Here is a 202,480-nt window from a genome sequence, read left to right on the forward strand (position 1 = left end):
TGGCAGCAGTAGCGCTTCGCAGCAGATTTGCCTGCAGTCTGTTTCATGCATATTCAACAGCACAACTTCAAAGGCCCTACCTTATGAGTCACTCTCGCAAAGCAGTCAAGCCTATTACTGCTCAAGGTCACTTACTTATTAAACCTGTGCTTTCCTTTTGAGTTTTCAGTTCTCACTGAAGCATGTTACTTTCAGAGGAACTCCACCCACTTTCTGAAAAAACAAACAAACAGTAGAGACATCAAAGTTACAAATAAACATTTATTTAATTTATTTTTGACTTCAGCATCACCAATGAGCAAATATTGTTTGAGCTTGTATACCTAGGGAACACGAAACATATCTCTCCACTGCCTCGGTAATAATTCCATAAGTTCTCAGGCTTGAGTAATGCTGGACAATAATGTTTAGTGTTTTCCTTTAGGAAGACATGACCTAGGATAGCTGCTTTCTGTAGAGCTGCCACGGTATCGTAAACAAAGAGAGGAAGCTGTCAGAAGCCTGACACCTACCGTGCGGTCCTTTCCTGTTGTACCGCTACTCTGCCGTGGAGGATGTCTTCTTCTTCTGCTGTAGACTCAAACTACGTTCCCAGTAGATCACGCAGGGCCTGTGGATTATATTAGAATATTAATATGAGGAACTGGATGCATATGCTTTGAAAAAATAACAAATACAGTGGGGTGCTGTAGTATTTACTTTATTTAATCAGTTATAAAAAACTTTTAATATTTAATTGGCTAAAGAAATTTTTTTTTCATATATATACTTTTCATATATTTCCTCACTAAAAGATTAACCACAGCTTGACCTCTGTCAGGCGAGTCCACAAAGCTTCTGCAGAAATCTACAAGATCTCAGGCCTCTTTATGTGTTTGAATGAAGTGGTAGCAAAAAGACAGATACAGGCTTCATGTAGGATAACGGAATACAAATAAGAATCAAATAAAGACTTGATAAAAAAAAACTTGATTAAGACATGAGTAACAAATGGAAACAAATGGAAAATTGTTTGGTTCAGCTTTAAATAATGCATTCTTGAATCATAAGTATTTATAAACTCTTGGGCTTGTGGGCCATACTGTGGTTTTCCAGGAAGTGTTTTATTAGTAGTATTATCTGGCCTTATATCTTATTCTTTTATTTGGCTTTATGTGGTGGGCGTAACCTGAAATTCCAGTTTAGCAAATTAGAGCGAAAGATTATAATGAGGTGAAATCAGCCCCGCATTCCCATGCGCCTGAGCAGACCTCATGGGCCTCATCCTGCCTGGGTACTTCTCCGTATAGATCGCACATGCTTTTTCCCAGAGCAGTGATGGAGAGGCTTAGCCAGTTGCGTTTTAAAGACATTGATCTTTGACCTCCATAAAAGCCAGTGTCGGACTCTCGGGTTCACGCCTTTTTCTGGAGCTCCTCTCATATGCCTTCTCTGCACCACGGGAAGATGACTCGCCTTCTACTGCCTCACACGCTGCCCCCATCACTCCCCTGCAGGCTGTGCTCCCCTGAGACGCCCCTCCCTCCCTACCCCATATGACCCTTTAGGCTAGTTTAAGGGTTACAGCCCTTTGCTGGTCTGTTGAAAGGGTCATTGCTCCTCTATTGCAGTCCAAAAGCAAAATGGTAGACAATGGGAGTCTGGCACACACCCTCACGCTCTTCCCCACAAACTGACGAATGCAGCCACACCGAAATCACCAGCGTGTGTTAGTCAGCTGACCACTGCAGAGACACAGGCAGGGCAAAGTTCCAGATGTGACGGATCTGTTACAGCATTTACTGGGGGTAGGAAGAAAATCTGCTAACCAGGCACAGGAAGTGGGGAATCGGTTGCTCCATGACCCCAAAAGCCATTGATATAGGGCGTGGGCGAAGTTGAGGGGGGGGCTGGACCCCATCGCTCTGTGGATGAGAGGAGTGTGTGGGACTGAGAGCTGGCTAGCATACAACACTGACTCTGATTTCCACTCTGTTCCAGGTTCTCGCGCTAAAACCAGAGACGGGTGAGGCACTCTGCAGCAGAACTGCTGCCTGATGAATTCAGGTGTGATTTCTGTCAGGATCTCCCACAAAACCTGGCTCTTATGAAGGTACCTCACATTACAGCGGGCTGGAGATTACTCTGCCACCTGAAAGAGAAACACAATACACGAGCTATCGAGCCAGCACAAGTGAGTGAGATGTAAAATGTATGAGTGTAGGAGTAAAAGCTTTTTGGAGACATAATAATGACACCCTCTGCATTTATTCTGCTGCACGTTTTTCTGGCAAACACTCGAGTTGTGTTGTCCACTGTGTTCCACGTGCAGCCAGGCTGTCCAATAGCAGGAGATCACCTGAGCCCTGCACACACACACACACACACACACACACACACACACACACACACACACACACGCACGGACACACACGCATGCACACACACACACACACGTACGCACACACACAGAGCAACTCTTCATACTGCGTTCCACCAGCAGTTCAGCCACTTTGCGTGACCTTTTAATTATTGATCCTCTGTTCAGCAGCAGCACACATCTTTTCCTGCAGCCTTATATTCAGTTCCTGGCTGCGGTACACCTGCAGTGTCAGCACTGTAAGATGGCTGGGTAATTCATACGGGGCTGTCAGCACAGCACAAGGTGAACGAATACTTCCCAGGTCCTTAGTATACCGAGAACCATTAGATTACACTGAAGTGGAACAGAGGCGTGCTCATACATCATCATCATCATCCATCTTCATCCTCATATACAGCCAGGAGCACCCAGCGGGCTTCCTGTCTCGTCATGTCTAACACTTAGATGGTGTATCATTTCAACTATGGTGGCTGGTCTTCAGGTTAACACACACAAATGGAATTAATATCAGGGTTTTTAAAAAATCTATTTTCAAAATTGTGATTGTGTTGCTATTGCGTTCGCGAAAGCTCTCGATGTCGTCACTGTTCTTGTGCCGCTTGCACTTCCACAGGAAACGGTGAGTGTCCCTCACCCAAGCTGGCATAACACATGGAAGTCTTTAAATAGTCTGCTCACACAAGCACGTCACTCCCCTCGGCCCACTCGCGCATTACGATGGCAGTAGGATCCCACTCGAGATGGGTTGTCGGTGTCATTCCTCTGCCCACCATTGCTGAATTTTTGGAATTTATCTCAGTATAAGAGAATGTGAGGACAGCTCATCTCTTATTTTACTGTGTAAGGAGAAGGATAAAGGTATGGATAAAGTATACCCTAGTCCCAGTAGAGTTACAGAGTATATCCTAATACGGATGGATTCAAACTACCTCCAGAGGTGACCTGGCTGTAGTGCCAGAGAGGTTTCCCTGTTTTATTTTTTATATGATTCAAATGATTATTTTTTTAGCCCTTATTGTTTAGCTCCATTTCTTATATGAGCAGAACTTTATATTTCTGACGAACATAACTTTTACAGTAATATGACTATATGTACTCAGTAGAATCCCCCAGATCTTTCTTAAATATAAAAAATAAGACTCAAATAAGACTTACATTTTAAAAAATCTGACTCAAAATGTCGTTCTACACTACATTTAGTCAGTACTGTATTCATTGATGCTGAGCGTTTCTTACAGCAGAGAGGAGATCGAGGTACAAATCTCATGACCTTTGTCCTTGTGCTGCTATAGTCTCTGTTCTACCTCAGTAAGTCGTAAAAGCACAGTTTTCCTGTGTAAGGAGTAGGTAGGTTCTTCTTCTAAATGTTGATTTAATTATGAAGCTTTGCACCTCGGAGACAAGCAAAATATTTGGACCTCTGACCCATAATAGAAGGCTAGGAAATCACACACACAGACACACCACTGATGTGTGATAAGCATGGAGATATCATTGTTTACACACCAAAGGACATGATGTGTTCACCCATGTCATCCATCCTCATCCAATAACTCTCCAAGCCATAAGCAAGCACATCAATACATGAATCATCATACATCAGTTAGTACAGGAGGGAGAGACCAAAAAAGCAAACAGGAATCCAAGGACGTTGTGTTCTCTTGGCTCCTCCCAGCTTTCAAAGGACACGGCTGACACTGGAGCGGTACAAGGGGGCTATTGACGGATTTCATTCAGCCAACCTCTGGCTCTGCGCTACGAGAGATCATCAGCTGGGAGTCATAAGAGCAGCAGGTTCCTGAGCACCAGCTGCCAGGGGTGTGATGGATGCCCTGCCAAGACGAGCCTAGACTGCTGAGTCACGAAACGCCTGCCCTATTTTCACAGGCACGGCATTTCTTCATGGCTGCCCTACGCACTGGTGTGAGTGCAGTTTTGCCCATTCCCCTCCGTGCACATGCGCATGTGAGATGGCAAATCATGAGACAGGGATCATAAGCTTTGTTCAGCACCATGCAGGTGAGATCCTCTCGCGTTCTTCCCAATAACAGGGACAAGCACATTTGGCATAAATGTTTAGAGAAAGAGAGAGAGAATATCCCACACTCTCACCCAACCCTTCTGTGTCCTTTCACTGTATCTGGGTGCATGTATTTCCTGTTGTAACCTTCACCGGCCCATGTGGGAGGGATAATGAATATGTTTTTGAACCTCCAAGTTTACAGTCATTTTTATTATTCACTTCTATGGCAACTGCCTACTGTGCATCCCTTTTCCACCCCCTTTCCCAGGGGAGGACTTTTATCACACTGGAGTTTCTCCTGAGGTAAACTGAGCTTCCTGGATGTTCTTTCCTGAAGACAAACTAGAGCGAGATAAAAACCCTACAGCACTGAGAGAGAAATTTCCTTCATGTGGAGCTAATGCAGCATTTAGAAGTTCATGTGAGCTTTGCAAAAATAAAATTAGCAAAACAGTATAAAGAAAAATGCTAAACAAAAGGGATCACTATGTGTTCCTAACTTTAGTGTGTGTTTATATTGTTTATATTTATATCTGGGTGTGTAAGTATACTCCTATTCAAATAGCAAATGCCTGAGGTTTTGATAGACGATAGATGGTACAGAAATCCACAGTTATGTACTGCAACACACGAGTCCCAGGATCAGCAGTGGTTGGCAGATACAAATCCTGCTCCAAATGTTAAAGGCTGTAAGTGATAGTCTACCCGTCAACATTCTTAACTTCAGAATAGAAGCAAATGCATTTATATTTGGTGCCATGTTCCTGCATTTCTACAGTGCTAAATCATCCTGTGCTATTTTTTTCTCAGACAAAGCTTGGATTAATAACCCAGCAGGCTGCATCTGCAGGATTCCTGGGTCTGAGTGGCAAGCTAGGTAATGATGCAGGCAGCAGCGATCTATTGCACATAATTCTGACACTATGTGCCGTGTCTATTGTAACGAGCTAGGTCACAGAAACTAAATGAGATTATATTGTCTTAGACTAATGTCAAGTCAGATTTTTCTAAATGAATGTTCCCATGACAATAAGGCAAGGAGTCTAATAGCACATTATTTAAATCAGACATCTAAATAAGCCAGCTGACCTGCCAAGAAACGTGCAAGCTTTGTTCATGCTGTGGGAGACATGGTAGCAAAGCTTTCGCACAATCCGCATTGTGTCGGATTTTCGCTCACACATGTGAAATCCCTACAGTCTCCCACATCGGATCACCAGAGGAAGCCACAACACAGCCTGATAGCCAAAGCAGCAGACGGGGGGGAGGCGTGCGCTGGGACCATAGACGGGGCGCTCGCCTCATAAACCCCGACTGCGACGGATGTGTGCAAACTACGGTTTTGCTCCCAGTCTTTGCGTGGAGTCATGAGACGGCACCAGGAGCTTCCGCCTCCACTCCATATCACCGGAAGCGTGTTCATCATCAAAGGCAAACTGGGGCACTCCTCATGCTCGTCTTGTCCTTCCATTATGCTCCTGCTGAAAGAGCGCTCATTTGCCGAGCTTGGCTATAGAAAGCAGAGACAATTAGTGGCCTTCACAAAGACCTTCTCCATCATTACTAAACCAAACCCACTGACTGTTTTTCAACAGTGGTGCTTTTAATGTGTCATAAATGTGAGAAACCGGTGGGAAAAAAAGTGCCCTGGCAGATAATGAAGATTTCACAAATTAAATGTTGTGGAATTCTTCTACATGTTAATGGGGATTTTTGAGTCAGTGGCTGAGACCTTATTACAGTGGGCATGGCAGATATTAAATATGTTGGACTGTACTAATATGTTAAATGGTACCTGTTCACGTGTGCTCGCCTCCTATCCTAGAGTCCAGTATAGTTTGGTGATTTTTTTGCACAATACACCTTATTCAACTAGTTACTTAATTATCAGCTTTAGTAAGTAGGATAAGGCAGGGAAACCACCATGCTGATTTCCACCTTTATGCTTGCGGCATAACATCACTGCAAAAGGAGGGAAAATTGATCCTCTGTGTGTTAAACACTTTTATTTATAACTCCACACCTTGATAAATCATGTCCTCACTTGTAGCTCATCCTTTTCCCCCCATCAACTAGCAAGTCTAAATTCTCAGTTAAGCTTATCACCGCACGTTATTTCCTGCTTTACTCCTAATCCTGTAAGAAAAGACAGGTGTCAAAACACAGACACAAACAGACGAATGCCAGAATCGAACTTTGCTGAACCAAATGATCGTGCAACTGAATGAATGTGAGCAGCAGCGAGCCAGCCTAATGGCGTTCCAGTGCACAGATAAGCAGTGCCTGCCCACCCACATATCCATCACCAGGATCAGTCATAAGGTATATAGCTCAGGGCTATAGTGAGGAGGCGTGCAAGAGCCACGACAGGTCTGCTTAACTCATTGGAGGAAAAATATCCTACCTGCAAGTACAAAAATACAAACGTCTGCAGCGTTTGGTCAATGTCAGTATTGCTATTTGCTTACATTCACATATGTGTTTGCAAGCTTCCTCTAAACGTTACAGTACTTTACAGTGGAACTCTTTTACCAGTATTCTGGAGATTGTCATCTAGGTCAGAAAACACCAGATAATCGACTGGAACTACATCAGAGCTCTTTAAATTCCCAATAGAGAGCATCGATTTAAGCATCAGTGCATCATTCAGATTCTAGCACGGGAATAAAGGGCAGGAGTGCGGTTTGAACAGGGTATTTCAAACACATGAATCATTTAAAGAGGGTCTTTGAACTAAGTGGACTGCCTGTGGATGAAAGAGCCCATGACGATGCAAGGCCTACTGTTCACGCAAAGATTATCCTGTGTTGTGCTGAACAGATGGCTATATGCACCCATTTCCACATCACTATAATAAAGGAGACAATCGACTTATATACAGCAAACACTAACTGACTATAGAAACAGAGGTCAATGCTACATCTTAAAAAGTCAACAAAGCCTAGGCTAATGACTTTGAACTGGTCTAAGCTGTGCCAATACATCACAGAGTTTAGAGTATTGTATGTAAAGTGTGATCTCGTCTACACTATACTCATGTCTCAGATAGAATTAGTAATGTAAGTAGTAATAGGAGTGTTAACCTGATGGGATGCATTATATACTATATTAGTTTTCAAGGCACTTGTGAAACATTTGGGAGAGTGTGAAAGTTCCACATATGCGCTGCATTTACAGAAAATGTGCATGCGTCTCCTGCTAAAGTGAAAGACCCTTTTGGTTTTAATTTTTTCATGCTTTTACAGCCAAATATTATCTTGGACTGAAACAACAGACACCATGGTGACTTCTAATTTCAAAGTAAATGATAACAGCCATGGCATCAGGGGAAAGAGGGATGGAGGTTTTTATCAGTTATTTTGATGGGTCCCTCTGATTGTATCAGATCGATTAGCCATGATGTCCTTCAGTATAACTGTGCTGGAAAGCTTCGGCTGTGCTCGTTCTGTGTCACAACACGCCTGGACTGGTTGGGCGGCATCTGGCCATCCGGCCTGTCATCTTGCTGTAACGCAGAGTGCCGAGGGCGGTTATCGGCTGGCACGGAGAATCCTAACCAACTCCTACTGCTATTCTCCAATGAGGAGCTCTTGTCTCTCTCAGGCAGCAGCCAACGACGCTGTGCCGCTCCAGTGTGTCTACGCCGTCTGTGGATTGCTCTTCAAGCTAGAGAGAAACCTGGCACATGTCTGGGCATGTGTGTTCTTAGCACACAATTATCCATCTTTTAATAAGCAGATAAGATCAAATATTTATCTAAATCTTTAGGCAGTAAGCTTTGGGTGGTCTGCCAAAAGTGTTAATGCCTGAAAGTGCCTAGTCCATTTTGAGGATGATGAATGTTCTTTCAAATTTATCACCAGCTGTCTCTTTTTTCCCCCTCTCAGCCACTGTTTTCAGAATCTCTGCTGCGTCTGTGAAAGATGACTGTCAGGATGGTGAACAGATGTTGGTTATTATAAGAAAAAATATGATACCCCCTTATGGCGAATTAGACCACAGTGTGCAATTAGAATCAGCATCTATGCATGATGAATGGAGGTTGCCATATTCCTAGTCCTAAGGTAGCATTTATAAAAAGAGCATAATAGTGGAGTAGTTTAAGAAAATAGTACAATAAGCAATGTGTCATTCCTCTATTCATGAGGCCCGAGACGGATAGTATTGCTGTATTAAAAGCTTTATATATTTATTTCATATGGCATTATTTGTAGGAAAAACACACTAGCAAAAATGCAAAAATGCAAAAAAAAAATAATAAAATAAATAAATATATATATATATATAATCTGCCTCAGCTTTATTATCATATCAAATCATTCCTTTATTTCACTTGCCCACATTATTTATAGCACTCACATCATCAGTGTTAATGCAACCAGCCTCTTTGGGTGGACAAGATTTGAGTAGCACCATTCTTGCTCTATTATAGCATATTATGAGGAGCCAAAAGGAATGAGCAGGCTAGAATATGAGCTCAGTAGCTGGAATAAGATGTGACCTCATCCAGACCATGCCTGTGATAGCAGCAATCACATATCATGTAGTCCTAAACTTTCTACACACTCTGTGTGCAAATAAACCATATCTGCTGGGTGGAGTTTTCAGATTAAACTCTTCCTGGAACAACACTCCATACCACTGGTAGCCTTAAACTCATTTTTTATTGGTTCACGTTTTGGAAGCATTAAGTTAAAGAACATGGAAGTAGCAATTTTGAGAAAGACAAGGAAAAAAAACTTAAATGAGAACAAAAGACTAGAAATGCAATTTAATCTGATATGACTGCAGTAATAGATGGTTTTGGGCTACAGATTAAAGGATATCTTTAGCATTTTTGAACAAAACGTCTATCACATTCAGTCTCTGTATGACTCCTCTCTGAGCGGATTCTCCAATTTAACTTGTTGAAATGATCCAACCATCAAAGGAAGTGACTACATAGAGACTTGTGCTCTAGCTATGCTCCAAAAATCTACATTTTATCCTTCAACAACAACAAAAAAATGCATAGACAAATGACAATAAAACACAGCTGTACAGACACCCTTATCACTGGTGGTGCAGATTTTCAGACAGACGAGAAGGCTGTGTACACAAGTAGCTGTGACAACTCAGGACATTCAGTGTAACACTTATTGCCAACAGGATACCAATAAGTTACCATGACAACTTCCATTCTGAGAATATTTAAAAAGAGCTTCCACAGATATCAAAAAATATTCAGTGATGTTCATTGTGGCAAAGGCTTTACACGTCCTTCAAAAGATCTATTTGAAAGTACACCATCAGACCACAAGGCAGGCATGCATCATTTTTTCAAAAACACTGAAGTTACTGTTAAGTTAAGCAAGTTAACAAAATATATGAATGCACATTAAAAATTAAGCATGTTACCAAAAATGTTTGAGGCCAAATATAATGAAAACAGCAAAATTCAATCCATTTCAAACGTTCCAGTTTAAAGGGGGGAACAAATGTTTGGCCACGTCTGTTCTAGCACAGACATCTAATACAGGGGCTAGAATCAATGTTGAACTCTCCAGGACAGCGGGTTATGAAGCTTAAGGCTGAGATAGTATTGATCTAACTTTGCTTACTTATTTTCCCCATATATGGCAACCTGGGTAAAAATGTTCTTTTGCAGAAAGTGTTCATAAAGTGTTCTTGTTCACCTTCAGTTTTGATTTGTAGTGGAAAAATAAATAATGACCCAAGACATTTAGTAAATAGCTTTAAAAATTATTTTACAATAAAACAGGTGGCACAATTTGCTCATTAGTATTTTCCCCCGTATTGTCTTTACAATAAAAAAAGCTTTGAATTTTCACATTAATCCAAACATCCAAAAAAAGACATTACTGAATGAGTCAGGCAATTCTTGTGCACCTGTGTGAGAATGTGTGCATTGTGCACACATGTGCACACAAAACACACAAACCCTTGCACTCCCACATGCATGCACACACAATCATTCCATGTTTTTATATGTAGTGCAGTGGCTTTCTCAACACCTTGCACATTAATATGGTGACATGATGATGTGAGGATTACAATCTGGTTGAGAGTTAAACACACATAAAAAAAAAGGGGGGGGGGGGGTGAGAAACAACACAGTCACCTAATTAACATTCTCTACCTGCAGGACTCCATACACAACAGCAACAGGAAAATGCACACAAACAAAATCAAATAATTCCCAAAACAATAATGCAAAAGTCCATTATCTCAACTCATCCAGACTTTGTTCTTGGTTTGACCAGACAAATGAAGCTCTTGGTCCGTTTCGCCTCTCATCAGGACAGAAGCATACAACCGCTGCCTCAAGCGTCACGCCGAGGACGACAACAACAACAACAACAACAATAACAACAACGACGACAACGATTTTAAAAATAAAATAAAATAAAAGTCACTCTTTGCGACTCATTTTTATGACCTCATCCAAGAGCCAGGGCAGCCCTGGAGCTCAGCCGCTAATGTGTCACAGTTAGTGTAAGGAAGAGGAGGGCAATGAAGAAGAGGCGTGGGGGGTGTGGGGTGTGGGGGTGTTGAGGGCAGGCAGCGATCAATGAAGACCCGCTCCTTCCTCAGCCCAGCCGCACTCCTCCTCACTCCGACCGCCTCTGCAGTGATGGGAAGGGCTGCACCGAGGGGGCGGCGGTCCAGGGCGAGAGCTCACTGCCTCCTGTCCTCTGTCTCTGATCTGGAGAAGGCCATCACCACATCCTCCGCACCTGACAGAGAACACAGTTGGGAGGATTTAGTAAGTCCAGCAAAGACCACACAAGAAAGAAGTAAACAGAAACAGTGCACATTCGCATGCGTGCCACTCCACGTTGGATCCGGTTGGGTTGCCATACGTTATTCCCCCCCTTATTTTGCGTGCCGTTCCTTTACCACTGTTGTGCAGCTGTGGTTATAAATCCTTGCCATGTTGTTTTATTATTGTAAATCACACAACAAATGTCTTTAACTGGAAACAAATTCCTCGCATGTCTTCACATACTTGACTCCAGATGGTCTCTACTTGTTATTATCATGTTACCCAACTGGAAGATCCAAGCGTGAAAGGACCAAAGCTGCAGGGAGACGGCAGCTGTGATAAATCATGACGTGGGAGGTGCAAACCCAAATCCAGCCATATAGTCACCCCCATTTCAAGGGTATTACTGTCATAAGAGTACGTACCAGTACAGGTGGGGCAAGCTCAAGGCTAGAGAATGATTGCCTTACAGAGAATGAGGCCTTACAAATGATAGCAAAGTACATTATTAAAAGTGCACTTCATGTTGTAACTAAACTCCAGCTCTACATTTTGGCCCAATACCTCAATGGAATATGAAATCAGGTCAATAGGAGCAAATTAGGAATTAGAAGATATGTCTAAGCAGGATAAATGAACAAGACAACCGTAGCAGTTTTTTAAAAATGCAGGGAAAAAAAAAATCCCCTCTATGTATATTGTCTTTAATTCACCCAGACCATTTTTACAAGATATCTGAAGACCAAGGAAACTGTACATCCAGGTCTAAAGCAGGACAAAAGATCAAAAAGATAATTCAATAACACGTGGCTAGCAATCACATTTAAAGACGACCCCTGCTATCTGTGTGGAGGGGTGTGTCCGTCGGCAAGAATGTATGAAGGATTCACCTGCAGAACAATCGGCCACATGGTCTCTGCTGTAACAAAGATGTGAAATGTCATTTTCACCGCCTTGTTGGGAAGTCTGACAGCTACAAGATGAAAGGCATCACTTGTGATTCTGTTCAGGTATCAGGTGAAACTTGGGGTGGGGGGGGGGTGATTATCAATTTAAATCCTTCATTACCAATTCTGTCTCAGCTCAGGAAACGAACTTGGTGTGGAAGGTAAACAGGATTTGGAGATCCAGCTGTTTAACAACAATTTCATCAAAACAGTAAATAAAAATCAGCCCAAAACACTCAGAAGCCCTTGAGCCGCAATATAGCATTCAAGGCCTGGGGGATAAGGAGGGTGTCTGTTATGGAGGAAGAACTCATGTCTCCAGTGGAAGTCACCAAGAACCCAACCTTGTCCTTGACTGTGGCTTGATAAGGCTGCTGCAGCCTCAGCCGAGGCAGGTGGAGCTAATCCCGTGACCCAAAGCTTGGCACGATCCCATAGGGCAGGCGCCACTGCAGACGGAGTTACAACCACCAGGCTTTTGACCAACCTGTGATAAATGTCCAAGACAAAACCGAAGCACAGCTCCTCCTTGCCCAGGGCAAACCACTGCTGTGGACTCGCTTTCTGCAGGTGTCTGAGTGAGGTGATTGAACTGAACGGTATGAAGCTTCTAAAATGCCAAAGTCTGTGTCCTGAGCGATATTTGTTGCAACTAGGCAAACCCAGACAGAGCGAAGCAGAGGTCATTGATGGTAAACGCTTTGATCCGAGGATGCCTCTAGTCTGCCGGCAGACGCATTTTAAGTAGTCCGAAAACAAAGCCCGTTTTTATTTATTTTACCTTTACCATAAAAAGTTTTCATAATTTCCTACAACACCTCCTGTACTTGACGGATTTAATTATGTGCAAAGATAAAAGTAGGCCACAGACCATATTAAACCCACAAGCACCCACCAGACGGCATCAGCATGTGTGTGCATACGTGTGTGTTTTTTTTAAAGAGGTGTGGCCTTTTCTTCAAAGGCTACACCACTAACAGTGAGCCTCTGGCATTGCAAGTTTAGCTTGGTTGTCTCAGTGGCCCATAGCCAGGGCTATCATTAAGATGTCTCTGTGCTGGGTTCTGGCTGACCCAAGCTTTATAAGCATGGAGTCGGGGGGAGGGGAGGCCCTTTCATGTTTCCTTATTCCCCTTTCATGTCCATGATGCTTCCAGATCACACAGAGCTCCTGCATGAGGGAAGTGAGGACTCAGCTCATTGGCTAGAAGAGCTCATCGAGGTTTCAGCTTATTGGCAGGAAGAGCTCACTGAGGACTCAGCTCATTGGCTAGAAGAGCTCATCGAGGTTTCAGCTTATTGGCAGGAAGAGCTCACTGAGGACTCAGCTCATTGGCTAGAAGCCTTTGCTTAAGTCTCTTTATCAGTTGCACGTCAACACGAAAAAGGGAAGAGGTCTAACTTCAAAGCCGCCCTGTGTAGTGTAAAGGTGGGCAGTGCATTCTGGTTATGTACTAAAATTAGGTCTGGCCCAAATACAGTTTAACAACAAGCACTGAATGCTTGCTGGCGTTTCTAAATACCAACTCCCAAAAATATGGTTTCAAAAAGTAGCATTAAAATTCTCCTATAACCTGCTCTCTATTGGAATTAAAAGTATATCCATTAATCTGTGCCAGACATGTGCCTTTTGCTGGGCTCTCAGAGCATAACTTTAATTAAGCTTGCTTGGGGTATTGCGTTATTTATATCCCCCTTTTAAAATCTTCAGTATATTAACAATTAAAGCTTTAGGCTACTGATTTCAACAACAACAACAACAAACACATTAGGCAAACAGCTCAATGATGCAGTGAGCTGCTTTAGAGTGCTACGTGCAAAACCCCATGTGATGGCGTGCCCTGAACGCACGCTCTCCCACTTGGGTAGAAACTACACACCATGCTGTCATGCAAATGCTCTAATGCTGACTGCAGAGGGGGAGGAAACGCACCCTGTTAGAGCTAGCAGGGAGCTACATGCTCAGGAAGAGGACAGATGCTAAGGATTTCAAGGACACTGTGTCCTCTGTGCCTAGGAGGAACAGGACCACAGGATCAACACACACACACACACACACACACACACCTTTTAATACAACGATTCCCACAAATCAAAGATGGTGTTTACTCCAAAACATTCTCTCATCTGACATCTGTATGCTGGAGAACTTCATTTGCAAAATCAACAACGTAATGACATTACTATAAGATGTGTATTAAAACAATGATTTGAGCCAAGAACAGGAATAGGCACATTATTGGGAAAGACGTATCTATGGAGCTGCGCATGAGAAGGGGCATATTCTCAGAGAAGCATGCTGCTTTTGTCATTTTGCATTATGGTGATAAAATAGGTCATGATGACTGAGACTGAAAGCACCCAGCACCTACACAAACACACTCAGGGACAAACCCAAGATGAGATTTAGCTGTGCTCTGCTGTGGTCTAAATAAATTCAGACATTAGTCATTAGAAACATAAACAAGCATTCTAGTAAAAGGCAAAAATTAAAATGAAAAAAAATAATATTGATGATAATGTTGATATTGTAAATGTGAATATGTTTTACAGGCTTAGGAAATTAAAAACAAGCCTGCCTGTCATGAGAGGCTGGAACTGTACGAGAGCAGAGGAGCTCCGAGGAATGGAGCGCGGTCCCCCTGCCCAGGTGAGCGGCCCAGCCTGCTGCTCCCACATCCGTCCTGGGAGAGGCGGCGTCCCGCGGGCACCAGCCAACACGCCAGACGTCAGGGCCCTCCCGGTGCTGTCGCCTAGCAACAGCGCGGAATCCGATTGCATCACCACCCTGCAGGCCACTAACGCCTATGAACAAACAGCTGCTACCTGCTCCATTTATCTGTACTTCTTCTGTGTCTGGCCATTCTCCCTCAGTCGTACATATCTTCACATGGTAAATTAGATTAGATTAACAGAATAATTAGATTCCGAAGTACAGCATATCCAAAATAAATTATTTATATTATATTAAAAAAAAAAAAAAAACACGATGAAATAGTTCGGTGTAATCCTCAGTATTTCCATTAGCCTTTACCTCACATTCACTTCAGCCTACAAACCTAAATTCAAATTTCCCCATGATGGTTCTGGGCACTCGAGTGTAAAAGGTGCAGTACAGCGATCATGACTCAACAGAAGCAGCACGCCAGAAGGGCTGCAGAGCTTAGCAAACGAAGCACAGGCAGAATTAAGACGCCATTTCAGAAGGCAAGGAAGACTGGGGAGGAGTAATAAATCAAGGTCAAGGTGATGAGCACGCTCTCTCTCTCACACTTAAACATGCTCAAAGCTGAATGAACAGGGGCTCAAAACCAAAAGGCCAAGGGCTTCCTCTGTAAACTAGCAGAACACCCACCCCCAAACATCCACGCATGCGGCTACTAAACAAGCAAGTTAACAGAGTGGGTTACCTGTCAGATCAAAGAAAGGACAACATTACAGTCAGAGCGACTGAGTATTCTAGCCATCACGTGTGCACCATTATCAACCCTGGTGGCTAAACTTCATGTGCAGCTATGACTCAGGCTAATCTCTCCAATCTCAACAACTGACTAAAATAACATTTAAATGAAACTGTATAAAGCAGAAATTCTCCAGAATACAATGAAATAACTGAATAAGTGACACCTGAATCACAGGTAAGGTATAGTTATTTTAATTGCAGTAAATTAACCATCTACTATTGAGTATTCCTATTTTTCTAAGGATGTTTTTTGAGGCGCATGACCCACTGGCTTAGCTGAACAGTCCCAAAGACCTTCCTTTGTGTCCCAGCAGTACTGTAAAGGGAGGGCAATTCAGAAATATGCTGCCTGCAAAGATTAAAGGCCAACACAGACGACAGAGGAGTGCCAACTCTGCTGTGTTAGGCATCTGGCGCAGGGTTTGGAGCGTACACGATTATAGACTACTGTACGTGTCTGGCTTCTGAGAAACGCATTCAGATGGCACTGCTGTGGGATGATATATTGATTGCCACAATCGTAGCACAAAAGGGGCCAACTATAAAAAGAGCGTCAGCATTGATTTTGCATTGATTTTTCATATGCATGATGCAAATGGACGCTGCAGGTGTTGGTGTGCAGTGTTTTGGGTAGGGGGAGGCAGCACTCAAAGCCACAAAATTCTTGCATTTTAGGCCTTTCACATCGTCCGTTCATAAATTAACACCCCAGCTCACCCCCCGCACCACCTAACAGTTCCGCTCCTGCCTTCCAGTCAAAAGGAAGCCACGCCTTCCCATCGCCATGGAAACCCAACTTTCTGCTCTTCTTACCCTAAACCCCCAGAAAAAAAAAAGACCTGAAGTTTCTTACACTGGCTTGCAGACATGCTTCCAAATTGATTTTGTGCTCTTAGCCCATGTGCAATGGCACCGCCCAACCGCAGTGACCCCACCCAATCATAGTGCCCTACCCAGTATCTGTTGACGTGATGTCTCTAGAGGTCATGCGTTAACAGAGGGGAAAACCATGTCTCTAATGGGGGAAAATACTCCAGTTTAAAGTTAAGTTTAAAAGGGTGAATGGGAAATTGTGGGACACAAAGTCCTGAAACAACTTTAACATAAAATATTATCAGCAGGCCATTTCAATACCCTTCTCCCCAAAGAACAGGATTCCACATGGTCCCTGTTGTGTTTCAAAATCAGTGCAGAAAAAATTATCCCATAGAATGGCCAGCCAGCACTTATTTTTGACTTTACCTGAACGAATCACCAGATAGGCTAAGATGGTCAGTGTTTTCATCTAGATAGCTAACATTAGCTACAATTTTGATCAAAATGCCCAGGTCTATAGCCTCCTATGAGGCTGCATATTATTAGCATGACTATTATAGATATCCTCCTTGTTCTGTATCGATCTGAGTCAAATACATATCAGGTCAATCAGTGTTAGCCACAGTTGATGATAGCTAACTAAACATTAAATCTTTATTAAAAGTGACTATTGGGTGAGAATAAGCCATTTTAGTCTGAAAACATTAAGATCAAGTACTGACAAAATGTCTGCTGCACACATAGGTGTAGATACAATCAGGAACTCATCAGGTCCCTGTGGCTAAGGAACCCTTCTGTCTGTTTATAGCTTTAAGCCAACTGTTGTGTCCTGGAATCATGTAATACCTTAAACCAAAGGTTTTAATCTTTAACCCACTGACTGTAAGCAGTCAATCTGAGCAGGTTTCAGAATGCCTGTTTCAATAAAACCTGTTTTAAAAGGAGTCTGTCAGTTTAACCAGAAAACCTTTGAATAATTTCACACTAGTCAGTTTCATACAATGAAATCTCTTTAGCAACTGTTTAACTGTTTGTGCAGATGAAAGAACAACAGCTCTAAACAGCTCTAAACAGAGCATCTGTAGCAACTCCAGTGGCCTGAACTGCAAACCCTGCATGTGTACACGCACGCACGCACACACACACACGCACGCACGCACACATCACTGAAAAGGAAAAATCTGTTCTGCAATACATGTTTATACCCATCTTTCCCTCAGTGATGATTTGTTTATGCAGCTCTTTCAAAAAATAAATAAATAAATTTTAAAAAACAAAAAAAAACAAAAAACAAAAAAACACAACGTTGACATCCTTGCTCCTTACTAGGCGAGTATGCATATTTCAAGCCTAATGTGTTGTGCTAGCTGTTATACCATAGGTCCCGCATTCCAGATGCCTTCATTTATAGCCAAAATAGAATTAAAGCTTTTCACTTAACAGTACCCCCCGCCCCCCAAGGTTTGAAAACTGATGGGGGAGTGTATAGAGCGCAGGTTCCACACACAGGCGGAGTGTCATGGAGACAAATTGCCCAGCCTAGGGCTTCACTATGGATAGCAAAGACCAACCGGCCTGCAATGGTCAGCAAATGGAAACAGCAGGAACTAGACAAATTCATGCTGAACTCAACTGACTCGTGAGCCTGGAGCCCAGCTGATAAGCTTGGTAGAAGTCATGAGCACCACGCCTTGCAGTGGGCTTCTGCATCAGACTGTTTACTTGGCTGAGGGTCAACCAACTCTGCGAAGCACAATCCTATTGCTTTGGCGCCCTCTGGTGGTGAACAGGAATACTGACCATGGAGCAGAAAAAAGGTAAGCAATGTTGTTTTCAATCTAATTCTGTTCAGTCTGCCATAACCATTTTCATTACATTTATTAAACTGGTAGCTAATGACTGCACAACATGGTGTTTTCTGTTCAGCTGCTATTCCTTACAAGAAAAATCAACAGAAATATGATTTGGGGAGGTAAAAAGAAAGCTATTGGTTGCGCCTCACAGTTGCAGACCTGGTAGCAAGCTAATGGGATAAAGTCAGACCAAACCCCTTTGGCTCTGCACCGAGCACCCAGTCTTTTAGGAAAGAGCCCCCAGCACCCGTGCAGAGTCAGCAGGCATGTGGCCCGGCCTGCTCTGCAGGAAGGACGGCGTGACTGCAGCCTTACCCTGGTCGATGTTGTGCTGCGGGAGCTGGCTCATCTGACTGTGCACCACACCTGCATAGTTCCGTAGGAACGCTTCCTCACTTGGTGTCAGCTGCGAGGGCACGGGGGGGGGAGAGAAAAAATATTACAAGGCCAAATACACAACAGGGCATGTAAAGCGCAGAGGATTTTTTTTTGGTAAATGAGCAAAAACAAGACAATACGACACCGACAGTGCCTAGGAATGTGCCTGAATTTGCAGGAACTATGGCACCATCTATCTATGAACTGATGGTAATATCAGATTAGATAAAGGCTGCTAGCTCCTGGAGGGCTTGACTCATTTTTGCTGCTCTGACATACAAACTACAGCTGGCGATTCATCTGTGAGCGAGGCTGGGGGGGTGGGGGAGAGACGTATGTGGTGTTGGGAGCGCCCCCCTGTGGCGGAGTGTGTAAGGATGGCTGGGATGATATTTGCAATACTTACATTTGATCCCATCTTCTTTAACATGAGCAGCACTCGCACCTTCTGCTGAACATACATCTCCTCAGGAGACTTCCCAGGGGCCTCCTCGCGATTCATCCCCCCTGCTCCTGACGCACTGCAGCACACACACACACACACACACACACACACACACACACACACACACACACACACACACACACACACACACACACACACACACACACACACACACACACACACACACACACACCAGATGAATGTTTGCATAAACACACAGATGTACACGCTTGCGCACACAAATTGAATACGATATATTTAAACACACAAAAAACCCAAACATTATTCCTACCTAAACATTCTTCCGATCGTGATGTGAACATAATTCCAATCCATAAACCACATGTACTAAACATATAAAATAAATTTACTAAGAAACGTAAAAGTTAATCTTATATCATCATCATCATCTGCTATTATCAATCATCTGCCTGGTGAAACAAACCCACAACTGCTTTGCCTTCCAAGCAACTAACTGGGACCCTTCTGGCTGTCCATGCCTACACCAAACTAAACAAACCCCCATCCTCCACCTAAAATAAATGCAGAACACACTAGAGCCTTTGACAAAGACGGATGCTGCAGTAGAAAGTTTCTAATCATCAGGAACCTTTGATCAGTGCATCTCCCCAGAACACACACACCACGATGGAAGCTACGTTGCACTTGAAGTCACAGAGCAGGCTGGCAGAGCAATACAAATGGATCTCATCCATATTTAATGCTAGGTTCCTTTGAGCACCGCACCCCACCCCACTAATGACCCATTTCTACAGCCGTGCTCCCTGCACAGCCCTTTAAAAAGACAGACGCCGAGAGAGAAGCAGAAGAGGACGGGAATGAGCGGAAAAAGGGAGGGGCCAAGGCAGCGCGAGCGGCAGCCGACACCCGCGCCGACGCTCGCTTACAATACGCAGCAGGCGCACAAAAACGTGCTCGCAGGCTGGAGCGGAGGAGCGCGGTTTCTAGTCCCTAAAACGATGGCACGGCGATGACAATCGGCCTCCCGAGACCACGGACTCCGTCTGTGCTACGGCACAGCCGTACGAAGACGGCAGAGTTAGAAAGGACGCAAAAGAGACGGGAAGAAACTGCGCAGCGCTCAGTCTGCTTCCTTCTGGTTTTTGGAGCGAATCCCTCTGCAGATATCCAACGCTGAATGCCCCTCACCCACTTATCTGCTCAAGGCCCCTCTAAGGCAGGCTGACAGCTCTTCTGATGTGGGGTCATGTTTAATTAAAAAGCTGGCACACCCCCACCCAGCTCCATGACACATGGCACAAAGGTGCAGAGATTCATTCTGTCTGGCACGGAAAGACAGTGCTGCACAGCTACTAATCACACAGTTTAAGGTCGAAATTTCAGGTCTTTTTTGATCACTCGGACTTGATGACTAGCCGCCCATCAAAACGACATGTACTAGAGACACAAATATGGGATTAAATTTTTTTTTAAATGTCTTCAATATGTCCAAGTTGTGGGCTCCTCCTGTAGCTTCACTAGGGGAAGTCACCAAAATGCACAATGACAAAGAGTTTGCCGCATAAATGTATATATGCACGCACACACACACACAAACACACACCCACACCCATCTTTGGCATTTTATAGGCAGGAGAAGGGGATGATGATAAATGCTGGAGGAAAGGAGGAGACAGAGAAAGGAAGATGAAAGGCAGAGAGGGAGCAGTGCATCAGCTCTGCAGCGCTGTGACACAGGGCACACCTTCAGGGGGGAAGGCAGCTCTTCAGAGACCCAACCACCACCAACCCCTGTCCCCTCCTCATTTGATCATGTCTGGGCTGAGCACAGGAGCAGCGGGACACGGCTCAGACGGCACACGCAGTCTCAGAGGCTGAGACACTCTGTGCTGAAAAACACGGCGAGAGGCACATTGTCGCTTCGCACCCAGAAACGTCTACGTGCTGTTCCCTAGTCCTGCGGTGCAGTATTCTTCTGGGAAAAAAAGGTTAAAAAAAAGAAAAAAAGAAAAAAAGTTCTCCCTGCCAACCCGAAAAATTGACAGGAAAGTAAATTAAGGTTGTAAAGCGTCTCAGGGCATGCAGCAGCAGGTGCATGATTCAACATAAAAGGCTAATTACTACTTCACTTTTGAGCAGGAGAAAACAAGCAAATACTTCAGTTCCAGAAACCCTAATACAGGTTTTCCCCGATACCATGACATGGCCTTTGCCCGCCTGTACATTCTGACACTACAAAAATGGTAGGTCTGCACCCCATGGAAGGTCTTGCAAAACATCTTGGCAAAACCACACCCATGCTGTCTCTTGCCAAATGTAGAGATCTAGTTCGGCCCTGGCACTCCCTCGAGCACCTGTAAGAAACGAGTGCTTTTTCTCATTCGTTAAGTCTCGGTTTACCCCACTTAATCGGAGGCTCGATTGTCTAAAGGTACTGCAGCTGCAGAGCAGACGCAGGGAAGCCCTCCCTCACTGCGCCGTGGCAACGATTCAGGGGATCGAGCCAGTGCAATGAGATAGGGCCATGCATGTGTCGGGGTCGTGGAGGTCACCCTCCATCGGTCGAATCCTTTTACAGTCCAGTGGTGCCCGCATGCCGCCCAGCACACGGCAGCTGACCAAACCGGTCCTAAAGGCACAAGGACACAAGACATCTTCAGTGTAATCTAATCAAGGGCAGGGAACATTTTACTAAAGCAAAACCACGGAAGAGCGCAGTCCAAAGAATTCATTCTGAGGGCTTGAAATGACTAAAACAGGAAGGGACTCATGTTTACTTTCAGTGGAAAACAGCTTAACCACAAGCATTTAGCAATTTATTTGCATCTGTGTGATTAGAACATAAAGCACTAAAACATTATAATGGTCATCATCAGACGTTCTGCTCCGGTCATCGAGGTTCTTTCCTTGGCTCCTGATTCATTTATTTCTGGAAGACTTTTCGCCAAATACTTAAGCACCAGTTTCCGACGAGGGACTGCAGGTAACCTCGATATTCCCGCTGCTGGTGCCACAGGCCGAGCTCAGACGCTCAGTGCGTTCACATTCACTACATGCATGGCAGGGAATGAGAAGAAATACAGCATAACCTGAAAAGCCAATAATTTCCTCAGCATAAATCTGCCAGCAGTTATACCACCCTCGCCAACGTTCCCGGCCCTCCTGGAACAGCTGGGGACAAGGAGGATGGGCAGAAGGGCACTGCCACACAGGAGGAACAGTGCCTTCTCCAGATTTTAGCTAGCTCAGCGGTTTGGACGGGGAATTGAAATTGCATACTAAAACAAACAGTCATTTGCATGTTCTTGTCAATTATCTATAAATGACGTGTTCTGGAAAAGGTGCTTTCAACTTTGCATTCCTTTTCAAATAGGGAACATTCGTGTGCCTTCACTGGCTTGCCGAGTTTGTCTAAATGAATGACGGTGTCAGAAAGCAGATCTTACTGACCAAGTCATTTCAAAAGCACTTAAACCAAGCAAGCGCTTAATCTGGAAAGAATGCACCCTGTCTTTCCTCTGTCAGTGTGTGTTAGATAACACATACAGAGATGGCACATACCGAGAACAACAGATTCTTGGTGGCACACACCATGAACTAGCGTAAGCTACCCAATATACTAATGCATTTTCTGTATCATTTGCAGTTGTGCAGTTAAGAAATAGAAAATTACATAAAAATGCTTCCTTCTTTTTTTTTTTATGTGAAAATTTCAGCCATAAGAAATAAGTGAATACAGGCCAATTTGTTCAAATCATTAGAAAATCTGCCCTGGTTTGACAGACCTTTTTACTTTTCCCACAGTCAGGCACAGAAGTGGTGCTGGTGTCAGTTTGTGAAGTTTGTGTTTGGAAAGCGCATTAGGAATAAGGTACCACTGGACATTGCCACTTCATTTTTTTTAGGAACTGTCGCTATATTTGGCAAGACTGGCAATGATGTGGGCGGCACCAGTGTGATTAATAAGTAGGTCATGACTTGTTGTTTGTTGGCAGTACGTGAGGCGTGAGCCTCCAGTGGGGTTTACTAAATGCCAGTAATCTCAAACTTGCCTCCAGCTGTCCAGCAATTCCTTTCGCGATTCCCACTTACTGGGCTAGTGTTCATTTTATAAAGAAAACTTTGTTTTAATTAAACGGTCACCTGTGACACTGGCTCACTCACAAAATTAATATTAATCTATAAAATTCTTTAGATAAGGCTGTGGAGAGGTGTTTCCTAAAGTTAAACAGGATTTACTGTATTCAAGCACAAAGATATTAGTTGCTCTCAGGACGTCTTGACAGATCACACAAGCTAGACAAACTTCCATGAGCCCTGAGCGATGGCAAAACACCTAGGTTACACTGAAGCTGGAATTAAAAATCACGAGGGTAATTGCTATACACGACTGTTCGGCTCACACTGGAGCGCTTGTCATGAATTACAATACAAAAACGACTGCAGTGGGTTTGTCCCTTTGGATTACACTGTTGAGGCTGCCAGCTACTACACTGCATAATAAGACCATGTATGCTGACCAGGACTCTGAGGATAGGAATTTCCACATAATTTTTTTTTTTAATGTGCTTTTCCACTTATCCCAGCAGCTGAAGCTACCTGCCCTGACTAAACATAGACACAAAGATTTTGGTGCTGTAACGCAAAACAGTGAAAAGATCAAATGATAAAACAATTGGATAACACCAATAAAATTAAGCAATACAGGGCCAACTATACCATGCAAAAGTATAAATCAAACTGGATGATTAAATGAATAATCGATTAAATAAATAAGTAGTAGTCCTCATTTCTAACCATCACCTTTCTTGTGAGCATTTTGTAGTAAACAAGATTATAGCATCACCTCCTTTCCATAACCATGAAGCGCTCTCCTCAAGATACCTGCAGCAAGCTGCTATCCACTTGGCTACTGTGAACTGTGCAGTCTAGTCTTAGACTAGAAGGAAACTGTGTCATTGCCTGTTTCACATTAGACATTTGTTAGTACCCATCATATACACATACACACAAAATTCACTGTTTAGTTTCCAGAACTATAGTCACAAGATCAGAATGAACTTCTTCATGCAGCAGTACCCCTAGAGCCAGTAGAAGTGGCCGAGCCATGCCTGACTGATACAAACTGAGGTTGGAATAGGCTGAGTTCTGCAGGGGAGGCCTCAACCCCTCCCGCACACAAACCATGCTGGAGCTTGGAGGGGAGGGGAGGGGAGGGGTGGGGAGGGGAGGGGAGGGGATGTCTGAACCGTGCATAAGCTGGCTGCTCACAGACAGCGCGGTATTAACGTCCCTCTTGGGGCATGGAGGTTGAGCCCTGCGTGAGCAACACCTGCCCCCAGTCTCAGAGCGGGGAGTTGACACGGATTCAAGAGCCAGACGCCCGCCTCTGGGGACTGTCCTGACTGAAGGTGTTACAGCTTAATTTCCAAGCACACAGGTGGCTTGTACTGCAGAGTCAGCTCCAAAATGATCATCACACCTCCTACGTACCCTAAACGGGCACGCTGCCTGCCACTATCAAATTCATAACCGAATGTGGACTAGCTGCACTGCAGGCTGACAGTTCGAGAGAAGTGAAGCGTGGCGTATTCACAATGAGTTAAGGGTGTGGAAAGACAAAAATAGACCATCATCACCACTCAGGGACACAGTGAGGAGGGAGTGAAAGTCTCACTGTGCTGTCAGATTCCTGATTTATATGGACAAATCTCATGACCAATGATCACTCCTGTGATATTGTACTTATACACTTTTTAAAAACAGTTTCATTGTGTGGCAGCCTACCAGAGTATTTTTCCTCCTCCAACATTTTTTTTTTCTACAATGTTCAGCAACGTTCTGTTAATGCTTTGTAAGGAGGGATAAAATTGACTAATCAGTGAAAAACCGAGTAAAACTTGTTTAAAACGTAGACTGACAGCTGGATATTCACAGTTCGTTATCAGAAAACAGCTGAGCACTAACAATACAACTCCGGCCGCTGAAGAGCCCCTCGCTTCAGGCAGCCTCCGAGCAGCCGGCCGCCACTATTCAACCGCCAAACCCGTCGTTTTGAAATAAAATGGACGGACTGTGACAACCATTACACCTTCATTCGGGAGAAGTCGGAGCTCAAACGACATTTTTAAATGCACGAAGGAAAGAAAGTGGACAATTTATCGAACAGCCCAGCATACCGGATCGCTAACAAAGCCCTGAATGAAGTTCCCACAATGCCGTCCAGGTACTAGCTAGCTTATCTTAGCTAGCACGGGCTAATGTAACCTACCGCTGAAATATAGTCCTGCGCTGGCCACTAATAAGTTCAACAAACACCGTATTGCCACTCACCTCTCCTGGTCCAGGATTTTTTTAAATTTTTCGTTCGTGTTTATTTTTTATTTTTTAATTTATTGTTTCTAAGGAAGCGTCCTGTTCCGGGGTCACATCCCGACAGTCTGCGTGTAGCCGGAGAGGGAGCGGAGTGGGCGGCTCAAGCCGAAGCACCCACTGCTGAAGCGGCTTCCTGCCGAGGCGTACATGCCACTCGCCGCAAGGGGGCGACATCTCACCGGGCAATGAGCCCTCCGTTACATCACAGATCAGAGCAGGGAAAACGATACCACCTGATGTATCTTTATGATAAAAGTCAAAGTTCAGTTATAGGCTATAGACAAATTAAAGAGAATTATGAAATAATATTATCTTAAAAATATTAAAACAAATTCAATTAGATGTATTAATATATTTAAAACTGTGGTGTTAAAAGCACATGCAGTTACACTTCTATTATATTCCCAAATTAAAATGGTTGGTGTTTCTAGCATGCATTTCCCGCAGACGTTCTAAATAGGCTACAGATTATGACCTCACCGAAGTAACAAGCCATTATGTAAGTGTAGTGGAACCAGGAATAGGGTGTCTGTTTATAGGAGGTGCACAGGTAAACGTCCTGTCTCCAAAACTGTGACTATCAGTGGAAACAGACTCAAAAATGGTACTTACATGCTTTGGCAGAGTACGCACAAACCGTTTATGGCTGTGATCTGGCCACCTGGAATGTCCTAACCGCTATGAAATGGTGAACAGTGACTTTCATTCCACGTGCTGCAATAAGGCACTGGTTTTGAAAAAAAGATTTTGGCCGGTTCTTTATAAGTCCAAACTGGGAGTGAAGAAGGAATGAAGACGTTAAAACGTGAGGGAAAATTAGTATTTCAAGCATCACTGATGCAAACAGGAACTTGAAGTATAAAGACCCATATTTTACTCCAGAATGTACCCAAATAAATTGATATAAAGTGTGCACAGTGGTGTGAAAAATATCACATAGTGAAAATGTTTTTACATTTTTATTTATTTATTTTTACTAAAAAATAGTTTACTTTCTCTATGACAAGTTTCTGAATTGAATCAAAGCTTAAGCTCTGCCTGGTTTGCATGGACTTATGTCAACACCTTTATCCATTGTTAAAACCAATCATCTGCAAGAATGAACAACACCGCTCCTAGAACTTTACAAATATTGCATGATGGAATAACAAAAGAAATGTACCTTTGGCTTATTTGATTGTATGGAAATATGTATACTGTGAGTAATGTAACCCCAGTCTCCTATGCTACTCTTATTACATTTTTGTTTGTTTGTTGATTTTTATTTATTTATTTTTGAAACCCATGTGGTGGGTGGGGTGGGGTGGGATTGAAGTGCCTGAGAGTTTTCATTTTGTCTAAATATTAAATAAAAGAATAAAACAATTGAAAAAAAAAATGTACATTTACTGAAACCAATTAACCTATGCTTGGCATGGGAAAAAAATAGAATTAACCTAATAAATTAAACATTTCTCAATTTAGCACAGTGAGTCTTATCACTTAAATTACACTTTCACACCAGTGTAATTGCAGTGGTGAATCACCATTAGGGAAGGGAACATATAAGAATCTAGGAAAGAAATCCTGGAAAGCCAAGCTAAAACAGACGGCGAGTGGAATTCTGAACATACCCTGCTGTACAATATGGCAGATCTTATCACTGCCTCATTGCTCTGCACATTCGGGCCCCATTGCCCTGTACAGTTTCAGGCTTTCCCTGCTTTAGCGCACTTGATCTGCCTATTGAATGGCTGGATAATTAACTGTCAAGCTTGATCAGGTATGTTAGAGAAGGCACAGCTTACGACTGTGCAGGTTAGTGGGGTCCCAGGAGCAGAGCAGAAATCCTCTGGCTTATGATGGAATGGGTGAGTGCAAATTCCGATACTGGGAAAGATTGGCTGCTGTTGGAAATGCTATATTCACTGTTTATTTATTTATTCACTGTGCAATGTTTATTTTGAAGCTGTTCTCTATTCATATATAAACCATAGGCAAATCACAGCACTTTTATACATGCATACATTTCTAGGAGAAATTACATGTTTAATTACTCCTAGAAATTTGATTGAAATTTGGGTTCAAAATTAATGACTGCCTAACATGTTCAGTCTTCCATATGTAAAATGGCCAATGGGATTCAAATTAGTGACTGAGTTGGCTCTTAAGGAGCCCCCTAAAGTTGTAAGCTTAGTGTCGTTATCCTGCTATAAGGCTATCTGCCATGCATTGTGTTTTGAAGTATTTTATTAGATCTGAGCATTGAAAACCCCTCTATATGCTCCAGGATTAATTCTGCAGTCATATTATCATTGAAAAGAAGTGGGCCAGTGGCAGGCATGAACGCCCACCTTCCCATGATTCGTAAGGAAATAAATGAGATGGTACGCTTTGGATCACGTGCGTTTTTTTTTTCTTTTCTTTTTATTATCGCACCCTCCTCTTTCCATTTCTCTCGCACTCGTTAACTGTTGGTTCATCATTCCCTAAGAATGCCACAGGCCATAGCAATGGGCACTGCAGAGGGGATTATTGTATGTAACCTGCCAGCACTTAAAGACATAAAGCATGCACGCCTGCAAAATCATAGCTGAACTCTCTCACTCTGGACGTAATCTCTTCCAACCCCTGGGAGGCCAAAGACGCAAACCAGCACAACCAAACACAAGAACTGCCTCTGACTCCAGTGCTGAGGGCCCCATTCACCGTAGTGTGCAGCTTGCACTTTAGCCTTCAACCAAGCTCACCTTTCACTGTAGTATCTATCTTCATTGCTTTTTACATAAGTGTATCCTCTTTACCATCCTAGCCAAGACTATCTATGCATAAATGCCCATTTCACATTCATAAACTGTGTGTATACACTATATATATAGCAGAAAAATGCTTCTCCATACCTTGCTCATGTGTACATATTTCGTAGTCCATTTTATTTGTTTTATTGTATCTTAATTTTTAAAAAGTTCTGTTGTACTTCAGCTTATTCCCTATTCTGTGTACTCTGTGTATCTGTAAAAAGTCATGTGTCTGTCGGTTTGATGTTACATGTGCACTCACCCAGACAAATTCTTGTGTAACATACCTAGCAAAATGATTCTGAAAATGCCACCTGGGTTTTTTGTTGTCGCAGGCTGTTTTTATAGCCTGATCTACTGGGTATCTATGTTCCTTTGTGCTTTACGCACAGGGAGAACAAAAACAGGAGCCAGGTGCAAATGCCACATCAAGAATCAATTCTATACCCTTTGTTAGCTAACTTTTGCATGAACTTATTGTGCAGCAACACAGCTCGCTAAGAAACAACTGAATTCAAATCAGGGAATGTTCAGGAAAAGGGCTATGAATCCTACATGGTTTACCAAGGACAAAAGTTCAACTTAAAAACCACTTAAGTAAACCCAACATTCTGCTTTTAAATCTTATTGTCACTGTATCATTTTAAATCGAATATGATGAGTACAGAGCCAGAACAAATGCTGCCTCTCTGTCAAATCATTTAAGGGCTGTATTGTGAGAAGGTTTTATGACCATTTCTTTGCACCATGTACTCATTCAATTAAGGGATCTTTTAGAAAACAACAACTGTATTTGAAACATTTCCCAAATAAAGACTTTATGCAAATTGCTTTAGAACAATACAACCAAGCAAGAGGGAAAATTTGCGAACAAAAACCATTGAATCATTGACATTTGTGTGAATTCCTGTATGGCATTCAAAGCATTTATTTAACAAACTGCATTGATTATTTAGCAACACCTTGCACACAAGGATTGCACAGAGAATGGCTCGTTCATTTTTGAAAACAAACAAATATTAGGCACATACAAATTCCAGTTGCACACTTCTTCTGCCCCTTGTTTTCTAAGAAAAATAAATAAATAAAAAACTAAGGGTACTGTAATTGCTACTCAGGCTTCACTTACGTAACAAGTACGACTTTATGAAAATGTTACATTCTCTCAATGTTTATTACTATACTTTTTAATACAAAGAAACTGATGCTGTTTATAGGAGTCATGATGATTAGATAATTAGACAGTGGTATGTGCCTCATCCCAAATCCCAGCTTTAGATCATTTGCTCTCCTTGCCTAACCAAACTAAAATGTTCTAACATAAGCATATAAGAGAAACACTGACAAACATTGGTATTCCTTTCAATCACCAATTCCCTCCCGACATATAGTACATGGTATTTTCTGAACCATCAGAAAAGCCAGATTTACAATAAACATATCAAATATACACATTTGCACTTAAATATTGAAAGAGGGACCAGGACATCTATTTTACACCAATTCTAAAACACCAGTAACTAAAATGTGTGTATGTAGTTACTTTTGAACATAGGCACATATTGATTATAAGTGCAAGTGTTCAATTAATCTCTAAGTGGTTAGCATACTATCTCGCACCTTGTCCTGAAGTTTATCATAGAGGTAGATCAATTCAACTGATCTGTCTTCATGGAGTGCACATATACCCAGTACAGCATGGCAAAGCACATGCCAGCAAAAGTGTTTAGCTCCTAATAAATGCCATACATTTCATTCCATTGGTCAGGATTTTCCAACAAATAAAAAGCATAAAAAACACAATTAAGAAAAATCTTCAGTTGTACATGTTATTAGACATAATCTGCTCAAAATTTTAAATACCAAATACAACACAAAAGTAATATTTACAGCTGAAATATTCAAGTACAAATAAAGTTAAAAGAGTTTAAAAAATTAATGTAAACTCTATGAAACACTGAACAAGTGTTTCCTTCTCCTGACTGGTAGTCAATCCATACTGTACACCTTAAAAATATAAATACATATTCCCTTTCAGATCACACTATTTCAGAGTATTCATCAGTGCCTGGCATAGTTATTAAGCATTGGGTCAGAGACAGTTAAATTAAGTTAAATTAGAGGGAAGCCAATGATTACATTTGTTGAGTTTATGGCTTGGTTTAGTTTTAGATCATTGTTTAATATATTTTTTAAATATTTAATACATTTCATAGTAAATTATTAGATTCAGAACAATTTCCACTCCTCAAGAAACACCAGCAGTTCAAGTCGTGGTTTAGAAATGACTCCTAGGGGGAACCTGGTTCACAGAAGCTTCTCCTGAATATGCCAGTGCTCATCTGTTGTCCTTGGCAACAGTGTGCATCATCCAGTTTACTTTGGTCTTCCAGCTCTCCCTCAGAGCTTCATTGAACTTCACTTTAAAGTTCTTCAGAGCCTCCTCCTCAGATCTGCCTAGAGCTAAAGAGTCCTTAAGAGGCATGAAATGTTCTGTCAATCCTAGCAGTGTTGTGCTGTTATTGTTAAATCAGCATATTTTACAAGACAGATCATATACGTCACCGTCTGTTACTCACGATGCCAAAGCAAACCCTTAAATAAATCATCTCTTTTTGAGTTCTGCTCAAAAAGCAATTTTAAAGCATTGTCCCTTGATAATCGCGGCTCAGATCCTGAATGGCTTTGCGAAACGTGAGGTCTATAAGTTATACTGTATTTGCTTTTTTGCGTGAAGGTCTTGCGCGGTTCTTACCTTTAGGTACTGAATGTCTTTGGAGCAACTGAGCTCAGGAAGTCCTGCAGCTCTCATCAAGGCAAACAGGTTCACAAACAGAGTTCCATTCCTACACAGGATCTTATATGCTTGTTCACAGCATTCACGGAATCTGTGGAGCACACAGACAGCTTCCTTTGCTTAAAAGCATGAATAACCCTTTGGTCAAGGTCATTATTTGCATTATTCAGAAACTAAGGTATAAGTGTGCATCTCAAAATAACATTAAATATTTACATTCATGTAGAAACAGAATAATATTTAAAAAGTGAAAATGATTTTTTTGGGGGGGGGGTGGTGAACGAGATGGGAAGTCTAGTATTAGTACAGGACATCGTAGATAATTTCCATTAATCCCAGATACTAAAAGCACTCAGTATGCTTTTGTTGTGCTTTTAAACTCATTAGAATATAATCATCCTAGTGACAGAAAACAATAGCAATAGCCAGTGTGATTTATCAGAGAAAAAAAAGGAATACCAAAAGGAATGTTGTTCTCTCTCACTAACCTACCAAACAAGGTGTGTTATTGATCTTTCCAGTCCCACCTTACTCTTCCTTTCATCCGCACTGTGATCAATCAATCAACCTATTATCAATAAACCTAATCTTGAGCCCTGTCAAACTTTCAAATTATAGACCTATTTTAAATCTGCTATTTATAACCAGGATTTTGGAGAAAGCTATGGTACAGCGGCTGAGCTTGCATAACAATCACATTCATGAAAAATGTCAATTGGGTCTTAGACTGAGACAGCATTATTGAACATTACAAGCAATGCTTCACTGTCACACTATTCTACTAGACATGTCCTAAACCTTATTGGGTTCACAGGAAAAGTCCTTTCCTGGTTTAGATCCTAACTAACTGACCTCTAGCAATTTGAAAGTGTAAATGGTGAAGCATCCATTACAGTATGATGTTCCTCAAGGTTCCGTGCTTGGTCCTCTACTTTTTACAATATACATGTTGCTTTTTGGAATTGTTATTCTTAAACATGGCAGTAGTTTTCACTGTCATGCTGATGACACACAACTGAATATATCAGCTAATCCAAACAATAATGTTTAGTTTAATGGGATTGAAGACATAAAAGCATCAGAAAACGTTCTCCTACCAAACCCAGACAAAGCAGAGTTCCATAGCTGCTAGAAATAATATGTTAAAATTAATGCTAAATTTTGGTAGCCTTCTTGTTGTACCAGGAACAACTGTGGAAAACCTTGGCATCACAATTGATCCTGACCTGTCTTTTGATGCGTTTATAGGTAATATGACTAAAGTGCGCTTCCTTCACCTTCAAAATATTGCAAAACTAAAAAATGCAATATCCATGCATGACACCAAAAAAAGTGCTTATGTTTTTAGTACCTGCAGTCCCTTGCTAACTACATGTTCCAGTAAGGGGTTAAACAAGCTTCAATTAGTCCAGAATCTGGAAGCTAAGGACCATACAATAACTAGAATGTATGACCATATTACTCCAATATTATCGTCACTGCCTTACCTGTCAAACTCCAAACTGGTTACAAAATTCTCTTACTGACATACAAACCCCTACATGGCCTTGGTCCGTAGTATCTAGTGAACTTATTTCACGTCAAGACCACAAAGTGCTGGCTATCTATTAGTACCTACAATTATGAAAGTTATGGCAGAGGAATGTTCACTTTCATACAAATTCCCCAAACTTTAGAAAAAGATTTTGAGTGTTAGTGTTCAGAAACTTAGACACAGTCTCAGTTTTGAAGTTTAGGTTGAAAACTTATTTGTTTAGTCAATCTTGTGGAAATTAATGTTCAGGTTAGATAAATGACGCAGACCTCGGGGTTCATCGACAAAAAGAGAATAAAGCTAAATTGAGATGTTGTTGCTGTCATTCTGAAGCTCTCATGCATCCACACAGGTATGTAGGCGGTGGAGCAGTGGTGGTGGTATCTCTGGGAAACCTAGTACCTGTGCTACCTTCTGACTTTCCCAGTTTAGCTAAGCTGTTATAGCTGGTTCTGTTAGAGTCCAGAGTACAGAGTCGGCTGCCTTCCAAACAGAACTAACTAACTAGTCTTTCTTTCCTTTGCAGAGCTGTACTGACTCTCCTGTCTCTTCTGATGCTGATACAAGCTGAACCCTAAAGGAGAGTTCCAGCCCTTCTGCCCTTTGGCCCTGCCTGCCTGACCACCAAAGCAAATTCAACTTTATTCATTATTTTATTAGTTTCATACACAGGAGCATGCGGTCCCCTTCTGAGTCTCAGATCCTCTCAAGGTTTCTGTCTCTTTCTCTCAGAGTTTTTCCTTGCCACCGTCACCTTGGATTCTCTGTATATGTGATTTCTGTAAAACTGACTTGTAACAACACACAAATATTGAATTTGACTTTGTATTGACCTCCGTCGTCTGCATTCATGCACTGACCGTTCAAACTTCTCACTGTTGTTGGTCCGTCCCTGCTGAATCACGTGGACAAAGTCGTATGTCAGGATGAATGGCACACGTTCTCTGTTGATTCCAAACTTTGCCTTGAAATTCCCCAGAAAATGCCCAAAGTCTATATGGAATAACTGCAAACATAAGAAAGAAACATTTAAAGGCAAGAATAAAATCCAGGCCCTGAACATTGCTTATATTTGGATAAATATATAAGCATCTACATAAGCAGCCAGGTTGGCACATCAGCAGGAATGTGATTATACACTTAATTTAGGACCAGTAGAAATGGTCTTATGTGTCCACTGGGATCTACTCAGAATTGATATATAACACAGTAGATAGAATCATGCCCTCTAGTGCCTCCCTGTGGTGCTTAGTATTACTGGAGAAAATTTAGGACTTCTCAAACTTGTAGCAAGGGATTATAGAATTATTCATGTGCTTTCTTCCTACCTGGCCATTCTCCCTGATCATGATGTTGTCACTATGGCGATCTCCAATTCCCAGGACATATGTAGCTACACAGTAGCCCGCACAGGACAGTGTAAACTCCTCAATAGCCTGATCCAGTTTATCCCTGTTTACAAAAATAGCATAGGTTTTATCATTTCACCTTATACTAGTCTCCAGCTCTTCCTTCTTCTGGTCTGTCTATAGCCTGTGTATCTCTGTGTTAAACACTCACCCACACGCACGCACACGCACGCAACCACCATCCCCCACAATAACACGCTGACAGTCCCCCACATCAGTTCTACATTTTCACACAGTGCCGTGGCTGAAGGTGTTTACTGGTAGTGATGCGACTCGGCGCTCACACCACAGGAGGTCTCCTAACAGCACACTGTATTAATATTACAGGTTAATATTTAATGAGTCCCCTGCTTGTGTTCTGGTCCTCATGGTGCAACCTGTCTCAAATCAGATTCATTACCTCAGTAGTCTCTCCTCAGACAGAAACTGCACACTTCAGAAAACACTAGAACCAGGATGTATAGGCATCTTGGACAGTTAAAAATGCACTTTCAATCTGACCTCATCTACTGGTACACATCAGCGCCGTGCCACTAGTACACATCAGTGCCATGCAATGTTGCTTTTTAAATATTTAGCATGCCACATATTTTCTCTCAGTCCACAGTAAAACACACAATAAATAATAGATCATGCTTAACGCCAACACATTGTAAAGTTAAAAAGACAGCTATTTAGAGGCCCTCAGTCTCTAACACAACATGCCTCGCACTGCTGCATAAGGCAAGCAAGCATCCGTCTCAGGAACCACGTCTCAGAGGAGTGAGATAGATACTTCTATAATGGGTACTGGTCTCTTGTTTCATAGGTACCAATCAATGGCCTTCCAATTCGAAACTGATAGCTACCAGGAAAAAAAACAATGCTCATCTGTATACAACTGGGAAAAAAAGGAATCAAATACACTGTTGCGTAGACATTTGGACTCATGGTTTAAAATTTTGAAATCAATGTAGTCAGTAATGTCTCTGAAGTACCGTAAATACTGAACTGAACATCTAAAAATACCTTTGGGGTCTGATTTAATTTGCTTAAACTAAACTGCACATACTATATATAACATACGTTATCAGTGAATAAAAGATAACACCATTCATCAAAGTTCCATCAATTACCTTTACTTATGGCACTAATATATTGTTAATTGGGATTAACAAACCATGAACTTCAGTATTAATAAACCATAAGTGTTTACAATTATAATGATCATATACAAACATTTTACAAAATAATGGAAAACCAAATGTATTTCCTTCCTGTCCCAATGTGACCATTTATAATTTAATAACATCAACATTTTTTGTTCTTCCCATCTCTAAAAATCCATTACAGCCAATAAACTCATGGGTTGCATTAATGTAAGTCTTAGTTACTTTGTTAATAATACATTTGGTTTAATAATGATAATGCTTGTGGTGTGTTACTGTTGCCTAATGCTGCAAAGTTAAGAGAAATTTGATTTAAAATGCTATTGAATAAAATAACTATTAATATGACAAGCAATTCAAACATACTTCACATTGGTTTGTACTATACATGCAGAGTAGAGTATTATCTACACATAATCACGTCCATGTAAATGGAGGTAGTGGCAGATAGATGTTCACAAATGCATATAAATGTGGCACTGGACTCTCCCTCAGGACGGAGACCCAGCCCTTTATCTGCTGAACCCTGGAGCAGTTTGGCTATGACCTCTGGCCTGCTCAGGTCCTACCAGGGCATCAGACTGTACTGTCCTCCCAACAGGGGGCCTCGAAAACAACATCTCATGGTGCAAACTTGCTGTGCTGCGCTGAAACATTATAGTGAATGCAGGTTGCCCAGTGTGAAACCAACCACAGCCTAACAACCAAACTGTTGTGCAGGCGAGTCTAAATATGTAGGCACACACGTGGAGTGCTCAAGTCAGTTGTGGTTGATGGATGAGTCAGGCACAAAGCTGCTCTTTGCAGCTTCTCGGACAGAAAGCACACAACAGAGAGATAAGAGAATGCACTGGGCCTAAATTATTCTCTGTAATGCAGTGGCCCACGGGGTGTCAGTGGCCTGAGGGATCTACAAAGCGAGGCACGTGGCCGTCAAACACAAAACGCGAGGCGAGCGCCACACTCACTCGGGGTTCTTGGACTTGAGCCAGTTGAGAAGCGCATCTTTGTTGAAGGCGGCAGTGGCAGCATTGTTGCTGCTGTTTCTCTGGATGTTGGCGATTGTGTCCGCGTTCTTCACCACCTCGATCAGGCCCGTCTTGTTCCCCGTGGACAGGCAGCCGTATGGGACCATTCTGTCTCCCCCGGACAACGAGCAGAGGAAGACATGAGGAGAGAGAGTCTGGGAGAACTGAGCCAGAGTACGACTCCCGCTCGGCAGCTGTGACACACATCTCTATCCTCAGACCTTTCGTTAGTTTTAAATATGAGCTCTCCTAAAAAAAACTTAACACTGAATAGAAATCTTAATTTATATGAGGCCTGCCATGAGTTCACACTCCAAGAGAAGCTAGATATTTAATTCAGTAAATACAAACCTGAGGTCCAAGCCTTCTGTCTTCCATAAGACATCCATTAGTTGTATCATTTGAAGGGTTAACATATCCTGCCTCAGATCTGAAAACCATCATGAAAATGGGTCAGTATTAATACTTACTGGGTATGTGGATCCGGGTGTGTGTGTCTATGTTTTCGTGCGTGCGTGTGTGTATACATGAGAGAGTGTGTGTGACTGTGTTTAAAAGTAGGGCTTTGCTCTGCGTACCATCTCCGTTCTTGAAGATGATACCCACAGTGTCTAAGTGGTCCCATTTGTTCTTGTACATTAGCCAGAGGGGCTTCATCTTAGAGTCCATGAACTTGCATCTGTCTGGGCTGAGGCCAAAATAAAACACATTAATTGTAACTAACTCACAAATAAACATTTTATATAGTAATAGATTTGTAGCATATTAATATTTTTAAGGAATCACATGATGAATATATATATATATATCTTTCTTTCTATCTCTCTCTCTCTCTCTCTCTCTCTCTCTCTATATATATATATATATATATATATATATATATATATATATATATATATATATACAGATATATAGATATAGATTTATAAATTATATATATTTTTTAAATATACTTTTAATTATACTTAATTATACTTTAATTTATACTTAAAAATATTTCATATGGGACACATACAAAATGAAACCTAATAGTCCTATTATGTACTTGAACTGCCAAAAACACTTTCTGAAATGTACAAAAAAAAAAAAAAGCAAAAATGTTTTGTGCAAGATTATTGCAAAACATCTATTATCACAAACATCTACACACTGATGTGTCCTTCATGACACATCCAGTCCTTCATGCTATCATGCTACCATCGTCTGAGTAAGACCAGGAAAATAATATTACTCAGCAGCTGAAGACTACAAAAAAGTGGCATTCAATGAAGTAACCTCTAAAACTGAAAAATAATCAGCACAACAAACTGTGAAAAATACGTAAATCACTCATTTAATATTCTCGGATTCTGCGTGTGATAGTAATAATAACATATAATAATCATGTCACTACAGTTCACGTTCATCTTCATCCATGAAAAGCAGCATGGCAATATTTGCGTCAAACACCCAAGCATTCAGGGGCCTTCGATGTGCTGTGCTGGAGCGGGGCTGGGCGAAGTGTGAGCCGTACCAGATTTCAGAGAGGACGATACTGGGACTGAGTGGGGAGATGACATCAGACAGTGCCTCCATGTACGTGTCCTGCTTTATACACAACTTCATGTCCTCTGTGATCTGCAGTCTGGAGGCAGACTTCTGGCTGCCTGACTTTACAAAGTCATTCAGAGCCTTCATTTTATTCAGTGCCTCAATCTGCACAGGAGGCAGAAGAACACACACACACACACACACATTCTCAGTCACACACACTCAGATTCAGGGCCAAACATTTATCTTGCTTAAGTGCTCAAAATATAGCATCAAACATAGTGAAACACAGCATCCAACACAAGCAAATACTGCAAATACAGGTTTACAATGTGCATGGTTAGATGTTAGCTAAAGGCACTGAAGACTGCTGTCCAAGTCGTCTAAAGAAGGCCGCTGTCCCTCAGCCATAATTATATTATCGTGACATTCCAAAGGGGAACAGACACACCATTTGTGTTACTGTGATCACTTCTAAATAATTTATGTTGTGGTGACATACTTCAGTCATACGATATGACACTTATATGACCCTCATTTTCGATCTGCTACTGACCCGAGTAACCAGTTTTTGAAAGTGTACAGCTGTGAACAGCTAAAGTCCATCTGCAGTATGCTGTGGGAGATAAGGAGAATGACTTCTCTCGCTGTGCTGACCTGTTTCATTAGGCTTTTTATGTGGTAGATGCTTCCCCTGCAGTAGGCTTCCAGGATGAGTCCAAACCTCAGACTGACAGAGGCCACGTGCATTTCAGACCTGCAGGGAGAGACACGTCACTCAGTCGCACGGAGCCCCCTGTGTGGAACAAGAAGTGCTTTGAGGCTTCTGAAGCTTACCTGAGATGCCAAAACAAGAAGTGGCCTATCTTCTTGTTGGACAGAGCTCTCTCCAAGAGGAAAGTGGTCAAGTCACAGTCAAGGTATGATTCATATTTTAGAACCTGCACCAACTGCAGAAGGTACTGAAAAAGCTCTTCATCGCTGTTGAGGGAGACAGAGAATATGATGACAAAGGTTTCTTTAATTACATGTCTGGACTCAAGAAGAGAACCATCTCCGTAGCCTTGTTGTTGAAGGGATAGTCCTTACAGAGACAGAAGGGCCAGCTATGGCAGTGGTAGCTCAGTGGTTAATGTGCTTGACTAGTAATCAGAACGCTGCCCCACCAGTAATAAGTTGCCACTGTTGGGACCCTGAGCAAGGCCCTTAACTCTCAAACGCTCAAATTGTGTTCAGTCATAATTGTAAGTCGTTTTGGATAAGTGTCAGCTAAATGCTGTAAATGTAAAATCTAAAAATGCTAGGTGAATGGAAGCCAGCTTGGAACAAGTGCATAATGTTAATTCATCTTACCCCTGCCCCGTTAATCCTATACAGTTAAACCACTTAGAAGAAGAGCGACGACAAATGTCACTGCAATGCAAAGAACAACACAGCACAACATATGTGCTTGCTCACATAACTGTCCAAGTTGTGGCCAAGACACTGGCAGACACCCACCCCAGCTTCTTGAGGCAGCGGATGGTGAAGGAGCGGACGTGGGGGTCAGGGAAGGTGTAGTCCAGCAGCTCGAGGGCATGTAGTGGCGGCAGGTCCCGCCACGTACGCAGCAGACATACCATCTGAAACACAAAGCCGAGCACGTCGGTGACAAAAGGGCAATTCTCTAAACTCTAAACTTTCTCTAAACCAGGTGGCACTGCTGGTCGCTGATTTGTATTGATGCACAAAGTAGATCAGTTGTGTCTAAATTTTTCCATCCGTTTGTGGGAGCGTATTTAGGGTGTCAATTTTAAACAGCTGTGTTTTAATTTTACGCATGATATAGCATGACATAAGATGACAGATAGATGCACACTACAGAGTGGCCTGCTGGCTTGCGTACGTACCTGGGCTACGTCCTCGTGTTTATTCCACTTGGTGATGAGAAGGAGTTTTGAGAGGCTCTCTGGGTAGTGAGCTCTCACGTCCAAGCGTAGCTTCCACAGCAGTTCTTTCTCATGCTCAAAGAACTCAGTGTGGTTTTTATTGTCCACTATCTCTTTCAGTTTCAGGTGCTGCGAACAGCAACGAGACGGATCACAGCGTGTAAGTGCAGTGTAGACCTGTCCTATGCCTTCAGTTTTATGAATTCTCACACTCTGCTCGCACAAACGAATGAGCAGTATCTTACCTCCTCTTTCGTAGCAACAACCTTCTTGCCATTTATTTCAGGGTCGTTCAACTAAAAATAGAGGAAAATGTCAAAATATCGTCACTATGAGTGAATCATCACAACACTGTTAAGGTTGGTGGGACGGGGTGTGTTTATGGCTGAAGCTGTCCGGTTTACTTTTTCAAGGGGGGGGTAGTAGAGGGGATGCGGTCTGAAACTGGGGAAGCGGATGAGGAGTCCGGCTGTGCTGTCAATGTTGGGGTTCCTCTCCACTGTGCCCATAGGATTCAGCAGGTCCCCTTTATCATCTACAAATAACGAGGTTATTATTAATATTATTATTATTATTATCATTATCGTTGTTATACAAACAAATGTATTAATCAATTATGACACAGAACAGAGTTAACAGGTTTTATCCAGTAACTACATTATATTAACATTTGGTTCGTTTTATTGAGGCTGGTGTTATTTGAATGCAGCAGTCTGAAAAAGTACAACAGAACCGCTAAGCACCTGGAGCCGAAGGCCAGGTGGACAACAAGAACTCCCCTGTCTTCAGCTGGTCCTTGTAGTCAAACACCATCGTGTTCACCCAGGCCAGAGGGCAGTCCTGACAGGAGACAGAGACCATTCACATATAGCCATGATCAAGATCCCACTCTACTCAAAAACAGAGAATTCATTATTTCATACAGAGGTTCCCAATCAAGGCTCCGCGGGAGAGAGCCATGGTTTTATATGCAGTCGGACGCCTTATGAATATCTAAAATATGCAGCTTATTTCCATCGTTGTGAAGGATATGAAATAACTGTTAGCTTAAAAAAACAATAATAATAATACATAATTAAGGTAATTTGTATTTACTGGCTTCAAATATTATAAATTCCTCCATTTCCAGGAAGTTTGAAAATTAAAACTGACTGGTATATATTTGGTCAGCCTTCGGCACTAACTATGCAGTCTAAATTGTCTAAAGTGATGACTTAAACATATTCAGATACCCACAGATTAAGATCAGACTGTGGTAAGCAGCGCTCCTGTAACATAGTCTGGCATTATTCTACAAATATTTAAAATAAAGTTACGGGGACGGAGCGCCTGAGACAGAGATCGCTCTCATTTCCTCGCTTAGACCAGCTTCTCTACTCACTATATGAAAGGGAAGCAGCGAGGAAAGCAGAAGTGGACATGGAGGGTGTGAACCATGAACAAATGCGCGCATAAACATGCACCTGGAGGCTGAGCACATGGCCCCCGTTGGCCATGCCGAGTGGCGCGAAGTCACTGGGCCTCTGTAACAGCACGGGTTGAGCGCTTTTGATTTGACTATCGAGCACCCGTCAAGCTGCACATTTTATTCCCAAACCCTGCAAACGCTGCAAAATATAGCGCCCGTTATGTTTGAGGAAGATTCCGAGCTTCTGTTGCCAAGGGAACCGACCCTCCTCGGAGACTCACAGCCTTTTTGTTCTTCTTCTTGGTGGAACGCTGTTTCTTGGTCTTCTCGAGAACACCGTAGAGGGTGAAGCAGAGGCGGCTCATGCGCGGGAGGTCGCACAGGTTGATGTCAAACACGAGCTTCTGGTCCCACACGGGGTCAGAGCACACGCTGACCTCGCTGCTGGTCACTACCTTGCAGAGGAGCTCACCGCCATGGAAGAGTCCTGCCTGCACCACCAGCTAAGGGGTGGGGGGTTGGGTGGAAGAGATGACATGTCCTTCAAAATCAGACTAGAATAGAGCGCAGGGCATTTAGCAGTTTGCAGACTTTTCGAAGTTCCAGAAGTGAAACCTAGTACACAGAATGACCCCTTTAAATCAACAGATCCATATATTCATGAATAAATCAACATATAAATGAATGAATAAATGAAATGAAAATAAATCATTAAACAAATGAGCTAAATGAACTTGAATAACTAGAGAACTAAGAAAGGAATGAATGACCCAGTGCATCTAACAAAAACAGCATTACATCAGGTAACCAAAACAGAGATGAACATTTGAGCTGGACTAAACCACTATCCATGATAAGAAATAAGAAATAAAGTGTCCTTCCCCTAAGGCTATCAATGACAACCTCTGCCTTCCAGCAGCAGACAATACTGGTAATTGTATGACAAGACAAAATGCATCTGGAGGCATGAAATAAGTGGCTGAAAATGGGTGGTCAAAGTTTAAACATTAACATGCATGAACACATTTTCTCGGTTTACTCATCTCATTTCATGCTGTACATTTAACTTGATAACTAAAATGTGCCCGTATAATCTGAGTTCTTTTAACGCTGACTACTTTTTCGTTCGGTCGTTTACGTTTTAATGAAAGAATCTAGAGTTATTTCTACAAGTTTAACTTTTACTCCTTTTACTCTTGAGACGTTTCATGAAAATGAAAGGCGTGACTAAATCTAACATCTTTTTTTCCCTACAAGTGAAGCGAACCGCCCTCATGACTTTTCACTTCTGTAACAAGGAAAAAAAAAGATGCAAGCGAGTGTAAGCAACACTGCTGCCCTTTTCTAAGAATCTAGGCCCAAGAGAGCGGTGAAAGCCAGATAGTCACTCCCCACTTCCTGTTTTGATGTTTTGCTCAACCGCTTCTGATGAATTATGGGAAATATGTGGTGAGGGTCACATGACCGCACTTCATGATTTCACTCCTTGCTGTCTGCTGTAGTTGTAAGCGATAAGCAGCCATGCCATAAAGGATACCAAGAGTCATATGAAGAAGCATTTCTACCTTCATGCCCTCGTCTGTGTTGACCCGAGTGCCGTGCACCAGCTGGATGAAGAACGGCTCCTTGATGGACCACAACGATGATGTGTTTTGCTGTTGAAACAATGGAGCACACCTTACAGAGGAAGCCCCGTCCAGGACTAAAATGGAGACTGTAAATCTCCAGTACATTTTTTTTAATCAATAAACAGAAAACATCTTCATGATTCGCACTGTAAATGTTTGACATGTCATAAACCTCTTGGCCAGAAGTAAAAGTAATAGTAGACGTGCAACTACGATGAAAACATGAAGCGAGAGGAACTCTAACAGTATGAAACCAAAGGCTTGTGACCCATGTCAGTGTTACGAATGTATCTTTTTCCCACTAGAGACCACCTGTTCACAGTGAAACATCAGCACGTATTAAATTATGTCCACACAAGTGACATAGTCAGATAATTATGACATTGAACAGCAATCCATTCAGTGACTATTACTAATGGCCAACGATACATTACCAACATTATGCTTCTCCACAAGTTCTCCAAATAATAAGCCCTAAATAATAAGGCAACATATTTTAATCACCTCACTTTCTTAAAAGCCTTTTCTTTTTAACCTAAGATTGAATTTATGAAATTTACATTTTAGTAAATCTCTAAGATATGAACAAAAGTGAATGAAGCAAAGGTTTCTATGCAAAGGCAGTTCCCAGAAGGCTGAACAAGAAGTGTAGTTTGTTGTTCCACTGTTAATAACAGATGGTGTTCTGGTGCGATAACTCTCTCTCACCTTTTTCAGAGGCAGCGGCGGCGGTTTCGATAGACTGCGGCTCTTTGAGACTTGGTTACTCAGGCCACCCTGCTCCTCCTGGTACTTGATAATAGTGGAGTGATGCACCATGGTCAAATGCGGCTTAATGCCTCCATACAAACATGAGAAAATGTACTGCAAAAATATGGAAACACAGAAGAAAAAAAACGGTGAAGAGGACTGCAGCTGACCTAAATGTTCAGGCATATAAAGTTCATTTTCTGGATGAAGGCCAGTTTTGTTGGAGAAGCTCCTCTGTGGCAGCCTACTGCATGGTCTGAGGTGCAGTGAGGGCATCCATCACAACAGTCATGGAGGGACTGCCTCGCTCCCATTTCACAAACACACACACACACACACACACACGCACACATACGCACACATACACACACACAAAGAGCAACTGAGGGCAGCGCCGGCATCACAGTCATCAGTATCAAACCCTGCAACCCTCATTTAGTTAGCGTAATGCAGCTCAAATCACATTACGCTCTGGGTAGTTGACTGTTAAAAGCCTAGCAGAGGTGCATGACTCATCTCTGCAGGTACTGGCAGTTTCTATATCAACAACTGCCTTGACACCGTCAGACACTTGTTATTGCGTGCAGAATTAGAGTCAAGGCAGTGGGGAGCTAGAAGGACTGTCACTGCAACATTTTAATTAGGATTAAGGACTAATGACAATGCAGAAAACCAAGTGATGTGAGGAGGAGCAAAAAAGAACAAACTCTTCAAAGCCGGAACTATTAATAGTCTGTACACTCAGACAGACCTATTGTTTAGCTCTCTACACTTGCTACAGTTGCAGCTGACACTGTGCAACACTTAGCTTCCCTTTTCTATGACCATTAGAGGACTCTTTTCCCAATAATCTCACACAGCCCTCCCCACACAACCCACACCCACCTCCCACCCTCTACCTCCCACCTGGCCTTCGGTAAACCTCAGACAGAATTTAAAGGCACCCAACGTGCAACGAGGCAAACAGGAAGCTAACCCCTCACTTTAAACTGGCACAGTGGGGAGTTCCCGTAGATGAACTGCCATCGCCCGTTGACCTGCAGGGTGTAGTTCTCGGGTTTCTCCTGCTTCAGTGGTCGGAAGACTGTGGCTTTCTTCCGGAGTGCATTCTGCATCAGGACCACGGGAAAATCCTGAGGGTCCAGCTGCAGCATGAAGCTCTCCTGTGCAGCATAAGAGAGAGGACCTCAGCACACTGCTTCAAAGCCCTCGACAGGGTCACTCTGAGACAAACAACGCAGAAATTTGCCTTGTGGCATGGGAACCCAGTTGCAAAAAGACTGAAATGATTGTACCCCAAATGTTTTCACACACAAAGGGAGGGAAAGCTTTTGCTATACTTGCTAGTGGTATTAGCTGGCATTTAAAACAGTGAAAACAAACACTGTTTGGACTTTTCCCTTTGACTGTCAGTCTCTATCCTGAGTCGCTCTCAGGCTTATTTTACAGAAGGAACACAAAGCTACAGGTACATGAAGAGTAGGTGGGGGCTTCCCAGATAGCTTGGTGCTGTGGAACTATACTACTTTACATAATCCCTCACTTGGGGAATTTGGGTCACACAGGCCCCTGTTTGTCTGCAAATGCAGTTCTCTGACATTATCTCTAACGCCAACGTCTTTTGAGCATTTTGGTTTGTGATGTCAAAATCACTCTAAATATGTCAGTTTAAAATTAGGCTTTTGACTGTTTGGCAGCCAATATTTGAAGTGACGGTGGTTATACAAACACGCTTTTAAAAACAGAGTTGGAGACAAAGTTGTTACACTGACTTACGATATCTAGGTTATGAATCTCTTCATTAATTAAAGGGGTGTTATGTGAAACAAGATGAGTACACAACATCCGGTGGCTCACCTCACTGGCCTCGAACTTGACATTGACAAGGAGTTTTTTAACACTGCAAGATTTCCCACTTTGCACAACCATGGAGAAGGGCTCCAAGTCACAGGGAAAGTTGCACTTCATCCACTGGTGCCATGGCAACCGCTGCCGGTCTTGAGCGTTTTCCTCACAGAAGGAGCGCATTTTAGCTCTGAACTCATTAACCTCGTGATTCTTCTGAGTGTCAAATTCGTGCAGACCTGGCCAGCAAGACCAAAACAACAGCATCAAGACCTAAACATCGGCATCAAGCACCTTCTGCAAACAGTCAGCATTCTGCTCAGCAAATCTGACAGCATCTGTTGAGAAGCTTCTAAGAACAGCCTTTGGCCTTAGTCCATGATTTTAAGTTCACAGCTATGACTGACTGCCATTTTGCTACCCTGACGTAGACCTGGGCAGTAGCAAAACTGGAATTATGAACCTTTCCCAATCAGCAGGCTGATCTGGGTGTTGATGAGTTTCTCGACACGGTCCCCCTCGCGGGCCACCAGCCTCAGCACGGGCATAAAGGGCCGGACATCACACAGACGCCGCGACTCATCCTCCAGCTCCTCGCGCTCTGCCGTCAGGTTGATACAGGTGAACACGTAGGCATCGGGGTCACTCAGGACGCTGAACAGAGGCTCACTCCGTGCGTTCTTCCACACCATCTACAGACATACTCAGCCAATTGAGGGTCACGTTCGGCAAATGTCTTGTGGCATTTGTGGTTTCCAGTGACAAAGTGTTACGCTTGCTTAATCCCTTGCCCTACAATTTCTGCATAACAGTCCTGTTCTGTTGGAGGCTGTGGGTCCACTGAGGAGCACACAGCTTCCAGCTGTATGAAGACCCAGTTAGGTCAACATGTTCTTGCTCAGAAATCAACAAGAGTATTATTTTACTGTTTATAGTTAACGAGTAAAACACTGAACATACTGATAGACACATAACACATAATAACAGTTTAAAAACATAATAACATAAGTCTAGCTAATGATGACATAAGTCTTAGACGAGGAGACTACAGTATATCTTTGTGTTTTGAAGCACCACTTTAAAAAGGCAGGGCATTAACGACTTTTTGTTATTATTATTATTATTATTATTATTTTACCTTTTTAATCGTGCCGATGGTGTCATTGCGAGCGACGGGAAAACTGAGGTAGATACCCGTGGGGAGGAGGAACTCCAGTGTGACCTGCTCACGACCTCCTTTCTCCCACACATCCTGCATGCCGTAGCAGACCCCCGGCGGCATGGCTCAGGTCATGCGTCTACTACCAGCCACACTGCGGAAGACAACGGCCGGTTTTAGTGCAGGCGAACTTGCCCAGTATACAAGGAAAACACTGCTAGAAGCCAGCAGGCAAAGAACTATGTTCACAGGTGTTTCAAAAGTTTGGTTAATGTTCAGTAAAAAAAATTTAAATAAAAATTTTAAAAAGCGGAAATTAGAAACAGGCAGAAACAAAATTCATGGCACACACAAATTGCATCATTTGTGAACAATTTTATAAATGCTCGTCAACTATTTCTACATCCTGGACAGCATGGCAAAAATATTTTACCTTGGGGAAGCTTTGCAAAAATACATCCATTTAGTTAGGGGGTTGATATATTACATTTAGTTAGGGGATTGATATTAACGCAAAAATGGAATCTTAAGCTACGTCTGTGCAGTCTCGCTGATGTTTGTGTTAAAGTCATTTGCTTTTATAGCAAACATAAACACAACCCACGGTCGATGCGTTAGTGCCCCACCATCCACAGCCGAGTTCTCGGACTGTATAGAAGGTTACGACCATAACAGCCCGGGCAGGAGAACCAAGATAAGACATATGCGCTGTGTTTCGTACAGCTAACAACATAGAAACGAACGATTTATACAAATTTATTAGACAGATTTATTAGATAGTAACGCACCAACGAATAAGTCTTTTTTCAAATGTCATTCATGATTTTTCTTAATGCGTCAGGGCGACAATGTCTGGGCGATAATGTCTGGGCGATATGCGCCCAATAGGTTTCAATAACCAGAACTATGACGATTTTATTAAAACATGTAAAAATGTCAACTTGCCTAACAGCCTCGCCGGTTTCCCATTAGTCCATGGTATGTAGAATCAACGATGCTCCCCACCATCAATTTGAAAATGGATACGTTATTCCACGCGTAATTGTCCAGCTGATTTAGAAACGGCACAGGTTCAACGATTCCCAAAGTTTTAGTCAGATATGTCGCCGATATGTGTCAACCAGGACTGTGATTATCCTTATCGATTTAGGAGTGTGGAAGTGACAAGCTGCGAGGATGTCATAGACATGCGTACCTTACAAATGTTAGGGATCATCTGCGAAATGGCAACAAAATGCTAACGCACCGCTCACTCTCTTCTCGTTACTGGGTCACAAGGGTCGTTTTATTCTCTCGATAAAAAGCTGAAACGTTTGGCTTCCTACGATTCAGATTCAGTACAATCGCTTTCGACCACGGCATTTTAACAGTCAGCGCATTTACATATTTCAACAAGGCATTGGACAACGCGAAGGATCCCCAAACTCTTAGCGAACGCCAACGTCTGGTTTGACGAAGTGACAGTGGGTCAGTTGTCCCTGCGAATGACACAATGTCTTATATTATAGACTCTGGTTTTCATTAGGTCGCATTTAATCATATACAATTTCTCTATAGACTTGTCTTTTAAGTTACTGATTTTTAAAAAAAAATTCTTGACCACCCTTTACTTTGACCACTATATGTTATGCACTCTATCCATGTTTACTCTCCAGTGAAATGGAATATATCATAAGCCGCCGCATTTCGTGAATAAGGTCATTACTATTTCAACTGAATCATGTTTCATAATTGTACTGGCAGCAATTACAACGCGTTTTTACGTGCGCATTTCCAGCTCACCTTCCAAGTCCCCATGCACACAGTCTTGTGGAAAGATTATTCATTAACTTATCAGTTTGATGTATCTCACATATTTCCTCTGTTTATGTGACAAATTGGACAAAAGTGTGTTCCTGTGGGACAATAAGGGAAGCTCTATTTCTGGATACCGCTGCTCGCAGTTTTACGATTATGGGCCCATGGGGAAGTCAGTCTAGTTCAGTTGTCATTCAGAAAAACCAAAAGTAACCATTTTTAGTCTAGTGGTATGAATTCCAGTAAAATAACCGCTGATGCAAGTGATGAGTTTCCGATTTTGCATAGGAAGTACATGATAACGGAGGTAGTACTGACCCTCCATCCCACCCTAGAACGTTTTAACAAACATCCAGTGACAGCTGTTCCAAATGTAATTTGAATCATTTTAAACAAAAGAACAAGATTAGAAAGACACAACATTGACAGAGAAAGATACAAACCTGGGACGCAACCTCACAGACTAACAACAATAGCAAACATTTGTGGGAAAAACAAAAAAACCTTTTAAACATTACCTTTATTTTTACACATTTATTTATGTGTAAAGGCTGTAACCCATTCAAACATTACCAATTGCTTCCTCTCGGCCTTTTCCAATATGATTTTTTTTAAACTTGAAACAGGATAATCAGGATGTAATACATACATAAGAGAATACTTATGCAGTTTCTAACTCCATATGTTCCTACCATATACATTTCAAATAACTTCCTTAAACCAAATCAATGGTTTGCTTAGGTGTTAAAAGAATTAGGATTATGCAATAACAGGTGAGTGTATGCAGAGACAATATATTGTTTAAATGACACAGTTATGTCTTCACCAGTCACATATGTACACACAAATGCACTGACAATACCGAAATAGTGCAGACTAAAGACCCTGTCTTCAAAGTTTGCACCACTGTTGAGCGAGCAGCTGCATGCAGCTGGTGAAAACAGGAAGTGTGTGTGTGTGTGTGTGTGTGTGTGTGTGTGTGTGTGTGTGTGTGTGTGTGTGTGTGTGTGCAGAACAGAAACTCCATGTCAAATAAGGCTCCAGACCCCCTCACTCTCATTCTCCCTCCCCCACCACCCATCACTACAGGGCACTGACAACCACAACAGCCAGATCAGCACAACATGCACACACACACACACACACACACACGCACACACACACACACACACACACACACACACACACACACACACACACAAAACATAGCCCACTCAAGACAGAGAGCGGAATAAGGACATATATGCACAGTCTACACTCTGCTCATGCTGACCTAGTGAACTAAATGGAAAACAAATCATTATAAGAACAAGTGTGGGGATTCTGGTATGATACACAGTACACCCATATACATATAGTAACCCCAAGCACAATACTAGAATCTGTGTAGTGCCATGAAAAGTCAGGTTACAGGGCACAACTGAGTAGTCTGTCTAAATGATACATGTAGGAAAAGTTTTAAATTGAAAATTAAATAAAAACATACAAAAGGAGATCACAATCAAACAAATTAATATGAAATTAGTCTTTTCACATTTCTTTCATTCAAAAACAGATTTCCCTTTTCTACTTGTGATCTACCTCTAGACTTATTATGAATTTAAGCCAATAAAAACATGGCCTTCTTTCACCATGGAAGCAACTTGCCTGTCCTTGAGACTGAGTCACAGTATGTCTTTTTACAAACAATCTATTTTATACACCAAGCAATCTATTATAGACTTGATCAATTTCAAAGTCTTAAAAAGACATTTCAGTTTTGCTTTCCAAAGCACAAATGTCTCTCTTACATCAGTATTAATAATTTAGCTCTTTAAAGAAAAGCTTAGAGCAAAATTTAGAACAAAATATTTTTAGATTCTGAGATCTTTAACCCATGACACTCAGAAGTGGCTTCTGTATATATATTCTGTCTATAGCTGCACCTAATAGGTTTGGGGTGGGGGGGGGTGGGGGGGGCATATCACCTCCATAATTCCTCCCCACACTACTCATATAATGTATCATATAATGTATGGGTGGTGTGAGCAGTATTTTTTCAAACTTTTTTTTAAAAAGTTTAAAAACTTTTTAGTTTTTTTCTAAAACTTTTTTAGAACTACCAGGTTTTTTTTTAGTCAGTTAACTTTACTTTTTCTGTGCAGTTGTGCCATATTTCCATTAGCCTCTTTAAAGAATGATCAGGCTCTGTTTCTCAAAAGCATCACAGTGTGACGATCACCACAAATGACAGATTGTTCAGTGTGATACTGTCACACAGCTGACCTCGTCTAACCCTATACCGGACTACAACTCCAATGCATCGCTTCATAAGATCCTCATCCACCCGAATCCACCTGTTGCTCATTTCCTAGTCATGTTTATACCCTGCCTTTGCCAATCACTCTTTGCGAAGTATTGCCATTATTTCAGTGTGTGCATGCTGAGCGTTTACTACATTTTGCTGGAAACCTGTTTATTTTTGCCTTTGTCTGTCTGTCTGTTGTGCCTCTGTTTTTTCTCTGGACTGTCTTCGTATTGGTACTACAGATGTCCTTTGGATTTGTCATGTTGTATTCTCTGCTTCTGACCCTCTTTCTGTTATTTACTATGACTATGGATTTCCTTGCTAGGAATAAAGAAGCTTCAAGCTTCTGTGAGCGTCCGACTGGTTCTGTCATGTCACAGATATTCTCTCTGCTATTTACTGATGAGCTTTGTGTTGCAATCAGGGTTCCCACTCCAAGTCAAATGTCAAATTCCAGTACATTTCTCTAACTTTCACTGACCGAAAATCTGAATTTCTGCAACTTATAAGGAACAGAAAACAGGCTGCCTTGTTAAATGGGTACAGGAAACATTAAAATATAACATTTTGAAAAAATGGAAAATCTGGATATTTTGTGTATACATTCATACAAATGTACTCAGAAATATATGCAAATGTTTTAATGCATACACAATGACAGCAGGTAGGTATGGGATCAGGACATTAAAATTTTGTCCTTAGCAAAAAATAAACAAACCTGTGTTCCCCCCTTGAAGTGCTCCTATGTTTCACCTTTAGACACAAACCTTATCTTTGTGGAGTCTCACTAAGCAGTCTTCATAAAAAGGGCAATGTTAACCCCCCCTCCCCCCACGTTTATGTTTCAGCTAGCTTTATTAATGTTTGCTGTTTTATGAGTATTTAAGAGTATTTACAAATGCCACTAACATAAATTACACAGGATTCATGACACCAGTACGGATATAAACCGTGGTACCAAAAATGTGTATTGCAAATTGGCTGTAAAATATATGGTAACATTTTGAATACATTTATACCAACAGTTTCCTTGATCCAGATTAGCCCTAAGCCTACACTTTCCAATGAGATTTCTAAAGAATTTCCTGTGCAGTTTAGGATCAGCACTGCAAGTTGGTCCATTTAAAGATAATTCATGTCGCCCATCTAATAAAATCGATGTGCTTCATTTCTATGACCAGCTGAAGGCGCCATTTACCTCCTTGTCAATGGCTATGTACAGAAGCATCTGTAAAGTAGCGTGCGTTACACAACCATGCTGCCACAAAAAAATAAGTATGAGCACAAGATGGCATAATTTGGTGAATAAGAGGGCATATAAAATTTTTATTTATAAATTGAAAGAGGTACATACTACACTTTATACCAGTCTAATGAAAAACAAACAAGTCTGATATCGTTAGGAGTAGCCTACGTTTTTTATCAATATGCTAACCATGCAAACACTGGTAAAACTCTTCGGCAAACTGTTTTATTATAAAACTTAGATTAACGTTTTAGGGTTTCTGTTATATGCCCGAACAACCAGATTACTTCTAATCGATGTATTGATCAAAACCTCTCAACTGGACAACATACACAATCAACAATATAGCTAACTACTAATGTACTTATGTTACTCACAAATATCAATTCAATCAATCAATCAGTCGAACATATAAAATACAAATTCAAATGCATAGTAAAAACATGGAAAAATAAATAGCAATAGAAAAATAACTGAATTCTTAACCTTTATAGCAGATTCCAAAAAACAAAAACCCACTACCATCTACGTCGACGAACGTATTTACCAGAACATTTGAACAATTTCACAATGCCATTCAACAAACCGCCTAACAATAAAAGAACTTAACAGTTTATGACATTTACTTTGCATTTCCCCATTAATTTAAGTTGGATCCAATCAATTGATTCAATTTATAGACCAAGTTCAGTCAAAAGGGTAAATGCTTTTAAGGCACATTCATTTCAGCCGTCACGTGTCTTTAGTGCTCCTCGATCAAAGCTACTTTGCAAGATGTAATTTCGTTATTTTACTTTAATCTAAACCCAATTATTGAGAGGACATATGAGTCCATGTTTAACGACCTGGCAAGTTTATACACGTCGCATTATCTGAATCGCTCTAACCCAAACCTAATTTTTCAGTCAAATGGATGTTCCAGGTCAGGCTGAGTATACTGGTGCTGGGTGTAGTTACTGGTGGAAATCGCGCTCCCGCCGGGACTCTCTGGAGGGCTGATACCGCAGAAAGTGCGTCCGCTGTGGGGCACAAGTGCATGCCGCTGGTACGCTCCGCAGGACGGGTGCAGATGGTGACTGTGGTAGTAACTCACGGGAGAATTGGCGTAGCTGTTCGGAGACGAAGGACGCGCGTTCCCACTGCTGGGCTGCAGGTGCTGAAAGCTGTACACCGAAGACGCGCTGGGCGCACCGGGCGGGGGGACACTCCATGCGCTGAACGGCGTTTGCCAGTACACATGCTCCTGGTTGAAGTAAAACTGGTCGGAATAATTCACACCCGGCGAAACGTACGGCAAAGCGGGCTGTCGATACGGTCGCTTCACCCGCCGCCTGCGCCGGTAGTTTCCTTTATCGAACATGTTTTCGAAAGCTGGATCCAGCATCCAGAAGTTCCCCTTCTTCTCACCTCCTCCGTCTCTGGGTACTTTGACAAAGCATTCGTTCAGGCTGAGATTGTGCCGAATACTGTTCTGCCATCCCTTTTTGTTCTTCTCGTAGTAAGGGAATTTGGAGATGATGAACTGGTAAATCCCGTTAAGGGTCAGTTTTTTTTCTTTGCTTTCTTTTATGGCCATGGCGATGAGCGCGACGTACGAGTAAGGAGGCTTCTCGGCTTGGACGTCGTCCACCTCTGTCCTGGGATCACGGGCCGGACTGTCAACCCTCGTGGTTGACACCGTGTCGAGCGAAATTTCCAAACCGGGAGAATGTTGGTGAACGCTTCCAGTTCTGTCGCAGTCCTCCATGGTCACGGCTAAATTTGACCTGGACGTACAAACGAGAAAAAGGACAGAAAGTCTCCGTGACTCTTGACGGAAGAAGGCCAACCGTCCAGGTGTGCAGGTGTGCAGGCGTAAGCTCTTTAAGCCCCGCCCACTAACACTGCCAGCGTTCCCACGAGTCGCAGGACGCCACAACATTCCGGGTCACAAGGTCTGAAGTCTGAGGTGACAAAAAGGGCACAGACATGTTATGCTGAAATGATACATTTCGTTTACAGGCAACATGTAAACAAAGCTTCTCTAATTAGCCCTGAAATCGTAGCGGGTCTTTAGATGTTCAGGACTTCTGAAACACAACTTAATGTTTTATTTGAAAATCTGTAAGTCTTTGTATCTTATCTTTGCTCTGACTCTCCTCATCAGCCACCATGTGTTGCCACCACATACACAGATATCGCATAAACATGTAATTACTCTTGTGATGTTGTCATCTTGGAAGACATTAACGTTAAAAGTCTAATTAAGGTTTACTGATCATGAATTAGAGGTCTCCGTCGGTAATATTTATAAACGTTAAAAAGTTCCAGGGTGCATTATCAACATGAGTATATTAGAGCAGACTAATGACTTGTCTTAAACACAGGGTAGGCTGCATACAGGCGTGCTGATGGTATTCGAGAACCGTGTGGCTTCTAGTCGAACCACCCACGCACTCTGCAGCAGCGGTGGAAAAGCTGCTCATCTCGGACTCAAGAGACGGTGAGTCTGCTCCAAACTAGCACAACTTCTCCACGGAACGCAACACTTTACATAGTCTAGGACTAGGCATGTTTTAGCAATACCCCCCGAGATTTCCTTTTACACATTAACTGCAATGGAAAAGCAAAGTCTTTGCATTTGTAATTTATATGATCCTTAAAAAGGTTTTCAAATTAGCTAGAAGGTTAATATGCAATATAGTTAAAAGCAACTTAATTAAATGAAACCTATAAATACTTTTGGGATTACAAAAATATTCCAAGTTGTGTGACTAAATAGTTCAGTGCATTTGTAAATTTAAGACATTACTTCGTGTATTTAGACTATTTAGTTTTTTGTACCAAATTATACTGATATAACTTTAATTAAAACAAACACAATATAGGTCTTCTAGGATCATCTACTCCAGAACACAAAATAACATTAATAAATATGATTATTATCCCTATACAGCAGACCAACATTTAAAATAAAGTTTATTACACACAAAGAGCATGTAAAAACAGTTAAAGGTCCCATTGATTCAAACTAACACAGTGTAAATGTAACAACGTTTTGTGGGAATGTTTTATTTACATAGTTTATTTACATTTTTCTGCCCCTTACCAAGACTTTCATCATACATCTTAATAAACACACATTCAGACTACATATACTCTTTGGAAGGACTCTGTCCAGACATTTTTTAAGATATGAAAGGTCAGCAGTGTAAAGAAATGATGCTAAACTTGCTTTCTTTAAAAAAAGAGCTACAGTACCACAGAATACACACTTCTATTCTATGAGTTTTAGTCTGCATGTCAATCCCTTTTAATTTATTTATTTTAAGGATTAACCTATTGTATTAGGATGCCAATGAAATACTTCATAAATACTTAATGAAGTTTCTTAGTGTGTGCATATCACTTGGAAAAAGAACATGCAAAGTATTAAAAAAAAATATCTCTGGTATATAAAAATCTTTAACACCTGTATCTCTTGCTGACTAAATAAACATTCAGAATAATATCTGTGCATGTGTTTCATGGAAACAGTAGGGGATGTACTCACGAAAGACACAAAACAATTGTACACCACCTATAATGGGTATAAACAACATACCCCTGCACATCATTCAGCTTTCTATGAATTTGCAATTTTAGTATGCTTGCATTATCACCAAGTACAAAATATTAAATGCAAAATATCAACTCATCACAGCTGTTCACACATTTACTAGGTTAAATGAGAGTGAACAGACGTACAGTGTTAGTTACCTGATTTATGAAGTGTTCATTTTATTGAGCAGTAATGACACTCAAAGCAAAGGTACAACTAAAATGTCTTGTTTCACTATTACACTGGGCTATTAACAAGCAACAAGTATGAGCAGAATCATACGCACCATAGCACCATTTAACCTCCCATAACACTCCTATTAATTACTTATTGCTCAACATGAGAAATATGGGAGAAAAACAACTCATTATACAGCACACTTGTGTGTCATCAATTATCTAGATGAACTCTTAACTAATCAGATAACCCAGTACTCCCCCAATGAGTCTATACATGCTCCTGTATTTTAAAAAAGGGTAACTCAGCATCCACATGAAAGCAAGATTTACAAAATCTCGAGTTGGGGCATGATCTATGGTCTCACCTACATGTGAGCATAACTTAAAGGGTACTGACTCCAGATAGTTTATTTAAGCATTCTCAGAACCTGAATTGGCACTTAATGCGCCAGTAGATGAACCTTTAGGATCCTAGAATTTTCAGAGAAGAGCCACAGAAACAGCTACCAGTAGTGTAAAATGCCCCACCCGAGGCAATTTTCTGGGTAGGAAGTAGCAGTGTTCCATTAACTGACAGTTCTGTCCCCCTCAGCCGGAACCCCTTCTCACCTCCAGTTGTAATATAGGTAAAATGAGATAAAAGTTAGGTTGGCAGTCAAGCTGCCAAACAGAAGTCCTGGCCAAAGAGACAGACCAACACGACCTGCAATCAAAATTGGCACTAGTTGATAAAAAATGTTGATACAAAGAATATTTGGTTAATTGAATAATCACTAAAGCAAAACAGAAACACATTCCTGGTTTCTTAATGCTACCATTAGGTTTGAACTTCTTTATGGCTCTTACCTTTCCAGTAGGGCTTGCTTTCATTTTCATTCCCTGTGGTTGTGTCAACATGACAGTTGGATGACCCTGAAGAGCTTCCCACTCTCTTGTTTGCGTGCTCAAAAACGCTGCTGTCGTCAAACAGAGAATTTAAGTCTGAAATGACAAAACACAATGATTCAAGCAGGCAAACAAATGTGGCATTGCACTCAGTTTACATGTTCATACTGAAACCCAAGAGGCCTCAGAAACAGGCCTAACAAATGACAGGCAGTGGTGGGCAAATGAAAGTCATCAGTGGATATCAAGCAATAATACTAAAGTTGTTTTATCTATGATCATTTTCATGTTCAGGCTCTTTGAGGGCAGGAGTGGACTGCACTAATCAGCCATTCCATTTTCAACCGAAAAAATAACAATGAAGTAAAACGTTTTCAGAGTCATCTCATAATAAATAAATAAATAAATAAATAAATAAAAACCCCGAACAAAAAACCACACCACACACACACACACGGGATGGGTGGATGGGGGGTGATGTGTGGCGCAATGTGTACCATGACAATGTGACGGGAAGTAAGGAGCATCAGATCCAAAAGCTCTGCTGGGGAAGTGGTTTGGTTCAGGCAAACATGATGGTGGGGGAGCCAGGTTCACAGACTCAAAAGCAGAGGAGAAGAGCTGCAGCTTCTGCCCGCCAATGTTAAGCCGTGCTGGGCTAATGAGAGGCCGGCGCTGCCTGGCTGAGCTCGAGGTGGATGCCACAGAGCCTGCCACTGAAGGGGTGGGGGAGGTGCCTGGCGAGGAGGGCCGACTTCCAGACTTCAGGGAGAAATAATCTAAACGAATGAAGATTAAGAACACATGCACAACACACATACACAAAAAAACCCTTAATGTTAAAAAAAAGAATAATAATGATAAGGCTACAAATTTTGCTACCTAATGCATCTAGTAAAAAAAAAAAAAAAAAAGACATGCTAGTTACTTAGCTAAAATTTTCACATTGAAGAAACAAATGTGCGTTTTTATTTTAATTTTGTTGCAACAATTAAAGGTGTTGTAACATTGAGTGCAATTTGTCTGTCACGTCCAATCACCTGAAGGTGGAGATTCTTTGCATTGTGAAGATGGTCTACTGCCACTGAACAGAAAGCCAGAATCTATAAGCAGAGTAAGCAAAACACCCAACCACGTGAAGCAACAGGGTGCTGCACTGATGAGATATTTTTAGGCTTAAATCTGGACATTCTTAATGGAACAGAAACATGAAGAGCAAGGTTTTGGCATAAAAGGAGCTAACGTTATATGTTTCACATTACTGTTTAACTAAGGAGACAGAACATGGTGAAATCTGGAATTTTGGTGTGGTAATGGAGAAGGCAGCTCCTCAAGGGGTCACCATGGCTGCTAAACGGGCGTGAAACCCATCCCCTGCAACACCTGGAGTTTTTCAAGCCAACACATCAATGTTCACTCTTATCGAACAGCAAACCAACCCAAAAAGCAACAAAAAGAAAATGAAAGATGCAACGAATCATATTCTAAAAGGAAAGATCAAAATAACTTTGTTTTATACCATCCATCTTCCCCCAAGTGCACAGGGAATCTTCTGTCCCGAATGCTGATTCCAGAAATATCTACCTCCCCTCACATACATGCCAACATTGTGGGAACCATACAGAAAAGCAACCTTACAAAACTCTAGCAGCACAGGTGGAGACAGACTGGGGAGAGGCGGCTGATGATGGCGGGGTTGGAGTGAGGCTTGTTAAAAAGGTGAACTCGCCTTGCATAAAACTTGGCCGTCTGAATCGAGATGACTGACACAGAAGTGTCCCTGCAGTGTTCGGAAAAAAATCCCATAGAAAGTTAGTTCAGGTAGGTCACAAAACATAAGCCCTCGCACCCTATTCAAAAATAGGTTTAGGACATGCTGATGCTAGAGCGTCCTGCTGTGGCATGCAAATATTTGAACAGTTTTACTAACGTTTAAAAGTCCCTGGTAACTCTTGGAGCACTTGTCCATGAATATTTACCAACAGCTTTCACCATGCGTCTGTCTATCCTGCTGTGAGCTTTTACCTGTAAGCACTTCCCCTTTCCTCATCTATTTTTCCTTGTTTTTTCTAGTCTGGGGTTTCATGTTATTTAATATTGTTTAACAAAGACTGCACACATAAATAAGAATTGCAGCGGTATTGACATCAAACAGAATTTGGATATTTAAATTCACTACTGCTTCAAAAATAATGCCTTCATTATTTTTTTTTTAATTTACATTTAACATTATGCATTGTCTGTTACTGTCAACTAATTACAGCACTTCCAGTTATTACTGTGCAAACTGTGCCCTGTCAGTGCATTAAAAGCTCTAAGCCAATGTGACAAAATCCTGCCACTCCTCTGTCACACCTGCTAGGTCTGTCTCTGATTACAGGAGACTGCAGTTCGCTACGGTCTCATCTGAGGATCCCAACTTGAAACAAACCCTACTCTACCAGGCAAGGCATAACAGTCATTTCAATACCACTCCCTAAGACCGCTGCCGTCCCAGGCTTTAAATGCCCTTTGAAAAGGCCGAGTATGCTGCAGAGCTTTCCTGCTCACACAAGACACAGCCAAGGCAGGCGCTGGAAGTAGTGCAGAAAATAACTGCGGCACTTATATGTGCAACTCACCCGTTAATCAGTACACAGACCGAGGTTAAAGAAAATTTAAAAAGTAGTAATAATAAAGGACAAACTGTGTGCCTTCCAAAAAAGTAAGATGTAGCATCTGAGGGTGCGATTTCAGCATTACGTACAACAAAAGGTATACCATCTTGCTGTAATCTGATGCCTGTGACCGGTGGGGAAAATCCCAACATCACTAAGGGAACAGAACAAAAAAAAAAAAAAAAAAAAAAAAAAAAAAAAAAAAAAAAAAAAAAAAAAAGGGGAGCGCGTGAGCTTATTTCTTAACCCAACTTCACAGTCCTCTATGGCAGATGGCAAAATTCCTCCTCTAGGTGTGCCCACACCTGAAGTGACGAGTGAGGCAGGTTCCCTGTTCTGCTCACACAGCCATCGACCCATACCTTTCCCATCAGCCCTTCACAGGTTCTGCATGACAGCACATGGGGCCTCTCCCATCGTGGTTTGGCCCAGGGCCTAGGTACTAGATAAGCAACACTGCTGAAAACCTCCTTGATGGCCCAATTCTACGCCACATGCTCACGGTCTCTCTCAATTCTCTTGAAATGGCTGCAGTTTATCTGATGCACGATACTAAGAGCTACCAGTCAACATGGAATTCTCATGTAATTAGTAAGAAGGACAAGCACCAGTTAGGCTTACACAAATCTACACAAAGACATTGGCAGTTGGTAGTGATATACTTATTGGCTCTAATACAAAGCTAACTTAAATTCAATGAAGTTCAAGGCTTCACTGACTTTCTCTGTTGAAGCTTAATGGACATACCACAGCACGTAAAGACCTGGATGCTGAAACTTACTGGATAAAACACCGATATATTATTCTCAAAACCAGCGACATCCCAAGAGTAATGATTCTTAAATGATCGCTAAGCACACTTGCCACTAAAAGAGCAAAGAGGCCAACTGAAGTTAGCCATTTCAACACATCAGGAGAGAGAGAGAGCGAGCGCGAGCGAGCAAATGGCATGCTCACCTGTTCGGGCAAGCGAGGGCATGGTGCCCAGGGAGAGTGCCCTGTTGAGACGCCCTGGCAAGGAGGAAGGGGAAGCTCTGCGGGCTTTGTGGCCGTGCTGGCGGGCGAGGAGCTGAGCCAGATTGGGAGGGGGAGCAGGAACGAAGGCAGCAGATCCCGACAGAAAAGCAGTCTGTCCACTGGAGTGCGTCCTCAGAGAGCTGCCTGACAGATACCTGAAAGAGACGAGGTGAAAGGTTGAGTCCATTCCACAAATTTTGCAGCACTTCACTCTGAATGCATTTGTATGGTTATCACGCTAAAGGCAACGAATGGAATCTCCGCGCAGATGGACTCCAACTTGATTAATTAGAAGAGGCACAGTAGCTGAGGGGAAAGAAAGGAAAAACAAACAAAACAAAACACCACCTTTCTTCATTGCACACAAAGACTGACTCAGATGGAAAGTGTTGACACAAACAGTGCATGCCACTGTAAATGGACCTAATCAAGATATAGAGGTTACCTGAAAAAATAAAATAAAATCACCGTAAATATGGTTAGTGACCTGACTTTGATATGGATCATCATCAGAAGTCATCCATCACTGTCCCCATTACCAATCATCAATTATCAACAGACAAGTAAATCACTTTAAATGTCTTAACTTACTCAACATGATCTACTTTTTCATTTGCCATGAAGCCTTCCATCTCAAATCTAAAACTAGCTTATAGGTGACAATATTTCATCTTAATTTTAATATTTCATGACATATGTCCAAGACAAAAGGCATAAAAATACACAATTCGCATTTTATATCACTTTATTTGTAACAGCAGTAAAATGTACAAGAGCATTATGATAAAATAAAAATACTCCGCATGTATAAATTATTCTAACAGGCTTCGCTGCTCAAAACACACCCAAAACAAGGTCACCAAAAAAAAAAAAAAAAAAAGAAAAGACATTTAAAAAGAAAAGGTTTCTTTTAGAATGGGCTTTTATTTTATTTTTTTATACCTACAATCCTTGAAACTCATTTCACATTACAGTCTCAGTGTCAACCTACATTTCACATCTTCAAGCTTGATTTTATTCACTTTTGAAATTCAGCTTGTTGGTAGTGTTTAACAACAAAACTAATTCTCATGTGGCGTGACCAAATCAAATTTTGGTTAGTTATCCGTATCACATCAATTAATATTATGGAATAGCAAGATTAGTGTTCAATTTAAATGCAAGAACACAAACGGTTTACTTACAAATTATGACTCCTTAGTCTGGCATAATGAAACTAAAAATATATCTACTTGTCATGAAAACTACAAAAAGTCATATGCTGCGAGTAATCCAAAGCTTATACGGACTCATTGAGGCAGTCTGCAGTATTTCATGTTATCTGACAACACATGGACGAATGAAACAAAATTACTAAGACGTTGCATTTTGTGAGCAAGAGCTGGAAAAAACCTTAAAATGCCAAAATGTTAGCATTTTTTTGGCAGGTATTTTAACTGGCAGGTGTTTTAAGCTCGATCTTAGAAACACTGTATAAAAGGCATAGATGCTACAAAAGACATTTGCAGACAGCGGATGTCCAGGTCATCAACACAGCTTTCATCTGTAGTTGCTTACAAAGTACAAAAACATGTACTTCGAAAAAAATAAATAGAATAAAAACAGTAACGGGTCCAATAAGTACTTAATTTTACCTATAGGATGATCAGGCAAGTGATATATGCAGACTGAATTGGGGCATAATTCATAATTCATGCTTTATCCTATTCACTACACAAAAGAATGTTTACATGCCAAAGACCACCAGGAGCTTTCACTTTTTCTTTAATACTGTGCTCTCCATATAACTGAAAAAAATTCTCTTAATTCATCCAATTCAGGTTTTACTTATTGGACCTTTAAATTCACAGCAGCATACTTAATATGCAAAATTATTTGAGAAATACAATGAAGAGGCTACAAAAAAAAAAAAATCTCCAGGCAACAACTGCATTTGTACACTTATTTTTGATTAAATTTAAAATCAGCACTAAGAGATTAACAAAATGCATAAATGTAAAATTATCTGATTCCTCTTAAAGGAATGCCAGTTCCCCATTTGCCTGTTTCTATAAAACACAAAGACACCCTAATGACAGGCATTGCTCATTTATTAACACCCTGAAATTCCTAACCATTTTAGTAAAATCTGCATTATCTTAGAAGTCAAGGTGAACGATATGTAGGCTAACAGTAAAAAGTTAAATATAGTTTAAATATTAACTGTAAGCATTTACAATGCCTATCAAAATGTTTCTTACTACATTCATAAAAATTGCCCACAAATATGGTCATGATCAGTACTTTTTTTTTTGTTACTGAAAATTGAGGTAAACCACAGAACCACATTTCATTCGCTAGCCTTCTCTTTACAAATGTGGAAGATTTCATAGGTGTTGACACACCCAGTACTGAACGGTAGTGCTACAAAAATGTTATACTTTTCAGGAAATACATTACACGTCATGTCTTCACAAAGGAAATGAGTTCTTTTATGACTGTTGAGGGCAACAGATACATATTAATACTTTTTCCCCACACAAATTCAAATTGAGACAAGCACGTAAAATTAACAAAGTCAGGGACAAAGCACCTTATGGAGGTCTGCTACTGCCACAGTTAGAACACAGCTACAAAACGTGCTAATTATTTAAATATTATATTGTATTGTATTGATTCTTCCCTCAGCACATTGGCTTCCACTTTCCTGGGGTCACCTCCCAAGCCTACACATCAGCAATAGTGATGAGAAGGTCATTTTTAACCAATCTTTGGTTCCAGTTCACTTTTTGAGAGATGGTCACCTTTAGTGGAATAATTCTCACTATAACTGTGATAAAAAATGTGACTTTGGTGCCAAACCAAACAGAGCAGCTCCAAATTGAAAATAACTTCAATTAGTGTTTTGGAACCAAAATCCTGAAATCTAGTTTTTCTTTTCTACTTACAGTGATACAAAACACACTCATAAATACAGTAGATGCTCTGAATATAAAATAGTGTTTACAGAGCATATTATATAAAAGACAAGGGTTGCACTTTACACATGAACAGTACAAGATAAATTCATGGATTCACAAGCTATTCTTTTATCCTCAGCTTCAAATAACCAACATTAATTATGTTTCCACATATTTCAATGGGGCAATCAAATGTAATTTGTTTCCCTTCGGCAATGTATAAATAGCAACTTAACTTGCGATGTAGCTCAGGGCATGTGTCTTTGCTACACGGCAGTCGAAGATGCAAACTTGTCATACTTGGTTTTAGACAGTTATGTGGCATCGAGTATTTGGTCTATAGCCGATTTCTTTTTAGTCAGTCAAGGTTTCCCCACACTCACTCCAGGTCCAAGACCAAGAGCATGCTAGATTACGAGGGAAACCTCGTACTCTGCTGGAATTTATAAATGTTACATGCTGTGAAATAGCAGCCAAAAGCTGGATGAAAACCAGGTATAGCATGTAAATATCAGTAGAGTAGGAGAGAGAGAGACAACACCTGGCACTGACTTGTATTTCTAAATAAAAATCACACTTACGAGTGACATTGTTAAGCTGTGATCTGCTCAACGACTTCTTCAAAATATCTTAGTGAAGTGTCACTGTTCAGATTCTGACCTGCGGCCTCTGGTTCTTCTCTGACACATGGGCTTGCGTGTTGCCACGGCAGCAGCGAATCCAACCAAGCAGCACAAGGAGGTGGTAGCAAACTTGATCGCATCTAGCCAGTCAGGGGTGTCTGTCTTCAGGTAGCACTCAACGACGTACAGGAATAGCACCAGAAGCCAAAGTAAAGAGGCAACAGCGTCGATTCTTCTCAACCTTCACAAGGGAATAGCACAAATTCAGGAATTCAGATAAAGGTAAATTACTTGATATGTTTGGGATAGAACAGGACAGTCTGTGCTGAGGTGACGTGCATTTCACCTGACGGGCCCTGCCATTAAGACACCGGTGATGCAAGTCAAAAGGCCAACAGACGCAACAGCCATCTGGTGGTTGCTTCCAGACTGCCAGATGAGCTTGATATTCTTTATTGCCTCCTCTGGCAGAAGGCCCACCAGGTCATTCCACATTTGCATAGTTTTGGTGCTGCTGTTTGCTTTGGCTTCAGTGTCATTTTGGCAGGCTTGACTGGGTGGGATGACTCCCCCGCTGAGAGTGTGCAGGCTGTTCTGGAGAGAAGAGGCATCTCCAGAGCCACATCCAGACCCACGTATGGCCAGCGCAACCAGAAAAGCACAAGTGAAGAAGGCCAGGGTTCTTAGAGCTACCAACCAAGCAGGTGTGGACATACAAGAGGTGCTCTGTAGCAAAGAGAAAGGAAGCTGATTGGCTGGTATGTAAATGGACAGAAACCTGGAAGCTAGCATGGATACCATGAAACCAACCAAAAACGAAACGCTTCATTTGAAGGAAAAAAAAGAAGAAAAAAAAAAAAGAAGAAAAAAACCCAACAACAAACAAAAAAAAAAAAACAATACTCAGCAAGAGAGAACAGGTCTTAACTCATCTTTGAATATCTCAAACATTGATTAATCTATGCTTTTAAAAAAAGCATGGTAACCAGGAACAAAAAAACAACCAAAAGTAGTCAAGGTGAAATGTGCAGTGTATTGGCTCAGTAATTTCAAAATGTTCCCAATTTTTTTTTCCTGTTAATTGTAACCTCTGACAAGGAAGATGTTGGGGGGACCCTGTTGGACAGGGTAATGAACTGGATTGCAGGCTCTCACACTGTGGGTTATATGCACTTGAAGGACAGTGTTCACCGCCAGTTCCGGGTACGTCCTTTTTTTCAAGTGTCACTTTGTATCAACAGGGAAGGAGTTTGGTGTTTCCCACCAAACAGGAAAGTAGCTAGGTGTGACCTTGTGGACTCTTGGCTATGGAATTGCCAAAACGCAGCATAAGCACTTCAGCAGCATTCTAAGACAACCATTGACAATAACTACTCACCTTAATGAATGCTTTGTCTGCATCTCGGCTGCGCCTGAGCTGGTGGTTGAAAAGCAGGGCCCTCAACTGTCGGTTCTGGTGCTTGATATAGTACTCCACAGCAGTCTGACAGGGCCTGCACAGCTTGTATGTCTGTTCAAGGTGGTGCTTGTACACTTCGATCTCTTCATCATAATTGTCCTGCAGAAGCATTAATTTTTTTTTTTTTTTAATAGAAGTTCAAAAACTGCACAATGGTTTGTTGCAACTGGAAAATATAAATAAGAAAAGATTGTTTGTTGTTCCACATGAAAGTCAGTGAGCCATGAGGATAAGCCCTCTTGTACAAAGTTATTATCAGCAGTTATGACCTCCTAACACTGCAATCAACATGTATGGGCAAAAGATGCATTACTGGAAAAACCACCCTGCAGTTCTGGAATTCATGTCACCACGGTCAAAGTTGAAGACTTTGTTCAGTAAAAAACAAAAAACAAAAAAAAAAAACATTATCAAAGTTGGCATCATACACATGGTACTGAAAGAAACTGTAAAAATACTAAGAGAATTCTGTGCACGAGTCAGTGGCTCTATAGCCCAACTAAAATCAGCCAGTATGACAGTTTAGTTGGACTAAACATGGGTCAAATAAATCCTTATTCGGAGAATGACATTCTGTCCGTGCTGCTTACATGATCACGGCTTCTTTCAACTAGCTATGTAAACTTAGTCAACTTAGTTAGCTAGTTTGGAATAATATCAAACTACTTGTGGGTCATCAGTTCCTGTCTGCACTTGAAGACCCACTCACAATTTCTGCCCAAGTCAGTCTATTTACAGCTACGATCTTCACTTCAGCACTGGACATGCATTACCCTGCAGTTTCACAACTCTGGCACTGCAATCAACCCTGCATAGGTATGCATAAGAAGGCAACGGTTCAAATGTAAAACCTACTTCATCTCTGGGAATGAAGGAAGCCAGCTGCTTGATCTTCAGTGTCTGGTTGCTGTTGCACCTCTTGCAAAGAAGCATCTGGCAATTGACCCACTGCTGTGTCTTGGGGGTGTCAAGTACAGGGACATCAGCTGATACCCCATGGTTGAGGTGCTCCATATATTGCGCAGGAATCGGTTTGTTATAGTCACCATTCTGCATTTTTTTTTTTACAGCAGCAGCAATATAAAACGGTTCAGTTAGGGGTGCATCACTGGAAGACGTTCAATAAAATATGTCCACACTATTTCTCAAATAAAGCAATACCTCTTGGAAGCCATTGTACTGCTCACAGTATGGGCAGTCCCAGCAGTTTCTGTTACCATATGGAACCTCAGTGTCTTGATTACAGAACCAGCAATTCACAATGACATGAGTTGGTTTTTTCCTGTTGAATAGGGAGTTAAACTAACTTTAACAGATTTGAACTAGCAATGTGAATAAAAAGCCATTGCACTGATTACAATTCTACAGTACTACAACCAGGTTTATTTTATATATATATATATATATATATATATATATATATATATATATATATAAAATGAGAGTGCGCACTCTGAATTTGACCAAACTGTAATGTAAACTGCAATGATTGTGAGCAAGCATCTTTCATTTCACAGCCTAAAAATGTCTTTCTATGAATAGCTTCATGGTAGATATACAGTTACTCAGACATTAAAAAACTACCTTCTATGAATTCAGAAAGTTTATGAAAGTTAAATTAATCTAACCAACAGTAACTGAACAGTCGAATATTGTAGTTCAGTCTAACAGTTGTAGTAATGGCTTAACTCATTTTGCTTATTTAGAGAGAACAATAAATCTGAAAACTCACAGGTTTGTGAATCTGGGTCTCCAAATTATACAAAAGTAGGTTTTCTATTGCTGAACTGTTAGCTAGCTAACAAACTACCAACACCTAAACGATCGAAGTTGAAAGCTGAACAATGAAATGGTTCCGCAAGAATGGTTTACAGATCACTGGCCTCAACTATTAGCTAGCTTATCGCTGTGATAAAGCGATTTAAAAAAAACGTTATAAAACGAGGATATTAATAAAGTATTCTTTACAATTTCTAATATTGTTAATGTAACTGTAATATCTGAAAACGCACCACACAGATAGGTATATAAATGAACAACTGCAAACAGCCCGTTCCTTATCATTACCTCGTTAGCTATCTAAAATAAGCTAAGCTAAGCTACCCATCAAATGCAGCAACCGTTAGTAAGATAGAATAGCTATCAAGCTAGGATAGCTAACGTTAGCAATTCATCCCGTTAAACCCGCTTAAAAAATACGATTACGTTTGAAACACACACAAAAAAAATCTTCATTGGTAATTTAACAGATTACACCGTTCCCGCAGACATCTAACATGAAAACGGTTTTAAAAAAAAGAAAGAAACTGCCGTATGTTAGCTGGCTAATGTTAGCTGCATTAGCCCAGCGCCCGTGGGGGAGAGCCCGCGCGCTAGCTACCGTCCCGGTACCTGTGAGTGAGTCTGTACAACAGAGCCCCTCCGGTGAGAAGAGCACCGGCCCCGCCGTACAGGAGCCGCGGGCGCTGCAACACCTCGCTCACCAACTCCATTACAAACTGCAATTTAGTGCAGGAGAGAGATTGTTGGCTTTTATTATTGCCGAAAAGACGTCTGGTGTGTGCACGCTGGTAACAGAAGCGTGCGTCAATCAAGCAAGGCGTGACTGGAGTTGCTGTCAAAATAAAAGTTTTTCCGTAGCCCTTGTAATAGCAAAAAAAAAAAAAAATTAAAATAAAAAAAATAAATAAATAAAACGTCTATCCTATAATGAACAACGTGTTTGCTACAGCTGACTCCGTATTCTGTTTGTCATTGCCAATGGATACTTACATGGACGTTATTAAAGTGAAACTGTCCGTGGCTAGAGTTCATGGAGCCAGTTCAAGGACTATAAATGCCAGGAACAGTGTTCTTATGTTCTTACACGAAGTCATAACTTACTCTAATGACTTTCATTTCTATTATTAGGGCTGCCATGGCTTTTGTGTGTGTGTGTGTGTGTGTGTGTGTGTGTGTATAACAGAGCTAAATTTAACTATAAAGTCACTACATGACAATCAGAGACGATTTGTCATGAAATAGTTTGCAAACATGTGCAGCAGGTGATGGCGATAGTGGTGGCCCTAACACCACTGGAGGACATATCACACTGCGGTCCAAAGGACCCATTACATTGTTAACACAACCCCAACACAGACTCTTCACACTCATAACATCTAGCAGACAAAATAGGAGTATGACATGTAGGACCAGTACACTACAGAATAGAGATTATCTCCAGGCCGTCAAACTTCTGAACGAGTCTCACACACTGCCAGTCCCCACTTCAGTACCCCTTATTCTGATGACTGTATGTGAATTTGACATGTTTTTCTGATCTCTGCCCAGCATATATTTAAATGCAAACTAATCAAACTTAGACATATGCCCCCAAATGAAATTAGCTGTGCAATGCATCAGCTGCACTTGATATGCCAACGAAAACTACATATGTACCAATCTTCGGTATGCAGAGAGAATTGTTGTAACAAGGATTTAGCACCTTTTTCCCCCCACTAATATGTGAAGTGTGGATTGTAACTCGCTCTCTAACATGTTTAGCAATCTGGAGATTCTCCACAAGGGGGAGCTATTTAACATCAAGTTGGGGCGTTGTGCAAGTGCGGCGCTTCGCGACAGTGACTGTCCTTGTTTAAGTGACGTTAGCAGGTGCCCTTGTCCAGAGCGACGTAAAAAGTCTCGTTTCCACCATGGAAAGAACTGGAATCTTGCACACCACACCACTGGTACGACTAATATCCAGACTAAACCTATACGTTTATAAGGATGTTAAAGAGTTTATTTGCCCAGGAGTATATTCTGACTTTACACCAGGAAACTTGTTTAGGCATCTTAAAACTGGCATAGCATGTGGCATTATCGCAAAAATGTCGCGTATGTTTTAACGTGTTACTTTAAATAATGGGCTATATCCGGAGCGACCTTAGTCGGACAACGTGAAAAACATCTTACTCCGACTAGCAATCAAATCCCGAACCATTGGCGTGCATGTAGTCGTTAAGTAGTGACACTAGATTTCTGGACTACAAAAGTACAGTATATTGAATTGTCAATTTAAAAATAAATAATAAAAAACCTACTTGTAAACGCAGATAAAATGTAAAACAAAATGTGCAAGTAACGTTTCACTATCTACTTTATTGAACCCATGGTCATATATGCATTTAACTTTACGTTAAAGATGACAAAATGTACCTCACTAACAAAACATACAGTTAACAGATATGACAACTAACTAAGCACATAGTTGGTCAGACTCCAATTCACTACATGCTGCAGAACGCCATCAAAACTACTGCAACATGGTGTACTGCGAGTAGTGTTAGATGCCAAAGGAATATCCTTTGCCTAAAGTCCATTTCAATGTCTTCCCCAGTCAGTGAAACAGGATGCCCTGGAAATGTCAACTTCAGGGTGTTTGGATAGGTACCATATTGCAGCCCTGGTAAGAACCATGGCTGAGGAAAATAAAACAAAACAAAACCTACAACTGAAAAAAGGCAGCAAAATGAATAATTTAGTTAACTTAACAGCACAATGTATTTGCAGATGACCTCTTTCTGTACAGTGATGAAATATTAACAACAGAGTCAACCCATACATATTTATAATTACACGGTCACATCTGATATTAAAAAGTGTCACTTAGGATGCAGTATAAACAAAATTAATACATCTGATGATAACATACTTATGCATCCCCATAAAAAAATAGGCCTTTAAAAGTCTTTGGATACTTATGCAAACCTGTATCCCATTCCTTCAGCAAAAACAGCCTGTCACAGTAGGATTCATGTTGGGTTTGATTTCTTCCTCCTCCAACTTCAAAAGCAGGTCCAAGAGTCTCTTTGTACACATTATGCTGGGTCTTATTTGGAGGGCTGACTCAGAAGATGGACAATGAGCTCGTAGGTAGAGAGCACTATGGCCGTGTTAGGAATCTGCCTAATAAGCTGTGGAATGAGTCCTCTATAAAAAGCTGCATAGCCCTCCTCCACCGCTACCAGGCGGGCTGTCTGGAAGAAGTACTTGTACTTGCTGCCCTCTTCCCGAAGTCTTGTCCGAATGACCTCTAGGGGGAGACATTGAGAGGGAGAACATGTTGGATCAAAGTATAAAGGGGTGGCGCACTGGAGCGTTTCCAAACAAGCCCACATCATGTGATGTGACCAGTTCATTCAGAGCAGTTACATAAGCTGCCAAGGCCACTTGCGTGTTAGCACATGGCGAACTACACCTGCACTGCTGAAATGATGTGAATGATATGACAAACTGTTACATGTGCTTTAACTGCAGCCTGGGTCATGTTTGTGATATGTACATTTTTGATATTGTTCTAATGAAATGGTGCCCGTACCATGGGGATAAGCTATACAGGAAGCACAGCCCTTGGCAAAAGCTGCTGCTACCATGAGGCTCAGAAAATCAGAGGGGCCCTTCCCTCCGTTGTCAGCAGGGGTCGCGAGCCGTCCTGCCGCCAGGTGCTTCTTCAGTGTCTCGTAGATGAGAAAACAGATCATGGTCTCAGATATTCCAGCATAGGACGCAGTGAGACCCCGGTAGAAGCCCCGCACTCCCTCGGTCCTGTACACATAGCGTGCGCACTGCAAGGCGTTCATCTTCTTCTCACCTCGCGCCCTATGGCGGAAACAGCACCGTCAGTCAGGTAATTACAGATCCCTCGAAAGAGCTAATCATAGTCATTCTAGCACTTTATGGAAGTAGCTGAGGCACAGACTTTGGTTTCCAAATATTGGCATCACGTTTGTGCCTTAATACATGTTCCTCGTGGGAGGAAATGTGGCACTACAACTTTCCAGTCTATAAGGTTCTCGCCGCCTTTTGGTTTATTACACATTAGCCACCATTCTGCAGGGTGGTTGGTGCACGGAGTGGGTGGAGGTTTTTATTTCAGGACTACATTCAAAGTACAGTATCTGTATGGGTGCCATTAGACATTGCGAAGGTCAGTAGACTCGCAAGGTTAAATATAGACAGGGAGCACTCTGCCATTACTGGCATGTCAAGGTGGGTATTTATATTATAGACGCCCTAGAAGCAAGATACTGTTAATGGGTTTTATACAGTCTCTTGAAAAGTGCACAACTCCTCACATACAAAATAAAGATAAATGGAACTATTTATTTTGGTAGAGGACAGTAGTTAAGGTGCTCTACTAGTAATCAGAAGGATGCCAGTTCAAGCCGGTTCCACTGCCACCAAGTTGCCACTATTGGGCCCCTGACCAAGAGCCATAACCCTAAATTTGGTGAAATTGTACCCACTCATAATTGTAAGTCGCTTCAGATAAAAGTTATCTAAATGCTATAAATGTAAATGGGATGCGTTTGCTACTGTTTGTTGGATATGGCTTTTAAAACCTTCAGTTGCCTGGGAGAAGGTGTCAGACATCAGTTATAAAGTTACAAGCATCAACATACTTCTTTTCTAGCTGCATTCTGGTTTTGACCATCCAGACAGGGTTCATCAGAGAGTTTGTAACAAAAGCTGAAAAAAAAAAAAAAAAAGATATATAGAAACAAACAGTTGGACAGAGATTAATTTAACATTTCCAAAATTGGCAACATCTACAACTGAATAAATAAACAAACAGAGTGCATTATAGACCAAGACCTCTGAACCCTCACCTGCAAAGCCTGCTGAAGACATGTGTACCACTCCACTATTGGGCACAAAGATGTTATTGAAAGTCTCCTTTGACTTGGAGTAAGATGCAAAATATATTGCCCTGAAAACAACAAGAGAGAACATTTTGGATAAAGAAAGGAGCACAATACTTGCATTTCTAAACCAGTGCTCCCTGTACCCTGGGTTTGTTTGGCTGTGAGAGGAAAGGAACAGGCTGCACTGAGGGATGCCGATAATATCCAGAACAGTCTGTTCTATTGCATGCTATTCTCTTGGAGAATCTTCTTAAATAAGGCAGATCATTACACTGGGCTGAAAACAGTGGTTATAGAAAATTGAGGCCATGGAAGTTAATGGACCACACACACACACACACACACACACACACACACACACACACACACACACACACACACACACACACACACACACACACACACACACACACACACACACACACACACACACACACACACACACACACACACACACACACGTGAATTTTTACATATGCAAATTCATTCTTTCATGCATTCACACTAAAAATGTTTCCAGGTTTTCTGAAAGCTTTCCTAGAATATTGGAACAAGGACATGCAATGCTACAGTGATGAAAGTTGTTTTGGTTTTTTTTGTGACTATAAGGTTGACCTTAGCGCAAGTTCTGTTAAAATGCATTTCAAGTTATTACCTTGAAGGTGCAACACCAACAAGATTCGGACCCAGTCCTCGGAAAAGTGAACTTGGTCCTTCTTTTTCCAGAATTGACCTGGTCATGGAAAAGGCAGAGAAAAAAAAAAAAACCACACACAGACATGGTTCAGCTAAATCAGTTTACACATCATTTTTTAAAGTAACACATTAGTCACTGCTGACTATGCAATGCAGTAACAAAACTCATTTCCTAGTTGACCCTATTGTCAGGACAGTAGATGTTGGTTCTACTCCTTAAACACTCTCCCCAAGTCCACAAACTCAGTCACCTTTAATGGCTTACTCCCTAAACACTGCAGAACTCTACAGCCGAGTTTTCTACCACAGTAGCATTTCATTATTCTGTAATAGATTGTAAATGAGCAAATGGCAAAGGCTTACATCCCTACTTAAAATAGAGGAATAGCACTATTTTATCTGGCTGAACAAACATGGTGTCTAAGGTACATCACAAACACGAAGCAAATAGACATAGACAATGTGTTAGATATGCTAAATAGTATCAAACAGTGACAAAGTCCTTTTGAATCATCCAATTATACGGTTTTCTAGGTAAAAAAAAACATGCATTTCCAACAATAGGATGCAAGTGCCAAGACGATAGAGATTATTCAACATTTACATTGACAAGTTTCCTAGAACAGCCCGACCATAACAAAAGATGTGGTTCAGCAAGTACGTCTACCCTTATATAAAGCCAGATAAGGAAGAAATGTGCTGAGAATTAAATGCCCTCCGACCGAGGCATTAAGACATGTATGCTCTGTGCTGGCGCAGAGTAATCGGAGCCACTAAGGAGGAGCATGTGACAGCAACGTTTCCTCCCCCCCCCACCAGTCTGGGCTCAGACAGACAACAGTCTCATCCCTCAACTGGACCTCAGCAGTGTTCATATAATGCAGCAGGCAGGCATCACACTACTACTTGAACTAGAGCTGTCATTTAGGTATTTTACCTTATTGTTCATTAATGTAAGGAAGTGTAATTCCATGATCCTTTACCATTGATTGCACTTCCTTACATTAATGAACAATAAGGTAAAAATATACCCAAATAGATTGTACCACTGGTACCATATGCCGTCAAATGCCTCTCTCAGAGAATGGCAAGCAGCATATACACTGCCCAGTGGTTCGATATATTCATACACAACGGTAGTTTAATGTTTGTTACTTTCCAAAGCTCCATCTTACCGTAGGACCTGTAGGAGACTAGGCGTGACTGGTCCTGGTCGAATAACACCAGCTCCATGGACTGTGCCTAGCTGAACCTGGAACACCGGTCTGAGGGTGAGGCCTGATGACTGTAACCTGGTCTTCAACACCTCCAGGGGACAAGTCACAATGGCACCCACTGTACCACCACATCTAGAACCATTAAAAAAAACAAAACAAAACACACCACATGAATTATATCGGCAACTCCCATTACCAAAGACTTGTGTTATTCATTTAATCTTTTAAGTCATATCAAAACATAATACAAGGGGACAATATATTTCACAAATAGTAAAGCAATACAAAACAGCAAAGAAAAACCTGATAAGTGACAAGACTTTACAAAAATTGCGGTGGGATACAGACTTGCTTTAAAAGGTAGAGAAGTTGCAGAGACGTTTTAGAACAAAGTGTAGATGTATACATTCTGCAGGGAAAGTCAGTGCAAATTCTGCCACCCTCTCTGCTGTTCTGAGTCATGCAGGTTAGGAAAAACACTGAACTTTTGCAAAAGCACACAAAATGACATAGGTAGTATCGATTGCCTATTGGCAGTCTACATTAGCGCTTAACCTCATGAAAGTATCTACAATATTCAAAGTAGTTCAATATTAACAAAACTAAAACAAACACAAATGACACCAGTGAAATTACTTGCATGTGAAATTGGAAGCATTTTTTATTTTTAAATTAGCTGAAACATTCTATCAGGATATCAAGTCCATGAATCTTTTTTCACCATGTTTTCATTGCCTCTGTGTTCCAAAGACAGGAGAGCATAGTTCAACACTTTGACGCAAGCTACTTGACGTAGATATTGGTTTCAATAAATTAACTGGGTATTGAATGAACCACTCAATTCTTTAATGCCCAGTAAAAATAAATAAATAAAAGTATATGCAAAATTAGGAGTAAACAGATTGCCTGATCTTAAATCAACAAAATGCTATAGCCATAGTTACTTTAAAAGCCTTGACCAAGTATTCAATTGCAAATAACCAATTGAGATTTTAAAAGTATTCTTTAAAACTATTCTTTTGGATAGATATCATACTAATTTCATAATAAGGCGGCATACTTCACATCACAGATAACGGACAAATTAGCCTACATTTAGCCATAGGCTTTACATGACACACATTTACACAGACAAACGAAATGTCAGTACATAGCTAGTATTTTATGTTAGCGTCAGCCTTCAGACACCCTGACACGTTATACCACTACATAACAGTGTCAGTTTTAAATTATGCCAAAGCTCAAACATTTCTACACCATGTGTGAGAGGTTAACAAAAGATGAGAGAAAGTAATGGGTAGGGGGACAGACATATTGGCAAAATATACACTCATCTTTGATTTAATGCAAGACATGACACACACATTTAATCATCCTAGATGTTTATTTCTGAAAGAATGACTAAGAATACTGAAGATTTTCTATTAGTAGCCTAATCTTTACTCCTACTTTTAACTACATAATTCAACAAAGCCAGGGTAAATCAACAGAATATGTTTACATTAAGGAAGATGGGTCCAACAGAAAAATGACACCGGCAAAAGGACACCGCCAGTAGGTTAATGAACTATGCTTCCACAAGGCAACATGCCTAAGGCAACTTGTATCCTACAATTTAAGATGTCATTCTTTAAAACATCTAACAGTGTTTTAATCATGTCATTTAAGGCCTCATTCTAGCAATTTCAGTGGATTTTAATTGCCACCATCAGCTTGCTCAGGGGCCTGGACACAGATTCTCTGTTAAGACGATTTCTGTAAAGCTGTTTTGTGCCAGCTCCGGTTGTAAAAAGCACTATAGAAATAAATTTGAATTAAGTATTGGAGGAAATTTTAAAATAAAAATGGAAAGTTAATGTAATGGTTTGTTGTTTTGGCATCTTACCTTTGCAAATTTAACAAATGCAATTCCTTGGGATTTTAATTTCATAAATGTGTTCCGAGTCAATGTTGACTTTGTTAACTTGTCTAAGAGTAGTTACTGCCCTAACTAACAATGGAGAATGAATAAAAAGTTGTTGATTTTGTGTGACAGACTTAACAGTAGCAACTTAAGAAATAACTAAATCCCTTGGTCATTGGTATTCAGATCAGTGAGACCCAAAGTGCAGCTCTGGCCAGAGTCCACATAGGAAACATCCAGGCTAAACACCAGAAGGGAGCTGCTTATGAAGCCTCCATGAAAGTCTCATCAGAAGGATTACATCACCTCTGATCCCACATGGTCATATACAAATGCTCATGCAGATATCTTCCACAGAATTAGTGTGCATATGGAGAAGGTTAAAATGCATCTGTAATAATCTGTTTGGTGTAAAATCAGCATTAAATTAACTATTCCCCTCTGCAACCAAGAAGGTTAAGCAATAGTACAGAAGGAATAGATAATATATTTACAAATAAACTGAGTTCTTAAAATACTCAATCTTGCCAAAAAAAATGCATAAAATCAACTGACCATACTAAAAAAAGTTCTAGAAAAACTTGATGTAATTAACATTCAGTGCTGCTTATAGTTTTGGTCCAGTTTGTCATCGTTGGGACTCATTGAACACACGCGTGGGTGACCTTGGCTGGGCTGGGTTCAGCTCGGCTCATGCGGCCTAACACTCCACGCCATCAACAGCTCCGAGCTCCAGCTTTGTACCGCGAGTTTAAGACACGAAATGTCCGCCGTGTCGTTCAGTCTCTGATCCAGTTAATGAGTTGGTCGGTAAAGACGAGCCATAGCTGGTTAGTGACTATAAGGGCTAGCTAGTACACCAGGTCTCATCCTTTCTAGCTCACCCTAGGTAGGTTAGGTAGTTGGAAAGCGGCAGTACTTAAAGCGGTTTGCTGTCTTAAAAAGCTTTTAAGCGTCAACAGATGTCTTTTTACGAGCTGAAACGTCCTCGCCTGCCTTTACGTCAACATTTAAAATCTTGAATTCAACATGAACGAGTGGCGGTCACAGGTCGGGAAAGGCAGAAGGGAGAGAAACGTTTAGCTAGAAAGGTCGTTATCTAACGACAACGCTAGCTGGGTTAGCAAACTAGCTAATCACTTTACGACTTGGTTTAGCGTAGAAAAGCTATTTGTTCTTATAACATGGGGTTAGATACATAAATCAAGGATAATCTTGTAAACATGTATATCGAGGATAAATTTGCAAGAAGTGAATGTAATCTGACTAGCTAGCTAGCAGCTAATATGCTAAGGCAAGCCAGTGATCGGTAACGCCAGCGTTTATCTGGCAACTAACCTAAACTATTTAATTTAACGCTAGGTTACGTGTATACAATGTTCGCTATAACATACCAAATTGTCAGTAGACGAAATTCGTGAGTATCGTTAACTTGCTTTGACAGCGGAGGACTTGGTTAACTATCCTAGCATTACAGATGAGCAATTTTAACCGGGCATCGAGGAATACCGCCATAAAAGTGGAGACACTGCCAACTTACCCCCCAGCGAAGAGATGTAGAAATGTGTCTCTCTGTGCCATTTCAAAATGTCATTATATAGCTAGCTCCTCCAGTTATCAGGTAGGTTACTAATCTCGACGCTATGGCCGACTCTGCACCCCTGCAGAAAGCCGGCGGCTGCTTTTTAACTGCAACGTGAGCGGACTAGGAGAGGACCGGCTGGACATTTGACGTCGGAGAGGTTGGGCTGCCGGGGTCCAACCGCAGCGAACACGCAGCGCTGGGCAGGGCTGAACGCGAAGGCACCGGAGGCTTGCCCCTGGTTGGACTGGACAGGGGTGTGTTTTCCCAGACGCACACAAGACTTTCGTCCCTTAACAAAAGGTGCTAAAACGGTGTGCCAGTTCTTGATATTTGATGTTGAAATGTATATTGGTATTTGTTTGCATTATTTTTTTGTGCGATTTAACAGTTTGCCAAACTATGACTGTCAGTTATATAAAAAGGTTTTTTTTTGTGGTTTCAGGGTTGTTTTCGCATAGTCTATCTAATTATCTATGGACTATTTCTAATCATTTACAATCACATTTCATAGTGTACTATCTAATAAATGGCCAGGACTTGGGGACAACCATGAGAGGTTACCATAAAACAATCCAATAACATAGACGGTTTTTCCTAGCAGCCTATAGTAGCCCTTTTCTGAGATCAATAGGAAATTTGACTAAGAGTCTAATAATTATTTAACACGCAAAAACCAAACTCCATCTGAAAAGTCTTTGCTGCTAACCATGGGGTGAATGTAATACCATCACCAGACATTCAGGCATGTAGATAGACTGTCTAGGTTGTGTGAAGAAAGCAGCCTATGGGATAAGGGGGTGTGTAGCTGTGGGAGGGGTGAAAACAGACACATATGGATCACATCTTTGAAGACATTTAGTCATGTTACCTTGTTTACTCTGGCACATAAGTTGTTCGTGCTAGGGATAGTCTTGAGATGTTTGAGGTAGTCTCCAGGTAAATTTGAACATGATAATTGCAACAACAACTCTTGTTTTTCAAAAGGATTATAAACTCCTATGGATTATATACATATTTTAAATTATATCACTGATTTGAGATTTATATATTATATATTTCTGCCGAATTAAACAAATAAATATGTTGTGTTGTTTCTTGTGTATTTTATTACACTACACCATGCTAATCAAAAAGTAGAGAAGGAACATATTTATATTATCATCAACAAAGCCAGCCACATACTTTTCAAAATACCACATTGTGTATGGTAATAGTGTAGCCTGATGGGTTAGCTTATAACCAACACTCAACTTGTGTTACTGCAACACACGTCACAGAAAGTTAGGGGATGAATGTTGAGTTTTAAAAATAAAACCACTTATCAAGATTTTTAATGTAAATGAACAATCTCACTTGCAAGATAACCTGAGAAACATTTTAATGACAGTGCTTTGTTTTTCTGTGAGCATTTCACAGCATCATGAATTATTAGCATTATGAATATAAAATGTCCCTTGGTATTGTCACTGTTTAAAATTTTGGCAAACATCATATAACATGCATAGCCCGGATTGGGCTGGGGCGGGGGTTGTTGTCCCTGACGCACACAAGACTTTCATCCCTTAAAAAAGGTGCAAATATCCTGGCTTTGAACTAGAGCGTTGTCAGGTGCTAAAACTAAGGGCAGTGGTAGCTTAACCCTCAAGTTGTACTCAGTCATAATTGTAAGTAGCTTTGGATAAAAGTGTCAGCTAAATTCCATAAATGTAAATTGACTATGGAGGATATCATAGTTACTACTTCTAGGGCAGTGGTACCTCAGTGGTTAAGAGCCTTGACTTGTAATCAGATAGTTGCTGGTTCAAACCCCACTGTTGTCTCCTTAAGCAAGCCCCTTAATTGTACTGAGTCATAATCATAAGTTGCTTTGGATAAAAGTGTTAGCTAGATGTAAATTTATGCAAATCTGAGGTAGAATCGGATCTGTCCTATTTTCAGTCAGTAGTGAAGCTTTGTAGATCAAAATTTTAAAGTCATCAAGTAGAATATGTATTTTCTAAATTATGTTTATGAATAAATAATAAAGACTGTGGATTATGTCAGTATGTGCCAGGTTAGAGACAGACAGGTAGGGCAGGTAATTGTTATGCATTGTAATACAGCCAAAGCAAATACAGGATATTATGCAAATGGAACAATACACTCTCTACACTCTACACTCTACACTCTCTACGGCCACCAAATGTTTAATCCAAATGCAAATATCAGGCTTATTTCAAAGAGCAGGCAACAAAGCAGGGGAAATTTCTTTCTACAAAGAGTTCGGCATCATCTGATCCCTGCTATGATTGGCTACCCTCCTATCGTCCCTGTCTTATGTCTTTGATTTGATTTGCTTTACTTCCTCCGCCCCTCATAAATTGCACCTGTGTCTTGTTTAGTGCTCATTAGACCAGGTATTTAATCCGTTTTTGTGCAGTCTTGTGGCTGGTTGCTGTAATCCAGGCCTTGTATGTTATTCCTAGTCTGTGTGGTAATCGTAGTTGCTGTTCGTGGTTTCTCTGCCTGTTTTGTTACTTGCTAGTGTTAAGTGTTCTTATCATTGCTTGTATTTTTGATGAAGCTTGCTCCCTTCTTTTTTTTTATCCTCGTGTGTTTAGTTCGTTTAGTTAATCATAAATTCCCGGATTCTATGTGTTGGCTCTATAACTCTGGACTGTTATACCAATTATGATTCTGGATTAATAAAACTCACTCTTCTCAGCATATGTGTCCGCATGCTAACCGCTCATCATTATTCATTGTTATACACAAATGATAAAAATGATCACTGCAGTCAAAAGAAAATTCAGCTACTGCTAAATACACATCAAAACCTAGGGGGAAAGAGCAGGTTATGAATAGGGTGGATCATGAGCTATGGCTAAGTTCAGCTGCCAAAGCTCTTTGGACCTCATGACCCTGCACTTGGCACACCGCGCTGTGGCTCCATCATACACTGTAATATCCACACTTAGAAACTCTCGGTGTGCTTTCCGTAGAATTTCCCATCAGCACCGGCAGCCATGCCTCGCTTCACTATGGGAAAAACGCTGCACCTCTTGTCAAGGAAGCTGCAGCACAGCCCCACAGGGAGAACCAAGTCCAACAAACCTGACATTAAACATATTCACATGAGGGAGTAAATAATCAGACATCACTGTAAGACACCTTTTGTTCTTTGTAGCTGGTGATAACTGCAGGCACCATGTGTTTATGTCTCCACGCTGTGATTCATGCTTGTATTTATACTGCCTGTTCACACGTCTGATGGCCCTCGATACGTCTCCATAGGTAGCAGGACACACCCTCAGTGGTTATGTTTAAAGCATTTGCTATAAAGTTTTGCTGATATTTTATATTTTCTGCTTTGGCATCTGTAGCTAAGGAACAGGTTCACTCAAAGCTGTCGGAGAATTGTTGTTCCACCTCACTGAACCAGCAGTGCGCAGTCCATTCCACACGGGGAACCTATGGTTATAACTATGTCCTAGCTAATTCACTAGATCACGCAAAGAATGGTCGTTGTGTTATATAGCTGTTATATAGTGTGGCCTGATTCGATCCCTGCTCATGGTCTCCCTCTGGTGGCGGCCCCTGGTGTTGTAGGTCTGAAGGGCACTGGCAAGAAAACCTGCTCAACCACTAGTGACAGTCTGGGCCAAGTTTGACAGGCATACACACTGTCACGAACAGTTACTGCTGTTCTACAGTTGTTAGAGTTTTTAGAATTCTTTTTATCCAAGAACTAACTTATTAACTCATGATGGATTTCTTTTAAAGTATAACAAAAAAAATTGGCATATTGTGATTATTGTCTGTGATGTTAAAAGTGCACTAAATGGAAGTTGCAATAAAATGAGAATTTTAAACCATCTCAGTTGTTAAAAAAGAAAAGAAAATCTATACACAGGACTTTGGCAACTTGATAATTCATGACCAATTTTAGCTTATAATACCTTAAAAATGAATTCAAATTAATAACACCCTTCAGAAAATACAACTGGAATCACATTCAGATTGCTAGAAAAATAAATTCGAAATATTTAATTTCTATTTCTAAGAGTATGGTTGTCCATCACTAGAGCACTGCTATGGCCTATGGTAAAGTTGCAACAAAATGTTAGCTACTTTTATAATAAAACTAACTTTTTGATAGCATAATTTAACTAACATTTATAAACTTTATAAAAGGGCTATCATCTTGTTTAAGTTAGAATTTTATAGAATTAAATTAAAGTCAAGTTTAGGTCCAAATATTTCCTTGGGATTTTCACTCAGTTCTGTTATGTGAAATAGAATTAGTGACCTATAGATACAACTGCACAAAAATCGTGACACTTTACGGATTTACACCACTGTCTAAAGTTTTCCGATTGTCAAGTTATTACTGAGACGCCAAGAATATTTTATATTTCACTCTGACTTGCAATTTACATGATTAAAGGATTATCTACCTGGTCGGAACCAGTGGAAATCACATCACAAACAAGGGGGAGGAATCTAGAGAGAGGACAGGAAGTGCAGGGAGTCACATTGAACTCCTTTAGGAACTAGTCCACCGGTCAGGCATTCCTCTTGAGTAAGTCGTTTAAAAAATAAACGGTTATAATACTATGCACAGGTAATGTATTATTATCTGCTTTAGCATCGGTCATCTCAAAGAAATGAAGATAGCTAACTAGCTGGATATGAAACTACTAAGCAGACGGACGGGATAGCTCGCGTGCTTCACCCTTGTGGTGGAGTGTGTAGACAGCCGAAATAAACCATACATGACCAAAAATACATGCATGTATTTTGTCATGTAATCTGTGCTTAATTGTTCATTCAGGTTCAGCAGATTTGAGGGAGAATCCTCATGCCAGTGCAGGAGCGGTAATAGGACCCAGTCATGCTTGTTTCGAGGGTGAAGGCACTCTGCAGACTTTATGGTAAGATGCATGCTTGCTTTGGACTGCGTTATCTTCATTCACTTACAAAGCACAGTATACAACATGTAACGTCTTAGGGAAAGTTGATTTCAGCTGTCAGTCTATAGACAATAGTCCAACAACAAAGCAAAAATTGTTTTAAATTTTTTGGAAATTTACATTTAAAAAAGCCCAAATCTATTTACATAAGTATTCAGATCCTTAGATCTTCATTACCTCGAGTAGCAATGAGAGCCTCAAATCTTGGTAAAAAATCCTACACATTGGCATATCTTTCTGTTGAAGTTTCTTCTATCTTTGGTACAATCATTCAGTTTCAGGCAATTTGGACAGGGAGCGTGTGGTTAGCATTTTCAGGTGGGCTAGTCTAGGACTTCCATACGGTGTTCCTAACACCACTCTTGTTTTCTTGGAGGTATGCTCTGGCTCGTTGTCTTGTTAAAATGTAAACTTTCATCCCAGCTTGAAATCTAGTATAGTATATGCTAGAAAAGGTCTATATCTAGCATGGCTGTATATTTTTCTGCATCCCTATTTCCCTCCATCCAGACTGGTCTCCCAGTCATTGTTGCAGAACATCCAGCCCCATGGCGTGAGGCTTGCACCACTGCCGTTGACTGTAGGGATGATATTAATGAGTTGGTGCACCGTGCCTGGCTTCCTTCATACACATTGCTGGACACCGTAGCCAAATAGTTAAATTTTTGTTGAATCCAATCAAAGGATCTTGTTTCTCATGGTCTGAGAGTTGTTCATGTGGCTTTTGGCAAACTTGATGCAGGTTCCAGTGTGCCTTTTATTGAGGAATCGCTTACACCTGGCCAATCTGCCATACTGGCTTGATTGGAATGCAGGTGGTTCTTCTGTAAGGTTTTCCCATCTCCACAAAGCAACTCCTTCATTGTCACCATTTGGTTCCTGATTACGCATCTGACAAAGTCCCTTCATCTGTGGTTACTCAGTTTGGCTGAAGATCTAGGAAGAGAGATGCAAAACAACTTCCAATTTGGGTTGATTGAGGCTACTGTGCTTATTGGGACTTTGAATGTTGCAGAGTGTTTCTTGTATCCTTCCTCAGATCTGTGCCTCAACATGATCCTGTCCTGCTGACCTACAGACAATTTTGTTAACCTCAAATTTACACTTTCACTTGTTTTGTTTTGTTTTGGTTTTTTTTAATAAAAAAAATTGCTACAGCACTTAAAATATATGTCGGTATAAACTACAGTTGTAAAATTAAGCTAGAATTTTACAATTTTCCATTTCCATTACCTATTTTGTCAAATATTTTTAAGCATTAAAGCAATTTTTGTAAAAAATCACGTGAATGGAAATGTAGCTATTAATAGAAGTAGGTTAAACCAGAGCTTAATTACAAGTGCCATAAGAAAAGGTTCGAATACTTGTGTAAATACAATATTTCAGCCTTTTATAAAATACATTTACAAAACGTTCCAAAAAACAATATTTCTTTGTTGTTTTGGAGTATTGTTTGTAAATTAATGAAAAAGTAGTTGCATTTATTTTAAGATGAGTCTGAAATGTACCAAAATGTGTTAACTGGGGTTTGAATATTTTCCATATGCACTGTATGTTGTGCTCATTTAACTGACTGCAGCTTTTTTTATTTTTAACCAGGTTCATGTCAGAACCAGTGCAAGGTCTTATGCAGTGCTATACAGCACTGCCATTCCACCAGCCTTGTTCCGAATCGCGCACACAGATACTTTACTTCAGCTGCTGACAACAAGCAGCCGCCAAAATTATGGACAGTGCTTGAGCCAGATTTAGAGGAGGTTCTGGTTCCCCGGAAACTATCCGTATCCCCCTTGGAAAGCTGGCTTTCCCTGCGCTATTCCCTGCCTGCGCATCTCAAGGCCCCGGCGCCCCTGCAGGAAGGGGAGCTGACGGAGTTGGTGTTGCCCCCTTCCGTAGTACCTTCGCTGGAGGATGGCGAGAGCTCCAGAGCGCCTCTGAGCTGTCGGAACGTGCTCAAGATCCGGCGAAGAAAGATGAACAAGCACAAATACAAGAAGCTGATGAAAAGAACCAAGTTCCTGAGGAGGAGGGTGAAGTTGGGAAGGATGAAGAGAAAGCAGGTCAGGAACCAGATAGAGAAGATGCCAGTTGCTGAGAACAGGACTGTTTTTCTTAGCTAATGGATATTTGTTTTTAATACCTAGTATAAAAAACGCAGTGCTAAATACATTAAAGGAAGAGATATTCTTTCATAAACTGTTTTAAAGAACTTTTATTTATATATATATATATATATATATATATATATATATATATATATATATATATATATATATAAAAAATTTTATTATTTTTGTTTTTACAAATACATTACACTAGGGACTGCTTGATTAAATAGCATGTTACTTCATGGATAAAACCCGTAAACAGATTTAAGAGCCTTTGTAGAATTTACAGTTGGGATGTGTATGCTGCCACAGAAAATCCACACCAAGTATAGTTTCTTTATCATTTATTCCCTGACCCTAAACTTTAATCCCTTATCAAAGTGGGAACAGAAAAATGGAAATATTGCGGAATCCTATTTTACCTGCCAGGAGTGAGTCTACCTTGCTGTAAGCCACTTTTAAATTGTGCTTTTCTGACCTATGAAATAAGTAGTGGTGAGTTGTCACATCTATAGTGTAGGACATGTGATGGCTACCTGCTGTAACACATTTATTCAATATTTGTTAGCCACCTTTTCACATTTGTGGCATGTTGTCCCATACCAGAGTTACTTGTTACAGTAATTTTGACTACTGATCAAGTTATTACAACTGTGCACGCGCACAATCTATCTCCTTGAAAGTCCCTCACTATTGTGGCAATATACATATTCCCGTGCAATATCCCATGTCATGCCATAACTTTAACGTCTTCATTTCTTCCCTTTTGTCGTTTTCAGGCTAGGTTTGAGAGAGATCTTACTAGAATCTGGAGACAAGCTGGACTGAAGAAACCCCCAGAGGGATGGACTGCCCCCAAGATCTACATCAAACATCAAGAAACCAAAAGGCACTGATTCCTCTCAAGATCATCCACTGTTGTGTAGAAGTATTTCTTTGTTAAGGTGTTGCCTTTCAATTGATCACTTTGCCACTACTACATCATGAGCAGAAACTTGTGGTTGGACTCATTGTCAGTTGTCTACTTCAAACATTATTATAACAACGAATAAACATGTCTGTCATTATCCCAAGGATGTGCTATGTGGCTTGTATTTGCATGCTCAGTAAATAACATTAGAAATGTTCTGTTTTAGCACAAGCTTTCTTCATGCAACGTTACATGCGTTTAGAATCACCACTAGAGGGCAGCAGTGCGCCACTTTACTCGTTGCGACGAGGCCATCGCTTTTAAAGTACATTGTAGTAAACCTAGTAAACCTCGTTTTTGTTTTGTATGTTTTTGTGTTTACATTGTACATTTCGCTTCCATTCGGCTTGTTCTAGATGTGCTTGCTTGAGAAAAACTGCTGTAAACCCGCTAAAAGTGAGAGGAACGGGGGTTAGGGATCGTCTTTAGTTCGGTGGTCGCGGTGTGGAGGAGGAGTGTAGCTGTAGTGGTCCAGACTTGGTGACACGACAGTGTTGTTGCGGTGGCCGGCAGACAAAGCTTCTCAGGTGATGCGTTCTGTCCGTAAGTCAGAACTACATCACCTTTTGACTAATATCGAAATGAGGAGTTGGACGCGAAGTGTCTCGGAAATGTTCCTGGTGTTATGTAGTGAGTAGTTCTTTTATTTCTGTTGCATAACTTTCGAACTGAATATGCATTTCCAGTGCAAAAACAATACGCTCACAAAAACGTGTTTTTCTTGAAACACTTTTTCCCCCTCTCGACTTTGACCGAATTTCTTTTAGCAAACTGGTTAAGATGTCAGTAAGACCAAAAGTCCATCGTTCACAAACTTTATTTCAGTAACTTGTAAATAATTACTCTTTTTAAAACGATTGTTTTTCTTTTTTTCTAAACGTTTTTACACAATAGAGTAGTAGGAAAAATAATTGTGGCAAATATTTTAGAAAATCTTTATTTTATTAGGTAAGGAGTTAATCTTTTGATTGCGTGTATGTTTCTTGCAGCTTTATTCTGATTATGCGTGGTCATAATAGTTAGATTCCCAAACCGACCATTACATCTCTAGTGTGACTCGGTTGTGAATCTGCTGAAAAACTTCTCATCTATGAGAGGTGGCAGAGTCATCGACCATAAATGAACGTGCTAGAATATTTACTTTGGGCTTTTCAGTTTATTAGTGCTAAAATGAGCGCTGAGTGTGTACTGTGGGAGTAGGGTCAAGTAGAGCCCAGGCCTTTTTCTCAGAACGGATGTGCTGTTTGTCCAACGCTAACTCCCTGCATACTCCACCAGGCACTGGATTTGTTGTCAGACCTGCTGGTGTCACTCTTATCTGAGGGAGAACTTGGTTTAAGATATTTGCCGTATTTGTTAATTTCTGTGAACTTGGAAAAACACTGTAACGAACTCTTCGTAAACGTTTTAATATAATTACTGTTAGTTTTTTCAGTGGCTCGAACATTTCTTTTTCTATCCACACTTTGATTTAGTCCATTGGAGGGAGAATTACTGTGTGAGTTTCTTGCCAGGTTTCTGACTCATTGATATGAATCCAGACTTCCATGCGTCCGTTTTCAGACAGATTGTTATGGGTTTAGTTTTACCCAAAGCCTTCATTGTACAGCAGGATCAGTGCGCTATATTTCTAAAGAAATGACAGGGTCCGCTGGCATGCTTTTTCCCTTTCTCCAAAATGGCCACACCATGCTTTTCAGTCTAATCCAATCCTCAAGCTTGGTGCTTGCCAAAATTCCCTCTTTTATGAGAACTACAATTTCATTCTTCCTAACAACATGGGTCTGCAGTTTGACTTTGTGACGTTTACAAGATATATTTTTTTACTCTTTCCTTCTGCCTCTAAGTGTATCTTTAAATAACTAAACTAATAAATAAACAAATATTTATTTCCATTTGGCAACTGTGGAGAGGTTGTAGAGGTTGACTGGATATGTTATTAATGAAACAGGCATTATTCTCTCATTCTTCCACCACTGAAAGAGTTGAAGAATGGGGAGATATAAGGTACCAAACACTGGCACTTATAATAAAGAAGGCATCTTTCCCACAGCAATAATTTTGTTTTGATGTGAGCTGTGTTTTAAAGCTCTTCATTATTACAAAAACAGTCTGGGCCACTCGGCTCTGGGGGTGGGTTGAAAGGTGAGTTGTCCTCATCCTGTGTCAGTACCTTCCTAACCTGACCACGTTTGGCCAGCTCCAGACTGCTGTTTGGATATTGCTATGCTCAAAACATTTAACTTAAAGGCGCAGTTAAAAAGCTCGTGAGTGCTGTTACTCACCTTCTGCACCGTGTCATAGACTTTGACTGAAACAAGGTGGGAATGAATGCTGTCTGCATAGTGAATAGGCACGGATGCAAATAGCAGCTGTAATAATGCTCAGCGAAAGTATACACTCAACCCCAAATACACACAGTCCCACAAAAAAGACCGCCAGAAGTGCAAAACAGTCACAGATTGCCATTGCCATTTGGTTTATGTGTCTAGTCAAGTGGATTTTAACTGCAGCTGAAAAAAAATGCACTGTGATGTTCCTTACATATGGCCTTGGATTTAACCACTTATATTTAGTTGTAACTAATTGGATATTTAAATAAACTCATAATTATATTTTTCTTTGCATTTCAGTTGCTGTCAGCCTTTTTACACCACATTGTAAGTAATAAACAATGTTAAATTATTATAAAAGAGCAGTTTGTGTTGTAGCTGAATTCATGAAATTAATATTTGTGCTAGAATGCAAATAATACCTCAGAAAATGTACTGTGAGATAGTCCTGTGTAATGGCTAAGACTGTGTGCGTTTGTGTGTGCACACATGTGCGTGTGCCTGCCTGTGTATATTTGAATGTATATGCATGTGTGTTATAGTGTGGGCCCAGAGCAGTGGGCAGAGTGTGTTAGTGGAGGCGAGGAACATCACAGTTCAGGCAGGCTCCAAGGCTATTTTGCCGTGCCAGAACCAACGCATAGTGTGGAGGCAGGACCACCTGCGTGACCGGCAGCGTGTGGTGCACTGGGACCTGAACCGGAACCGACCCGACTACACAACGGAGCGCATCCTGGACATGTACTCGGGAGGGACAGAGCGGGTCTACAATGCCTACAATAAGGGCCGTGTCACTCTCTCTAAAGATGCCTTCACTGTTGGCAACTTCTCCCTCATCATCCACAGTAAGAGCTTCCTAATCTTGTGCAGAGAGCTCGGGATGAGAAATAGGTCTCCTCTCTGATTTGTTGTGCTTTTGTTTGCGCAGATGTGGACGTGAATGATAAAGGTGTATACACTTGCAATCTGCACCATCACTACTGCAAAATTCACCAGTCGATTCAAATCCAGCTGAACGTCACCAAGTCATGTAAGAATTCCTGCTCATCACTTCCACATTTTCCCAATATGTTTATGCTCCTATTTTTCTTCACATTGATGTCTAGCCCGTGAATGTATTGCTATTCAGAATGAAATGAACCTGGGAGTCATCCACTGAAAATCTCTCAGGATTTTAGTTTTGTCCTCGTGGCAGAAGTAGGTTCGTCTTCGTGGTCGCGCAGCTTAACCACGTGTGCCTGCCCGCAGCCCGTAAGGAGAGACGCGTGTGGGACGGGGAGAAGTCGGTGTTTGTGGTGCTCGTGGGGAGCAGCGTGGTGCTGCCCTGTGTGAACCGCCGCCCCTTGTGGAGGGCGGAGCTTCAGGGGGAGGACCAGCAGCAAGTCGTCCACTGGGACTTCCAGGCCCCCGGGGTGTCCCGTGACCAAGCTGACCGCCTCATCGACCTGTATGCCTCCGGTGAGAAGCGCGAGTACGGGCCCCTCTTCCTCCCCAGCAAGATGAATGTCTCGGCCGCTGCCTTCTCCGTGGGGGACTTCTCCCTCACCGTTGCCGACATGCAGCCCTCCAACAAGGGCCTATACTCCTGCCACCTGCACCACCAATACTGTGGCCTGCGTGAGAGACGTGTCTTCAGGGTGATCGTGGAACCGGCCGTGCCGGCCCCTCCGCCTGCCACCCCCATGACTGAGGCCCCACCCGCTGATCCTGGACCCTCACAATGGCCAGAACACTTGGGCGATGAGCTTGGTAAGCTGTCATTTAATGACTCAAATTGGTTTTTTTTGGTCATTATGTCTCAGTTGTGGTATACCGTTCCACTCATGGTCTACAGGCTGTGGAGCCTGTGGAGGACTGGGTGGAGGAATATAGTGTGTGGAGGAATATAGTGTGTGGAGGACTGGGCGGAGGAATATATCTTGTGGAGGAATATGGTGTGTGGAGGACTGGGTGGAGGAATATAGTGTGTGCAGGACTGGGTGGAGGAATATAGGATGCAGATGACTGGGTGGAAGAATATAGCGTGTGGAGGACTGGGTGGAGGAATATATCTTGTGGAGGAATATGGTGTGTGGAGGACTGGGTGGAGGAATATAGTGTGTGCAGGACTGGGTGGAGGAATATAGGATGCAGATGACTGGGTGCAAGAATATAGCGTGTGGAGGACTGGGTGGAGGAATATATCTTGTGGAGGAATATGGTGTGTGGAGGACTGGGTGGAGGAATATAGTGTGTGGAGGACTGGGTGGAGGAATATATCTTGTGGAGGAATATGGTGTGTGGAGGACTTGGTGGAGGAATATGGTGTGTGGAGGACTGGGTGGAGGAATATAGTGTGTGGATGACTGGGTGGAGGAATATAGGATGCAGATGACTGGGTGGAAGAATATAGCGTGTGGAGGACTGGGTGGAGGAATGTAGCGTGTGGAGGACTGGGTGGAGGAATGTAGCATGCAGAGCACTGGGTGGAGGAATATAGTGTGTGGAGGAATACAGTGTGGTGAACTGGGTGGAGGAATATATCTTGTGGAGGACTTGGTAGAGGAATATAGCTTGTGGAGGACTGGTTTTTTGGTCTGTTTCGGTTTTGATTATTTCCTGGTGGATATAATTTTCTCTCATGTGGTCTGCTAAGTCTTTTAGTGAAGGTAAATAAATCAAGTTTTTGTTTGCTCAGTTTATCATAACATTACTAATCTCCATAACGGGAGGCTGGAGCATTATATTTAGTGAATAGTGTGAGTTTAGGCTCACAGTCCAGGGCTGAAGTCAGCACTGAGCCAAGTGCTGGCTAGTGAGGATTGTTTTGTGGTGTGAAAATGGAAGTTGGCCACATCTGTACAACATCTGGCTAGCAGCGACAATTTAGGAGCTGGTCGTTGCTGTTAGAGCCATACTTTCTCTCGTCTGTAAAAACCTTCTTATCACATTCTTCTGTAAGTGAAGACTTACATATTATACTATAAAGCATATTAGTGTTTTCTATCAAATTTTGTCAGTATTTGAATGATTTGACCAGCAGTAGCAGTATTCCATTGTGATCACTGTTCTGCTTCCAACTATGAATAAGTCCCACAAATGTTTAGAACTAATACGGTTACATTAATAGTATGCTTCATGAGTGAGGCATTTTAGGTAATGATTGTGATGAATGCTCTCAAGAGCTGACTTTTTGTGACTCACCAATAAAACCCTAGGAACTAATGGATAAGAGCGTCTGCTGAATGTGTGTGTGTGTGTGTGTGTGTGTGTGTGTGTGTGTGTGTGTGTGTGTGTGTGTGTGTGTGTGTGTGTGTGTGTGTGTGTGTGTGTGTGCACGCGCACATGTTTTTCTTCATTGCAGCTGCATGACATCAAGTCTGGAACTCATTATGTCTGAGAGCCATACTGACATGAAACACTGTTCCACCGTCCTGTTTTACTTGCAGGCACATGTGCAGACTACTTGCACTCGGTAGTCACTGAAGTGACAGGATAACTCAGCGTGCTTCTCTAGAATGCAGTCGAATGGCTGCCAGCTTAAACACAGGAAAAATGCCTCTTGAGTCAGATTGCTCTGAAGCACTGCTGGGCTAAAAACAAAAATGGGAGATTATGATGTAGTAACTGTCTCATGTCTTCTTGATGCAGGCACAAATATGGTTGAGTCTCCACACGTGTTGAACGTGATTCTGCCGGAAAGCCGCACTCACCTCCTACACCGAGTGGGCTACATTCTGGCCATCTGCCTGATGCTATTGCTCATGTTTATAGGAATCCTCGTGACCACAAGGCAGTGTAAAAACAAAGGTATGGTCCTGATGGGGACTTGGGTTTGGGGGATTTACTGCTCAGCGTGACCCACTCTATCAAGCTGAGTATTCTTCCCATGAATATAGTGAGTGTTTTGAACAGGGCTTCTGAAACAACTGTTGTTTTGACTACTGTGTGTTTCAGCGCTTGATTATGACCTTCGTAAATCGGCCCGGTGAGGACTTAAACACATATTTCTTCCATTTATAATTACTACGGCAATCTCTTTGTGTAACCGCTTCAGTAAAGTCCATGCAGTTAACACGGAAACCTAACAAAAGATATGTGTGGGTTCTGTTTTGGTAAACAGGAGTCAGGTGACAGAATTTGAATCGCAAGCCACTGAATCCAACAATCCCAACAATCCCTGTAGCCAGTCAGAGCTCAGGCTCGGTAAGTCAGACTTGCCCACCATACAGAGCATCAGAAATGGGGGCGTAATGCTTGAGAGGTTTTTTACTTTGACTGTACATATTAATGTATGTAAATTGAAGTGTCTTTTTCTCTTTTTGGCTTTTTCAGACTACAAAAACAACATAACGAAAGAGAGGGTTGACATGAACAATTATCCTGCCCCAAAAGTTGTAGATCTCAACCAAGGTGATTGTTTGTGTGAAGTATTGGGTTTAATACAGTTGTCCATGTTGTGCAACTGTGGATTTGTTTATCTTTCTTTGAATACTCCGCCCCTTTCTCATTCTGTGTTATGTCTGGTGTCAGAAATGGAGAAACTGGCACGTAAGTGAGCCAGGGAAGGGAGCTGCTGGCCGGCCCAGGGCATGCACTGTGGGATTCAGAAAGACTGCAGATGTCCACATGGTATATTTACTGCATATTCAGAAAGGAAGATAAGTGGTTGTCATATACCACGTTTTTTTTTTTGTTTTTTTTTTTTTTTGTAGTAGTAGTAGTACGTCTTTTTTTATGTAATGAAACATATTGGTCAATGCAAAACATTTTCTGGGGTTGTTTAGTCTTTGAAATAAACTTGTTGTGTAGTAGTCTTTGAAGGTCAGTAGTTATATGTGTTTTCTATCAGCATTGTTGTGTACTGAAATTTGGATTTGGATCTTGGTTTGTTAAATTGATTATTTGTGTATATTTTTTTGATTTTGAAGAAAACACTGTTAAATGGCGGTTTAACCACTTGAAGCCCCGCTAACATGAGCTCACCTGACTGTACTTTCTAGTTGAGATTTATGGAATTGACTGAATGCATTTACTCAAACTGAACTCTGGTTAAATAAAACCTCAGGAAATGTGGTTCCAGGGCTTTGAACTTAAACAACCTGCAGTGATTATGTACTTTTATAAATGGTATGAACTACTCATATATCATCTTAGCATATGTACATAAACAGTTTGTGTATTTCTTTGGCTGATTCTTTGCCGGGCCTTTTGTTGGTTTATCTTTAATCTTATTTTTGTATTTTACAAACAGAACCATGGCATTTATCTGTCCTGTCACCTGAACTAGTCATACTGAGAACTGCGTAGCACTTCAGCTGTAACAGACCAGCTATTTCTCTAGTATTGGTCAATAATCCTTCAAACACAGCATTTTTGCTCTCAAGCATTTTATCATTAAATATAGAAACATATGTGTTACATAAACTGGACAGAGTCTGGTAGTGTATAGTGTGTGTGCTTTGCATTTATTTGATGTTATGAGTCTGTTTTCTAAAAATGATGATCTCATAAAATACTGATATTTCTGCTGACCCTAAATGAACATGAAGTTGATGTAATGTGATGATTTTTGTTGACATTGATTTTTTACACTGCAGTGCCTTTAAAAAAGCTTTATATGTTTGACTGATCATACTGGTTTTGTACTGACGTACAAAAGTGGACAAACTTATTCAAATGTAATAAACTATATTTTATAGTCATGCAATAAACTATATTTTAAAGTAATTGTCTTTATTACATGCAGTGTGACAATATATAGTATACATATATAGTCACACCATTGTGTGTCTCTGTTAAATAAAATATTGGGATGGATCTTTGTTTTTCCTGCAGTAACATCTAAGTGTGCATTTACATTGGGACCATGGTACATTTGACATGAGTAGACAGATGCAGTGAAATATCTATTACAATGAAATATTTGAATAGATGTGTTCCCAGATGGGATATTTTACTAATGATTACTTTTAGCCAAATACATAATTATGTTGGTTTGACAAAGTTTCTATTTCTTCTTGTTATTTTATTCACAAATTTCTAACATTTTAATGGTGCACAGTTTTTGTTGTACCAAGATATTTGGCACAAACGTTGTTCCCATACAGCCATAGTGTGCTTGTGTTTTGGGAAAGATCAGACTTTTTCCATATGGAAGGAATGCTGAAATGTTTGTAAATGTAAGATTCCATGATGTCACAGTACACAGTTGCTCTGCCTCACTGCCTCAGCCAGACCTACATGGACATCTAAACCTCAGCCTCAACTACTCAAGAGCCAATTACCTCTCAAAACATGTTACCCCTGACAGCCCCTCAACAACTACCCCCACAGCTAAATACCCCCTCAACTACTGCTACCTCAACTTTAACAAGTAACCCTCAACTACTCCCAGTGGTGCCCTCTGAACTATTTCATAGGGGTGGTCAGATGGAGCCACACAAGATCTTCAGGTGGTACACCAAAATGAGAAGCCATAACTTAATTTCAGGAATTCTATTGTTGTTCCTAAATCCAGTTAGCTAGTTGTAAAGTTAAACATTCAAATATAAAATGAAGATGCTGACTTCATAATTAGTTAAAGAGAATAGCTGGTCCATATTTTATTGCAAGTTAACGTTAACAAGCATTATTGAGGCACCCTCAAGAGAATGTCTAACAATCAAACAAAGAACCCATATTTTTATACATTCAGAATTGATTATGTATTCACCACACCATTTCACATACTAGGGTTTGCATTCGCCACCATTACATGCAAACCATACATTAGTTAACATATGCAAACTGACATTCAACACCCACACCAGTTGAAACCTGTTACCACCACATTCCAAGAGGAGACTTCTCTTAACCTTGTCCTAAAGAAGATTGTTTTTATATATGGTCCTGAGCCTGGTGGGGAGGTCATACATCTTACACTGAGGTCCACCAAAGCCTACCCAGGATCCTTTGCTGAAGCCTACAGAGGCCTCTACAGAGGCCCTGTATGCAAATCATTCTGAAAGGACAAATACTCTCTATACTTCTTTATGTTTTACTTTATTAATATGTATACTGCAATGTTAGGCCTCATTTGCCTGTTAACACTTTTTAATTACCTCATTATTATGCCCCCTTACCCCCACGACAGTTGTAGTGCAGTACAGTGATTTGTTATTTTCTTTCACATAAATTATTGTAAAAATATACATTAAATGGACAGTACCTATGTAATGTAATAATGTAATATATCAAAATACCCCTCAACAATATCAGTGTAATAACCTTCAACCACAACTATCTCAACAGCAGAATAACTCCTTAGCCTTAAATACCCCACAACCAATCACATCTCAAACCAAATGTCCCCCCACAGCCTCTTATTAATTTTATTTTGGCCTCAAAGACTACCCCATCAGCCAAATAGCCCATCAACCACAGCCAAGCGCACACAAGACGGTTATTAGATTATATACATATTTTTATGTATATGCATGCAAAAGGAAGGTGCATATTTACTACAATTACAGTAAACTTGCATGTGTAGGAGCTTCTATTATGTTCTATAATTTTAAGAGAAAGAATTGGGGTGACAATAAAGCTGTGTCTAGGCATTCGTCATATTACTTATTTTGATTAAATCATTCAGACATTTTTTTATTACACAATTGGTATATATGTAAACACTGATACAACTAATTGTTTCTTCATTATTTTGTATTCTTCCTAAGATGCCACTGTAAACATTAGCGATGTCTTGTAAACAGTTACAAAAAAGATTACAAATGATTACAAAAATTCTTTAGATTTGTCCTAACATTTGATCTTGTGCCAAATACCGCCTTAACATTTTTGTCTCTAACAATGAAAGAACAAGAATAAACTATGAAAGAATTTAGCCCACTGAACAATTCATGCAGTAAAATTCCAATTAAGATCTAATTTGGCAGATGAATAAAAGTGCAATAGATTATAAATTTTCATTTAATCACTGGCTAATTATAACTCGTTATTTACTGGCAGGGTGAAGCTGCTCTTAAATTTGATCTAAAAATATATCCAGTAGTTTTATCCAAAACACTACTTTGCTACGAATGCTTTCCCGGTCTTGTTCCCAAAAGCTTGACGGCACTCCCAGGGCGTAATTAGCCAGGGTATTCCGTTGCGTTATTCCACCGCTAGAGGGCAGCACAGCCCTTCAGAGATGCTGACAGGAGCGCTCCCAGGCTCGGTCTCGCTGGGATGTGATCCGTCCCTTCCTGTTCCACCGCACCGAGAGACACACCGACGCCGCAACAGACGCGCACGGCTCGACTATGTCTGGAGCTAGACATGCTGGCAAAGGCGAGGTCGTTTGTTTTCCTACGTGAAACCGTCCGTTAGCAGTGCCACCGCATAGCATGGTGTTGTTTTATTAGTTGGGGTTTACATATATATTTATCTTTTTGCGTTTCGCAGCTACAACCCTTTGCTCCTTGTCTGTCAATGATTGTCTCACCCATGCACTCATGGCGGAGACAAAAATAATCTATCACATCGATGAGGAGGAGACACCTTATTTAGTGAAACTGACGGTTTCTCCCGAGAAAGTCACGTTGGCGGATTTCAAAAATGTGCTCAGCAATCGTCCCGTCAGTAGCTACAAATTCTTCTTCAAGTCTATGGATCAGGATTTTGGGTGAGTGTGGGGCATCTGTCGGCTCGTACGGTAGCTCTGCACGCTGAGCTCGTATCGCGTCCAGTCTGCACGCTGGCGTTCACTCTTTATGCCCTTCAGTGTCGTGCCGGTTTGCTTGCGAAGCGTCTGCAGTCGCCGACACCTGCTTTGCAGCCTCTCGTGCCCGTTCGCGTGCGCATTCCGCTGCGCTTGCACGGACGAGTCACCTCCCCGTCTCGCGCCAGTCTGGAGGTTATGCATGTTCCCGACAGAGTCCACAAGGGCTACTTTCAGACTTTCTAAAGTTTTCAGTAACTTTAGTTTGTTTAACCTCGGGTTATGTTCGAGAGACCTTATAACTAACCCAGTTTAGCAGGGCATAAATTGATTGTTATTGACCTTTGTTATAAATTATACTACAGGATATAATATCACCTCCATTTGTTGGCTGCCTTATATTTCAGAGCTGAAATTATACTGCCATGCGAAGGTGGCTGTTCATGTTATGTTTACCAAATGATTAGTTCAGTGTCCTGATCAGTATGTTGAGCCATCTTTACCAGGTGTGATAGGTAGTGGATACAGGCCATTAATATCAAAGTTGGATTTGACATGAAAACTCCCATGAATTCAACATTAGCCATAAATGTTGAATATGTGGTATGAGAGTGTGGTGTTTTTCAGAATGATAGTTCTGTGTTGGCTAAAAGACACATTAACTGAAAGTCTGCCTAGTTAAGAGAATGGGGAAGTGTCTACATTTATTGGGAGCTTCTATTAAACATAAAACTATTAAACATGAGTGTCTCTTTCAAATCAGTGCTTTTCATTTCAACCTGTGGGTTATGGGGAAAAGTATTTATAGCTTTAGGTTACAGAATAGCTATAAAGGCTATTTGACATGTGTAGTCTGTTCTGGGCAGGCCTCCTCAGAATTAAGTGCATGTGTTCAAAGGTTGTTAGTTAGCGAATATAACCTCTTTTTGATCATCCAAGATTGAGACCTTATTGAATTGCTCCTAAATTGCATGGGACTCTTAACTGTATGAGAGAAATTGTGTGTTTATGCACTCAACATTAGCACAAACTGGCTGTTTCCTCCGACGCAGATTTTCAGATCAAATGCAATATTTCCCCAAGAAAAAATGTAATTAACTGCAAATGCAGCAAATTCATTCATATTTTATCAGTTCCCTGAAACATATAAATCTGCAAAGCAAATTATTTCAAAGATTACTCTATGATAGCTGACATGTACCAGGTTTTGTTTTATTTTCTCTTTATGAAGGCAGAGCTGTGGTTTGTTTTTTTCTAGGGCGAGAAGGAGGCGTGAATAGGGGAGCTGCATGCACGAAAGCCAGTGGGTCGTGTCTACTAGTGACAGTAATGGAGATGTCTGTGTTTATGTAGCAGCGAATATGTTTAAATATCAGGCCCAGTTGGAGTTTGAAAACCCCTTTATTCCAAATTCTATGCGTTGCAGTTGTCTGTGTGCATCTGCGATCGTAGACTTTCATCATCAGACAATTTTAAACCTCGGAGGCATGACACACATGTGCCTGACGCACGCCCACAGCCCCGCGTGATGTGGGCACCGGCACACTCTCAGCACTTGGGTTTACTGCCCTTGGATTTGTCTGCACAGGGGGGCATAAACAAACACTGTGCTTGTCCTTCAAAGACCAGTTTCGGCTGGGCGTTTGTGGATTTGCTGTTTGCTAAAGAGTTTCCAATTTGGATGGGCATGGGTAAAGAAAGCCTAGAGCAGGACAGATAAATTATTTAAACTGAAAAGCATTTGATTAACAGGTCACAGATGGTGGCCATGTTACTGTTATTGTCAGGTAACGTTTTAGTAGTATACAGCATAAATAAATACACAGAGATGACACTTAACGTCATCACGTTTAAAATGTCATTACATAATTCCTAACAGTGTAATATACTGAGTAGCAGTGTGTGACAGCACATTAATACCTGGTACTTTATGGGAGTTTAAATCACATCCTGTTGGATGCTTAAAAGCCCTGTTGCAGTTCCCTGTACCTTTCAGAGTTGGTTATATTCGTTTGATATCGTGCATGCTGGGTAGGTCCCTCACAGTGTACTCCACCATCACTTACAGAATTCACCTGCTCTGTCTGTGCATTTGTGTTCTATTTGAATCCACTCTTTTACCAGACCAGAACGTTCTTACTTTCTTAATAAATTATTACACTCATCGTTTCAGTGCTAGAAAAGATCCTGACTTTTATGTTTCACTGAAATTTGTTGAACCCTTGCTAAACCTGGAGCTGGGAAGAGAAAGAGCAGTGTAGGGTACCCAGACTGTGTGTGTGTGTGTGTGTGTGTTTAATTGTGCCTTGTTGAGTCTGGTGTTCTAAATAATGTTTGATAGTTTGAAGTATAAATAAAGCTTAGAATTAAGCTTCACCTTTGGCTGATTGGCTGCTAAAGGGAAACTCCAAGAACACTTTATATTTTGATTAGTAAATTAGTGATGACAGAGGTTTGTGTTTTTAAGCCACCATATTTCACTGTATAACAATTAAAGTCCCTCTTAGCCTATCGGGTTTGAGTGGGGAGCTGTTGGGGGCCTTTGGCCAGTACAGATCCTGCTTATGGCCTGACAGCTCAAAGATAATAATAATAATAATAATAATAATAATAATAATAATAATAAAATTGAATTTATGTTGCACTTTTCAAGAACCCAAAGATGCTATTAAGTACAATTGCACAGTACATGGAGAAAGTGAGATGGAGCGAGTGAGTTGGAGTAAATAAGATGGAGAGAGTGAGATGGAGGGAGTGAGCTGGAGTAAACCAGATGGAGTGAGTGAGATGGAGTGAGTAAGATGGAGCGAGATGGAATGGGTGCAATGAAATTGGTGATGAGATGTAAACCTGGTTTGCAGCACCTTGTAGCCCAAAAGAGCCAGAGAACCGCTCTCCAGAGACATCGTTTAGCCAAGACTCCCTCCAGCTAGACTGTTACTGGTCCCTCCAGCTACACTGGTGCGGCTCCCTTCGGCTACACTGATACTGGTCCCTCTAGCTACACTGGTTCGGCTCCCTCCAGCTAGACTGGTACGGCTCCCTCCAGCTAGACTGGTACGGCTTCCTCCAGCTAGACTGGTACTAGTCCCTCCAGCTACACTGGTGCGGCTCCCTCCATCTAGACTGGTACTGGTCCCTCCAGCTAGACTGGTACGGCTTCCTCCAGCTAGACTGGTACCGGTCCCTCCAGCTAGACTGGTACCGGTCCCTCCAGCTAGACCGGTACCGGTCCCTCCAGCTAGACTGGTACGGCTCCCTCCAGATGGACTTGTTGTCAGTGGTAGAAGGCTCCTGCATTGGCTAGGCAGCATCTGGTTTAGTTGGGGCTCATGGCTGGAGGGTTCTGTATCACAGGAAATCCCTGCAGTAGTTCAGCACATCAGCATCAACATGGCAGTCTTGTCATTGACTACCAGGAACGCCCCACACACCCTATGGTGTACACACACACCCTATGGGCTGCAACCGAGGTCAGTGTCACAGGGTAAAATATACATTTTCCTTGTGTTTTTTTAGTTATTTCACACATTTAAACCTCATTGCAGTGCTAGCCATTGGATATTTATTATTGCTGAATAATTATCATACTGGCCTTGAAAGTAGCATACATTTTTTTGTTTTATATTTCAATAAGGCCTCTTTTTTTAAACCAGATTCCTTTTTTAAACTTCTGATGTGTGCCCTGCTTGTATCCAGAGGCGGTTCCCCTCCTGTCCTCCTGTGCATATTTGCACAGACCACACTTCCTTAAGGTCACTGTCACGAACTTCCCCGCAAGTGTACGTATATTCCGGAGATCTCCTGGGAGGACACAAGCACTTCCTACCCTTGACAGGAGTTCCAGCCCAGCTTCCTCTGCACAGCTTGGAGCTCTGGAGTAAGCCACAGGCACGTGCTTTAAAAAAAAAAAAAAAAAAAAAAAGTAGCCTCTTAACGTAAGTGCCACCGTCATGTACTAGCCCCTGGCCTTCCATTTCCCAGTAGCGTGTCCACCATTGTCATGTGATCGTAGACGTTCTGGAGGAGCTCAGAGGAGAGAGCTGTAATATGAGGAAGGTGAAGAGATTTCTCAAGGCATGACACCCTACACAAATGTGTTACAGGGAGCCTTCTTGCCGGGTGCTCGTTGAGCGCTGCGTGCGTTTGTTTATTTTCTAAGCAAAAAAAAGGTGGTTTTTTTAACGTTTTTTAACATGTGTATTGAGTTGCACGGTGTGATTGGAGGCTAGCAGGTGTGTGACTGCTGAACCGTGTCTTAGAGGGTTAAAGGGTAACTGCGTGGTATTTCTGTGGGGAATTTACAGCCTGGGAGAAACACTGGCGGCCCCAAGCTAACATGCTAGATCACTCTATTAATAACCCCTCCTGTGCACTGACACCCCCACTGCACCTCTTTTTCTCTCTAGCACATGCACGCGCACGCACACACACAAAACAAAAAAACAACACACACTTCTTGCATATGCACGTCCACTCTCTCATAAACACTGAAAGAGACGCAAGCACTGTCTCCTCTTTACTGCATCGCAGAAGGTGTGACCTCTGACAGCTGCGCTTTCACGAGGCCAACTGAAATGTGCGTTCGGTCCAAAAGAAGCCAGTCTAAGTTGGAGGAGTTTCCAATGGCTTTGGTCAGCAGGGACATTCAGCGTTCTCATTGTGGACCGCTAGCGGTTGCGAGCTGAGTGGAAAATTCCACTGTTCGAGTGTGACACACTTCCAATATGACTCAGTTTTTGCAAATAGATGCACCGTGGAGCTCAGGCTGCAGGGTGCAAGGCTCAGACAGGGTTCCTAAGTGTGCTGTCTGCGTCCTCCGTGCAGGGTTGTCAAAGAGGAGATCTCCGATGACAACGCCAGGCTGCCCTGCTTCAACGGCAGAGTGGTCTCCTGGGTAAGTGAGACGGGTGCTATCTTGCCCCTCCCCCATGACAAATGCGTGATGTTCCATGCAGCGTGGCATAAAGTTACAGTGTTAACCTCTATCCGCAACCCCAGGCCAACTCTCATGTGCAGTCATATATACGTGCACACGGGTAACAGTTTTTCATGGCAGTAGGTGCGTGCAGGGACGCGGCAGCTTGCGTGACATTCTGCCTCGCTGCCACTAACCAGAATGACGCGCGAGCACTGGCTGCAGTGCCTGAAAGCACTCGCAAAACCTACAAACATTTCACAACTCAGTTCAAGGGCGAGCGAAGGATCAGATTACAGAGGAGCTGTTGGCCAATGAGATGTTAAATAACAGAATGTTAAAGACAGAGCTGCAGAATATTGCTATTGGTCTTCTTTTTTTTTTTTTTTTTCTTTTCCATCGGCTCTGGTCACATTCGGTGGCCTTAGCCAGGCCCGGCTGTGTAACAGTCTTGCTCGTCATTATTGGGCTCATGAAGGCACTTAACAGTGCCTGTGTGTGTAGGCCATTGTGCATAAGCGCATATGCTGTGCACTCTCTCCCAGCTAACTAAACACACCCTGTTCTAGCTACTCTTCCTGCAGCACTTATTTATGCATAGCCACGAGTTAGTGCACATGCACTGTGGAGAGACTCTTCCTGAGGTCTTTGTCTTTGTGTGTGTCTGTGTGTGTGTGTGTGTGTGTGTGTGTGTGTGTTTGGCTGTAGTTAGTGCTGACTGAAAGCACACACTCAGACAGCGGATCTCACTGCACAGAGAGCAACCCTGAGCTGCCCCCACCGCTAGAGCGAACCGGAGGTATCGGAGACTCCAGACCCCCCTCCTTTCAGTGAGTATTCTCCATCAACACGGCTACTTGGAGCATACGTATTACATGGGATTCAACCGCGGCGTATCACTTCATAGCAATAACCCGCTGTCTTTTGTGGTGTGATTACGCCGTAAACATACCAGCAGATGAATTCTTACTAGAACTCTAAAACCGTATCCCTCAAGACTCAGATCATGGCCCTCGGGACCAAGATATATAATCCACACTGGTATTAGGCTTTCGAGATGAAAAATGTTGAGAACCAAAGCAATGTTTTCTAGCTGTGATAGAGCCACTCCAGTTAGTTTTAGTGGTAAAGAGCAGCTTGGAAATTTCAAAGGAATACTGATTCACATTTTTTCGTCAGGGTAATAAGTCGTAATCATGACCTCATACCAAGACCAAGGCTGTGTCTTTGTAAAAAAGTGCAGCAGGCAGGGACACACACACACAGATAAGCGTGGTGAGACAGGCAGAGTAGCTCTGTTTTCTCTGAACTGCAGTACTGCAGGAGATGATGTCTGCTGTCCAGCTGGAGGCCAGGTCTGGTTAGCCCCTATCCAGAAGTCATATGCCTTAACCACAGCCCAAATGCTGCTCTCATCTCTGGGGCTTCACCAACACACAGCATGCTGCTGCCACTCAAACTGCACTTGGTGTGTGTATGTGTGTGTCTGCCAGCATTCAACATTTGCTTATCTGCCCACATGCCCAAACTGTGACACGCCAGTCCACTCATCTATGTAACTGTCCATGACAGAGGTGAACAGCTTGTAACATGCACGCCTTGAGACTTTGTAGAGGCTGCGAAAGTATCCTATTGTGCTTAGGCAGGGAAAGTTTTCATACTCTACTAGTTGCGAAGAAGGAAACAGATGTGTTAGATAAAACCAATTAATTAATACAAGCCAGAAGCTTGTTTGTTTCTGCATAAACCTTGAGTTTCTCACCAAACACATTCATTAAGCATTCTCTTTATATTTGAAAAAGTCTGAAGTGAATTTCGAAAGATGCTGAAGGCATTGTGCACACTGCCAAGTGCACGCAGTCTGTCTCTTCATTCTGAGCTGAACATTACGGCTCTTCTTTGCCCTCTGTGGGCTGCTGAGATCTTTAACTTTTATCTGCCTTGAGCAGTTGTCTGCGGTTTTTACTGCCACCTAGTGGTCTGTAAAGGCCGGGGTGGGGGTGGGGGCGATCTCATTTTTCCCATGTCCCATTTCTCTCGCCATCGCTTCAACAAGCCAATTTTTCCTGGAGATTAATTCCGTGGATTCCCAGTTGTGTGTCTCTCCCACAGAAAATCTCCCTTAATTTCCATCACAAAAGCCCCACTGTAAGCATCAGTAAATAACCAAATGCTATCTCTGGCCCTCTCTCTTTGTGGGGAGCGTTATTCATCGGCGCTGACGAATAAATTTGCCGGGACGAGGAGAATGGGCATTCGGCCGTCCTTCAGCAGATAAGCCGGATTAGCAGACATTAAAAGCACCCATCTCTATCACCCGAGGGCTTGGCAGGGCGCTGCAGCTGCTCTAATCTGCCCCGGGATGGAGCTGCCCGGACCCCCTACCTGCACGCCTGCTGCTCCCTGCCTTCATGGAGCACAATGGCAGGGATGCCGTGTGTCCTCCATATGAACAGCAAGCCCTAAAGCAGGCAGGATTATGCGGCCGGCTAATGTATGGAAGCCCCTGTGTTTCTCCTTCTGCTCATTTAAAAATCAGTTAAAAAATGTATATTTGTCTGTATTGCAGACCAAAGACTAGTTGTGTAAACAGGTTTAACTCCGTATAATACGAATATAACATAATGTATTGAATATTAATGGATTAGTAACTAAATGTGTGTATTTTGTATAGTTTATATAGATAATTTTTTCTGCTGTAGCTAGTACTTGTTGAATGTTGTGCTGTTTACATGGTTATTGTCAGAATGTTTGAAAGAACATTGCAGCCATAGCCTGTTAAGAGGCTTGTGAAATGACAGCTTCCATCCACTAGAGGGAGACATTCGCACATCCTCTCTGGTGAGGGTAGCTAATTAGCTATGTGTGGATTCAGAATGATTTCAGGGACAGAAACCTTCATTTTCATTGTTCTTCTCTTTCATTTGTTTTACTCGGTGATACGTAAACCATTAATAAATGCTAATAGAACCATAAGAACAAATTAAGATTCAGTTATGTCAAAGAGACACACTGATTTTCTGCAGTTTCTGGAACTTTATTGCAATTTGTAACAGTTCTTGTGTGAGTTTGTAGAGACACTCAGGAGTTCTCACCAGCCTCGTGTTTCTGTCTAGCCCTGAGCAAAAACATTCCTCACACTCTGATAGAATAACCAGTCCCACTGCACATTCTCTGTCTCTCTCTTTTTCTTTCTCTTTCTCAAACGCACACACACACACACTCACGCTCACACAGCTGCAGTGCTACCGGGCCTGAGGCAGAGCCCTGGTCCCATTCTCCTCAGTCTCCCCACGACCACAGAGCCACAGGTTTCTATCGCACAGGTGGCCTGATCCTTGTGAAGAGACTGTGAGCTGCAGAAAGTTGAACGAGATCCCTGAGCTTTCTTATGGTTTATTGGGCTGTGTTAAAGGAGTACTGTGGCAAAACCCAGTGGAGGTGGCTGTGATGTGGTTTTTAATGAAACTGTGTGTGTGTGTGTGTGTGTGTGATTCATTTTTTAGTGCCAATGCAGTGAGCAGCCGGGATGGACTGGATACAGAGACAGGAAGTGAGTCTCTCCTGAGCCAATGCAGAGAGAGGGAACGGGCACACAGGACACAGGACAGCAAGTGTGAGTCCATCCTCTCAGTCCATCCACGCACAGTATACCACATGGCACATATCGTCCACTACAGCTCTGTACATAACACGTATGAGGGGAGGACAGCCGTGGGCAGCCATGTTTTGAAATGGACAATAACTGAGCCAGATTCAGGATCAACAGGAAACAAAGCTAATGGGAGTCAGAAATGGGATTCAATTTGCTAGCCATTCCTTTCTTCTGTTTCCTAACTGGGTTTAGCATCTGAAACTGTCCATTCTGCTTTTGGATCTGTCCGGCAGTGTGTAATCAAGACACTGTAGCATTCGTCAGCAAGAGGATCAGAACAGGCTGTGCTGCTGTTCTGATCAGGCCGATTCAGTGGTTGATTTCCTGGAGATTCATATTTGTTTTCTGTCCAGTAATTTGGGGAATGTTGGTGTGACTGTACACATGCTGAGGTCAGTTTCTAAAAAAAAGTCACAGAGGCTTGAAACTGTATTCCTCACCAGCGAGAGAAGCATTCACTCACCACTAAAGAATATCCTGACTCTCCTCATGTCAAAGGATTTCAGGCATGATTGTTTTTATAGCAAAACCATTCAGGAAAAGGCCGAATTCCCAGCTATGTCTCAGAGGCCTACAAACTAGACAAGCTTTTCTTTTTTCTTAGTGGAGCCAGCAGCTGCTTTGAATATCTGAACTCCCTTCCAGTCCGAGATCAGTGTGCAGTTTCATTCGTTAAGGAACTTTTGTGACCTGCTTATTCCGTCTGCGTACGCTGTAATACCCTGCAACCATTTCACTTCCTCTGTTCCTCCTGCTATGGGAGCCTCATTAGCGGGAGGTTCATTAATGGGGCTTATTAGAGGAGCTTTGTTAGCACTGGCAGATAATGTTTCAGGCAGGGGAGATTGGTAGAGGCAGCGTGTGTGCACGCGTGCGTGCGACTGCCAAAAATAAAAGAAAATATGGATATCTGAGTAATCATGAGCATTCCCCATTGAGCTTTTAAATATGATTGCATTTATTGGAGGAAATCGGTATAAATCATTTACAGAAGTTGTGTGTTCTGAATTTTGCATGTGGATCTGGGACTTGGTGTAACCACCTGAGATCTTAGTCCGTATTTAGTCATGCCTGTTTCTTTGATGTAGAGAAAGCCAAGCAGGTCTCACGCTGAAGATTTTAACCGCATGCTGTGTATAGGCAGTGAAGAGCCAGCTGTCTAGGAGTTCATGTGTATCTGTGTGCATTATGCATGTTCCCCAATGCATATGGTTGTGGCCTGCATGAGATATGTGTCCTGCCAGGTCCCTGTGCATTCTGACTCTTTAAAGAAATAGTCATGGTGATGCACTTCTGCTTTTCTATTAGTGGCTACCTCTTTTATTTATTTATTTATTTTTGGAAAAAGTGTTGTTCATCTGTTCCATGCTAGCACCTTTTTGTTTATACCAAGTAAAAGGGGCATTTTCCAGGGTAAAATAACTTGAAACATGACAATAAGGGGAAGGTGGAGAATCCACAGAACATGATCTGCTGTCTGTGATCATGTGCTTAGGGTGAAAAAAACCCTGTGCATTCTGAGCTGTGCTCAGTGTGTATGTGCACGCATATGTGTGGTGTGTGATGAGTGAAGATGATTGATGCAGGGCTGGTTAGTGCTGGTGTTGTTACCAGACAGGTGTGAGGCCCAGGGCCAGTGGCAGGGTGAGTGGATCTGTTTCCATGCCTCAGGCACTCAGCCGGGAACCTCACTAAACCATCAGGACTTGGTTTCCAAAGTGACTGGCAGAAGACAATGTTTTATTGTCAAGGCTTGAAATGATAATTGTTGGAAAATTTGAGCTTGATGTTTTAGATTGAAACATTTCTGGTCAAATTCAAATCTAATGCTGTTGTCCAGACCTAATTTTGTCACCTAAACATTACAAAGAGGGACTGTTACAGAAATTAAGTGATGCCAGTGTTCTCATTTTGATTATAAATGTTTATTGCAAGTTTTCTTTCTCACAGTGGACTTCCAATTGGAGGCTGTTCTAATCATTTTGACACAGAGGTCATTTATTAAGAATTTAACTTCTCCTGAACTGTGGAAGTAGTGATGTTATAACCGTATAGATGAGATATAGGAGAAAACTGTAAAAAGGCATTAATTTCTCGAGTTGTAGTGAAGCACTTAACCATAGCTCTAAAAAGTAATTTTATGTGACATTTTAACGTCTCAATCGAACGCGTCACGAATGGAAATGATAACCTCTGTTGCGGATGCACACGTCCTCCTGAGCGCTCTTTTGTCCTGCTTCTGCATGTGCAGTGCGAGCATGTTTCACTGAATGTTCAGAGCTAGAAGTCGTGCAGGAGAGGGTTACGTTATCTTTGCACATTAGAGGCGCGTAGTGCAGCGTCGACGCTGCAGCTGTGGAGCTAAAACCTTAATGATATGCAAGATGTTAACGTTGCCAACCTTGTCAAAAACAGTTATTTAAAGTCAAATCTCATTCATAACACAACTAAAGCTATGGGCTAACTGACCAGAGTTATAACGCTACATGTGAATAAATGAGTTTTATTTATGCTGTGGTTTTCAAAAGTTGTAACGTTAAAAAAAACACTAATTCCAATTAGTGCTCTTAGTTCAGATGTCTAATAGAGACACACCTGCTCTTAGTTCAGATGTCTAGTTCACGGGAACACTGTTCTCTGAATCTTAGTCTATGGCAATGAAACTATGGCAGTTCATCTGAACAGTCACTTATTTTAAACATTTTCCATTTGTACCATTTGTTGTAATGTGTATCTGATGGCTTTAAGGTTTATTTCATGTCTAAGATATTAGAACAACTTGGTTAGCCTAAAATTACCTTTCCGTAAATGAATTAAACTCAACTAGGCATTTTATGTTCAAAGATGCCAGGATTTCCACAGCACAATGAAATATGTGATATGTTATTAGAGTTCATCTATGTATTGCTGCATTTTTGCAGTATCTGTATTGTGAAGCAAAAGGTGAATTAAGGTCAAATTAAAGTTAATTAACAAAGCGTCAGGTCTGAGCATGTTACCAGTTTGCTCTGTGTCCAGCCTAATGCTGATTATGCTTGAAAACACGACTGTAATTTTGTACCTCACCTCAAACAGGCTTGGCGGGCTCATTTTTGAGGAGAGAGCCATATCGAAGCCAGATGGGATCGGTTCCCAGTAGCCGTTTCCCGGCCCTTGCGCTGGGCTGTAACGGGTCCGATTACGTCTGCTTTTCCTCAGCACCTCCATCACAGATGAGAAGTGGAGCTGATCTGTGAAGGGTTAAGGGTGGAGGTTGGGGAAGAGTAAAACCAGGGAGAGCGATCGAACTTCCCAGAAGCTCTGTTTAGCCGAGCCGTTAGCAGAACCGGTGTCTCCTCTTTTATCCTGAGAACTTGCATACCACTGCCGTGTCTGCAGGCTTCAACCTTTCACCCCTCCTTGTAGGTGACAGGACCGTCCGTGCGGGCCCACACACAGAGTATTGTGTTTCTTTGTGCTGGCAAATTAGCAGTGGAGTGTGACCCCCTTAAACGGTGCATAAGCGATTAGATCTATAACGCTGTGGTCCCAGATCTGTAGAGCACCCGCCGCGCTTTTCTGCGTGTGTGTGGGTGTGTGTGAGAGAAAACACCGGCGTGCGCTGGCATGTGTTATCGGAATTATAGCCACACCCCGGCACTGGAGCGTTCCAGTCGATTGAAGTGTCTGCCTGAGATGAGCCTTTCTGTGGGTACAGTGTTACCCTGAGTCACAGCGCGATCGTGCCTCTGTAAATATGCCAGCAGATCATGGACGTATGTAGCTCACTGACACATAATGTGTCCTGTCTTGGTACCATAATTTTCGTAACCAGGTCTTCTTAAAACAGTGTGTATGTTTTGTGTACAATGTGTATTTGCAAACAGTGTGTGCTTGAGATGATTAGTAAAGGGTGTGGCCCGTTAAGAGATGTCTGTCCTTAATCGTGTGCCTGTACTTAGGCATTTCTAGCACTTTACATTTTTGTTTCCCTTATTTTCCCTTATTTACGTTGTGCACAAGTAGAATTCCCTGTGTGTAGTAGTTTCCAACTTGCAGAATGTTGCGCGTCTGTGTGTTTGTGACCCTGGCTCACGGGCGTTGTCTCCCCTGCGTGTGCACCTCAGTCCCACGGGTGAACGGCCACTCCAAGGCTGAGTGGTCTAATCGGGATTCGGCCATAGGCTACGACGGTGCCTCGGTTATGAGCAGTGAGCTGGATTCCAGCTCCTTCATCGACAGTGAGGAGGACGAGGATGGCAGCAGGTTAGGCCCTGCTCACAACCCCACACACCATTCTGCATGCATAATTAAAATGAACAAACAACTACAAATAATGATGTAAGAGAAAATACATATAAACAGACACATCAATTCGTTATTTGCATCATTAATTAATCACTAAATTTAACTTGTGCTTTGATGAGAGCAACCAAAACGTGCAACCCGTTATCATGTCATCATGTCAAAATGTGTTGACTGTAAATGATCAGAGGTGTTAAATATAAAGCAAGCAGAGCCAGTAGGAGCTGGGATGATAGACATCCAGAGGGAGCTTTTTGTGGACACACCTGATCTGGCATCCCCCTGCCTGCTCCTGCAGACTCAGCAGCTCCACGGAGCAGAGCTCGTCCACCCGGCTCATGCGGAGACATAAACGCCAGCGACGGAGACACAAAGTGGTCAAAATAGACCGGGTGGGTTTCAACGTTAACGCAGCAGGGGAGAAGCCAGAGTGCGATTGCGAGCGTCTTGAGTTAAAGGGACGTTTTGTTTGTCCGAACTTTTCCGACAGTCGTCCTCCTTCAGCAGCATAACGGATTCCACCATGAGCCTCAACATCATCACCGTCACGCTCAACATGGGTGAGCGTCCTGTGTCCCACCTCCCGTCTCCTGAGACAGGGCTCAGATAAAGTGTTTGCCAGCATGCACTGGGCGTGGTGGGTGGAGTTTACCTTTTTGTGTCCCTCTCTCTCACAGAGAAGTACAACTTCCTGGGCATCAGCATTGTGGGGCAGAGCAATGACCGGGGTGATGGAGGCATCTACATTGGCTCAATCATGAAAGGTGGTGCAGTGGCAGCTGATGGTCGAATTGAGCCTGGAGACATGCTGTTACAGGTACAGTAGACGCGCTGTTACAGGTACAGTAGACGCGCTATTACAGCTACAGGAGACTCGCTGTTACAGGTACAGTAGACGCGCTGTTACAGGTACAGTAGACGCGCTGTTACAGGTACAGTAGACGCGCTGTTACAGCTACAGGAGACTCGCTGTTACAGGTACAGTAGACGCGCTGTTACAGCTACAGGAGACTCGCTGTTACAGGTACAGCAGACGCGCTGTTACAGGTACAGTAGACGCGCTGTTACAGGTACAGTAGACGCGCTGTTACAGCTACAGGAGACGCGCTGTTACAGGTACAGTAGACGCGCTGTTACAGGTACAGGACACTCGCTGTTACAGGTACAGTAGACGCGCTGTTACAGGTACAGGAGACGCGCTGTTACAGGTACAGGAGACGCGCTGTTACAATTACAGGAGCTACAGTATGATCTGTTGATAACAGAGGAGTACTACATATAATTTCAGAATTTTCCTTTTTACTAGACTCAGTAAGCAGTCAGTTAGTAGTTTCACATTTATCACACTCGAATCATCTTGCGTAAGAGAAGTGTGACTATGAATCACATCTGAGCTGTGTGTATGGTGTATGGTGTTTTCTGTTTCTTTTCAAGAAGTGACTTGGACATAATTGCAAGATATACCAGTTCAGAATGTAACCACTACTACGTGAATTCTAACTGCAGAGTGCGGATTATTCATGCAGATTGTATTGAAGCAGTTTTGCACATACTGAAACAATGCTACAGTAGTAATACCGACGCTCAAATGCTGCTTCTGCAGGTGAATGATGTGAATTTTGAGAACATGAGCAATGATGACGCCGTGAGGATTTTGAGGGAGATCGTTTCCAAACCCGGGTGAGCAGAGATATAACACATGCTACAGCTACAGCTGCTCTGGCCATACTCCGGTAACGGCACTGACTGTTACTGTATGCCTGACTCTCTGGTGACAGCACTGACTGTTGCTGAATGTGAGACTGCGGTAACAGCACTGACTGTTACTGAATGTGAGACTGCGGTAACAGCACTAACTGTTACTGAATGTGAGACTCCAGTAACAGCACTGACTGTTACTGAATGTGAGACTGCGGTAACAGCACTGACTGTTGCTGAATGTGAGAGTCTCCGGTAACAGCACTGACTGTTGCTGAATGTGTGAGACTCCAGTAACAGCACTGACTGTTACTGAATGTGAGACTGCAGTAACAGCACTGACTGTTACTGAATGTGAGACTGCAGTAACAGCGCTGACTGTTGCTGAATGTGAGACTGCAGTAACAGCACTGACTGTTGCTGAATGTGTGACTCCGATAACAGCACTGACTGTTGCTGCATGCCTGACTCTCCAGTAACAGCACTGACTGTTACTGAATGTGAGACTGCGGTAACAGCACTGACTGTTGCTGAATGCCTCCTCTGTAGGCCCATTAGCCTCACGGTGGCCAAGTGCTGGGATCCATCTCCTCGCAGTTACTTTACCATCCCCAGAGGTACATCCCTTCACACACTTCTCCCCATAAGGGGCTATTTTGGTGCAAAATGTATTAATAATGTTATACTTTGACTGTTTAATGTCCGGCTCTCATAAGGACGTTTAAGTAGCAAACCCTGCTGGAGTGGGTGTCATTTTTTTTTTTGCCTTGTCCCAGCAGAGCCTGTGAGACCCATTGATCCTGCCACCTGGATCTCCCACACGACAGCGGTGACCGGAACGTATCCACACTACGGTACGTAAAAAGGCTCATCCTCTCTCCAACCATTACCCACAAACCCACAGCTGGAATGATTACCCTGAGTACTGGAATGTGCCTTCTTTGTGGATGGCTTTTAACAACTGTTCATACTTCAACCTTTCAACCTTGAGATTTGTTTAGTTGTTTATTTTTGTAGGGACCTGATTTTTGTTTTCTCAGAGTTTGACGAGTTGCCTCTCTCGGCGGGCAAGACGGATATGGCCACCATCGTGAAGGTGATGCAGCTGCCTGATTCTGGCCTGGAGATCCAGGACAGGATGTGGCTCAAGATCACCATAGCAAATGCTGTTATTGGTGAGTTCTGCGGCTACACGTGGAGAGAAACAAAAATAATTATATAGGTGTCGGTCAAGAGCCACCAAGTTCTGCAGTAGAGCCACTAGAGGGAGCAATTTGACTGCTTGGAGATTAGACCAAAAAAAGGGTGTATTCTTGTGCTAAAGGTGCCGATGTGGTGGACTGGCTGTATTCACGTGTGGAGGGCTTTAAGGAGCGGCGCGACGCCAGAAAATACGCCAGCAGTTTGCTGAAGCATGGCTACCTGAGACACACCGTCAATAAGATTACCTTCTCTGAACAGTGCTACTACACTTTTGGAGACCTGTGCCAAAGTACGTCTTTCGTCTAGTATTTCTTTGCCTCTTAATAGCTGTTGCATTTGAATAAAAGCTGATGACTAAGTTAGAAGAGATGTGCAGCCAAACATTGACCAGGATCCTGTTAATATATATATATATATAAATAGTTTCAGACAGTATTGTGCTGTTCATTCATTCATTCATTCCCAGACATGGCTTCACTCAACCTGAATGAGGGATCCAGTGGTGGTGGCTCTGAGCCGGACACGCTGGCACCTCTTCCGCTGCCAGGCACCAGCCCCTGGCCGTACCCCTGCCCGGGCTACCTAACCCAGCCCCCTGCTTCCCCCCCGGGCTACTCGGACCCCTGCCACAGCTTCCATCACAGTGGCAGCGCCGGCAGCCAGCAGAGTGAAGGTGAGAACATGTACCTGTGCACGTGCGTGTGTGTGTGTGTGTGTGTGTGTGTGTGCACGTGCGTGCGTGTGTGTGTGTGTGAGTGTGTGTGAGTGTGTGTGAGTGTGTGTGAGTGTGTGTGAGTGTGTGTGAGTGTGTGTGTGTGTGTGTGTGTGTTAGGGAAAGGAAAGGAAGGAAGCCATGACCCAAGAGTTCTTACCGCAAATGTAGTGTGATTGTAGGAGGACAGGGGGATCCCCTTCTTCACACCTCCCATTGTTCTTTTCTTTTTACATTTACTTTCGTATTGCTGACAGGAATATACATTTCAGATTAAGAATGAAGTGATTTTTTTATTTATTTATTTATTTTATTTTTTTTGTGCTGCCCAGTGCAGCTCCGGATTATTATTCTGTCTGTGTTGCAGTATATACATTTTCCAGGTAGTGTTGTTGTTGTGCAGGACGTGTTAACACTGCAACCTAAAGCAGCTTTGCCTTTCAGCAGTTTTCTTAGTTTCCTCAGTTGCTAATTTGTCACTTGACGTTTGCCCCACTTGGATTTCTAGTATATTTGTAACCTGAGCAGCCCAACATAACTGCTAAATTAGAACAAAGCACTTGTAATCTGTCCTAATTGTGTATGACATTTGTCTGCCCAAGTGACCCTCTTGGTGTAGCTTACATGGGGAAAACTGGTGGCGGATAAATGCAGTAGGTAAAGGTAAATCCCAGTGAAAAGTGTGGACACCAGGCAGTAGTTTCAGGGCCTTGGCAGTTGTATCTGCTCGGAAATTTCTCACATATCGGTAGTTCCGTGTATTCACTCGGAAATGTCTCATGTGGTATGGCCTGTTTAGGCACACCTGCTCATCCTGCATATCCACTTGGAGTTTCCAAACATCCACGGCCTTTGTAAACGTCCACTTCTGAGCATGGAGGTTGAGGATGGTGTTGAGACATTAATGATCACGTTGATGATTGTCCACTGCCTCTGGAACAAATAGTGACCACGTAGCACTGACGGGGGAAAAAAAATGACGTCTACATTTATATGTTGGTTTGCATTTGTGTGCGTGTGTGCGTGCATGTGTGTGTGTCTCTGTTAGTGTTTGCTAATCTGGAGTGCAGGAGCTCTGTCCTTGGATGTACAGGGTGAGTGATGGCTATGGATATGGAGTCGGCTTTCGCCCTGCTGGCTGGCTGTTTGGCAGGGCTCTATATGGTAACTCTTGTTGTTCCCTTTCCTTTCTGCTGGGCAATGGTAGACTGATGGAGGATCACTCCTGGGACTAGGGGATCTGGTAAGCTTAAGACCCTGCCCTTGATCCCGCCTCCAACCCCACCTTGCTCTCTCTCCTTCTCTGCCCACCCATTCCTCGGTCGGTCGCCGTGCCGCACGCGTGAACGGCCGCGCTGCCCTCCTGATCGGTGGCGCCGATCGTGTGTCCTCTCTGTGCCCTCTGGGTGTCTGCGCTGGTGTGCCGTGCACTCTCTGTTCTCCCGTGGCGTTGCATGCCTGCGGAACAGACGAAGGTCACTGTCATCGTCTGTGTCGCTGCGAAAGAGGAAGTTTTAGTAGGCAGGTAACTGGCATAAAGAAACACGGCACCGGCCCTCTTATGTGTTGGCGCGTCTAAAAGCCTGGGCCAGAACTGTTATCACAAAAGGAGCAAACAGAATACTTTGTAGACCTTCAGTTTAAGACTTCATTACCTTTTTTTTAAACTTAAAATGGGTATTATTTAGGTAAGAGCCCAGACTTGTGTGCTGGTGTCTCAGGCTTGTGGAATGATTAGTTCACTTTCTTAACCTTCTAAAAAATCTCTCTTCAGGCAGCAGAAGTAGTGGCTCCAACCCCAGTACTGGGAAAGGACCAAGGCCCTCCCACCGCGAGAAGGACCACAAGCCTATGTGCTGCGGGGGCAGTGAGTCGGAGCTGGGCACATGGGTGGGGCTTCCCAGACCACCCAGTCCGCTGAGCCATCCGAGTCATCGCAGCCACACCCGTTCCTGTGTCAGTCAGGCCTGCTCCATCCAAAGCCACGCCCAGTCTCACAGGAGCCGTGGCCTGTCCCAGCACAGCCACACTGTTTTCGCCTATAGCCACGCCCCCTTCGCCCAGCCCATTCATGTGTCCTGTGCCCACAGTGAGAGAAGCCACGCCTCCTCCTACGGTCCACCAGGCCTGCCCCCACCATACTGCCTGACCCGAGTGACCCCTAAGGCTCCGGTCAGCAGCAGTCCACCTGGAGGGCCTCCTGTGCGCGACTTAGGGAACATACCTCCAGAGCTAACCGCTAGTCGCCAGAGTTTTCAACATGCTATGGGCAATCCTTGTGAATTCTTTGTTGATATTATGTGACAGGATAGTGCCTTTTAACACTTTCAGAGCACAAGACCCCATCTTCTCCCTGGTCTCGCTGCTTTTCCTCCCTTAAACACTGTCCACTATCACAGCACTAAGAATGTACAAACTGACAGTCAACTAGACACTCACTGTCATCCACCCACCCTGCACAGAATCCAGAAATCCACAACACTTCTATCACAGCACAAATGTCTACGACATGCTGTACATTCATTGTGTGAAGTCAGAGAAATGGCTGAACTACTGCAGCCTAGTGTGATTTAAACTTCTTTGTTTCCTGCCATTATGCTAATGTAACAATCCATCTCTGCTGAGTGTAACCACTCAGAGGCAGGTCATGGAGCTCAGTGCCAGACTCTGACAAACGACAAATGACTATTCTGTAGGTGTGAAACCCACCAAATGAGCTTGAGATGCCAAGATGGTCTCCAGTGACTCACCAAGCGGTTGAACACCTCATTGCTGGGTTCTCTCAGACAGTTATGTGCCTTTGGCGCTTACAGATGGCATGATGACAAGAAAAACTCCTTTTTAAAGTAAGTAGTCATTACTGTCCACTGGAAGTAACAAACCTGTGCTGGACTGGATTCAGTCTTATTTGGATTAGATGATGTGCTTCTCGTGTCTCTCCCCATTTCCCAGAGATGGTTAGTCGTGCCATATGATTCGAGTCTTACCCACTGTCTGGTCTACAGAATGCATCCTTTTGAGTCAACTAAGGATTACCACAGCTCGGTTCTGCCAGAAGATGCTGAAATTCAGTTTTGGTGTTTTCTTCCTTGAGACAGTTTTACATATGGATTGATAAATATACAGAAGTTGCCTTGTGTGCAATAAAAGGTCACGCAGACACTTGTTGAAGCTGTTGAGTTTGAACAGTAATAGGTGCCATTATGAGATATGTGGTTTAAGCTGTAAAAGACATGCCAAAATGAGATTTGCTGTTTAAACAATAATGGACAGGTGCCAATACGAGATGTAGTGTACACCATCTTTGCATAGAATCTTCTACTCCTACATTAATGTTCTGGCATTGGACTTCATCACAATGAATGGCTATAATACAGATTTGAAAGTGATAAAATGAATGAAATATGAATGAAATATAAATAACCACCAAAGGCCTTCTGGCAAACATGGAGCTGTGTTATACTTTGAAATGAAAGACTGGCTTTTGACACGGAGAAAAGGATTTCCTGTTTGTGGCGAGGTTTTTTTGGTCAAGCAGTGAGAGGTCCTGAAATGTGTATTGTGTTTTAAAACATTTGTCGCCTGACACGTTTGGTCCAGGTGCAGTGAGGAAGGAATCTCAGTATTTGTCCAATTTTTGAAGCACTTTTGAACTGTACCTGTCTGGCCCTTTAGTATAAGACACTGTTTGTAATGGAAGCTGGTTGCATTATTTCTTCAAAGAAAGTGGAATAACAAATTGTACATATGGAAATTTAAATATATATATATATATATATATATATATATATATATATATATATATATATATATATATATATATATATATATATATATAATTGAAAAAATAAAATATATGAATAAAGATGTTTGAGATTAACTGCAATGTGGATTTGTGTGTGCTACTTGGTCAGTAAAAGTATTCACTAATTTAAAGGTTTCTAGAGTGCATGCATAAAAACAGGTCCAAGGTAATTACAGAGGAAGATAAACAATTTGTTGAACGCAACTACATGCATCATGCATGCTCCCAGCATGCATCACTTGCTCACTATTATATGTCACACTATATGCTTCTCCACCATGTGTTCTCAGTTACCATAATGAACAGTGAACAACTCTATTACAAGTCATTTTCTATCCTTAGTTACAGATTTAGATTTCTGTGTGAGTTTGTGGCTGCTTTCTGTAGCTCATGTCACACTCACCCTGCTAAAGGAAGTGAGACATCACAAGCTCAACATTTGAACCATAAGACGTTTTCCCGCCTTTCTTCCTCTCTGAGTAAGAAAACAAACTGCAGATGCTGATTAAACAGCTGAAGTAGTGTACAACAATAAATAAACTTTTTTTTTCCCCCCAGGGAATGTGTAGTTTCGGTATGACATAGTTAATAAATGTTGAAAAGCCACTAAAAAGAGCACCCGTTTGTAGCGTTAGTGAATAATGGCCAATGACGTGCGCAGCGCATGCTGATGATGTCACTAAGTAGTCAGAACGCCAGTGTAGGTTGTGCTAAAGAGACAGGGTGGGAGACTGAGGGCTGTAAGAAAGTTCTCATATGACGTGCTAGTAAATAAAAATAAAAAAAACATCCATCACAGAATTATTATGGATCATAAATTATGCTTAATAGAATTTTGTAAGGAGGCTTAAGAGCAAATTTTTAAGAAAACAAACCATCCCTACTATGTGTGTCTACTATGTGAAAGCTTTGTAATAGCTTGACTAATTTTGAGGCCATCTCAAGTGAAATAGCTTGAAAAATATGTTTTGAATTTTAAGATGCTTGAGGTTTTGCATATCAGAACTATTGAATATACCATTTCAGAATAGAGAAGAGTGTGGTTATTGGTCAGACTGTACAGCTTCTCATATGGGTTTTTATGGGGTCACATTCAGGGACTATTTCTTAAAAAACTCTAAACAGACACCCTATCAGGAGCTCAAATCAGGCTCAGAAATCAAACCATAACACATGAAATCCTTTTATCAGCCTTATCATAGCCCCAGTTTTCAGCAACATTTTTTCATCCTTTAATTGGGATACTAGATTATACTAGACTAAATTATATAACCACAGATGCTGGTTAAAACGAAAGATGTATCACACGATGTGTGGTATTGTGTGGAAGGTGTTAGTCATGTCTAAGTGTAGAACTATGCTGTACACACTTCTGCTTGGCACTGTAGGCAGGGGGCATGCCCCATTTGTGGATTTCATCCCCTGAGTATTTCACAAGTTTAAAAAAAACATCTGGCGATTCCAAATCTTGGTCATCAACATCCATAATACAGCTATGAGTTTTTTCTGAATTTTCCAGAGGGCAACGCACGCATGCAGCACTACAGAATGGGATGAAACATCCATCTACAGTGGATAAATTGGCTTTTGTTCTACAGCATTTTAAAAAACAAACAAAAAAGTTCTCCAGATCAGAGTAGGTTTTGAACGCTCAGTAATTTCAATGTTGATAGAAATTCTGGGTTTGCTATTTTTTTTTAAAACTTTTTTTTTTTACTGCAATTCCTAAAATAAGTAATTGTTCCATTAGAAGATCATGTTAAAATAACACAAATAACTGTTTTCTATTCCTGTTTTCAAATCCTCCAAATCGCTTACTTCCTGCACAAACTGATTCTCAAACCAGTGCATTTGATCTCTTGAAAACCTGAAGTGATTTTGTTTTATGCATGCAGTGGAACAGCTGACCGCATGCCTCTTGGACACTTGGACACTAACAGTGAGAACTTGTTGCTTCAGTTTATTGTTATGGTTACTGCCTAGATGTTCACGGGAAAATTGATGTGGCATGTGACTTTTCCCAGTGGGAAAATGGTGAGAAAAGTAATCCTTTGGCTGAGATTGGAGATATTGAGAAGTGAAAGTGATGCCATTAAATTTTACTCAAAGCAGCCTACTAAGAGTGTGGTATTCATGATTAGCCAGTGGTTAAGTGTTTCAGTGGTTAGGTTTTGGTCCAGAACTCACAGAGAAGCTCCGATGTATGGCGGATGATCGAAAATGAAAAAGTGCAAGTCACATACTAGGATTATGGAAGTCCTTCCAGTGCCCAAAGTAATGCAGAGACAGAAGCAAAATTGTTTTGTGATCTTCCCAACAATAAAGGTGGAAGTGCAATAAACCTGTGAAAAGACCATGGGACAGTGGTTCCTCCACCCACACCCCAGGCAGCTGAAGTGTTCTGCATGATAAGCTTTGCAAAAGTGGCCCATCTCTATGTCAGGCAACACAAACTGCTGAATCTTAAGACACTTATCTTTAGGTTCAGATGAGTGTGCCTAATAAGAGGCATGGCAGACTACTCACATCTACCAAAGATCTCGGTACAACGTTGCACCTGTTTGGCCCTGAGCTGCAGTCAGCGCTGTCTGAGTCAGATGTACTCATGCTGTTCTCATCGGTTGTTCAAGTTCAAGTTCAAGTTTAGTTTATTCGTCACATACATAGTCATACACAGTATAACTCGCAGTGAAATGGTGGAGAGTGCTCTGTCCAAACTGAGGAAAGGAAACAGGGGTGCATAGAGAAAAATGTATATATGCAAGATAAATATATATACTCTATGTATGTACAAAATATATTAACAATGTATGTACAATATGTGTATATTATGATTATATATACAATGTACAATGTATATGGTTGGGTATATATGCACAATCTACAGAATGTACAGTGCAGGTGTAATATGGTTGGGTATATATGTACCCCATACCTAGATTCATTTTTACTGTTTTATTTATTTATTTATTGCAGTATTACATTATGTTTGGATAATTTTTGAATTAAAAATAGTATTAGTCCTATAACACTAGCAGTGAAGATTATGCTGGGGCATGTGGTGGGCTGGCTGCCACAGGCTTGCTTTCTTCTTTATGACTGAGATTTAAACTATGTGGATCACACGCATATGCCTAAAAATTACAAACACCTCATTTGAGGGAACATTGTACAATTTTTGGAAATGAGAAAAAGGGAAACCACAGCCTGATTTGAATGTTAATTTCACTACTTATTCAGTAAATATCACGGGTTTACAAAATGTTAAATATGGCATAACTCTTTGGGAAGTGTAGTGGCCATCTGTGATTTTGTTTGCAGGGGTTAACTATAACCACCTAATGCAGTGAGCTAAAGCAGACCAGCACTGACAGCAGAGTCTCCAGGCAGGACCTCCTTAGTGTATATGCTTCCTGTACAATGAGCTAGGAAATACATGCTCTGTACTGTGATTGATTAGATCAGATCAATGCTGTTAGATCTCAGGTGCTAGGCAGGGATGCCAGTTATAACAGTTACGTTATACTTGAAGGAAATTTTACAGGAGTACTTTGCCTTTCCAAAAACTATTTAAAGGTTATACAACATCTCTCTCTCTCTCTCTCTCTCTCTCTTTCTCTCTCTCTCTCTCTCTCTCTCTCTCTCTTTCTCTCTCTCTCTCTCTCTCTCTCTCTCTCTCTCTCTCTCTATATATATATATATATATATATATATATATATATAGAGAGAGAGAGAGAGAGAGAGAGAGAGAGAGAGAGAGAGAGAGAGAGAGAGAGAGAGAGAGAGAGAGAGGTTTGTATAGCCTATAACTGTTGGGACTCATGCTGAACTAAGTAGCTCCTCCCTTAGGGCTTAAAGTGATTGTGCACAGGTCTGACTCCACTCAGTGTCACTGTTCCATCTTCAGTGAAGACCCCTATCTACACTTCACAAGTAAGACAATGTTTTGTAATAAGATCTACAGTTGTTACAGAAAGTGAAGGAATGTGTATACAGAGCATATATATATATATATATATATATATATATATATATATATATATATATATATATATATATATATATATATAATTTCTTTGCTATATATATTTTGAAAATTTATTGTGAATAGTGTTACAGTGAGTTTAGAGTAATTCTTCTTTCTATGGGATTAATGTAACATCCTGGCATGTTTTTTTCTTTTAAGCAGACATGCAGCTGATTATCTTCTTGCTGAGTCTGTTCTTGCTCATCAGTAGTCTACTGTATATCAGTGAGGGAGTAGCAGCAGGCTGTGAAGACTGGACACTGCATGGAAGTAAAGATGTCTGCTGTAGAAAATGCAAACCAGGTATGCTGATCAGTAATTGTTTAGCATACAGGTCTTTTCAATTGCTTGGATTAAGAAAATACCCGGGGCCTGATTTGAACACATTGGGAACTGTTTACTATGTCTGTGGCTACATAGTGTGTTTGTTGGATACTTGGAATTCAGTGCAAAAGATAAATCAGAGGGCTTCATAGTTTGCCTTATTTGTGTTCTGACAATACCATGAACAAGTCAGAAAAAGGAGGATTCAGTCTCCAAAAGACATGGGAGTCTCTAAAGTGGCTGTACATGTATATATATGTATGTGCATTGAAATGATTTTTTTTATAGACTGTAGAATGCCTTTTACCACAATCACAACTTCACCCTGACATTTCGCAACGCTGACAGCAGCAATGTGTGTCAGTATGTGTGTCATGTCAGACATGCATTAAAGGTGATGACAACGTTTTTCTGGATCCACATTTCCTATACGGAAAAAAGCGCTGTCTAGAAACCATACAGAACAGCGTGTAACTCGAACAGAGAATGACGTGGTTTAAAAACGTACACGTCAGCACTCTACATCACACTCTACGTGATGCACGCAAAACGTGCTTCAGAACACTGTGAATTCGTATGTGGTTATATGGAACCGTTTGGTGACACTCTGCGGACCAGATCCAAGCCAGCTCTGTATGCCATGCGAGCCTAGACATTACACAACTGAGCCTATGAGTCCCTACTGCGCCATATGCACTCAGTGCACAGGTAAGCTGATATTTCGACGTATGTCCTTTAATATGACGACTCATGAGGAGCCGCTATCACTTGCTATTCCTCTAATATCTCATGCATACACCACATGCTGATACTTGCATCGGTGAGAACAGGAAGGAAGAAAGAAAAAAAATGGCAGTGTGTTTACTGTAAGCTTGTTGGTGGCACCTCTTGCAGACCCTCGGGTTGAAGTGCAAGCCTGCACTGCTAGCAGCAACTCGAAGTGTGGATGCAGACCTGGCCTGCGCTGTGGAGATAAGCAGTGTACCTTTTGTGTATATATATAGATGTAATTGAAAAAATAAAAATTTGAATAAAGATGTTTGAGATTAATTGCAATGTGGATTTGTGTGTGCTACTTGGTCAGTAAAAGTATTCACTAATTTAAAGGTTTCTAGAGTGCATGCATAAAAACAGGTCCAAGGTAATTACAGAGGAATATAAACAATTTGTTGAACGCAACTACATGCATCATGCATGCTCCCAGCATGCATCACTTGCTCACTATTATATGTCACACTATATGCTTCTCCACTATGTGTTCTCAGTTACCATAATGAACAGTGAACAACTCTATTACAAGTCATTTTCTATCCTTAGTTACAGATTTAGATTTCTGTGTGAGTTTGTGGCTGCTTTCTGTAGCTCATGTCACACTCACCCTGCTAAAGTGAGACATCACAAGCTCAACATTTGAACCATAAGACGTTTTCCCGCCTTTCTTCCTCTCTGAGTAAGAAAACAAACTGCAGATGCTGATTAAACAGCTGAAGTAGTGTACAACAATAAATAAACTTTTTTTTTTCCCCCAGGGAATGTGTAGTTTCGGTATGACATAGTCAATAAATGTTGAAAAGCCACTAAAAAGAGCACCCGTTTGTAGCGTTAGTGAATAATGGCCAATGACGTGCGCAGCGCATGCTGATGATGTCACTAAGTAGTCAGAACGCCAGTGTAGGTTGTGCTAAAGAGACAGGGTGGGAGACTGAGGGCTGTAAGAAAGTTCTCATATGACGTGCTAGTAAATAAAAAAAAAACAAAACATCCATCACAGAATTATTATGGATCATAAATTATGCTTAATAGAATTTTGTAAGGAGGCTTAAGAGCAAATTTTTAAAGAAAACAAACCATCCCTTGGTAAGGTCATGAGATGATAATCTTGGCTGGGGTTTTACCATTCTTAATGCAGCATGATTAAGATGTAACTTGAGCATCAGAGAAGTTGCGTGTAGCCCGCCCTTTTCAGTTTGATGGTGGTGAAGTTCCTTGTAGGAGGATGCAGCAGAAGAAACAACTACTAAAACATCAAAGAGAATTAGTGAACAAATATGAATTAGTGAGCCAGCTTGTTGCCTTCCTTAACATGAGAGATAGTTCTTGGTTTTAAAATCAAGCAGGATATCACAGTTATATTAGTGACTCATTGGCACTTGATCTTCCATCTAAATTCTGGTAATTACCAAAGTGAATTTTTGCACTTTTAATACCATGAAGGATGATGGCAAAACATGAGACAGCATGATAAAGAGGGGTCTGATTACACAGCTTGTTATGTAACAAATCCTGGAACTGTAAGAGTCTTTGGAACTGTTAGAAAACGTCATACAAACATTGCCTCTGATGATAAGGTATGTGCATTCACAAGGCAAGGCATCCAAAATATTCATTTGGAAACTCATGACAAACTTCTTGAACTCAGGAAAGGTTCTAGAACAATCTGTGAATTTGTTGCTGACATCACTGAACATTGTGTAAGCCTACTGTTTTGCTCTGACATACTAACACTATGTTTTGGTTTCATTTTACAAGAAGAGTTTGTCCAGTGTGTCTACTTTGTGAAGGCTTTGTAATAGCTCGACTAATTTTGAGGCCATCTCAAATGAAATAGCTTTTACGGTTTTGTTTTTTAAGCTGCTTGAAGTTTTCCATATCAGAACTACTGAATATACCATTTCAGAATAGAGAAGAGTGTGGTTATTGGTCAGACTGTACAGCTTCTCATATGGGTTTTTATGGGGTCACATTCAGGGACTATTTCTTAAAAAACTCTAAACAGACACCCTATCAGGAGCTCAAATCAGGCTCAGAAATCAAACCATAACACATGAAATCCTTTTATCAGCCTTATCATAGCCCCAGTTTTCAGCAACATTTTTTCATCCTTTAATTGGGATACTAGATTATACTAGACTAAATTATATAACCACAGATGCTGGTTAAAACGAAAGATGTATCACACGATGTGTGGTATTGTGTGGAAGGTGTTAGTCATGTCTAAGTGTAGAACTATGCTGTACACACTTCTGCTTGGCACTGTAGGCAGGGGGCATGCCCCATTTGTGGATTTCATCCCCTGAGTATTTCACAAGTTTAAAAAAAACATCTGGCGATTCCAAATCTTGGTCATCAACATCCATAATACAGCTATGAGTTTTTTCTGAATTTTCCAGAGGGCAACGCACGCATGCAGCACTACAGAATGGGATGAAACATCCATCTACAGTGGATAAATTGGCTTTTGTTCTACAGCATTTTAAAAAACAAACAAAAAAGTTCTCCAGATCAGAGTAGGTTTTGAACGCTCAGTAATTTCAATGTTGATAGAAATTCTGGGTTTGCTATTTTTTTTTAAAACTTTTTTTTTTTACTGCAATTCCTAAAATAAGTAATTGTTCCATTAGAAGATCATGTTAAAATAACACAAATAACTGTTTTCTATTCCTGTTTTCAAATCCTCCAAATCGCTTACTTCCTGCACAAACTGATTCTCAAACCAGTGCATTTGATCTCTTGAAAACCTGAAGTGATTTTGTTTTATGCATGCAGTGGAACAGCTGACCGCATGCCTCTTGGACACTTGGACACTAACAGTGAGAACTTGTTGCTTCAGTTTATTGTTATGGTTACTGCCTAGATGTTCACGGGAAAATTGATGTGGCATGTGACTTTTCCCAGTGGGAAAATGGTGAGAAAAGTAATCCTTTGGCTGAGATTGGAGATATTGAGAAGTGAAAGTGATGCCATTAAATTTTACTCAAAGCAGCCTACTAAGAGTGTGGTATTCATGATTAGCCAGTGGTTAAGTGTTTCAGTGGTTAGGTTTTGGTCCAGAACTCACAGAGAAGCTCCGATGTATGGCGGATGATCGAAAATGAAAAAGTGCAAGTCACATACTAGGATTATGGAAGTCCTTCCAGTGCCCAAAGTAATGCAGAGACAGAAGCAAAATTGTTTTGTGATCTTCCCAACAATAAAGGTGGAAGTGCAATAAACCTGTGAAAAGACCATGGGACAGTGGTTCCTCCACCCACACCCCAGGCAGCTGAAGTGTTCTGCATGATAAGCTTTGCAAAAGTGGCCCATCTCTATGTCAGGCAACACAAACTGCTGAATCTTAAGACACTTATCTTTAGGTTCAGATGAGTGTGCCTAATAAGAGGCATGGCAGACTACTCACATCTACCAAAGATCTCGGTACAACGTTGCACCTGTTTGGCCCTGAGCTGCAGTCAGCGCTGTCTGAGTCAGATGTACTCATGCTGTTCTCATCGGTTGTTCAAGTTCAAGTTCAAGTTTAGTTTATTCGTCACATACATAGTCATACACAGTATAACTCGCAGTGAAATGGTGGAGAGTGCTCTGTCCAAACTGAGGAAAGGAAACAGGGGTGCATAGAGAAAAATGTATATATGCAAGATAAATATATATACTCTATGTATGTACAAAATATATTAACAATGTATGTACAATATGTGTATATTATGATTATATATACAATGTACAATGTATATGGTTGGGTATATATGCACAATCTACAGAATGTACAGTGCAGGTGTAATATGGTTGGGTATATATGTACCCCATACCTAGATTCATTTTTACTGTTTTATTTATTTATTTATTGCAGTATTACATTATGTTTGGATAATTTTTGAATTAAAAATAGTATTAGTCCTATAACACTAGCAGTGAAGATTATGCTGGGGCATGTGGTGGGCTGGCTGCCACAGGCTTGCTTTCTTCTTTGTGACTGAGATTTAAACTATGTGGATCACACACATATGCCTAAAAATTACAAACACCTCATTTGAGGGAACATTGTACAATTTTTGGAAATGAGAAAAAGGGAAACCACAGCCTGATTTGAATGTTAATTTCACTACTTATTCAGTAAATATCACGGGTTTACAAAATGTTAAATATGGCATAACTCTTTGGGAAGTGTAGTGGCCATCTGTGATTTTGTTTGCAGGGGTTAACTATAACCACCTAATGCAGTGAGCTAAAGCAGACCAGCACTGACAGCAGAGTCTCCAGGCAGGACCTCCTTAGTGTATATGCTTCCTGTACAATGAGCTAGGAAATACATGCTCTGTACTGTGATTGATTAGATCAGATCAATGCTGTTAGATCTCAGGTGCTAGGCAGGGATGCCAGTTATAACAGTAATGTTATACTTGAAGGAAATTTTACAGGAGTACTTTGCCTTTCCAAAAACTATTTAAAGGTTATACAACATCTCTCTCTCTCTCTCTCTCTCTCTCTCTCTCTCTCTCTCTCTCTCTATATATATATATATATATATATATATATATATATATATATATATATATAGAGAGAGAGAGAGAGAGAGAGAGAGAGAGAGAGAGAGAGAGAGAGAGAGAGAGGTTTGTATAGCCTATAACTGTTGTGACTCATGCTGAACTAAGTAGCTCCTCCCTTAGGGCTTAAAGTGCTTGTGCACAGGTCTGACTCCACTCAGTGTCACTGTTCCATCTTCAGTGAAGACCCCTATCTACACTTCACAAGTAAGACAATGTTTTGTAATTTGACATGTTTAATGAGAATAAGATCTACAGTTGTTACAGAAAGTGAAGGAATGTGTATACAGAGCATATATATATATATATATATATATATATATATATATATATATATATATATATATATATATATATATATATATATATATATATATATATATATATATATATATATATATATAATTTCTTTGCTATATATATTTTGAAAATTTATTGTGAATAGTGTTACAGTGAGTTTAGAGTAATTCTTCTTTCTATGGGATTAATGTAACATCCTGGCATGTTTTTTTCTTTTAAGCAGACATGCAGCTGATTATCTTCTTGCTGAGTCTGTTCTTGCTCATCAGTAGTCTACTGTATATCAGTGAGGGAGTAGCAGCAGGCTGTGAAGACTGGACACTGCATGGAAGTAAAGATGTCTGCTGTAGAAAATGCAAACCAGGTATGCTGATCAGTAATTGTTTAGCATACAGGTCTTTTCAATTGCTTGGATTAAGAAAATACCCGGGGCCTGATTTGAACACATTGGGAACTGTTTACTATGTTTGTGGCTACATAGTGTGTTTGTTGGATACTTGGAATTCAGTGCAAAAGATAAATCAGAGGGCTTCATAGTTTGCCTTATTTGTGTTCTGACAATACCATGAACAAGTCAGAAAAAGGAGGATTCAGTCTCCAAAAGACATGGGAGTCTCTAAAGTGGCTGTACATGTATATATATGTATGTGCATTGAAATGATTTTTTTTATAGACTGTAGAATGCCTTTTACCACAATCACAACTTCACCCTGACATTTCGCAACGCTGACAGCAGCAATGTGTGTCAGTATGTGTGTCATGTCAGACATGCATTAAAGGTGATGACAACGTTTTTCTGGATCCACATTTCCTATACGGAAAAAAGCGCTGTCTAGAAACCATACAGAACAGCGTGTAACTCGAACAGAGAATGACGTGGTTTAAAAACGTACACGTCAGCACTCTACATCACACTCTACGTGATGCACGCAAAACGTGCTTCAGAACACTGTGAATTCGTATGTGGTTATAGGGAACCGTTTGGTGACACTCTGCGGACCAGATCCAAGCCAGTTCTGTATGCCATGCGAGCCTAGACATTACACAACTGAGCCTATGAGTCCCTACTGCACCATATGCACTCAGTGCACAGGTAAGCTGATATTTCGACGTATGTCCTTTAATATGACGACTCATGAGGAGCCGCTATCACTTGCTATTCCTCTAATATCTCATGCATACACCACATGCTGATACTTGCATCGGTGAGAACAGGAAGGAAGAAAGAAAAAAAATGGCAGTGTGTTTACTGTAAGCTTGTTGGTGGCACCTCTTGCAGACCCTCAGGTTGAAGTGCAAGCCTGCACTGCTAGCAGCGACACGAAGTGTGGATGCAGACCTGGCCTGCGCTGTGGAGATAAGCAGTGTACCTTTTGTGTGGATGAATGTAAGATAGGCGAAGAACCAACACCTCAACGTAAGAATCCTCCCCAAGCAAAGACTCCTCTTATGTATGACACGACACGACACACACACACACACACCCACACCCCTAGGATATGTAAACAAGACTTTTGAGGGAATTTCCAAAATTTCTCATACTGAAGTGGCTTTTGTCTAGCAACTCTGATTTAAAAAATTTTTTTTTTTACCTTGCTTAAAAATGAAACATATCAATGTCATTCTCATATCCACATAGGTGTCTGCAGAAAATGCCCAGAGGGAAAATTCAATGACCAGATCCACAGTGCGTGTAAACCTTGGAGAAAAAGGTAGACCTACATTAAAACGTATTGTATGATGATTCAAAACAGATTTTTATGTCTTTGATTTGGCTTAGTTGGTTGGTTGTTATTCATATAATCCTCTGTCTTCAGTTGTCCTGAAGGACAGACACTTGAGGCCAGTGGTAATGCGTCCAGTGACAACAGATGCAAGAGTGTGCCACAGCCCTCCGCTTCCACGCACAGAAATCGTATGTCAAAGAAATGATCCAGAACAATTTCAACATTGTCGCATACAGTGCTTGTTTCAAAATGCACGAGTGCAGCCATACAGCCAGTTCAACAGTGCTCTGTTTTTCGTATATTGCAGAAATAAGTACAGTCTCAACTTTGCATGTGAGGATACCGCATAAAGGTAAGAGCTAATGGGATTATAATTAAAGTGAGGTGTAATATCAGAATGTCTTCAATACACAGACCCAGCACGCTTACTAATCTACATACTAAATGTCTATCCTTCCCAGATGAATCTACCTGGCTGCAGGTTATAGGAGTCATTTTTGGATTTTCAGGTGTCTTCAGTTTATTCCTGTGTCTTATGTATCTAAGACAAAAAGCCAAGGAAGAGACAAAGGAACCAATTGCAGAGACCTTTCCACAAGGTAGAACGTATTCCCCTACTTTATAGCTGCATGCACACGGTCTCTACCCGCTCTTAAAATTGTTATTACCCCATGTACACGTACATGCGTTTCAACATCCTCTGAGGTTCAGCGCCCTGCCCCTAATGGCAGGGTGTCGACTGAATTCCGTTCCTCTTGTCTGTTGTCAGGAGAACTCACCATCATGATGGTGGAACGGGATGAAACCTGCAGCTACCACCAGCCGGAGCAGGAGCAGGGAGGCAGCTCTGAGTCTATCAGCACGCAGGACTCGGACAGCAAACTCATAGTGTGATCTCCCTAGCCGCCTTCATTTTTGCATCATGATGAACTCATGGACCATTTACTCCTGGCACTGGAAGCTGTCTCCATGACACACACTATCTATTGCACTTGAGGATGGGAGGACCTTTGGACAGCGTGTTTGCCAGTACCACGGCCTAAAAACGTTTAAGATGACTACAGGATGAAAATGCAGATTATTTTATTTATTTTAGTCTTCCAAAAAGTGGGATTAAATTTGTTAGAAAGTGACAACCTTTCTGCTAGTACTTGCATTGTTTACATGGAACATTTGAATCAGCGCTTTGAATATGTTACAGAACGTGAAAGTGTACGGCAAACATCTGCTTGACCATGCAGAAACACCAGTACTTCTTCACCAGGTAGGAGTGCAAAATATCAGCGGCCGATTGCCAACACTTTGTATCAAAGTAGGTGTTAAGGTCTACTGCGTCACACTTACAGGCCACATGCTGTCTGAAATACCCCGGTGGGCTTCCCCCGGTTTCCTGCTTTAAAACGTCTTGTTTGGTTCACTTGAACTGGCTCAGAGGGAGGATGACCAAACTTTAAAGTTCATTTGTAAAATAGAAAAATTCCTGGTACTTCATTTGCAAAAACACTCAATCACTTCTGTTTCTGGGATGGTGACTCCAAGTACTTTTTATGAAACGCAATACCTCACTGAACACCAATGTGGAATCTTTACCACAAATAACTCTTGAATACAAGATTCATACTGCACAAATGCAGGACATGACTAAAACATTAGGCTGCATTAGTGTGGGGTATTTATGTTCAGCATAAAAGGAAGTTTAAAATTCCTGTAACAAGAGAGGGAAATGTTAAGAATGTCCATGTTTTTGTATAGGATTTCCCCAGAAGGGACTTCCACATGGAGATGAGAGATGAAAGGGGCTCTTAAGCCAGATATGTTCAACGTTGACCTTGTTTCATGTTATGAAGTCAGGGTTACCCAATCCTTAGCAAACAATGCTACTATGGGACTAGTAGCACGTGTCACCCATACAATATGAAACGCAGCAGTTTTGTAATATTTAGTATTTCCGATGACTCAGAGGGAGTTTACAAATACCCAACTGTAAAGTCACAGAACTATAAACAAGTTTTAAAGGACAGTTGTGACTCATATGCCATTAAATGGCAATTTTAGTACTTTATCTTCTGTGCCTTGGGGGTTAATTGCTTTAAAAAAATGTTTAGTCACTGTGTCTCACATTCTTTTGTATGATTCATGTTAACACTTCATTCCATGTGTAGTTGCAGTCACAAGTTGACCCAAAGTTATATATGTATACATATTTTTTTAATACAGTATGTTTATATGCTTTTAGAGATGATCTAACAATTGTGCAATATTCATTCTTGGTCAAATAAAAAAAACAACAGTGTATTAAAACTATTTTTTGCTAATAAATTCACACCTGTTTAACAGATTTTTATTCCTTAAACATCCGCAGTCATCTCATGTTTTCTTTGTGATAAACAGAATCTTATTTTCTGTCCAAAATATCCAAGTGCTTGCCACATCATTTAGCAGACCCCAGAGGATCCCAGGAGATCTGAAGATGCTGTATATTCTTTAGAAAAAGAGGACATGAAAGCAGGCAAACAGCATTCCCCTTCCCTCTCTAGAAACCACGTTCATTACCAGTAAATAAGAAAGCCTCCATTTCTAACAGTTCTAACAGCTGTGGACAATATTTGTGACCGTGGTAAGGCATAAGAAATATACTTTATGTACATGAATTCAAAGCACATTAACCATAGCCACGGTTTTTCCCACTTTAAAGCAAAACATAGGCAAGTCCTCCCAGTACTGTAGGTGATGAGTTGTAAAGCTGGAACAGATCAGGAACTGAGAATTATTTCGGAAGAGAGTTTTCCATTAGAATGTTCTACAGTTGTTAGGAAGCAGGAGCAGAAGGAAAGAGGAAAATTTTAATAGCAAATTTAGCACCAATGATGGCACAGTTTGTTATGTTTATGGTCAAGCATGAAAAAAAGTGTGAAATATGAGCTGTATATTTCACTGTCTAAAGAATGTACAGAGATATAGAGGACAAAACAAACATGCCAATGAAAAAAGTTGCTTAAATCATGTACATAATCGCACAGAGAACCTCATAAAACTGGTCCAAGAAAATTCCTTTTAATTACACAAGGGCACAACAGCACAATTTTGTTGTGCCCGGATGTGATAACCACAACTCCTCTTTTTTTTTTCTTTTTTTTTTTTCTCAAAACGAGAACATGATCCCAAACAGAACTAGTTGGCTCAGTGCCATTGGTACCCCTCACTCCCCACCAACCCAACGTCAGCACCAGATGCACAATGTGGAACTTGACATTGAAAAACAAAACATGACTAATGCAAAACCAAGTACACTGGATGACAATTATCCTGAAAATTAAACTGAAATAGCTTGTGTTCTGGTGAATCATCCCCATTATACTACAGGGACCTGCTCACCAATAGACAGCAGATTGCAACATTCACTTGCAAACTCACTGACCCTACACCTACCAGAGAAAACAGAACCAATTCCTAGAAAACCCCTTAGACCTCTGGCATATTCCCGTGTCATATATGCTGTTAGGGATTATAAGTGTATTGTGTTTCCATGTTCTGCATTAATACAGGTAAGGCAGCAAGTGGACGTCGACTAGGCCAGCATCACTGCTGCTTACAGGTCTCCTTTTTCCCACTGGCCTTCACACGTCCCGGCTTGTCACTGTGCCTCTTGGTTGGTGGTACAAATGCAGGTTGGGTTTGTAGTGGGCAGGGTCCTGCAAACACAGAACATCTCATTCACCACATGAGAACATGCAGAAGTGGACAACTTTCACATAATCCAGGGGAATGAATACCAGGCATATTCTGGACTGTTTGCACATGCTCATTCCTTTGGAAGGTTGGATCCAGGTCCTCAGCAACATTCCTGAATTGCAACTGGTGCCTGGAACAACAATGCAAGTTTAAGGAGTTACAGCTGTAGGTGAAGTAGTTTAGAAGTGTTGGGCACTTACGTTGCCATGGCGATGGGGCTAGGGGGATGGAATTCTGGGGAGCAAGCCTCCGTTGGCATCCTAAGACCCTCTGAGTCCAGCCTCTCTCTCTGCATTTGGCATAAAGGTATGGAGTTATATAGCACTGTATGTAAACATCTGTCTTGGAATACAGTAGCATTGACTGCAGTATAGTCATTTCTATTCTCAGTTTTTAAAATAAAGCACCTTCAACTACTTTTGGAGGAAAAAATGAAAAAAAAACAAACAAAACAGCTAGGAACAGAGACAGAACCAGGTCAGTTCAATAAAACCTGCAAGTTTCATTGGCTGGTCTGAAATGGAAAGTTTAAGTTAAGTTAACCATGAATAAACTGGTTGCAGCCATTTTTCACACTCACGAAGCCCTTCCATACAGCATGCCATGCCTCTTCAGCACTGTAGGCTGACAAAATGCCCAAGACAGAGCACATTCCAGTTGAACAAACAGTTCAGGAGGCTTGAAAGAAATTGTCATCAGGCATATACCAAGCTGTTTCCTCTTTAAAATGTCAAGTCATGACTCTTTCCTTTGAATGAGTAATTCCAAGAACTTGACAAGTTGAGTGGACTGAATTCTGTGGAAGGCCTGATACACATCACAGTGCTGTCTGAACGCACTAGTCGCTATGGAAGGGCAGTGGTACCTGTCTTTCAAAATCAACTCCCTCATCATACACATCAGTCATGCTTCCCTCTTGCCACCTGCCACCGTCCAGGTCTCGAGACTCTCGGTTAGCCTGCATCTCTTGCTTCTGCATATAGTGTGCGAGTTCCTGAAATGACACTGCACTGATGAGTAAAGGGCGCAGTGTGCCGATGGTTAGCAGCTGAGCTCCAGGAAAACGGTGCTTTGCCCACCTCATCCTGAGCGACCTGCGCAACTTCGAAATCTCCTTCTGGGTAACGGATCTGGGAAGGAGAGACTGATGGAGGATGCTGAGAATGAAAACAAATAAAGGTGCATTTCATTTGACATTTTATGCTTTTGGCAAACACTCATCTAGAGCAACTTACAATTTCAATCATGTTACAGATCGTGGTGATTGTACTGTTAGGAGTCAGCATAGGAGTGGGAGCACTGTTACCCAATACACTATACCAGTTACAGGTGTGTGTCATAGGGGGCGAGTCATTAGCACAAGCAGCTGCATGTCAGCTGGTGTAACTGCATTCTACCTCAAGTCTCTTACCCTTCTGATCAATTCTTCCTCTTCTGCTTGTAGCCTGCGGGCCAGCTCCTCATCCATCAGAACCTGCTTCAGCTCACCCAAGTCCAGTGAGGCTCTGGCTTTCTGCAACCCATGCCCTGTGGGAGACGGCCAGGCCGGGTGAGTAGGGGCGTGTCCCCGGCCAGCGGACATGCCCCAGCACACCATCGCCTGCTGCAGCTGGAGTTAACAAGCAGCAAGCTTGGGGCATGGATTCTGCATGTAGTCCTATCAAAATATGCCTCAGCTGCAACTTTAAACTAACGAAAGCAAAGACATTGCGAGATGTTATAAGTCAAAGAGAGAAATGAAAAATTTATCACCAAAATATTAGACAAAAATAAGAAGAATAAGCATCGAGATCACAGAGGAATGAGGACCGTAGATCTGTATAATCTGTGAAGGAAAGGAAGTCGCTGTCCAGGTAGAGAAGAAAAAAGATAAAAGATAAAAATGTCCCCAAGTAGAGGGTCCAATTCATGGTAATGCAAATCAATGAAACAAGAAAGTCAAGGACCACCCACAAAACATCCAGAGGGACACATGAGCAAAATCACCGGACGGAGTTGACTGGAGATGATCGAGAGGAATGAGGAATGTGGAATGGAGAGAGTACAACCTAGACCATGGTCTCAACCACAGATCAGCGGGTGGAAGGAGGACTTGGTTACCTGCTCTAGGAGAGCACCCACTGCACCACAGACTGAGGCTGCGCTGAGGGAGCACCCGTGCCTGTTTCTCCTCCTCCTTCCTCCTCCTTCTCCTCCTCCTCCTCCTCCTCTCCCTGGCCAACTCCTCATCTTCAGTGCTCGAGCTTTCGTCCTCCTTACCCCGCCAGGGCTCGCTCCAAACATGCCTCCCGTCGTGGTTGTCGCGGTAACCTCTGCCTTCCCTCCATTCCCCGACACTCTCCTCCCGGAGGGAGTGAACTCGGCGCCTCAGCTCTCCGCGAACCCTGCAGCTGTTTGCTCCCCACCTGCCCCGCCCTGGCGCCTCCTCCTCCTCCATGACTCCAGGCTCGTGTAGGGGTGCGTTTGCAAAGTGCTGGGCCTCTCCATGGCGGCAGGTTCTGTCGGGCACACGCCCCGACACTCTCCTGTCCACGTCTCGGTAGATGCGCCCAGCCGGACAGCCTTGCTCGAGGCCCTGAAGCTGCCGCCAGTAGGGGCCACCGTTGCCAGCGGCGCAGCATGCCTGATTGCGACCAATTTCACCCCATATTGGATAAGAACTCACGGTGTGACTCCACACCTCTCTTTCCAGGCTTGTAACATGGCCCCCTTCAGATTCCCTTCGGCTCACGCCGCACGTGTTACGACACCTGCTGTCGTCCTGGAAGTGGACACGTCTCTGTGCGTCCCCTGGTCTGGAGTCCCTGAAGCTCAGGGACCTGGGACAGCAACTCGCCCTCCTGCTCTCAGACCTGTTGCTCCGGCCGCCGCCACCGTCCTCCGAGGCCCTGGAGCTCTCTGCCCTGCTGGCCGGCTCTCCATGCCACGTTCTGCCGTGGCCCTGGCACGCGCTGTGGTGACGGCGAAGGCCCTTGACCCGCTCGCCGTTCTGCTCCGGGGTCTGCTGGCACCTTTTCAGGACCTGCTCCAGCCTATAGACAGGCTCGAAGAGCTCATCGTCCGAAGTGCAGCTGAGGTAGCCATGCTCACTCATGTCGTTCTTTATAAGCCTGACGACGTCGCCCCACCCGCCCGCGGAAGGCCCGGTCCTGTTGACCTGGCTCCCAGAGCTCCTGCGGTCCTGATGTTCAAAGCTTCTGGAGGGCAGCTCACGAGGAGGAGGGGGTCGAGGCCTCCACCCACCAGGGTCCCTGGAGTCCTCATGAACTTGCCTCCTGCTTTCATAGTGGTCTTCCTCGTAGTCCGAGGTGCTTGGGGAGGGCAGGTAAGGCTGGTGAAAGGACTCCTCCTCCTCACTAATAAGAGGGGGTGCAGGCTGAGTGGGGTGCGGTGGGGCGTTGGCGTTCTCTTTCGCCAAGCAAAACATGCAAATACAAGGCAGGAGGGTAGGGGTAGGGGAAAGTTAGTGGTTAAGCAGGTACAACTGGCAGTCCAGGCAAAACGCAGTTAATATTTAGTAAGGATGGCCACTTAGCAATTTCTCAGAATTATCATATAAACATTTCGAAATGCAATACAAACAAACAAACAAACAAGCAAAATGTAAGGGAATGCATAAACGCTTTCCAGGATCAACAAAACCTAAGAGAGTCACAGTATAAGACTCATATGACAGAAATCAGTGAATCTGTGCAGGGATAACAAAAAGGAAAAAGAAGAAAAGACACAAATCATGCAGGTCAGCAAAGAAATGGAAAGCTTGTGGAAGTTAAAAATATGGACAGCAAACAAGCATTTTTTTTTTTCCACAATCACCCAAACCAATAAAAAAAATACCGACATTAAATAGTGAACAGTTGACCCTTAAAAAGCTCAACATTCATTAAATGATACTGAACCACTCTGCTCAAAATAATCAAGGGAGGTTCAGTTTTCACTCTGCATGTGAGACCATGTTTACTATATGGAGCTGTGTTTGATGCAAAAATAAAATGTAAGTAAATTTAAGTAAAATGAAGAATAAAAACAGGCTCTAAATTAACATCACTAACATTAAAGATATATTTTAGTTTTAATTGAGAACTAAACACAAACTTTCAAGCTTTGCGAATAAATATTCTGTCTTTGGCTTCAATAAATGAGAGTCTGAGAGTTATAAGAATTCACTTAAAAGAAACAAAAATCAACATTCCTAAATGAAACTTTCAGCAGTTCCTGAAGCGCAGGTGACGTTCACACAGAGGACTCAATTACAACTTCATTGACATGAGTTTCTCATAGGCTGCAGTTTCGGTTTACAGTAGAGCTTGTGAATGGGAGAGAGGAATAAGCCATCTACAGGAGAGGTTTGAAAACTGTGTGTGTTTAGGACACACACACACACACACACACACACACACACTCACACCTTAGCACAGTCAGATCAAATATGGAAACACTGCACGGCCAGTAGGACGATTAGGAAAGAGAACACATGCCATCCCATAACACAATGCAGAAGAGGAGTAAATAAAACCACAGCAGTTACCTTGGCCATATGCCGTGTGGGACTCATTCAACTGTCTGTCATGAAGCTCTTCCTCTTCCTGGATTTGTTTAGCCATTTCCTGTTTTAAAAACAAAAAAGTACATCTTTTGCAATAATGACAGAATAAACCACTTTCTGATTAATGTGTACTCATATATGAATATATAAACAAGTTGAAAAGGACCATTATGTTCAATTGCATTGTTTTTATTGAGTTTATTGCTTTATTTACTATTGTTGTCTATTACGTTGCATCATTTTCGTCAGTTTTCTTCGTGGTATAATATGCGATAACCAAATTTGTGAATGTGAAGATGAAACAGTCAGAGGCAACTCTGCAGACTAAAAGATTAGCAAAAGGGTGACGCTACAACCCGCCCAAGCTACACAGCGACCGCAGCGTATGTGACCTTAAATCGCCATTTCAAGATAGTGCTCTGAGGTCTTAAAAACAAAACTGCCGTAACAGCAGTTCTGTGGTTTTGCTACTGTATAAAATATACACTACTCGCCCACACAGAGATGCCACATTTCTCACCCCCACCCCCCCCCACCCCACACACACACACACACATTAGACTGAAAGTTGCAGGAGACGTCAGCAGTGGAATTTCCACAGTGAGGTACGAGAGGGTCGAGGCCTTTTCTAGCCCACCTAGCTGAGGCTTCAGAGAGACACTAATGGCTGCGTAGAAAGCGCCACACACCACCACAATGGGCATCGCACGGGGGAGGTGAAAGAATGAGCTGAATAGGTAGGACTTTCCCCTCAGACTTTCCATTAGTCTTTTACAGTAAAAATTCTCACCAAAAATGAAAAATAACCTAAAATAAAGCACTTTTACAAAACACTTTTGCTATGCGACTTTCTGGGAATCAGAGGAAAGACTGTTGCTGTGTAGAGGTGATTGCTATTAAGTACACGACAGAGCTTGACATGAGGAGGAAAGATGCCAAAAGGTTACGCAGAAGTACGAGAAGAGAAACCTACTTCACACACACGGCTGGATACAAACACGAGCTCCAGAACTTTCTCAAAAAAAGAGCAGATGACCAGATCTATTGGAGACCACTTATCAGTGGTTATCCATGACCAAAGCGTAGCCCAGGTCGGTTCCTACAGATTCCTGGGCATACACACTGACATCAAAGTGACATGGGGCGCTCATGGAAAACTGTCTGCACTAGGGTACAACAGTAGCTACAGCTTCACAGGCCCAGGGCTTTTGGGCTCAACCATAAAGGGTTGCTTCTCTTTTATCACGTACTGCTGAGAGCATCCGGCAGTATGTTTGGCAACCTCAGTGTACAGCTGAGATGTGTACTGAACGTATCCAAGACAGACGATTTCCTTCAGGATAATAAAGTCTCTTATCTTACTTCAAACTGGAATCAATTGTAAATGTTCTTTTCTGAAAACCTTTATTTTGTACTTTCACAACGAGTCAAAATGTGATCCCATAACAAAAACAACTGCACATCGTCCAGGAAACACCGAGTTACAATATATTACATGTCCACCAGATGTCAGTATAACATCTGAAAGAAACAGCACGGCAGACATTCTGCCGAGACCTTTAAATCAGGAGGGACTAAATGTGGCCAGGCTCTGTATCCATAAAGTGAGAACACAGATAACCATTATTTTTACTTGTGGGATCAGGTCCCAACACGTGTTAAAAATACACTGAACCCCTATTCTTCCATAGCTTATAGAATGAAGCTATAGACAACCACTATATGCAATAAGATCAAAGACAGAAATGAACTTATACTGCCAGGCAAAATTATTAGATTTCTTTTATATAAGCAGAGAGTAAGCAGCAGCATGCCTGGGTGGTCTCTGGGAGCCAGACTAAGAGGACACCATGCACATGGCTGCTCTGCTGTGCTTCCTGAACAAGGCTGGCCTCACTTCAGGGAGCCTGGCCTGGACTTGTTTGGCCTGACGTGATGAAACACAGGCAGAGAGCAGGACTGCTCAACTTCTATATAAACAAACAAAACAAAAACATTTAATCTGTGCTTTGAAGCTTTACCGCAAATTTGCCTAACCCTTATACAAAAAGCGCCCATCAGGAACGTACTGATCATGGGATAGTCCACCGAGGGAGATGACCTTAAAGAAGCACAGTCTTTACCCTGCAAAGGGGACAGGCATGGAATCAAGGGGTCTTACTCGTCAGAAGCCAGGCCAACCTCAGAGGTTTAATGTTTTAAACAATTAACCAGGCATGAGGAGCATTATATGCTGAAATGGCAATGTTGCCTGCTCAAGGGACAGCCTGAAAGGACAGCAGGCAGAGGAGCTGCACAGGGACGTGGTATTTAAGAGGCGCAAGAGCTTTAATTAGGAAAATTCAGCAGGGGTGTAAGTGTCTATAATTCATGTAGCGGAATAACTCTACCTGCCATAAGGAGGTCCATCATCAGCAAGTATTTTCATTAGACACAAACAGTCCCATAAAACTGCTGTGAATCCATAAGTGTGTCATTTTCAAATCACATCTTTACACTACAACATTAGTAAAGAGCGGAGACTGAGCCAGTTTAGAATGATCAAAATCATTCATCCATATTAAAATTTTAAAACCACCAAATCTCTGAAAACTCTACAGTTCTCTGAGACAGCTGATGACGGAGGAACCAGTGAGCCGTGCCAGCCCACTCCTGCCCAAGAAACTCCCCAAACAACTTGCACTCAAATCTCCATGTCAACAACCACAGACCTTTAATGGCTTCACACGACCAGAAAAAAAAAAAAGGTTCTTTTGCTCACAGAAGCTTGAAACTCAATCATTTGAATGAAGAAATTAAGAGATGACAAGAAAAAAATAATATCTGCTTTTATGGTCCACTGGAAAAAAGTATTTTGGAAAGAGTCCTATGACTAAAACCACAATGGCAGGAAAATAAATAACTTGACTGATAGTCAAAGGAACACCACATGAGACGGGGCTATATGCTGCCTGTCCTCCAGTCCAGCTGGTGGCAGTAATATCCCACAAAAACCACAGAACAACAAAATAAATAAAACATGCTTTTCTATGACTAAAACATCTACAAAGAGAAAAAAAGAGAATGAGAAAAAGCATGATCTGCTGAGCTTGCAATATGCATTTTAAAACCCTACCGCTATCCAATAAAATACATAATTCAAATATATTTGCCAATAAAGTGCTGGACATTACACATGGAAAAGAAGGACCACAATATAGTTAATCGATTTTTCCATCCATTCTTTTTTCTGTATACATTTATGTATTTGACAGTAGGGTGGAGACACACACACACACACACACACACACACACACACACACACACACACACACACACACACACACACACACGGTGATGAGTGGTACAGGTACTGCAGTGGTACTGGTACTGCAGTAACTGTATGACCTGCTCTTAGAGGTAGTTCTGGTCTCAGATGACTTGCCAGCACTCAAACTACACAAGCACAGGATTCTGGCTGGCTGCATGACGCAGCTACCCGATTCACGTTAACGGCAGGCCCATGTGGTCCTTTACGTGTGTAAATGAATAACTGGGCAAGGCCTTTCTGGAGAACGTGAAGTACAAATACACAGGAAAGGCCATAGTACCATACCTCATCATCATCATCTCTCCTGCGAGTTTCTTCTGCACATCGCTGGATGTCGTCCTGTATCCTACGGGCATACTCAGAGTCCTGCTCTTCTCTGAGGAAAAGAAACAAAAACAGCTCAGGTTCACACACGAAGGGGGCAGAATATGCACTTATTCCTGAACCAGACTTATTCCTTTTAAATTAGATTTTAAATCACATTCATATCTATGCCAGTCCCTGTGTTGACTAATTTCAGGAAATTGAAAACGTAGCGTAACATTGTGTGATTTTGACATGGAACAGGCTTAACTTTGCATGCACATACACAATCTTGGTGATACTACGTTTGAAGATAAAGAGAAGTTTAATTTCTTTGATTTCACAGAAAAATACATATTAGTACATTAACAGCCAAAGTTCCTTTATTTACATTATTTTAGCCAAAGCAGTTCAATACAGTAATGAAGTGTTTTGCTGATCTGATAGCAATTGATAATACTAAAGCCTAAGGCAGTTTAGTTTCCATCATATATTATTTAATATTTCAATACACCTGTCAACCATAAAGATTAACCATAAAGAACTTGCAGTACCCTGTTTATTCTGATCTTATTCTGTTTTTTGTTTACAGCCATGATCTTCAATCGTTGCTAGAACTTAGTTTTGTCCAAATTTAAGCATCAGGTATATAAAAAAAAGTGTTAAAAGGGTACATTTGCATTCACATCCACTGATTAAGTCCACACAAGAATGCTTAAAATGGAATGGCCCATCCCTTCCTTAGGGAATTTAGCACAGGAAGCAGGAGTGAGTGAATCCTCACAGTTGCTGGTCAGCCTGGCGATGGCGCCTGTAAGATCTTTGCTGCTCTTCGTCCTGCAACATCTTGGCCACCCGAAGGTCATTCTGAACCAGCTGATTTCTCTGCACATTTGAGCTGTAGTACTGCTCAACTGGAACACAGATTAGGTAATGTTACCAATCACAGCACTGGTTAGGCACAGTCAAAAACAACTTTATATATGATTGTATGTCCTAATAATGTTTATTTAACATATATACACTGCCTGGCCAAAAAAAAAAAAAAAAAAAAAAAAAAAAAAAAAATCGATCACACACACTAACATTTAGTTTAGCTTTGAAAAAGCCTTTAGCTTTGATTACGGCACGCATTCGCTGTGCCACACAAGCTTCTGCAATGTCACAACATTTATTTCTGTCCAGAGCATTAATACCCCCGGCAGGGAATATGCCCGTGCCATCAGGGAGGAAAAAAAAAAATAATCCATTGATGGAATAACCTGGTTGTTCAGTATATTCTGGTAGTCAGCTGACCTCATTCTTTGGGCACATAACGTTGCTGAACCGAGACCTGACCAACCGCAGCAACCCCAGATCATAGCACTGCCCCCACAGGTTTGTACGGTAGGCACTAGGCATGATGGGTGCATCACTTCAGCCGCCTCTCTTCTGACCCTGACGCGCCCATCACTCTGGAACAGGGTAAATCTGGACTCATCAGACCACATGACCACCTTCCATTGCTCCAGAGTCCAATCTTTATGTTCCGTAGCAAATAGAAGCTGTTTTACTGGCTACCCTCACTGACAAGTGGTTTTCTTAAGGCTACACAGCTGTTTAGTCCCAATCCCTTGAGGTTCCTTTGCATTGTGTGTGTGGAAATGCTCGTACTTTCACTATAAAACATATCCCTGAGTTCTACTGTTGTTTTTCTACGATTTGATTTCAATCACATGTTTAAGTGATTGCCGATCACAATCATTCAATATGTTTTTCTGATCACATTCCTTCCTCGAAGATGATGTTTCCCCACTGTCCTTCCAGTTTTTAATGATGCGTTGGACAGTTCTTAACCTGATTTTAGTAGTTTCAGCAATCTACTTAGATGTTTTCTCTGCTTGATGCATGCCAATAATTTGACCCTTCTGAAACAGATTAACATCTTTTCCATGACCACAGGATGTGTCTTTCGACATGGTTGTTTAACAAATGAGAAGCTACTCACTGCATCAGTTAGGGTTAAATAACTTGTTGCCAGTTGAAACAATCAGCCATTCAGTAATTATCCAATGGGAGGCTCTTACCTATTTGCTTAGTTAATTCCAGGTTCTGACCTTTTTTTTGGCCAGGCAGTGTAGGTTAAGGCAAAGCATACATATGTTACGTAATAGTTGATATAGAACATTAGTTAATAATATTTGAGTCACATCACTTACCTGAATTACCTTTTACACTATTAGAGGTTAAAAAAGCCTAAATTAGGCTCATTTATTAATTCAATTATTTTATTTCCTTCTACTTAGAAATGGTGTTTATAATATAGTTTATTTTATATGTAAAAAGCTAATGTTGCATTTTACAGGTCTGAAAGATGCTACATATACAGAAGGTGATATATAAAGATAAATTAGAAATACAGAATACAGCTTAGTTTATTATGGTATTTATATTATGGCTCTTTTGACAAGAAAATAAATAAAGAAATAGATAAATGTATATTTGAATATATTAATAAGTTTATATATATATATATATATATATATATATATATATATATATATATATATATATATATATAAATAAAATATATATATATATATATATATATATAAAAACTTTATTTCCATTTCAGTTTTATTACAATACACATTTATATTTAAAAAACCCCAAAACAAAACACATTATAAAGCTATTTTATGGTTACACTTTCTAAAGATAATTTCACAAAATGACTTAAGAATGATGGAGAGTATGAATAGACCTACATATCAGTATTAAACGACTGAATGCATGCTGTAGCCTGAAGGCAGAATCTCAGCAATGCCTATATACAAGTGATCTTAGTGAGTAATCACTGAAGGACCACAGAAAATGAAAGGACAGGAAGTACTTTTAGTCTTTAGACTCCTTTAGTAATTTGTAAGCTGTAAATTCGCTGGGCTCTGCTGTCACAGAAGCTCAGTTCAACTGTGCAAAAGCATCCCAAAGATCCAAACTCATTCTAGCTTTAAGCTTTTATCCTCAAAGGACTTCAAAGGCTTTTCAAAGAATCACAACAGCCATATTAGCAATAACAATTATGTCAATGCTAAGAAGGATAGGGCAAGAATTACACTATCACACTATTCTGTGACAGGAGATAAGAAAAGATGGCCAACTACCTAGTGAAGATGTTTGCCAGATCCAATGGATTGTGTTTTTGTATGTAAAGCACTGCATCATGGGTACAACTGGAGAGATGAAGCAAGTGGAGTGAGAGTGTCACAGGCCTTACTTTCCTGCTCCTGCAAATTATGGGCTAATGCTCCGTCCTCTAGCACTGCGAAACACTGGCACACTGTGGGAACACAAAACACACAACTCATTACAATAGCAGCGGCCCAGGGAGCCGAAGTTTGCGACAGGAAGACACCTGTGGAGGAGGAGAGCAGCACCGCGTGACGTGAGAAGTTATGAGGCTGAACCGAGCAGGAGATGGAGGTGACCAGAGACACAGAGCATCTCACCAGCTGTTGTGTGTCCCTCGCGCCGGAGAGGCCTAGACCGAACGCACCAGGACCGTGGGATCGGACATACGCCTCCATGAGTCAGGAGTGGAATTTCAGAGACTGAAAAATCTGTATGCAGCAGCATTCTGGGACACTTGTATGACAGTTGTTTCAATGACCTTTGATACAGACAAAAACTGTAAACTATTTTACCAAGTTAAACCACAAAGGGTATACAATTTTAAGAACCAGGATTAATGCGGCCTTAAACAAACTGAATTCAAATAAACACCATCACCGCTTTGTTTATGGATTTGAAGGTTTCATGTTTTCCACCCTGTAAAGGAAGAGAAGGGAGAGAAACAGCTTTTTACGCTGCTCTCCATCATTAGTGCTGGGACAGCTGAAAAATTTGCAAACTACTTTCACCTATCAAATTTCAGAGCACCAAACTAAAACTGCAGTTACCATAATTTTGGTTCATAGGAGTTTAGTTAATGCAAAGCATATAGGTGCACAGAGTTTAGTGGTAGCATGCAATCGAAAGCACGTTAGAATATAAATACCAGAACCCTTTAGGTGAGGCGTTCTATATCTTGCACAATTCTAATAATTCCCCTCTTAGAAAGGTCTTTAATTTTTAATGCTTTATGAACAAAAATATATGTAGTTTGGCAATAAAACCCACCACCACCAAAACAACTAAAGTACACACAACCACAATTAAAATGATCATGTGTAAGCCGGTAGAACTTGCTCTGTAGATAGTGTTTATCTGCACAAATCCTCCATTTGTAAATAGCTCCCAGAAATAAACCTCTTTCCATAGACTGCCATGCATAGTCAACAAATAAGACAACCATAAACCTTAAAGCAAGTTTTCAAATGTACACTTAATGAGTCAATACTGAGTAAAAGAACAGTATTACATGACAGTGTGCGAAGCTGCAGAGATACAAACTGTTGTTAAGACTGGCCTTACTGGTGAAGAATTGCACTGTGGGCCAAGCTCAAGACGACCAGTTAAGCCACTCTGCAAACTAAAGCCTCAACTGCAGATAGGCACTGAACATGGACTGTTTAAGAGGCATTATATCCTAATAAATGATCACTTATGACCTATGAGGCAGAAGTATCTCTCTGAACAGAAGTGCAATACAGGAAAGCATTACATGTACCAGCAATCTGTGATGCTCACTCCAGCCCTAACTTGCATAAAAGCACTTGCGCGCAAGTCAGAAAATCCAGCAAACCATAGACGGGTAACGTCTTGAACAGATTAAAAGACTTTTAGAGGTGTAATTTAGAGGTCTGCAAATCCACAGCCATTGTACAGTCTGCATCCAGAAGAATGCAAGATGTGATGTCATGCTCTTCATAGACGTGAGCACCAAAACACACGAATTGTAGAGGTCAGCTAGGAACAGCTAGCGACCCCCACCAACATAATACACAGCACGTATGATGCTCTGTTGTGATCTTGGTAGGAAAGTCTGCAGGCCTTACTGTACAGTGTGAGGAAACCTTTGCATCACTCCTAAAACATACACTTTTACAAAAAATAAATAAATGGACGCTATGCTCATGAACTGTCCTCAGACAGACACATTTAACCCGCGGGACTGCTGTTCCTCTATGCCCTTCTAAACCCAGACAGGGAGAAGCTTAAGAGTTGTTGATTTAACACATGTTGGAGCTGGGGAGGCCGTGTGGGGAAGAGCACACACCCTGTAATCAAGACAGCAGTTAGGATCTCTGTCTCTAGTCCAGTGCTGGCTCTGCAGTTAGGGTCTCTGTCTCTCCAGTGTACAAACCACTCCTGGGACAGTTTTTCCACAATGGATTTTAAATGAAACTGTGATTATGGTATTCTAGTGCTGTAATTATCCATGTTGGGTAATTCCAAATAGGCACTGCAGATTGTCTTTGTTTTTTCCTATGTTTCTTGTAAATATTGCACTGTGTATTAAAACAAAAAAAATCTTACATTGGGTAAGGATAGTTCCGTCTGTGATGTTCTGTGGCCTTTAATGCAGTCAGTTTTAGTTCTAGATTGTTTTGGAGGCTTTTGCATCAGATGCTGAGCAGTTATTTTTCTCACCCCTCCCATAGTGTCTTTGTTCCATCACTTTTGTACAGGTCAATGCCCTTTTCATCCCTTCTTAAGATTTTGCTCCTAAAACAATACATATTTTTGTAAACATATCCTTTAGCAAAAATGTTCTGGGTCTTTTGTTCTTGATGATTACAAATGGTTTGCTAAACCATCTGAACTCATGCTATTGTCTTCTTCTCTTTCTATAGTACACATTTGACACACCTATAGTCACGTCCTGAAGAACACACTGCAATGACACAGCTGCCCAAGAAACAATAGAGTAGATCATTTAAAATGTACATCATGTCTAAAAATTGCTGCGTTTCCTATGTGGTTCACGCAATACAAGTATAAATGAGCATATTTTGAGTACACTATGCTGAAGAGAAGCAAAACAGGAAAAAGAAAGTCCATTTACATACAATCTGCACCAAGGCAACTTATAATTATAAACATGTACTTGGAAAATGTGTATATGACAAAGTAAAAAAAAAAAATAAATAAATAAACAAATAAATAAATAATTTAATTGTATTTCAGACATTAAGTGGGAATTTAACTGATCTTTAATAAAAGTTGGATGGCAGATAACTGCATCGTCACCCTGCGTCACCCAAGCTTGGTGGAAGGATTTCTGTTATCACTTTCAATGCCGTGCTTCTCGGGACTTGGCTATACCACTCTACTAGACACATACTGGCTCCAACATGACCTCTGACTCATGCAGTTGGTAGAAATTCTTTCTATAATACAGAGTCCCAGACATATAATCTATTTGGATTGACCCTATAAGCCCTTTATTCGTAATCATGACAGCCACAGCCTAACCCATCTGCGGAATTCGCCTTGAAGGCAGACAAAGACCAGTCCGGTAAGACAGATCCAGTATGGACCTTATCCCTCCCACTAAACACGATAATACCCCATATTACTTTACATGTCCAGCCACCAACACCGTTTCCATCAGCACACACACCCGTCTGCCCGTACGACAGTAAACGCGGAAACCTTTCCAGCACTGGTGCCAACAGCCACGTGGTAGAGGAAACCCTGTTACAGACAGACAGTATAATACTGATCAGTGTTATACAGACATTCTACAGGCATTTACCTTAATCATGCACTCAAGTCTCACATCAATCCATCCACTACATTCCTTTCAAATTTGGACATGAAAGTTTATAATGAAGAGTACCATATGGCACTTTAGACTGGGTCCGAAACAAAATACAATATGCCTGCTGCCTGTTATACACCTGGTGTAGTCTGCAATAATTCCTGCTCACACTACTCATATGCTTTAAGTTGGGTGGTGCCCCCCCCCCACCGCCAAAGTTGAAATGAAACCTACACCACTGCCTGGTATCACAAGCTCTCTGTGGACGGCACCCTGGAATGTACTGCATCACACATTTCTCATGCCATGTGTATGGGCTAGTTGTGGCTACACTTCTTTTTTTCTGTGAGAAAGACAATGCTTTATCTCTAGACAATATTTTCTCAAACTTGGCAAGAAGTACTGGCAGACAGTAACTGATATGACTAAGGTAGTGGGGGATGTCTGAGGCTGCAGCCCCACACTGGCACTGGCTCTCTGGGCTCACCCAGCTGCGTGACTGGGTAGAGGCAACAGGTCAGGCCAGGCATGCCTCATCATATCATCATGTGAGCAGGGATGGGATAGCACGCCTGCAGTCACACAACTGGAAAGAGGAACAAAAGAACGCCACATGTTCGTACAGAAATAACCACAATTTAACCAACTAAATTCTCAGATTACAGCTATGTGAGATTACTCACATGACTGCAGGCCATAAGAAAAGCTCTGTCAGCATATAGGAAGCTGATAACTTAGAGGGCCCCCTTTACGGCTTTCTGTGCTGTTAATATAACCTTATTAACAGTACCATCCACCGGCTGGTTAGATGCCATTCAGCTGGATAGTCTGCAAGGCTAGCATGATTGCAGCGCATCTTACAGGTCTAAATGACATGCCTCAGGGATTGGCAGAAGTAGAGGGTGGGGCACATTAGTTGACAAACTTGTTTTCACAGAGGTTCAGTGCGCAATGACAGACACAGACACAGACACCACTGAGAAAGCACTCGAAAACATACATGGAATGAAACAATAATCATGAAAAAGAAAGACAATAGTTAGTGAGTTTCCCCATTTCCTAACTTGCATTAAGAGCAAAGAGTATACTTTATTAATCAGACAGGGAGCATTTAAGCAGCAATACCATAACAGTGCCAGCCCATTTGTTTAAGCTTAAAAATTCCATTGGTTGTAGAACTGGTTTATTTTAAAAAACAAACAAACAAACACACACACACACTGCAGCTGTTCTGGAAACTCTGCAAAGCCCGAATTCATAACCATAGGACATAGCCACAAAAGATCATTAAAAAAATGCCAAATTTCTTTATTGCACTACAGTTCTCTAGCAACTAGGAACAAAAAACAAGCAAACACTCATCGTTCTCCCACACCCTAGGAGAGTCAAAGACAGTATGTAAGCTGTTGGTGGCAGCTCAATTAATCTATCCTCCAGACATTTAAACAGCCACCTGGCTGACTGACTGGAAAGGGGGGGGGGAGAGTCACATATTTTAGGCCAAATCCCTGCTCCCCCCACTCGGACCCCAGCCCCCTGCCCAGTTTAATGCGAACAATGGTCTTGACAGCCCCAGAAGCCGTATATAAATATCTGTCTGGCCAGAGCCGTCTCAGCATACGAGATATGCGGCAGGGGGAGTGGGGTGGTAGGGGGGTGTGGGTCAGAGGGCAGGAGGAAGAGGGCTGGTTTTCCTCAGGAGACCAAAATCCACCATACACACATACATCTCTCTATATCGCAGGAGCCACCAGAGGAACACCAACTGATAAGACTAGAGTGGAAAACAATGCGCCAACTGTGTAAACCCAGCGCATCAGTGTACCAGTGTGAACATCAGTTAACAGTGACGGACTGCAGAATGCTGGGGGTGTTGCTGCCTGGACTGGGCTGTGCTGTGCTTGTTTAATACTAAAAATGTGAGTTCCCGAAGCCTAACCTCAACCCCAGCTCATTGTCTGTGGAAGGGGTAGCGGAAAAGGGAAACCATCTTTCATTTCACTCTGAGCTCACTCACTGGCAAGGAGATAAAAGGGAATTCAACATGCAAGTTCGGGAGGCTTCAAAGAAGGAATCCATCTCCCGAGTGTGCGAGACGGCACCTGGAACATTCATCAAACTGCACACGGTTATCACGCACATGCACGTGCACACACACGCCATGGTGCCCGACAGCTGGGAGCGGAGTGATGAGCGGGATATTGGAAAGTGGATCTAAAGTCTGAATCTGAGGTATAAGAGTGAGTAACAGACACAGTCCACGAGTATCAGAAGTGGGACTGCTCGCCGTCTTATCGAAGACACACAGAGTAATCTTACCCTCCTGAACGCTGGGAAGGTTTGACTGATCAATGTCCAGCTCTGCCATGACTCCTCATGGGCGCAGCGCAGCAACCTGCAGAAAGGCTGTCCAGGCGGATCAGGAGAAAACCCGGCACTGTGACGGCAAAGGCCACGCTGGAAAACAAAGGAGAGAGAATAGATCTACGCTGGAAATGCACAAAACCCTGCTGCAAATTATGAGTTATAACTCACATGAGATGTTTCGCTTTTTATGAAATATGTCTTTTGACAAAATTCAATTATTGAAACAGCAGCTGATTTAAAACTGAAGGGATTTTAGAATTTAAAAAATGTACAGTGTGTTTATATTAAGCATTTAAAATGACTTCGTTGATTCGATAGTGACAATATCGAACTGGCCAACTGGTGGAAACAAAACATTTTAGAGTTTTATTGACATTAAATTATACCAAATTTAAAATAAAAATACCATACAAAAAAGTAAGACCAGCATTTGAATTAAGCTAGCTAAATATATTCCGTGAAAAGATAAGTCAAGTGAGCATCAAACCAACTGCCAAAACAAACCTCTGTACTGTGCGACACGAGCAGGGAATTCCGCATTCCCAAGTCCACAACTACACAGCACAACACCAGCTCTCTTGGACATTCGGCATTCCCAAGTCCACAACTACACAGCACAACACCAGCTCTCTTGGACATTCGGCATTCCCAAGTCCACAACACCAGCTCTCTTGGATACACACTTATTTCCCTTTGAACAATTACTCGCTCTGTACTCGTGACTCAACTCAGGTGACCTTTCCATACAAAATAATGTTTCTTACCTGAATCCAGCTGCCTGCTGTAGCGTTAACGTGGAAGATACTGCCGAAGTGCTGGAATACAAGTTCTGCTTGTTGAATCGGCACGTTGCTTGGACGTTAGAATTCCGCATTCAAGTTAGTTTGCTACGTTTATCCAGGTGTGCAAAAACCAGGCAGCGACAGCCGCACGCCAGCTACACTCAGGTGGACGCGCTTCCCTGTTTTAGTCAATGAAACAAAGCTGCCAGAATGGTAAGGGATGGTAAGCCAGCACGGACAAACTTCTCTCGTCCTCACGGTCACGGCTCCATTGAAGAGAGGTCCATAGTTCTGTCTACATTTGTAGCTTACACAACTAGCTTACACAAACGCCCGCATTAATATATACATATAAATATGTATCAATGGAAAAAAAACTTCAAATATTCTTAAAACAAATTTCAAGTACACTATTAAATCTTCCTGTAGACGAAATGTTATTATGCCTATTATAGTCTTCCCTAGAGATGTCTTATATTTAAATCCATAATTTTGGATATAATTATAGTGTCAGTAAATGTGGACTGTAGTATCATTAGTTAAATCAGACCTGGTGCGAAAATAACAAGAAATAATGAATAAATTAATGAAGAAAAAATAGACAACTTCAATAAGTACATAAATATTTGAATCTGTGATTTGAATCACTAATCTATAATACTGTTCAGGCCTCTATACAAACAGTGATTTTTCATCTCAGGAGTGTGAAGTCTGGAAAAGCTAAGTTTAATGGCCTTAAAATGTTTTTGTTACATCGTGTTCCGCCATCTACTGGTGTCGTGGAAAATAGGCAGATATTCCAACCACGTCCAATAAAGGCAACTCGAACCATTTTCCCTGGTGAACTGCCATTGTAATTCCCATGATGTAGTGTACACATATACTTATATTAATGATGTTTAACCATGAATGTAACAAATCCTGTGTCATGGATGTTGTTCAGATTTGTGGAAAACACACAAAACTGATTTTCACACAGTCGTGAAAAGCCAGCGTGGCTGAGCGGAAAGTAAGGTTTTATGTCAGCAGCTTCGCTTCTCATCCTGATTCTTCATTCGTCTTTCCTCGCAAATGTTTCATTTGAATCTCAAATCTTTCCTCTGGCAGCGAAACACTTCAGAAGCGATGGTAAAAATGAAGCATCATAAATCCAACAGGCAGTTATATGGCACGTCCTATGTTATTATTATTCAGTCATTTCATCTTCTTCTAGCTCATTTTATTGTGCGTATAAATACATTTAGAGAAAAATGAAATACACAATAAGATTTATGAGGCACACAACTATTCTTGTAATTAATATTAAACAGCAAAAAGAGATATTGAATGGTTTGGACAATACATTTTTGTTACAATTAACTTCCTAGGGAACAATGTAACCATAAACATCAAGTTTCAAGTTTCAAGTTTGGTTTATTCGTCACATACATAGTCATACACAGTATAACTCGCAGTGAAATGGTGGAGAGTGCTCTGTCCAAACTGAGGAAAAGAAAACAGGGGTGCATAGAGAAATATAGATATTCTCTATATGTGAAATATATATATATGCAAGATAAATATATATATTCTATATATTCTACATATATATATTCTATATATTCTACACAGACATCCCAGTAAAGTGTACCGTATAGTGAAAATTTCATAAAAGTTTATTTTGTTGAAGTACTCAATTGCAAACGGTTAGAAAGTGCCCACAGACTGGATCACTGGATGACGAGACGCGTCTAGTGAATGTTCTTGAGGGTTGATTAAGGACACATTTGGACACCTGTGCCCTTCATTTCAGAGCTAGAAAGCAGAAGTCAATCAAATTTAGTGGTCGTAAACTACCATGCCAAGCCTAAACCACAGGAGCCAATACCCCCATCCTAATTTTACTGCCCATTTTACGCACTTTCTGATCGGGCAGGGTCTGATTCAAGATGCAAACAGCTTAATAAAATGCCAGTGATGCACGGCGCTGTGATTCATCCAACCCGAAGCTTTCAGAGAAGGGTGTATATAACCACCAGCTCCTTTTCACTGGCCACGCTTGCACCCACCGCCACAGCACAGAGCGAACCTGCACAGCCTTGGTCAGGCACCAGCAGTGATCCAGAGATGATCTGTAACCTTCTCCTCTCTTACACTCTCTTCCTCCTCTCTGTCAGCTCGCTGCTGGCGTATCCTGTTTCAGACGTGGCGGACATGCTTTACTCCAGGCCTGGTAAGTGAAAGCTTCTTCTACCAAAGTGCTGCCCGTGCACAAGTTTGGGAGAACACTTGTATTTGGAGAGAAGACTCTTTCTGCATGGGATTTGAGGGCTGCGTTGCAGACTGGCTAACGAGGCCTACAGCATGTGTAGCCGGGCTCCGTGTGTTTCAACACTCCAGGCCACAGAGATTAATAGTGAGAGGATAAAACAAACGACTCGCCTGTATCAGCATTAGTGTCCTGTGTTGCTGTTGTAGGCTCGTTGGAGGAGGTTGGAGCGGTCGGCCCAGACGAGCTGTCCGTGTCAGGTATAAACGGTCTCCTCCTCCAGAGGGCAGCAGCCCCGGGTTTCTCCCCACTGCTCTTCAGACAGGGTGAGGCTGCTGAGTGTGCATGCTCTCCTTACCTCAACTACTCTCACAACCCACTGCATATGTGCTCACCAGCCATGTCATTACATACGCCTAGTTTGGACCTACATCGCTGGTCACGTTTACTAGACGCGTCTTTCTTAAAGAAAAATAATACATGTGCAGACTGAACGCCCTTGCAGACATCACCAGCCAGCGATCACTTTCTGACCTCAGGCTCACTGCTGACCAGATATTATTTGGGTGGAGGACCATTTTCAGTGCTACAGCAACAGGGACATGATGGAAGAGTCGTATGGTAGTGAGTGCTGTCCAACCAGCAGTGGTCCTGCGGTCAGAACCTGAACACTGAATACGGACTAGAGGATGGCCACAGCTGGCCTGTAGACTTTGACTCTACCCCTACAAGGTGTTATTAATAATGTGACATTTCTAATAACGTGGTTAGTGGAGTATATAGACACTGCCGTGTTTCCTACCCCATGTGCTCGTTGATTTATAAGCCTTTTTAAAGTCTGTCTATTTTCAGTGTCCTTTCAGATATTAACCATAACTTTTCTTTTATAAGGTCTCACAGTGACAGGGCCGCTACCCAAGGAGGCTCTAAAAGAGGTGAGATGGATTCATATTGATGCATATGCTTGGCAGAGGAGTCTGCATTACAGCTCTTTGAGTGTAAGACTTGTGAGATATTTGCATCACCCGCAGGTCCTGCTAGAGAAGCCAAGCCTTTTAAGCTCTACGAGTCATCTGCTCGGCATCAAGAGACCGTACAGACGGAGGGCCAGCAGGACCGAATGTTTCTGGAAGTACTGTGTTTAACACTGGCACAGAAAACTACCTGCAGGACTGAGAAAAGGATCTCTTTCTGATTCAGCTCTGAACATCTGTACATATGCACAAACACACAGCAAAATTCTTCACAGGCATAAACAATACACCTGACATGCACGCACTCTCCCAAACCTCAGTGCACAGTGAGACAAAAATAAATCCAACTGAGTTGATCATACAGGGGAAGTTTATTATATTTGCACACTGACGGTTTCAAGAGTGCCTGACTGCTGACACTGGATCCTTTGGTTTCTTTTGTTATGCTTCTTAGGGGATGCTACACAAGTATATGTTGACCACAAATAAACTTACATTTCGAAAAGCTTAATTTGGTGCACATTTTTGTTCATTCTTTCTCTGGCGTACAGCTGATCAAATGACACACATAAGGGTAAAACATAAACTCATTCTCTCTTCTGCAGCTCCACCTTTTCATTGCTGCTTAGTGGTCCATCATGCAGTGCCCATGCAGGAAAAAGAAGGTTCTTTTTGCAGATTACTCCAGGTCTCCCTCATTTAGGATGGGTCCTGGAACGATAGCAGTCACTCAGTCACTTCCTACATGTGCAGTCTGGCCAGCCACTCTGGTGGTGAGGGGAAGCGATATCTGGATGCATCCAGGCTCTTACTGACCATGTGGAGATTGCAGAATGAAAAAGCAGCAGATAGTGTTACAATTCCTCCTCTACACTTTGATGTAACAGAGCCCCTCTTCATTCGCCTTTCCACAGAAAATCTGTCTGTGTTTCTTTTTTCTTCTTCCCAACCTACACAACTATTCTACTTTTGGTTCTTTCTTCTAGATTTGTTTTCTTTTTTCCCCTCCCGACACACTCTTTCACATTCCATATACAGAGCCTTTGCTTCATACGCAAGCGCATAACCCCCTTACGTCAGGCTGTATGTCAGCTGAGCGCAGTCAAAGACTCTTTATATTCCCTGGTGACATATTCAACAGGTGAGTCAGGCAACCTTTAACGAGTGGTGTGCCACACAAAATGCAGCCATGCCCCCACACATAACAGAGAGTTGAGTAGAGGGAAAAAATCCAGAGGTGTTTTGGTTAGCAACCAGAGTGTGTCACCACACTACAGAGTGTGTTCCACGACCAGACGTGTGCTGGCACCATGCTGTGGTTTAATGACTTTGGGACGGCACCCATCTGCTCTGGACCCTGGATACTAAGGGCCTGTAGACCGATACTCCCAGTCGAGGCAGGTCTCTCTTGGTGCGCGGGTAGGTGCCCGGCCTTCCTGAGTGCTCTGCAGCTTCCGTGTCTGCCCGGTACGATGCCAGTAACTGTCTGCAATCATAGGGGACAGGAGTGTAGCTACTTTACCACTATCAATTACCATTTGTTGGTTAAAAACAGCCGCCAGCACATTATTGATGGCAATAATTAAAAAAACATTTTTTCATAGCCATTATTACAAGGGGAAAACATCTTTACAGCTGTAAAGTTTTATGACACGCGTGTGGAGAAAATGGATGAAAACTAAAGTGTTTGTGTGTTTGTATGTGACAGGCTTTACTTCTCTGAGAGCATCTGCGTCAGACTGTACAGGTTGGCTGTCACAGCACCACACTGACACCATCACCGGTATTGGAATTACAGAAAACATCCCCATCTGCTCTCCTGGACAACGACGTCCAAAGAGTGGGGACACACCCCGCGAGTGACTCTCTGGACATGACGCACAGTAACATAGAGAAAGGAATGAAGACATAACACAACAGCAGTGCAAAAAAGAGCCTACACAGTGGGATCTAATGACACCAGAGAAACAGGGAGAGAGGAACATCTCTATGACTTTTAATGATTAGAGTCCTGCTGAACACTACCAACTCCACCTAAAGCTTTGGTTTACTTGAAAGCACTTTGTAGAGCAACAATTTATATACAGTTTCAACATCACATGACAACAAACACTTTACCTCTACACAGATGGATGGTGCTAAGTGCGATAATGCTGGCTAATGAGGCTAAAGACTATTGGCATCTTCTTCCATCCGACAAAACTGCCTTAGGCGGAGGCATCCAGCTTTTTCTCATAACACTAGACCTCCAAGGACCTGCCACTGAGTAATAGAAGCACTAATGTCCTCAATATAAGTCTTAATATGAAAAATGTAGGGAAGAAATAGGGTTAGAAGTTGACATCATTTTGAGACATCACCTTAAGCTAACGCTTACCTGCAAGCTTGGAGTTCAGGTGACTTGGCTGTGGGTGTGGGTAACAGAGAGCTGTAGTCGCAGCACGATGGCAGTCGTCACCTTCAGTGTCTTTATACTCTTTGTGATGGAGAGAAGACAAACCTCTACTCCTACATCTGCAGGAGGGTGCAGGGGACACTTACCTGCACCATCAACTCTGAGCATGACTCACTCCACCGAGTCCCCTGGTTTAGCATGCTTTATTAATCAAAATAAAGATGCTGTGTGTCTGCAGCAAAAACAAAACAAAACCCCAAAGCAAAATAAAACATAAACCAAAACAAATCCCAGAAATGCACCACCAGCAACTAGTAATAATTATATAAAATGCACATTACAGGGGCCATGGGAATAACAAGCAATCTCACTGCTCAATTGTCTTAAATCTGCTACCTTATTAAACTAAATCTGATACTGTTCAAAGTGAGTCATGAGTGGAATTAACAAGATTACAAGCAGAATTACATAAAGAAAAAAAAGAACCATTAAGATCATATTAGTGCATAAGTTAGATCCAGACGTTGCCTATAACAGTTTGGAGAAATGCTGCACTGCAACATGCTGTACTCTAGCTAGTTTCCTTATTAACAATCTCCTTATCCATAAATAGGGACAATGCTGCAGTGGTAGCGATGTCCAGCAGGTGGCACATTTGAGTTAAGTGGCGTGTAGAACTACTTTAATCTCAAACGTTTCTTCAGCTTGTGTTCCTTACTGGGAAGAGTCTGTGGTCAGTAAGTGATTCTGCATTTGGACATGCATGATAATATCAGAGCCAATGATAATCCAAAATTAATCACGAAAACTCATTCTAAAACAATTTTCATCATTTCTCCCTTTTTATTATTTTACAGCAGAAAGAATATAAAGCATTCAGAAAACATCTTTCATATTTTAAGGGCAATTCAAAACATTTGCATGGCTTCAGCAGCTGAGTTCTCTTTTTTTTTTTAAACATATCCATCGATTCAGTGACGGTTTTACATGCACAATTACAAAAATAAAACTTACAAACTAGGGGAGGGGAGAAACAAAGCAAAACAACAACAAAAGGAAAACAGTCGTATTATACAAACAAACAAACAAAACAAAAAAAACAGTTTAACAAATTGGGGAAAGGGGAAGGCAAAGGGCGACATAACTGGGAAAGACGGAGAGAAAGACAGCTAGAGAGGAGAGAAAAGGAGCGCTAACACTAGTTATACATGCAAAGTGTCAAGGGTCCCAGTGGCCTGGAATAAGAGCAGGGCCTATTATTCTGGAAGGGTGGAAAACGTGCAGGTTGGTAAAGGTTGTCCTATAACTGCTGTCCATTAATCTAGGCCTACTGAACACTAACCTTGCAATAGCCTACAGGCATTTGCATAAGAGGAAGTCAACTGCATGAGTCCAATTGTTATTTTTCCTTTTTTTTTTTTTTTTTTTTTGTCTCTGTTAGGTCTGCAAGTCTCAACTTCATAAGACAAGTTTATTGCTCTGTGCCCACACGTGGAAAATGGTTGTGAGACGGTTTTTCGGCTCGGTTATCTCAGTGTGCCTTCTTCCATTATGGGTGCAGCTAACAAAAGAGGAGGACAGGTAGTCTTAGTAATGAGCGGAAAAAAAAAAAATGTGACAAACAAAAAAGCTAGCCTGGGCTAGGCTAGGTATACATGAGCTGAGCTTTTGGGACGAGCACTACGTGAGGTCCTATGCTGAGATGGCAGAGGTACATGCTCTGAAAAGTCTGCACAAGTGGATCATCTGTAAGCTAGGTCATTTGGCATTCAAGTGTTCATAAGAAACAAACGGTCATCCTTCATCTCCTACCTGTGTCCACGCATGCTAATATTTCTCAAGCACCATGGCCCAAAAGGCTTAAAAAAAAAAAAAAGTCACAGATCTATTACATTAGAAATCAGGTCAATGCTGCTTTTTAAGTTGTACTGTTAGTCATACTCTATGTCTATCAATGGCAGTGTTTCGGTCTGAACTGTAAGCCTGCGCAGGACTGTAGCTCACACAGTACTAATTAGGTTTTCTGCTACCAGAGATGCCATTCGGTCTATTGTGGATCAGAGGACAGAACCGCCACTTCTGGCGGGTGCCTTTCGGGGACGGCGGTCTACGGTGCGGCAAGTCGGCTCACGCGGCTGATGGAAAAGGAATGGCATGGACATAATCAAAATCACAGTCGTATGATCAGGACTGGCTCTGGCTCGAATTCCCGATAAGCAGCAGCTGGTTCTCCACTGACCTGCTACCCTTCCCCTACCCCCAGTTGTTTTTGGCACCCTGAGTTAAAAAATACAAAAAGTGAGGCTAACTCGTCACTATGCTAGGAGATTCCCCCGAGAGGTCGCAGTTATCGACTGTCCGTGTGCGCGATGGACACTCCGACATGTGTTTCGGTATGGACGTGGACGCTAAAAGACGTGAAGTGAGTTAGACTCATCGGTGTGACAGAACGGCTAAATGATGCAGCGCGGCGTGAAACGGAACTGAATTTAACGTGGAGACTCAAACAGGAAGTGAGTCTTGTTTGAGAAACAGCCCATGCCACCCAGGAAATGCACTGGCAGGTGCCCATCAGTCAGCTTAGCTGCAGGTCTCTCGTCTGCCATCCATATTGAGGCCCCTGTATCTTACGAGGTTCTATGAGCTACTAAAACCAACGTTGCTTTACAGAACATTATTTCTTCAACAAGTCTACCTGACTACCGAATCTACAAAAATAAGCATGCTTTGGGTGCAGTTTAGTCACCCGGTTAATCTATGTTTCCCATGCAAGCATAATAAGACCTTCTCAAGTTGCCATAGCAGTGCAATAACTGGCAACCTAAACTGCTTCAGGAATGAATGAATACAAGGCAATTATCACAGGACTGTGTGCGCAATCCTTACGGGTTTGACTGGCAGTTCCAATAGGCTTTTTATAAGCAAACTGAGCAGTCTAGTGTGTTGAAATGTAACAGACTGATAGAAAATATGGGGAATAAAGTCACATACTAACACAACAGAACCTCAGTATGGTGGAGAATGGAGTTACCTTTACATTGTCCAAGTCACCATTCATTGCTAAGGTCAGTTTGTTTGTTTTTTTGTTGTTTTTGTTTGTTTGTTTACTTATCTTTTTTTTTTCCCTTTTTTACATTGCATGCTGACTGAAATCTGCTGCAATTAAAATATGATTAGGCACTTCCCACATGAACACACCGTTTACACACAAATTTCCAACAGATCGCTTAAATCCAGAACCAGGTTTTACACAATGCTGTAATACATCATGTCAACAACATTATAACACCATTTTAAAGGGAAATTGAAATGGAAAAAAAAAAATCTGAAAATGCACTGGATAATTAATTAAACTTCCATTTGTGTGCTATTATTTTAAGTACTGTACTATATACTGTTTTAAAGTTGGACTCTCATGCCCCAATTAGACACACAGGAAATGATACTCCTCAAACGCTACTTTAGTGACTAAATGTGCAAACATCAGGTTCGATGCCAAAGCACCACTTTGACCAAACCATTTAACCTTTGGGTGTCCCTCAGTGTCCTGTGACGCCACTGTTTTAGCACCAATGTGTCCTGTATGCCCTGACATCATCATAAGTCTTTCTTGTGGCGTTGCATTTGAGATTTAAACCGGGAAAACAAATTCAATCGTGACCACACAGCAGCATTTCAATATTAACATTTTAGTGGGTGCTTCAGTGTCTAATTTCTACCTAATATGGTCATTTTGTACACACATAGTTGAAAAAAACAATTAGGATTTAAAAAAATCAATTATTTGGATTTACAATATGAGACAGAATAAAAAGGGACATGGGAGATGTAAAGGCTATGTATCAAACAGTCTTCTCTCTGTGGCACTTCCTGTGTTCACTGGTCAGTGGTGATGAAATTTCATGAGAGTTAATGATATCCTGTGTTAGTTTAGGATTACCTGTTCAGAAAGGATGGTTAAACAATAGCATTCACATTACTTGGCACCAATGGCAAGAGAGAGACTCTTGGTAGCCCGAGAAACGAATAGATGTAAACATAACCTTTTTCGTCGAATGATGATGCTGTTTTCGTCTACCTCATAAGTACAGTATTTTTCATATTAGCAGAAATGTCATGCTTTAGCAAAATGTTCTTCTCAAGAACACTCAAATTAAAATAAAATACTCTTATAGTGAAATAGTTGTACAGAGCATAGCCACTAATGCTTTTTTAAATCTTTTGTGTGTATGTGTGTGTGTGTGTGTGTGTGTGTGTGAGAGAGAGATTTTGATTCTCATGCACATACCTCATCTTTATCTCGGGTATTTACAGTATATACAAACAATACAACCATACTTATTAAGCATTCAAACAAAACTATACAAATATTCAGATTTTGACTCTGACCTGTTTTACCCCTTAGAATGAATAAAATAATATATTTCTAAAATACATTCCCGTTCAGATAAATGTTTTACTTCACGTACTGTACCAGTAACCTTCTTTATGTACAGAAACCGCTCCATTGTCAAAAATATGGATTTGTCTAACCCTTGCTCTAGGGCTAGCTTAGGGACTCTTCAGAGAATCTCTAAGGTATCAAGGCAATGTATGTGATCATCCCTTCAGAGGCCTAAAGAGCCAAAGAAGTTCATTTGAACAGAACAAGAACATCAATAATGATTATTACACAAATAACCCAAATGAGGCAATTTTCCCTCCAAAAAACATCTACACAAGTAGACTAAAATCCATGGCGACTCACCGAATAATGATGGAGTTTAATATCTCCGTTACACTCAAGGAGACTGAAAACAAAATGAGGAACACTGATGTTTTGCCTGTAGGCGTGTTGGGTTTAGATATTCATGCAGATTTAGCTCAGTACAGTCGGCCTACTCAGACAAGGTAGAGTCCAGACTGACACCAAACACTGAGCTGATCTGGGCATAAAAAAGACAAATAACTTTAATTCAAATAATAGTCATACTTTCCTTTTAATTTGACCTCAACCTCTAGACAATGACACTAAAATGTGACCCATGTTTTCCCACATCTTTCCTACATTCATAGGACGTCCCATTACTTCCATAATCGAGTGGGCTGCAGTTGTCAAACAGACTTAAGTGACTTTGTTTTTCTGGTGTATGAGAATGGTTGTGGGCTGAAACGTGCAAAAAAAAACCCCAAAAAAAAACAAAAAACCAACGTATAATATTTTATATATATATATATATATATATGGACTAATGGATTACCAGCAATTTTTGGTAGCAACTTTGCTCATCAAATTTTCACCCACTAAATGTGTCATTTAGACCATGAAATACAATGAGAGCCAGGGCCTGCCAGGTTTCTGTATTGATTCCATATTTTCTCCACTGTCTTTCCAACATTCTTCTTTCCATGATCCTTAAAAGAGTAGGACTGCCTCAGTCCATTTCCAGCATTCTATTCCTTAACCAGCAAAACAATGCGCTCCAAAAAGCAAATCAATCCATGAAAAAGTGCAAAAAATGCAGTGAAGCGAATGTCCTCCCACCTGCAAACATCGACCTGTAGAGGTTTTTTAAGTCCACTGAAGTTGGCTCTTACCCTCATAAACGAAAGACAAAAGAGATATGAAAAAATGCTGTTGTATAGTAGCAGAAGTCAGTAGTACTGTATAGTTAAGAGTTGCCGTTTCCCCGCCGAATTCTCTCTCCTTTTTGTTTTGTTGTTTGCTCTTGTAAAACGTCTGTGGTTGGAACAGAAAGACACGAAAAAAAGTCTGAAGAGTGATGTCACACTGTGATGTCACATTGTGAGGGGACCCTTCTGGATGTCCTCATGTTCCCTGGCCTTTCTCAATTCTCTCACTCTGGAAAAACAACAGACATGTGTTAACGAGAACAGCAGGAAAAAGCTCCCGGTCTGAGACTCCCCCATATGAGAGGAGGGCTCTCTGTGACGGACTCATTTTGCATCCATCTCAACACTCTGTCTGAGTCCAGCTCATGATGCAAAGAGGCAGAGGTTAACCTCGAAACTCGAATCGGCAAGACAAGCCTGCAAATCCATTTTAAAAGTACGACTCTAAGGGTGGGGTGCAGTGGCAAAGAACTTTTTGATTAAGTGGTACACAATCACATGAATCATATCTTTGTGTTTAATTAGGTATTATCTCCATGTCGGAAATAGATTGTTTTTTTGTTTTTTTTCTTTTCTGTGCTTTGCTTTCATTGCACTTTCCCGAAGTGTTCTTGGTATTGAAATTCTATAATTCTGACAGCCATTGTGAGCCTGTCCCATTTTCTTCATAGCTTCACCTTGCAAGTTTCATCTTTAACTGGATATATAGGACAAACAGCTTAAAATAGTCTGGATGTTTGATTTGATTCGAAAGTTCAAAGTGAATCATCAAAGTCCTCTTTTCCTCCCTTCATTCACAAAATGATAAAACTATTTACTCGTGCTGGTTTACAGCTCTCGGCTTAAGCCAGTTCCTCTCAGATCCCATAAACCCCTCGAATAAAAATGCATAAATTTCCCTCACTCCAGAGAGTGCGCGGAGACGCTCTGCTGATCTCGCCAACGGCCAGATTATTTCACGCGGCATGTGGACCGTGAGAGACTGTCAGCACCGCAACAACGCAAGCTGTCAGCGAAGTCACGGAAGGTAACGACAGGCTACGTGGAGAGGAAGCATATGCACCCTTCAGTAACAGCGCAGTGGTCTTGGCATGCCTGGACATCAGGGAGCAAGGCCTGTAGCCAACCCAGATCATGCAACACGGGTAAGGTTGTACCACCTTTCACTCTTCATACACCCTTTCCCCGTGACAATACAGGGAAGAAAGCAGTCATTTCCCTAAGGGGGGAAGGGGTGCTTGTTAAGTGTGGCGGTGTCACGGGGGTTAGTTTCACGGTAAGGTATTGCAGTCTCTCATTCTGAGCCTCGCAGCCCTTCTGTGCTTCCAGTTGGCAGCTGTCATGCAAGCAGGCATCAGGCAACAGTGATGGAGGGGAGAACGCGAGAAGAGAGGGAGACAGTGAGAGAGAGAATGAGAGAGCGGGAATATACGCAGATGAAAGAGAGGATGGAGAAGGGAGGGTGCCAGGTGCATCAGAGAGAAGTAAGGAGGAGAGGAAGAAAGAGAGAGAGAGAGAGAGAGAGAGTAAAAGAACAGACTGGGTTGCTCAGGCTGCACTCACCCGCTTGAACAGTCTATGGTCCATCAAGGGGCTTCGCATTAACAGCAAAACAACACCAGACAGCTATTAGCACACAGCATGTAGTACGAGTGGGAGGGGACAAGAGAAGGAACCAATCATGGGGAGGGGGCGTGGCTGTGATGTCTAACGCTTACTCAACACTTTCATAACAAAACGGCTATGACCATTTTAAAGACATCTTCTGTCCCCTGTTACGTTTCAATGTCCCTTGAGTGGACGTTAATACATTGCCAGGAAAAGGTTGTAGCAGTACATGCAGTTAGTTCCTTAATCAGTCATCCCGAGGTGGCGATGCTTCAGCTGGCCAGCCGTGCGGGCTGGTGTGGACACGTCGAGGACAGGGGAGAGAACGGCATCAGTGCGTGCGTGCGGGTTCGGACCGCTGCCACTATAGGGCAGCACGAGAGACGGTGATTACCTGTGACGGCAGCGACGAAGGAAGCGCATTATCTTGCGGGCGGCCTGATCCTGTCTCTTCGTGAGTAGACTGCTTCTGAAACAGCGCGCACAGCGACACTCGGCGTCAGACAAAGCGGAACACTGTCTACCGCCCACTAACAATGAACAAACCTACGCCTGCGGATCCATGGTCTATGGATCTAAGGATCTGACAGCTACCTGAGTTTGTGCTGTACCAGGGCGGAGGCGGGGCTGCGTGTGAGGGGGCGGGGCCTCCGGAACTCTCGGTAGCTGCGGTAGTATTGCTGGATGAGCACGGCCGCGCGGCGACTCTGCCGGAACTTCTTCTGCTCGTGGTAGCCACGGAACTTGCTCTGGATAAGGATGGCGGCCTGCGTCATCTTCTTATAAAGTGCGTACTGCCACAGAGCATAAGGAGGGAGCCGTGGTTAAGGCTGAGGGGGTGGGGCAAAAAAAAACAACTGGGCAGGTGGGGGAGGAGTTGGGAGGTGGAGGTCGGAGCTGGGGAGGAGCTCTCTCACGGGGGCGTGTGTGTGTGTGTTTAGCAATGTGCTGAATGCATGGGTTACCTTCAAGGCTATCCATGTTAGCTTGGAAAAGAGCAGAAGTTGGAACTGAGATTAGACACAGTTTGACTTGAGGGGACTGGAGATATTAAGTTTGTGGTGTGGCACCAAAAGGAGTAGGAAATGTGACCAATATAAAAGGATGAAAAATGCAGCTTCACATCGTCACAACACAGCTCCGTACTCAATGGTCAGTACGGCTTCCGGGTTCAGTTTGGCCTGCCTGGTTCACATGGCAACCAGATGCGACACTATATCAAAGTCTGTCTGAAGGAGGCACCAGCCAAGCACAGCCTACCTGTTTGTATTTCCTGTAACAGCCCTGAATGACAGCAGCTGCTACTTCCTGTTGCTCGCGCAGTGGTCGTTCCTGCAGGAGAGTAGAGGGGGAGGAGATTAGAGTGAGGCCCCGCCCCCTTACCCACCATAGCCACTGCCTGGCACAGAACCACCAGCCGGTCTCCACTGACATGAGAGAGAGATGTGGAGGAGGACAGCAAAAGAAAAAAGAGAGAGACAGAGAGGGAGGAGGAAAGAGAAAGAAGACAAAGAAAAAGAGAGACACTCACAGATAGAAACAAATAGAGAAAAGAAAAAGAAGACAGAAAGACGAGAGAGAGAGAGGCTTGAGGGAAGCAGGTGCGCTGAGCGAGCCACAGCCCGTTGGCACAGCTTCACCTGCCAAAGCTCGGGGAGCAGGTGTCTGCGTGCCAGGAGCCCATGTGAGCAGTGGAAACTCATTACAGGCAGCCATGGGAGGCGGCTCACCATGGAGTAGTGAAGGGAGGGAGAGAGAGAGGGAAAGGGAGAGAGAGAGAGAGAGAGAGAGAGAGAGAGCAGTACATTCATTCTTATAAGCCAGGCCATGCACTGCTGCTGCCACCGTGTCATGCTGAAGCCACAGGGGCTCACTGCTGTGTGCGTGTGTGTTGAGATGTGTGCCACCTGTGTGTTTGTCCAGGGACAAAACCCATTAAAGAGCAAAGGGCATATGAAGGAGAGGAGGATACAGAGGTTGGAGGTCTGCAAAGGGTTTATTTTTCCCAGGGGTCTCCAGAACTGTCTGCCGTGACCTCACCCATGAACACAATTTCCAGCAAACCACACAAACGGTGCATGGCCCATCTTTGAGCGTCGACTCTGGGCAGGGGTACCTGAGTGCTGCTGTGTACCTTGTACTTGCGGAAGGCGGTCTGTACCAGCCGGGCGGCCTCGTACAGTTCCCTCTGCTCCGAGTCAGACAGGGTGAGCTGGGACAACTCTCTCTCCACCTTGCTGTTGGAGGCGCTCAGAAACTCACTCCAGTCGGCCGGGGGAGGCAGAGCGGCCTTTTCGAATGGACTGTCACTCATGGGGGATCCCCCTGGGCTGAGGCTGGGGTTTGGGGTCAGGGGTTCACTGTACAGGGATCTACAGGCATACGCACACACACACACACACACACACACACACACACACACACACACACACAGAGAGAGAGAGAGAGAGAGAGAGAGAGAACATAGCTGGATCCAGTACGTGAATTGACTACAGGCCATCTGTTCTCATACTTCATATTTGCCGTGAAAATATTGATTGTACTAATTATTTTTGTATTGAAAGACTACTCGCAGAGTAAGCCTGTGCACAGGGCAACAATTCGACACCGACACCACGCAGTACGCACGGTGCACCCTGTGAGCTGCGCCTGCGTCTTTCACCTCAGGTGAATGATGCTGGGGAGCTGCTCCACGTCGCCCAGGTAAGTGGCCAGCCAGCTCATGGTGCTGCTCAGACTGCCGCCGTCTGCAGGCACGGGCTCCACTGCGGCCAAGTTCTCCCTCCTAATGCGCTCCGGAGTGGCCTCGATGATGTGTTCCGCCAAGGTCATCATGTTCTCCTGTCAGGTGGAAAATGCCGCAAACACACACGCTCTGTCACGCTGGAAGTGTGCATGCACACGCGCTCGCACCACACACCCATGCCTAGCTCACGCCTGGCGTGCGTCCTAGTGGTTGGATGGTAAGCGCGGTCCAGTGCGTCTCGGAGATGCACTGTAACACTAACCACTTTCAGAGGTGATCTGGAACGCATCAGGCTACGTTACAGTAAAACTCCTTGCTGCGTCCTCAACAGCAACAACCTGCTGCTCATGCCAACCACGTCACAGGCCTACCCGGAAAATGCGGAATAAAAATATGTAATTGTGAGACTTGAAATTGCTCTGCAAGCAGACACAAACACAGTTGCTTTTTGTGGTTTCTTTTGGTGTCTCATCTCCTGTTCATACAGTGCAAACAATGGAATAGGTTGGAACAGCCCGTTTTGGAACACAAGGGTTCCCAGGACATTCCTGTCTGGCAACAATCGCAGGAGAAGCGTGGCATAATAAATGTGCGGGTTTTCTCTGAGAAATCCAATCACAAGTGGACGCGCGCGGCGCATCCGAAATGTAAACGGATCCGGCATCAACAACCCCAGACGCATGTTAATTCCAGGCGTGACCTGGGCCCTCATGTAGCCATATGTTCAAACACACACAAACACACTCACATGCATAACTACTATACACCACTGCAGATGCGCATATTAGTGCACGCACGCATGCACGTGCACACACTCGCACGCACAGATCAATCTAAATTCACTACCACCTCTGTGTGTACTGCACACCTCCTCCCCTTTCCCCCCTCACTCTCTGCTCAGTGTGACGGAGATGAATGGGCTTTTAGAAGTGCTTGGCCCCGAGGGCAGATCAATTGCTGGAGTTTATTATGTGGTGATGCAGCTCTGGAGCAGAGTGACTGCGCTCTAATGCCCTCTTACACACATTAACGGGACGGATGGCCGCTCCAGCCGCGTTGGATTTTCGCAGCTTGGGAGTCCTGAACGGACAGCAAGGAGTGACCGCGAGCTGGCCAGTGAGATAAAAACAGCAGGGCTGAGACGACTGCCATGGGAAGCTGAAGGGTGAAAACATGGACAACGTAACCTGCGCCAACAACCGTAACGAGCTGACTGAAGTTCACTGCCTTGAAACAAGAAGGCCTAATCCGTTTAGGTGGTATATCCCGCATCGGGCACGGCCTGTGGGCATGCGAGGCTCACCTGCAGATCTTCCATGTGCGAGAGGCAATCCTGGTTCTCCAGATCCTCCTTGTAGGAGAGCAGCTCGGTGTCCACCATCTCTCGGTCCGTCATGGCCAGCACGCCCAGTAGCTCCCCCCGCTGGCGCAGCCTGCCTCCCAGCTTCTCTTTTCCCGCATTTCCCGCTCCGCCTGTGCCCTTCCTGTACACGTCCCTGGCGCCCCACTTGTGGGAGCCTGTGCGGAAGCAGCCCAGCTTGGCGTCGGCGGTGTGGGCGGCCGCGCCGCGCTCGAGGCCGGGCGGGTCCGCGGGCGGGGGGCCGGAGCCGGCCGACAGCTCATGCAGTTGCTGACGCTCCAGGCTCAGGGGCACAGACACCGCCTTGTCCGGCCTGGTATGGGCCCCCTCCGGGTTGGGCTTGTGTTTCTTGGCGGCGGGCAGGTCACGCTGGCTCTCGCTGCTGTAGTAGCTGGAGGGCTCCGAGCGGGGCCGTCTCAGGTCTGGGGGATGCAGCCAGGACCGGATCGTTATTCTTTCAATTACATTTGCTGCATCTCTGAGGTGCAGTAAGAGCTAATCCCAGGAAATGGGGTTGTTGAAATTAGATTCTGCAACAAGTAGAAACTCATCTCATCTCAACGAGATGAAGACAAGTGCTCCAATAATACACTAACCATGAACATTCTGCTCCGATTACCCTTCCTAGAATGGTTTGTATCAAACACACATTCTCCCCTTTTCTCCCCAGCAGGAAGTCACCCTGCGCGCTCACCTGGCCCAAGGTTGCCAGAGGGGGCGGTGGTAGTGGTGGCACCGCCCTTCTGTCCGCCAGCCCAGGCGACCATCCAGCTGTCGGGGGAGGGCGTGTCGGAGCTGGGGGAGAAGGCCATGCGAGAGGTCGGGGGGTGCTGCTGCTGCTGCTCTTCCCTCTGGAGCTGCTCCAGGCACTCAGCCAGTTTGGTGTGGCCCCGGGAGCGGGCGATGGACAAGGGCAGGCGTCCCAGCGAGTCTGGGATGGCTAACGCCCGACGGTCCCACTTGTACAGCACCACCGCGGCTTCGAGGTGGCCCAGGGCGCACGCCCACATCTGAAGAGGCACAGGCAACCAGGGGACGACATGGAAACCACAGATGACACATCTGGACACATGGAGGCACACTAAAGAGACTTTTCATTATATGAACTGACTGAACATTTACCAAGGGTGTGCAAGAGAAGTGGTCGACGTTGAGGGGATCCACCTCGAGCTCCAGATCGATGCTGTCAGCATGCTTCGTGCTAGAAACACCAGACAGCAAATCATTTTTCAAATCATATAACAAGAGCATCACAGCATAGGTGTGCATGCTAAAAAAATAAACCCATAAAAACAAGGCAAAGACAGCATATGAGGGCCAAACCCACACCCAATCCAGTCTCTCCCCTCTCTGCTGGACACGCTCGCTCAGGGAGGCAGTGACTCACCGCCATTTGATGAGTGTCTTGATGAGAGTGGCGTAGCCCTGGCCAGCAGCGAGGTGCAGGAGGGTCATTCCCCGAAAAGTCTTGGAGTGGATCAGGTGTTTGGATTTGGCCCAGCAGGCGCGGTTCATCATCTTCTCGCACACCACCACCACGCGGCTCTCAAAGGAGCTGCCAGCCTGGCCTTGCCCCGACGTGTACTGTGCACACGACACACGTCCGCTTTGGATAAAGCAACCACCACAAAGATCTCCATGCTAAAACTGCTAGCATTTGGCCATCTTTAGCCTAACTTCATTTCTTCATAGGGGTGTGTGTGTGTGTGTGTGTGTGTGTGTGTGTGTGTGTGTGTGTGTGTGTGTATGTATGTGTATATATATATATATATATATATATATATATATATATATATATATATATATATATATATATATATATATATATATATGAGAAAGATAGAGATATAGATAAATAGCTATATAGGTTGATGCTTTCAAGAAAGTGTCTGACCGGTCAGAGCATACAGTACATGTGACGGTACCTGAGACTGGCTGTTACTGCCGTTAGCACCTCCACCTCCCCCTGCTCCTGCGCCGCCTCCTCCTCCTCCCCCTGCTCCCGCTCCAGTGCCGCCGGACGCACCATTGCTCTGCTGCTGCTGACCGGTCATCTCCGCCATCCTCCTCTCCATCTGTTCTAGACGCTCCAGGATGGACATCCTGAACTGGTTATCTGCAACACATCCACGCTCGCGTTTAGCAGCTGCACTCGCCCTCGACCACAGCCACTGGCAGGGAAGAGGAGGAGGAGGAGAGAGAGAGAGAGAGAGAGAGAGAGAGAGAGAGAGAGAGAAACTCGCGCCAGAACTTGTGCGCTCTATCAGTTAAATGAGCACACTGCAGTGGAGAGCACAATAAATGTGGGCAGCTGAACACCACAGGATGCACCAAGTACCACACCACACGGGTTAAAGGCAGAACAAGCGCTCGCGTTCACGGACATATCGCAGTGAAAGCAGCCACTGAGAATGGTGCAGCACACAGCTGGCCTGTTACAGAGTGCATGGCTTACAGAGAGCACGTATTTCTACTGAAGCTGTTGATGCAGCCTTAGAGCATTCAGGGCAAAGGCATGGTGCAATCACTTTAAATGTATGTAGACACTTAGCAGCTGCCCAAAGTGTCAGATCGTGGACGGACACCAAGTGCCTGATCCCAGAGTCCATCTGAAAGTTCCGCTCTTGCTCATACTTCCGCTGCTTACCCAGTTATGGAAGCCTCCTGATTGGCTGGGTCCTGTGCTTCCTCTTAATACAGTAATAAGCCTCATCACTTATTTATCTCCACTGGGTACTTGATTGTGTTCAATAAATCAATAATAATAAATACATTTCGGCCGTCTGCTATCAGGACTCGCAGTTCTGCCTTATAAACTGAATAATACATTGATTTTACGAATAACGGGGAGCACGTTTTTCATTACCGCACCATCTGTAACCAAACGCACATGCAGGTGAGCCGGTGTCTCGGGGGTGTGGCGGACAAACCTACACGGATGTGTTCTGCGTAGTGGTTTAAGATACGACCGCGTCACCTGTGCACACCTCCCTGACCCGTAGAGTGTGGCAAAGTGAGTGTACAGTATGACCCACATGCTTTGACACGAACGCCATGGAGCACTTCACCCAGCCTGGCCCAGGGCCACACAGCAGACACGGCTGACGGGCTGCTCATCCGTCAAAGACTGGCTGCTGGGCTGATCCTGCCAGCCAGACATCCGGTGACCACTAGTAGGGGTGGGGGGGTGCTGCTTCAGGGACCGAGCGCTAGGCCCCCACAGCACTGGCCAAGGTTGCCTGGAAGCTTCTTGCTGAGCTGCTGCTGGCAGGAGCTTGTTTCTGTGGCAACCTGCTGCTGAGTGGTAACCAGGCGACAGGAGCACGCCTGCGCAGGGCTCATTAGCATAGGCTAATAGGAAAGGGAAGAGAACACCAGGGCCAGGAAATGAGGAAAACGGGAGGGATAAGGCAGACTGGCACCCCCCTTCCACAACTCAGTCAGTGACCTTACAGGGGGAAGCTTTTGGGTGCCTTTTTTTGGACATAAAAGCTCCCGTGGCTTTGGCGTCCGAGCGAGGCACATTTGCATACCTGGCAACAGCGTTGGGATCAGCCACGCAGTGAGGTCATGTGAGCAGTCATTGTTCAACAGCACAGCAGAGAGCCTGAGTGGGAAACTGCAGCGATCACCTACATTAAGCTCTGAATGGCTCTCGTAATAGGAGATTGATGGCTATTCTGGGGACGGCCTTAAAAACCACAGCAGTGAAGGACATGGAGGCAACAAAACATGTTTTGTCTGCCAGTTTTCTGAGTTCAGACAAGCCTCTGTCTGACTGCTACTGGGTGGTGGCTTATATTTTTTGGGTAAAACAGTGACATCCATCACTAGCCCCCTATGCAGCCAGGGGGGTATAAATGTGCTTGTCTGTGTGTGTGTGTGTGTGTGTGTGTACATGAATGCAGCAAAAGGTTTAGTTTCCTACATCCAACAAGACAGGAGGGGAGAGAGAGCGTAGAGAGAGCTACAGCTGATCGAAGCTTTAAATTAGGGCTTCAGACAGGATCTTAGAGGCAGAGAAAGATAGATAGATAGATAGATAGATAGATAGATAGATAGAGAGAGAGAGCGAAAACTGAGGGTAGCGAAAAAGCACAGCACATGGAACGAGAGAGAGGCAGAGAGACTGAGAAAATGAACGAGGGGCAGAGAGACCGGGGGGGGTGGGGTGGGGGGGGGGGGCAGAGAAAGTGAGAGAATGAGAGTGGGCCAGAGAGAGGTGGGCCAGAGCACGAGAACTAGAAGCAAAAAGCGACAGAGTTCATGGCAACGGTACTTAGCAGCAGCTTTGACATGTCTTTGTTCAGACTGTGGTGCAGTGTGGTGCAGTGCAGATGATGTCATCTCCACCTGCTGCTGTGAGCACGCTCAGAAAGCCACGCACGTACATTGCAGAGGGAGAGGAGCTAAGGGGAGGGGCTCACAGCAAAGGGGGCAGGGGCATAGAGAGTTCTACCAATCAGAGTTGAGGCAATAATGTTACACCTACCCACTTTATCCTACTACAGTAGAACTGTGACAGCTTGTAATCACTGAGAGAAATAAAACCACACAAGGAATATTACTAATTTTAATGAGGGCAATGCACCTATAACTAAGCCTGAATTTAATTTCAAACACTGTGACAATGTGGTAACCTGGAATGCTTGATTTTCACCCTAAACTGGCCTCCTCATAATTCATGCTAGTTCTGCACCATAAGTATGGGAGCAAGCAAATGTTTCTAAATGTTTTTTCCTATATTCTCCAAAATCACTACATGTGGATCATTAACACTCTACACATTAGTTTTCAGAGGACAAGACTGCTCGCTGCAGTCTCATAAAGAGAAAGCCTGTTCTCTCTCTCTCTCTCTCTCTCTCTCTCTCTCTCGTTCGCTCTCTCTCTCGCGCTCTTCGAATGTGTTAACCATGTGCTTCACTTCTGGCAGGATGTCATCATGTCATCACATCACTCCATCTCTCGCTTATGTGGGCTAGTGTGTGATGGCCGCCTCCAAATGCCAGCGCAAAGCCTCTCGCCATCTGCCACAGCTGGCAAAGTGTGGACACGGGTCATCACTACAGCCTTCCCATCTCTGTGCCAGCCTGACAGTGACCCACGGGAGCCTTGACTGACATTTACGGGGCTCGGTGCCGATACGTGAGGACAGAGGCCTCCTGGCAAGCCTGGTCTCTGAGAGGGGCGCTTCATTAAGAGGGGGTCCGCACCTGATCAGTCAGGCATGACCGGCATGCTACAACCTGACTTCAGACAGCTCTCCCACATCCAGACATCCAGTGTGTCTGTTTTAGGGACAGAAACCTGCTGAGTCTGCGTAGGCTGTCTGGCTTCCTCACTCACCAGCAGGTGAACACACACACACACACACACACACACACACACACACGAGGGAGAAAGGTAGACAGACAGAGATACACTGGTAGAGGTATGCAGACACACACACACACACACACACACACACACACACACACACACACACACACACACCTGGATGTAAGTTTAAAAAAAAAAAAAAAAGATGACTCTGCTTTCGAATCCATCCTGGCTCCTCCCAGACTGCTGAGCCATACAGGATATATGCTGATCGCTGGCTGGCCCATAACTCAAACATTAAATACATCACTGCAGCTTTCCCTTAGCCAAGCAGAGATAACTGTCAGGTTACTGTAATCTATAGCAAACAGACAAATCCATACCATTTCTAAAGCGCAGTCCTGGAGATCTACCACCCAGCCCAATTTAGTTCCAAACACTAACTTAGCACACTTAGGTCTAAAATTAAGATTCATGCAGAAGGACTTGGATCAAGTGTGTTAGATTAGGGTTGTAACTAAACTTTGCTTGGCAATAGGTCTCCAGAACTGGACTTGGGCACTCTTGCCTTAAGACACAGTATGGATCACCAAAACGGTACTTATGGCTTCTCAGTGCAGTCGGAAACAGATAAACACTGCAACAGCAGATGCTGATCATCTCGAACATGCTTCTAATAGCAAACTACATACAAGCTGTTCACCTTCTGAAGCATCGTAGCATGGCTGACTGCAATACAAGTAACACAAGCAATCACACTGAGTAGCTCAAATTGTTATGGACATAGCCATGCTTGCACCGTGATGGGGTGGGTACATCCCCCATGCTTGGCCTTTTAAATAAGACCAGAAGCTGCTCCTTGCTGCAGAGCAGTGGTATTTGAGGAGGCCTCCCCCTGTGTTTAGCCCCACTGCTTGACATGGGCTGGTATTTAGTGGAAGTGAAGGGGAGGAGGTTTTGCCCTCTTGGCACGACCTCTCCCAGCTGAGCCGCCCATCTGTCTTCACCCTCTCATCTGCATCACAGGGAGTGCAGGATAAAACAAACATACAAACAAAAAAGCATCCTGGAATCAACCCTGCAGCTAGAGCACAGGAGAAACCCCAGCGCGGCCCGGCTAACTCAGTAAAGGCGTTCCTATGAGGTTCCCTTAATGGAGTAAGGTAGCGCGTGACTTATTGACACGCTTGATTTATGCCGCATGTTCTTAACTGACCCTCGTCATTGATCTTGTGGAGCAGTGCAGTAGCCAGCCATGAAATACCACATCTGCATGTTAGCAGGTTGGACACAACTGTCTCTGCTTTATTTTCTAAAAGGCAAATATAACGGGGTAACAATTCTGATAAAGACAAACATAAAATATTGTCATCCATACGTGCTCATTTTTGGCTTTTTTCCCCCCCTCCCTGAACAAAGTGTTTCTGCAGACAGCACGGCTGCCTCGCACAGAGACCTCAGTGAATCGTGCTGTTCCAGAGCAGACACAATCACACAGAGAAAGTCTCGTACAGTCTAGACTTCACAAGCGCCGCGAGCTAGGTCTAGCCACATGTGCGGCAGACAGAGCCACACACACACATACACACACCACCCCCTTCCTGCCAGTCAGCCACAAAAGCAAGCACAAAGCTTTTAACACCTGATGTTGAAAACGCCTGCGTGGGCCTTTAGCTACCTGCACCGATGTGGACCAAAAGCTCGGCGCAATCCATGAAATCGTGTTCAGGGCAGTAACAGCATCTCGGTGGTGCATGCGAAAGTGTGCACCTGCAGGGCTGGTCTCTGGTTAATTAACACGTGTGCGGCCCTTCCTCAGGCTCTCTGGTCGGGAAATACGAATCGTGACTTAGTATGCTAATCGGACGCATGTCCTACACGCCAAGCGTGTGCCTGGAGACAATGCAGAGAGGAGGGATCGCGTGCACCACCAGCTATTACAAGCACACAGCGGCAGGGACGTTACACAAGCCGCTCACACATGCTCATCTGCCTGATAGCAGGGACACTGCCCACCAAAACAGCAAAGTGCAGAGCAGAGCCTCCTCATTACAAACAGAACAACTGTTTAGAATAACGTGCAATAAAACAGTGAAGCGGCATGCTTAAGAGCTCTGCAGGTAAGTCTAACAAACTTATGGACACATGTTATATTTAGGTTGATTCTGCATATAGGTGTCTTCTGTGATGTTCAATTTAAAAGATCAAGGAACAGGTGTCCCTGAGAAAAATACTAATAATATTATTATACATAACTCTCTAAAAACATAAAACCAGACTTTGGATTTTTTTAAAATATATTTTTGTCTAAAAATAATATGATATAGAATTCTAGACTGCTGTTCACTCTAACCTTCAGAGCACACAGTGACCCTCTGCAACCCATACTGCTTCCTCTTGCTGAGATGTCTCAGTCCAATTTAATAGCCATGCAAACAAGCAACAAATGAGATTATGTCAACACTGGGATCCTCTATAACAAACGGTTGTGTCCATTCTTCCAGACGGGCCCTGGTTAAATCACTTACTTAAATCTTATGATATAACACAGCCTACTGCTTCATAAACAGATGCATTACTGCCTGAAGACAGGGGGCTGCCTAGGCAGTTTTTAAATGTCATATACTAGGTGTTGCATCAAGCCACAAAAAAACATCAGAAAAAAACTCTTTCATGTACACTCAGAATCTAATGTAGCTAATTTCAATGTCCATATTCCGTGTTAGTAATAAAGATATCAATTATGTGTATTGCTGTTATCTTTAATGCCACAAACACCCAAAATATGATGATTTTAGTATTGAGAGAATCTTAAATCATTTGTAATAATCTCCAATTTCCACCCTCTATGGCTTAACTGTCTTATCAAACTCTTTAAAGCAGTTTAAACTCAGAAGAATACACAACTCAAGACTGTCAATCAAGTCTTAACAAACTGAATATTTAATCAACCTCAGCATGTCCCCATACAATCTAAGGTCTACTGACTTCCCTCACTGGTATCTTAATTTATGCAAATTGACCCGCTGAAACCCTGGGGTGTCCAATGACGGACAGCAAAAAAGAAACTAATTGAAATGCAGGGTTAAAAAGGGGAAATATTAAATGTCCCTGTGAAAAAAGCTTTACATTATCCACTATAAATGCTGCAACATTTTATAGGTTTCGGGTCAACGCAAGTTCTTGTCAATACAGATTTGTCGATTTATAGACAAAACACTTTTTACGTACCAACAAGATACATTTTCAATTTAGTTATAAATACTTTTTGGATATTTCTCCCCCTTCCATACTTGTGTAAACAATATCCATTAGTCGCGGATAACTGCACACTGACACTTCTACAGGATAAACACCTTTCTGAGAGAAAGAAGAAACATCCGGGTGTGAGTGGAGCCCAAGGTCCTTCTGCTGCATATGCGGTAATGACAAGTCCAGAAAAGTGGCTGCCTTCTACCCTGCAACCTCTCTTTCTTAACCACAGCTTTCTATTTTAAAGACCCTATGGTGCACCTAATCTCTCCGGTGACTACTTCCACTTCTCTCTTATTTACTTATGAAACAATCTCTATGGGGAGCAGGTCTTAACAGAACTCCTTCGAAACAAATAACAGGGCAGACCAAAGCACTCAAACCCACAGCAAACATATCAGGTCAGTTTAATGCAACTTTAAAGACCACATGCCATTGTCAACATAGGATGTAACATTATTTCATTTGCAATGTTTTGCTAAAAACAAACAAAACTGCCATAAAATCTCTTAGAAAATGAGAAGGGGGGGGGGGTGCTTTGCTAGGGAAAACGAGTCAATAAGTTTCAAATGTTTACGCCAGGCACCTCCTGTTTGGGTAACAGCCAGCTGTTGAGATGCACTACTAGGGCACTGGCGTGTTTGTGAACCGCGCGGCACCTGGGTCTGACGTGCCTGCTGTAGCAACACGGTGGCGAGGATGCTCATCTCAACCCCTCCACAAATGACAGCAGGATGGCGAACTGTCGTCTCTTCTTGGGCAGGCCTATGTCAACCTCATACCGTAACAGGAACGACGGAGGATGAGTCAAGATACCACCGGTACACGTGTGGGCACGACTATGGCAAACAGCCCCACTCAGTGAGTGCTACAGAAGAAACTCCACTGAACAATCCATTATAGGGATTTGAAGTCTGCTTCTGAGATTCCTTCGTTCATTCTCCCACACTGTCGGCAGCCTAACATAAGAGGAGTAAATAATCAATCATTCTCAAGTAGCTCAGCAACGTCCAACAGTATCGCAGTCACAAAATAATTTGAGGGTGGGGAGAGGTGGTCTCTGCGAGTACAAGTAAAACAAACTCTGAAATCCACGTTAAAAACACAGGTAGCTATTTCACTCTTTTCTGAAATTTTCATATATCCCTAATAATAATAATAATAATGTCTCCGGTACGAGTACAGAACTCTACAAACTCTCGCGCTGAACGCTGTGGGAGTGTCATACCTGGATGTGACAGCAAGGTGAGACCACGTGACATAAATGAAGAAATAAACTGCGACTTGTACGTGAATATTCATGAGGTTGTAAGCCATTGGCATGCTCCATTTAACAGCCTACAGGAACCACCGGTCTTTCACTTTAGAGGGAGAGGGACGTACCCCCCAAAATGCTAACACCGTTAACGTTTCTGGTAATGGTAACACCACCAGTGCAGACTGGTGCACGCCAGAACTTCAGACGTATGTACAGCTGCTGGTGTGGAGCAGACTTAAGTACACACAACTTTCCCTTTCGCAGACAGACTACACATATGCAAACACATACATCGACACTAGGTTTATTTAAACATGTCCAACCTTCTATTTCACTGTCCATGGAGTCCCCCTGCAATGCAAACGGTCTCCTTGTCTTTAGGAAAAACAGGTGTCATTCATCGGCATCCTGACCGATGTCCCCGCCGCCGTCTCATGCGCGTCTCGGCTTTCGCAAATGTTAGGTGCTGTCAAAATCAATCCTATTTAGCGGGGACGGTCCTGAGCCAGAAGAACCAGAACAAAGTGCAGAAGCGGCGTGCAGCAGGAGAGAGGACTAGAAAGCCCGCTCACTCCTCGCGCTCCATAGCTCCCTCCTCTCAACCCCTCCCCCCACCACTTTGCCCCCCGCGAGCCTGCAGTAAAAGGCAAAATCTGCCCACGAGCAGACGGTGGTGCGCACGTGCCGCGGGTAAACAGACGCCCTAGTTTTTCCACGCGCCATCGCGCTCTCATTACTATTAATAATTCGTTCTCCAGTCAATATTACGATCGTCACTCACATGAAGACAGCACGGGGCTACTTCCCAAATATCAAACCGGTAGACCGACATTGTACCAAAGCCTCAAGTTAGACACAAACTGGGTTCGATCACGCGAGTTGCCAGGCACAGATATTTCCTAAACATGTGACTGTCTGTCATTTATGGTGTTTAGAACACACACGCACTCTGGCACCGCAGTGTTATTCTCCACTACGCCCAGAAACGTTGCAGAGCCCGCGCCATTGTCTGCTTTTCCAATAACATCCGAATGCGGCGTCGTTTAGACTTTTACGCGCAGACTGCGAGAAGCAGGCGGTGCAGTGTAATGGCTACATTGCGCGGCAACTCTTTTAGCTGGCGCTTCCCTTTTTTGTCTCGCCCGTGCCTCCGTACCTGCAATGCTGCAGAGAAAAAACGCGCGCACGCACGCACGCACACACACACACACACACACACACACACACACACACACACACACACACACACACACACACACACACACACACACACACACACACACACACACTCCTTCTGCATTATGACAAATCAAGGCAGGCAGCAGCGCTATTAGCACATCACCGCGCACGGTGCCGGGAAAGACGACCGCTAAGCCCGTACGGCTCGAGCCCAGGCTACGGTGTTTACCCCGTAGGCTTGCTGCGCCGTCGCGCGGCTCCATAGCGTGGTGGTCTGGTGGCTACGCAGAGTAAATGCACGATCGACACTTTGTGAGAAACGTAGAAACTGCAACGGTTGGTGAAACATCTGGATCTGCATTCAATATATAGAGAGGGATTAGCTGGTGACTCGCGGAATTAACGATTTGTTTGTATGTTTAACGCATTTGGTCCGCGCGTCGGCGTATGTGTTTGGGTCTCAGATATAAAAACTATACTTGGTAAAAAAACAAAACAAAGCTATATTTTTGCGGTACAGAACAGAACTGCAATAGGCAAACTTTAAATGTTAGACTTAATGTTTACCTAATCATTAATTCATTAATTTGTTTATTTATTCATCCATTGATGTATGTATTTATTTATCATATTCAACCCACATAGTCATTTGCACTGCAGGAAATCTCTTACCTTGCTTGATTTACCACTGCAGTAGCTGTTTTGTTATATTTAACATTATAACACTATTTAACCTCCAATGATTTAATACTAAGCTTTGTAGAGGCAGTTGGTGTCATAACTTATCCTTCTATTTCATGCCAAGTATTGCACTCTCAGTATGAGTTATAGGCACGGAGTACATCTGTTTAAATCACCCATGTGAAAGTATATATGTAGAAGACTCCGTGTGCATTCCTAACCCATTACAGCCCTGCTGTCAGCATTCATGGCTGAAATGGTGAGTGCAGTGCTTTCACTTGGGTTGTCTCTGCATACGTGTGTGATGTGAATGGACCTCGCGAAGCAGCTGTATGAATGGAAGAGGGGATTGTGAGTGGAATAGCCAGCCTGCTATTACTCACTCCTTATCCCTCCAGGGATGTCTGCATTGCAGCGGTCCCTTAGCCCGACTCCTCCAGCGTGCCCTACTTTGTCCTGTCAATACGCGCTGCACCAGTGGCACACACTCCACACAAACGGCGCGGCCGATCGCGCAAAGACGCGCACACTCTCTCTCTCGTTCCCCGCCTGAAACTACAGCAGGTGAGCAAACTAGATGGTGTTGCTGTATGCTTACTCTCTCACACACTCTCACACACACACTGCATATTCCCCTGGAACAGTGCAGGTAGATTTTTCTGTCTCGCTCTTGCACTCAGTTGAACTCACCTTAACATCAGTGCTGTGCAACTACTGTATTAGTATGCAATACTTGTGTGTGTGTGTGTGTGTGTGTGTGTGTGTGTGTGTGTGTGTGTGTGTGTGTGTATGTGTGTGTATTCTGTGTCCCAGGGTTTCCTACTATTGAGAGATGTGCTGTGATCCTGGGCTGGTTCACTCTCCTGTCCTGCTTTCCTACTCCGGCCTCCACAGCGTAGCCGTGGTACCTGTGCATGGCCTGAGTCTTTCTGCCCTGCCCAGACACTTAGCTGGAGCTGTTTGCCTTGGTTATTGCTCTGCCCAGACTCTTAGCTGGGGCTGTTTGCCTTGGTTAAACCCTCCCATCAGCTGATCAGAGCAAACAGATTAGCACCATGGACGTCAAATTGGCAAGCGCGTCACATTGTCCATATGCTCTGATATTTTCCTAAGCTCCTTGGTGCCACAAGCTCGTCACTGAGCTGGCCAGCACTGAAGCATGTGGCCTGGGCTGGGCTTGTTTTGCCAGGCTTTAAGAGGGCAAGTGTCCCACAGTGACGGGATTATCTGATAAAGCCCTATTGGCTCTGCAAACTTCACATGCACACAAGAGACAGCAATTATTTAAAAGACCTTTGCTTTGTGTGTAATGGACACAAAAATGATTATATCTACATTGTATTATATAATATCTCCATAACATATATATTTTACATAATAACATGAGATTACAATGTACATATAACAAACATTATATACACACACACACACACACACACATATACATATATATATATATATATATGTTATATGTACATTGTAATCTCATGTAATATGTTACTTTCTCAGTGAAGTATGCTTTTGTGAAAGGTTTATTTTGAGATCTCACTGAGCTGGTGGTATCGAGTAAAGGATAACTGATTCTGGAGTTCAACACACTCCACTAGTTCTGAACCATGTCAAAATAAACTTTACACATAATAAGCTTCTGTTAGATTTCTTAAAAGCGAGAGTAGCTTGGTGCATATAAACTCCTGTGATCCGGTGCGACCCACTCACTCGGGGAAATTAAAATATGAAAATGTTTACAACAACCTTCATGACTTTCAAACACTGCAAGTATTTTCTTCTTCAGTGAAAAAATGGGGACGTTCTTAATATTCACTGGATTAAATACTATTTTAAATACCATTTTGCATTCAGGCGCAAGAAGCTGAATACGGAACATGTGCAGATGAAGTAAACACATCTGCATGGTGGCGAGAGAGGGCTCACGCACCCTGGAGCTGCATTAGGCCGGCGCCATCGAAGTCTCAGGAGAACCAAGACAGTTCATCTGCCGTAAACCATAATGCTTAGAACCTCTGTATATAAATCAGCCTCATACATGTGCACTTGGGCCCTAAACCAGATTAACACAGATTAAGGCAAATAATCAACACTGCTTTGAAAGGTTAAAGCTGCCCTGAGCACAGGAGACATTTTCCCACAGTGAGTGAGCCTACCTGCAATAGGGATGGCAAACACACTCACTCAACTGGCACTAGTAAAACAAGTATTGATTGTATTGATTGGGGCTGGCTTTGGGACCTTCAGCAGAAATCTCCAGATGTCTTGTTAAAATTATTGATGTGGTTAAAATAATTTAAAAAACAAAAAAAACCTTGCACTCTGTCACCGTCTGGTGGGATATCATTGGTCTGGCGCCAAGCCCAAGGATGCAAAAAGCATTAATGCTACCTGAATCTTGCAGCCTCACAACACGAGCTTTCCTCATAACCATTCTCTCACACCCTGTGCAACACAGATTTAATCTGTCAATAACAATGTGGGGTAATTAGAAAAGCCTCTGGCTAAAACATCTCAATTATATAATTATGGCCAACTTCAGGAACTCAATTAATTATTCTCTGTTTCATGTGTCCCATTAAACGTATGCACACACAAATGCTAAGGAAGCTGCATGTTTCAGAAAAAAAACTAAACAAAACCTTTTAACATGCAAGAAATGATACTTGCATGAATTGTGCTTCCTGATCATAACCAACAAAACAGACAAAACAGTCAGTCAGTCGGCCACTCTAGACTCACTCTAGTGGTGAGCAGGCACGTCTGCTCCAGAGAGGCCGGAGCCTTGTCCCAGTTTGCCACCTTCCATCTCGAGAACCCCAAACCCATCTATTAGCTGCTCTAAATACAGTTACTGCAGGAGGCCCCGGGGCAGGAGCAAATGGTGGTGAGGGAGAGAGAGAGAGAGAGAGAGAGAAAGAGAGAGAGAGAGCCGTACCGTCTAGGGAGAGCCAGTCGTGCTGTGAGGAAGGTAGAGAAGGGAGTGCGCGCGCCTTGTACTCAAACACCACCGAGTTGGAGATGATCTGATTCCCCACAGCCACCTGCAGAGTCACCAGCCCCGTGTCATGTGCTGCAGAACGGGACACAGAGGAACCAACGAGCCCGTTAATCTTCAGAGAAGCAGGGGGAGAGTGTGCCATCAGCACCTACAAGAGCTCAGGCAGCAGTTCTTATGCCTGGTCTGACAAACGCAGTCCCAAGAGGCTGTGGGAACTTGCTCAGTTAACAGACATGCCTCTGGGGTAACAAGTGAGCGGCGTCATGTTCAGAAAGAAAGAAAAAAAAGCTACGGCCTCTCTTATAAGTGACATACATGATTCCTTATACTACAGGACTGCATTCATTGACTGTGTTAAACTGTGTCAGACTGTGTCGAATCATGTTTCTTTTGAAGCGCACGCGTGTGTGTGTGTGTGTGTGTGTGTGTGTGTGTGTGTGTGTGTGTGTGTGTGTGTGTGTGTGTGTGTGTAGAGGACGTGGCCTTACCTGGACAATAGCAACGTAGAACCCCAGGCTGGATGAGGGATGCTGGCACAGAGATCTGATCAAACAGGCAGCTGTAATGACTGCTGGCCTCCTGCCATGGGCCAGTGATCAGTACTTTCACCCCACCCTACACACACACACGCGCACACACACACACACACACGCACACATACACACGCGCACACGCACGCGCGCACAGACACACGCGCGCGCGCACACGCACACACATACACACACACGACACATACACACACACACACACCACACACACACACACACACACCACACATACACACACACACATGCGCGCGCACACGCACGCGCACACGCACGCGCACACACATGCACGCGCACACACACACACACGCACGCACACACACACACACACACACACCTACTTAACATTTGAATATCATTGCCTATGCTTTTAATTTAAAGTATTGAACAAGTGGTTAATGATACATTTTGAGTGGTGTAAATCATGTTCAGTATAGACCCTGTATTAATCTTTTCAGCCTTTTCTTAATGTTTGAAAGTTATAAATTAAGATTAATTGAGAAATTCAGACGCTTTTAACCTCAATGAATTTTTGCTGCCATCGTATGGTAAAGTGTATGTATAACAGTTTGAGAAAATGTTGGTTTCACAGTTGTGTGAGAATACTTCCCTCTTATGGTTTTACGATGCAATAGCAGCTGAACATACTCAACTAGAGACAATTCAGATTAAATAGTCATCATTTTGTATTAATTTTTTTTTTTAAAGATTTTACGGGGTTAGGCTAGCTTTTATTTTACTTTAAAATGATGTGCCACATATCTGTGAGTTTTAAATAATATATTTTAATATTTAAATAAACACGAACAAGTTGTCGGTAATTAATTAGTCTCGCAGTTGGACTCACCTCTGGGTACGACCACTCTGGGGAATAGTCAGTCACCATAAAGAGCCTCCCTGTGGCTTGTAGCATACCCAGAGTGCCCTGGGCCACAGCCGCTGACACGACCTCTGCCACATGCATGTAGGAGAGTGACCCTGTCTCCCTGGAAGCCCCTGTGCCAGCGGTTCCTCCCCCCAGAGACTGGGGACTGCAGCAGGGCTGGAGGCAGAGCTCAGAGGGGCTGTAGCCTGCTGCCCTGTTGGCACCGTCTTCCTGGCCCTGCTGCTGGTTGCCCCCAGATGCTGCCTGCCCGTCGGACCCAGGCGGTGCCACCAGCTGATGGGCGTAGAGTGTCCCACCGGGCCCCACCGCTGCAGCTCCTCCATCCACGGAGATGAAGTCGTTGATGAGGTCGGAGAACTGGTTGCCGAAGGAGATGTCAAAGTGGTCCAGGCTGATCTCCATGCCCGCGGCTCCGCCTCCGGCCGCCCCGGCGCCACCCAGAGCCTGGTGGGTCCCCACTGTGTTGTACAGCCCCTGGAGCAGAGGCTGGAGCTGCTGCTGGCTATTGCTGTTGCCGCTGTCGCCGGAGTTCCCGTTCCTAAGAACTGTCCCCTCGCCCCCTACCCCGTTCTCTGAGCTTTGGTGCAGGTAGTGCTCTGAACCTCCCCCTTCTGCACCTCTGCCCGCACAGGCCTGCAGGTGATCCCCAGTCTTGAGTAAGTTGTCGGCCCTGGCTTCGGCAGTCCCGGCCTGGCCGGAACCCGCGCTGCTGGGCTGGTTGTGACCCACCACCTCCTCGTGCTCCGGCCCGAGGCTGGGGAAACCGCTCGGGTACTGCAGCAGGAGAGAGCCAGCTTGGCCCGAGCTCTCGGCAGAGGAGTTTCCGTTGCAGTTGGGTCTTTGCTGGCTCTGGTGGCCGTGGTGGTGGTGGAGGTGGCCGTTGGTGCCGGGCGAGTCCGTTTTGACTATCTGCAGGCCCAAGTAGGCCCTGTCGCGGGAGTTGTTCTCCAGCAGGTGGCTCTTATGGCCAGAACTCTGCCTGCCCTGCTGACTTTGGGCTGACTGTTGAGGCTCCTGGAGGAAAAAACTGGGAGAGTGACTCTGGTGGGCCAGATGAGCGTTGTTCATGGTCTGGTCGTACCCCACCGATGTACTGGAGGAGAAGTCTGGCTTGGAGTCGATGGCGCTGAAATCCATCTGCTCTAGCGTGGTGCTGGGACTCAGGCCGCCTCCAGAGGGCAGCAGAGAGCCAGCCGGTGTCAGGGTGAGTGAATTCTGAGAGCCGGAACCACTGGACACGCTGCAGCTCACTACGGAAGCCACCTGGTAGCCACTCTCGCTGGCCAGCTGCTGCTCGAAAGAGGTGTCCTCCGTCTTTATGTTCTTGATGAGCGCGGAGTTGAAGCCGTAGTTGGTGTCGGACATTGGCGGGGAGTGCTGCAGGCCGTTGGTGCTGGCCATGGAGGAGGAGGAGGCGCCGTTCTCCTGTTTCAGCCCGCTACCCCCGTACGTCTGGCCCTGCTTGGGGTTGTTCAGGAAGCAGTCTGGGTCAAAGTTCATGGAGGTCTCGGGCAGCTTGATGCTGCCCGAGTCCAGGCTGCTGGACAGGACGAGCTCCTCAGAGACGCCGCCGGCAGACAGCATGGAGAGACCATCGGCGGTGCCCGGCCCACCCGCATCCGCACCCCCGCTCCCGGGGAAGGCGAACTTGTGGCTGTCGGACAGGACCAGGCCGTGAGAGGTGGCGTCAGGGCCCATGATGTGCGCGTTGGCGCCTCCGGTGGGGGACATGCTGTAGACCGAGTCCCCGGCCACCTCCGACATGAAGACGCTCTGGGACAGGCTGCTCATGACAGAGGCCACGTGGCCCATGCCCGTGACGGCGGGGCTGTCGGCCATGTCCGGGTCAGAGTTCAGGCCGCTGCTGATGGACACGGGCGAGTTCTGCGTGGTGTCGGGCACCTCCACCTGGTTGGTGGAGGACACCTCCGTGCTGTTCTGGTGAAGCAGGACGGGCTTGTGCACTTTCCCATTGCGTTTCTCCCGCGCAGTGCTGCCGGGACCTGTGGCTGCCTTGCCCACGCCATGGCTGTGCTCCGTCTTGCCCTCGGACACGTCGCTGTTCTGCAGCTCGGTGTGCCCGCTGCTGTAGGCAGCCGAGCGCGGGTCCACCTTCGGGGAGATGATGCGGTGTTTGGCGCTGTTACATTTGTGGTGCACGCTACTCCCAGCACCTGAGACAGACGCAGACACAAAGAGGACAAAACTGTAAGAACGATGTTTCTTCACAGGTCATCACCACAACAGGAAACCGTCCCCGCTGTGAATGAGACATTCTCTTGTGCCTTCCTGTTTCTACTAGCCTGTATGGTGTTGCTTATTCAGACGTCTAAAACTAAAATAAATGATTCTACAGCCCACAGTCATGCACTCATCTTGCTTTATTTATTTTTAAACATAAAATCCAATTGACTTGTTTGTAAATATGTGTGTGTGACTAATGCAGAACTGTGGTGCATCTTTCTGTTCACCTAATTTGGTTTGTTATTTGTTCCTGAACCTAGTACAGGAATGATCACCTTTTCTGTACAAGGTTTACTGTGAAACAAATCTTGCACACCTGTCTCTATTGATGTACCACGAAGCCTGTGAGTCATTAAAACATACTCATCCATGACTTTTCCACACTGATTACTTAATGACAACTGGCTGGAACTTGTACATGGAAATCAAACAGCTTTTGCAAAATACACTCAGATTTGCAACAAGCACCATGTACCTCTTCATTTGCATATCTCTCCGTCTCTGCGTGTGTGGCTCTCTACCTGTCCCTGTCTCTCTCTCTCCCTTACCCAGAGTGCCTGTGCAGAGGCAGTTGTGGGTCCGGGGGGGCGGCTTGGTCTGGTGGCTGTCCAGGATCTGCTGCACCAGCTGCTCCACTGAGAAGCCGGAGCTGCTGTTCCCATTGCTGCAAGTCCACTTGATGCCATGAACTGCCGACGGAAGAGGAGGACACACAGTTGTCAGCCTCTGCACAGTCCACCAGCCAAGCCTGCAACCCCCACCTGCACCCGACCCCGATGCCACTCTCACGCAGACGAGGGCGATATTTCTGGAGCGGAGCAGCGCATCTAGAATATCAAACACCAAGGTGGCCCTGACATGAGCTCGGGTCCCGTCTGCCTCCCCCCCGCGGGTCAAGCAGCTGAAGTTGGAGGAAAGTTGGGCGGTGTGTGTGTGGGGGGGTGTGTGGCGTAAGAGGGCTTGTGGAGCTCGCGAGGCGTACGAATGAGCAGGTGGGGAGAAAACTGCAGCAGCTGTCGCAGGCGCCCAGCAGGTGGGCCCTGTTCCGCCACGCTCTAGTGCTTGGCCACAGAAACCCGGAGACATGCCATAACGTGTTACGGCTCGCGCCGCCGGCAGTACATGGGCAGGCCAAGCGAACAGAGTGAGGCTCCTACGACAGGGACGGGCAAGCAGCAGAGCAGGACTGCTCACGTGAGCGTGGAGGGCTGGGGCACATGCGCAAGGACGTGGTATGACGTGAGTAGCGGGGGTCCTTGGGGGGGGAACTTTACTAAATGAGGGTTCGGGATTCGGCTGGGGTTGCACAGATGGTGCAACACTTTGGCTTTGTGACAAACATGTCTCAACTGTGGTGTGTTGCTCCAAGACACGCACAACAAACACGCACATTAACACATGTAGGGTAGGTTTCATGCCTGCTGCATTAGAAGGATGGATGCTGAAACCGTGCTGGTGACATCATACCAGCTTATACCCGAACCTCTGCCCTTGTCTCATGTGCAACACACACACAGGCTTGTGCTTTTAATCTGGATGTTTCTAGAAGCCTGGTGTCCACTGAGACAGAGAAGCTGAATGCTGATGCATGTGCAGGCGTGTGTGTGTGTGTAGTTGCATGTGTGCATGAGTGTGTGTGAGCAGTAGTGACAGGCTTTAGGCATGGATGGAGTCATGCTGGCCTGCTCCTCTATTCTGTCACAGCGACACTCAGGCAGAACCTGCACAGCCCAGCCTAGCTCAATCCAGCTCGGCCCAGCCCAGCCCAATCCTACCCAGCCCAGCCCAGCTCAGCTCATCTCAGCCCAAACCGGCGTTCAGGTTCATTTTGGAGGGACAGCATTTACAGCTAAAGTTTGAAAAGTGGCCAGAATAAAAAACTGTTCAAATAAAAAAATTGCTCATTCAGTGATGGTTAATTGCTATTATAAACAGAGTGAAAAAATACACTGACTCATTTGTTGGGATTACAAACGGTTGGTTAATAACGTAACCTGGGCACTTACAGATCACAGCTTTCTCTTTTCATAGTGAAATGCCTTGGAACTGATCTCCATGCCAGCAACTACCGTAAACTCTGTTAACATCTCAGCGCATCAAGCAGCAACTAGCCCTGCCTCGCAAACGCAGAGCCTGTGCGCTCGCTAACATTTGATGCGGCAACATTAAATCACAGTACGTGTGGTGCCACACGTCCTCGAGCCGCTGCGAGTCTGCACGTGCGCAGGGCTCCCCCGGTGCACGGGGAGATCCCTCCCCGCTCACGCGCACACGGCTTCCTTCTCTTACTGCGGAACACTTACCTACCACCACTGATGAATGCAAGCGGTTTGCGTAAGATATGGGTCACTCTAGGGAACATGTTCCGTTTGCAGCTCTGATGTATAATGCACGCATGAATTATGCATGGCTAATATAGTGCACAATTTATCTGCCCGCCTCACCAGAGTTTGACACGAGACTGCACTTTCAGAGGACAGCCACTAGGTGGCGCTATTGAGCTTTCTCAGAGAGACGACCTCTCCTGGTCATCTGACGCCGGAGACGGAGCGCGAGGCTCGCGACCGTGTCATCGGTCTCTCGGCGCGCACGCGCGCAGACAGCCCTTCACCATTGTCCGAACCGGTCCCAAAAGTTAACGACTTAATGCAACGCTGCAAATGCTTCAGATGCGAATTAGGCACCAGGTATAATGAACACATTTGTTCGCGGCGTCCTGGAGTAGGCGCGTGTGGGAGAGAGAGGGAGCACTTAAATGATCGCCACGGAAGCTCTTAACCGGATCGTGTCGCACGCGGGCGATTAGGATGCCGGGAGAGCCTGCCTGTGTTCGGGCGGCTGCCTCCGAATGTGCTGACGGCAAGCAGGTGGACTCTTATATTCATTACACTGACAGCCGTGCCCTGCTTTGAACGATCAGTGCGCCCCATCATCCGAGGAGACGCGTCCTCGTAACGCTGCAGACAAACATGATCACAGAAACTATCGATGCATGATCACATCCGGCTCGATGCCGCGCGCACTTTGCTGTCCTCAGCGGAACAGGCCGGGACGCTCCGGACGCCCTGACCTGCGCCTCGCGCGCGCGCCGGCAGCGTTCCGACGCGAAGGGATTTTCTGGCGAGTCGGAAGATATTCCTCCCACACACTCGCATCAATCAATACATCACCGCCGTCCTTCCTCCGGCTGACGGGAAGCTTTCATCGCAAAGGCGCGCGTCGAGACCGGGAGGCAGAGAGCGGATGCAGACGACAGACGGCCCACGCACGACCCGTGCATGACTGGCGCCTGGGAGCGTGCCCGCAGCACGGCCCCGGGAGGGGTCGCGCCCCGGGCTTGCGCGGGATGTGTGTGTGATGTGGCTCGGGGTGGGGGCGGGGCGGGGCACGCGCGCGCTGACCGGATCGAGAGGGACCGGAGAGGGGGGGCACGTATCAGCCGCGTGGCTCCGTCCCTCAGTGCTGTGCGTTCTCCAGGTTAAGACTGTGCTGTCAGCTGCTTAGCAAACACTACAAGGCCACAGCAGCCTGCAGGACGTGCTGCAGGCTGCGCAGGGGCTGATTAAAATGCAACCTTTCATGCATAGTTTTTAGGAAAAAAGCCTCCAAAGTAAAGCCAAACAAAACAACAACAACAAAACAACAAATGCATATAAACAAACAAAACCAAGAAACTAAATTACTAAGAAGGACAAATACTCTCAAACATGTAAAAATGTAAACATCAAACCAACAAAAGACCCGCTAGCTTTGCTAATGAGAAGGACAGGGTGTCTCAGTCCTACTCAATCATGGGCGTGGCTACTCACACATGGGCTTCAGCTGTCCAATGAGCTCTTCCTTGGTCCACTTGGCCCACTCCTTCTTGTCCGTGTTGATGGAGCACAGGATGGGTCCACATGGTTTCCCGCAATCCTCTATGGCTGGCACATTCAGGTAGTGCACCAACACGATGTCTGGATTCTGGGGAGACATCAGGGGAGGGAGGGAGGGAGGGAGGTTGAATGGTTACACCAGCTCAGGATGGTAGCAGGGTGCTGACTGGAGACAGTAGCTCAGGTCTGGCGGCCCAAACGGGGTGTCACCACAGCACAAAGACCTGCCGCAGCTGCGACACACACCTCCGCGCGCACGCACCCACACACGCAAACACCAAGGGCACACAGAGCAGCGTTGATGATGTGGGCGCGCTGTGTTTTCGTACAATTGTGTAGGGATTTTGGCCGTTCTGTGCTGGGCACCTCCACTCTCCTCTAATGACGTCGTATTCACCTTCACACTGGGTCTGATCCACCCTCTATTTTCTTGTATTTAAATTCTCAGTGCAGCGATGCACAGGCAGCACGTGTTAGTGGGGTACGTTTCCTAAACTGACAGCTTATGAATAGCAATAGCAGTTTGAAAGCACATGAAACCCTTGTGAAGAACACTAATTGTGTTCTGTGTTCATGAATAGCTTTGTTATAAGGCAGCGTAAACAGCCACATTAAAAGCAGTCCCATACTGTCACTCTCATTACGCTCATTGCATGCACGCACGCACGCACACACGTGCACACACAAATACACAATCCCTTTAAGCTTATATGAAATACACATCCACATAGATTAAAAACAAACACCCCCCCCCCCCCCCCCAAAAAAAAAAAAACCCTGTTCAGCCACTGCCCACGTGAGCACACACACAGGCGGTGATAAAGAAAAATGCACTGCCAGCATGAGTGTGTGTTTGTGTGTGTGCTGTTTGAAGCTTCATCAGTGGTAAGTGGTGAATAAATCAAGGTGCTTCTAGGCTGGTCTGCTTCTGCCTGCACCATTAATCTAAACAGAGGCCACAGACGAGACCAGCCCTACTGCCCACTCCACTACTGTAAACACACACACACACACACACAAATACACTTAAAAATCTGTGAATATGGTATTGCACATAGTATAAATCTAGTTCAAAAGGAAGGCGAGCTTTTGTGCAAACAAAGCCACACAGAGAGGCAATGACATGGCTACTCACAACTCAGAGTGCCATGGCAACCGCGTCTGCCTCGGTGCGTAATTACTCTCTTAATGTACGAAAAATCAATCTCCACACTATTCATTACTCCAGTCTACAGAACCCATTGAGACAGCTTCATGTCAACCTTTGACATCTCTCTCTCTCTCCAGGGACCCAGGTGTGACTGTGAAAACCATGGGCAGCTCCAGCGTCCAGCTTACGTCGCCGCAAACGTAATGAAGACAGACGGAGTTGGTTACGTAGCAGAGGGACCGGACTGCGGCCCAACATCTGCAGAGGTGACCTGGACATCTTCAAATCAAACGTCCCTTTAATTCCCTGTGCACGCCTGTGACTCAGCAGTTCATCAGAGGGGACCTTGTTATTTGCAGTGAAGGTGTCAAGGTGTTGGAATTGATTAAAGAGAAAAAGACTTGATCTAAAATTCAAATCCAAATGAAATCTTTCAGAAAAAAGCCATTCTTCTCCCTTCAAAGGGTGCTTTTTAAAAGCTGGCTGTGGTGTGCTAGCCTCTTTCATGTAGATGGTGCCGGCCGAGTCACTCTCAGTTAGCCCGAGTCTGCTCTGCGGTCAGGCCCTGCGGTCAGTGACGCGGACGCTCAGGCACAACTGCTTCTGCGGTGCTCACGGGTGCAGGACACAAGTGTCGTGGCCCCATATGGCATGCCAGCTGTGTGCATCACCGGGGTCATGCCCTCCACCCTTATCCAGTATCAGAGTAATAGACATGGTGCAGTGAGAACACATGCAGACGGGGGCAGACATGACACAGACAGACATGTGCCTATTTGCCCCATGCATGTACACAAGGAAACCAAGCCACAGAAAGGCCACAAGACATGTAATGTATGCACAATCACCCACAAGCTATTTACTCAGGCAGGCGAAGCAGAAATGGATGTTCACACGCTCAAGCACACCTGCATACTTGACTCACCTTGCTTATCCTACACATATTCCCACACATATATAAACACACATAATTACACAACATATGCACACGCACGCACGCACGCATACAAACTTCCCCACACTCAAGCATGCCTGCCTACTGACTCACCTTGCTTATCCTACACATATTCCCACACATATATAATCACACAAATAATTACACAATATATGCACACGCATGCGTACACACACACACACACACACACTCAAGCACACCTGCATACTGACTCACCTTCTTCACCCTACACATATTTCCACTCACTTACAAACACACATAATTACACACACACACACACACACACACACACACACACACACACACAAACTCCCACACACCCATGCATACCTGCATACTGACTCATCTTCTTTACCCTACACATATTCCCACACATACACAAACATAATTACAGAGAACGCACCACACACACAAACATTCTCTCTCCCCTTGTTGTTCTAACCTAGCACAAATTTGTTCCGTGCTTTACCATGCATACTTGGCAGAAGTACAACTCATCAAGATACAAGTCATCTGTGTAGCTGCACATTAAGAGCACAAATCTGCTATTTGTGGTATATCCTGTAGGGCGGCGAGAGTGTATAACGTGTCCGGCTTGCCTGTACACCCCCTCGTCTCCTTCTCTCCATAGAGTGCGTTTACACATGCACCTAACCTGTCCTCTCCTCAACTCAGTGCAAAACATACCTAAATTGTAGAGTGTTACACAAATCAGACTGCTAATATAATTTAATTTCCTGCAAGCCACATTGTTTCTCCCTTGGTGCAATATCCAGAGGGGCTTCGCCCCACAAAAAATACAGGAATGCAGTGAAGGGGATCCTTTTGCTGAGATATTATTGCGTGGAGAAAATGAACTCTCATTAAGATATTGATTAATAGGTGAGCCAGCTTCTGGAATGGGCTGATCAACCCCACCCCCACCCCGAGGAGGGGCGGGGCCTACTTTTAGGAGAGGGTTCGAGGTCAGAGCAGAGGTGCGGCGCGTGAATGCTCCAGGTATGGTGCGGGTAGCGTTTTTCATTATGAAAGCCGTTCACTGAAATCAGCGCTTTATGCTAAGTGCCTCTTGGGAGCGTCGGTAGAGCGTGGTGGTTACTGCGGCCGCTGTTCTCTGGCCCGCGTCCAAAGCCCTGAGTTCATCCTCGTGCGAGCACACCGCAGTTTGCAGGGCTGTCGTGTCAACCTGTGTAGCAAAAGCACCACAACAGTGGTGCCAGATCTTTTTTTTTTAAATTACATTACATAGCCATTTCCCATCCATTAGACATTTCTCCCTTCACACCACAGCTACCAACCAGGGAAGGCAAAGCCGTTATTTGCTTCCTGCAAGGCACAGCCAACCACCGCTTGTTTTCAAGCTCAGAAGACGGTACCAGCCACACCCTTCTTGACGCATAAGCCCCCGGACACCCATGATTAGTTTTTATTGGCATGATTGACAGGGGAGAGAAAGTTTGCCAGTCCTGCCTCCCCAGCCAACTGTGCTCTCTGAGGCTCCCAGCCACAGATGGATGAGGCGTCGCGAGGACTTGAACTCAGGATCTCCAGATGATGGGGCCAGTGCTTTGGGGAGCAGTCTGGGGTTTTCTTAAAAAAGTGAAATATGCATCGTGAAATAGGCTAGCAATAGTTGCAGTAAGTGAAAGCCAAAGGAGGAGGCTGCATTGCCCCGGCATACAGCCGCACATCGAGCCAAACCTGAAGGCATGGCAGTATCCTGGCAACCGGCTCCCGCGACACCCACGTAAGCCTAGCCAATGTGGCCACAAGTCTTGGCCCGTAGCTAGCCCGGAGTGAAGAAGCGCTCATGTGAGCTCCTGGGTCGTTAGCGCCGACTCAGTCTGCCTCCCACCAGCGGCACCGCCGCCCGTGCAGCCCGGTCAGGGAGAGCGAATGATCCATATCTGACCTAAATGGGCTGATATGCCATGCGGGTGACGCACAAGCCCCCAGGGGGCACCTCGGTGAGACCCCACACATGCCAACGCTGCTTAAAAGTCCAGCTTGCTTCGGTTGTGGTTTCACTTCCCTGAGCGCATTTGTAAGCATTGGGGAAGACCCGGAAACCGGATAAAAAGGCGTGATTGGGATGGGGGTTGCGCACAAGCAACCACGGCACACACAGCTCGTTTGGCTGCAACAGGGACCAGAGGGCTCGAGGGATTCCGGACCCAACTTGCCCCTTTGCACACGCCACTTCCCCAGCGGCTCCCACACAGCCCTGTCACAGATGGCTGACGCGCCGAGGCTAGAGGGCGCGGAGACACCCAGAGCGCCATTAGTCTGCACGGGTGTTAATTAAGCAGGACCAGAGCACCATCGAGGAGAGCAGGACTTTCAAGCTCGAGCCCAGGGAGGCATGGCTGCAGTCCGCACCAGTTAGGGAAAGCAGCCCTCCAGCATGCTGGGAAATCTGCATGGGGCGATAAAGGCTCTGACTGTGTCGCTCAGCCAGCGTCACGCGGTGCACTGCGCCTTCTCTGGTGCGGCCGCATACGTCTGCGATTGTGGTGTGCGAGGAGGAGCATGCCGACCCGCGATCGGGAGCCTGCGAGCGGCTGGTTTCAGTGTAGTGTACGTGTGGGAAAAAATGGAGAGAGAGAGAGAGGGAGAATTTGAACTCAGAATGCATCTATGATAATCTGATTAGTCTATGTTAATTTTGATAACATTTAATTTCAGTTTTTAGAATGTGGCAAATGAATGATGGAAGTGGATGACACAATATGCGCATTTGTGAGTGTGTGGGAAATAGACAGAAACAGGGCGGAGCAGGTTATGTGTGTGTGTGTGTGTGTGTGTCTAAGGTGATTAAGGTGCTGCCCTGGCAGTTGCCCTGGCGACGCCATGCTGATGGATGATGCTGTGTAACTGTCACTGGGCAGCAGGCTGGCCCCTGGCACCCAGGCACAACTCTTAAATGTACTCCTAGCACAATATCCCCTAGTGCTGCTGTTCAGTTCAAGGTCAACTGGCTCAGTGCTGCAATGGAACTCAAAACTTCCACTTCCACCTCTCATTACCATTATCTGTTTGTTTTGTTCTGTGTGTGTCTACCAGCACCAAATCCACCTGTCTGTAAACACACATACACACACACACACACACACACACACACCACACATCAAAACTGCTGGTGAGAAACAAACCCTCTCTGGTTTCTGTTTAAGATGCAGAAACCTGCAGTGGATGGGAGGGTAAGATGTGTGTGTGTGTGTGTTTGTGTTTGTGTTTACAGAGACACACACACACACACACACACACACACACACACACACACACACACACACACACAAAAGCACACTCAGTAGTGAAGGGTGTGATAACATGCCCCTGCATTCTTATTCTGATACTCTGCCTCCACCAGTTGCCTGTGGAACAGTCCCAAGGTGCACACACTCTCATTTGACCTCTGCTGTGAGATGCCCTGTTCACCAATCTATCTATCTATCTATCTATCTATCTATCTATCTATCTATCTATCTATCTATCTATCTATCTATCTATCTATCTATCTATCTATCTATCTATCTATCTATCTATCTATCTATCTATCTATCTATCTATCTATCTATCTATCTATCTATCTATCTATCTATCTATCTATCTATCTCCTTGCTTCATTCATCAGGTGCATGAGAGTGTGATATCTGACTGTAAAGCATCCTTGGGTTTGAGAAAGGAACTGAATAAATGTAAATAATAATAATAATAATAATAATAATAATAATGTTGTGTTGTGATTGTGTGTGTGTGTGTGTGTGTATGTGTGTGTGTGTGAAATTCACTCACTCTCACTCATGAGATGCTCCTCCCTTGAAGGTGGATGGGGGCCTCCCTGGGTGACTGCCCCTCCCCTTTATGCCTTAGTGGACAAAACTTATATCTAGTTGACCAGGGTTCCACTCCACCTGAACGCTCCTACTCTGCCCCTCCCTGAGTTTGATGTGCCCCCCATCCCCCCCACTCCTCAGACCCTTCCACGTCGCAGATGAGGGATGAGAGAGGGAGTGCAGTGGGGAGGAGCACTGCGGAGCAGTGTGCGGGCGCAGGAGATGGCACTGAGGTGCTCCACTGCGGAAACCAGAGGCTCAGGCCTGTGATGTTTAATTCAGAAGCACATAATCACTCAGATGGAGTTGAGAGCTGGCTTTAAATAACTCAGCTTCCAGAGGCAGTGCTGCTCTGCTCACTGGAGAGAGAGAGAGAGAGAGAGAGAGAGGGGTGGAGTGTGTGGCATGTATGTAAGAGAGAGAGAGAGAGAGAGAGAGAGAGAGAGAGAGAGAGAGAGAGAGAGAGACTCTCCATTTGACTCTGTACTTGAGTGTTTATATATTTGCTAAAAGACCTTACTCTCTACTGTACACTTCAGTTGGAGGAATTCTGATGGGGTAAACAGTTCACTCATGGTGTTTAGACCTGTGGAACTGGAGATCCTGAAGGACACTGTGTGGGTTTTAGTGCCATGCTACAGATTCCACCAACTGCCAGAAGTTTTTGCCACTTTTTCATTTGAAAGTTTTACCACTTTCTCATGTGAAAGCCCTTCCGAGGCACATGGTGTCCCTCCTCCCTTCCTCATTAATTGTTCAGGCCAGTGTGTATTCTGTTTGTGTGTCCAATGTGTGTGTGTGTGTGTGTGTGTGTGTGTGTGTGTGTGTGTGGAGCAGATAGAGAGCAGGCTATCTGGGAGCCATCAGTCTGCAGTGGAGGCCCCCAGCGGAGCTGGTGTCTCTGCTCCCATAATGCCCCGGGGCTTTGACCTAAGCTGGGGCTCCAGAGCATCCGTGCGCCGGCTCACCTGCGCCATTACTTCTGCGTGTCACTTTGCCACTGTTTCAAGGCTCTAAGTCTCCTCTGCAGAGACACCCATTTGTAATATGATGTGTGTTAACAGTGGGGGGCTGGACGATACCGGACCTGGTCCGGACGAAAATGCCAAGGTAGGGCTAACCTCCCTTTGCCAAGCTGAAAAGGCAAAAAACCAAAAATGGCTAACAGCCAGAGTGCAAGTCCTACGGCAGTGGTGGTTATCTGAGCCTGGTAATGTGGAGCAGCGGTGGAGCATGGTGCAGGGATGCCTCATGGCCCCGGGGGGCACTTCCATGGGGCAGAAGGGGGCGGATCATTGAGGATGCCCCTTCCATGTTTACTCCCCCTACCCCACCCCCGAACCCCGCCAGACCCCCAGAGCGCCCACATTAACCCGTAAAACCCTCACCCAGGGAAGACCAGAAGCAGGGCGGCAGTTGCCTAGCGACCAGCAGGACTTGTCCAACCTCTTGGAAAAGGATGTCAGGGAGGACGGACGAGGGAGAAACGCGGCAGGGTAGAGGGGGAAGGGCAAAGACCAACGGGTCACTTCTACCACCTTAAACAACAGCTCATTACCGAACCACAAAGCTAATGACCCACACTGGCATTTCGAAGGACTGCTGAGAGCTAAAGTGCATTAGAATGCAGGTGAGAGGGCGTGCAGGTGTGGGCCACTGCCTGATCACTGCCATAAAGAGAGAGGTGGAATACATTTCACCCTGAAACATTCTACTCTTCTGCTCTTTCTGCGAACCATACTAGACATCTGTGGTTTCTCACCAAGAGAAAAAAAATTCCAGAAACACCATAAACCACAGACGGTATGAAAGCACGAACATTTTATAACAAACATGAGTGTCTTTCTCTCCCAGTTCATAGATGCCCAGCAGTCAGCCACATTAGCATTAGCATGCATTATCATTAGCATGCATGAACATTAGCATGCATTATCGTTAGCATGCATGAACATTAGCATGCATGAATGTTAGCATGCATTATCATTAGCATGTTGGAGGCAGCCTGACCCGGCATGGCGCCCGCTCCTGCAGGTGGCTGCCGTTGACAAAACTTCCCTCAGCCAGGCGGTAGCGCCAGGACAGAGACAGAAACGGAGGTGGAGACGCCTTCTGGATCGTGCTAGCAAATTAATTGAGACTGTCAATGAGGTATTAATCATTAGGGCACGGATGCTGAGGAGGTGCTTTTGCCTGAGCGCGCCTGTTAGCGATGCTCGCGTTTAAAAAGTTTGACCTGCCGCTGGGTAGGGGCGGGTGATGAGAGCGCTGAGAGGCAGGGCGAGGCAGAGGAGGCAGAGGCAGCTGGAGATAATGGGAAGGAGAGAAACAGAAAGTTACAGTGAAGGAGAGAGATAGAGTGGAAAGATAAGGACAGGGACATAGATTAAACAAACAGAGAAGATGTGATCATTGTTCTAGCCTTGCCGAGCCCCGGGGGCTAAACAAAAACAGCACTCCCCACAGACGCCGCTTGATGCTACACGCATACATTAGCTGTGTGAGTCAGCACAAAAACGATCCTCCACTTGTGACCACACCATAATGAGGCAGGGCTCGGAGGAGACCAGCTCGGTATTCATCAGGCAAACAGGACACAAATTGCTGGAATACATTAAGCAGTTAAGGCCCACCACGTCTCAGAGCAGTGCAAGATGTCCAAGCAGGCAGGCGCTCCGCCGGATAAATTAAACATCAAGTGGTTCTCCAGCACGCACTGCTAAATAAGCTGGATCAGCTAAGGAGGATGAGGAGAGAGGAAGAGCATGGGGAGAGGCGGAGAGGATGCTCGGCATGTGGGAGGACAGGCCAGTGTGGAAGGTGGAGCTACACACACGGGGAAACACTGAGGGGGTGGGGGGATTGGGAGAAATGTTTATAAATTCAGCTTAAGGAAAGATTGATCTTGGGTTAAGGTAAATTTGTCAGCAAACTGTCAAGTCAGCTGAAACCAGAGTGGGACATGAGAGAGAGACGGCTGGGGGGGGAGGCTTGTCTAACCTATTAAAGAATTCCACCCATCAGGAGAGTAGATGGCACTCTATAATAGGTTGGCTAAGGCTCTTGCTGGGTAAGACAATGTCAGCAGCTAATGTGAGAATGTAGGGGCTGGCTGTCCATAAGTTCTCTGTATCTCATCCTGTCCAGCTGCTGCTGGCCTGGGACTCACGTGTTGTGTGTGTGTAATTGTATGTGCCAGTGGCTAGTGGTTCACGTGGCCCTGTAGCACGCACACACACACACACACACACACACACACACACACACACACACACCCACACACACACACCTGCCTCTTGATGGACTGTCCAGCTGTATGCCTGCCTATTGTTGTGCAATCAAGATTTAAAGGCCTTGCGTCCAGATACCACAATCTAGCTATGCCACTATTCTAATGCAGAGACACACACACGAGCACTAAGCACATGTCCATAGACAGACATTCTGCACCGAGATATATGGGCGTATGTAAAACTCTGGAGCGCCTGTCTCCAGTCCCAAACGTCAGTGTTCTGTTTAGTATGTGACAGAACAGCAGGGCTGCACACCGCTTCACTCTCAAGCGCAGCGCCTGTGTACTGTTTGTACCATCTTCAGTACACATTGCCCAGCCCTGGGACAATACAGGGACTGATGTCATCAAAAGCTGCGTCTTCAAAGCATGGGCGGGCGGGCGGTTGGCCCTCTTTGATGCACCCCCAGAGGCCCCTGGCCCGCCTGCTGGAGTGGAGCAGAGCTGGTGCCATTAGAGAGCTGGGCCCCGAGTACCCCAAACAAACACACACACACACACACACACACACACACACACACCATGGTCAATAGACATGGTCTTAATCAATTACAGCTGAGCTACCTCTTTTCTAACCTCTGCCCTGTCAGAAAGAGAGAGAGAGAGAGAGAGAGAGAGATAGAGAGAGCGAGAATAGAAGGGAGAGCACCTCATAGCTGGTGTTGGCTTAAGATAGAAAGAAGAAAAGAGAGAAAGGCAGAGGGAAATGTGAAAGAATGTAGGCGGTACACGAGATAATGAGATGCAGTACCCCCCCCCCCCCACCCCCCACATACATCTCGTACATAACCTCTGCTCTGCCCTAATTGGGTGAGTGCTCTTTTTATGAATTGATGGGATTTAGTAAGCGCTCAGTAGTACGCATTAGAGAGACTGCATTAGATGGCATCACTTTACCAGCAAACCTGCACAGCTGAAAGTGTGAATCAATTCCCACTGAAATAATGAAGGTCCAGAGGAGCAGGCGTCAGTGTTGGAGCAGGCGCTGCGCGCACGGGAAACCGACACAGGAGGACACACAGCTTTCATTAGGTATTAGCCGGCGCCTACAGGCTAATTTGTTTGCTTCAATAATACATTCGTAAGGATTCATCTAACTTGCAAATGAGCATTCATTTACTGGTCCAGGAGGAAGGGTGGAGGGCAGGGAGGGAGCAGGGGTGGGGGTGCAGGGGGGTGGGGGAGCTTGGTGTAGCAGCTGCTTGCTGGGAGCAGGAAGAGGAACCAGGAGGAGTAGGAGGAGAAGGGAGCAGGACGGGTTTAAGTCACCATCACCATGACAGGAGCTTTCTGGGTCATGAGTACCCAGGGCTGTCCATCTTTGCACGAGCCCCCGTCAGAGCAGCGGGACAGGTTTTGGACGGTGGACATCGACAAAGAGGGTCAGGCGTGCTGTCAGAGATGGAGGTCGCACCTGCGACCCCTGGACCGGCTGCGAGGGTCCTTGGAGCTCGTTGACAACTCTGGACGGACTGCTGTGTGCACGCGTGCGCTTGAGTCAGGTGCCAAGCAACAAATGGGGCGAGTGCGCGTGGGGGAGGGGCTGTGGGGAGAGCCTCACTGGCCCCTGCGCTCTTCTGACCCTTGCACACGACACAAGCTGATTTTATAACACCGATTCAAATCCTTAAAGACTTTACAACGATATTCCAGCCTCTTTATTAGACACATTTAACCTGCAACAGTACAGCCCACGTGCTGCCATGTGTAATTTGTATAAGCTTCTAGCCCTTCATCAGGTCCGGTTCTTGCCGGCTGCTCTCGGCGGAGAACCCCTCTTGACCCAGCGGAGACCCCCATATATGTAAACATCTCAGCCACAGCACTGGGCCTGATGAACTCAGATCAGCTCACCACCTCACGCTCGCCTTATGCGGTCGCTTATTCCAGAATAAAAGGGTTGCTTGCTGTTTTTTGGGAGAGGGATCACCGTGAGAAGGAGTTTAGTGTGGAAGTTGCAGGACTAGTGTGGAAGTTGCAGGACTAGTGTGGAGGCACAGGGCTAGTGTGGAAGGCGCAGGGCTAGTGTGGAAGGCGCAGGGCTAGTGTGGAAGTCGCAGGGCTAGTGTGGAGGTGCAGGGCTAGTGTGGAGGTGCAGGGCTAGTGTGGAGGTGCAGGGCTAGTGTGGAAGGCGCAGGGCTAGTGTGGAAGGCGCAGGGCTAGTGTGGAAGTCGCAGGGCTAGTGTGGAGGTGCAGGGCTAGTGTGGAAGTCGCAGGACTTAGTGTGGAGGTGCAGGGCTAGTGTGGAAGTCGCAGGGCTAGTGTGGAGGTGCAGGGCTAGTGTGGAAGTCGCAGGGCTAGTGTGGAGGTGCAGGGCTAGTGTGGAAGTCGCAGGGCTAGTGTGGAAGTCGCAGGGCTAGTGTGGAAGTTGCAGGGCTAGTGTGGAGGTGCAGGGATAGTGTGGAGGTGCAGGGCTAGTGTGGAAGTCGCAGGGCTAGTGTGGAGGTGCAGGGCTAGTGTGGAGGTGCAGGGCTAGTGTGGAAGTCGCAGGGCTAGTGTGGAGGTGCAGGGCTAGTGTGGAAGTCGCAGGGCTAGTGTGGAGGTGCAGGGCTAGTGTGGAGGCGCAGGGCTAGTGTGGAAGTCGCAGGACTTAGTGTGGAGGTGCAGGGCTAGTGTGGAAGTCGCAGGGCTAGTGTGGAGGTGCAGGGCTAGTGTGGAAGTCGCAGGGCTAGTGTGGAGGTGCAGGGCTAGTGTGGAAGTCGCAGGGCTAGTGTGGAAGTCGCAGGGCTAGTGTGGAAGTTGCAGGGCTAGTGTGGAGGTGCAGGGATAGTGTGGAGGTGCAGGGCTAGTGTGGAAGTCGCAGGGCTAGTGTGGAGGTGCAGGGCTAGTGTGGAGGTGCAGGGCTAGTGTGGAAGTCGCAGGGCTAGTGTGGAGGTGCAGGGCTAGTGTGGAAGTCGCAGGGCTAGTGTGGAGGTGCAGGGCTAGTGTGGAAGTCGCAGGGCTAGTGTGGAAGTCGCAGGGCTAGTGTGGAGGTGCAGGGCTAGTGTGGAAGTCGCAGGGCTAGTGTGGAGGTGCAGGGCTAGTGTGGAGGTACAGGGCTACTGTGGAAGTCGCAGGGCTAGTGTGGAGGTGCAGGGCTAGTGTGGAAGTCGCAGGGCTAGTGTGGAGGTGCAGGGCTAGTGTGGAGGTGCAGGGCTAGTGTGGAAGGCGCAGGGCTAGTGTGGAGGTGCAGGGCTAGTGTGGAAGTCGCAGGGCTAGTGTGGAGGTGCAGGGCTAGTGTGGAGGTGCAGGGCTAGTGTGGAAGTCGCAGGGCTAGTGTGGAGGTGCAGGGCTAGTGTGGAAGTCGCAGGGCTAGTGTGGAAGTCGCAGGGCTAGTGTGGAGGTGCAGGGCTAGTGTGGAGGGGAATAACGACTGAGGAACCAGGAGTCTGTACCATCAGTACAGCTTGACGGGCACATGCTCTCCGTCATGCCCGTCAAGCTGTACTGATGGTGTCATGGAAGTGTGCATGTGTGCGTGTGTGCATGCGTGTTTGTGAGTCCGTGTGTGCATGTGTGTGTGCATGTGCGTGTGCTCTTGTGAGTGCGTTTGTGAGTCGGAGCATGTTTTGAAGCAGTGGACAGGAGATACGAGATGTCAGTCTCATCTATGCTGAGGCTTACCCCCAGAGTCTGCAGGCTGTCCGGGCATCCATGCACACGCACATATCTCCTCATCCCACAACCATTTAAATTATGCCCCACCACCACCATAAACGGCAAATACCACAAATTCACATTCTCACCGCTTCCTCCTTCACATTCTCGTATTCTCTCCCTATCCTTGGTGTCAGAACGCACACGGGCACCCACGCGTCTGCCTGGCTCTCTGGGATGGCTCACTGACCAGCACAAATAGACTTGACCTGAGCCTTTTCCATCTGAACATATGGGGTCAGTCTCGCCCCAGAAATACAAGCAGCTCCTCGGTCACTGGGAGAGCTCACACTCCGTGTAGACACAGCAAGGGCACTGGGAGTAAGGGAGACAAAAAGATAAGAGAGACTGGTGTGCGCATGATAGTGTGTGTGTGTGCGCACATGTATTTAGGCCTTTGTAGGGACCAAATGTCCCCATGACAATGGAAACACATGAAAAATGTGATAATGATAGGGATACATGGCTAGTCCACTTGAGGAAATAAGCTTTGAAAAAATATAATACTGGGATACATCTTTTATTTGATAACCTGACCCAAAAGATTCCACTTTTGTTACACAAGGTGAGGTTAG

At 43.5% G+C, this 202,480-nt stretch overlaps 12 protein-coding genes and 2 long non-coding RNA genes across 22 annotated transcripts in view; 7 read left to right on the plus strand and 7 right to left on the minus strand.

Annotated features, from left to right (window-relative positions):
• Positions 1–9,030: 9,030 nt before the first annotated feature.
• On the minus strand, positions 9,031–25,510 carry ctnnbip1 (catenin, beta interacting protein 1). The gene is made up of 4 exons (XM_027016337.2): positions 25,369–25,510; positions 19,015–19,129; positions 18,546–18,636; positions 9,031–11,122 (listed from the first exon to the last, which is right to left on the minus strand). The coding sequence occupies exons 2-4, from the start codon at positions 19,108–19,110 to the stop codon at positions 11,064–11,066; spliced, it is 246 nt and encodes an 81-aa protein (XP_026872138.1). The 5' UTR covers positions 19,111–19,129; positions 25,369–25,510; the 3' UTR covers positions 9,031–11,063.
• A 3,581-nt stretch (positions 25,511–29,091) lies between these two features.
• On the minus strand, positions 29,092–47,688 carry pik3cd (phosphatidylinositol-4,5-bisphosphate 3-kinase, catalytic subunit delta). Its single transcript, XM_027016323.2, has 23 exons — positions 47,297–47,688; positions 46,331–46,505; positions 45,656–45,884; positions 45,205–45,431; positions 44,331–44,510; positions 43,306–43,461; positions 42,535–42,624; positions 41,251–41,472; positions 40,305–40,401; positions 39,966–40,096; positions 39,807–39,857; positions 39,523–39,690; positions 39,134–39,255; positions 38,471–38,614; positions 38,291–38,390; positions 37,617–37,798; positions 36,682–36,791; positions 36,455–36,533; positions 36,044–36,211; positions 33,847–33,970; positions 33,379–33,524; positions 30,943–31,075; positions 29,092–30,660 (listed from the first exon to the last, which is right to left on the minus strand). Exons 2-23 carry the CDS (start codon positions 46,472–46,474, stop codon positions 30,526–30,528), a joined length of 3,138 nt encoding a protein of 1,045 aa, XP_026872124.2. The 5' UTR covers positions 46,475–46,505; positions 47,297–47,688; the 3' UTR covers positions 29,092–30,525.
• Positions 47,689–51,889: 4,201 nt separating this feature from the next.
• Positions 51,890–53,428, minus strand: foxl2l (forkhead box L2-like). Its single transcript, XM_027016339.2, has one exon. The coding sequence runs from the start codon at positions 53,426–53,428 to the stop codon at positions 52,583–52,585; it is 846 nt and encodes a 281-aa protein (XP_026872140.1). The 3' UTR covers positions 51,890–52,582.
• Positions 53,429–54,702: 1,274 nt separating this feature from the next.
• Positions 54,703–67,613, minus strand: tmem201 (transmembrane protein 201). Of its 2 annotated transcripts, none has more exons than XM_027016333.2 (11): positions 67,412–67,613; positions 66,182–66,302; positions 65,876–66,070; positions 64,940–65,119; positions 63,908–64,287; positions 63,599–63,802; positions 59,940–60,154; positions 57,366–57,428; positions 56,823–57,104; positions 56,287–56,421; positions 54,703–56,143 (listed from the first exon to the last, which is right to left on the minus strand). In XM_027016333.2, the coding sequence occupies exons 1-11, from the start codon at positions 67,510–67,512 to the stop codon at positions 56,046–56,048; spliced, it is 1,974 nt and encodes a 657-aa protein (XP_026872134.2). In that variant the 5' UTR covers positions 67,513–67,613; the 3' UTR covers positions 54,703–56,045. The 2 variants fall into 2 exon arrangements, with proteins under 2 accessions (XP_026872134.2, XP_035378396.1); XM_035522503.1 differs by lacking the exon at positions 67,412–67,613 and adding an exon at positions 66,753–66,915.
• Positions 67,614–69,140: 1,527 nt separating this feature from the next.
• Positions 69,141–77,286, minus strand: slc25a33 (solute carrier family 25 member 33). The gene is made up of 7 exons (XM_027016294.2): positions 77,063–77,286; positions 73,578–73,751; positions 72,362–72,439; positions 71,671–71,771; positions 71,464–71,530; positions 70,380–70,660; positions 69,141–70,094 (listed from the first exon to the last, which is right to left on the minus strand). The coding sequence occupies exons 1-7, from the start codon at positions 77,101–77,103 to the stop codon at positions 69,892–69,894; spliced, it is 945 nt and encodes a 314-aa protein (XP_026872095.1). The 5' UTR covers positions 77,104–77,286; the 3' UTR covers positions 69,141–69,891.
• Positions 77,287–81,582: 4,296 nt separating this feature from the next.
• On the plus strand, positions 81,583–85,236 carry aurkaip1 (aurora kinase A interacting protein 1). Its single transcript, XM_027016332.2, has 4 exons — positions 81,583–81,668; positions 81,921–82,020; positions 83,659–84,119; positions 84,947–85,236. The coding sequence occupies exons 2-4, from the start codon at positions 81,981–81,983 to the stop codon at positions 85,061–85,063; spliced, it is 618 nt and encodes a 205-aa protein (XP_026872133.2). The 5' UTR covers positions 81,583–81,668; positions 81,921–81,980; the 3' UTR covers positions 85,064–85,236.
• An 86-nt stretch (positions 85,237–85,322) lies between these two features.
• mxra8b (matrix-remodelling associated 8b) lies at positions 85,323–93,179 on the plus strand. The gene is made up of 10 exons (XM_027016331.2): positions 85,323–85,767; positions 87,771–87,797; positions 88,013–88,315; positions 88,399–88,500; positions 88,719–89,219; positions 91,101–91,259; positions 91,407–91,437; positions 91,573–91,655; positions 91,785–91,862; positions 91,983–93,179. The coding sequence occupies exons 1-10, from the start codon at positions 85,668–85,670 to the stop codon at positions 92,006–92,008; spliced, it is 1,410 nt and encodes a 469-aa protein (XP_026872132.2). The 5' UTR covers positions 85,323–85,667; the 3' UTR covers positions 92,009–93,179.
• A 2,500-nt stretch (positions 93,180–95,679) lies between these two features.
• Positions 95,680–116,026, plus strand: dvl1a (dishevelled segment polarity protein 1a). 3 transcript variants are annotated; one of them, XM_035522480.1, is made up of 16 exons: positions 95,680–95,782; positions 95,892–96,111; positions 100,975–101,044; positions 101,774–101,895; positions 104,572–104,681; positions 108,827–108,965; positions 109,303–109,396; positions 109,495–109,564; positions 109,682–109,821; positions 110,608–110,684; positions 111,252–111,319; positions 111,479–111,556; positions 111,743–111,877; positions 112,027–112,194; positions 112,372–112,578; positions 114,392–116,026. In XM_035522480.1, the coding sequence occupies exons 2-16, from the start codon at positions 95,942–95,944 to the stop codon at positions 114,919–114,921; spliced, it is 2,178 nt and encodes a 725-aa protein (XP_035378373.1). In that variant the 5' UTR covers positions 95,680–95,782; positions 95,892–95,941; the 3' UTR covers positions 114,922–116,026. The 3 variants fall into 3 exon arrangements, with proteins under 3 accessions (XP_035378373.1, XP_035378375.1, XP_035378374.1); XM_035522482.1 differs by adding an exon at positions 113,825–113,860 and having other exon boundaries at positions 95,680–96,111; positions 114,392–114,426; XM_035522481.1 differs by having other exon boundaries at positions 95,680–96,111; positions 111,482–111,556.
• Positions 116,027–120,198: 4,172 nt separating this feature from the next.
• LOC118240713 lies at positions 120,199–121,803 on the plus strand. Its single transcript, XR_004775594.1, has 3 exons — positions 120,199–120,355; positions 120,612–121,481; positions 121,668–121,803. It is a non-coding gene; the product is annotated as an uncharacterized LOC118240713 (long non-coding RNA).
• Positions 121,804–126,247: 4,444 nt separating this feature from the next.
• On the plus strand, positions 126,248–129,068 carry tnfrsf9a (tumor necrosis factor receptor superfamily, member 9a). The gene is made up of 9 exons (XM_035522646.1): positions 126,248–126,301; positions 126,618–126,758; positions 127,368–127,583; positions 127,674–127,811; positions 128,034–128,106; positions 128,212–128,309; positions 128,429–128,473; positions 128,583–128,720; positions 128,891–129,068. The coding sequence occupies exons 2-9, from the start codon at positions 126,620–126,622 to the stop codon at positions 129,013–129,015; spliced, it is 972 nt and encodes a 323-aa protein (XP_035378539.1). The 5' UTR covers positions 126,248–126,301; positions 126,618–126,619; the 3' UTR covers positions 129,016–129,068.
• Positions 129,069–129,207: 139 nt separating this feature from the next.
• On the minus strand, positions 129,208–150,021 carry ccdc187 (coiled-coil domain containing 187). 2 transcript variants are annotated; one of them, XM_027017455.2, is made up of 12 exons: positions 149,829–150,021; positions 149,017–149,154; positions 143,269–143,331; positions 140,797–140,926; positions 139,995–140,085; positions 136,382–136,460; positions 133,265–133,380; positions 132,933–133,010; positions 132,719–132,847; positions 132,054–132,142; positions 131,895–131,983; positions 129,208–131,813 (listed from the first exon to the last, which is right to left on the minus strand). In XM_027017455.2, the coding sequence occupies exons 2-12, from the start codon at positions 149,063–149,065 to the stop codon at positions 131,701–131,703; spliced, it is 1,026 nt and encodes a 341-aa protein (XP_026873256.1). In that variant the 5' UTR covers positions 149,066–149,154; positions 149,829–150,021; the 3' UTR covers positions 129,208–131,700. The 2 variants fall into 2 exon arrangements, with proteins under 2 accessions (XP_026873256.1, XP_026873257.1); XM_027017456.2 differs by lacking the exon at positions 149,829–150,021 and adding an exon at positions 149,569–149,781.
• A 1,824-nt stretch (positions 150,022–151,845) lies between these two features.
• uts2a (urotensin 2, alpha) lies at positions 151,846–153,579 on the plus strand. The gene is made up of 4 exons (XM_027017472.2): positions 151,846–152,058; positions 152,304–152,420; positions 152,986–153,029; positions 153,126–153,579. The coding sequence occupies exons 1-4, from the start codon at positions 151,953–151,955 to the stop codon at positions 153,237–153,239; spliced, it is 381 nt and encodes a 126-aa protein (XP_026873273.2). The 5' UTR covers positions 151,846–151,952; the 3' UTR covers positions 153,240–153,579.
• A 2,707-nt stretch (positions 153,580–156,286) lies between these two features.
• The window catches only part of camta1a (calmodulin binding transcription activator 1a), a 262,798-nt gene continuing 216,604 nt past the window's right edge, over positions 156,287–202,480 (minus strand). Inside the window, exons 7-24 of one of the 2 annotated variants that reach the window (XM_035522400.1) lie at positions 188,974–189,127; positions 185,713–185,853; positions 182,882–185,094; positions 181,978–182,104; positions 181,427–181,561; positions 168,716–168,906; positions 168,178–168,374; positions 167,913–167,991; positions 167,485–167,800; positions 166,734–167,212; positions 165,347–165,525; positions 164,819–165,056; positions 163,945–164,016; positions 163,650–163,670; positions 163,279–163,478; positions 163,079–163,153; positions 162,640–162,670; positions 156,287–161,305 (exon numbers count right to left, since the gene is read on the minus strand). In XM_035522400.1, coding sequence (XP_035378293.1) covers positions 161,273–161,305; positions 162,640–162,670; positions 163,079–163,153; positions 163,279–163,478; positions 163,650–163,670; positions 163,945–164,016; positions 164,819–165,056; positions 165,347–165,525; positions 166,734–167,212; positions 167,485–167,800; positions 167,913–167,991; positions 168,178–168,374; positions 168,716–168,906; positions 181,427–181,561; positions 181,978–182,104; positions 182,882–185,094; positions 185,713–185,853; positions 188,974–189,127 — 4,881 coding nt within the window. In that variant the 3' untranslated portion in view covers positions 156,287–161,272. Of the gene's footprint in view, positions 161,306–162,639; positions 162,671–163,078; positions 163,154–163,278; positions 163,479–163,649; positions 163,671–163,944; positions 164,017–164,818; positions 165,057–165,346; positions 165,526–166,733; positions 167,213–167,484; positions 167,801–167,912; positions 167,992–168,177; positions 168,375–168,715; positions 168,907–176,942; positions 177,207–181,426; positions 181,562–181,977; positions 182,105–182,881; positions 185,095–185,712; positions 185,854–188,973; positions 189,128–202,480 lie in introns of those variants that run through there. The other variant, XM_035522401.1, reaches the window with a different exon arrangement.
• LOC118240709 lies at positions 177,892–181,297 on the plus strand. 4 transcript variants are annotated; one of them, XR_004775581.1, is made up of 4 exons: positions 177,892–178,134; positions 178,878–179,043; positions 179,293–179,383; positions 180,343–181,297. It is a non-coding gene; the product is annotated as an uncharacterized LOC118240709 (long non-coding RNA). The 4 variants fall into 4 exon arrangements; XR_004775580.1 differs by lacking the exon at positions 180,343–181,297 and adding an exon at positions 178,618–178,738 and having other exon boundaries at positions 179,293–180,310; XR_004775579.1 differs by lacking the exon at positions 180,343–181,297 and having other exon boundaries at positions 177,892–178,738; positions 179,293–180,310.

This window comes from Electrophorus electricus, chromosome 24 (genome assembly GCF_013358815.1).
Source record: "Electrophorus electricus isolate fEleEle1 chromosome 24, fEleEle1.pri, whole genome shotgun sequence".
NCBI lineage: Eukaryota > Metazoa > Chordata > Actinopteri > Gymnotiformes > Gymnotidae > Electrophorus > Electrophorus electricus.

What these genes read in the sequence shown, in the direction of transcription:
- foxl2l (XM_027016339.2), bottom strand. Translation starts at nt 53,428, where the DNA reads ATGGAGGACTGCGACAGAACTGGAAGCGTTCACCAACATTCTCCCGGT.
- ccdc187 (XM_027017455.2), bottom strand. Translation starts at nt 149,065, where the DNA reads ATGGCAGAGCTGGACATTGATCAGTCAAACCTTCCCAGCGTTCAGGAG. An exon ending in CCACACGGCATATGGCCAAG is followed by an intron (nt 133,381 to 136,381) that starts GTAACTGCTGTG and finishes CGTCTCCCACAG; the next exon opens with GGCATGGGTTGCAGAAAGCC. An exon ending in GAGTTGATTTTGAAAGACAG is followed by an intron (nt 132,143 to 132,718) that starts GTACCACTGCCC and finishes TGCCAAATGCAG; the next exon opens with AGAGAGAGGCTGGACTCAGA.
- tmem201 (XM_027016333.2), bottom strand. Translation starts at nt 67,512, where the DNA reads ATGGAGTTGGTGAGCGAGGTGTTGCAGCGCCCGCGGCTCCTGTACGGC. An exon ending in TTGTACAGACTCACTCACAG is followed by an intron (nt 66,303 to 67,411) that starts GTACCGGGACGG and finishes CCTATTCAACAG; the next exon opens with GAAAAAACCAACTCATGTCA. An exon ending in CAGACAAAGCATTCATTAAG is followed by an intron (nt 64,288 to 64,939) that starts GTGAGTAGTTAT and finishes TCTTTGCTACAG; the next exon opens with AGCACCTCTTGTATGTCCAC.
- dvl1a (XM_035522480.1), top strand. Translation starts at nt 95,942, where the DNA reads ATGGCGGAGACAAAAATAATCTATCACATCGATGAGGAGGAGACACCT. An exon ending in TCTATGGATCAGGATTTTGG is followed by an intron (nt 96,112 to 100,974) that starts GTGAGTGTGGGG and finishes TCCTCCGTGCAG; the next exon opens with GGTTGTCAAAGAGGAGATCT. An exon ending in CAGGACACAGGACAGCAAGT is followed by an intron (nt 104,682 to 108,826) that starts GTGAGTCCATCC and finishes TGTGCACCTCAG; the next exon opens with TCCCACGGGTGAACGGCCAC.
- aurkaip1 (XM_027016332.2), top strand. Translation starts at nt 81,981, where the DNA reads ATGCTTGTTTCGAGGGTGAAGGCACTCTGCAGACTTTATG. An exon ending in GGCACTCTGCAGACTTTATG is followed by an intron (nt 82,021 to 83,658) that starts GTAAGATGCATG and finishes ATTTTTAACCAG; the next exon opens with GTTCATGTCAGAACCAGTGC. An exon ending in GAAGGATGAAGAGAAAGCAG is followed by an intron (nt 84,120 to 84,946) that starts GTCAGGAACCAG and finishes TGTCGTTTTCAG; the next exon opens with GCTAGGTTTGAGAGAGATCT.
- tnfrsf9a (XM_035522646.1), top strand. Translation starts at nt 126,620, where the DNA reads ATGCAGCTGATTATCTTCTTGCTGAGTCTGTTCTTGCTCATCAGTAGT. An exon ending in TGTAAACCTTGGAGAAAAAG is followed by an intron (nt 128,107 to 128,211) that starts GTAGACCTACAT and finishes CTCTGTCTTCAG; the next exon opens with TTGTCCTGAAGGACAGACAC. An exon ending in TGCAGAGACCTTTCCACAAG is followed by an intron (nt 128,721 to 128,890) that starts GTAGAACGTATT and finishes GTCTGTTGTCAG; the next exon opens with GAGAACTCACCATCATGATG.
- ctnnbip1 (XM_027016337.2), bottom strand. Translation starts at nt 19,110, where the DNA reads ATGAATCGCGAGGAGGCCCCTGGGAAGTCTCCTGAGGAGATGTATGTT. An exon ending in TAAAGAAGATGGGATCAAAT is followed by an intron (nt 18,637 to 19,014) that starts GTAAGTATTGCA and finishes GTGCCCTCGCAG; the next exon opens with CTGACACCAAGTGAGGAAGC. An exon ending in GCAGCACAACATCGACCAGG is followed by an intron (nt 11,123 to 18,545) that starts GTAAGGCTGCAG and finishes GTTCTCTGTCAG; the next exon opens with GTGCGGAGGATGTGGTGATG.
- uts2a (XM_027017472.2), top strand. Translation starts at nt 151,953, where the DNA reads ATGATCTGTAACCTTCTCCTCTCTTACACTCTCTTCCTCCTCTCTGTC. An exon ending in CATGCTTTACTCCAGGCCTG is followed by an intron (nt 152,059 to 152,303) that starts GTAAGTGAAAGC and finishes TTGCTGTTGTAG; the next exon opens with GCTCGTTGGAGGAGGTTGGA. An exon ending in CCCACTGCTCTTCAGACAGG is followed by an intron (nt 152,421 to 152,985) that starts GTGAGGCTGCTG and finishes TTCTTTTATAAG; the next exon opens with GTCTCACAGTGACAGGGCCG.
- slc25a33 (XM_027016294.2), bottom strand. Translation starts at nt 77,103, where the DNA reads ATGGCACAGAGAGACACATTTCTACATCTCTTCGCTGGGGG. An exon ending in CTACATCTCTTCGCTGGGGG is followed by an intron (nt 73,752 to 77,062) that starts GTAAGTTGGCAG and finishes TAATGGTTCTAG; the next exon opens with ATGTGGTGGTACAGTGGGTG. An exon ending in CTGTATAGCTTATCCCCATG is followed by an intron (nt 70,095 to 70,379) that starts GTACGGGCACCA and finishes GTCTCCCCCTAG; the next exon opens with AGGTCATTCGGACAAGACTT.
- pik3cd (XM_027016323.2), bottom strand. Translation starts at nt 46,474, where the DNA reads ATGCCGCCGGGGGTCTGCTACGGCATGCAGGATGTGTGGGAGAAAGGA. An exon ending in TTCTTGTTTTGGCATCTCAG is followed by an intron (nt 38,391 to 38,470) that starts GTAAGCTTCAGA and finishes CTCTCCCTGCAG; the next exon opens with GTCTGAAATGCACGTGGCCT. An exon ending in AAGACATTCAGTACCTAAAG is followed by an intron (nt 30,661 to 30,942) that starts GTAAGAACCGCG and finishes ATGCCTCTTAAG; the next exon opens with GACTCTTTAGCTCTAGGCAG.
- mxra8b (XM_027016331.2), top strand. Translation starts at nt 85,668, where the DNA reads ATGCGTTCTGTCCGTAAGTCAGAACTACATCACCTTTTGACTAATATC. An exon ending in CTTCTCCCTCATCATCCACA is followed by an intron (nt 88,316 to 88,398) that starts GTAAGAGCTTCC and finishes TTGTTTGCGCAG; the next exon opens with ATGTGGACGTGAATGATAAA. An exon ending in ACACTTGGGCGATGAGCTTG is followed by an intron (nt 89,220 to 91,100) that starts GTAAGCTGTCAT and finishes TTCTTGATGCAG; the next exon opens with GCACAAATATGGTTGAGTCT.